The sequence below is a fragment of the Pleurodeles waltl genome, chromosome 7 (genome assembly GCF_031143425.1).
Source record: "Pleurodeles waltl isolate 20211129_DDA chromosome 7, aPleWal1.hap1.20221129, whole genome shotgun sequence".
Classification (NCBI taxonomy): Eukaryota; Metazoa; Chordata; class Amphibia; order Caudata; family Salamandridae; genus Pleurodeles; species Pleurodeles waltl.
Window position 1 is genome coordinate 1,510,869,217 of NC_090446.1, and position 243,793 is coordinate 1,511,113,009.

At 47.5% G+C, this 243,793-nt stretch overlaps 1 protein-coding gene across 1 annotated transcript; it reads left to right on the forward strand.

The window, feature by feature from the left end:
* Window positions 1–117,468: 117,468 nt before the first annotated feature.
* On the forward strand, window positions 117,469–242,923 carry LOC138246603 (phospholipase A2 inhibitor and Ly6/PLAUR domain-containing protein-like). The gene is made up of 5 exons (XM_069201300.1): window positions 117,469–117,952; window positions 175,351–175,470; window positions 210,801–210,947; window positions 236,166–236,309; window positions 239,629–242,923. The coding sequence occupies exons 1-5, from the start codon at window positions 117,901–117,903 to the stop codon at window positions 239,868–239,870; spliced, it is 705 nt and encodes a 234-aa protein (XP_069057401.1). The 5' UTR covers window positions 117,469–117,900; the 3' UTR covers window positions 239,871–242,923.
* The last annotated feature ends 870 nt before the right edge of the window (window positions 242,924–243,793 follow it).

Sequence of the window (243,793 nt, forward strand, 5' to 3'; positions counted from 1 at the left end):
AGGCTCAGTGACTGTGGTGCTGGTGCGGGCTCAGTGACTGCAGTGCTGGTGGCGGGCTCAGTGACTGCGGTACTGGTGGCAGTGCGTGTGGCGGTGCAGGTGGCGGTGCTGGTGGCAGTCTTGTCCGCCGTGCAGGTTGGCGTCGACTTGGACCTGCCCTTGATTTTCTGGCCCTTCCCCACCTTGGATGGTGGCGCAGCTGTCTTGCCACTATCCACTTCTATTTTGCCTGAGCCCTTGGTGGCAGGTGTTTTCGCCTTCTCCCTCCGGGATATGGGCAACTTTTTTACTTTTGGAGGTGGCGGAATGTCCTTGCTCCGTGGAACACTGAGAGCCCTGTTGCTTGGTGCACTCCAAAAGCCCGCAGTTGCTGGCACCACTGTGCCCGGTGATGTGGTGGCTGAGGTGCTGGGTTGGGACCTGGAAAGGTGGGCCCTAAGGGACGGATGGACGGGGGAGGTGTAGGGAAGAGGTCAACATTAGATAGGAAAAGCTTTTTAGACACACTGGGATGGGTAGATGGAGGGGGTTTGGGAGTGGAGGAAGAGGTAGTGGTTGTAGGAGTACGTTTGCTGACTTTGGGTGAAGATGCATGAGCTGGAGGCTGTTGTGAGGTGGATGGCTGTTGGGTGGGTGTGTGGCTGTGTTTGTGTACTTTGGGAGGAGGGCTCACAGACACACTGGTAGAGGACACAGGGGATGGGTGAATGGTAGTGGGGGTGGTGAGTGCACGTGAGCGGTGTGTGGTGATGGGCGTGCTGGTGATGGAGGTAGTGGCTGAAGATGTAGTGCATGCAGGTGTGAGTGGAGATGAGACAGGGAGGAAGGAGGACGATGTGGAGGAGGGGGACACAGTGGAGGCAGTGGATGTTGGTATGTGTGCATGGGTATGTGTGAGTGCCTGCGGGATGTGTGGTGCTTATGTTTGCCAGAGCCACCCTTGTGTGTTGAGGTGTGTGCATGCTTGTCTGATGTTGTGCTTGGGATAGGCTGAGGTATAGGGGATTGGGTCTGGGTGGAAGAAGTTGGAGGGTGGAGGCTGGACACAGGGACAATGGCTGCAATCAGTGCTGAGACCAGGGCCTGAAATGCTCTCTGTTGGGCTGCCTGGCCAGAATGAATGCCCTCCAGGTATGCATTTGTTTGTTGCAAATGCCTCTCTACACCCTGGATGGCATTCAGAATGGTAGACTGCCCAACAGGGCCTTAGGTGCCTTAGGTGCCTGGGGCGAAGGAGATGCCCACCCTCCTGGGTGAGCGGCCACGAGGCACACGCTGAGGGGCTGTTGGGAGGGCGGTGCTGGTGGGGGTGGTGGCGGCTGTACCTGATGATGCGGGGGCACAGTGGGGCCCGCCACCGCAAAGGAGCTCCCATCAGAGGAAGAGTCGTTGTCGCCGATATCACCTCCTGTCCCCGCCGTGGAGCTCCCATCGCCCTCCGTCCCACCGGTGGCTTCAGACTCCATTGTCTCACCCTCCAGGGCCATGTGGTATGCAGCTCCCTCCTGTTCTGGTGCCACTGCTCCTCCGCCTGATGATGCTAATGAACACAAGAACAGGGAGACCACAAAAAGGGGGGAGACAGAAGAAAGACATGTTCAGTGCATGCAATACCGCTATCTGTTAGCAGACACTCCAGACACAGCAGCCCTCTGCACTACGCCATGCACTTCCCTAATTAATCACAGGGACATGGTGAACAAGGCCTATGCCCGATTGCTGCAAACATGGAAGTCACAGGAGCCTGACTAGGTGTAGTTGGCTCTTACCACTGGTGGGGTTGAGGTGCCACATAGCCTGTCTCACGAACGGACCTTGCCTACAAAACTCGCCCTGGCCTAGGGGAACCCACAGCCTACCTCCTCCACCCTGACACCTCGTAATGCGCGCAGAGTCAGATGGATGTGACTGTACTCACCCCCTTGTGGCTGCTGTGATGCCCTCAAGTGCCCATCCAACTCCGGATAGGCCACCGCCAGGATCCGGAACATCAGGGGGGTCATGGTGCGACGGGCACCCCTCCCACGTTGGGAGGCCATCCCCAGCTGGGCCTCTGCCGACTTCTTGCTCCAGCGGTGAATGTCCTCCCATCTTTTACAGCAGTGGGTGCTCCGTCTGTGGTGGACACCAGGGTCCGGACGTCCTTGGCGATGGCACACCAAATATCCTTCTTCTGGTGGGTGCTGACCTAGAGGAATAGTACAGGGGAAAAGGATAATCTTTAACCGGCCGGACCGTCACAGTCATTGACCCACGTTCCCACCCTTGCCCTGACGCACATATACTCACCATCCGCTCATGCAGGCCTCAGTCCCCCCGTATCTTCCATCCACACCACTCCAAACAGGCATTGCCCATACAGCATGCTTACAGTGTACTCACCTGTTTGTCTGGAGGACTGTAGAGTTGCGTGTACTGGGGGAGGACCCCATCCACTAACTTCTCCAAATCCTCCAAAGTGAAGGCAGGGGCCCTTTCCGCAGACACATGAGCCATCATCGCTTCCAGACTGAGGTCACAGCAGCACTTGCAGTGTAGGTCCTCTCCTGTCGAAGGTCAGGTATCAAGTGAGTGAACAGACAGAAAATGGCGGTCACGTCCGCGGCGGTGCGTACCGTCACCGCCGGCGTACATCGTCATTGGCTCCTGGGACCCATAGGGTCCAATGTTATGCAATGCAGAATTGCGCTGCGGTCTTCGACCGCCTACCGCGACAGTGTACAACACCAGCGCAGTTACCTCATATCCCCTTGTCCCACCTTACAGGTCAGGCAGACGCCATTTCAGGAGGTCACATGGCATAAATTTGAAATGCGTCACACCTATCTAGACCTTACATACACACAGTGACAGGCACATTGTGGATTGACAAATGTGTGCAATAAATATTTTTTTTAATACCTCAATGTTGGCTGGCTCTCTGCTGGCTGTTCTCGTCCATAGGGCACGTCCGCTGGGGCAGGTGAGGAGATGGCGGCATCCTCCAGTGTACAGACCGCTGGTGGACCTGTCGACAATGGAAGAGAGACACGTAATAGTCACCTACAGACTTGATCGTGCAACAATCCATGAACTGTGTGCCCAGTTGGAGCCAGACCTGATGTCAGCTATCCGCCATCCCACAGGAATCCCCCATCTAGTGCAGGTCCTGTCAGTACTCCATTTCCTGACAAGTGGGTCTTTTCAAACAACAGTGGCCATTGCATCAGGGATGTCCCAGCCTATGTTCTTGAACGTGTTGTCCAGAGTGTTGTCTGCCCTGCTGAAACACATGCGCAGCTACATCGTTTTCCCTCAGGTGGAGGATTTGCCCACAGTGAAAGGTGATTTCTATGCCCTGGGACATATCCCCAACATCATATGTGCCATTGATGGGACACATGTAGCATTGGTACCCCCCGCAGGAGTGAACAAGTGTACAGAAACCGGAAGAGCTACCATTCAATGAATGTGCAGATGATGTGTTTGGCCGACCAGTACATCTCCTATATGAATGCCAAGTTTCCAGGCTCGTGCATGACAATTACATTTTGAGGAATAGCAGCATCCCTTGGGTGATGGGGCAACTCCAGAGGCACTGTGTGTGGCTAATAGGTGAGGACAAGGACCCTAAGGGTTAGTGTGTGTCTAACAGTTGTCCCTCGACATTTGCAGGTGACTCTGGGTACCCCAACCTGTCATGGCTACTGACCCCAGTGAGAAATCCCAGGACAAGGGCAGAAGAAACACTACAATGAGGCACATGGGCGAACTAGGAGAGTGATCGAAAGGACCTTCGGCCTCCTGAAGGCCAGGTTCCGGTGCCTCCATATGAGGGGTGGTTCTCAATACCACTCACCAAAGGTGTGCCAGATCATCGTGGCCTGCTGTATGCTGCACAACCTGGCTTTCCAACAACAGGTGCCTTTTCTGCAGGAGGATGGTCCAGAAGGAGGTCTTGTGGCAGCTGTGGAGCCTGTGGACTGTGCAGAAGAGGAGGCAGAAGAAGAGGATATCAACAACAGAAACAACGTTATCCAGCAATACTTCAAGTGAGGCACAGGTAAGAAGATGTCACTGACTCACTCATCTCATTCAATTGTTAGACCTATCATATGTCTGTCACTTTCACCCAATATATGGACCCTGACTTGTCACTTTGCCTTTCCATTTCACAGATGTGGGTCCCACTGTGTGACCTCTGCTATATTACCTCATGGACTAGAGCTGTGTGCTATAGGTATGTTGACAATACAATCAACATTGCTATTTTCCTTAGTTATTGCAAATACACATTTGTGAAATCACAGACTGACTCCAGCTTGTTTTGTTATTCAAGGGTGTTTATTTCAGTGCAAAATAGTGGAGGGGTTGTAAAATGGGCAGGGGAGATGGTGGAGGATTGTCCATGGCAGAGTCCAATCTATTTGTTTCACAGGTGCATTGTCCAAAGGGGCATAGGAAGTGGAGCTAGGGCAGTTGATGGATGGACAGGGTGACAAAGTGGGACAGAAGGATGACATTCTGGGTGGTTTCATTTCCTGGCGGGGGTCTAGGCATTGTTCTCTGTCTTTGTCCCGGATCTCAGGGACCGTTTGCGGGGTGGTTCTCCATCTGCAGGGGGTAGGGTGCTGGTGTTGTGGTCCTGTGACAGTGCCTCCTGTCCACTAGCGCCGGCGGAGGTGGTGGGCTGTTCATCATCCAAGCTAGTGTCAGGGGCCCCTTGTTGCACCACAGTGTCCCTCCTGGTGTTCACAATGTCCTTCAGCACCCCTACAATGGTGACCAGGGTGGTGTTGATGAACTTGAGTTCCTCCCTGATCCCCAAATACTGTTCCTCCTGCAGCCGCTGGGTCTCCTGAAATTTGGCCAGTACCGTTGCCATCGTCTCTTGGGAATTATGGTATGCTCCCATGATGCTGGAGAGGGCCTCGTGGAGAGTGGGTTCCCTAGGCCTGTCCTCCCCCTGTCGCACAGCAGTCCTCCCAGTTCCCCTGTTTTCCTGTTCCTCTGTCCCCAGAACCGTGTGCCCACTGCCACTGCCCCCAGGTCCCTGATTTTCTTGGGGTGGTGGGTTTGCCTGGGTTCCCTGTAGTGGTGGACACACTGCTGCTTGACGTGTCCTGGGTACAGAGGGATGGGCCCACTGGGTGGGTGCTGTGCTGGTGTTTCCTGAGGGGAAGGCTCTGTGATGGCATGTGCCAGTGTCAGGGGAACCGACTGTCCCGAGGTCCCAGATGGGCCAGACTGGTCATCTTGATCCAGTTGGACAGAGCTGCTGTCATCACTGTGGGCCTCTTCTGTGGGGGGAGTGGACATGTCTGGAACCTCCTGTCCAGTGACGTTGGGTAGGGGTCCTGCAGGGGTGTAAAGGCATGATTATTACATCTGTGTGTGCCATCGTGTGCAATGGGTAGGTGACCCTGTACTCCAGTGCTTGCATTCTTGTGTAGGACATTGTGTGATAATTGGCTTTGGGTCTGTGTGGGTATCTGTAGTGGACATGCTTTGGTGATGGGTGTCCATGCTTTGTTGTTGCATGCAGGGCTTGGTATTGGGATGTGTGGGTTGTGATAGTGGGGCATATGTGAGGTGTTGGAGTGATGGGGGTGAAGGTGAGGGTGGGGGTATGTGATAGCAGGCAGGTAGGGTGGGGGATGTAATAGTTAAGATTTGACTTACCAGAGTCCATTCCTCCTGCTACTCCTGCGAGGCCCACAGGATGCAGTATAGCCAAGACCTGCTCCTCCCATGTTGTTAGTTGTGGGGGAGGGGGTAGAGGTCCGCCGCCAGTCCTCCGAACTGCAATCTGGTGTCTTGAGACCACGGAACGCATCTTCCCCCGTAGGTCGTTCCACCTCTTCCTGATGTCATCCCGTGTTCTTGGATGCTGTCCCACTGCGTTGACCCTGTCTACGATTGTGCGCCATAGCTCCATCTTCCTAGCTATGAAGGTGTGCTGCACCTGTGATCCAAATAGCTGTGGCTCTACCCGGATGATTTCCTCCACCATGACCCTGAGCTCCTCCTCAGAGAACCTGGGGTGTCTTTGCGGGGCCATGGTCTGGTGTGGGTGATGTGTGGGGTGGTGTGTGTTGTGATGTGTGAGGGGATGTGTTTGTGTGTGTTGTCTGAGGTGCGTGGATGTTGTGTGAGTGATGGTGTTGTGTGCCTGTGGATGCTAGTATTGTTGATGGTGGTGTCTCTCTCTGTGCTTCTTTCGGAATGGTTGGTAGTAAGGGTATGTGGGTGATGTGGGTGTGTGTTTTAAATTGGATTGGGTGTGTGGGAGTGGTGTGTGTATGTGTATCAGGTATGTGTATTTTGAATTGTCCAATGTGGTTGTGTTTTGTATATGTGTGTGTATTTTGAGCGCAGAGGTGTGTACCGCCAATGGAATACCGCAGTTGACAGACCGCCGCGTGGATACGTGGATCGTGATAGTGTGGGTGGATTCCTGTTGACGTGACGGTGGAGGTTTTGTTATCACCAGTTTATCACCGACCTTTGGTGTGGCGGACTTGTGTGGGGGTCTGGATTTTGTCGGATTCCGGCCTGTGGGTCATAATAGCTGTAGCGGAATTCCACCGCTGCAGCGATGTGTTGGCGGTCTTCTGCAAGGCGGTAAGCGGGATTTACCACCAATGTTGTAATGAGGGACTCAGTCACTTATACACCACTCACCGATACATGCTGTCATGCTCTCAATAAGTCAGTTATACACCACTCATACATTCATTCAGTCACCCACACAGCGCTAATACACTCACTCACCCAGGCACCACCCTCACATTCACTTACTCACTCACCGACACACTCATGCAGTCAGTGCCTCACCCATACACACATGCATACAGTCAATCACCCATACATAAACTCAAGCACTCACTCAATAACCTATACAGCACTCATGCACTGACTCAGTCACCCATAGAACAGGTATCCACTCACTCACCCATGCACCATTATTATACTCACTTAGTCACTCATAGGAGCAGTCAGGAACTCACCCACTCACCCATACACACATTCATGCACACAGTTAATCTCCCATTCACCACTCATGCACTCATTCACTCATTCATACATCCACTCATGCACTCACTCAGTCACAGATACATACACTCATGCACTCACTCAATCACCCATACACCATGCATACATTCATTCAGTCACCCACGCACTCACTGATACATGCACCACTCTCATACTCACTCACATAGTCATAGACATACTCATGCACTCACTCACACACTCATGCACTCAGTCAATGTCCTATACAGCACTCACACACTCACTCCCTCACTCACTCACTCATAGGCATACTTATGCAGTCAATCACTGTTGGAGGCTGGCCCTCTTTGTAGTGTACAAAACAGGGCACAAGATGTAGAGTGTACGGCCAGCCACACTTTGGTTTACAGAGGTAAAAACTAGACCACCTAATGCTCTAATTTTTATGGTAGCTTGGTTGAGCAGTTAGGCTAATCTTGTAAAAGTGCAAAGCATTGGTTGTACTCACAGTAGCAATAAAGCAAGACACACACTCAAACGAATAACTCAAGACCAATTTACCAAAATACTATAGATTTTTATAACAGTTTTATGACCAAGATCATCAAAATAGGGTAAGTACTTTTTAAGTTATGAATTTTTTAACTTCAGAAAATGTCTTAGTTCTGTGCATAATTACACACCTTGGGAATCAATTGAGAAATATTTTAGAAATGCAAATAAAATCAGGCAATGTGTTTACAAATGTCTCCTTTTGCAGATAGGTCGAGGTTGTCAGTGGGCCCTGTGGACCAGCTTGAGAAGTTCAGGGATTTCCCGGTTTTGGGGGAGCAGCTGCAGAAAGTAATTGGAGCTAGTGCAAGGCCAGGTGTCCTTCAAGGTGAGTCCGGTGGGTCCCCTTGGAGTGTCGAGGTCGCAAGGGGTGGAGAACACAGCTGGATCTTCGGTGCAGAGCACAGGGCGGCCAGATGCAGAGAAAATCAGTGAGACAGGAGCTGTGCGCAAAGGTGCCCTTGGAACCAGGAGTTAGGTCTCTTTGAGAGCCACTTGCAGGTCAGCAGGGGCACTCTGGAGGGAGGTCCTAGTATTTTCTGAAACCACTTGACTGGAGCTTCCTCCTGGTCCCTTTTCAGTCCAGCGTAGACTATGTTTTTGGGTGTCTGACATGGAGTGACCAGTACTTGGGGCTATTGCACGGTTTGGCCACTGGAGGATGCAGTGCCACCAAACTTGGCACGCTAGTAAGTTTCGCCCTTGTATTCCGTCAGGTGAATTGGGTCGAGCTGCAGAATCCAGTTCCTTGGTCAGCAGCAAGTTAGTGAATTGGACTTCACTGGTCCTTTGGTCTTTGTTGCAGGAGAGTGATGCCTTTACTCTGGAAGGAGATTGATTGCAATTAGAAGAGTGGAGGGCCTCTAGGGGTTGTAGAGTCTGTCCGATTTCAGAGCAACCCCTCAACAGCGAATGTCAAGCCCTGGGTGCAGCAAGCAGGGTTTGGCACCTTCTTCTTTGTACAGCAGAACTTCAGTTCTCAAGCCTTGGGTCTTCTTTGTTGTTGGTCTTATTTGGCCCTTGGAACCTAAATTTCTGATCTAGGGGTGCCCATTAAATACTGAATTTAGTGGGCATTTAGGGGAGTACCTAGTAGTTACCAATGGATAATCTACCTTCGGGTGGCTACACCCACTAAGTGACCACTTCGTATAAGCAGAGGTCACTTTTCTCCACCTGACTGGCTAATTTCCTTCATGCAAGATGGAGGAAAATTAAATGGAGGGGTCACTGTGCATGCAGCACCGTAGGGGTGGTGCAAGCTGGGGCTGATAACTCCTTTTGTCCTTTTTGTGTTTTCCTGCCATTGCTCCCACCAAAAGTGGGGATTTGCAATGGGGGGGCGGCCATCTGCTGCTAGCAGCAGGCTTGGGAGTCAAGTTTCAAGGGCAGTAAGCACTTCGGAACTTGCTAGCAGAGCAGTGCATATTCCTGACGAGAGAGACGTGACACTTCCACCCAGGATGGGCTTTGTTCTGAGACCCAGAGAGCAGGAGCTCTCATCCCAGGGTTCCAGAATCTTGTCTGGTGGTGGCAAGCTGGTTGTGACCGTTCAGCAACCATGCCTGTGTTAGTTAACTTTGCAGGGGTCACCTCTAAGGTGGCCCCTGGGTACATTTTGCAATAAATCCAATACTGGTACCAGTTTGGATTTATCAGACTGCATTTGTTTGATACCAAACAACTCAGGGTTCACAGTGACCATCATGTAGCTGTGAAACGTGTACTGACAAGTGTGCAGCACATGCATTTAAAATGGCTACTCTGTTCCCTTAATATGTCCTAGGTCTGGAAAGGACACAGTAGGGACACATTGCACATACATATATGCCCACACATGAATTAAAGTTCACCCTGAGTTAGGGCTGGAAGGTCTACTAGAGGAGTGACTTCTCTATACTGTATGCAGTACATAGTGGAGAGGGCACACAGGCTCTATGCCATGTCAAGTTTGATTTTAGGACTGCACCAGGACACTCAGCCTGCAAAGCCCGGGCTGGGTGCACTTGGATGCATGGTCCCTCAGGGCCAGTACGCCGTGCCTGGGGTACCTAAGTACCATTTAATAGAGACTTATAGTGGCAGTTAAAGGTGTTGCCAATTGTATAACTACCTTTGAAATTTTAGGGAAAGGACACTGGCACTGGTTAGCAGCATGCCAGTGCACTCCAATCCAAGTTGCATCCAGAAATCAGGCAAAAAGTGGGGCAGTACTAAAAAAGGGTGCCAGTTTCCCACAATCGTTCACTCATACTTGCAATGATGCACTCAGTTAATGTCCCATAAAGAACTCCTACACTCATTTACTTATCCATACATGCAGCCATTCACACGGTCAATCAGCTATGTATCATTTGGGCACTCACCCATATGCCACTCATATATTCATTCACTCACTTATACACCACACATGCATTCATTCACTCACCCATACAACACTTATGCATTCACACACTTATCCATACACACAATCATCCACTCAGTCAGTTACCCATACACCAGTCATGCACTCACTCAGTTCATGCACTTACTGGAAAACCCATACAGCACTCATACATCCATTCAGCCACCCACACATCACTCATGCTCCCACTCACCCATGCAGGAACCTCACACTCACTTACTCACTCATAAACACATTCATGCAGTCAGTCACTCACTGATGCACACATGTTTGCACTCAGTCACCCATACATACATTCATGCACTCAATCACCTGTACATCACTCATCAAATAATTCACTGGCCCTTACAACATTCATCCACTTAGCCACTCATACATCACTATCACACTCACTCAGACACTCATTGGTGTACTCATGCACTTACCCACTCACCCAAATACATATTCATACATTCAGTCAATGCCCCATTCACCACTCATTCACTCACTCATCAGTACGTGCACTCATACACACAGTCATCCATGCACCACCATTTCTACACTCACTCAGTCACCCATACATGCACTCACTCAATCATTCAGTCACCCATACACTACTCATGCACTCAGTCACCCATATACTACTCTCACTCACACACAGACACACTTGTGCACTGAATCATGTCCCATTTACCACTCATGAACTCACTCACCCATCTATACATAAATCACCCATATAACATTCATGCACTCAGTCATGTAAGACCAGTCATACATTTATTATAACCCATACACAAGTTGTACATTCATGCAATCATCCATACATGCACTCCCTACAGCAGTCATACACTGTCATTCACCTGTACACGTATTCATACAGAAATCACCCACCCATGCATACATCTATCCACTCAATTAATCATCCATACATCACTCATTTACTTACTCACTCCCCATACATACACTAAGGCATTCAATCAGTCACCCATACATAAAGCACACACACAGCACTGTTTTTATCTTTCTTTAGTTTTTTTTGCAAAAATTGCAAGAAGGTGAAAAACATTGCATAGAGCAATATCAAAAAACACTTAAAATAAATTGTTACATTGAACAAGATTTAGCATTTGTGCAGGTCTGCAGCTTCAATAATAGTTTCTAATACTTGTTTGCCTGCTGTAAGAGAAGTATTACAATCCAAGCGGTATGCGCCAATACGCCTGAACTGAGGAATCACATCAGGACGCAGCTTATGCACTTCAGCTGGTAATTTTTGACCAGGGACTCCTGGTGTTCCTGGAGAAGTTGAAGGCCCGTCTGCTTCTCTCTCCCTCCTTGCCCTCCTCAAGCTGTTTCCATGGTACGTTTTAACATGATAAAGCACTGAAGTGGTACCACATGAGTACTTTTTATTAGTACCTCTCTAGAGGATCTTTTCGCACAGGTTGCACTTAACAAGTATTATTTTTGTTCCATGATGAGCAAGACATGCTATGTTATTTTATGTTATGTTATGCTATGGTATGTTACTGTACGTTATGTTATGGTACCTTACGTTATGCTGTGTATATTATTAAAGCACACTTTCACCGGTGAGGGTTTTTTGGTACACTGAGCACGTGTATGTGCCTTGACCTGCCTATGATAGGTTGGCTAAATAAAAAGCCATGTCTTCAAATTCTTACAGAATTCAAGAAGAGTGGAGGAAGCTCTGATGTAGAATAGGAGGTGGTCGTACCATACTTTAGGAGTGATGTAAGTGAATGCCACCCTTCTGATTTGGTTCTGTATATGCGTGGGATGTGTGCAAGTAGGAGTTCTGCCGAATGGAGGTGCCTGGTGGTTGGTAGAAGAAGATACAACTGCTCAGTTAGGTGGGTCATGAGTTATGTCGTTCCTTGAATGTGTGTATGAGGAGTATGAATTGAGCATGTTTGTGTTTCGGAAGCCAGTGTAGTTCCCTGATTTGTGGCGTGATGTAAATTGTGTGTAGAAGGTTGAGGATAAGTCTGGCTGCAGATGTCCCGAATGGTTTGTAGTCTTCAAGTGATTTGCTTGGTGATCCCAGCATAAAGGCTCTTCCCGTGGTCCAACTTGCTGGTGACAAGGGAGTGAGTGACATTTATTCTAGTGTTGCTTGAGGGTAATTTGAAGATCTTCCTCAGCATCTTCAGGGTGTGGAAGCAGGATGCAGTGATGGCATTTACTTATGCGGTCATGTCCAGTTTGCTGTAGATGATTCTGAGGTTCCTGGAGTGGATTCTTGGTTTGGATGTGGGTCTAAGTTCTGATGGCCACCAGTTGGGGTCCCATGGTGAGGTATTCTTGCTGAAGATCTCTGCATCTCTCTGGTTGGTGTTGAGCTTGAAACTGCTGGCTTTCATCTATGCATAGTCTTTACTTGATGGGCAAGAAGTGAGGGCAGTCAGATCTCTAAGGAGGTGGGGCTCTGTTGACTCTTCTGTTGCTGTACAGTTTCCTCTCTGTGAGGTGTAGTGCAAGATTGATGGATTGTGCATAGTGTTATTGTGACAATAGTGAAAATGTATATAGTTAACAGAGGAGCAATACCAGTTGTAGCTAATAATTAAGACAGTTAATATTTTTATGATGGAGTCTAATGGAAGGTTATAAGATTGGTTAGTCAAGAAGTAGATTTATTTGCCTGTAAATTACTAAATGTGCTTTAGTATTGTTGCAGATAGTTCTACTAATCAGTCTCTTAGTTTTCTCTCCTTCTTTTAGGACCATCAAAGAAGAAAAAGAGGACTAGGTCAAGAAATTCTCTGGGGCTGTAGGCGATGAGTCACACCTCCCACCACCTCATGATTTATTTACTCTTCTTAGATATAACAGTTTAATCTACCTAATAAGCGGCATGAACATTTGTATTTTGCTTTTTTGTATTTTTTCCTAACTCTTTTTCAATTTTCCCTTTATCTAATTTAGTATCCCTTCTACTTCCACATTCCTTTGCTCCCTGTCTGCTTATTTCTTTTTATTTCCTTCCCCCTTTTTCTTACTGTTGCAACTACCTCTCTCTTACCCTTCTTTTAAATTTCTCCTCTCTCCCCAATCCCTACAAATGTATAAAGCCTTTAATGGTAGTCAGTGCATTCAGCCAGCCCAGGAAACAAATGCAAACAATGCATACAAGATGATGTCACTATTTTGAATACCATGCTATGATGAGGCTAACATCCATGTCAGAGGAGATGTACAGATTTCTGCATATTGTTCACTGGTTGATACCTGTTAGTAGTGATAGATGGGTCTTCAGGATACCCTGTGGTGGTGATAGGTAGGTCTAAAGGATAACCAAGGGTGGAGTTCCTGTGGTTACAAAACCAACAATCTGTGTGTAGGTGATTTACACATATGCATTGGTCTATAGGTCTGGTGATAGTACATGTGGGTGGTGATCCTGGTTGTTCAAAAAACCTTCAGACAATATACTGCCCCCCTTGGGGAAACCTGCCTCTCTCAGTTAGTCCCATTCTGGCATCACTGGCACCATTGTCTATAGGGAAGAAAACCCTACTTGAACTAAATAACATCTCATCACATTCCGTCTCTTTGCAGACCTACATGCTAGAAAATAGTCGCATTGCTATCTATTCATCTCTACAAGGTCAAAGAAGAGCTACTGTGTTGCTTCATGTTTGTAGGAGGCTGGCCTGGCTTATAGTGGGTACCCAGTGGTACTTACACCTTGTGCCAGGTCCGGTTATCCCTTATTAGTAGATTAGAGGGGTCTAGCAGCTTAGGCTGATAGAAGGTAGATATAGCAGAGCAGCTTAGGCTGAACTGGGAGACATGCAAAGATCCTACTATACCACTTGTATCATATGCACAATATCATAAGAAAACACAATACTCAGAGTTACTAAAAATAAAGGTACTTTATTTTTATGACAATATGCCAAAAGTATCTCAGTGAGTACCCTTAGGTAGAAGGTAAGTAATATACACAAGTTATATGTACACAAACTACAAATAGGCAAGTAAGAGTCAGGAAAGTAATGCAAACAGTGTAGAATTACAATAGGTTGCAATAGGCAGACATAGGTCTAGGGGCAACACAAACCATACACTCCAAAAGTGGAATGCGAACCACAAATGGACCCCAGACCTATGGGAGCTTGTAGAGGGTCCCTGGGACTGTAAGAAAACAGTGAGGGTTACCAAAATACCCCACCCCAAGACCCTGAAAAGTAGGAGTAAAGTACACCTACTACCGCAAAAGAGCACAATAGTCGTGATAGGGGGATTCTGCAAGAACAACAAACACCAGCAGTGCACAGAAAACGGTTTCCTGGACCTGAGGACCTGTAAAGCAAGGGGACCAAGTCCAATAGTTGCGACAGTGTACAGGGAGGCAGGAGCCCAGAAAACCCCGGATGAAGGTGCAAGGAAGCTGCCTCCGGATGGAAGAAGCTTGGATTTCTGCAAGGACGAAGAGGACTAGGAACTTCTCCTTTGGATGATAGATGCCCCACGTCGCGATGAAGGTTGCAGAAGTGCTCCCACGCAGAAATACCGCAAACAAGCCTTGCTAGCTGCAAGGGTCGCGGTAGAGGTTTTTGGGGGCTGCTGAGGACCAGGAAGGACCAGGATGTCACCACTTGGAGGAGGATACAAAGGGGGCCCTCAGCAACTCAGAGAGCCCTCACAGAAGCAGGCAGAACCCACAGAAGTACCTGAACAGGCACTTGGAAGATTTGTGAACTGGAGTCCACGCAGAGTTACAAAAGAGGGTCCTAAGATGTCAGAGGCCAACTCAGCGGGTTGAGCACTGTAGGACGGAGTGCTGGGGACCCAGGCTAGGCTGTGCATGAAGGAAATCCTGGAAGAGTGCACAGAAGCTGGAGCAGCTGCAAATCACGCAGTACACAAGTTTGCAGTCTAGCGTGGGGAGGCAAGGACTTACCTCCACCAAACTTGGACTGAAGAGTCACTAGCCTGTGGGAGTCACTTGAAGAGAGTTCCTGTGTTCCAGGGACCATGCTTGCCAGGATGAGAGGGGACACAGAGGACTGGTGATGCAGTCTTTTGGTGCCTGCGTTAGCAGGGGGAAGATTCCGTTGACCCACAGAAGCTTTCTTCAGAGCTTCTGGTGCAGGGTCAAGGCAGGCTACCCCCAGAGCATGCACCACCTGGAAACAGTCGAGAAAGCCGGCAGGATGAGGCGCTACAAGGTTGCTGGTAGTCGTCTTGCTACTTTGTCCTGGAGCAGTCAGCGGTAAATCCTTGGTAGAAGTCGAAGAGGGAGATGCAGAGGAACTCTGGTGAGCTCTTGCATTCGTTATCTGAAGAATTCCCCAAAGCAGAGACCCTAAATAGCCAGAAAAGGAGGTTTGGCTACCAAGGAAGGAGGATTGGCTACCAAGAGAGGTAAGAGCCTATCAGAGGGAGTCTCTGACGTCATCCGCTGGCGCTGGCACTGGCCACTCAGAGAAGTCCAGTGTGCCCCCAATACCTCTGTTTCCAAGATGGCAGAGGTCTGGGACACACTGGAGGAGCTCTGGGCACCTCCCCTGGGAGGTACTGGTCAGGGGAGTGGTCACTCCACTTTCCTTTGTCCAGTTTCGCGCAAGAGCAGGGCTGGGGGATCCCTGAACCGGTGAAGACTGGCTTCTGCAGAGATGGGCAGCATCTGTGCCCATCAAAGCATTTCCAGAGGCTGGGGGAGGCTACTCCTACCCAGCCCTACATACCTATTTCCAAAGGGAGAGGGTGTAACACCCTCTCTCAGAGGAAATCCTTTGTTCTGCCTTCCTGGGCCAGGGCTGCCTGGACCCCAGGGGGCAGAAACCTGTCTGAGGGGTTGGCAGCAGCAGCAGCTGCAGTGGAAACCCCGGAAAGGCAGTTTGGCAGCACCCGGGTTCTGTGCTAGAGACCCAGGGGATCATGGAATTGTCACCCCCCCTGACAATTCCATGATCTTAGATATGTTACATGGCCATGTTCGGTGTTACCATTGTGACGCTATACATAGGTAGTGACCTATGTATAGTGCACGCGTGTAATGGTGTCCCGCACTCACAAAGTCCGGGGAATTTGCCCTGAATGATGTGGGGGCACCTTGGCTAGTGCCAGGGTGCCCACACACTAAGTAACTTTGCACCCAACCTTCACCAGGTGAAGGTTAGACATATAGGTGACTTATAAGTTACTTATGTGCAGTGGTAAATGGCTGTGAATTAACGTGGACGTTATTTCACGCAGGCTGCAGTGGCAGGCCTGTGTAGGAATTGTCTGAGCTCCCTATGGGTGGCAAAAGAAATGCTGCAGCCCATAGGGATCTCCTGGAACCCCAATACCCTGGGTACCTAAGTACCATATACAAGGGAATTATATGGGTGTACCAGTGTGCCAATGGGAATTGGTAAATTTAGTCACTATCCTGCAGTGACAAATTTGGAAAGCAGGGAGAGCATAAACACTGAGGTTCTGGTTAGCAGAGCCTTAGTGATACAGTTAGGCACCACACAGGGAACACATACAGGGCACATACTATGAGCACTGGGGCCCTGCCTGGCAGGGTCCCAGTGACACAAGGACTAAAACAACATACATACAGTGAAATATGGGGGTAACATGCCAGGCAAGATGGTACTTTCCTGGGCAACCCCCCCAAAACGAAGGACAATAAGACTAGTCATGACCTGGTGAGTCTTCATTGTCTAAGTGAAAATATCTGGAGAGTCCATCTGCATTGGAGTGAGTACTCCCAGGTCTATGTTCCACTGTATAGTCCATTCCCTGTAGAGATATGGACCATCTTAACAAATTAGGGTTTTCACCTTTCATTTGTTTTAGCCAAAGTAGAGGTTTGTGGTCTGTCTGAACAATAAAGTGAGTGCCAAACAGGTATGGCCTCAACGTTTTCAGTGCCCAGACCACAGCAAAGGCCTCCTTCTCTATGGCAGACCAACGCTTTTCTCTAGGGGTCAACCTTCTGCTGATAAAAGCAACTGGTTGATCCTGGCCCTCAGAATTCAGTTGTGATAAGACTGCCCCTACCCCTAATTCAGATGCATCAGTTTAAACAATGAATTTCTTGGAGTAACATGGGCTTTTTAGGACATGTGCAGAGCACATGGCCTGTTTGAGCTCCTCAAAAGCTTTCTGACAGCTAGCTGTCCATAACACCTTCTTAGGCATTTTCTTACTTGTGAGATCATTAAGTGGGGCTGCTATGGAGTCATAATTTTTAATGAATCTCCTGTAGTACCCTGTGAGGCCTAAAAAGGCTCTCACCTGGGTTTGAGTTGTAGGGGGAACCCAATCCATGATTGTCTGGATTTCCCCGTGTAGTGGTGCAATCTGTTCTCCACCTACCAGGTGGCCCAGATAAACCGCTTTCCCCTGCCCTATATGGCACTTTGAAGCCTTGATAGTGAGGCCTGCCTTTTGCAGGGCCTCCACAACCTTCCAAAGGTGGACCAGGTGCTCATCCCAGGTTGAGCTAAAGACAGCAATATCATCAAGATATGCTGCACTGAAAGCCTCCAACCCTTGCAGGAATGTGTTCACCAACCTCTGAAAAGTGGCAGGTGCATTTTTCAAACCAAAGGGCATCACTGTAAATTGGTAGTGCCCTCCTTTAGTTGAAAATGCAGTCTTTGGTTTAGCATCTTCTGCCAGTTTGATCTGCCAATACCCTGCAGTCAAATCAAAAGTGGTAAGATACTTGGCTGATGCCAGTGTATCAATGAGCTCATCTGCCCTGGGAATAGGGTGAGCATCAGTTTTTGTTACCTGATTGAGACCTCTGTAGTCTACACAAAACCTCATCTCCCTCTTTCCATCTTTGGTGTGAGGTTTTGGTACAAGCACCACTGGGCTAGCCAATGGGCTTTCAGGAGGTTCAATCACTCCCAGATCCAACATTTTCTGCACCTCTTGTTTAATGCAGTTTCTGACATGATCAGGCTGCCTACAAATTTTACTTTTGACAGGCAGGCTGTCACCAGTGTCAATTGTGTGTTCACACCAGGATGTTGCACCTGGTACAATTGAAAAGAGGTCAGAAAATTGGCCTAGGAGATTTATGCAGTTGTCTTTCTGTTCTGCAGTCAGACAGTCTGCTAAAACTACTCCCTCCACTAAGGCATCTGCTTCAGTGGTGGAAAAGAGATCAGGGAGAGGGTCACTCTCTTCCTCCTGTCCCTCATCTGTTGCCATGAGCAGGGTGAGATCAGCCCTGTCATAGTAGGGTTTCAGGCGGTTGACCTGAATCACCCTAAGGGGACTCCTGGCAGTGCCCAGGTCTACCAAATAGGTAACCTCACCCTTCTTCTCAACAATTTGATGGGGTCCACTCCATTTGTCTTGGAGTGCTCTTGGAGCCACAGGCTCCAATTCCCACACCTTCTGTCCTGGTTGGTACTCGATCCGAACAGCCTTCTGGTCATGCCATTGCTTTTGCAGCTCCTGGCTTGCCTTAAGGTTATTTCTGGCCTTTTTCATGTACTCAGCCATTCTGGATCTTAGGCCAAGTACATAATCCACTATGTCCTGCTTAGGAGCTTTTAAAGGTTGTTCCCAACCCTCCTTCACAAGAGTGAGTGGACCTCTTACAGGGTGCCCAAAGAGGCGTTCAAAGGAGCTGAAGCCCACTCCTTTCTGGTGTACCTCCCTGTAAGCAAAAAGGAGGCAAGGTAACAGGACATCCCATCTCCTCCTGAGTTTTTCAGGGAGTCCCATTATCATACCTTTGAGAGTTTTATTAAACCTCTCTACCAGTCTGTTAGTCTGTGGATGGTAAGGGGTGGTGAACTTGTAGGTAACACCACACTCCTTCCACATTGCTTTCAAGTTTGCAGACCTGAAGTTGCTACCTCTGTCTGATACTACCTCTTTAGGGAAACCCACCCTGGAAAAGATTCCCAGGAGGGCATTTGCCACTGCAGGAGCTGTAGTGGTCCTTAGAGGATTTGCATCAGGATATCTTGTGGCATGGTCCACAACCACCAAGATAAACCTATTGCCTGAAGTAGTAGGAGGGTCAAGGGGGCCAACTATGTCAACCCCTACCCTTTCAAAGGGCACCCCAACCACTGGAAGTGGAATTAGAGGGGCCTTTGTCGTGCCACCAGTCTTGCCACTGGCTTGGCAGGTCACACAAGACTTGCAAAAATCTTTGGTGTCCTCTGACATCCTAGGCCAGTGAAACAAGGGGACAGGTCTTTCACAAGTTTTGATCTGGCCCAAATGCCCAGCCAAAGGAATGTCATGTGCTAGAGTTAGAAGAAACACTCTGTACTGCAGGGGAATGACCAATCTCCTGGCTGCTCCAGGAATTGGGTCCCTTGCCTCTGCGTACAAGAGGTTGTCTTCCCAGCATACTTTATGACTGTCACTGACATCCCCATTTTGCTGTTTGACAGCTTGCTGTCTGAGACCCTCTAATGTGGGACAGGTTTGCTGTGCCACACTCAGCTCTTCCCTGGCAGGCCCCCCTACACCCAGAAGTTCAGCAGTGTCTGCTGCCAGCTCATCTGGTGAAGGTTCTGCACAGGGAGGAAATTCCTTTTCCTCAGAAGGGGAATCATCTGTAGAGGGAGGGATAGTGGGTAGGGATTTACCCTTCTTACCCGTAGCTTTAGGGAGCACTTGTTCCATTGTTCCAGGATCCAGGTTACCCTGTCCCTTTTGCTTTTTGGCCAGAGCCCTGGTTAAAGCAAAAATATGCCCAGGAATGTCCAGCATTGCTGCATGAGCCTCCAAATCCACTTCTGCCCAAGCTGATGTCTCTAAATCATTCCCTAGTAGACATTCTACAGGTAAATCTGAGGCAACCACAACTTTCTTCGGACCAGTAACCCCCCCCCCCAGTTGAGATTCACAACAGCCATGGGGTGGCTAAGAGTGTTGTTATGAGCGTCTGTCACTTGGTACTGCTGACAAAGTAGGTGTTGCTCAGGGTGGACCAGAATTTCTATCACCATAGTTACACTGGCTCCTGTGTCCCTGTAGGCCTGAACCTCAACACCATTTATTAGGGGAAGTTGCTTGTACTTATCCACATTAAGGGGACAAGCAACCAAGGTGGCCAAATCAATGGCACCTTCAGAGATTAAAACAGCCTCTGTGGTCTTCCTAACAAGACCAACCCCAACTACATTGCCAATAGTGAACCCAGCTACAACCTTGGTTTGGCTATTAGTAGTAGATTTCTCACCACCACTGCTATTACTAGGGGCACTAGAATTTGCAGCAGGGGTTGTGGTGGTGGGAAGTTTGGTGTTTTTCTTTCGGCAACTGGAATCAGTTGCCCAATGGCCTTTGACTTTACACAAATAACACCAAGGCTTTTTAGGTTGATTATTGGAAGAGGATTTGGACCCACCACCCCCAGAGGATTCTTGTGGGCCTGATGAAGACTCAGAATGTTTACTTTTGTCCCCACCCTTGTCAGAAGACTTACCATCCTTCTTCTTGCCATCCTTGTCACTCCCTGTATTAACTTTTCTGTTCAGCCCTTGTTCTGACCCACTTGTCTGCCTTCTTTCCCAATTCTTAGGGAGAGGTCAGATCCAAGCCCACTAGGTATTGATGCAACAAGTCAGACACACAGTTGTTCAGAATATGCTCTCTCAGAATAAGATTATACAGGCTTTCATAGTCAGATACCTTACTGCATGTAACCACCCTTCCAAGGCCTTCACTAAATAGTCCACAAAATCTGCCCAGTCTTGAGAGGACTCTTTACTGGTGTCTCTGAACTTAATCCTGTATTGTTCTGTGGTTAAGCCAAATCCATCCAAGAGTGCATCCTTCAATAGTGTGTAGTTGTTAGCTTCACTTTCTCTAACAGTAAGGAGCCTATCCCTACCCTTTCCAGTGAAAGATAGCCACGAAATAGCAGCCCACTGCCTTTGAGGGACCAACTGTACCATGCAGGCCCTCTCAAGAGCAGCAAACCACTTGTTGATGTCACCCCCCTCCTTGTAAGGAGAAACTATCTTGTGCAGATTCCTGGAATCTTGCTCTCTAACAGGATTACTAACAGAAATACTGCCGCTGCCACCATGGGGTCCTAACTCCATCCTCTGTCTTTCCTTCTCAATGTCTAGGGATTCAATATCTAAGGCCAGCTGTTGCTGTTTAAGCTTCAGTCTGGTCTCTTCAACCCTCAACTTGTTGAGTTCCCTTTCTAACAAGTTATCCTCAGGGTGGGTGGGTTGGTAATGCTTTGACACGGATGACAAATTGGAAACGTCAGAGGGGGATCTGTCCCTAACTGTCTGGACCCTGGTAACCTGGCCTCTAGGTATAAAGGATGCCCTACTGTGATGGAGCCTCTATCACTACCAGCATTACTAGGTGCCCTGCTAGGGGGCAGACCCTTATCAGAACCCTCCCCAGCTTCCTCATGGGATTCCTCTGAATCAGACTGGGAAGCTTCTACTAACCTCTCATTTGATGGGCCAGACTGGTTCTGGTCATCCACCATAAGCATGTTAAACAGAAACTCTTTTGTAGGGTTCTTTCCTATAACTAAACCTCTATCTAAGCAGAGACTCCTTAAGCTCTTGTAGTTCAAAATGTCATAAGTAGCATTGACAGTTTTGAGAGTGGTATCAACCAAAGACATGATAGCAAAAGGTTTAGAGATAGTGAGAAGAGAGAAAAAGTTTCAGAACTTTTTAAAGCACAGAGAAAAAACTTTTTCTAACTTTTAGAAAACTTTTAGAAGTTTTAAGAAACTTTTCAAAACTTTGTAAAAAGTTTTAGGATAGAAAAGCAAACTTTTTGGGTTACGTGTACGTACACTGAACTGTTTTGTATATGATTCTCTTATGAAAAGTACAAAATGACAAAGTGGTAAAGCAGTTACAAGTACTTATCCCACCGCTGCACCACCAATGTAGGAGGCTGGCCTGGCTTATAGTGGGTACCCAGTGGTACTTACACCTTGTGCCAGGTCCAGTTATCCCTTATTAGTAGATTAGAGGGGTCTAGCAGCTTAGGCTGATAGAAGGTAGCTATAGCAGAGCAGCTTAGGCTGAACCAGGAGACATGCAAAGCTCCTACTATACCACTTGTGTCATATTCACAATATCATAAGAAAACACAATACTCAGAGTTACTAAAAATAAAGGTACTTTATTTTTATGACAATATGCCAAAAGTATCTCAGTGAGTACCCTCAGATAGAAGGTAAGTAATATACACAAGTCATATGTACACAAACCACAAATAGGTAAGTAAGAGTCCGAAAAGTAATGCAAACAGTGTAGAATTACAATAGGTTGCAATAGACAGACATAGGTCTAGGGGCAACACAAACCATATACTCCAAAAGTTGAATGCGAACCACGAATGGACCCCAGACCTATGGGAGCTTGTAGAGTGTCGCTGGGACTGTGAGAAAATAGTGAGGGTTACCAAAATACCCCACCACAAGACCCTTAAAAGTAGGAGTAAAGTACACCTACTACCCCAAAAGAGCACAATAGTCGTGATAGGGGGATTCTGCAAGAACAACAAACACCAGCAGTGCACTGAAAACGGATTCCTGGACCTGAGGACCTGAAAAGCAAGGGGACCAAGTCCAATAGTTGCGACAGTGTGCAGGGGGGACAGGAGCCCAGAAAACCCCGGATGAAGGTGCAAGGAAGCTGCCTCCGGATGGAAGAAGCTTGGATTTCTGCAAGGACGAAGAGGACCAGGAACTTCTCCTTTGGATGATAGATGTCCCATGTCGCGATGAAGGTTGCAGAAGTGTTCTCACGCAGAAATACTGCAAACAAGTCTTGCTAGCTTCTAGGGTCGCGGTAGAGGTTTGACCAGGGACGACCAGGATGTCACCACTTGGAGGAGGAGACAGAGGGGGCGCTCAGCAACTCAGAGAGCCCTCACAGAAGCAGGCAGCACCTGCAGAAGTACCTGAACAGGCACTTGGAAGATTTGTGAACCGGAGTCCATGCAGAGTTACAAAAGAGGGTCCCACGACGTCAGAGGCCAACTCAGCGGGTTGAGCACTGCAGGACCGAGTGCTGGGGACCCAGGCTAGGCTGTGCACGAAGGAACTTTGTTGCTGTTTTGCAGGCGTCCTGGAGCAGTCAGCGATTGATCCTTGGTAGAAGTCCAAGAGGGAGATGCAGAGGAACTCTGGTGAGCTCTTGCATTCGTTATCTGAAGAATTCCCCAAAGCAGAGACCCTAAATAGCCAGAAAAGGAGGTTTGGCTGCCAAGGAAGGAGGATTGGCTACCAAGAGAGGTAAGAGCCTATCAGAGGGAGTCTCTGACGTCACCTGCTTGCACAGGCCACTCAGAGCAGTCCAGTGTGCCCCCAACACCTTTGTTTCCAAGATGGCAGAGGTCTGGGACACACTGGAGGAGCTCTGGGCACCTCCCCTGGGTGGTACTGGTCAGGGGAGTGGTCACTCCCCTTTCCTTTGTCCAGTTTTGCACCAGAGCAGGGCTGGGGGATCCCTGAATCGGTGTAGACTGGCTTCTGCAGAGATGGGCAGCATCTGTGCCCATCAAAGCATTTCCAGAGCCTGGGGGAGGCTACTCCTCCACAGCCCTTCACACCTATTTCCAAAGGGAGAGGGTGTAACACCCTCTCTCAGAGGAAATCCTTTGTTCTGCCTTCCTGGACCAGGGCTGCCTGGACCCCAGGGGGGCAGAAACCTGTCTGAGGGGTTGGCAGCAGCTGCAGTGGAAACCACGGAAAGGCAGTTTGGCAGCACCCGGGTTCTGTGCTAGAGACCCGGGGGATCATGGAATTGTCCCCCTGATACCAGAATGGTATTGGGGCGACAATTCCATGATCTTAGACATGTTACATGGCCATGTTCGGAGTTACCATTGTGACGCTATACATAGGTAGTGACCTATGTATAGTGCACGCGTGTAATGGTGTCCCCGCACTCACAAAGTCCGGGGAATTTGCCCTGAACGATGTGGGGGCACCTTGGCTAGTGCCAGGGTGCCCACACACTAAGTAACTTTGCACCCAACCTTCACCAGGTGAAGGTTATACATATAGGTGACTTATTAGTTACTTCTGTGCAGTGCTGAATGGCTGTGAAATAACGTGGACATTATTTCACTCAGGCTGCAGTGGCAGGCCTGTGTAAGAATTGTCTGAGCTCCCTATGGGTGGCAAAAGAAATGATGCAGCCCATAGGGATCTCCTGGAACCCAAATACCCTGGGTACCTAAGTACCATATACAAGGGAATTATATGGGTGTACCAGTGTGCCAATGGGAATTGGTAAATTTAGTCACTAGCCTGCAGTGACAAATTTGGAAAGCAGAGAGAGCATAAACGCTGAGGTTCTGGTTAGCAGCGCTTCAGTTATACAGTTAGGCACCACACAGGGAACACATACAGGGCACATACTATGAGCACTGGGGCCCTGCCTGGCAGGGTCCAAGTGACACAAGGACTAAAACAACATACATACAGTGAAATATGGGGGTAACATGCCAGGCAAGATGGTAGTTTCCTACAATGTTATACTGTGCCATTCAGACTTCAATCGTTGTGAATGCCTAATTTCAACAATGTTTGCTTGCTACGAAACCCCACAGTGTTAAACTTGAGCCGGCAGTTGCCAGTGGGGGGCAATGGCACTTATTTTGGGGAGCCAGCCCTTATTTTTCTGCCTTCAGCCATGTACTGCGACCAAAAGAGGGAACTCACAAACGGGAAATAGTAGGAAGAGAAGTACAAAAAAAGCATCACAAAGGGAGAAAGCAGAAAGCTGCAAGAGTGATATGGAGAGGCAGGGAATGCCTGTAAATGGACTAAATCGGCCTGGGGGGGGGGACTTTGGGAAAATGCAGCCTCAGTATTCTGTGTTCACTCATTTACGGCCCTAGCGCCTCCTTGCCCCACATTAGTGTCATTTTTTTATGCTAATGTGGGTAAACGAGGCAAAAATCGCCAAGACATATTTACAAAGTGGGCCAAGTCATGCATTGCTCCACTTTGCGACCCCTTGCGCCACATTATGGGGGTCATTCTAAGTCTGGCGGGCGGCGGAGGCCGCCCGCCAGACTTCCCCCCTCCAAAATACCGCTCCGCGGTCGCAAGACCGCTGAGGGTATTTTGGCTTTTGCCCTGGGCTGGCGGGCGACTGCCAAAAGGCCGCCCGCCAGCCCAGTGCAAAAACCCTTCCCACTAGGACGCCGGCTCAGAATTGAGCCGGCGGAGTGGGAAGGTGCGACGGGTGCAGTGGCACCCGTCGCGTATTTCAGTGTCTGCAATGCAGACACTGAAATACAAAGTGGGGCCCTCTTACGGGGGCCCCTGCAGTGCCCATGCCATTGGCATGGGCACTGCAGGGGCCCCCAGGGGCCCCACGACAACCCATACCACCATCCTGTTCCTGGCAGGAGAACCGCCAGGAACAGGATGGCGGTATGGGCTGTCAGAATCCCCCATGGCGGCGCAGCAAGCTGCGCCGCCATGGGGGATTCTCAGGGCAGCGGAAAACCGGCGGGAGACCGCCGGTTTTCCCTTTCTGACCGCGGCCAAACCGCCGCGGTCAGAATGCCCTGCGGGGCACCGCCAGCCTGTTGGCGGTGCTCCCGCCGACCCTGGCCCCGGCGGTAGTGAACCGCCGGGGTCAGAATCACCCCCTATATCTGCACCAGGCATAATGTATGCAAGGGGGCATTTTGGCGTTAGGAGGTCTGCAAAAATGCTGCAACAAAATCTGCAAGATGTTTTTGAGCCATTTTTGGTGTCATTTTTAACGTCTGCCTAAAAGGATGCACCCATTGAAATTAATGGGCCTCCTTGCACTTTGCTCCACTAGGGTCAACATTTATGACGCTAGTGGAGAAAAGCGCCACAATAGCATGCAAAATGTAGATGCTATTGGCCTAACGTGCGCCATGGAATGCCGTGCAAATGAAGGGGTTTCCCTCTTAATATTGTAGATTGTAATGGCATCAAAATAAGCCAAGAGTGGTAGGTGCATTGTGTGTGACGCTTGTTATGTTGGGACGGCGGTTGCATCCCATGTTGTACATGATTTAAAGGGGTCATCAGCATGGAGCCCCTACAAAGCAGTAACTTATTGGTCCTGACCGTGATGTCAGGACCAGTCAATAAAAGACTAGGGGGCAGATTTAAGAGCCCCATGCAGTACATTAGTGCCACGGGGAGTGTCCTTTTTTTTATGCTAAGCCAGCGGTAAGGTGGCCTTTTCCCTGTGCCATATTTACACAGTGGCACAATTCATGCATTGCGCCACTTTGTAACCTCTTGCACCACAATATGCCTGCGCCAGGCATAATGTATGCAAGGGGGCATTCCCCCATCAGGGGGGGGCTAAAAAAGGCACAAAGAAATCAAAGAGAATTCTTTGCACCATTTTTTACGGCATTTTTAATGCCTGCTCAGAGCAGGTGTTAAAAGGGGGCACACCATTGGTCACAGTTGGTCCCTATGTACTATTCAGGGTTAGCAATAAAAGTTTGGTGCTAACCCTGAACAGTAATTCAATGGAGTCAAAAATGTTGACGCTATTGTCCCCTACCGTGCACCATGGTGTGCCTTATTTTAAATATGGTGTGTACATGGTGGTGGTAGGGGAGTGCTAAGGGACGCAAGGAAAATGTCACTGCACTGGGTGCAATGCCACTTTTCTTAAATTTGCCCCTAAAACTTCCAGCAAGGATGTTAATTGGGTACCTACCAAACTACATGTCCGGTGTTTCTTATGTCCAGGGCTGCTGCACCCTGCACACGCGTGCCGTACTGTCGGGAAAGTACAGGGGACACACAATTTATCAACTGGTGACAAGCGCTGCACCATGCCAACACCGTAATAGTGCCTGGTTGCGGCACAAGCTCACCTAACCTGCTGCTCCTGCCTCAGCCCTCCAGTATAACCCATTGCTGTCGCCATCCCTGGACCTGTTTCAAAAGTGGAACATTGCCCCAGGGGATACCGCCTCACTTTACTCACAGCGTTTCACCTCTACGTGGCTTCTGGTGAATGCACCCTCCTCCTGCTATAGAGCGGCTCCTTCTCTGACTGCTGCTGGCAAGCAAGAACCACCTCCTCATCGAAAGGCCTTGCGTTACTGCATTGAACCAGCCTGAAGTTAACGTGGCGGCAGGAAAGCCCTCTAGCCTCGCTCCTCAGGTCGCGTGCCCTGTCGATTGCCTGTGAGTAATGCCCATTTCTCTGACAAGTTACAGAAAAGGCTGAGCTCTCCATATAAACATATTTAATATGGCATTCACCTGCTGACTGTGACTAGGACTCTGGCTGGCCCTGAATTACAGTACAGACCAACACACTCTCAAGGTGAACTGCAACAAACAAATTAATTAAGAATAAGGTAAAAATAACTTTATTTAAAAATTACAAAAAAACTCCCTTTTCTGCAAAACTGGGAGAGGCCACACAACTCACAAGCAGTCATGCGACTCCACAGTTGACAGCAACCAAAGATGGTGTCTATTCCTGCCCCTGAACCATTCATGTGTAACGGACTGGGGGCCGTACCCTCTCAAGGCAGAACAACAGGCAGTGGGCCCAAGTGGCATATGCTAGCAGAGCCATAACAGACACCAAGCAAAGATACTCCCACATGGAAACAGAAGCTAAGCTATCTCAATACACTGGGGGTGTCGACACTTTCATCTCTACCTCAATGGACATCCTTTTACCGTTCACATGAATCACAAGCCAATCATCCCACTATTCTCAGGATCCTCTTCTAAACCACCACCGAGGATCGAAAAATGAATCCTGCAGCTTGAAGAATATTGTTTCACTTATTGTCTATTGACCTGGAACCCAGAACCTTACAGGCTACCTGTCCTGACATGCTCGACCAGCCACAGCAGGAGAAGAATCAGAAGCAGACAAAAGGAAAGAGTACGTGAGACTGGTGTTGGAAAGGTCGAGGCCACTCCCTCTCTCTCTAAATGACATTGTCAAGGAGACACAAAATGATGGCTGTCTCCAGCTAGCCATGACCGCCATCTTATCTGGCAACTGAGACAAAACAACTTGCAACCTGTCTCACCAAACTCGTGAGGCTGAACAGACCATCACCTCTCTAAGGCACGTCACAGATGAACTGGTGATATCACCTGAAGGATGTTTACTACAGTGGCCTTGCATTGTGGTCCCGAAAGCCTTACAATGGTGAGCGGTTGACCTGGCCCACTCAGCACACCAAGACATTGTAAAGACAAAATCCAGGCTAAGAAGAAAAGTATGGTTCCCAGCACTAGACAGCCTGGTGAAACGAACAGTCAACCAATGCCCGATGTTCCAAGTGGCCAGTCCCACTGAGCCACCTGCACCGATCCTTACAACACCAATCCCATCAATTCCCTGGCAACAAGCAAGTGCAGACTTCGGCAGGCTCACTGACGGATGCCACATGCTGTAAGTTGAGCGTCTAAGGAGGACCCTAAACAAGACACTTTGCATCGCTGTTGCACGATGACGAAACCTGGACTGTGCTCTATATGCGTTTCTCAGAGAATACCGGCAAACTCCCCATTCCACCCAAATGACTTATGCCTCAATCGGCCAGTAAATTACACCATTCCCCACGTTGAACTCTCTTCTGACCTTCGAGACAAAGTGACTGGTGCCCTACAAAATCGGAATACAAAGAACGGTGAGACGTCTACCCGAGAAGGGCCAGACACCGATACCTGCGGGTGGGGGATATGGTTCTAATGAGAGACTGACATCTGGAAAGCAAGTTCCGTCTACCATTTGAACCTTTCCCATGGAGGGTGATCCGAGTGAAAGGCACAATGATCACTGCCACCAAAGGAACAGAGACAGTCACGGGGAATGTAGTGTTTTTCAAACATTACAGGCCTTTTGACCAACAACCCAGCTCTGAAGGTTCACAACTACCGGAAGTAACCACCGAGGTAGACAGTGATCCGAGCCTCCCAGAAGTGGCATTTTCAGGACCCCCACTCCGGATGAGGAGTCAACGGCTATCAGTGGAGCCCCAGAGTCAAGAACTGACCCAGAGTCCCGGAACAGTCTGGAAGCTGCCCCCCCAGGAATAAAGTCTAGACCTAGGAACAGCTGGAGGGATCTGCATTCCAGGAATATTTAATACAACCTTCACCCCAATCATGTGGCATCATCCTGGCTCAAGGACTTTGTTCATGAATTCACCCTGAAAGCACCTATTACTACTGTTTGGATTGTGTATATGTCTGTTTGTCTGTTTCTCTCTCATTCGTATTGTTTGAAACCCTGATTGCTTTTCAGTTGGGTGCTTCTCGTTCTCTGTAGTGTTTGTCTTGGGAGGCATGGCACGTCCCATGTTGTACATGATTTAAAGGGGTCATCAGCATAGAACCCCTGCAAAGCGACCATGGCGTCAAGACTGGTCAATAAAAGACTAAAACTTCCAGCCAGAAAGTTAGTTGGGTATCTACCAAATTACATTTCTGGTGTCTCGTATGTCCAGTGCTGCCACCCCTGGACGGATGCAGGGTGCTGCCATGAAATTACTGGGGACACACAACTTAACAATGCTCACTAGAATAAAACAATTTTTATTTTATTGTTCTTATGGGAATTTATAAAGAAGAAATTGGCAGCATTTGAATACTGTGGCGGACATGGGCACTGGAAAAGAAGTGATGGTCATCCTCGCTAAACAGGATGGGATAGCTGTCACTGTGACCTGTAGTCCTTCATCGGATAGGCTGACAGATCACAGGTTCATACTGGTGGAACCAGCGGACACTCCACCAGCATAAAGCTGGTGCTTCTCAAGACTCAAAATTGAGCTGGGGAGTGCCACTCCAGTGGGGAAGGAGTAGTGCTGATTTACAGCAGTTCTCATTTGGCCCCTACTCCTGAGATCAAACATTTAGACCTTCCTTATCATTAGCCCTGAAAGACATATGCAATTTTGCAGGATATGAATATTAGTCTTGGGCAAAATTATAATCACAATGTAGTAATTTTTAAGTAAAATGTATGCAAATTTACTAAGATTACACCATTGTGCCACATCTCAAAAATTTTGGATTTTTTTTTTAATGCGAGACGTACTGTTTGGGTAATTTATTATAGCTAGCAGCATCTCTGGTAGACTATCTACTTGAGCAGACCAATAATTTTTGAGTGCAAAATGACAAATCTGACCAGAAAAAGCAATGGTTATTGGTAGAATTTTTAGTGTTTTGAATGTGAGCAATTGAAAATCAGCTCCAAATTACATTTTGGAGTTTAATTTGTACACAAACAGAGCGTTTAAGTAATTTTTTGAGTGGGAGATACATTTTGCATAATTCCCATAATTTTGAGTCATTGCACTTAATGGAATCATGCGAGTTATGCCCACTCCTGAACGCTCTCACTCATCTTTCTGGAATGCCCTTCCTACACATATGAGAGTTGTAGCAGTCTATTAATAGTATGGTATCCAACTCTGATTTCGTTAATCCAACCTCACAGTTGTTTCAAGATCAGTTTTTCATGACTGACACTAAGCAAGACAGCCATGTAAAACTGTCCAGCCACCAACTAACACTTCTTGGATGGCATTCCAATCATGTTTCACTATTTCTTTAAGCAAGAAGTCACATGGATGTGTTGAAGATCATACCCTTTGTTGGTCTTTGTTGTTCTTAGTTCTTTGTATCTTCTCCCAAGCCAGCAAGAAAAATGCACTTGACATTAGCTCATAAAGCTCAAAAAAGCTAAAAATACCTAAAATATTAAATATCTGTATTTAGGAATCATCTGACATAAAAGCCCTGTTAGAAATGGGGTCACTAGTTGGCAGTGGTTTGCACCCTGTCCAAGTAGGGACCCTCACTTTAGTCAGGGTAAGGGAGCCACACAGCTAAGATGACCCCTACTCATCCCCTTGGTAGCTTGGCACGGGCAGTCAGGCTTATCTCAGAGGCAATGTGTAAAGTATTTGTAAACACACACAGAGTAACACAGCAAAAACACTGCAAAAGTACTCCACACCAGTTTAGAAAAATAGCCAATATTTATCTGAGTAAAACAAGACCCAAGCGACAAAAATCCAACATACACAAGTAAAGATACAATTTTTTGAAGCTTAATGTGATCATTATGACCCTGGAGGTCTTCTGACCTCCAGGGTAAAGTGGTGGTAGCATCGCCAACAGGCTGGCTGTGCATACCGCCACATTATGACCCCACAACCATACACACATTCACTGAAACATCCCAACACGCATCCATACATGCATAAATACAGACATCCAAACACGCACTCAGATATGCATACACACTGACATGCAGATACGCACTCACACATTCAATCACACACTCAGACACGCACACACAACACCCCAAACCCCCCCACCCCCCTGTGGGTCGATCACCTTACCTGGTAGTCACGGTGGTCATGCGTGAGGGAACGGGGTCCATGGCGCTTGTTCTGCCGCCAGCGCCCAGTCAACACAACACTGCCACGCCTATTACTAAGTCGTAATAGGCATGGCGGTGTTGTGTTGATGTGGCGGTGCCAGCAGAGCAACCTCCACTGTCCCGCCAACCGCCAGTATGGCTACTGGTGGCTCTCCACCCAATTTATGGAGGAGAGCCGCCAGCAGTCATACTATGTCGGTCTTGTGGTTGGCGGGACTTCGGCGGTCTACAACGATAATGACCACTTAAATCATAGTATAGCGCTTAGAAACACAATAGCTCCACCTGGGGTTACATCTTGACGGAGTTGTTCCCAGCAGTACATCGCCACTCACGAAATAGTGTGGGCCAGTCACCGAGTCTCACGAACCCCAGGTACAGAACCTTGGAAAACAAGGAAACAAAGGACGTTGCACACAGTCGGGAAGGTAAGGCATCCCTGAAGCAGTTGTGGCGTCAGTTCCTTACTGCTACTGGGAAGGTGAGGCATTGGTTCCTTACTGCTCGGCAGGAGAGGTGAGGCATCTGTTCCTTATGGTTTCAGGTGAAGTGTCGATGGCCAGACGTCAGTTACTTACAACCTGCTGGGGTTGATGAACCCAAGAGGTCAAACTGCGAGGTGTTGACTTAGTGGTGTCACAATCACACCACGGGGCCACAGGTGCTGCCGTGGAGTCAGAGTTGGGTGTCATGGATGTTGGTGACACGGCACTCAGGACTCATGCTGTGGCGGGACTTCAGAGGCGCAGTGGTAGCATCAGACTTGCAGCATCAGTCCTGGTCATTTCACTCAGTGGGGACCACGGCTCCGGTGCAGACAGCAGCATGGAGTCAGACAGTTGCACCAGTCCCAAAGTGGCTCTGGAGTTGATGTGCTTTGTTTCTTCTTGGTTGCACCAGAACTCACTCCCAAAGATCCAGGAACTGGATTTGGCATCATTTGGCAAGCCGGTACACAAGAGAACACAGATGCTGTCAGATGAAGTCTTTGATGTCTCTGAGACCTCTCAACAGGAGGTAAGCTCAGCCCAAGCCCTTAGAGAACCTTTGAAAGCAGGATGTAGAAAGCAATGTCTAGTCCTTTCACTCCCAGGATAGAAGCAGCAAGCAGCAGGCCAGCACAGCAAAGCAACAGGCAGAGTGGCAGTCCCTCCTACAGCATCTTCTTCCTGGCAGAATGTCCTCAGTCCAAAAGGATTCTAACTTTATTGGGTGAGCCTTCCTGTACTTATACCCATTTCTACCTTTGAAGTAGGCAAACTTCAAAGAAAAGCAATTGTAGTGCGCAAGACCCTGCCTTTCCTGCCCTGGCCCCAGACACACTCCAGGAAGTTGGAGACTGCTGTGTATAAGGACAGGCACAGCCCTATTCGGGTGCACGTGTCAGCTCCTCCCACCACTAGAGCTCATGAAGACCCATCAGGATAGGCAGAGCCCACCTCAGCTCCCTTTGTGTGACTGTCTAGAGTGAATACACAAACAGCCCAACTGTCATCCTGACCCAGACGTGTTTAGCAGACAGGCAGAGGCACAGAATGGCTAGACAAGAAAATACATTGGCATTTTCAAACTCAGAATTCAAAATCTAACTTCAACAAAAGATGTAGTTTTAAATTGTGAGTTCAGAGACCCCAAACTTCATATCTGTATCTGCTCTGCTCCTAATGGGAAAGTACACTTTAAAGATATTACAAGGCTATCCTCATGTTACCCTATGGGAGAGATAGTTCTTGCAATTGTGAAAAATGGATTTAGCAGGATTTCATTATCAAAACATGTAAAACACACCAGTACATGTCCTACCTTCTAAATTTACTGCACCCTGTCCATGGGGCTGCTTTGGGCTTACCTTAGGGCTGACTTACATGTAGTAAAAGGGAAGGTTTGGACTGGGCAAGTGGGTGCACTTGCCAGGTCCAAATAGCTGTTACAAACTGCAGACATAGACACTGCAATTGCAGGCCTGAGACATGTTTGCAGGGCTTCTCATGTGGGTGGCACAACCACTGATGCAGGCCCACTAGTAGCATTTGATTTACAGACCCTGGGCACACTTGGTGCACTATACTAGGGACTTACTGGTAAATCAAATATTCCACTCATGGATATATATACTGAGAACACTTGCACTTTAGCACTGGTCAGCAGAGGTAAAGTGCCCAGAGCACTTAAGCCAGCAAAAACGAAATATAGCATAGGATCAAAAACAGGTCAGAAGCAAAAGGTTTGGGGATAATCCTCCAAAAAGAGCCATTCCCAACAAGCCTGAAAGATTTCACCATGAACAAGACCATGGATTACAAAAGTGTTCAAGAGAAAAGCACTTAAGCAGAGATTTAGGGCCTGAATTAGAAATTGGCGGAGTGGTTACTCTGCCACAGTGGTGACATATATCCCCTCCACCGAAATTTAAATCTCATAGAATACAATCGGATTTAGATTTCAGCAGATGGGATATCCATCACCATTGTGCAGAGTAAGCCCTCCGCCAATATCTAAATCAGGCCTTAAATTTACTTCCTGTTATATACTTTTGACAATCAAACAAAGTTCTGGGCATGTCTAGATATTTTTTAAACAAAGCTTGAAAGTCTGCGTATTATTGCTGAACATGACTTTCTAAGCCTGGGCTTTGTCAAGCATAACCCTCATAACATCAAGAACAGAGCTCTGGGTGAATGAGTGTCTGCCATCATGGGCACAGCAGAGCTTGGTTTCTCCATCCACTTGTTAGCAATAGAACTTCCCCCAGTGAGACGGGATTTAGCATGTGCGGTGCTCTAGTAGCTCTGTTGTTTTTAGATATACAATTCTCAGTATCCATCCCTTCCTGGAATCCATCTGTCAGTGATTCTGTGCAGTTATTAAGAGCCTTGGTTTATTATAAACACTAAAGCCATTGTGGCAAGCCTAGGGCATTTTTTGTTTTCCTGGTACCTCCTCCTTTGGCCCTTGGACCATGTAATAGCTTGTGAGTGGGTGATTGCATAACATGACCATGATTCCCAGTGACCTCCATGAGCTAAGTCTACGTGAGAGGGTCATAATGGACACTGCTCCAGATGTGGCAGGCATTCATCTAGGGTCATTTATATAGGATTCCCCATCTCTACTTGTGCCTCTGCGACATCAAAAATATATCTACAAATCTTTATCACACACTTATGAAAAGACATAACAGCTTTTTATGATGATAATACCAAGCAAAACAGCAAATGCAAGTGTTTTACATGTAACAAAAAAAAAGATACCTAGCATTTTAATAAAAGGATAATAGAAGCCTCTGCCCAATTCCCTACAGATCATCTAGAAGTGTTTCTAAATCCTTCATGCCAGTGATCTGGCTTGTTGGTATAGTGCAGCTCCTGTGTTTCCAGTGTTGTGAGTACATCAGCAAGGCGCACATCAGTGACACCTGGCCTCTGATGATCTCCATTTCTACATGTGGCACATATGCAATTCGCTGTCTAATCACTACCAAGGACAAAAGAACTTTTGTGTTTCCTAAAACAGTGCCAGAAACTGTTTCATAGTCTCCGATCAATTGCTTGCCAAGCTACACGGTAGCGGACACCCTGTGAAGCTCTTGAATTTGACATAGACCCACTGATACTGCAGCCAAAGTTATGTGACTCATCACAGAATTTCGGGGAGAATATGTAACGCAAGCTGTACCGTTCGGGTTATTTATTATTGCAAGCAGCATCTCGGGTAGATTTTTTTACTTGAGCAGATCGTTCAGATAATTTTTGAGTGCAAAACTACAAATCTGAACACAAAAAGCAGTGGTGTGAATGTGAGCTTCAGTTCCTTTAACTTGGGCTGTCAACAAACATTTCAGGTAGCTTTTTTACCCTCAACAGACCGGTTGGGCAATTGTTTCGCACAAACCTTCAAATCCGAATGTAAGCAGTGTGTTTCAACTGTGAGCAACTGGAAATCAACTAAAAATTACATTTTCGAGTTGAATTTTTACCCAGACTGTTTAGGCCATTTTTGTACAGTAGTTGCACCGGATAAATTTCCTTAGCTTGTGCATTATGTATGAAGGACCACCAGCCTGGCCTAGATCCTCATGGCCATTGTGTGTGGTTGTACTGCATCTAGATGTTATTTCCGCACAATCCAAAAGGACATGTCTTGCCGCTTACGAGTACACCTGACCATTGCCATGTTCATGGTTTGTGGATTCATGATGCAGGAAGTCTGATGGCCATTGTATGTAGGACTTGTCTATATATAGGCCCATGTTAATTCCTCTAATATAGACTGCAAGTATTGTTCTTGGTGGTGATAGGGGGCTGGTCTACAGACAAGATGGACTTTCATACCTCCCCTCCTAGTCTCCGCGACTGTGTTACAGAACTAAGTTAGTGCAAGAGTTGGGTGTGGCGGGGCTGTGTCACCGTACCTGCTCCTTGTGTGTTCATTTGTGTTGACAGTCGCTAATGTTCACGACATTTAACGTAATCCGATGTCGCTTCTATGTAAGATACGTAACTGGTGTATGTTATTGAGTGCCCTCTGTATCTGCTCTAACCAGTTGTTATGTACATATTAAATGCTGCCACTGCCTTGTTGATCCAGTCTGAGTTTTAGTGACATCTTCGTCAACCATGAATATCCCATGTTTATAAAATACACAATGTTTGATGCCAAACCTTTCTCCCCCCCCCCCCACCTTAGGTGTGGTGGAATGTCAAGACCAAAGCTATGGGATCCTTACCTGTCCTGAAAAACAAGCAGATGGTTTAAATTCTTGCACGTTTGAGCTTGTAAAATCACTCACTAACTTAATCCACAACTCATCGTGTTTATGCAAGACTTCTAAGTACTGAGGTGAATGTTCTTTTATATTTCAAGGTCAGTTATGTCCTCAATTAAAGAATGATTTTTTTTTGTGTGAAAACCAAACAAATGCACTTCAATCTCGGTATGTTTAGGATTACACTGAAAACCCGCTTTTTAATAACTTTGTGAATAAACCACCTGCACAGGTTTGCTATTTTTCTCTTCTATAGGTTTACTTAAGAATTTAGGGGCTTATTTATGAGAGGCTTGCACCACCGGGGTTCACTTATTGGGGTGGTCCGTCTGCGTAAACCTCTCAACCATATGTATGAGGCCCGGCTAATCCACTTTGAGTGGCTTTGAATAGCCCTATAGAAATGGAGTAAGTCAAAACAGCACAAGTCGCTGCACTGCCTTACTCTGGGCCAGGGAGGCGTTCCATGGGTGCTGCGGTGGGTTTTCTCATGCAACACCCATGGATTTCGACGCATCCCCAGATTTACAGGAGCCTGTAAATCTGGGTATGTACCAAAACCTTATACCTCCTGAGGTGGGGAGCAACAAGGAGAAATATTGTAATTTCCCTTCAATTTTTCCTCTTTCCATGTGTGCTGCATTCTGCAGCATACATAGAAAGAGGAAAATTTATTTTCGGAATGTTTTTGTGCAGGAAGGTTTCCCTTACTGCCCAAACACCATCCTGCATGTAACACAGCCAAGGATGCCTGCGTTGGCAATAGGCTGCCAAAACAGAGCCAGCGCAGGAGGAAAGGACAGAAATGCATGTTACTGCGTAAATACGGTGCATTCCCACCCTTTCAGTTTGGCGTAGGGCAGCGCAGCAAGATGACCCGGTAAGTAAGGGCCTTCGTTTTCATGGAGACATACTGCAGAGAAGTGTAAGGCTGCCCTACGCCCATTTCCCATAAATATGGGCCCTTATTTTCCTCAAGGAGGCGATGTCATGGTGCAATGGTGCAATGTCATGTCTGCATTTGTTTAGTAAATACAGCTTGGCTCAGGAGTTCCATGGGTGGTAGCATAGGAACGCCCATATAGCACCTATGGAATTGCCTCTTAAAGCTAAGTAGCACAGAGGCTGCTTTGCACTGCAAATCAGGATTTCCACTGGAATGTAAATCCTAAAACAAAACTTTGTGCAGGTTTGTGGCATTTTGGGGATTTAAATCCAGTAAAAAGTGTTGATAAATCATCCCAAAGTGTACAGAGACTGAAGAGTGATGGACTGACATTGGATGGAGAAAACATTGTAAATTGTACCAAGTGGTCGTGGCAGAGGTTGTTTATGCAGTAAGAAGTGCAAATCTCAGTGCTTATTTGGTCTGGACCTGTGCAATATTTAAATATTTTGGCCCATTTTAGGACACGTTTGTTAAAAGTCGTGTAAAATGTGTGTTTGACGTTCCTGTGCTGTGTTGAATCTATAGCTCCCATATGATGAGGCCTTGTAGCACATTTCACTGATTAAGCAGTTATGTAATGACAGATATGTGCTCGGCCAGTGTATCCAGAACCTATTGTTGGTAACTCTCACATTTACCAAAAGCCTTGAGGGCGAATTACAAGAGCCCCGGAAGGGGTTTCATGTATTCAGGGCCAGCAAATGCTGACATCCTGGAGTGAGGACATTACAGGGTCTTACAAATAGCACAAGTTTGAGTTTCTGTCAAAATAATTGAGGACTGTATGGAGAAATTTTGTTTTTTGGACAAAATTTCACATGCATTGGAACTTACCGTATTCCAGTCCATCGTTCTTTTGCCTACCATGCCACCTCAGTTTGGCCACAGCCATATGCATATCAGCCTTGACCCTGCTTCCTATGGGAACAGTCCAGTCTGAACTGCCAGGCCAGGTCCTCCCTGGACCAAAAACAAGCATCCTGGGACCGGGTTCAAGGTATCACCCGTCATCAGCCAGGCTAGCTTGAATCCAGTGGCAGGGTAAGCCCGAGACCCACATAAGGGCATACCCAGCGCACTTAGGGTGGGAAAGACATGGTGGTCAAAAAAATGATGGATTGGGATGTGGTCCGAGTGATTGCCAGTTACTGAGATTAATTCAAGGGTTCCATCCATTACTAGTTTATTATAGAGCAACATTATAGCCCATTAAATCAAACACAAGACGTTTTTACATGGCTGGTATTCTTCACCCACATATGTGAAGTATTTTCTTCCAGAATAATAAATAAAAAGGAGTTTTGGTGAAACAAAATATTTGGTTAGGATCACACATTTTAAAGAAGGGAAGCCGTGATTCATCCAGTTTTTCTGGTTTCGATTTGCACAAATCAGCCAGTACATGATATCTGTTTGTCTCTCCTCATATTAATGCTCTATGTTTACATTTTTCTGCAGTTTTTATTTAGCGCAAACTCAGCCCGAAGGTATTGGAGCGCTTTACACGAGCAAAAGTTACAGTACACAAGGTCAACATTCAATGTTTATAGTGATGGGAAGATTAACTGAAATGCCCATAATCAAAGGATGTCGAACCAACGATGAGACTCACACCTGGTTCCCCAGTACTAAAATTAACAGCTTTATGCATTATGACCACATCCAGTTTACAGAGAGGGTGGCAGGATGAAGCCACATGGAAGGTCGGCTCGTTATGGGCTCGAGGTTCCAAAATGATCTCGAGCTGAGCCAGGCTCCAAGCTTGAGCCTGACTCTAGCTTCATGTGGCTCGGCCACATCTAATTTGTTTGGCTAAATAGAATTCATCATGCAATGGTATACTGAGGTTTTTTGTGGTAGTTACAGGTGTAGGCCAAGATCCCAGCATGGGAGGCCACCAAGATGAGGACCAATCAGAGGTCTCCTCTCCAAGGATGAGGATCTCTGTTTTGTCTCCATTGGGCTTCAGGCAGTGTGTTCACAAGACCTTGAGGCTTCTTTCATGCAGGCTATGACGTTGAATTGTGATAACCCCATTGTGTTTTCTTTCTTCTTCTTTTTCTTCTTCTCTTTCTGTCGTTTTCTTGTCTTCTTTTCTTTACTTCCTCCTCTTTCTGTCTATCGTTTTGTTTAAAGAATTTACTGTTGAGACCCATATACTGTTTTTCTTTTATTTTATATAACTATCTTGTTTTGCTACATGGTTATGAAACTAGTGTCATTAGATTTGATTAGTCATTTTACACTGTTCCATATATGTAGCTACATTTATTAACAATTGTTATCAATGGCTGATTTTATATTCTCTGTTTGATAATTTTCAGATAATAGCTCTTTTTTGGTGTTTTGTATAAGCATAATATTTGTACTTTTTGTTTATTACGACTATGTGTGATATGTCAGTATTGGGGTCTCGTTTCTATATACAATATGTTATTTTTGTTTTGTCTATTTTATTTCTCTTGTGTTCTGAAAATTAATTAAATGTTTAGAACAAAAATAAAGAACGGTAGTGAAGACAGACATCAGGATCTGTGTCATCAGCACAGGAGACAATCTCTCAGCCATGGCTGAACAATGAGGCAAGATGGGAAACAGAGATATTAACAAGCATTGGCAATGCAACGGGTCTCACGTTTACTCGAGTTAAAGCTATTAGTGTTGTAAACTCCTAAAAAGGACTTTTCTTGCCACATAAACTGAAAAGTAAAACAGTTTCACATAAGCGAACCCACTGCTGTCATGAGCACACAAAAGGAAACAGAAGTTTGTTTGCAGTGAAACGTATCAGCAAACTTGCAATTATCCATGTAACTGGCAAAAGTGCAATTATCCATGTAACAGGGACCATGTCATGGAAAGCGCTCTACTACTGCCCAGCGAGGTCAACGAGGTCACCCTACCTACGAAATAAAGAGAAAAAATAGTGCACAAACCATACGGAAAACATGGAGCCTCGTATGTTTTCAATAGTTTGCCGGTGCACTCGAGGCGGGCTAAACCCGGAACAGGCATGACCTATGCATGCTTTTCAATAATAAAATCAAGCTCATTTTAAAAGGCAAGCTCATGAACCAATCAAACTGATGGGCTTCACATGGGCGTGGTTAAAATCCCATAGAGGTTACACCAGGGACTGGCGCTTTCCACTCAACCCTAAAAAGTATGGGGTTCAGTGAGGATCCTTGTGGAACACCCTAGTTTAAGGAAGCAGTAGGAGACTGCAAAGGAGCAAGATAAAGAACTGAGGAGTGGTCGGAGTTGAGTCACTTCGGGGCACACATGCAAGTTCCTACTGCAAGAAGAAAAGGTTATAAACAAATTTAGATCCAGTTCTTAATATGTAAGAAAATAAGTGCCAGGGCTCTTGTCAGGAGGCCATTGCAGCTCGCACCACCCATTGCTTCGGCCAGTGCTGCTGATGATAGTACAAACACAATTACTAACATCACACTCCTAAAAGGTGGCACTTTAGACTATTTCAGGCCCCCAAAGCTAGAAGAATGGCTTGGGTGGCATGTATTGGTCATTTTTAATGTATACTTGTTAGACCTGGCATCCTCCGCGTGGACTCCCCTGTCTTTTTTGCCTCTGCTTCACGTGTTTGGACAGTGTGCTGCACTCTGTTTTTCCTGTTTTTGGACCTCTGGGCACTTTACCACTGCGGACCAGTGCTAAAGTGCAAGTGCTCCTGTATAACATGTATGTGTACTTGGCTTTTTCCTGATTGGCACATTTGATTTACAAGTACGTCCCTAGTAAAGTGCACTAGAGGTGCCTAGGACCTGCAGATCAAATGGCCCTGCAGCACTAGTTGTGCCACCCACATTAGCAGCCCTGTAAACATGGCTCAGACCTGCCACTGCAGTGTCTGTGTGTGCAGTTTTAAACTGCTAATTCTATTTGGCAAGTGTACCCACTTACCAGGCCTAAACCTTCCCTTTTTATACATGGAAGTCACCCCTAAGATAGGCCATAGGTAGCCCCATGGGCAGGGTGCAGTGTATGTTAAAGGTGTGAGATATACTGATGTGTTTTACATGTCCTAACAGTGAAATACTGCCAAATTCGGTTTTCACTGCTTCAAGGCCAATCTCTTTCCTAGGTTAACATGGGGGCTGCCTTTAAATATTCTTAAAGTGTAGTTTCCCTTTGAGAGCAAATAGAAACTTGGAGTTGGGTGTCTCTGAACTCACAATTTAAAAATACATCTTTTAGTGAAGTTGGTTTTTAGATTGTTAGCTTGAAAATGCCACTTTTAGAAAGTAAAAAAACAACAGATGATGGACGGAATGCAGAGCAAATCAAACACTCATTCCTGTGGGTATGGGCTCACTGTGCCACTGGATTAAAGCAAGCCTGGCTGATGAAGGGTGATACCCTGAAACTGGTCCTAGGATGCTTGTTTCCAATCCAGGGAGGACCTGGCTTGGCAGTTCGGGCTGGACAGTTCCCATGAGGAACAGGGTCAAGACTGATTTGCATATGGCTGGTTCCAAACTAGGGTGGCATGGTGAGCAAAAGAATTGATGGATTAAACCCAGATCTGTGACTGGGGATGAATGTTTGATTGGTTCCACATTCCGTCCATCATTGGTGTTTCTTTATTTTTAGAAAGTAGGCATTTTTTTTGCCTAATCCATTCTGTGACTCTCCCTGTTTCTGGATTCCTTGTTAGGCTGTTTGTGAAGCTCCTCTAAACAGTGACACAAAGGGAGCTGAGGTGTAGCCTGCATATCCTGATGAGCCATCTGAACTAGAGTGGAGGGAGGAGTGGTCACTTACACCTGAATGGGCTGTGCCTGCCCTCACACAATGCAGTCTCCAACCCCCTGGTGTGTCCGGGGCCTGGTCTGGGCAAGGCAGGACCCTGTGAACAACAGAGATTTTCCTTTGACGTCTGCCTTCTTCAAGGGCAGAAAGGGGTATTTATGTGGTAGTCCCAAAGCCCCAGACTTTAGATCACTTCTAGAACCAAGAGGAACCTATGCCACGGAGAAGAGCTGAGGAGAAGTGCTGCCCCTGCCTGTGACTGTGCTTTGTTGGGCTATCCTGCAGTTGCTGCTTCTGCCTGAGAAAGGGGACAAAGACTTGACGTTGTTGTGCATTCCTGCTTGAAGACGAATCTCCAAGGGTTTGAACTGAGTTTGCCTCCTGTTTTGAAGTCTCAGGGCCATCAAAGACTTCCTCTGCCAGCATCTGGACTCTCTGATGAGACTCCTGCCCTGCTAAGTGGTGACCTATCCAATCCCTGGGTGCTTGAAAGGTGAAGTTCCCAGATCAAGAACTGAATTCCACGCACAGAACGCTGTGCAGGGAAATTTACGACACTCCACCGGGTTTGGTGCTGGGAGATCGACCCATCTTGGCTTGAGAAGCGACACAACACCTGATTGCAGCTGCTGATAACAACACAAACCCCAGGTAACCAGATTTCTTGCACATCGTCCCTGGGTGTCAAAGTCATCGTGAATTTGCAAGGATCCGAGGTTTCCTGTCCGGAAATTGATGCATCGCTCTCTAGCGAGGGAGACAAATGATGCATCGCCTACACGACCGAAGAAAAAACAACGCACGGCCTCACTTGCGAGTAAAGAATCAATGCATCACTGACTTTTCTGATGCATGCTCGCCTGTGCGGCTTTATTTTTAACGCAAACCTGGTACTTTGTGTAAAATCAACGTTTCCATTGTTTTCTATGGAGTAACACTCTTATTCTTTTAAAAATTCATATTTTGACTTATGTATGTTGGATTTTTGTTGTTTTGGTCTTGTTTGATTTAGATAAACATTACCTATTTTCTATACTGGTGTGGTGTCTATTTTGTAGTGTTGTCACTGTATTACTGTGTGTGTTGGTACAAGTACTTTACACATTGCTTCTGAGATAAGCCTGTGCCAAGCTACCAAGGGGGAAAGCAAGGGGTTATCTAAGTGTGTTTCTCCATTGCCCTGACTAGAGTGACAGTCCCTGCTTGTACAGAGTGCAAACTGACTGCCAACCAGAGACCCCATTTCTAACAATACTGAATTAATAAACAAACAAATGTGGTTGTGCTAATCTCTAAATAAAATAAATAACGCCACCATGTGGCAGACTGTCATAAGTGTTGGTGTTGGCAATTAAGTGCCAGTCACAGTACCAAGCACCGGAAACCACTGGCGCAAATTAAGCACTGTTTAGATCCAATGCAGACCTCATGTTACCAGTACTTTTAAAAGGTATACTGTAGTATTAAAGACAGAGAATACACTTAGAGTGCACCTAGTTCAGTCACTGGCTTTCATGTACTTTTCCTTCTCACTGCTTCAAAAAGCGCTTTATGGATTCCTAGGCATTTCAGGGAAGGTTCTGTTTAGTGGTTGGTTTTTGGTGGGGGAACATGTAATTTCTTAGAGTGCCTATGCAGCCTGGTGACTAGATGGTTGTGAGTAAACCATGCTGTGTGGGACTGCAAAGAGCTTGTACTCAATCTTAGCAATTTATTACTATGTATCTTCTGTTTGAAACATTTCACTATTTGTCTCTTTAGCTTTTTTTGTGGTGACTTTGGTTATTTTGTAACATGAATTTACAGCACAGCTGGGTGTTTGACTTAAAATATTCTTGGCATCTGCTTTGAGTTGTTTAATTTTGATGAATGAGAATCTTAATGTGGATGCTTGTTTTGTTGAAACATTTGCTAATGCACATTATGGGAAGTGCAATTATGGCCGTGCTTCCGCTTGTTTGTTCAGCAGAACAGGATGTACATCAGTGCGTTTCAACTAATGCTCTCGGCAATGGTGAGATGTCAGGAAAGACACATCAGTGCCTCGTCTTGATTTAACTGCACGTTCCAGCTCCCGGGAGCCCTGCTCTTTCTGTTGTGTCTTCTATTTGAGGTTAAGTTTATATCCAGAGACAGATTTCTGTCGTAATGACTCTTTAGATATTATTTGTGTTTTGAGCGACCTATTTTGCTTTCGTCCTTTGGGTAGAGCAAGTTTATAAATCATACTGCTTTCTTTTATCAATTTGTGTTCCTCTGGCATTTCGCTGGGGAGGCCATCTTTGCAAACATGGAGCCTTCACTCTTGTTAGGCCAAACCATGTTCTAAAACCGTAATCTTTATTAATGACATCTGAGGTACTTCATTTGTGTGGTTGTCTTGTGACCAAGGGTCTGATTTAGGGTTTGGTAGGCGGATTCTCCAGCAAAAAGAAATACCACAGTGCACTTTTGATAAGACGGACGGAATGTCCATCATGTTTGTGATGGAATACCCTCTTGCCAAACCCTAAACCAGGCCATAGGTTCTGAATACATTTGCAAAGGAAGTTTTGCAAGGAAATGTTGCTTTCTCAACTGTGTATAGCTTTACTTTATAGGGAACGGTGCCTTTTTCTGGACTCTGAAGGAAGAGAGCATGGTGCCTCTGCTGGACCGTGCAGGGTCAGAGCACAGTGTCTCCTCTGCATCCTGCAGGAAGAGAGCATGGTATCTCCTCTGTACCCTACAGGAAGAGAGCACAGTGTCTCCTCTGCATCCTGAAGGAAGAGAGCATGGTGCCTCATCTGGACCCTGCAGGAAGAGAGCATGGTGTCTCATCTGGAACCCGCAGGAAGAGAGCATGGTAACTTCTCCGGACCCAGCAGGAACAGAGCACGGTGCCTCCTCTGTACCCTGCAGGAAGAAAGCACTGTGCCTCTGCTGGACCCTGCAGGAAGAGAGGATAGTGCCTTCGCTGGACCCTGCAGGAAGAAAGCACAGTGCCTCATCTGGACCCCGCAGAAAGAGAGCACAGTGCCTTCTCTGGACCCTGCAGGAACAGAACACTTTGCCTTCTCTGGACCCTGCAGGAACAGAGCACAGTGCCTTCTCTGAACCCTGTAAGAGGAGACACAGTGCCTCGCTGGACCCTGTAGGAACAGAGCACGGTGCCTCTGTTGGACCCTGCAGGAACAGAGCAAGGTGCCTTCTCTGGACCCTGCAGGAACAGAGCACGGTGCCTCATCTGGACCCCGTAGGAAGAGAGCATGGTGCCTTCTCTGGACCCTGCAGGAAGAGAGCATGGTGCCTCATCTGGACCCCGCAGGAGGAGAGCATGGTGCCTTCTCCGGACCCAGCAGGAACAGAGCACAGTGCCTCTGCTGGACCCTGCAGGAATAGAGCACAGTGCCTTCTCTGGACCCTGCAGGAACAGAACACGATGCCTCCTCTCAACCCTGCAGGAAGAGAGCACAGTGCCTCATCTGGACCCCACAGAAAGAGAGCACGGTGCCTTCTCTGGACCCTGCAGGAAGAAAGCACAGTGCCTCATCTGGACCCTGCAGGAACAGAGCACAGTGCCTTCTCTGGACCCTGCAAGAAGAGACACAGTGCCTCGCTGGACCCTGCAGGAAGAGAGCACGGTGCCTTCTCAGAACCCTGCAGGAAGAGAGCACAGTACCTTCTCTGGACCCTGCAGGAAGAGAGCATAGTGTTTCCTAAGAACCCTAGAGGAAGACAGCACAGTACCTCCTCTGTACCCAGCAGGAAGAGAGCAGTGTGTCCTCTCTGGAGCCTGCAGAAACAGAGCACGGTGCCTCCTCTGTAGCCTGCAAGAAGAGAGCACAGTGCCTTCTCTGTCCCCTGCAGGAAGAGAGCACAGTGTGTTCTCTCTAGATTCTCAAGGAAGAGAGCACAGTGCCTCCTCTGTAACCTGCAGGAAGAGAGCACGGTGCCTCCTCTGTAACCTGCAGGAAGAGAGCATGGTGCCTCCTCAGGACCCTGTAGGAACAGAGGACGGTGCCTTCTCTGCACCCTCCAGGAACAGAGCACGGTGCCTTCTCTGGACCCGACAGGAAAAGAGCACAGTGCCTCCGCTGAACCCTGCAGGAACAGAACACGGTGCATCCTCTGTACCCTACAGGAAAAGAGCACAGTGCCTCCGCTGAACCCTGAAGTGAGAGAGCACAGTGCCTCATCTGGACCCTGCAGGAACAGAGCACGGTGCCTTCTCTGGACCCTGCAGGGAGAGAGAGCACAGTGCCTCATCTGGACCCTGCAGGAATGGAGCACAGTGCCTTTTCTGGACCCTGCAGGAACAGAGCACGGTACCTTTTCTGGACCCAGCAGGAAAAGAGCAGAGTGCCTTCTCTGGATCCGCAAGAAGAGAGCATAGTGCCTCATCTGGACCCCGCAGGAAGAGAGCATAGTGCCTTCTCTGGACTCAACAGGAAGAGAGCACAGTGCCTCCTCTGTACCCTGCAAGAAGAGAGCATGGTGCCTCCTCAGGACCCTGTAGGAACAGAGCACGGTGCCTTCTCTGCACCCTCCAGGAACAGAGCACGGTGCCTTCTCTGAACCCGACAGGAAAAGAGCACAGTGCCTCCGCTGAACCCTGCAGGAACAGAACACGGTGCATCCTCTGTACCCTACAGGAAAAGAGCACAGTGCCTCCGCTGAACCATGAAGTGAGAGAGCACAGTGCCTCATCTGGACCCTGCAGGAACAGAGCACGGTGCCTTCTCTGGACCCTGCAGGGAGAGAGAGCACGGTGCCTCATCTGGACACTGCAGGAATAGAGCACAGTGCATTTTCTGGACCCTGCAGGAACAGAGCACGGTACTTTTTCTGGACCCAGCAGGAAAAGAGCACAGTGCCTTCTCTGGATCCGCAGGAAGAGAGCACAGTGCCTCATCTGGACCCCGCAGGAAGAGAGCATAGTGCCTTCTCTGGACCTGACAGGAAGAGAGCACAGTGCCTCTTCTGTACCCTGCAAGAAGAGAGCACGGTGCGTCCTCAGCACCCTACAAGAAGAGAGCATGGTTCCTCCTCTGTGCCCTGCAGGAAGAGAACACAGTGCCTTCTCTGGACCCTGAAGGAACAGAGCATGGTGCCTCCTCTGAACCCTACAGGAAGAGAGCAGAATGCCGCCTCTGGAACCTGCAGGAAGAGAGCACAGTGCCTCCTCTGTACCTTGCAAGAAGAGGGCACGGTGCGTCCTCAGCACCCTACAAGAAGAGAGCATGGTTCCTCCTCTGTGCCCTGCAGGAAGAGAACACAGTGCCTTCTCTGGACCCTGAAGGAACAGAGCATGGTGCCTCCTCTCTACCCTACAGGAAGAGAGTACGGTGCCCATCTGGACCCCGCAGGAAGAGAGCATGGTTCCTTCTCTGGATTCTGCAGTAAGAGAGCACTGTACCTCTTCAGGACCCTGCAGGAAGAGAGCACTGTACCTCTTCAGGAACCTGCAAGAAGAGAGCATTGGGCCTCTTCTCTACCCTGCAGTAAGAAAGCATGGTGCCCATACTGGACCCTATAGGAAGAGAGCACAGTGCCTTCTCCGGACTCTGCAGGAAGAAAGCAAGGTGCTTTCTCTGGACTCTGCAGAAACAGAGCACAGTGCCTTCTCCTAACCCTGTAGGAAGAGAGCACGGTGCCTCCTGCATACCCTGCAGGAAGAGAGCACAGTGCCTCCGCTGGACCTTGCAGGAAGAGAGCACAATGCCTTCACTGGACCCTGCAGGAACAGAGCACATTGCCTTTTCTGGACCCTGAAGGAAGAGAGCACGGTTCCTCATCTGGAACTCGCAGGCAGGGGGCATGGTGCCTTCTCTGGGCCCTGCAAGAAGAGAGTACAGTGCCTCCTCTGTACCCTGCAAGAAGAGAGAACAGTGCCTCCTCTGTACCCTGCAGGGAGAGAGCCTCCGCTGGACCCTGCAGGAAGATGGCAGAGTGCCTCCTCTGTACCCTGCAAGAAGAGAATGGTGCCCTCTCCGAACCCTGCAGGAAGAGAGCACGGTGCCTCTGCTGGACCCTGCAGGAACAGAGCACAATGCCTTTTCTGCACCATGCAGGAACAGAGCACAGTGCCTCCTCGGTTCCCTAGAGGAAGAGAGAACGGTGCCTCCTCTGTACCCTCCAGGACAAGAACACAGAGCTTCCACTGGACCCTGTAGGAACAGAGTACAGTGCCTCATCTGGACCCCGCAGGAACAGAGCATGATGCCTTCTCTGGACCCCACAGGAAGAGGGCGCGGTGCCTTTGTGAACCCTGTAGGAAGAGAGCACAATCCCTCCTCTGGACCCTGCAGAAAGAGAGCACGGTGCCTCCTCTGTACCCTGCAGGAAGGTAGCACAATGCCTTCTCTGGACCCTGCAGGAAGAGGGCAGAGTGCCTCCTCTGTACCCTGCAAGACAAGAGCATGGTGCTTCCTTGGACTTTGCAGGAAGAGAGCATGGTGCTTCCTCAGGACCCTGCAGGAAGAGAGCACGGTGCCTCCTCTGTACCCTGCAGAAAGGTAGCACAATGCCTTCTCCGGACCCAGCAGGAAGAGAGCACGGTGCCTCCTGTCTACCCTGCAAGACAAGAGCATGGGGTTTCCTTGGACTTTGCAGGACGAGAGCATGGTGATTCCTCAGGACCCTGCAGGAGCACGGTACCTCCTCTGGCCTCTATGGGAGTAGTGCACGGTGCCTTCTCAGAACCCTGCAGGAAGAGAGCCCGGTATCTTCTCTGTTCCCTGCAGGAAGAGAGCATGGTGTCTTCTATGGACCCTACAGGAAGACAGCACAGTACCTTCTCTGCACCCTGCAGGAAGAAAGCAGTGTGTCCTCTCTGTCTGTGCAGGAACAGAGCCGGTGCCTTCTCTGTAGCCTGCAAGAAAAGAGCACAGTGCCTTCTCTGGACCCTCCAGGAAGGGAGCATGGTGCCTCCTCTGTACCCTGCAGGAAGAGAGCACAGTGTGTTCTCTCTAGACACCCAAGTAAGAGAGCACAGTGCCTCCTCAGGACCCTGCAGGAAGAGAGCACAGTGCCTCTGCTGGAATCTGCAAGAAGAGAGCACAGTGCCTCCTCTGTACCCAGCAAGAAGAGCATGGTTCCTCCTCAGGACCCTTCAGGAAGAGAGCACAGTACCTCATCTGGACCCTGAAGGAAGAAATCACAGTACCTCCTATGTACCCTGGAGAAAGAGACCACAGTGCCTTCTCTGGGCCCCGCAGGAAGAGAGCACGGCACCTCTTTTGGACCCTGCAAGAAGAGACCACAGTGCCTTCTCTGGACCCTGCAGGAAGAGAGCCCGGCACCTCCTCTGTACCCTGCAAGAAGATAGCATGGTGCCTTCTCTGGACCCTGCAGAAAGAGAGCACAGCGCTTCCTCTGTACCCTGCAAGACGAGAGCACGAGGCCTTCTCTGGACCCTGGCGGAAGATGCATGCTACATTCACTCACTTGGTGCATGTCCCTAAAAAGAACACAACAGTTCATTTCCCTACATGCTCACTCTTCTTTCTCTCCTCACTGGTTCTATCTGACCTCCTCCTGCTCTTGAGGATACCATTTTACTGTAGATTTGAAGGTGGGGGCTTCAAAATGCTCCCTCCTGGCCTTTGGGACCCTTTTCTCCAATTCCAGGCAACCTCCCTGCCTTATAACTAACTATATCATTTCTCCAAAATCTTCCTGCATCACCATCACAGAGTCTTCCACAAATTTGTGACCACATTATCAGGTCTGGAGGGAGGTTCTCAAAGGAGGCAAGAGTAACTCATGCAGACAATTCTGCTTCATTCCATCTTCTGCCCTTAGATGATAGAACAACACACAGTCCATTTAAATATCACTCATCCGTATCACAAAGCTCAAACACTCGGTGAAGGGGACCAGCAGGACGAGATGTTTTTGTAATGCTTCAATGCAAGTACCTCAGGACCAGGTGTTTTGGTAAGACAGCAAGGCAAGCAGGAAAGAAAGGCAGATCTACAGACAAGGATAGCACTGGAAGAGTGTACCTCAGGCCTGAGAGAGGGAAGAGCATGAGAGAAAAAAAAAGAGACAGTGCCAGACAAAGGTACCAAGGAGAGTACTAGTTAAGAGACAGTGGTGTTTCAGAGGAACCATGACCTGAGCACACACCAGTTCCATGATTCTGAGACCATGCTTGGGGAGATCAATCAATCAATCAGGATTTATAAAGTGCAGCTAATCACCAGAGAGGGTATCCAGCCACTTGCAGGTCCTGGATGCTTATTCGAACAGCCAGGTCTTGAGGGCCATTTGGAATCCTAGAAGTGAGGTGATGGTCCAGAGGTGTTTGGGGATATTGTTTAAGGTTTTTGCTGTGATGAGAAGAAGCGTCCGCCACTTCTGCTTTGGTAGATGCAGGGAGTATAGGAAAGTGAACGGGAGGCAGAGCGTAGTATTCTCGCTGGTTGGTGGAAGTTTAGGCAGTGGTTAATGTACGTGACCCTTGGTTGTGTAGAGCCTTGTGTGCGTGGGTTAGCAGTTTGAATTGGCATCTCTCTTGTATGGAAAGCCAGTGGAGATGCCTGAGGTGGGGTCTGATGTGGGTTCATCAAGGAAGGATGAGTCTGGCTGCTGGGTTTGTATGGTGTGAAGGCTCTGTAGGAGGTGTGCCCTTTGTAGAGGGCATTGCTGTAGTCCAGTCAACTGATGATGAGGGCCTGGGTCATGGTGCGTCTCATGTGTAGGGGTAGTCACTTGATCAGGAAATGGCATTTGAGAATGGAATAGGACTGGAAAAGAGTGCCCCAGGCCTCAGAGAGAGTCAGGCACCAGGGCCAAGGTCAGTGCTGTGTCAGCCCACCTCCACATTGTGAGAGTTATGCGTCAGTATCAGGACCAGTGCCAGATTGGAGAGGTTCAGGCAATGCAAGAACTTACTGAAAATACTCAGGTCCCACGCAAAGCCAGGTATGCAACGCAAGGACAGTGTAAGATGAGAGCACCTTAGGTATAGGAGAGTGATGTGTCGGTATCAGGGACAACATTTAATAAGGGTGGCCTGGGAAATGGCTAAATGACTACACACATACCATACACAGAGCAAGGCATAGGTTGAAAGGAAAGTGCTGGATTAAAGTACTTCAGGTGTCGCTATCAGAGATAGAGTCAGATTAGAGCGCTGAAAACCTTAAGAGACAGCTAAATGACAATACACAAACAAGACAGGGAGGTGTAGGAATCAAGGACTCTGCAGGATGGAAGTATCTCAAGCCTGAGAGTTAGGGTGTCAGCACGAGAGAGAGTGTTGGACAAGAGTGCAGGCAGATCTGACAGAGAGAGAGAGAGAGAGAGAGAGAGAGAGTGCGAGAGAGCAAGTAAGAGTGAGAGAGAGAGTTGTCAATTCACGGATCAGACAGAAAGCCAGGTGTAGGATTTAAGCTCAATGGAAGAGGAGAGAACCCCAGGTCCTGAGAGAGTCAGGTATCAGTATGAAAGAGTATTGGCTGAGATAGCTAAACGACAATACACAAACCAGACAGAGAGTCAGGCCAGGTTGCTAGCGCAGTCCCTGATGGGAGTACCTCAGGCCTGAGTCAGAAATGAGACTTCAGAAGTAGTGAATGAAATTTCCTCCTGTGGATTAACAGTATCCAAAAAACATCCAGGAAAGCACACTTAAAATTACTCATTTGTAAAGGGGGACAGCAACCATTACCTCTTTGAGACATGCTGTATTCAACTTTGTGGGCTTCAGCCAGCCCATAGGCTTTCCATTTGCAGGCTCCATCATCACTCTCATATTCTTTCTCCCCATTTGTCCATGGCATGCATTTGTCTTGCCTCTTCCTATGTTTAACACCCCGTAAGACCAGGGACTAAGTACTAATATCCATCCCCAGCTGCCATTGTAGCATTTTCCAAATCTGGAGCAATCGAGACCAGCGCTTGTGGTTTACAGAGCTCTGTTGTAAACAGACCTGCAAATCTTTCTCTTATCTTGTCACATTTGCGGTGCATTCAAAGATGGAAGTCTGTTTCTTTAGGTTGGGCATAGCAGCACTTAAGTGCTGCTTTTCCGACATGTTGTTATCGATTTGGGCTTTTAGCCACGCACACCCCACGCCCATCACTATTGCTCATTCATGGGCTCGCCCTTCAAAAATCCTTTGTTATCATTGGTAAATGTTTTATGTTTGTCCCTTCCTGGGGTTGTTTGGTTACCACTTTGGACATCAACCCCGTTACATGGATAATTGCGCTTTTGCCCATACATTTGACTGAGAGCAAACTTCTTTTTACTTTTGTGTGTCTCTTTCACGCTCATGGCGTGGTGCTTTGAATCGGCTTGCTTATGTAAAACTGTATTACTTTTCATTTTCAATTTATGTTGCAAGAAAAGCACGTTTAGGAGTTTATAATGCTAATAGCTCTAACTTAAGCGAATGCGAGACCCTTTGTACTGAAATGCTTGTTTCATTTGTCTCTATGCTTCGAATCGGCTTGGCAGGCTGATTTAAGTCATCACTGATGACAAACTAACGAGCCCCTAGAGTAGCTGAAAGCATGAATCCCTTCGGGTAACAACTTCTGCATACGGGGTCATATTTTACTGGAGTGCTGTTTGTACGTTCTCCAACCCTGATATCAGTCTGATGTAAGTCTCTTTGTGGGGCTTTGCCAGGATTGCTTCATACATGCAGCCTGCAGGGGGCTGGTGACACTGCTAGGTCTCTGCAGCTGCGAACTGCATTTGTGGAAGATTAGTTTGCGATACCTTGTCAATAGCAGTGGAACAAACTGGGGCTGGGACACTTCAATCCATGGGCATAGGAAGTGTGGGGGACACGGTGGATATATTCCCCAGATTTTACAGTGTGCCAGTGGCATGGGTCTTTTCACTGTCTGCTATGAATAAAAAGGCACATAGCAGACCTCGAATATCTTTGGGTCTCAAGGAAGGGAGTGGTAGTTCAGCATATATTTTAATCTGTGTTAAGGAAGGCAAGGTATCTCAGCCAGTCTTTTGGTGTGTATCATAAATGATTCATAGTGAATGTTCTATTTCACACAGCCCCCCTCCAAGTGATGTAGGGGTGGTATACGGTGCACAGGTCAGGGAGATGGCAGTATGGAGGTTCAGTGTGCAGGTTCACCCAGCCTTGCATGAGGTTATAATGTTCAGTACACAATTCTTAATATAAGGGATAAACTACCCTGCCATACATTATAAGGAGTTCCATAACCATATAGCGGAACAAGGTCAAAGGGTGAGTTCATTAGGTTGAAGCCTACCAGATGGTGCAGCTGTCTGGTTTGCTAAAGTCATTTAGGGGACATTTGGAAAGCTTCCATGGTAATGCATTCCGCCAATTGCTTACCATTGGCTTTGTGGTTTGTAGCTCACATTTGCTTCATTTCTATTTGCAAACTGTATTTTTTTAGACTGTCTAGGTTGAGTTTTCCCTTCTGTAGAGCACCTTTTGTTTACTGTATCCTTCCACCAGTGTTCGATTTCTGTAAACAGGCCTTTAAATCGTGTTCTCATCTTGTCACATTTGCTGTGCCTTCAAAGACCAAGGTCAAATGACAGGCTCTGTCTTCCCACGGAGCTTGGAGTTTATCTTTCTTTCTCTGGCTTCAAAGTGAAAGGATTTATATGACATTCATCCTAGCTAATGGGGGTGGGCTGGAGGAAGGCTGGAGAATGGTATTATTTTTCCACCACACAATAACATTTAAAGGTCTGTAAATGAAATGTGAAGATATTTAAGAATATGTGTGGTGGAACCAAATATCATATAATCAAAACTAATCAATACACTAGGTAATGACATTTCCACACATTAACATGTGTGTGCTATGTACTTTTAGCAGTAAAACTGTATGTCTGTGCAAAAGTAATGGACAATTCAATTGAAGATGTGTTGTCTGTAATGGCAGTGTGTTATTACACCATGCATACTCCACGCTACTTCATTCTACACCACTCTATGGCACTGCACTCTACCCTGCACCAATCCACTCTATGCCAATTCAATCTACTATGAAACCATCTATTCTACACCACTACACACTACGTCACTCTTCTCCACTCTGTGCTACTCTACCCACTGCACTCTACGCCAATGCAATCTATGCTGTACCACTCCAGTCTACGCCAGTCTGCTCTGCACCACTCTACACTATGCCACTGCAATCTACGCATCCTACTCTAACCATTGCACACTACACCACTGCTCTCTATGCCAATGCACTCTTAACCACTTTACTCAAAATCAATGCACTCTACACCACTGCACTCTATGCCAGTCTACGCAGCACCACTGCACTCTATGCCACTCTACTATACACCACTTTACTCTGCGACTCTCTATTCTGCAATGCTTCACTATCCACCACTGAACTCTACTCCACTCTACTCTGCACCACTGCACTCTATTCCACTCTAGTCTACTCTACACCACTCCATTCTAGGGCACTTCATTCTACTTTGAAACCAACTACTGTATATCACTGCACTCTAACCAACTCCACTTTATGCTACTCCAATCTATACAATCTACTCTGCACCACTTCAATCTACCCTGCGCCTCTCCATTCTACTCTGCAGCACTCTGTGCCACTGCACTCTATATCACTAGACTGTCCTCTGCACCACTCTACTCTTCACCACTATACTTTACTCTGCAGCATTGTACTCTATGCCACTGCTTTCTACATCACTCCACACCACTGCACTCTACGACCCTTTACTCTGCAACACTGCACACTACGCCACTCTACGCAACTGCACTCTACACCAATGCATTCTATGCCACTCTGCTCTACACCACTGCCCTTTACGACACTCTACTCTGCACCACTGCACTCTATTCCATTCTAGTCTACTCTACACCACTCTATTCTAGGGCACTTCATTCTACTTTGAAACCATCTACTGTACACCACTGCACTCTAACCAACTCCACTTTATGCCACTCCACTCCAGTCTACTCTGCACCACTCCAATCTACCCTGCGCCTCTCCAATCTACTCTGCAACACTCTACTCTGCAGCACTCTGTGCCACTGCACTCTATATCACTAGATTGTCCTCTGCACCACTCTACTCTTCTCTTCAGCATTGTACTCTATGCCACAGCTTTCTATTCACTCCACACCACAGCATGCTACGACCCTTTACTCTGCAACACTGCACACTACGCCACTCTATTCCGCTCTGTACCACTCTACGCAACTGCACTCTACACCAATGCATTCTATGCCACTCTGCTCTACACCACTGCCCTTTACGACACTCTACCTTGAAACACTGCACTCTTTGCCACTGAACTCTACGCCATTCTACTCTGCATTGCTGCACTCTACTCTGCACTGCTCAACTCTATGCCACTCTACTGCATTCTACACCAGTGCACTCTCTGCTAATGCACTCTACTCTGCATCACTGCACTCTTCTCCACTGCACTCTACGCCACTCTATTCTAACTTGCATCACTTCACTCTACCATGCACCAAATCACTCTATGACACAGCACTCTCCACCACCACACTCTGTGCCACTGAAACCTTTGCAGTACCACTCCACTCTGTGCCCCTCTACTCCTCACTACTCTAACCTACTGTACTCTATCCTAAACAAGTGCACTCTACACCAATGCACTCTTCACCACTTTACTCAAAACCAATGCACTCCACACCACTGCACCCTATGCCAACTACTGTGTACCACTGTGCTCTACGCCACTTCACTCTATACCACTCATATTCACTTTATGACATTACACTCCTTGATACTCCACTCTGGCACTCTACTCCATTAAACTCTACTCCACTATGTGCCACTTCATGCCACTTTACTCCTCTCTACTATATGACACACTACTCCACTCTGTGCCACTACACTCTATACCATTTCAATCAACAATGGTCTACTCCACTCTATGGCACTCCAATCTACAACACTTTATGCCACTCCACTAATGACAATGTACTATGCTCAGTGATACTCAACTATCTCTACACCACTCCACGTTACTTTACTCCACTCAACACCACTCTTCTTTATGCCTCTCCACTCTACAGCACTCTGCCACCCTACTCCACTCTATGACACTACTCCACTCTACAACACTCTGCTCACTCTGTGACACTCTACACCACACCAATTGATGACACTCTACAGCACACCAGTCTCCTTTACACCAGTAACTTCCAGCCATGCTGAACAGTAGCCACACCAGTGTGCACATGGCTAAAACACATTGGCAAAGCCAATAGCTCTTGCATAGGTGAGACCTATTGGCTTTGCGAATGCCTGTTTATAAGGAATAGAACTCTGAGGTGACTTGCAATATTCTTACCATGAACGCCATGGGGGTACTTTATCCCATATAATACATGGTCACACCATCAACTTTCCCACAAACCACTTAAAACATTAATGCGTAGCTTCTGTCATTGTAAGCTACTGAAATAGAGCAGAAGAAAGAAAAGCAACATTCCATTTGTTGCTTTAAACAGCTGCATTAATAATGCTCTGTGACCTGATCCTTGACTGCTGCCTCTGGCCGAAGTTACTGGGACATCAGAACTCAACTGTAATAACATTATAATTGTAGAGAGTTCTGACGCCTTTCATTTATAATCGGTGACTTGGTGCATCACAAGTAGCCGATTATAAAGAAATGAGTGACTGCTGTTTATACGGGGGTTACGGAATACTATGTATTGTGCAGCTTGTAACACCAAGAGCTTCTTCATTATAAATGCTCCAAGTTTTGCCTGGTGTGGAGCTGAGCTGCCCAAGATCACACAGAGGCGTAGAAGTGTTATTAGAAATACTGTTTCAGAGCACAGGTTACAATTGTTTTACTTGATATCTCCAGTGCGGTTTCAGTTTGCATGAGGTGAGGGGCATGACCGGGGCACCGAGGGTTTGTTCTTCCATTTTTTTCCCCTCCTACCTTTATTTGCTTGGTGCATGAAGATGCCAGGTTAATCAACGTGTTTTTTCATATTTGGTCTAAATACTTTTGTGAATGTAAATAACAATAAAACATATTTTCAAACTGTGACAACACGCCTTCTTGCCTCCCTATTTCACATCCAAACTATATTATTGTGCACATTTATAGGAGCCTGCAGTACACAATGGGCGATTTGTATAGGATCAATAGAAAAGTCCCCAAGGCTGTCCATGACCCCCCCCCACCCCCCCTTTTGTCCTCCGAGAGACCCCCCCTCATCCCCACCTGGCCTTGTAACCAGCGGTTCCCTGTATAACCTGTTGGCCTCTGTGATACAATGCAAGTTGTTCTGATCATGTGATCAACTCTTGCTTTGTGCGACATACCCGGGTTCTTTACTACTGCTTGTTACTTTTACATTCAGGGCCAGCTTTAGGGCGGTGCGTCTGGTGCGGCTGTACCGGGGGCTGGCCTGGATTGGGGGTTGGGGGTGGTGTATTTAGCGCTAATTTATGGAATTTGCGATTTAAAAGCACCTGCAAAGGTTGTTGTGCCTCCAGCCTTCCGGAAGCAATTAAAATGTCAAGATACCTATTGTGATTAATGTTCTCGCTAGACCGAGAGATCGGACTTTTGTCTAGGGGAAGCTTTGTCTCGCCATAAAGTAGCCCAGAGGGTTAATATGCCGGCAGCAAGAACAGATCAGTATTTTATGCCGATAGCTGAGTGGATTAGTAAAGCCAGCTTTTCAAGCGCTTTAAAACAAATAAACTGTGTGTAAGAGAGGCCATGGAGAGATGAGGGGCACTTCTGCAGGGTGGCAGTGAGGGACTCCGAGGAGGAAGTCGTGGGATTGGGGGGGCAGGGGGGGGTCGCACCGGTGGCCACCAGCGCTAAAGCCAGCCCTGTGTACATTCATTCATTTTCTACAAACAAACTCATCCAATACACTAATATTTCGATACCTTAAGAATACCGGGATGGATACCGATTATATTCAGATTCTGAGTTAAATTGTGCTCTCGTATATCAGCACTTTATTCTGCCTGCCCACGAGGACCAGTCACGCAGGAATTAAAAACTAGAATGTACGCGTGTTCTCAAAGCGCTAGAAAGCAAACTATCACCAGAAGCATATCATTAACATATTGAGAAAATCCCAAAGTGCTTGATTACTAGTTGGAGGGAAGTCGGATAAGAGAAGCGGTTGGGTGTTTCACTTTACCTAGCTGTTGAAAGAGCTGTGCGGTGCCGAATCAGAGTTTATTGCAGCGTCTGCGTCCTCTCTGGACTAATTATTATATTCCCAAACACCCCCTCCCCAGAGGAAGATGAGGGCGATGAATTTTCACAACACATGGCATGAAAACCAAATACCAATTTTATAAAATTGTACTTACCTCAACAGATGATAAATACGGGCGTTGCAAATGGGAATTTGAATTGATTTGTAGCTACTGGGGCCAGTGCTTAATTTATAAATAAAAACGTGCTGGTGCACAAAGTCCTCCTCTTACACGCGGCTGCTGCAATTAAATGTGCAAACACGTAATACTGAGGAAGCGTAATCCTGAAGTAATCTCGGGCCTCTTTATTCCATTTACAGCTACTCCCTGCCCGTTAGCTCACTCTGCAGCATTCTGCTTTCTCCCTTTGTGACGCTTTTTCGTTTTTCTCTTCCTTCGTCTTTCCCATATGTGCAGGCACAAAATTAAGCGCCGGCCCTAAAAAATAAGTGCCGGTGCTTCGCACCGGAAACAACAAGCACAAATTAAGCACTGAGTGCTGATGTAAAACGCGTAAAATAATCATTTAAAAGCGCAACTGTTGTTAAGGGCTCCTCCTCACGAAGGCCTGAGCTGAAAAAGTAACGCACCGACTCAAGATGCACAACATGGCTGCTTTATTCCTTAGGAAGCACAGCACAGAGAACACTATATCATGTCCTTGGTGGTGTGTTAAGGCAGTGCTTGGTGAAAACACCCTTTACCACGGAATTATCAAAACAGGCTTCTAGAGGTGGGAATATATGCCTCCTATGCCTGTGCACATGTGCTGCCTGACATTCTATTTGTGGGGATGATTTGTTGTGTTTTTGTTCTGCTTTTACGCTCAGCTGTTGCGCTGTGGTTTTATTTTGCACTGTGTTAGTTGTGTTTTGTTCTGTTTTTCCAGTTTTGTTGTGTTGCGACCTGTTATGTTTTGTGTTGTTGTGTTGCTTGGTGTATGCGAATATGATAAGTTCTGTTGTTTACAGTAGGTATGTCAACAACCAGTGCTGCTACTTTTCCAGCCAAACTCAGCAGAAGCCCTAAAACTTCCTGTGACAACCCTTTACAAAGTCTTAAGTGGTGAAACAGCTGCCTCAGCTCTCCAAAACCAGAGGCCAAAATAATGGGAAATCCTGTGTCTTAAATTAGCTCGTTCAGTTCACACTTTATGCGGCAGAGCCGTAGAAGTGCAGCAGACCTCAGGGCAGTGCTTAACTGTAAAAAAAAAAAAAGCATTGGCATAGCCAGTAGGTCTCGCCTTTGGGATCTTATAAGTGTTTAGCCAGAGCTAGTGATTTTGCCAGTGTCTTTGAGCTATGTTGTAAAGCATTGAGGCTGCTGTGCATCATGATGAAAAGTTATAATAAAAAAGTGGTATAAGCATTTTTGGTACTTTATATGTACCAAGAAGATATTATGTACAACTGAATGACCCTATTAAAAAAATAATTAACGTAAAGAATGTCTTCTAGTTTTTAGGTCTCGGCTCTAGAAGGTGCGCATACGCTGTCTCGGACCAAGACTGCTCTGTCTACATGGGGGATATCAGTCCACCGACAACCTTCCCATTTGCTGGCTCCATCGTCTTTCCATTTTGCAGCATCCCTATTCATGAAGGGCACGCATGCGTCATGCCTTTTCCAGAGTTTAGCCCTCCCCGAGAGCACCATCAAACTACTGTTAAGGTGCGCAGCATCCATGTTTTAGCCATTGTTTGGAACTACTTTTTCATTTTGTTTTCAGTGGGTGACCGGTCCCGCTGCTGTTCGTGTCACTAATTTTTTCGTATGGCTGCTTTCTTTTTTGTGCCCCTCTGCCTGTTTTTTGTTTGTTTCTTGACTTCTATTTCTGCCTTTCTTGCCCTTAGTTTGCCTTTCTGCTTATTGTCTACTAATTTCTTCCCCTCTGTTTCTTTCTTTCTCCTTGTTTCTTGCCCTCTGTTTATGCTTTTTGGCTCGTTTCTACACTTCTCTCTGTGGCTTTCTGCTAATTTTATCCTTGTTTCTTGACATATGTTTCTGACTTTCTGTTTGTTTCTAGCCCTTGGTATTGCCTTTATGCTAGTTTTATGTGTTTCTTGCCCTCTATTTCTGCCTTTCTGCTTGTTTATTGACTTCTGTTTGTGCCTTTCTGCTTGTTTCTTGACTTCTCTTTGTGTCTTTCTACTCATTTTGTGCCCCCTGTTTGTGCCTTTTTGCACATTTCTTGCCCAGTTTCTGCCTTTCTCCTTGTTTCTTCCCCTCTGTTTTTGCCTTTCTGCTATTTTTTTGCCCTCTATTTCTGCCTTTCTGCTCGTTTTCTGCTCATTTGTTGACCGCTGTTTTGGCTTTTCTGCTTGTTTCTTGCCCCGTTTGTGCCTTTCTGCTCACCTTCTCCTCATTTCTTGCCCTCTGTTTCTGCTTTTCTGCTCGTTTCTTGCCCTTTGTGCCTTTATGCTCATTTTATGATTGTTTCTTGCCCTCTTTTTCTCCCTTTCTGCTCATTTCTTGTCCTGTTTGTTTCTGTCATTTCTTGCCCTCTGTTTCTGCCTCTGCCTGTTTTCGGCTCATTTCTTGCCTTTCGTTTGCGTCTTTCTGCTAGTTTCTGGCCTTCTGTTTGTTCCTTTATGCACATTTCTTGCCCTGTGTTTGTGCCTTTCAGCTCATTTCTTGCCCTGTGTTTCTGCAATTCTGGTTTTTTTATGCATGTTTCTTGCCCTCTGTTTCTGCCTTTCTGCTCGTTTCTTGCACTCTGTTTCTACCTTTCTGCTTGTGTCTTCCACTCTATTTGTGCCATTCTGCTTGTTTCTGACACTCTATTTGTGCCTTTTTGCTCATTTCTTGCCCTCTGTTTGTGCCTTTCTGTGTTCCGCTTGTTTCTTGCCCTGTATGTGAATTTCTGCTCATCCTTGTTATTGTTATGCTGTGTGCCCCTTGTTGCTTCTTTTCGAAACCACCCACCCATCCGTTCTTTCTTCTTCACACCACCCACCCCTGTCCCTCGTTCATCTCATCCTCACCTGCCTTCCTTCGTGTCTGGATTTTACAACTCTTTCTGTGGCTTCCCAGTGACTCGGGTGACCCGAAAGCACTTACTCCCGCAGTGCGACTATCTTTGGGGCCCAAATACAGGAGCGGTCTTGTTGCCGCACTGACCAATCCGTGATCCGCACTCAACACTGCAGCAGACACCCCCACCACACTCCAGTTCACCACCACTACCCCATTACCAAAAGCAATAGGGCACCCATTGCCAAGACCATTTGGCATTGCCAATGCTTGTTTATTATGTAAGTGGAGTTTTGTGAAATTTACAATTATTGGTCTTCGTGTAATACGTGGAGTTTCCTGCTTTTCCACGGCTTTGCCCTTACACATTTATATTTCTGTGCATACCGGTACAGTATCCCTCATGTTCAGCAAGACTGGTGACAGGCGTCAGAGAAAAGATTTCAACCTTTTACAAATTAGCACTGAGGGGTATATTTACTAAACTGTCTTGCAATACAGCACAGCAACAAAAGATGCTGTGTTTTGTTGTACATGAGGGAGAGAGCAGGAAAAAAACATATCTACAAAGATTTGGTGCTGTCCTGCTCTCTCCCCAGTGCTGGTACTCAATCAGGGTGCCAGCACCACACACACACATACCTTTGCACCTTAGTGCAAGGGTGTGTGCATGATGCTTATCATAGGTTTTTACATGGAAAGGTTGTCCTTCTAGTACAAAATGCTATGCTTTGTCTAACTTTTAAAAGCTAAAAGAGATTTGAGAAATAAAAGCATTTCTTCTAACCAACGCCAATGTCAAGATTGCATAACTTTTTAATACAAAACACTGTCTACCTCTTTTTTTAGTAGATAGGTTTGTGCGTCAAAAACCATGGGTTGAGGGGCAGAGGCAAGATTGCGACAGAGTGAGTCATGTTTTGCACTCCTCCCACCTCCTCATATTCTGAGACAATAGCTGGCCACCATGATATGCGAACCATGCACCCAGCAATGGCGGATGATCCGGGGAGGTGCCTCACAGGAACATGAGAGCCGGGTGGTGCTTGGCGAGGCCCGCAACAGGTGGCAGCGATGGAAGCTGCCAGGACACACTGGAACTAAGATCACACCCATGACCATGAAGAGGCAGCAGCAGTCCTCAGTGGGCGAGTACAGAGGACACCAATATTGGAGTACAGAAACATAAGTAAAGCGGGGGGTGATCTCCTTTCCCGCCTCCCTCTCCCACAGGCTCGGGCACAGCAGAGCCTTGTTTCTACAACGGGTCGACAGCCTTTTGCACAAGCGCATGGTCGCACCGGCATAGCCTGACCTCAGCGAGTACTGCAGCCATAGACGCACCGTCTACAGTAACAGGTCCCTGCCATGCATACTGCCAGCATGGGTGTAATCAGATATCTACTGGCCCTGTGACCCACAGAGACATTGCCTCTGGGACCTAGCCCCCCAATGTGCAAAGGACCAATAAAGAGCCCAAACAAATGCCTGCTTGCCAAATCTCCTAGGATTTCAGGGATGATCAACACCCCATTCAGCTTCACATAGGGGCACAAATAGGTGCCACAATACCTGAGATGCTTTGCGATGCTCATGCTCAGGCCCCAAAGGATCCCAGGTGAATTGGAGGTGAGGAAGAACATTCATGGAGTCCCTTTTTGATTTTTTCCTAGCAGATCTACAAGTGGTGAAGAGGGATCTCACTCAAGAACTGAGGGTGGTACAACAAGATCTGGGAGCTCTAAGTGAACGTGTTTCCACCCTGGAAGTCAACGAAACAGGGTGAGGTACAGATGACCTGGTAGAACCGCTCATGCTGAAAAAAGAGCAGAATTAGAATATTCATGATGGGAATGGAGATGTCCAACATTGCAAGGTACGTGTTTGCGTTTTTCATCATATATTGGCCCAGGAGGAACAGACAAGTATTTATTTGGATGCAGTACACAGGTCAGGTTGCCCCAGAAGCACCAAAGCAAGACCACCAGGCATTTTAGCTTGTGTCCATGACTTTCTGCGGAAAGAGGAGATACTTAGAGAAGCCAGAGACACCGATTCACATTCCAAGGCTATAAGCCAAGCATGTTCTAGGACCTATCTCTCATCACTCTACATGGGCCTTCAAATCAGTAACTGGCTTTTTGCAGAGCAATAAAGTCTCCTATGGATGGGGCAACCCATCTGTTCTCATCTTTCACTGGGATGGTGTAGGAAAATGCCACTATTGGCATGGTTACCCACTAACGTTTTGCCTTTTGTTGATGCTAGTTATGATTGAAAGTGTGGTGGGACCCTGCTAACCAGGCCCCAGCACGAGGGTTCTTTCCATAAGACTGTACCTTTGTCTCCTCAATTGGCACACAGATAAGTCCCTTGTAAATGGCACCCCTGATACCAAGGGCCCTGTGGCCAGTGAAGGTTTCTAAGGGTTGCAGCATGTATTATGCCACCCTAGGAACCCCTCACTCAGCACATGCACACTGCATCACAGCTTGTGTGTACTGGTGGGCAGAAAAATAATACGTTGACATGGCACTCCCCTCAGGGTGCCATGCCCACAACCCACTGCCTGTGGCATAGGTAAGTTACCCCTCTAGCAGGCCTTACAGCCCTAAGGCAGGGTGCACTATACCACAGGTGAGGGAATAGCTGCATCAACACTATGCCCCTACAGTGTCTAAGCCAATTCTTAGACATTGCAAGTTCAGGGTAGCCATGAAGACTATATGGTCTGGGAGTTTGTCAAACACGAACTCCACAGTTCCATAATGGCTACACTGAATACTAAGAAGTTTGGTATCAAACTTCTCAGCACAATAAATCCACACTGATTCCAGTGTGGGATTTATTGAGAAATGCACACAGAGGGCATCTTAAAGATGTCCCCTGCATGCCGGCCCAACTACTAGTGATGGGCTGACTAGTTTCTGCCAGCCTGCCACATCCAGACAGGTTTCTGGCCACATGGGGTGAGTGCTTTTGTGTCCTTTGTGACCAGGAACAAAGCCTGTCCGGGGTGGAGGTGCTTCACACCTCCGCCTGCAGGAACTGTAACACTTGGTGGTGAGCCTCAGGGCACCCCAGCTAGTGGTGATGTCCCCCCCGACACAGCCACCACTTTTGGTGGCAAGTGTGGAGGAGATCATGAGAAAAACAAGGAGGAGTCACCCTCCAGTCAGGCCAGCCCCTAAGGTGTCCTGAGGTGAGGTGACCCCTTCCTTAGAAAATCCTCCATCTTGCTTTGAGGATTTCCCCTAATAGGATTAGGGATGTGCCCCCCTCCCCAAAGGGAGGAGGCACAAGGAGGGTGTAGCCAACCATGGGGACAGTAGCCATTGGCTACTGCCCTTCAGCCCTAAACACCCCTCTAAATTGAGTATTTAGTGGTGAACCTAAACCCAGGAAAACAGATTTCCTGATGACCTGAACAAGAAGAAGGACTGTTGACCTGAAAGCCCCACAGAGAAGAGGGAGAGAACTACAGACTTGGCCCCAGCCCTACCAGCCTGTCTCCAGACTCAAAGAACCTGCAATAGCGTCACATCCAGCGGGATAAGTGACCTCTGCCGACTCAGAGGACTGCCCTGAAACCAAAAGGACAAAGAAAATCCAGTGGATAGCGGCTCTGTCTAAACAACAAAGAAAGAAACCATCTTTAAAGGGACTCCAGCCTCACTCCCGAAGCGTGAGTCCCCAAGACTCTGCACCCAACGCCCCCGGCTCGTGTCCAGAGAAACCAACACTGCAGCGAGGGCCCCCATGCGACTCCCACAATGGGGCCACCCTGAGACGACCCCCCTGCTCCCCCATGGTGAAGCCTGCAGAGAGAATCCAGATGTTCCCCCAGACCGCGACTGCCTGGTAACAAAGAACCCAACGCCTGGAAGAAGCACTGCACCTGCAGCCCCCAGGCCCGAGAGGAACCAACTACCGGTGCAGGAGTGACCAGGGGGCAGCCCTTATCTTTGCCCAGTTGGTGGCTGGCCAGAGAAGCCCCCATGTGCCCTGCCTGCCTCACCAGAGTGACCCCCGGGACCCTCCATTGATTCCTATTCAAAATCCGACACCTACTTTGCACACTGCACCCGGCCGCCCCTGTGCCGCTCAGAGTGTATTTTGTGTGCCTGTTTGGAACCCCCTCCAGAGCTCTACAAAACCCCCCTGATCTGCTCCCTGAGGACACAGGAACTTACCTGCCAGCAGACTGGAACCGGAGCACCCCAAGCGCCTATGTTATTTGGGCCCTACTTTGACCTCTGTACCTGACCGGCCCTGTGTTGCTGGTGCTGGGTGTTTGGGGTTGACTTGAACCCCCAACGGTGGGCTGCCTATGCCCGGAGACTGAACTTGTAAGTGCTTTACTTACCTGCTAAACTAACTTGTACTTACCTCCCCCAGGAACTGCTGAATTTTGCAGTGTCCACTTTTTAAATAGCTTATTGCCATTTTTGCCCAAACTGTGTACATTACTGTTGTCATTCAAAGTTCTATATTTACCTATGCCACGTACCTTACAATGTATGTACTTACTTGAATTCTGAATCTTGTGGTTCTAAAAGAAATTAACTAAAGAATATTTTTCTATATAAAAACCTATTGGCCTGGAGTTTAGTCTTTGAGTGTGTGCAGTGCAATTTGTGCTTGGTGTTTCCAGTGCTGAGCACCGGCACTTATTTTTGAGGGCTGGGGCTTATTCTTCTACCTCAAGCATTTGCTGTGAGCAAAAGACACATATGGGAAAGACCGGTGAAGGGAAAAACGAAAAAGCGTCAGAAAGGGAGAAAGTAGAAAGCTGCAAGAGTCAGTTGAAGGGGCAGAGAGTGGCTTTATATGGATTGAGGAGGCCCGAGTTTGCTTCAGGATTACGCCGCCTCAGTATTCCTTGTTCAAACAATTAATTACAGCATCCGCATGTTTAAGAGGAGCGCTTTGGGCACCAGCACCTTTTTATTTACAAATTAAGCACTGAGTGTGTGTTCCCAATTATTGCCTGTGTGTGTACAACAAATGCTTAACACTACCCTCTGATAAGCCTACTGCTCGACCACACTACCACAAATAGAGTATTAGTATTATCTATTCTTGCCACTATCAACCCCAAAGCGGAACCTTTGGACTCTGTGCACACTATCACTCACTTTGAGATAGTTTATACAGAGCCAACTTCCTACATTGGTGGATCAGCGGTAGGGTCTAACACTTTGCATTTGCTGGACTACTCAGCCAATACACGATCACACAACAAAATTCCATAAATTGTCATTAGAAACTGATTTTTGATTTTTTAACTATTTTTCTAAATTTTTAACAGTCCTTCTAGGACCTTGTGTAAGTCCCTATTAGCATTTCTTTTTAAGTTTAAAAGTTTGTAAAAGTTAGGATTTAAGTACTAGAAGTAGTTTTTAGTTTCTTATAAAGAAATCCCAACTTTTAGAGTCATAATGAGTAACACAGATGAGATAGTGATCAGACTCAACCTCACCCCTTACCTGCATCCAGGGATGTCAGACCTAAGGTTTCTCTGTAAGATAAAAAAGATAAAAACTGGGTCCAACCCTACCAAGGTCAAGCTCCAGGAGCTCTTAGTAGAGTTTACAAGGGACCACCCCTCTGAGATGGAGGATCCTTCCTCAGATGGGGAAATTACTGAACAAGAGGATGAACTCACCCCTCCTGTCCTGATTGCGGAGGACAGGAATCCTAGAACCCTGTCCCCACAAATTATAGTCAGAGAGCCTGGTTCTTCCACAGGGGAGTACAGTGCCTCTGTAAGCATTGAGGGCAGCCTCAATGAAGAGGACATCCTTCTAGCAAGGAAGGCCAAGAGATTAGCTTTGGAGAAGCAGCTCCTAGCTATAGAAAGGGGAAAGTAAAGAAATGAGTTTAACACCCATAAATGATGGCAGCAATTTAAATTGGGTCAGAGAGAATAATGACATCCTAAAAATCCCCAAAAGGATTGTAACTAAATATGAAGGTGATGACATCACCAAATGGTTCACAGCGTTTGAGAGGGCTTGTGCAGCCAAAAAAGTAAGTAGATCTCACTGGGGAGCTCTCCTTTGGGAAATGTTTACTGGAAAGTGTAGGGATAGACTCCTCACACTCTCTAGTAAGGATGCAGAATCCTATGACCTCATGAAGGCTACCCTGATTGAGGGCTTTGGATTCTCAACTGAAGAGTGCAGGATTAGGTTCAGGGGTGCACACAAAACCTCGAGCCAGGCGTGGGTTGATTTTGTTGTCGTCTCAGTCAAAACACTAGTTGTTGGATAACTGGCAGAAGAGTAAGTGATTATGATGGGCTGTATAATTTATTTATGAAAGAACATCTATTGAGCAATTGCTTCAATGACAAACTGCATCAACATCTAGTAGACCTAGATCAAATTTCTCTCTAAGAAGTGGGAAAGAAGGCAGACCACTAGGTTAAGACAAGGGTGACCAAGTCTCCCACGGGGGTGACCAAAAGAAAGGGGTCACAAAGCCTCCACCAGGGAAGGGTGGTGAGACATCCAAGGACAGTCTTCACAAGGTCCGCAAAAACCTGCTCAGGAGGGTGGGTCCCAGCCTCTTCACAGTCCACAAATGGGTAGAAGAGTAAAAACTTTGATCCCAAGAACGCCTGGTGTCACAACTGTAAATAGCATGGACACCAAACTGGAGACAACGCCTGTTCCAAGAAAAGTCCCACAACTACTACACCAACTAGCACTGGAATAGCCAGCCTCCAGGTGGGATCAACAGTGTGCCCAGAAAAAATCAGAGTTCACACTGAAGCTACTTTAGTCTCAGAGGGTGGGGTGGAATTATCCACACTAGCTGCCTGGCCGCCTAACATGCAAAAATACAGGCAGCAACTCTTGATAAATGGGAATAAGGTAAAAGCCCTGAGGGGTACTGTAGGAGGCTGGCCTGGCTTGTAGTCGGTACCAAAGGTACTTACACCTTCTGCCAGGTCCAGTTATCCCTTATTAGTAGAATAGAGGTGTTTCTAGCAGCTTAGGCTGATAGAAGGTAGCTATGGCAAAGCAGCTTAGGCTGAACTTGGAGACATGCAAAGCTCCTACTATACAACTTATATCATATGCACAATATCATAAGAAAACACAATACACAGAGTTGCTAAAAAAAAAGGTACTTTATTTTTATGACAATATGGTAAGTAAGAATCAGAAAAGTAATGTAAACAGTGTATAATTACAATGGGTTGCAATAGGCAAGCATAGGTCTATGGGCAACACAAACCATATACTCCAAAAGTGGAATGCAAATCACAAATGGACCCCAGACCTATGGGAGCTTGTAGAGGGTCGCTGGGACTGTAAGAAAACAGTCAGGGTGTACAAGATACCCCACCCCACGACCCTGAAAAGTAGGAGTAAAGTACACCTACTACCCCAAAAGAGCACAATAGTCGTGATAGGGGGATTCTGCAAGAACAACAAACACCAGCAGTGCACTGACAACGGATTCCTGAACCTGAGGACCTGCAAAGCAAGGGGACCAAGTCCAATAGTCGCGACAGTGTCCAGGGGGGCAGGAGCTCAGGAAACCCCGGATGAAGGTGCAAGGAAGCTGCCTCTGGTTGGAAGAAGCTTGGAATTCTGCAAGAATGAAGAGGACTAGGAACTTCTCCTTTGGAAGGAAGATGTCCCACATTGAGAAGAAGGTTGCAGACGTGTTCCCATGCAGAAATACCGGAAACAAGCCTTGCTAACTGCAAGAGTCAGGGTAGAGGTTTTTGGGTGCTGCTGAGGACCAAGAAGGACCAGGATATCGCCCCTTGGAGGAGGAGAAAGAGGGGGTGCTCAGCAACTCAGAGAGCTCTTACAGAATCAGGCAGCACCCGCAGAAGTACCTGAACAGGCACTTGGAAGATTTGTGAACCAGAGTCCATGCAGAGTTACAAAAGAGGGTCCCACGATGTCGGAGGCCAACTCAGCGGGTTAAGCACTACAGGACAGAGTCCTGGGGACCCAGGCTAGGCTGTGCACAAAGGAAATCCTGGAAGAGTGCACAGAAGCCGGAGTAGCTGCAAATCACGCAGTACACAGGTTTGCAGTCTAGCGTGGGGAGGCAAGGACTTACCTCCACCAAACTTGGACTGAAGAGTCACTGGACTGTGGGAGTCACTTGGATAGAGTTCCTGTGTTCCAGGGACCACGCTCGTCAGGGGGAAAGGGGACCCAGAGGACCGGTGATGCAGTCTTTTGGAGCCTGCGTTAGCAGTGGGAAGATTCCGTCGACCCAGGGGAGATTTCTTCTGAGCTTCTGGTGCAGGGTGAAGGCAGACCCCCAGAGCATGCACCACCAGGAAACAGTCGAGAAAGCCAGCAGGATGAGGCGCTTCAATGTTGCTGGTAGTCGTCTTGCTACTTTGATATGGTTTTGCAGGTGTTCTGGAGCAGTTAGCGGTCGATCCTTGGTAGAAGTCGAAGAGGGAGATGCAGAGGAACTCTGGTGAGCTCTTGCATTCGTTATCTGAAGAAGTCCCCAAAGCAGAGACCCTAAATTGCCAGAAAAGGAGGTTTGGCTACCAAGAAAGGAGGATTGGCTACCAAGAAAGGTAAGAGCCTATCAGAGGGGGTCTCTGACATCACCTGCTGGCACTGGCCACTCAGAGCAGTCCATTGTGCCCCCAACACCTCTGTTTCCAAGATGGCAGAGGTCTGGGACACATTGGAGGAGCTCTGGGCACCTCCCCTCGGAGGTACTGGTCAGACCCAAGGGTAGGTCGCTCCCCCTGCCGCTGCAGCTCCTCCAGCTCCTCCAGGTTCCTGAGTTCCTGAGACCCACCTCACAGTAAGTACCCCCCACCTCCCAGCCCCTCGCCCCTGCCCCGCGCTACTCACCCTCTCTCCTGCTCCTGCTTCTTTTCTTCTTTTCTCCTTCTCTGTTCTTCCTCCTCGCTCCTCGTATGTAAGCTTCTTCTGTACTCTTCTTCTCCCCGTCTTCTCTCTTCTTCTGTGTGCTTCTCTGCCTCTCCTGTCGCCTCTCTTCTTCTTCATCTTCTTCTGAGGTCTTCTGCCTTCTGTTCCTCGTCTTCCGTATCTTCATCTGTGATCTTCTGCTCTTCTGCGATCTTCTGCTCCTCTGTGTTCCGCTGGTCTCCTGTTCTTCTGTTCTTCCGGTCTTCTGTTCTTCTGTTCTTCTTTTCTTCTGTTCTTCCGGTCTTCTGTTCTTCTGTTCTTCTTTTCTTCTGTTCTTCTGTCTTCTGTCTTCAATCTTCTGCCTTCGGCTCTTCTGCCCCCTCCACCTTCTTCTCCCCGCGCCTGCCCTCCTGCCTCATCCCCCTCCCTCACTCGCCTCCCCCTCTCTATCACCCCTTTCTAACCCGTTCGCTATCCACCTCCCTCACTCCTCTTATCTACCTAATTCTCTATTCACTATCTAACTCCCTCACTCTCCACCTCCTCCTATCTACCTATCTCTCTATCTGTCTATTTCCCTATCTATCGATTTCTCTACCTGTCTATTTTCTCTATCTATTTCTCTATCTCTCCCCCCCTCCCCACCACCCCCCTCTATTACCTATCTTCCTATGCTCTCACTCTACCTCTCACCCTCACCCACCTCTACGACCCCCCCTCCCCTATCTTCACAACCCTACTCCTATCTCTCTCCCTAATCTCCTAAACCCCCTAACACTCACCCCCCTCCACCCTTAAACCCCCCTCTCCCAGCTCTTCTCACTCAACCTGTCCCCCCCTCCCTCGCGCTTTCCCGCCGCGACCACCTGCACGCCCCCACCCCCCAGCTCCCATTCACCCCCAGCTGACCCCTCCCCCCACCTCCTACCTCATATGGCGGCCGCTGCGCGACAGTGGTAGCGACCCTTGACCCAATGGTAGGTCGCTCCCCCTGCCGCTGCAGCTCCTCCAGCTCCTCCAGGTTCCTGAGTTCCTGAGACCCACCTCACAGTAAGTACCCCCCACCTCCCAGCCCCTTGCCCCTGCCCCGCGCTACTCGCGCTACTCACCCTCTCTCCTGCTCCTGCTTCTTTTCTTTCTTTTCTCCTTCTCTGTTCTTCCTCCTCGCTCCTCGTCTGTAAGCTTCTTCTGTACTCTTCTTCTCCCCGTCTTCTCTCTTCTTCTGTGTGCTTCCCTGCCTCTCCTGTCGCCTCTCTTCTTCTTCATCTTCTTCTGAGGTCTTCTGCCTTCTGTTCCTCATCTTCCGTATCTTCATCTGTGATCTTCTGCTCTTCTGTGATCTTCTGCTCCTCTGTGTTCCGCTGGTCTCCTGTTCTTCTGTTCTTCTGTTCTTCTTTTCTTCTGTTCTTCCGGTCTTCTGTTCTTCTGTTCTTCTGTTCTTCTGTTCTTCCGGTCTTCTGTTCTTCTGTCTTCTGTCTTCAATCTTCTGCCTTCGGCTCTTCTGCCCCCTCCGCCTTCTTCTCCCCGTGCCTGCCCTCCTGCTCCTGCCTCATCCCCCTCCCTCACTCGCCTCCCCCTCTCTATCACCCCTTTCTAACCCGTTCGCTATCCACCTCCCTCACTCCTCCTATCTACCTATCTCTCTATCTCTCTATCTCACTATCTAACTCCCTCACTCTCTACCTCCTCCTATCTACCTATCTCTCTATCTATCTATTTCCCTATCTATTGATTTCTCTATCTATCTATTTTCTCTATCTATTTCCCTATCTCTCCCCCCTCCCCGCCACCCCCCTCTATTACCTATCTTCCTATCCTCTCACTCTACCTCTCACCCTCACCCACCTCTACAACCCCCCTCCCCTATCTTCACAACCCTACTCCTATCTCTCTCCCTAATCTCCTAAACCCCCTAACACTCACCCCCCTCCACCCTTAAACCCCCCTCCCCCATCTCTTCTCACTCTACCTGTCCCCCCCTCCCTCGCGCTTTCCCGCCGCGATCTCCTGCACGCCCCGCCCCCCAGCTCCCATTCGCCCCCAGCTGACCCCTCCCCCCCTCCTACCTCATATGGCGGCCGCTGCGCGACCGCGCCGCTGGTGTGCCAGAGGCGCACCAGAGGCAAGCCCGTCTGCGCCCGTCTGCGCCTGGCCCGCGCCCAGCGCCACGACCCCTGGTCCCCAGCTCTCCCAAGCCCCGCTGACCCGCTACGACCCCACCACCCTCCACGCCCTCAACCCAGGGCGCTCCAACACCTGCTTCCAAGCTCACCCCAAACGCACCCATGGACCCTTCGCCTGCAACTCCTGCAAACGCATCTTCCACCACGCAACTACCACGACCACAAGCCCACGCGCCATCAACCACCTCAAGTGCATCCTGGTCAACACTCGCTCCGTCCACAAACACGCCGTTGAACTCTGGGACCTCCTGGACTCCACAGCACCGGACGTCGCCTTCATCACGGAGACCTGGATGAACGCCTCCTCTGCTCCAGACATCGCCACCGCCATCTCCAAAGGCTCCAAGATCTCCAGAAAAGACCGCACCAACCAAGTAGGAGGAGGTATCGCCATCGTCTTCAAAGACTCCATCAGCATCACCACCGCCACCGAAGACACCCCTCTCGCCGCTGAACACCTGCATTTTCAGATTCGCACCGACCCGAGGACCACCCTCAGAGGATCCCTCGTCTACCGTCCTCCCGGACCGCGCGCTCCTTTCAGCGACGCCATCGCCGACTTCATCTCCCCGCACGCCCTCGCCTCACCGGACTACATCCTCCTAGGCGACCTCAACTTCCATCTGGAACAAAACAACGACCCCAACACCACCACCCTGCTCGACAACCTCGACAACCTCGGCCTCAAACATCTGGTGAACACCGCCACCCACATCGCCGGACACACGCTCGACCCTATTTTCTCCGCCAGCAAACACGTCTTCTTCAGCCACACCTCCGCCCTACACTGGACCGACCACAGCTGTGTCCACTTCACATTCCGACGCGAGACCCGCCACCTCCACACTCAACCCATCCCTCGTCGACAGTGGAACAAGATCCCCGAAGAGCAACTCTTCTCCGCACTCGCCGCCAACCAACCCACCCTCACCACCGACCCCAACGACGCAGCCCTCAACCTCACAAACTGGATCTCCAACTGCGCAGACAACCTTGCTCCCCTCAAACGCACGCATCGACAGACCAACACCAAAAAACCTCTCTGGTTCTCTGAAACCCTCAAAGAATCAAAGAAAACTTGTCACGCCCTTGAGAAGGCCTGGCGCAAGGACCACACCGCTGACAACATGACCGCCCTCAAGAACGCTACCCGCGAACACCAACACCTGATCCGCGCTGCCAAAAGGAACTTTTTCACCGACAGACTGGACAAAAACAGCCACATCTTCAGCATCGTCAAGGAGTTCTCCAACCCCAGCGCCAACGGCAATGCCGTCACGCCCTCACAGGATTTGTGCGATTCCCTCGCCACTTTCTTCCATCGCAAGATCAGCGACCTCCACGACAGCTTCGGACACCAAACCCAACCTAACACCACCGAACCCGCACCCCGGGCCATCACCCTCAACAACTGGACCCACATCAACACTGAAGAAACCAAATCCATCATGAACTCTATCCACTCCGGCGCCCCTTTGGACCCCTGCCCTCACTTCATCTTTAACAAAGCCGACGACATCATCGCCCCGCACCTCCAGACCGTCATCAACTCTTCTTTTTCTTCTGCTACCTTCCCCGAATGCTGGAAACACGCCGAAGTCAACGCCCTACTAAAGAAACCTACGGCTGACCCGAGCGACCTGAAAAACATCCGCCCCATCTCTCTTCTGCCTTTCCCAGCCAAGGTAATAGAGAAGACCGTCAACAAACAGCTGACCACCTTCCTGGGAGACAACAACCTGCTCGACCCTTCACAAACCGGATTCCGAACCAACCACAGCACAGAAACCGCCCTCATCTCAGTCACAGACGACATCAGAACCCTGATGGACAACGGTGAAACAGTCGCCCTCATTCTCCTCGACCTCTCGGCTGCCTTTGACACCGTCTGTCACCGCACCCTAATCACCTGCCTCCGCTCCACCGGGATCCAAGGCCAGGCCCTGGACTGGATCGCCTCTTTCCTCGCAAACCATTCCCAAAGAGTTTACCTCCCTCCGTTTCGCTCAGAACCCACCGAGATCATCTGCGGCGTACCTCAAGGCTCATCACTCAGCCCGACACTCTTCAATGTCTACATGAGCCCCCTCGCCAACATTGTACGCAAGCACAACATCATCATCACCTCCTACGCCGACGACACCCAACTTATACTCTCCCTCACCAAGGACCCCGCCAGCGCCAAGACCAACCTACAAGAAGGTATGAAGGACGTCGCAGATTGGATGAGGCTCAGCCGCCTAAAGCTGAACTCTGAAAAAACGGAAGTCCTCATCCTCGGCAACACCCCGTCCGCCTGGGACGACTCCTGGTGGCCCACGGCCCTCGGCACCGCACCGACCCCCACAGACCACGCCCGCAACCTCGGCTTCATCTTGGACCCTCTTCTCACCATGACCAAGCAAGTCAACGCCGTGACCTCCGCCTGCTTCCTCACCCTCCGCATGCTCCGCAAGATCTTCCGCTGGATCCCCGCCGACACCAGAAAAACCGTGACCCATGCCCTCGTCACGAGCCGCCTGGACTACGGCAACACCCTCTACGCCGGGACCACAGCCAAACTCCAAAATCGCCTGCAACGCATTCAAAACGCCTCGGCCCGCCACATCCCGACATACCCCGCAACAGCCACATCTCCGCACACCTGAGACACCTGCATTGGCTCCCAGTCAGCAAAAGGATCACCTTCCGACTTCTCACCCACGCACACAAAGCCCTCCACAACAAGGGACCGGAATACCTCAACAGACGCCTCAGCATCTACGTCCCCACCCGCCTCCTCCGCTCCTCTGGCCTCGCACTCGCTGCCGTCCCTCGCATCCGCCGCTCCACGGCAGGTGGGAGATCTTTCTCCTTCCTGGCGGCCAAGACCTGGAACTCCCTCCCCACCAGCCTCAGGACCACCCAGGACCACTCCGCTTTCCGGAGACTCCTAAAGACCTGGCTGTTCGAGCAGCGGTAACCCCCCCCTTTCCCCTAGTGCCTTGAGACCCGCACGGGTGAGTAGCGCGCTTTATAAATGTTAATGATGATGATGATGAGGGGAGTGGTCACTCCCCTTTCCTTTGTCCAGTTTCGCACCAGAGCAGGGCTGGGGGATCCCTGAACCGGTGTAGACTGGCTTATACAGAGATGGGCACCATCTGTGCCCATCAAAGCATTTCCAGAGGCTGGGGGAGGCTACTCCTCCCCAGCCCTTCACACATATTTCCAAAGGGAGAGGGTGTAACACCCTCTCTCAGAGGAAATCCTTTGTTCCGCCTTCTTGGGCCAGGGCTGCCTGGACCCCAGGAGGGCAGAATCCTGCCTGAGGGGTTGGCAGCAGCAGCAGCTGCAGTGGAAACCCTAGAAAGGCAGTTTGGCAGTACCCGGGTTCTGTGCTAGAGACCCGGGGGATCATGGAATTGTCCCCCCAATACCAGAATGGTATTGGGGTGACAATTACATGATCTTAGACATGTTACATGGCCATGTTCGGAGTTACCATTGTGACGCTATACATAGATAGTGACCTATGTATAGTGCACACGTGTAATGGTGTCACTGCACTCACAAAGTCCGGGGAATTTGCCCTGGACGATGTGGGGGTACCTTGGCTAGTGCCAGGGTGCCCACACACTAAGTAACTTGGCGCCCAGCCTTCACTAAGTGAAGGTTAGACATATAGGTGACTTATAAGTTACTTATGTGCAGTGAAAAATTACTGTGAAATAACATGGATGTTATTTCACTCAGGCTGCAGTGGAAGGCCTGTGTAAGAATTGTCTCAGCTCCCTATAGGTGGCAAAAGAAATGCTGCAGCCCATAGGGATCTCCTGGAACCCCAATACCCTGGGTACCTCAGTACCATATACAAGGGAATTATATGGGTGTACCAGTGTGCCAATGAGAATTGGTAAATTTAGTCACTAGCCTGCAGTGACAAATTTAGAAAGCAGAGAGAGCACAAACACTGAGGTTCTGGTTAGCAGAGCCTCAGTGATACAGTTAGGCACCACACAGGGAACACATATAGGCCAGAAACTTATGAGCGCTGGGGTCCTGGCTAGCAGGATCCCAGTGACCCATAACAAACACACTGACAACATAGGGTTCTCACTATGAGCACTGGGCCCTGGCTAGCAGGATCCCAGTGAGACATTAAAAACACCCTGACATAAACTCACAAACAGGCCAAAAGTGGGGGGTAACAAGGCTAGAAAGAGGCTACCTTCCTACAGGTACAGGTGCCAGTGTTAACGGACCTGATCCAAATGAGATAGAATATGTCCAACAACAGCTCAAACATAAATACTGCAAAGGGGTTTATAAATGTGGCATGGTACTGGCACAAAGGTGGCATTCCAGACTTGATGCCGAAATGGTGCACGCCATCTTACACAAGTGGGGTATGGAGGTAGCAAGGGACACATGGATAGTGTCTGCATTTGGCAATTTCTATCATACCACCTACACCTACCAGGACCTAAAGCACAGTGCCATCACATGTTCATCTTATCTGGAGGGCGCACAGGTGACTAAGCTCACGCCACTCCAAGTTGAAATCCTTGAGATACCCATCAATGTAGAAGAGGTGATCTCGGCCATAACCAGACGGAAGCCCCTAAAATCCCCATGTCTAGACAGGTTCACTCCACTTTTTTACAAAATGTTCTGGCAGACCCATGCTCTGCTTCTCACAAAACTCTTTAATTCATTCCCAGAATCAGGATCCCTGACCAGATCCATCTCGATGTTGTCCAAGCCCGGGACGAATAAACAATTATGCTGCTCATACAGACCTATGTCACTGGTAAATGTAGATGCAAAGCTCTTGACCGGGTTCAAAGCTGCTAGTCTGAGCCTCCATAAGCTCCAGTTGATAGACCATAATCCACAAACCATGGGTGGGTGCCTCCTGGGAACGGTCATGTACCACCGAGAGAACGTCCCATTGATGCTCAGTGAAGCAAAGCTTCTCTAGGCGCTGCTTTGAATTACTGTCCAGCACAAAACAAGTTTTGCACTGGAAAATGAATTTCAAATAACAATTTTGAGTCGCTTTGTCTCATTTTTGTTGCAAACACAGCACAAAATGTTAGTAAATAAACCCATGAATGTGAATGCCAAGACTGTCAAATGAAAGCCCAAACAAAAATAATTTTGCATGAAGTTCACAAGATTAACAATTGTTTTGCGTTCTTATATAGCAGAAATTTGACCAATCCCTTTAGAACTCTCTACATGACTACTAGATTACATTTCAAAAAGGTCAGATTAATTTTTCTTTTTTCAGATGCAGGGGCAAATTTATGAAAGAGTTGCATCGGTTTTGCACCATGCAACGGGGTGCAAAAGTGACGCAACCCTTAAAATGTGATTTTTCAAGCCACGCAAGGCCACCCTGCATGACCCTGAATAGCTTGATAAATCCAGAGTAATGCAGCACAGTGCACATCACTGTGTTGCGTTACTCTGCCCCAGGCAGGCGTTCTATAGGTAGTGCGTGGGTGTGCCCACCCATGGATTTTGTCACATTGCCAGATTTAGCATAAGGGGTAGACCTGGGAATGCAGGCACCCTTACACCATGGTACAAGTGTGCCAGCCTTGGCGCCAGGCAGCAAATTGTGCACTATCGCCGGTAAAATGCAGGAATGTGCCGTATAATGACAGAGACTGCGCATCCCTGCCCTTCCCCCGTCACGCAGTATTCTGCAGGCTAGAACGTGCCCTCTGGGGTCTACAACTACAAAGGAGAATACATTAGAGGTAGGGGCGCCCTTAAAGGCTCAATCCTGACTCGAACGTGATATCTGGCTACAGTTCGGTGGCATTAGATTTTGGCCTCAGGTTTACGAAATTTCATAAATCTGAGGCAACGTCAAAATTCAATAGGTGTTGCTGTGGCACGCCCACAGCAACACCTATTGCACGCCCCTTCCACACACAATGCTGTGTGGGTAGGGGCCGTATTTACAAAGTGGCTTAACACCACCTTGTAAATACAGCGCTTTGCTTAGCGCCACAGGAACGCCACGAAAAGTGACGCTACGGAGGCGCTAGGGGCCTATAAATACGGCCCCTAATATTTAGCTGCCAAAAAGCAAGTGAGTTTGTGATGCTACAGAAATATTAACACATTTTCTCTTTAATGAAATGAAATGACTGCTCTAAGGCGACCGGTGGCATAGAAGCCTCAATCAAATATGTTTCGTTGGACTTTAATAATATCCGGACCCAAGTGTATTTGATGCACAGAGGCTCCCGGTATAGCGCCTCGTACTGGGTCTGAACTAAGGGATCTTTGCAAGTGGGAGCCCTGCAGACAGAGAGACGTCTCTGAGTAGGAGTGGCCCCGCCCTTTTTTCTTCCCAAAATTGCCATGGCGTGCAAAGGCCTTTTTGTAACTTTTGTAGAAATGAGAAAGGGCAGCAGAGTCCCGGTGTCCCAGACAACAAGTACAGAACAAACAGCTAAAAATAACACAATTAAAAATAACCTGTTTAAAAAAAAAATCCAATTGTTGTCCAACTTTTTGTCAGACCACAGTTCACTTGCCTGATCTAAAATACACAGAACTGAGTGAAGGGCAGATTATTATGAAAGTGTGCCGCTCCGCCCAGCAAAGGAACGGATTTATTATAATTATCTGTCCTACGTAGCGCCGATTTCTTCAAAGCGCAATGATCACAATATACAAATTATATTGTCATGCAAAATACCAACCAGTAGCAGTAAATTGTGGAATAACACAGAGTTTGTTTAATCATCGAGGTAATTTCCTCTGCGGCTTTCTATGTATAAATGGGCAATTTATTATCAGGAACATTCTTCCATTAATTAAACTCATTATTAATATTATTCGCAGCAAGGTCAGTAAATGCTATTCGTAACATTTAAATAACTGCAGTAACAGGTTTAGCGGGGTAAGTCCCTATTTGCAATGCTCAATTTACAGACGTAGAAATCCCATTTTTTATTGTTTAAAAACAAAGGAGAAAATTTATGTCCAATGTGAAAAGATAGCAAGCACCGTATTTATGAAATACAGTGCATTATTCACGAAATATGGTGCATTTCTGTCCTCTCCCCCTGCTCTGGTGCACAATTGGCTGCCTAGCGCCAACGAAGGCCCCCTTGCACCATGGTGTAAGGGAGCCTGCTTTGAATGCAGGATTGTTCTTGTGCAGGAAGGGGCACCTTCCTGCACAAAATCATTCCAGTTCGGCATTTTTCCCTTTCTAGGTGTGCTGCAGAATGCAGCACACAGGGAAAGAGGAAAAGATGAGGAGAAATAAACACACTTCTTCTCCTTGCACCACTCCTGGGGACGACTAAGGTTTATGTGATAAGTAAATCAGGGGCAGCATCAGAAACCCTGGGTGTCACCCATGGACCCCTCCCCCGGCGCAGAGTAAGGGAACACAGCGACTTGCGCTGCTTTGTCTTACTCCATATCTGCAAGGCCATGAAAAGGTACGCAAAGCGGGTTTGTGTGACCCACAGGTATGGCTGACGCTCCTGTGGCGCAAGCCTCTCATAAATATGCCCCAAAATGTATATACGTCCGAGTAGTGAGAAATACACACCTAAAGTGACAATAAAATATCCATCTTAATTGCTCCCAGTCTGCATTGTTAGATAGATGCTGACATTTTGGGACTGGGAAACTGCGACAGTACCAAAAGAGACTTTGTGGTTGATTTCACGTTCTTATCCAGGAGGCACCTCAAGGTCAACTACTCCCAGCATTAAAAAATTCAGAAGTGGGGTCAAAAGTGAAATGAACAGTACAAATTCAGTTGCAACACTAGCAACTTGTACATAAGAAACAGGCTAGCCAGCACCCTGCAGGAGTACATTTTGTTTACTTGCTAAGCTGAGCTCCCACCTCTCTCGCTGCTATTTACCTTCCCCACATTCTCAGGCCTGGTCAATCAGCACATTATTTTCCTTGGTCCCCCCACCATCACAGGCACCTTCATAGTAGCCTGAGTTTTGCATTTGACCCCACCCTGATGGTCCAGCTGCAGTGGGATGATGGAGGGGTGGAGTCGGTTACCAAGGTCGGACGAGGTTAAAGGCCCGCTTGTTACCCAGAGGGAGGAGAATTCTGCAGTATCACACACCCGCAAGGTAAGTGGATCCCGCCCTTCTCTACCCTTCTGCCCTTCCTTCATGTTATGTTATGGTTGCTATGTTATGCTATAACAATGGTTCCCAATCTGTGGTCCCGGGGGTCTACGAAGTCTCCTCAAGCAGTCAGTGACTGCTTAGAAAATTAAATAATATGAACAGATTAATACATTGCATATAAATAAATGTACAATTGAACATTTTAAAACCTGCTGTGAATGTCAAGGAACTTGAAAATGAGGGCTAAAAATTAAATAAGTATCCTCAGATTGATTTGTTGGAGCACTGCAGGTGCATCAAACAGAATATAATATAGATGATATGTGGCTTCAGTTGCATGTAGAAAAGCTCCAACCTGCCTGTTGGACCTCGCCCTTTTACAGGGTCATTCCCCAAACTTTTTGCCTTTTTCTCCTTATTTTTCTGACCTTTGTTGGCTGACGTTATGACTCTGAGCACTTTACCACTGCTAATCAGTGCTAAAGTGCATGTGCTCTCCCTTGTAAACTTGGTATTATTGACTTATACCTAATTGGCATATTTACTTTACCTGTAAGTCCCTTGTAAAGTGGTATCCCTATACCCAGAGCCTGAAAATTAAATTCTAACTAGTGGGCCTGCAGCGCTGTTGTGCCATCCTCTGAAGTAGCCTTTCAAACATGTCTCAGGCCTGCTAGCACAGTTTTCTGCCACAGGGACCTGGCATCTACATTTACTTGCCAGGCCCAGAACTCCCCTTTTACTACATGTAAGTCACCCCTAAAGTAGGCCCTAATTAGCCCTATAGGTAGAGTGCTATGTATGTGGAAGGCAGGACGTGTGCCTGGTTGCGTGGCCTGTCCTGTTGGTGACAAACAGCCTATTTGGTTTCTCATTGCAGTGAGTGTAGCCTTCTCATAGGATTGCATTGGAAATATCCTGCCTTATGTCTAGGGGGTATTGTCTGATCTGTGAGGGGGTAGCGTAGGCATGTTTGGTATGGTTGTAATGGTAGTGAGAAATGCTGCTTACTGGGGTAGGTGGATTTTTGATTATCATTACAGAAACGCCACTTCCAGAAAGTGAGCATTTCTCTGTGCTTATGACTCTGGTGTTTTGCAGCTTGACTCCAATCCACGTCTGGGTGGAGTGACAGTTGGGGCTTTGTGCATACTTTTCAGACAGCCTGTACACAGGGAGGGGGGGAGGTGTCACAGAGGTGCATCTATATACTGAATAGCCTTCCTGCGCTGAGAGAAGTGGGAGGCGGGGAACACCTGCATTTGTAAAGGCTGTGCCCTGGCCTCACACAATAGGGTCGTTTACCCCCAACTGATGTTTGGAGCCTCATCTGGAGGAGAGAGGGGACACTCCTAGAACCAGTTGTAACTGGTTGAAACACCCTCTCCTCTTCATTGAAAATGCTTTTCAGAACTGAGTATAAGTACAGGGGATTTGTCCCCACAATTTAGACATTCTTGGGACTCCAGAGACTCTCCTGGAACTGGACGCAGGATGCTGCTGAATGGACTCACTAGAATCCACCTTGGACTGCTGCTGCTGTGCAGACCTGTGACCTGCCTGGTCACTAGGAGGAACTGGCATTATCTGCATCCCTTGTGCTGGCCTGTTCTTGGGCCTGGTGACCCTGTGCTTCCCTCCCCTCTTCTGTTTCCAGGGGCAGGGTGGTGTGGCCCCTGACCCCTGCAACCATCCAAAATACGAAGAGTGTTCACTTTTTCTATTCATAGCGCTTGGAAAGCACTTCTTTGTGCCCCCTTGCGCTTCTAGGTGCATTTGCCGAAAAGGAAGATTTACTGCCGCAACCCGGGCTCATTGGAGTGGCTCCAGCGCTCCTCTGATGCCAAGAATTACCGCCATGAACCGGGCATTAATAATTTCGGAGCTGCGCCGGAGCCGTGCTGCACTAGGAGCCCCCAAGGCACCAACAGGGTGAAGAAAGGAGTGAGTGCGCTCCTATTGTGCCCCTGGGGCGAAGCCCACTCTGAAGAGTACCCCCTGGGCACAAGCAAGCACCCACTCTGGTACTTGGTCACCGCTGCGGCCCGGGAGGGCTGGGCTCTGTCTGGAAGCCGGGAGGGGAAAGGAAACCTCATCACAGGTTCCTCACCCCTCCAGGCCCCTCCCTGTGCTGGTAAACGAGCAGGGGGAATGGAAGCCTTATCGAAGGCATCCCCCTGCCCATCAAGAGCCCTTCCTTTTGACCCCAATTGTTTGTGCTTTGGGCCCTACCCTCTGGAGGGCCAGTTGAGGCCCAGGGGGTAGCCTCTTTGCCATCGCAGGCCCCAAGAGGGACCTGATATTAGAAATAGGAAGTGGTGCGTACCGACCCATCCCCCCAGGATCAACACACGGCCCCTGTTTTGCACAGGAAGCGCCAGGGGCCCTGCCTGTCCACATCGCAGCACTAGAGGTGCCTTAGCAGCATAAAGCAGGTACTTTCAAAGCACATAAGACTTCAAATGTTCCTAGTGTGGATATGGTGAATTAATTATGTTAGTCTGTGTCTTTTTGCGCCATATTCTTGCTGATGTGCCTTTTTAGGGGCTGGACATGATGTTATGTGTTGATGACTTGCTATATGGTTTTATAATGTTCTTGATTTAGGCTTGTATAATACTTTTATGACAAGTGCAGTTACTTATTTTATAATGTGATTCCTGACTATTGCTTATGTTGTAGAATCCTGAGTACTTACGTGTTCTAATGTGACTACTGCTTATTCTTGCAGAGTATTAGTAACCTGTGTAACATTCTGACAACTGCTAAGGTAGCAGGGTATTACTGACATGTAATGTTTGGTCTAATTACGTTTTGTGCAATACATTTTATTTTTACATAGCTCAGTGTTGTGTTTCCTTTGTGGCGCGATATTGCGACACGTGTGTTGGGTGTGTTGTGCAAACACTTTACACATTGCCTCCAGGTTATGCCTGACCGCTCGTGCCAAGCTATCAAGGGGGTGAGCAGGGGTTATCTTGGACGTGTAACTCTCTTGCCCTGACTAGAGTAGGTGGGTTCTGCCTGGCTTAGGTGCATATCCTAGCTACCCAGAAACCCAATTTCTAACTATTAAAGTCAAAAATGATTTTTTATTTATATTTGTTGGCAAGTTAAATAAAATATGTTATTATTTGTGTCTGATGGAATGCTTGTTTCTGTATTTTTTGTGTATTGTTTTGTGGTAATCACTCAGTGGTGGATCTGCAGGTTTCAATAATGATTCAGTGCGGGTTCCCAGGGTTCCAATAATGATTCTGTGAAGGTCCCCGAGTTCCAGTAATGATAAAGTGGGGGTCCACAGAAGTCAAAAAGTTGAGATCCACTGAGCGATAGTATCTATTATCCAGCTGTTGTTGCTGTGTACGCTGTCTACAATGAAGAAGGGGGGTCAATGTTTTGTTACCTGGCTGCTGGCTATAGGATGGCATGCTGTGGTAATGTGTATTAGAACGGTCGGAACTAGAATGTGGAATATTGTTAGGTAATGCAGGGATTGGAATGTGGGGGGACGGAATTGTGGCAGTTGGCGGCGGAGTTCCCTCTGGTCAGTCGGTGCCGCTTTCTTCGGACAAACTCTTAAATAAATACAACTACGCAGTTCTGAATTTGTGTCCTACCTTGTTTGAACTCAAAATTGGCGACGAGCAGGAGCTTTCACTGAATTCCTGCGGCACCGAGTACATGATGACCGGATCGATGACGAAACAGTATCGACGACGGAATAGTATTGCCGTATAACCCACGCTACTTTTAAGTTTTTGAAGGACCCTTCTGACGAAGCTTTCTTAGGTGTTTACAACACAAGCTTATTGAGCGACTGCAATTTGACACGATCCGACGCGTGTCCAACATCTAAAACACGCTTAGGGAAGCGGCGGCGGCCATCTTGAAGTCCCTATCAGACAAATACAATTGTATAAGTAACTTACGCTGGATGTTGACTGGAATGGGTCAGGAGGCCATTTTAGAAGGATTCCTTGATATAATGCAACGGAGCCAATGACTGTTATAGATATTCTGTAACTTTGGTGTTCTAACAGTAATATTTTTTTTTACAATGACATTTATAATTAATGTACGAATCATTGTTGGTTGTTTTGATTCACATTCAAGTATTCTATATTTTTTTCTTCCTTTTCATTTTGAGACTTTGGTTGAAAATTGAGTACTATTGTAACACCACTATATAACGCCAGTATGTCGAACATCTAACCACCACCATTTTTTCTTGCAGAACCTGGTGAACCTCCTATTCAATGGGAACTATGGATAGACGTATTCGAAGCTTACGTGGAGGTTTTAGAGGATCAGGAATGTTCTCCTGAAAGACATTTGGCTTTACTGAAACATAGGTTGGGCGCTATTGGCTTGAGAGAATTTAAAAACCTAGCACCAATTAAAAATGTTGGAAATGTCAACGTTTATGAACTCGCTAAGAAGCAGCTTCAGGAACGATACGGCAGAAAGATAAATGTAGTATTGGAACGCAACAAATGTTATTCCAGATCACAACAGGACGAAGAATCAATTGACCAATTTGTAGCTGCTCTTAGAAGTTTAGCTGTTACTTGCAATTTGGAACAAATGTCCTACGACCAAGTTTTGCGGGATCAGATTTTAATGAAAACAAAGTCTCGGAAAATTCAGGGGAAATTATGGTCATGTGGAAGTGACTTGTCTTTGAAACATGCAATCGATGTGGCATGTACAATGGAAGTATCTGAGAAATGTATACAAACTGTGAGAAAGAATATGAATGATACTGAGCATGGTGTAGTGGATGTTTGCGCCATAACTAAGGACTTGAAAAAAGTTGAAAGGAAAATCAAATGGAAAAAAATACTACAAAGTATTGTTACAGATGTGGTGCTGCCGACCACTTGGCAAATTCTAAGAAGTGGCCAGCACTTAATAAGTTGTGTAATTTGTGTAAAAAAATGTGACACTTTAGTAAAGTGTGTAAGAGTAATTTGAAGGGGGTCAGTTACATTTCAAGGCAAGAAGATCTTGATTGTACTGGAATGCAAGAAATGGTTTTGAGTGTTTTACCTGATGGTAACGAAATTCCTCAGGATCGGTCTCCTGGATTACCCACTTGTAACTTGCACATAGACGGTATGGTGGTTACCGCCATGGTTGATTTGTGTGCGTGGTTTACAATCATGTGTTTGAGTACGTTTAGAAGCTTGTGGCCTGGTAGAGAGTTAATATCTTCTGATGTAAATCCTGCAAGTCACAAACTCCCTATAGTTGGTTATGCCAACGTACACATTGTGTTTGGGCATAACCATTGCAAAGGAAACTGTACGTAGCTGAGAGAGGCCAAACAATATTAGGATGGTCACACATAAAGGAATTAGGGATTAAGATTGATCCTACAAAACCTTATCCCGTGTATGTGGTATTGAAGCATGATTCCCATGGAGAGTTGCACTATGACAAGTTAGATGAGTGGTTTCCTACAGTATTTTCGAAAGCTTTGGGTAAATTGAAAGGATTTAAACACAAAATTATACTACAAGAAAATGCAAGCCCTGTGAGGCATAAAATACGCAACGTTCCTGTGAATTATAGACCTAAATTAAAGGAATTGTTGAAGGATTTGTGTGACAAAAATATCATTGAGCCGATTGAAAGTTCTGAATGGATATCTCCGGTAGTTTTATCTCTTAAGAGTAATGGAGATCTCAGATTATGCGTCAACCTGAGATCTTTGAATAAGTTGAGTTAGGTTGATATCTTTCCATTACCAGATTTGCAGGAATTGGTTTCATCTGTGTGCCAAGCCTCAATCGTTTCCACCATTGACTTGTCTAGTGCATACCATCAGATTGAATTGGATGAGTGTTCAAAGCATTACACTGCATCTGTAACAACTGAAGGTGCATTCCAATACAAAAGGATGCCTTTTGGTCTTGCTAGCGCATCTGCAGTCTTCCAAAGGGAGATGAGTAAGATTTTCAGTAACGTGAGTAATGCCAGGGTGTTCCAAGACGACATATTGATATATGGCAAGGACAAGCAGGAGCATGAGAAAGTTCTCAAGAATGTTTTAACATTACTTTGCAAGAACGGCTTGACTGTAAGGAAAGACAAGTATAGATTTGGTCAGTCTCAGGTGGAATATTTAGGACATGTTATTCCTCTGAGGGAATTCGTCCTAAAGTGAGTCATGATGAAGCTATTGTTGATGCTCCTGAACCAGAATGTAAGGAACAATTGATGTCATTTTTGGGTCTCACTGAATTTTATTCATGGTTCATAGAACATTATGCAACCAAAGTGGAGAATTTAAGAAAAGTTTTAAAGAAAAATGTTCAATTTGTATGGGGCAGGAACAATCGGAATGCTTTGATTGCATCAAACGAGAAATTGTGCATTCTCCGTGTTTGAAACCATTTGTAACAAATGCTGATTGTGTGATTGCAGTAGACGCAAGTAACTATGGCATTGGGGCTGTTTTATCGCAGAAAAATACTTATGAGAAGTGGATTGTGGCTTATGCCTTGTGCAATTTGTCACAATCTGAGAGAAATTACTCTGTAATTGAGAAAGAACTGTTAGCAGCTTCGTGGGCCGTGGAAAGATTCCGAATGTACATGTGGGGAAGGAAGTTCAAATTGCGTACGGACCACAAGCCTCTAGTAAATATTTTACAACCAGGTGGTGGGCGGAATTTATCTCCAAGACTGGCAAGACTTGCTTCCAGATTGCAAATATATTTCTTCGAAATAGAATATATACCTGGTAGGAATAACTTTATTGCTGATGGATTGTCCAGATTACCTATTGAAGACGCACATGAGAACATGGAATGTGATGTTGCGCATACGCATGCTGATGTAGTGTCTGGTTCTGAGGTGAATAGTGAGACCGAACAAACAGTGTTAACTGAACAAGTATGGAAGAAGAAATTATGAAAGATAATGAAATTCAGTTGATTAAAAAGTATATAAGCAATGGGTGGCCCAGTGAGCGATCATTGAGGGGTGAGAGTGCAGTGTTGTGGAAATTACAGAATGAACTTAGTTTAGAAAATTGTATAATCCTGCATGGAGACAGAATAATTCCCCCAAAAGGGGTACGTGATATTATAGTGAGAAGGAGTCATTTTGGACAGAGTGGAACGTCCTGGAATAAACGTCAAGTTAAGGAATTTTTCTGGTGGCCTGGTGTGGATGTAATGGTAGACAGGTTTGTGCGAGATTGTACTGTTTGTGCCCAAAGTGACAAGAGCGCCAAACCTTGTTCTGCACCATTATTGCCAGTTGAACTACCTGATAGGCCTTGGAGGAAATTAGCTATTGATTTCATAGGTCCGTTTTCCACTTTGCCAGAAAGAGAAGCGTGTGCTGTTGTTTTGATGGATTAATTTTCCAAATGGCTAGAGGTTGAGTTTGTAAGCAAAATTTCCACTGAAGTTGTCATAGAGTGTTTGGAAAATGTATTTGCTAGGGAAGGGGAACCTGAGACATTAGTATCTGACAATGGTGTGAAGTTTACGTCTGCAAAAATGGTGGCATTTTTGGAAAGGAATGGTATTAAACATGTCAGGGTAGCCTTGTATAATCCTTCCTCGAATGGACTTGTTGAACGATTTAACAGAGTTGTTAAAGAAACTATACAACTGGCCTTAAAGTCGGGTATTCTGTGGAAGGAGGCGTTAAGGAAGATGCTTTCTTCCTACAGTGTATCTCCGTATTCTGTGACAGGAAAGATGCCTTTTGAGCTGTTAAGGGGAAGGAAGCCTTCTACCGGTTTTGTTCCCTGGTGGTTGATGGAAAGGAATAATGGAAAATTTAAGGTAGTGTGTGATGAGGAGATGAGAAACAAGGTGCTGGCATTTCAATCGCAGGTTAAGTTGTGCCATAATGTCAGATCCAGTATTAGTGGTTTGAAAGTGGGGCAAAGTGCCTGAGTTAAGATACCTGGATTTGTAGAAAAAGGGAAATCCCAATGGTACGAATCAAGGAAAATTGTAAAGGTCTTGAAGAATGCTGTAAAACTGGATGACGATAGAGTATGGAATGTAAGGCGTTTGTCAATATGTAGGCGAGATCCGAGTGTCGTGATGCAGAACGTGGAGTGCATGGAAGAATGCAGCGGATATTTGTTTGGAAATGATTTTGACAATGTTGAAGAAATGGGTTGTCATGATGCTCAAGCGAGTGTAAGTGAGGCACCACACCGCAGCGAGAGAGATAGGAAGATTCCTACATATTTAATGGACTATGTAATCCACAAGTGATGTTTTACTCATTGTATGTTCCATTGTTCACTTATTGCATGTTACTTATTGTATGGACTGCTACACTCCTAATGTGTTAGGACTTAAGTTGCACCTTAATTGTTAGTTCTATTATCCATTTATATTGAATTTTTTTATTGTTTTTTTTTGTTGGGGGAAAGTGTGTGGTAACGTGTATTAGAATGGTCGGAACTAGAATGTGGAATATTGTTAGGTAATGCGGGGATTGGAATGTGGGGGGACGGAATTGTGGCAGTTGGTGGCGGAGTTCCCTCTGGTCAGTCGGCGCCCCTTTCTTCGGACAAACTCTTAAATAAATACAACTACGCAGTTCCGAATTTGTGTCTTACCTTGTTTGAACTCAACACATGCTCCTTAATATGTAGCTTCTGTTGTACTTGTTATGTAGCTGCCATTTATAGCAAATAAATTCTCTCCATAATAGGTTGTGTAGCAAGTGAATATTATGGAATGTAGCCGCTGTTTATTTAGTATGTAACTGCTGGCTGTTTTCTTGTGTGGCTACGGTTTAGGTTGTGTTATACAGCTGCTGTATGTGTATGTAAGTTATAGCTGCTGTCTGTTATGCTATGTATCACTGTATGCTAGCTGGCTGCTGTCTATGCAATATTAAGTAATATATAGCCACTATTTCTGCTGTCCATGTAATATAGATGTCATACTATATAGTACATAACTGCTGGTTGTTATGTTGTGCGGCTGTTCTTTACGTTGTGTTTTATCAAATTTAGGATTCCCATGGTGAATTTCTTTACTGGCTGGCTGGACTTCTTGGCCACCCCTGGTTTTTGCTCCACCCATTGTAAGGAAAGGGTTCTCTCTGTGTCCACTTTCCCTGGATTGGACTAATACCAGCAGGTCAGCCTTCAGCCCTGAGGTGAGGTACCTGCAAATGGACTACAATCAAGGGCATAAACTTGACCCTGAAACCACAGAGACTTAAGGAACAAAGAACCATCTCTCAGTTATTTTCTGGAAACATCTAACATCTGGAACTATCTTGTCCCTATGATAAAAAAACTAACCCTTAAATGTGAAGGAAATGTTATCCGTACTCCAATTTTGTCCTTTTTTAATTTTACAACATTGGGTTTGACATCAACAATGGGCATATGGTCAGAATTTTTACTCTTACCATCACCATAAACAGTGCTTAATTTTTGATGGTAGTTTAAGGCGCTTGATATCTGTACTTAATTGTTAACACTGGTACTTATGACTGTCTGCCACATGGTGGTGCTGTTTGTCTAATTTAGAGACAAACATAACATTGTTGGTTAATTTGATATACATCAACAATGATAAATACCTGACGCCCAAGCCATTCTTATAACTTTGGGGGCCAGGAATAGTCTATATGGTCACACTTGTACAAGTGTGATGGTTAGTAGTTGCTTTGGTACTTCCATAGGCAGCGCTGACAGGGGTAATGGGTGGTACAACCGACAGTGGCCACCAGACAAGGGCCCTGCCAGTTATGTATTTGCAAATTAACCATATTTTGCATTATACATGGCTTTGGTGTTATTCCTTTTCTTTTCTCTCCCTTCCTTCGTATAAGTGTAGGAAGCTGGCTCTCTGTATAGTGCATTCAAAATGAAGAAAACTGTGCAGGGAGTGCAGTGGATCCCCAACTGGTATTGCAGAGTCAATAGTAGATAGTACTAATGCTCCATTTTGTGATACTGTGGGTGAGCAGTGAGGCTTATCGCAGGGTAGTCTAAGCATTTGTTGTACTCACAGAGGCAATAAATGAGACACACACTCAAAGAACAAATCAGAGACCTATTTAGAAAAATAACAGTTCTTTTATATATGTTTCAAACCCAAGAACTTAACGATCAGGTAAGTAGATAAATACTTTGCATTTTCAAAAATCAACCCTTAGTGCTATTTTTCAGCAATTTTAACCTAATGGACGCAAAACAAGAATGCAGTTTTACAGGTAAGCACACAACTTACAAATCCCGTCTTTGGGTTTTAGGTCAACACTAGGAAAGGCTCAAATCAGTACCAAGAGTGCACCCACAGGGGCGGCCGAGTGCAGAGGTCAAATTCAGAGTCGGGTGCCCAATGTTAGCCAATGGAGACTGGGGTGAACGAAGATCCTCTGCTCACGGGTGAGCAAAGCAGTGTCAGGGGTTGATCTGCTGGGATTGAGGTTGGTACCAGGGGGGCCACAAGGCAGCACCAAACTTACACTCTCAGCAGCACAGGGGCAGCCGGGTACAGAGTGCCAACACAGCGTTGTGTTCCCAGGATTAACCAATGGATACTTGGGGTAACCAAAGATGCGCTGCTCACAGGTGAGTAAAGCGGTGGTCAGGTGTCAATCTCCTGGGGTTAAGGTAAGTACAGGGGGGCCACAAGGCAGCACCAAACTGGCACCTGCACCAACACAGCGTTGTGCGCCCAATGCAAGTCAATTGGGGAGATCAGTTTTGGGAAAAGGCTGCAGGCTCGGCCCAGGAGGATGAACGAAGAAAGTGAAGCTAAGTTCTGATGCTAGGGGACGTAGGGACACCAACAGTCCAGCTCCCTAAGGCCCCGGGGCTCTGGGTGCAGGGTTGTCCTTTGGCATCAGGAACAGCTTACCAGGCAGGTCGTTGTTAAGGGGAGTCTTCGGTTTGAGGCTGCAGGCTTTGAGGCAGAGTCTGGCAGGGGTCAGCCCACGGTGGCCTCAGACTCAGAATCGATGGAGAACCTTCATAGAACCAGTGGGCCACTTGGCCTCCAGTCCGTAACCAGAGGGCAAATAGAGGTGGGTCTGGAGGCAGTTTCACTGTTCCTCAGGTCAGAGTTCTTTTCTTTTAAAGTTGATTTCTTCTTGAACAAGTCTGCTGTTCTCTGGAGATCTTGACCTTTGTTGAAGACAGGCTGTCCGCCCAAAGCTTTGGAGGTCACTGGGCTGGTGGACATGTCATCTTTTGGCACAGGATCATCGAGAGCTGCAGACAGGTCGGCAGGGATAGGACCAAGTCAGTTGGCATCTGTAGTCTTCTCTGTTGGTGCGACTCTGTAGTGTCTGGCTCTTTTTAGGTCATCAGGAATCTGAGTTCTAGGGTTCAGGGATCCACTCTAAATACTAAATTTAGGGGCATTACCAGGAGTGCCAGGTGGTAGCCAATGGGCTACTCACTTTTAGGGTGACTACTTTCTTTTTATGACCACTTCTGTTGGGAAGTGGGCATAACGCTAACCCTAGTGGCCTAATTCTTTCCAAATAAGATGGAGGAATTTAAAAAGTAGTGTCCACTTCACCTCGCCCACCCTAGGGGTGAGGCTGGCATGAAGTGTGCACTCCACCTAATTTAACTAATATTCCCACCTGTGCTGATGCCAAAAGTAGGGTCAGGACAAGGGGATTGGTCATCTCCACCATCTGGAAAGACCTGGGTCGCGTTACAAAAGCGGCAAGGCCTTTAAAGCTCCCTGCCCTGGAATGTACATCAGGCCTGGGAGAGGAGGTAACACCTCTGCCCAGTGCTGGCTTTTGTCTCTGGGCATTGAAAGCACTGGCTCTCACCGTGGGAGTGCAGAAACACATCTGTGGTGGCTGAACTGGTCAGGACCAGTCAGTCAACACACTAGTAGCTGGTAGGTTTTCAGGGGGCACCTCTAAGGTGCCCTCTGTGGGCATTTTTTTATAAATCCATCACTAGGGGCCAGTGAGGGTTTATTATTCTGAGATGTTTGGTACCAAACTTCCCAGAATTCTGAAGAGCCATCATGTAGTTGGGGAACTCACAATGACCAGCATCCAGCACATGCATATAAAATGGCTTCCCTGTTCACTTACTATGTCTCAGAATCGACAGAGACATAGCAGGGGCATATCGGCACTAGCATATATGCCATCACATGTAATATAATGCACCCTGCCTTAGGGCTGCAAGGACTGCTACAAGGGTGACTTACATATATGGCATGCAGTGTTAGGGGACATGATACACAGACGTTGTGCCATGTCGTGTTTTCAACTTTGGGAGCACCTTGTCATACAGCCTGCAATGTCAGTCTACATGAGGTTGGTGCTGGAACCCTCAGGGTAGCACAAGTTGTGCTGGAGCTCTGAGGGGCCCTCTTCAGTACCCATGCCCTAGGTACCACGGGTACCATTTACTAAGGACTTATAGGAGACTGAAGGGCCGGATCACTTGGGGGTCAAGTGACCAGGTGTCTCGCTTTAGAGAAGGAACACTGACACTGGGGATCTGATTAGCAGGAACCAATGCACTTGAGTCGAAGTTGCATCTAAAATCCAGACAAAAAGTGTGTGGGGGGTGTAGGAAGTTGGCTCTGTATTATTACTATTTCAAAATAAGAAATAACATGCACAGAGTCCAAGGGTTCCCCTTAGAGGTAAGATAGTGGCAAAAAGAGATAATTCTAATGCTCTATTTTGTGGTAGTGTGGTCGAGCAGTAGGCTTATCAGAGGGTAGTGTTAAGCATTTGTTGTACACACACATGCAATACATGAGGAACACACACTCAAAGACAATTCCAGGCCAATAGGTTTTTATATAGAAAAATATATTTTCTTAGTTTATTTTAAGAACCACAGGTTCAAGGTTTACAAACTATACTTTAAATGAAAGGTATTTCACTCAGGTTTTCTAGGAACTTTGAATTATCACAATAGCATGTGCAGTTTTGGCAAAATTGGCAATAAGCCATTTTAAAAGTGGACACTGCAAAAATCAACAGTTCCTGGGGGAGGTAAGTAAATGTTAGGTTCACAGGTAAGTAAAACACTTACAGGGTTCAAAGCTGGGTCCAAGGTAGCAGACCATTGGGGGTTCAAGGCAACCCCAAAGTTACCACACCAACAGCTCAGGGCTGGTCAGGTGCAGAGGTCAAAGTGGTGCCCAAAACACTTAGGCTTCAATGGGAATAGGGGTGCCCCGGTTCCAGCCTTCCAGCAGATAAGTACCCGTGACTTTGGAGGGCAGACCAGGGGGGTTTTGTAGGGCACCGGGGGGGACACAAGCAGGCACAGAAAGTACACCCTCAGCGGCACCTGGGCGGCCGGGTGCAGAGTGCAAACAGGCGTCGGGTTTTCAATAGGATTCAATGGGGAGACCCGGGCGTCTCTTCAACGATGCAGGCAGGCACAGGGGGGGCTCCTCAGTGTAGCCACCACCTGGGCTAGGCAGAGGGTCGCCTGGGGGTCGCTCCTGCACTGGAGTTCGGTTCCTTCAGGTCCTGGGGGCTGCGGGTGCAGTGTGGTTTCCAGGCGTCGGGTTCCTTGAAGCAGGCAGTCGCGGTCAGGGGGAGCACTGGGCAGCACTGAACTAACCAACCTACTCAACATTTTCATATCTGGAGCATCCTCCCCAGATGGATGGAAGCACACAGACATCAGATCCCTCTATAGAAGCTCTCAGCCGACCCATGCCCTCAAGAACTACCGGCCAATCTCCCTGCTCGCATTCCCAGCCAAAGTACTCGAGAAGGCCATCAATCGACAGCTCACAAACTACCTAGAATGGAACCACCTACTCAACACATCACAATTAGGTTTCTGGGCCAACCCTAACACCGATACCGCACTCATCGCCATAACAAATGACATCAGAACCCTCATTGACCAAGGAGAAAAAGTGGTTCTGATGTTCCCTGACCTGTCTGCAGCTTTCAACACTGTCGCCCACAACATCCTCATAGACAGACTCGACAATATCGGAATTCAACAACACGCCCTCAAGTGGATCACCTCATTCCTCTCAGGACGCACTCAGAGAATCCGTCTACCTCCATTCTCTTCCGCTCCCAAGAACATCATATGCGGCGTGTCGCAAGGATCATCGCTTAGTCCCACACTGTTGAACATCTACATGACCCCCCCTCACAGACATTATCAGAGTCCACGGACTCAACATCATCTTCTACGCCAACGACCCCAGCTCGTTCTCTTGATCACCAAAGACCACTCTAACACCAAAACCAACTTCTGCAACACCATGACCAATGTAGTGACTTGATGAGAGACTGCTGCCTCAAATTGAACTCCGACAAAACCCAGCTACTAATCCTCGAAAAGAACACCTCCACTCGGGACCACAGCTGTTGGCTGGAAGAACTCAGACCCACTCCCACACCAACTGAACACACTCACAACCGCTGCATAATCTTGGAAATCCAACTGACCATGAAACAACAAGGCAATGCAGTTTCCATCTCCTGTTTCACACCCTCTGCAAGATTTTCAGATGTATCCCAGTAAATACCAGAAAGACCGTCACACAGGCCCTCATCACCAGCCGTCTCGACTACAGCAATGTGCGCTACATTGGTATCACCTCCCAGCTCCTCAGAAGACTTTAGACAATACAGAACTTGGCAGCCAGACTCATCCTGGACCTCTCCAAGCATACCCACGTCACTCCTCACCTCAGGAAATGCCACTGCCTCCCTGTCCAGAAAAGATGCCAGTTCAAGACGATCACACACGCCCTTGCACAAGTCTCCGGCATCCATTGCCCTGGCAGCAAGGGCTGCACATTCTCCTACATCGCTGACAAAGCCTGGAATGACCTTACCCTCCACCTGCGAACGGCACCATCCCTGGCAGACTTCAGATGGCAACTCGAGACCTGGCTTTTCGACGCAGACACAGCAACCTCAGCACCCAGATAACCCAATGGGCGATAGTGTTGCGCTATATCAATGAATGATTGATTGGTTGTTCTTGGAGTAACACAGATCACCTGTAACAAATCAGCTGTTATACATCTGGACTACGGAAAAGAAAGTATATTCGTAGCTGGCTGCCAAACCCTCCTGTGACGGGCCCGTTCACAAACCCGACTTGTGCTGGTGCTGTCATGAATTCCCCAGTCCCTCACGTAGAGGCAGCGAATCAGGAATTTCTTCCGGCGGCAAAGGAGGGGCCAGAAAGTTGCTGCACGGGACGGAGAGAACCTAAAATGCCGGCGTCTGGCAGCAGAGGGGCACGCAACGGAGGAGTGAGGAGCAGCAGAGCGGGAAGAGAAGGCAGCGACAACAAACGAAAGGCAAGAGGAGAAGAAGAGGCGGACCAGAGACCAGAGACCCCGGTGAAGAGCCTACCGGCCACACTTCAGGAGAAGCATGGCAACCTCATGTGCGTTCCGGGACCAGACTCGGGGAGCAAGGGTGGTTGGGTGGGGAACAGGGAAGGAGAAGCACGGGGAAGTGGGAAAACGGGTAGAAAAATAAGGGAAGGAAAACGGGGACAAATATTCAGTAAAAATACAAAGGGGCAGAGTCAACTACAACACATATACATATACAATATTAGAGAAAAACCAAGGGTAGTAAAGAAGACGTGAGCTTACTACTCAGTGAGAAACAAAGAACCATCTAAAAGGGAAACTAGTTGAAAAACAAAGGAAGAAAGAGAAGGGAAATACGACAGAAGCTACAAAAACAGAGAGGCACAAAGTAATACAAAGAAGAGACAATAGAGGAGAAGAAACAAGAAAAGGAACCACCGGTAGAGAGTGATTCCAGGAAGTGAGAGGGCAATACTTATCTATTGATAGAAGTGGAGCCAGTGAACGAGAAAAGGAGAAAAAATAAGTTAGAACAAGAGGGAGAGAAAACTTCTACAGTACGTATAAGAAGAAAGAAAAGCAGGGTAGGGAAAGAAAAGAGCCAGAAGATAAAAGAAAAGGAACTTACCGGTACCTTCTCTTTTTCTTTTCTCACATGCGCTTCCTGGGAGCCCTGCAAGAGAGAAAACCAAAGAAGAGGTGAAAAGCCAGGAGAAGGACACTGAAAGAAGAAACAGCACAAGAAAAACAAGTATATGTCACGCCAATTTTTCCTAAATCCAATAAAGCACACCTAGAAACTAACCAACCCTATCTCTTCGTGTCGTCCTTGACCCGAGCCGGTCACAGGTGGTGTCAGAAGTGGGATTGGAAGAAATACCATTGACGACATGGAGGAGAAACCCACCTTGGCGGACATGATAGCCCAGCTGGCTGAAGCACAACGCCACCTACAATTGGTCTGGGAACAACAACTCAAGGAAGCTAAGGAGGAGCGGGAGTACTTGCAAACCACTCTGAAAAGTCAAGCCACCATAATGGCCAACAACTAGTTGGTCCATGAGACGGCCCTGGGCAAACTGACCGATACCACTGCACACACTAAAGTACATCCCAATGTACCTAGCAGCGCCCTTCAAAAATATCATGAACAAGAGGACCCAGACTAATTTTTTACTAATTTTGAGAGGGTAGCCAGTACTGCTAACTGGCCTGAAGATAAATGGGGACAATATATAGCCCCTTTACTCACTGGACAGTTACAAGCCGCCTACCAGATGATAAACCCCAGAGGTATTCTTCCTTATACAGAGGTGAAGAAGGCAATACTGGAACGCATAGGATTGGATAGTGAGAGTTATAGAGCGAAGTTTCGACAGACGAAATGGCAACACCAGGAAAACCCCCGCACACTGTACTACCGGGCGCACCATGCAGGCGGGAAATGGTCACATCCCACGGAAACCACCAGAGAGGAGATGTTCGATACAATTATACTCGAGGAGTATCTGGAAGCTCTCCCACCCAATACACGGAATTGGGTCAGACAACACCCGGGGTTAACCAACCAGACTGCTGTTGACCTGGCCTGTGCCTATCATCGGGCCCCTGATTTTCCAAGTGTCTCCGGCAGACACCCCCCTCCTCCCTCCGCACGACCGGGGCTACCAAAGACTGTAACCCCTCGACCTTCGACAGTGCATGGCTCTGATCGGGCTCTCCCTACCGCTTCCGCGGCTCCGAGTTATCCAACCGCAGGGCCCCAATGCTACCATTGTTCTGAATGGCGCCATATTGCACGTAACTGTCCTTTAAAAAAAGACCAAGAGGAACCGATGGAGATATGACTGATGAAAGGTCAAGTACTATGGTCAGGAGGTAAGTGACATACCTATACTCTAAAGGTTTATCTGAATGATATGGAAAGGATGGCTCTAGTGGATTCCGGGTGTAGTCAAAGTGTGATCCGACAAAACTTGGTCCTACCCGAGCAACGGACCCCGCAGAGTCAGGTACTGATAGCATGTGTTCATGGAGATCAACAGCCCTATCCAATAGCTACGGTCCGACTCAATTGGATAGGAGATGACGAGATGATCACTGTGGGGGTAATTCCAGACCTAGGCGAGGATCTTATCCTTGATACGGACTATGATGACTTTACCTCTCTCCTTGAAAAGGCCGGACAAGAACAGGTAAACAACGCTTGGTGGGAAGAGGCACCCTTTGGAGTAAGCGAAGAAGAAGCCAGAACACTGCGGATCAAAATCAGCAGAAAACAGAAGATAGAACAACGGCGGGAGCATAGAAACTTCAGTGACTCCAGGGACCTAGACCCCAACCCCCCCTTCAGCCACAGTTTTTACAACCACTGGGGACTTTAGACAATCCCAACATGAAGATCCCACCCTGAAAAATGCCTGGCACCGAGCCTTACACCCGGACGGACGGACAATCGGTAGGCCCCAAATTCATAATAAAAAACAATTTGTTGTATAGAAGCACCTCCAACTCTAGGGGAAGGGCATCACAGTTAGTAGTGCCCCGGACACATAGGCAGCAAGTCCTACACTTAGCCCATGGGGATAATGGGGAAGGACATATGGGGAGAGAGAAAACGGAGGCCGCGATATTACGGCGATTTTATTGGCCTGGGGTGTTCAGAGATATTAGGAAACATTGTTCTGAATGTCCAAAATGTCAACTCATGAATCTGACCCCTTATCGACCAGCCCCTCTCCAACCTCTTCCTATTATAGAGCCCCCTTTCACTAGAGTTGGGCTGGACATTGTAGGACCCCTGACTCCTTCAGTAAAAGGGCGCCAATACATCCTTGTGTTAGCCGACTACGCGACCCGGTATCCCGAAGCCATACCTATTCCTAGTATGCATACAAAAACCCTTGCCCAGGCTATGATCGAGTTTTTTTCCCGAGTAGGGTTTCGTAAGGAAATCCTCACAGACCAGGGAACTCCGTTTATGTCCAGACTTATGGCAGAGGTATGTCGTTCCCTAGGGGTTAAACAAATAAGAACCTCTGTTTATCACCCCCAAACAGACGGATTAGTGGAACGCTATAACAAGACTATTAAAACACTACTCTGCGAAAGTATTTCCGAAGCAGGGAAAGATTGGGAAAAGAAGCTACCCCTAGTTCTTTATGCCATACGCAAACATGTCCAGGCATCAACAGGGCATAGCCCTTTTGAGCTGCTGTTTGGAAGACAGCCCCGTACACTCCTAGAAATGTTGGCAGAACAATGGGAAGAATTAGAGGAAGAGGCTAAAGACATTTTAATATATACCAGAGAACTGAGGGAAAACCTTCATACGGTATGGGAAGAGGCCCAAACCGCATTAAGAGAGGCCCAAGACACCCAAAAGAGACTATATGATGCTAAAACTTCCTATCGGAGTCTGAAGGTGGGAGACAAAGCGTTGGTATTGTTACCCAGTTGTGAAAATAAATTACTAGCCCGATGGCAAGGCCCCTATGAGGTAATAGAACAGATCAATCCTACCACATATAGACTCGCAATACCCCAAGGTACCAGACAGGAACAGATATACCATATTAATCTGTTAATAAAATAGTATGAACCCGTGAATGAACACCCCGCATTTTATGTTGCAAAAGAGGCAGATGGCGATATTCCCCTCCATCCCCTCCATCTCCTCCCTACTGGTCCACTACATGAGACTCCTACCCCCTCAAATAAACCCCACCCTTAAAGCACCTTACCTTATTCAACTCAACAACTTGGTCAGAAACAACCAAGACGTGTTTTCAAAAACGCTAGGACGAACCTCTTTAATACAACATAGCATTTGCACCAATACCGACACCATAGCTAGGCAACGACCTTACCTATCCCTGAAGTGAAAAAACTAATCATAGAACAAGAAGTAGAAGCGATGTTAGAAGCAGGCATCATAGAACCATCCACAAGTCCATGGTGTTCCCCGTTGGTACTAGTACCAAAACCGGATGGAAGCACCAGGTTTTGTGTCGACTTCAGACGCCTCAACACCCTATCACAGTTTGATGCATACCCCATGCCCTGCATAGACAAACTCCTAGATAGGCTGGGTCAAGCCCGCTATATGTCCACCCTGGATTTAACAAAAGGGTACTGTCAAATACCGTTACGACCAGAAGATAAGGAAAAGACCGCATTTGCTACTCCCTCCGGTCTTTATCACTTTACAGTCCTTCCATTTGGACTTCATGGAGCCCCAGCCACCTTTCAAAGACTTGTAGACAGGATACTTAGACCCTACCACCAGTATGCGGCTGCATATCTCGACGATATCGTAATCTGCAGCATGACATGGGAAGATCACCTAGAGCACTTAGAAAGCATCCTACAGGCCCTGAGGGAAGCCAACCTGACAGCTAACCCTGAGAAATATAAATTGGGACACAATGATTAACTATTTGGGTTATATACTAGGAGAAGGACAAGTTAGACCCCAGGTAGTGAAAATATAGGTAATCACCCAGATCCCACTTCCCTGCACAAAGAAAGATGTAAGGGCATTTCTGGGACTCGTAGGATACTATCGTCGCTTCATACCACAATTTTCCACCATAGCCAGGCCTCTTACAGACCTATTGCGAAAAACATGTCCAAATACTTTACCCCCTCTCTCTGCCATGGAAAGACAGAGTTTTGAGACACTAAAGAACGTCTTGACATCCGGACCAGTGTTGTGTTGTCCTGACTTCAAAAAACCATTTGTGGTACAACCCGATGCCACGGAAGTGGGACTAGGGGCTGTCCTTTCACAACAACAAGATGATGGGACCCTACACCCTGTCGTTTACATAAGTCGCAAACTCCTTCCGAGGGAATACCACTACCCCACATTAGGAAAGGAATGTTTGGCTATCAAGTGGGCGGTGGAGTCCCTGCGATATTATCTAACAGGAAGAACATTTACTTTAGTGACTGACCATGTTCCTCTCACCTGGCTTGCCCAACCCAAGGACACCAATGCTCGTCTACTCAGATGGTTCCTCTCACTCCAGCCTTTTTCCTTCCAGATACAACATTCCCCGGGCACCCTCATGATGAACGCCGATTATTTATCACGGTATCCGGATTCGGAGCGTCTCTATCAGCCGCTCGCTAGGGGGAGTGTCTGTGACGGGCCGGCACAATGCGACCCGTTCACAAACCCGACTTGCGCTGGCGCTGTCAGGAATGCCCCAGTCCCTCACGTAGAGGCAGCGAATCAGGAATTTCTCTGGCAGCAAAGGAGGGGCCAGGAAGTTGCTGCGCGGGACGGAGAGAACCTAAAATGCCGGCGGCTGGGAGCAGAGGGGCGCGCAACAGAGGAGTGAGGAGCAGCAGCGCGGAAAGAGAAGGTGGCGACAACAAACAAAAGGCAAGAGGAGAAGAAGAGGCGGACCAGAGACCAGAGACCCCGGTGACCCAGGAGGCGTAACTCGAGCCTACCGGCCACGCTTCAGGAGAAGCGTGGCAACCTCAGGTGCGTTCCGGGAACAAACTCGGGGAGCAAGGGTGGTTGGGTGGGGAACAGGGAAGGAGAAGCACGGGGAAGTGGGAAAACAGGTAGAAAAATAAGGAAAGGAAAACGTGGACAAATATTCAGTAAAAATACAAAGGGGTAGAGTCAACTACAACATGTATACATATACAATAGTATAGTAAAACCAAGGGTAGTAAAGAAGACGTGAGCTTACTACTCAGTAAGAAAAAAAGAACCATCTAAAAGGGAAACTAGTTGAAAAACAAAGGAAGAAAGAGTAGGGAAATACGACAAAAGCTACAAAGACAGAGAGGCACAAAGTAATACAAAGAAGAGACCATAGAGGAGAAGAAACAAGAAAAGGAACCACCGGTAGAGAGTGATTCCAGGAAGTGAGAGGGCGAAATAGCAATACTTGTCTATTGATAGAAGTGGAGCCAGTGAAAGAGAAAAGGAGAAAAAAGAAGAGGTGAAAAGCCAGGAGAAGGACACTGAAGGAAGAAACAGCACAAGAAAAACAATTATATGTCACGCCAATTATTCATAAATCCAATAAAGTACACCTAGAAACCAACCAACCCTATCGCTTCGTGTCGTCCTAGACCAAGGCCGGTCACACCGCCCAAAAGCCATGCTGTTGCTCTGTATCTCTGAGTAACGTACTTTAAAGGACAGAAGCTGAGAGAACGCTGAGACATACGTGCCACACCCACCACCGCAGGGCCAAAGTTGCACAACTCAATCTGCAGTGAAAGGGACTGCCAGGTGTGTACGTTGGTGTAAAGTTACATGTTTACTTATACTATAAAGTATGAATGTGTTGTTCAAATATTTTTGGGGGGATTGGTCTTGAGACAGCCTCAGGCCTCATGCACTCAATTTTATATATTTAAAAAAATAACATGGATTGAGGGGCTTTCGTCAGCCCTTTTCATCCATTGTTCTGTTCAACTGGCTTTCACGCGGTGCATCTGATTGCCACAGAACACAGCAAGGGCCAATAGGTGGGCCCACTTCAGCCACTGACTGACTTGCACTGGGAGTGATGGCGTGTATTTGTGATTACATGTGCACATCCGCATAAAAAGAATCATGCTTCAGTGCCAGCGCTGGTTGGCTAAGGCATTACTTTCCCAATGTTGCTTTATTTCCATTCAATATCTTTTTTATATCATTAGTCATCCTTGTGTACTTAAAGTACGTCTTCAGGTGGCACAGTAATTTAAAGTGAATAGTATATTTTCTTAGCACCAATAAGAAGCATATTTTCCTGTTGTATGCATTAAAATGTAAAAAAAGGTGTCTGTACCCTTTTTAAGCACACCTGACTGTTCTGATATTTCCTCTTCTCGTTAAAGTATAGCCATTTTTCTTTAACAATATTGTCACATTAGCTTGCCTAGGTCAGACTTATTGGCTTTGCCAATGCTTGTTCTTTCCTGTTTTCCCTTTTTTGACAAATGCAGTTCTTTTTCCCTGTACCCAGCAGCATGGCCCAGTGCATCGAGGCTGCTGTCTCTGCTGAAAGGTGAGGTGACACGATGTGTCCTATGCAGTGCCCGCCAGCTCCAATGCACCTCCAGAGTACGGCATCAGCAGAGAAACCTTCAGCATGCTAGACCCACATCTGTCCACAAACTAAGGTCGCCTGATGACTGAATCACAGTGGACACAATACCCCCGTCTTGGGCTTCCTTGAACAAATCGCTGTGTTCAGGTGTGCTAGCTCCATTTGATCAACTGATGTGGGTCACTGCTGCAGCTCCCAGAATGCATAAGTTTGTCAAACGAAAATGGAGGCCTGGAGCACTGCAATCCTCGTGATTTAGAGTTATCTGGCAACCATGCCAAAAACGTGCTCTCCTTTTCCTAAATAAACAATGGACACCAAATGTTAGAGGTCAGGTTTGCCTTCTCCATTTCCATCTTTCAGTGAGAGGTCTCCCAACAGGTCAATAACGTTGACAGGTCATAGTCGTGCACACATCAGGCTACTCCAGCGGGGATTAATTGGAAGAAAGAAAAAAAAAACATTGGCACAGCCAACAGTTCTCAGCTTTAATAGGAGTTATTAGATAAGCTTTGCCAATGCTTTTTCCTTGGTGTGGGCTTGAAGATGCATGTATGAGGATTCATGAGCACGCAAACTTGCAATTAGTTGTCTCTTAAAAAATAATTCCAAGATGGAAGTTGCATGTGTCATGATGCATGCATGTTCCACATCGCATGGTCCTTAACAAATATGCTCACATCTGCTGCAACGCAGAGCGGCCATTTTGTTATTTTGAATTTACCACTCTAACATGGCGGATGGTCTTGTAATAAATAGCAGTAAATTGAAAAGCTTAAAAATGTAAAATTAAAAAGTGTGCAAGCACAAAAACTGGGGATCACTAAAAGCCCGTTCTAAGTTTAGTTGTTATTGGAAAAAAATAGGTCTGCCAAGACACAGCTATAGCTGTCTGTAGTTGAGCACTGACGAGTCACCAGGAAGAAGGTGGGTCACGTTCACAATTAGATCTACAGTTCTTTTTTATTGCTCACTGCTTCAATAGCCATTGCGGAGCACGTCCAGAAAATAAGTGGAAAGTGGTGTGACCACGTATTCATAGCTTCATACCCCAGAGTTGCCCTCCGGTGTATCCTTAGCACACTGAGGCACAAGACCGGTCTTTTAGGCGCTGCCAACATTCATCAATGTCTGTCTGTAATATATTTGTTGGTGTCACAGCAACTGGATTTGTTGGCATTGTGGTTTCTGGTCTGAAACTGCTATATAATTTACTGCTAACGACTATGGGCCAGATGCCCTTTTGAACAACCAAACCTTGCAATTTACAAAATCACCGGGTTTCTAACCACAAAACGGCTCCTTACAATGTACAAAGTCCTTTTGTGACTCAGAAAAGTATTTCTGCCTCATAAGAGCGCTTTTGATACCCATTCCGATTCACAAATTGTGAAAAAGACACACTTCTGTTTGTAATTCAGTGGTCTGTGAAGGCAATCGTGGTCACAAAGCTTTGATCAGTTACAGACCCTCGAGGGAACTTTCACTTTGTGATTTACTTTGGTGGCCTTGGGGACAGCAGACAGCGGTTCTATGATCCAGGCCCTGATCCCTTAATGTCTTCCCAAACAGCAAACATTTTTATGGGTGAGCGCAAAGCGCTCAGTCCCATGCTGTAATCTCTCTTTGGGCTTCCAACCACGCCCATGTCACGTCAGTCACTTTCATTGGTTCGTGCGCTTGCCTTTTAAAATCAGCTTGCTTTCATTTGTGAAAGGTATGCATACGTCATGCCTTTTCCAGTGTTTAGCCCACCTACACAGCACCGGTAAACTACTTAAAACATATGAGGCTCGATGTTTTCAGCATGGTGTCCAGACTACTTCATCTGTTTATTTTGCATGTAGCGCCATCTCACTGCATTTCACATAGTGCGATCACACTGCGTATTTTTTCTTTACAACGCTAATAGCTCTAACTTGAGCAAATGTGAGACCCGTTGCATTGAAAATGCTTGTTTGAAGTTGCACCTGCACATTCAACGGACATGGGCTACTTTTTTAAATATTTTCTGTTTGGGAAAGCAAATGCTGGCTCAGATGTCTGCTGTCCCTTACAAGCCTCCTTCCCTGCATTCACAGACAATTATAGGGCTGAGTAAACTGTGACCTGCCTAAGAATATTCAATAGACAGATCTTTTTTGCGACACCCTATGAATGGACAATTTGCACTGTCTCCTTCTAGTGCATAGTTTGAATCATAAATTGCACATTTATGCATCACACAGTGCATACATCCATCCCTAGGACTCGAAATGCTTTTGTGCAGTTAATTCCAAGATGTCTCATTGGCAGCCATCATTACGTGCCCATCCCTCAGTAGTCTATGCTACCAAGGGGGCGTGGCTGGGTGGGTGGAGAGAAAGAAAACTAACAACTTGCACAGGAAGTGCTAAGCGAAGAAGGCTGGACCTCCATCATTTAGTAAGTACTAAGAGAAGGGGAGCATCATAGCAACAAAGATTATTGGTAAATATTGCAACCACTAAAAAGATGGGGTAGCAGGGCTGAGAGTAACTGGATGAGTCGGAAGGCTGCGGGTATTCATAACCACCAATGACATGGCCTGTAGCGCTGTACCCCACACTCACTGGTTCCTGCTCATGACGCGAACTGCACATACAAGAGAAAGGACCCACAAGTGTACTGTCTCAGCTCATATAAATCATTTATTTTGCAATTTAAAAAAAAATCACAAAATTAAAACCAGATACGATCATCATTGAACTGAACAGATGCATTATGCAGTGTACAGAGGCAGAATAAGAGTCAGTACTATTTAGTATGGCCAGAATGGTAATACAAAATCCTGCTGACTGGTGAAGTTGGATTTAATATTACTATTCTAGAAATGCCACTTTTAGAAAGTGAGCTTTTCTTTGCACTTAAATCTTTCTGTGCCTTACAATCCACGTCAGGTTTAGTTGACAGCTCCTTGTGCATTCACTCAGACACACCCCAAACACAGGGTACTCAGCCTCACTTGCATACATCTGCATTTTGAATGGGTCTTCCTGGGCTGGGAGGGTGGAGGGCCTGCCCTCACACAAAGGACTGCCACACCCCCTACTGTGACCCTGGCAGACAGGATTGAACTGAAAGGGGACCTGGTGCACTTCTTAGCCACCCTTTGAAGTCACCCCCACTTCAAAGGCACAATTTAGTATAAAACAGGGCCTCTGCTCTACCTCATCATACACTTGCTGGAGAAGAAACCTGAACCAGAACCTGCACCCTGCCAAGAAGAACTGCCCGGCTGCTCAAAGTACTCACCTGTCTGCTTTCTACAAAGGACTGCTGCCTTGCTGTTGGCCTGCTGCCTTGCTGAACTCTTGTCTGGCTGCAAAAATGCTCTCCAAGGTCTTGGATAGAGCTTGCCTTCTGTTCCCTGAAGTATCAGGACCAAAATGACTTCTCTTTTTCATTTGGACTCTTCGTGCGCTGACATTTTCGACGCACAGCTTGTTCCGCAGTGAAAAATTCACCGCACGCCGATCCAGAAAGACGCCGCTCGACGCGACGCATGCGGTGCGACCGGAACTTCGACGCACGGCCTCGCATGGACAACGCCGCCCGACTTCCAGAGGGGAAATCGACACAACGCCTGCTTGAGAAAGAAAATTCCACGCACAACCTCCCGGAACGACACGCAGCTGGATAACAAGCAGAAGAATCCACGCACAGACCCTGGGACATTTGGTAATCCCGCGATCCATAGAAGGGACATGGTCCGCGTGCCGGAAAACGACGCACGTCTTCCCCGAGTGAAAAATAATGATGCAAGTCTGTGTGTGAAGGGGTGCAACCAACGCACACACCATTTTTCCTCCCGTAGAACGACGCACGTCTCCCCGTGTGAAAAATAACAACGCAAGTCAGTGTGTGAAGGGGCGTAACCAATGCACACACCATTTTTCTATGCATCTCCTCTTCTGCGGCCCTCTGCGGAGATTTTCCACTCCAAACCAGGTACTTTGTGCTTGAGAGAGACTTTGTTTACTTTTTAAAGACTTAAGACACTTCATATCACTTCTCAGTGATATCTTTACAAATTCATATTACATCTTGGATCGTTTTGACCTGCAAATACCCAGATAAATATTATATATTTTTCTAAACACTGTGTGGTGTATTTTTGTGGTGCTATTTTGTGATATTGTATGATTTATTGCACAAATGCTTTACACATTGCCTTCTAAGTTAAGCCTGACTGCTCGTGCCAAGCTACCAGAGTGTGGGCACAAGATAATTTGGATTGTGTGTGACTTACCCTGACTAGAATGAGGGTTCTTGCTTGGACAGAGGGTAACCTGACTGCCAACCAAAAACCCCATTTCTAACAACACTGAACCACAGAACCGCATAATTCCAGTGGACTTGGCTATAATCCACTTACCTCGGTCTTTACAAACGATGGACCTCATTATGCACTCCTGGCCATTCGACCACCAAATTACGACCCTGGCAATTGGACCACCAGGACTGCTGCCACCACCAGGAACATGGTTCCCGACTGGGTGGTGGCAGTCAGAGTTGTGGTCAGCGAAGGCGGTGCTGAATTCAGCACTCCTGTGCTGATTACAAGTCCTATTTCTGCCAGCATTTCATGGTGGGGACCCGCTATCAAAAGGCTGGCAGAAAGCCAGTGCCGGGGGTCACAGGCCACCCCTCCCAGCACCCTTGGAATGCTACAGCAGACAGTGTGTATTCCGAGGGTGCGAGAAGCACCATCTGTGCGACGGCATTGGCCTCAGCTCCATGAGGAGTTGAGGTCAATGCAGTCACACGGTTTCCACTGGGCTGACCAGCAAAAACCTCAGATTTCTGAGGTTTCTGCTGATCTGCCCAGTTGAAACCTTGTAATAGGGCTGGAGGGAGACCACCAACTCTGTGGTGGTCTCTTCTCCACGAGGCTGGCAGGCTGGCCTTCCAACCTCGTAATGGGACCCTAAGACCCTCATGAGAAGTGGTATATGTGGTAACTACTGTTATTTCACATACTTGAATTAAGTTCTTGCTGATTAACTCCACTCTCTCGCAGTTTTTCTTCCCTGGAAGGATTCACAATAATTTCTCAGCCATATGGATTTTAGTGCAGTACGCACCACAATTTGCATGTTAGTCCCTTTCATCAAGGTCAAACTTCCAATTACTTGGTATTTGTGGTACCCAATAAACTCTGATCAGGCAGGCCACTTATAATGAGGACCTAAACAGAAAGAACTCACTTCCCTCATGAAGAGATTGGAGTACATAGTAGTCTACTGTACAGATAGCTAAACCTTAAGCATTTAAAGAAAAAAACTAAAAACATATTTTTCAGAGGTTAATTTATTTTCAACAGTTAATCATAAATCTCATTCCAGTGCTCACAGTTGGAAGGACAGAGAACTTTCTAGCGCTGTGATATCCCTGAGGGGATGAATGCTTGCACTCCACAAATACAGTAAATAAATAAATAAATGTAACACATAGGGAAATTCCACAGTCCCTTGAAGTGTCTTGAATATACTCAGTCACAGGTCAGGACAGCAGTACCAGTGCTTCACTTAGAAAATATTGAGTGCCGGGGCCCAAAGCTCTTCTGACAAGCTCCCCCGGCCAGTGCTATTAAATGTCAGTGCACCGAATGCCATGATTGCGTAGTCCTGAATCCATCTCATGTTTCTTGAATCGACCAACAGACACTCCCTGCCCCTTCACCTCACTCTTGCAGGTGTTTGCTTGCCCCCTTGGTGAAGATTTTGTAGTCTTTCTGTTCCTCCTTCTTTCCTGTTTATGTGTTTTCCATCTCTTGCTTTAGAGCCCCACCAGCATCCACCGCCTCAAATTAAGCACTAAAGTGCTAATAGAAAACAAATTAAAGGATCATGTCTGGGACAGGAAAGAGTTGTTGTAATCTCTCTGTGGGCTTTTAACCACGCCCATAAGTTTGGTTGGTTTGTGGGCTTGCCTTTTAAAATTTGCTTGATTTTATTCGTGAAAGGCATGGATACGTCATGCCTTTTCCGGTGTTTAGCCCTCCTCAACAGCACCGGTAAACTACGGTAAACTACTGAAAACATACAAGGCTCCATGTTTTCCATATGGTTTCTGGACTACTTTTTCTTTTTATTTCCTGTGCAGTGCGATCTCGCTGGGCGGTAGTCAAGCGCTTTGCATGACATCAACCCTGTTACATGAATAATTGCATAACTTCTGATAGGTTTGACTGCAAGCAAACTTCTGTTTCCTTTTGTTTGCTCCTTCACGCTCATGGCATGGTGCTTTAAATCGGCTCGCTTATGTAAAACTTTCATTTTCGTTTTCAATTTATGTGGCAAGAAAAGTCTGGTTAGGACTTTACAACACTAACAGCTCTAAGTCAAACCAATCAATCAATCACATTTATAAAGCGCGCTACTCACCCATAAGGGTCTCAAGGCGCTGGGGGGGAGGGGGTCAGTGCTCGAAGAGCCAGGTCTTGAGCTGCCTTCTGAAGGGGAGGTGTTCGGGTATGGCGCGAAGGTGACTGGGCAGGGAGTTCCAGGTCTTCGCTGCCAGAAAAGAGAAGGATTTTCCTCCGGCGGTGGTTTTGCGGATGTGGGGAACGGCTGCCAAGGCCTGACCGGTGGAGCGCAGAGTGCGCGGAGGAGTGTAGAAGGAGACGCGGGAGTTGATGAGTTTGGGTCCGAGGTTGTAGAGGGCTTTGTGTGCGTGGGTGAGGAGTCTGAAGGTGATCCTCTTGTTGACGGGGAGCCAATGGAGTTTTCTCAGGTGTCCGGAGATGTGGTGGTGGCGAGGTATGTCCAGGATGAGTCGTGCTGCGGCGTTCTGGATCCGTTGAAGTTTCCTCTGCAGCTTGGTGGTGATGCCGGCGTACAGAGTGTTCCCGTAGTCCAGGCGGCTGGTGACGAGGGCGTGGGTGACGGTCTTCCTGGTGTTGATGGGGATCCAGCGGAAGATCTTGCGGAGCATGCGGAGGGTGTTGAAGCACGCTGAGGTCACTGAGTTGACCTGTCTGGTCATCGAGAGGGAGGAGTCCAGGATGAAGCCGAGGTTGCGTGCGTGGTTGGTCGGTTGGGGAGTGCTGCCTAGGGCGGGGGGCCACCAGGAGTCGTCCCATGCGGAGGGGGTAGGGCCGAGGATGAGGACCTCCGTTTTATCTGTGTTCAGTTTCAGTCGGCTGTCTGTCATCCAGGTCGCTACTTCCTTCATGCCGTCGTGCAGTCTGGTCCTTGCTGATGTGGGGTTGTTGGTGAGGGATAAGATGAGCTGGGTGTCGTCGGCGTAGGATATGATGTCGAGTCCGTGTTTGCGTGCGATGTTTGCCAGGGGGGTCATGTAGACGTTGAATAGGGTGGGGCTGAGGGAGGATCCTTGGGGTACGCCGCAGATGATCTCCGTGGCTGCGGATCTGAAGGGGGGGAGGCGGACTCTCTGGGTCCTTCCGGAGAGGAAGGAGATGACCCATTCCAGGGCCTTGCCTCTGATGCCGGCGCTGCAGAGGCGGTCTATCAGGGTGCAGTGGCAGACCGTGTCGAAGGCTGCAGAGAGATCCAGGAGAATGAGGGCCACGGTTTCACCCTTGTCGGTCAGGGCTCGGATGTCGTCCGTGGCTGCGATGAGGGCGGTTTCGGTGCTGTGGTTGGCCCTGAATCCGAACTGAGTGGAGTCGAGGGAGTCGGAGGTTTCCAGAGCGGCGGTGAGTTGAGCGTTGACGATTTTCTCAATCACTTTGGCGGGGAACGGTAGGAGGGAGATAGGCCGGAAGTTTTTGAGTTCGGTGGGGTCTGCTGTAGGTTTCTTTAAGAGGGCGTTGAGTTCTGCGTGTTTCCAGCTTTCAGGGAAGGTAGCAGTGGTGAGGGAGGCGTTGATGACGTCTCGGAGGTGGGGTGCGATGATGTTGTCGGCCTTGTTGTAAACGTGGTGAGGACAGGGGTCGGAGGGTGATCCCGAGTGGATCGAGTTCATGACGCGGGTGGTTTCCTCGGTGGTGGTAGGGTTCCAGGCGAGGATGGTGGAGATGTCGTTTGCGGCTTCCGGGGGCGGGTTCATGTTGGTGGTCGTGAAGCTGTTGTAGATGTCGGCGATCTTACGGTGGAAGAAGGTCGCGAGGGAGTCGCAGAGGTCCTGTGAGGGAGGGATGGGGTTGGTTTCTGCGTCCGGGTTGGAGAGCTCTTTGACGATGCCAAATAGTTCCTTGCTGTTGTGGGCGTTGTTGTCAAGTCTGTTCTGGTAGGCTGTTTTTCGTGCGGTGCGGAGGCGTTGGTGGTGTTGGCGGGTGGTGTCCTTGAGAGCTGTCAGGTTTTCCTCTGTCGGGTTGAGGCGCCATGTCTTCTCGCGGAGGCGGCATTCTTTCTTGGAGTTTTTGAGTTCGGTGGTGAACCAGGAGTTTTTCTTGTGGTTGTTGGTGTTGGTTTGGATCTTCAGAGGGGCCAGGAGGTTGGCGCAGTCGGAGATCCAGTTGGTGAGGTTGTTGGCGGCCTCGTTGGGGTTGCTGGTGCTGGTGGGTTGGTTCAGGGAAAGCGTTGCTGCGAGTTGTTCTGTGGTGTTTCGGTTCCAGTGTCTTTTTGGTGGTTGCCGGGTGTGGTGATGCACGGTGGTTTTCTTGAAGCTGAAGTGAACGCAGCTGTGGTCCGACCATGTGAGTTCGGTGGTGTGGCTGAAGGTGATGTGTTTGCTTGAGGAGAAGATGGGGTCGAGCGTGTGTCCGGCGTAGTGGGTGGGGGTGTTGACCAGTTGTTTCAGTCCCAGGTTGGCGAGGTTGTCTAGAACGGCGGTGGTGTTGTTGTCGGTGTGGTTCTCCAGGTGAAAGTTGAGGTCTCCTAGGAGGATGTAGTCGGTGGATGAGAGTGCGTGGGGGTTGACGAAGTCTGCGATGTCTTCGCTGAACTTGGTGCGGGGTCCTGGTGGTCTGTACATGAGGGTGCCTCTTAGGGTTGTCTTGGGGTTGATGTGGATCGCGAAGTGGAGGTGTTCGGCGTCGGGAAGTGAGTTGTCGGTGTGGGTCGAGATGCTGATGGAGCTTTTGTGTGCGATGGCGATGCCTCCTCCGGTGCGGTTGAAGCGGTCTCTCCGGATGATTTTGTAGCCGTCGGGGATGGCTATGGCGATGTCGGGTGCCGAGGAGGGGTTCATCCAGGTCTCGGTGAGGAAGGCGATGTCTGGGTTCGTTGAGTTGATGAGGTTCCACAGTTCGATGGCGTGCCTGTGGACGGAGCGGGTGTTGACCAGGATGCATTCGAGGTTGCTTCCGGGGGCGTCGTTCTTGGTGGTGGCGGTGTGGGTCCGTAGGCAGGTGAAGCGGCAGTTGCTGCAGGTGAAGGGTCCGTGGGTTCGTTTGGGGGTGGCGCGGTAGCAGCCCGGCGCGCGGCCGGGGTTGAGGTTGGCGAGGGTGGCGGAGTCATAGGTCAGGCGGGGGGCGCGGGGGCCAGGGGTTCGGGCGCTGGGCGCGGTCGAGGCGCGGACGGGCGCAGACGGGCTTGCCTTAGGTGCGCCTTCGGCGCGCCAGCGGCACGCCCGCTGCGCGCATCCGCTGCGCGGCCTCGCAGCGGCCGCCATTTAAGGGGTAGGTGGGGAGGCGGGGTCAGGTGGGAGGCGGGAGGTGGGCGGGCAGGGGAGCTGGAAGCGGGAAAAAAGAGCGGCAAAAAAGAGCGGCAAAAAACGGCGGGAAAAGCGCGGAAGGAGCGGCGGGAAAAAGCGGCAAGATGGCGAAAAGGGAACAAGAGCCTACTAAAATCTACTAAAAGGAGGGGCTGAGAGGGGAGGACGGCGCACGGCACTCGGGGGCACACGCACGGGATACAAGGAGAGAAAAGGGAATTTCAGTCACTCGGGGGCACACGCACGGGATACAAGGAGAGAAAAGGGATTTTTAGTCAGCACAAGCACAAGCACTCGGGGTACACGGGCAAGAAGGGGGGAGCCCACTCACAGGAGAGGAAGGCAGTCAGGGACTGGAGGCGCTGCGTGAGCAGGGGAGCGACCTACCCGAGGGTCAGTGGTCGCTACCTCTGCCTCGCAGCGGCCGCCATTTAAGGGGTAGGTGGGGAGGCGGGGTCAGCTGGGAGGCGGGAGGTGGGCGGGCAGGGGAGCTGGAAGCGGGAAAAAAGAGCGGCAAAAAACGGCGGGAAAAGCGCGGTAGGAGCGGCGGGAAAAAGCGGCAAGACGGCGAAAAGGGAACAAGAGCCTACTAAAATCTACTAAAAGGAGGGGCTGAGAGGGGAGGACGGCGCACGGCACTCGGGGGCACACGCACGGGATACAAGGAGAGAAAAGGGAATTTCAGTCACTCGGGGGCACACGCACGGGATACAAGGAGAGAAAAGGGATTTTTAGTCAGCACCAGCACAAGCACAAGCACTCGGGGTACACGGGCAAGAAGGGGGGGGCACACTCACAGGAGAGGAAGGCAGTCAGGGACTGGAGGCGCTGCGTGAGCAGGGGAGCGACCTACCCGAGGGTCAGTGGTCGCTACCTCTGCCTCGCAGCGGCCGCCATTTAAGGGGTAGGTGGGGAGGCGGGGTCAGCTGGGAGGCGGGAGGTGGGCGGGCAGGGGAGCTGGAAGCGGGAAAAAAGAGCGGCAAAAAAGAGCGGCAAAAAACAGCAGGAAAAGCGCGGTAGGAGCGGCGGGAAAAAGCGGCAAGACGGCGAAAAGGGAACAAGAGCCTACTAAAATCTACTAAAAGGAGGGGCTGAGAGGGGAGGACGGCGCACGGCACTCGGGGGCACACGCACGGGATACAAGGAGAGAAAAGGGAATTTCAGTCACTCGGGGGCACACGCACGGGTTACAAGGAGAGAAAAGGGATTTTTAGTCAGCACCAGCACAAGCACAAGCACTCGGGGTACACGGGCAAGAAGGGGGGGGCACACTCACAGGAGAGGAAGGCAGTCAGGGACTGGAGGCGCTGCGTGAGCAGGGGAGCGACCTACCCGACGGTCAGTGGTCGCTACCTCTGCCTCGCAGCGGCCGCCATTTAAGGGGTAGGTGGGGAGGCGGGATCAGCTGGGAGGCGGGAGGTGGGCGGGCAGGGGAGCTGGAAGCGGGAAAAAAGAGCGGCAAAAAAGAGCGGCAAAAAACTGCGGGAAAAGCGCGGTAGGAGCGGCGGGAAAAAGCGGCAAGACGGCGAAAAGGGAACAAGAGCCTACTAAAATCTACTAAAAGGAGGGGCTGAGAGGGGAGGACGGCGCACGGCACTCGGGGGCACACGCACGGGATACAAGGAGAGAAAAGGGAATTTCAGTCACTCGGGGGCACACGCACGGGATACAAGGAGAGAAAAGGGATTTTTAGTCAGCACCAGCACAAGCACAAGCACTCGGGGTACACGGGCAAGAAGGGGGGAGCACACTCACAGGAGAGGAAGGCAGTCAGGGACTGGAGGCGCTGCGTGAGCAGGGGAGCGACCTACCCGAGGGTCAGTGGTCGCTACCTCTGCCTCGCAGCGGCCGCCATTTAAGGGGTAGGTGGGGAGGCGGGGTCAGCTGGGAGGCGGGAGGTGGGCGGGCAGGGGAGCTGGAAGCGGGGAAAAAGAGCGGCAAAAAAGAGCGGCAAAAAACGGCGGGAAAAGCGCGGTAGGAGCGGCGGGAAAAAGCGGCAAGACGGCGAAAAGGGAACAAGAGCCTACTAAAATCTACTAAAAGGAGGGGCTGAGAGGGGAGGACGGCGCACGGCACTCGGGGGCACACGCACGGGATACAAGGAGAGAAAAGGGAATTTCAGTCACTCGGGGGCACACGCACGGGATACAAGGAGAGAAAAGGGATTTTTAGTCAGCACCAGCACAAGCACAAGCACTCGGGGTACACGGGCAAGAAGGGGGGAGCACACTCACAGGAGAGGAAGGCAGTCAGGGACTGGAGGCGCTGCGTGAGCAGGGGAGCGACCTACCCGAGGGTCAGTGGTCGCTACCTCTGCCTCGCAGCGGCCGCCATTTAAGGGGTAGGTGGGGAGGCGGGGTCAGCTGGGAGGCGGGAGGTGGGCGGGCAGGGGAGCTGGAAGCGGGAAAAAAGAGCGGCAAAAAAGAGCGGCAAAAAACGGCGGGAAAAGCGCGGTTTGAGCGGCGGGAAAAAGCGGCAAGACGGCGAAAAGGGAACAAGAGCCTACTAAAATCTACTAAAAGGAGGGGCTGAGAGGGGAGGACGGCGCACGGCACTCGGGGGCACACGCACGGGATACAAGGAGAGAAAAGGGAATTTCAGTCACTCGGGGGCACACGCACGGGATACAAGGAGAGAAAAGGGATTTTTAGTCAGCACCAGCACAAGCACAAGCACTCGGGGTACACGGGCAAGAAGGGGGGAGCACACTCACAGGAGAGGAAGGCAGTCAGGGACTGGAGGCGCTGCGTGAGCAGGGGAGCGACCTACCCGAGGGTCAGTGGTCGCTACCTCTGCCTCGCAGCGGCCGCCATTTAAGGGGTAGGTGGGGAGGCGGGGTCAGCTGGGAGGCGGGAGGTGGGCGGGCAGGGGAGCTGGAAGCGGGAAAAAAGAGCAGCAAAAAAGAGCGGCAAAAAACGGCGGGAAAAGCGCGGTAGGAGCGGCGGGAAAAAGCGGCAAGACGGCGAAAAGGGAACAAGAGCCTACTAAAATCTACTAAAAGGAGGGGCTGAGAGGGGAGGACGGCGCACGGCACTCGGGGGCACACGCACGGGATACAAGGAGAGAAAAGGGAATTTCAGTCACTCGGGGGCACACGCACGGGATACAAGGAGAGAAAAGGGATTTTTAGTCAGCACCAGCACAAGCACAAGCACTCGGGGTACACGGGCAAGAAGGGGGGAGCACACTCACAGGAGAGGAAGGCAGTCAGGGACTGGAGGCGCTGCGTGAGCAGGGGAGCGACCTACCCGAGGGTCAGTGGTCGCTACCTCTGCCTCGCAGCGGCCGCCATTTAAGGGGTAGGTGGGGAGGCGGGGTCAGCTGGGAGGCGGGAGGTGGGCGGGCAGGGGAGCTGGAAGCGGGAAAAAAGAGCGGCAAAAAACTGCGGGAAAAGCGCGGTAGGAGCGGCGGGAAAAAGCGGCAAGACGGCGAAAAGGGAACAAGAGCCTACTAAAATCTACTAAAAGGAGGGGCTGAGAGGGGAGGACGGCGCACGGCACTTGGGGGCACACGCACGGGATACAAGGAGAGAAAAGGGAATTTCAGGCAAATGCGAGACTCATTGCATTGCAAATGCTTGCTGTATTCTGAAATCACCGACCCAAGCAAGCCGCATTCAAAATGCATGTTCGTCTCTCCTGACATAGTGAGCTTGCAAACATTTCACGCATTTCCCTTTTAGGAGCGAAAAAAGAAACATGGGGCAGAATAGTTTGGGTGGACGATGATGGATCTAATCTGTGAAAAAAGATACTTTGCCTGTTAGAATGAAATTCCTCTGGTTAAGATTTGCTCCTGCCTCTCCACCCTGACCAAGTTAAGGTTGTGGCTCAGCTGTGGCTCAGCTGTTAGCCTGCACCTCAGTGTGGACCGCCTCCTGGCTGTCCCTTGGTAACAGGTCCGTCCAGTCCCCCATAAATGAGGTTCCTGGGATTTATGGTGGTGTACCCTGTCAGCCAAACTCTAAACTAAGGGCCTTAATGTTGAGCTAAATTTTAACAGCAGAGGGCGCTATGACAGTAGTTGGGAGTTGGTCTCCGGCCCACAAGGTGCTACTACTGTCTAGTTTTCTTGGTCATATTTTCAAGTGTATGCTGTTTTGCTTTTCTGTTTTTAAAGTTGTGTTCGTTTTTATAAATCACATTTCTTACTGGATTTTCAAGTGCTAAGTGTTTTGCGTTGTGTTATACGGTATTCTGTTTCTAACTCCCTCCAACTCCTGGGGCAAGCCTTAATAGCTGACCAAAGTGCCCTGAGAGTCAAGTGCTATAAAGGGAGCGCTCCGTGGCTCAGTGGCCTTGCAGTGGCATTGTGGTTTTGGACACCACTTGTTAAAAAACCTGCCCTACAATTAACCGTTCTATACAGGGCGGGACTGCGGAACCAAGCCTGTCCTGCCATAAATGCCCAAAATAGCCCGTATGTGCGCTTTCCGTCCATCCTGTCTCGCCTCCTCTCTCCTCACTCTCTGATGGCTGTCTCTCCACCTTCCGCCCTTTCTCCTCTCGCTCTTGAAGCCGCCTGTCCCCGCTGCAGTTAACATCAGAGAGCTTGGGACAGAGGCGCCAGGAAGAGCCCTGGGCTTTTTAGATGGGACCCCAGGGGCCCCGGCCCACCAGGAAACGCCCTGTGGGATGAAGGACCTGTCCGCCCCGGTCCTGTGACTTCCACGTGTCGCAGGACGCCAAGAAAAGGCGCGCTGCCCATCGGACGTTCACCACAGCATTTCTGCTAAAAGTGATAAACTGTTAGTGTAGAGGATGTGGCGCAACCACCAGAACTGTGACTTTGGAGTTATGGACCTAGGGGCCAGATGTAGCAAAGGGTTTTACCCATTCTGTCCTTATGCGAAAATGTGTTCGTACATATGGCCCTAGGTTCGAGTCTCGGACATCCCCTGATTCTGCGCAAAAAATAAATGCGTCCTTGTGTAAAGTAACTTGTGCTCACGTAAAGCGCTCTAGTATCTTCGGGTCGAGGTCGCGCTTTATTTAGAAAGAAAAAAAAAAGTGCACAAATTGTTACTGTCCCGGATGAGGACGGCCGGCATAGAGCCGGTGCGAAGCGCACAGAGGTGGTAAGTGCTTGTGGCGGTGTAAGTGACGCGTTCCCACTGTTGTGAATGTCAACACACCGTGGGGGGCGTGGCACTGTCGGTGGCTCTCGGATACCCCGCCACACCCTACCCCTCGCACGTCAGGGTGAGAGTATGGCACGTGCCAGGCCACCCACCCAGCCCTCGGGTGTCCCACTGGCCCGGCGCCAGCCCAACCTTTCTCTTTGTTCGAGCCTTTAAAGAGCTGGGTTTGCTGTGCTACCAAAAAAGGTTAAAAGGAACAGATCGAGTGTGCAGTTGTGAGGTTCGTGAGAGAGTAGCTTCGGGGGGTGGGGGTGGTGTGACACAAGGGAGGAAGCAGGAAGCCTGCTGAGTCCATTCAGGTAATCCAGACAGACCAGAAATTCAGGGCGCGAACACTTTTCTCGAAGAGAAGGAGTTTTTAAAACTTTTGCTGCACACGAGCTGCCGGCTCCCGGCTGGGAACGAGGCACATCCCCGCGCAGAGCAGTTTGAGCACAGGAAGGCCTCCTCGCCGTCCGACTTCTCCAAAAGCTAAACAAAAACACAAATGCTTTTATTTTTAATTTGGCAAGAAGAGGACCACACCTTGTGACCAGCGTCCAGGATATAAAGCCGCCTCGGGATCTGTGGCTCGTCTCTGCGCATGTGAAGGCTGGGGAAGGAGCCAGGGCCACGGACCGCTGCCGCAGGTGTCATCCCCTGTGCCAACATGGTGCCCTCCCTCGGTGCCCTCTGGCTGCTCGCTCTCCTGGCAGGCAGAGGTGAGTGCCCGCCTTCCACAGCTTACCCTTTTTATCGGCTTGCACAGTCCTTCCTCTGCTGTCAGAGCAAATGTTTTGGTGGTCAGTGAGAGGCCCTTTCATGCTATCAGTCTATGTTTTGTGAGCAGTGTATGTGATCAGTGACAGGCACCTCTCTTGCTGTCAGTAGATGTGATTCTAGATTCAGTGAGAGGCACCTCTCTTGCTGTCAGTGTATGTGTTCCTAGATTCAGTGAGAGGCATCTCTCTTGCTGTCAGTGGATGTGTTCCTCGGGTCAGTGTGAGGCACCTCTCGCTGTCAGTGGATGTGTTCCTCAGGTCAGTGAGAGGCACCTATCTTGCTGTCAGTGGATGTGTTCCTAGGGTCAGTGAGAGGCACCTCTCTTGCTGTCAGTGGATGTGTTCCTCGGGTCAGTGAGAGGCACCTTTTGCTGTAAGTGTATGTGTTCTAGGGTCAGTGAGAGGCACCTCTCGCTGTCAGTGGATGTGTTCCTCAGGTCATTGAGAGGCACCTCCCTTGCTGTCAGTGGATGTGTTCCTAGGGTCAGTGAGAGGCACCTCTTGCAGTCAGTGGATGTGTTCCTCAGGTCATTGAGAGGCACCTCTTGCAGTCAGTGGATGTGTTCCTCGGGTCAGTGAGAGGCACCTCTTGCTGTCAGTGGATGTGTTCCTCGGGTCAGTGAGAGGCACCTCCCTTGCTGTCAGTGGATGTGTTCCTAGGGTCAGTGAGAGGCACCTCTTGCAGTCAGTGGATGTGTTCCTCAGGTCATTGAGAGGCACCTCTTGCAGTCAGTGGATGTGTTCCTCGGGTCAGTGAGAGGCACCTCTTGCTGTCAGTGGATGTGTTCCTCGGGTCAGTGAGAGGCACCTCCCTTGCTGTCAGTGGATGTGTTCCTAGGGTCAGTGAGAGGCACCTCCCTTGGTGTCAGTGGATGTGTTCCTAGGGTCAGTGAGAGGCACCTCTCTTGCTGTCAGTGGATGTGTTCCTAGGTTCAGTGAGAGGCATCACTCTTGCTCTCAGTGCAGGTGTTCTTGTAGTCAGTAGAAGGCACCCTGCTTTCGATCGGTATATGCTTTTCTGTGATCCGTATAAAGCACCTCTCTTGTTGGCTCTGTATAGGTTGGTGTCATCTCAGGAAACTCTCCTTCACTCAATGTGTGTTTTTGTGGTTTGTGGAAGGCTCTTCTATTGCATTCAGTGGATATATTTAGTGCTCAGCACGAGGCTATATACTTAATATCAGCACGTATATACATATTTATTTATTTACATCTTTATTTATTGATTCATGTATGAATTCATTTAGCATCAAGTACTAGTTCAATCAAGGATGTTTTATGTGGTAGAATAGATACTTTGAGTTACAAAACACAATGTGGTTATTACTGCTAATTGTCACATAAGCTCTTTGTAAGAAAAAGCAGGAAACCGCAAGGACAGAGAGACAGCTGAAGGCTGTACATACAACATGCAACACTTGCAACAGAGATCTGTGCACATTAGCTAGCTCCACAGCTTGATCTATCATCTATCTATCTATCTATCTATCTATCTATCTATCTATCTATCTATCTATCTATCTATCTATCTATCTATCTATCTATCTATCTATCTATCTGTGGCTGTACATATACAAATATATTTATACCATGCCTCTCTGTTTCTCTCTCTCACTGTATGATATGTATACCTCACCTCTCTGTTTCTTTCTCTCACTGTATGATTGATATATATATATATTTATATATATATAAATTCACTGAAAAAAACAAAGGTTACAGGGACTTATAGCTAGGTTTGGAATTTACTCACACGAAACCTTAGAAATTCAGCAGTTATAGTTAGAGTTATTTAAAATAACTATAAATTGTGCCCTAAGGTAATTATAACTCGCACCTTCGCCATGCACAGTTTTCTGATTATTAATTTTATTGCAAATGTTGCAGTGATAAGGTGTCATCACTGATATAAAATGTGGAGTAATTAGCTGCTCATGGCAAAGGCCGTGCGTGGCGTGGGGTTGGGTGGTTATAAGGGTTGGCTCTAAGACCTGGCTGGTGGGGACTGGAATAAGGGATAGTAAATAACATTACATCACGTTATAAACCATAGAATCTCACTGAAAAAACAAAGGATACTGGGACGTTATAGTTAGATTCTGAATTTACTCGTACGAAATCATAGAAATTCAGCAGTTAGAGTTAGAGTTCTTTCAAGTAACTATAACTTGTGCCCTAAAGTAACTATAACTCGCGCCTTCGCCATGCGCATCTAACTACTCCACATATTATGTTATTGATGAAATCTTGTATGGCATCTTTGATATCAATGTTTGCAATAACATTACTGATAGGAAAACAGTGTATGGCATGGGCGCAAGTTATAGCTACCTTACGGTTCGACTTATAGTTACTTGAAAGAACTCTAACTGCTCAATTTCTCTGGTTTTGTATGAGTAAATTCAGAACCTTTGTTTTTTTCAGCGAATATATATATATCAAATACCCAGTGGTGGTAGGGGGGGTTCCAAAACACGTTTTCCCCATGTAATCTTTCGTAGAGAAATTGAACAGCGTACCATAAAGCTAGCTGAAAGGAATTAGAGGAGATGTGGCAGAGAGCTAGATCTTGGTCTGGAAAGTGTGCATCGACCGAGAAATCAGGAGGGGGCAGGAGCCCTGAGACCAGAGCCCAGTGTCCAATCAGAAGGGCAGGAGCCCTTTAAATTTTCATCGCGCTCCCGCCGTCGCGGGAAAGCGCGCATCGACCGAGAAATCAGGAGGGGGCAGGAGCCCTGAGACCAGAGCCCAGTGTCCAATCAGAAGGGCAGGAGCCCTTTAAATTTTCATCGCGCTCCCGCCGTCGCAGGAAAGCGCGCATCGACCGAGAAATCAGGAGGGGGCAGGAGCCCTGAGACCAGAGCCCAGTGTCCAATCAGAAGGGCAGGAGCCCTTTAAATTTTCATCGCGCTCCCGCCGTCGCGGGAAAGCGCGCATCGACCGAGAAATCAGGAGGGGGCAGGAGCCCTGAGACCAGAGCCCAGTGTCCAATCAGAAGGGCAGGAGCCCTTTAAATTTTCATCGCGCTCCCGCCGTCCCGTCCTTGCCCGTCATTGCCAGGAAGAGCCAGGGCAGGGCCACCCCCCTGTCACTTTGTAATAGGTAAAGGCTGCCTGAAGGAAGCACCAGATGGTGCTGTGGGTGGAGTGAGGCACCCAGAAAGATCTTCAACAGTTCGGAACTCCAACGCCCTAAACAGGTTCCACAGATGCAGGACTTGGGCAGTGGCTGACAACTATCTACCTACCCGGACACCTTCTTAAACAGAGGTGATCAGCCCTTCATGCCTCTTAGATATCTCAGCACCCCCTAACACAAACCTCAACAGAGCTAAACAGGGTGAGGAAAAGAGAGGGAGAGTGCTCACAGGAAATAGATTGCTAAACTTTTGCACAGGATCTGATTGTCCTACCAAAACAAGATGGGTAGACGGAAGGGAGGGATACCTTTGGAAGAAGCAGGCAATAACAAGACCTTAGACGGCTTCCTCCAAAAAGCGGTAGGGGCACTAGAAAAAGAAATTGAACTGGTCGAGCGCCGTCTAACTGCTCCCCCATCCTTCTTTTCACCAGCTTCCCAGCCCCCCTCTGCAGAACCACCAGCACCAACCACCCTCACAATTCAAACACTCAATGCAGAACCTTTGGACAGAACCATACATTCTTCGGGATCTACCCAGCCTACGCCAATCAGGCCTACACCCTCCCCAAATCATGGCACAAAGGGCAAAAGAAAACGGGGGGAGACGAATCTAAAGAACAAACGGGCCCGTGTCCTGGACCCCTCTGTCCATACCGTATCTACCAGACCTAAGGATTATATACCTGCCCAAACTACCAACTTTGGCAACCTGGATATTACTTCTATCACAGACTTTATTAAAGATGAGCTTCTAAAACAACTACATCCTATAACAATCCGTCTATTAGCCATCGAGGAGAAACTCGATGCCCTCATTAAACCCAGCCAGCCAATCCCCCCTTCCCCATCGGGTTTGCACTGCCTGCGACAACACCCTATCCTTGGCCCCCCTGTCAACAATGCCAGTAGTCCCCTTCTCCCACCACCTATGGTTCACAAGCAAAAACCACCTTGCTCTGACACACTACATCAATTACCGAAGCTCTCTACACCTAGTCTGACTAATCTCCCTAAAAAATGGTACGCAAAGAGCGACTCCTCTTACCTAAGGCGGACTGGTGAACTTGCCCCTTCCACAAACACGGGCGCCAAACCCCACAGAATCCACCCAAATATCCCAGTAGATCGGATGCGCAGGGACTCAGGAACTAACATGGGAACTTTACATCTACCACCAGAAGCCTGCCCCTACGTGCTTGTTATTACGAACGTCCCTAAGCTCAAGTCCACCATCCCAGAATCATTCACAGAACTGAAAAACAAGGTTATTCATTGGTTGCATAAACATGCTAGATTCGCATTCCATATGATACCCTCAATATTAATGGTGAGGAGGGTGGGTTGGGTGGGTCCACTCAAAAACCCTGGTACTGGGGACTGTATTGTTATTAACTTTAATGCGCCCTCCCTTGTCGAACAGCTTTCCCTAAATGCATGCCATCTTAACCCCTTAGGGGGGGCCACTTCACTTTGCAGGCTTCAGGCCTTTTACCCCCATAAAACTGTACCTGGTTTCAAGGGGGTGACAATGACGTCCAGAGATTTTCCTAGGGCTCAGATGTCAACTGATTTCCTGCCAAGTTGCAATCCTGCCTCGCCCACACTCTCCGAAAACGATTGACTATTACACTCGACTTTTCCTAATTCCCGAGGTTCAAGCAACTGGAACAAAAACTATCCTATAGCTGGGAAAAATGAAACTTATAAAACAGGGCAAATCAACTGTGGGGCCGAATATACTTCCATTAGCAACACTAGTGAGTCTACTCTAACTCCCGCTCTCGCCCACTCAGACTATCTTAAATGTTCTGAAATCCATCTCGGGGAATTAGATAAGGAGCGCAGGGTGATTGAGATTAATTTAGCTACAGACCCACTAGATCACAGCAAACCCGCAGACCCACCTCTACCCCAGGTATTTGATTGGCTTAGGCCACCCCCTGTCCTAGATGGGGCTGGAAGCACCCTAGACACGACTGAGAAGGGCATAATGCTTCCCCACGGTACCTTAGTCCCGAGAGAGAATCCCGTGGCTGAAGCTCCCCATAACAAACCAGATGGCTTAGATACCATCCTCAGTTGGAACATTGCCGGGTTGGAGAGTAAAATGAACAACCCTGAATGGGGTAAATTTATAGACAAACATAAAATATGTCTCTTCCAAGAAACATGGGCGCTGGAGCCTAAATATAGAATCGGTTACAAAAGCTACTGGGTTCCAGCAAATAAGGTGAATTCAGGGAGACCCTCAGGTGGCCTGCTAATATGGCTCAGCTGTTCTCTCAAATGCCAAATTGAACCAATTGATTTGGGCTGCCCTGATCTAATGGGTCTATCAATACCATCTCTTAGAGAGAAACCACTTTTAATAATTAACATCTATAATAGGAGCCTGGGAAATAAATATGAGTCCAACGCACTGACTATTTTAGACAATTTTCTCACCGATAAATCACCCTCTCATTTTATTCTCATTGCCGGAGATTTTAACACCACTTTTGAACCCTACTCGCTGGCCCAGGAACTATATAAAGATGAAGATGCTCATTGGGGCATCCCCCAGCTGGTGTCAAGCAAAAGACCTAAAATCAACAGACTATCATACCAGCTCATGGACATTACATTGACACACGGCCTCCGGGCTTGCAATGGCCGTTCCCGCTCGGATCTTAACCTTCACCCCACATTTAAACGTGGGTTGCAGAAGAGCCAGATTGATTATATCTTGCTCGACATCCGCCTTTGGGGTCACATGGTTGATATGAACATCACAGAACATGAGGAAAGCGACCATGAACCACTGATTCTATCACTTAGGAACCTACTACCCCTACTTGAAGTCTCCTGCCCCAAGTCCTATAGACAGCAGCTCGCACTGACCAACAACAGGCGAAATGTTAGATGGAAATCCCTGAACATTGACATAACCTCTTTGGCAAAAGTGTACAGGCAGCTGGCGGATCATATGGAATATATACTTCAACCCACGAAAGACAGTGGTGGGCTTATAGCAGCCCACACACTGTTTTTTAACTCTTTAAAAACCCTACTTACTAAAGAGTCGGCAACAGAGCCCAAACAGAACTCTAACGCAAGATGGTTCAACACTGCATGCAGAGAAGCACAGCATAAGTTGCTGAGAGCCCTAAGAGGTGGCCAGATGGATTATATAAGGGAAGCTAGAAAAGACTACAAAAAGGAACAAGGTAGAGCCCGTAGGAAATGGGATGAATCAAGATGGGACCTCCTCCTGGAATCTGCTAAAACTAACGACACCACGAAATTTTGGAAATTGGTAGCTGATGCCAGCAATGAACCACACCGTTCGCCTGGTGCCTCAATACTCCCAGCAGAATGGTCCGACCATTTCTCCCAATTATACCTGGGGTCCGCCGATGCTGCTTCCCGGGATCTGATCCATATCATGACCTCCGAGACCCCCAAAATTGAATTCACTTTGGCAGATACCAAGGCTGCGATTGCCTCAATGAAATGGGGAAAGGCCCCCGGCCTTGACAAAATACCAGGAGACCTTTACAAGACGAATCCAGATGTATGGGCCCCATACTTAAACCTCATTTCCAATGAGATAGCTGCTGGAGCACCTGTTCCGAGCACTTGGTTGGGAGCAGAGATAGTCCCCATTTTTAAGAAAGGCGACCCCTCTAACCCCGCCAACTACCGCCCAATCTCCTTACTCAACAACTTCCAAAAAATCTTTGCAAAGCAAATTTTGTCCTGTCTAGAAGACTGGATTTTAGAAACAAACGCCATCTCTGATCTACAAGCAGGGTTCAGACCAGCAGTCAGCACTATAGATCAGGTGCTAAGATTTTTAACAATAAAATGGAAAACTGTAGAAATAGGAAGGGGTAACCTTTACGTAGTTTTTATTGATCTCAGAGCCGCGTTCGACCTGGTCCCCAGAAACCAGTTATGGCTGACGCTAGCCAATATGGGTGTCCCGCATGGCCTTCTGAAACTTATTACCCGCCTACATGAAAATACCTATGCCCAAATCAGGAACGGCAAGAAGGGTGATCTCACAGAACCAGTGGCTATAGAGAAGGGAGTTAGACAGGGGTGCTTCCTGGCCCCAACTCTTTTCCTATTATACATAAACAACTGTATAAAGTACTTAGCAAACTGCACAAATGATTCTCCCAAGCAGGCTGGAACTAAAGTCCCCTGCCTACTCTACGCAGATGACACTATTCTTTTGTCTAAATCACCCATGGGAATTCAAAACTTGGTAAATCAGTTTGGTGTATACTGCAGAAACTATGGATTAGACATAAACCATAAGAAAACTAAACTCATGATATACAGCGCCCCGAACAAGAAGCTCACCGCAAACATAAAGATGGATTTAACTCCCCTGGAGAGAGTAATGGAATATGACTACTTGGGCATTAGACTATCTGACAAGGGCAGCTGGGAGCCAGCCATAAGGAAAGGGGCACTAACAATTAGCCAAAGATGTGGAGTAATAGGACGCAAAGCCAGCACTGCCACAAGCCCCCCTCTGATTTTTATTTCTGAAATATATAAAGCACAAATCCGTGCTGCGGCCCTATATGGAGCAGAACTTTGGGGATCACACAGACAGATGGATACTCTCCAAACCAAAGAAAATAACTTCCTCAGACACATATCTAGACTGGGGAGGGGCACGCCAATGCTCCCCCTCAGACTGGACCTGGGCTTAAATAGTATCAAAGACATAGCATATCTAAGACCACTCCTGTATTGGGTCAGACTATGGAAAACAGACGAACTTGAACCCTACAGGGCAGCAGTTAAAGAACTATTACCACCTCATCGCGGATGGGAAAAGGTACGGTGGCTCAGGGAGATGAAAGCGGCATGGACCAAACTGAGTCTATCCCAGTATTGGGAGAACCCCGAGATGATTCCTGGCAGTGCTAAACGCCTGATCAAAGAACATTATTGGGCAAAAATCAACGAGGAATCTCTCGGTTCAAATGGGTCAGGTCGGCTGACAGCAGAATTCCTGCTGGTCAAACACGTTCCCTTCCCTGAAAGCTCCCTGGATCTACCCATACCAGCCCGTGCTCGCTCTCTACTACTCCAGCTCAGGTACGGGACACTGGCGGTCAATAGCTACACGGCTGGTTGGTCGACTAACAGTTCCCCATCGGACAAATGCATAAATTGTCATTTGTGCAAGGAAACAGCTGAACACATCCTATTTTTTTGCCCTCTGTACAAAGGTCCCCGAGGGAAGTGGATCATTCCCCTGTGCAGAACACTCCATCCACTATCCCGCAACAGCCTATTCAGAATATGTAAATACGACACTTCCATACTGATAATCAGCGCTGTTTCTAAATATCTGGCAGCAGCATGGAAAATTCGTAATAGGACTATTCTAGATTTTAACTCACTGTTTGAAGAGCTGTCTAGAAAATAGTAAATCAGCATCCTGTTATATCAGCCTTGGGCTTTAATTGCAAACCGCGACTTATTGAGCACAAAAGACCGTATTTCTAAACAAAGTGCTACATCGGGTTATTTTAATTAAAGTGTTTTATAAATTTAAAATTATATTTAATTTTATAATTGCCAAGATGCAATTTATTGAATTAATTAACACCAAAAGAACAAATTAACCTAGAGCATCATCTATCTCTGTCTGACTTCTTAAATTTTTTTAATCAGTTTTACTGTCTGGAGTTTTAATGTCTGATTTTATATAGAGATGTGCCACACAACAGCTTTTACGTTATTATTATTTTATTGTTCAGGGTTATGTACAGGGTAAGATCCAGAGACTTTTCCGAGCACCTCCTTCACCCCACCTATTTATGTAATCTTTCTCCGGCAGCTACTGGACCCCTACTTTTTTTACTATTGTTCCTTTTATTGTGTACTGGTTTATGGTTTTTATCTTTCTGTACGTATGTATATATTTTTTAACCTTTTAAATGGCCCAAATTTGGACCGAATAAACTATTGAATTGAATTGTGCTTTTTGTGATTTGTAATAAATGGTTAAGTAATTTTTTGAAAAATAAGGTTAAAAAGTGTATATTTCACGCAGTAGATCCATCAGGAATCCTTTGTGGTGAATCCTCAGCTCGTGCAGTGTTCTGTTTAGTTGACTGCACCTGACCCCCGTGGATCCGCAGATCCATGAGCCAGACCACGGGGCCTATTGACTGGCCGAAGCTTGAAGAAAAGTTTGTGGCCACCATCTTAGGACTCGGGGACTTGGCCTGGCTGGTGTCTCCTCTATCATCCCATTAAGTTCTTACATTGCTCCTTCACCCCTCTCCTCCCTGCTCAGGGAGGGGGTGTAGTTCAGATCAACACAATCTTCAATGGACCAGCCAGTGACTCTTTGTGTTCAGCCTACTACTTTGAGCAAGTTCAAGGAGGCCTGCTTGTGGCCGGCAAGAACATACACTTACTCAAAATGAGTGACCAAAAGCATTGCAGTCTGCTGTCATCTGACCATGAGTCTGTGATGACCGTCCATCTCTTTCCTATCGAGCTCTGGTGAAGGCAGCTAAAGGTTACTAACAGACCCTGACTGCTGAAGGGTCTGAAAGACACTTACTCCAGGAAAATGTAAACCCTGTGTGATTGATGTGAAGGTTACTTCTGGTACTGGGTTATGTACCTAGAAAGAAGCTTTAGTATTTGATTAATTCACCCCATAATTTCACAGAAATAAGGACTAGGCAGGTGAAAAGCACTGTGGCTGCTCTCTGTTTCTTGGTTCTGAGTAGATGGAGGCATGGTGCCTTCTGTGCTGAAATCCCACCCAGGTTCAGTCTTTAGCTTGAGCAGAAATTTGTCAGGGCTCAGCACTGGATCTTAATTTAAACCACCCACCTTTCATCGAGATTCTTCTGTTTATAACTGCACTGAATGTCTTTAGGCCAGAAGTTGTGTATTTTGCATGAAGATCTACTTCTGCGGCTGCAGCAGTATTGCTGATTGCAAGACACACATTTTTATGCCAAAGAATAGTAATGCTATTATTGGAAAGGGGCAGTGGCTGCATTGACAGACAGTGAATCTGACAGGTATCACCAGCTATCTTCAGGCTAAAACTTGTATGTGCTATGATGGGCTAGGCCAGGCCAGGCCAAGGCTATACTTCCCAAGTGCTTAAGCTGAGCCCTTCTGTGATGTGAGATTGTTTGGCTGACATGGCTTTGGCATTGCCATGTTCAGATGTAAAACCACAGCCTAGACTACCAATACCAGAATACTAAGGTTGAACAGAACTGAAAAACTGCTAACACCACACATGGAAAAACTTGCATTCGATCAATATCTGCATAAATGTTGAGTGCAATGTCAATTTGCATGTCATGATTGATGTCATATCTGAAGTTCTAAGCAATGCATTGGTAAAAGAGCAAGTTATAGTTAGTTTTCTTAACCATAGTTGTCGAATTTCAGTGGTTTTTAGGTTTGTTTTGTAAACATAAGTTCATTTCAACTGTTTTTTCAAAGGTTTTTTGTATGTGTACCTTAAGGGCTGCTAACCAAAGGTATTCATAACAATGACACATAAGTTGTTCCTTTTTGCTACATAATTGAGTTTGAGCCCAGTCAATGATAAAGCCCTGTCCAGTGGGAAGGTGACTGTAATGAAGATGTAACCATATTTCACAGGGAGCAATGAACCTTTTTCTATATTTCACTGTTACCTGACCTCACCATATCTGCACAGTCGGCTATGAGGTGAGTGGTAAGAACTAAGAAGCACGTGGAGTGCAGTGGTGTAACACAGGCCTCTGCAGCGTCTCCCGTGTTGGGGGGAGAGCAAACCCTTTAGGGGGACTCCAACCCTTTAGCGGGCCCCCATTGAGCCCAAGACCAATGAATATCTGTGAGATATGGCAGACTCAGGGGCCCTCATCACACTGTGCACCATTTTACGTTAAACCACTGCTGGAGTGAACCGCTGACCTGAGCGGTTCACCACAAAGTTCCCCGTCGTGTTCATGGCCACGGTGCTTCTGTCCTTTTGTCCCCTCACTGGTAATCTGAAGCCCTGAGTGCAAAAGTTACACAAAGCCCAGGCAGAGCTTGCATCAGTGAAACTCCCTGGCTTCCTGGTTCAACCAATGTGTCCTTCCTTCATCTCGACAGAAGCCAGTAGTGTTCCATGGAGCTGGGCCTCGCTGCAGGTATCACTCACAATACCCAGCGGCCTGCCTACCTCTCCGACGTCTCGCTTCACATCACAGGTGGGAGTACTCAGTGTCCCACTGTGTCACCTGGAGCAGCAGGATGTAAATCTCACAGCAGTGATGCAGGCTGATGATGAGTGCACATATTGGTCTGAGTGAACAAGGTAGGTTTGTAGCCACACAAGTGCTCCAGTCCATCAGTCTGAGATGGACAAAGTCAGAATGATCTGCATAATAGTTAATAAGGAAAATAAGCATAAAAGACTGTGCATAAACCTCTTCTTCACAAATCAGAAGCGCCTCTCTTGCTGTCTGGGTACATTTCAATGGTCAGTCAGAGGAATCTTTTACCTGTTACTATATAGTCTCCTTGGGTCAGTGAAAGGCAGCTCTCTTGCTGTCAGTTTATGGATGTATATGGTCAGTGACAGACACCTCTCGCTGTCAGTTTATGAGTCTCTGTGGTCAGTGACAGACACCTCTCTTGCTGTCAGTGTATGAGTGTATGGTCAGTGACAGACACCTCTCCTGCTGTCAGTTTATGGGTGTCTATGGACAGTGACAGACACCTCTCTTGCTGCCAGTTAATGAGTTCTGTGGTCAGTGACAGACACCTCTCTTGCTGTCAATGTAAGTGGCTATGGTTTAGTTACAGACACCTCTCTTGCGGTCAGTTTATGAGTGTTTATGATCAGTGACAGACTCCTCTCTTGCTGTCAGTGTGTGAGTCTCTATGGTCAGTGACAGACTCCTCTCTTGCTGTCAGTTTACAAATTTGTCTATGGCCAGTGGCAGACACATCTCTTTCTTTCAGGTTGTAGGTTTCCGTTGCCAGTGACAAACCCCTTTCTTGCTATCAGTTTATGAGTGTCTATGGTCAGTGACAGACACCTCTCTTTCTGCCAGTTTATGAGTGTCTATGGTCAGTGACAGGCACCTCTCTTTCTGCCAGTTTATGAGTGTCTGTGGTCAGTGACAGACACCTCTCTTTCTGCCAGTTTATGAGTGTCTATGGTCAGTGACAGGCACCTCTCTTTCTGCCAGTTTATGAGTGTCTGTGGTCAGTGACAGACACCTCTCTTTCTGCCAGTTTATGAGTGTCTATGGCCAGTGACTGTCAGTGTGCTGGTATCTGTGGCCACACCTCTGAGGGTCACTAGAGCTTTGTTGCCTATTTTTCTCAGGTGACTTTATATATTACATGATATGAAATGATCTTTACTTTTTTGCCAGAGCCTCTGACTGATGCTAGCTTCTTGCTCCCTGAAAAAACATCCAGAGCGCTTGATACATTTTCTGTGGACCACTGCCAACCAAATGTAAACACTAAATTGTGATAAGTAAACAAAACATCTAGCTGATAGACTTTGTGAAGTGTGCACTGTGGCTCTTCCTGTGGCACTGCACATACTGGGTGGCGCCTTACTGGCTGAGGAGCAAAGTACGGCCTTTCACTCAGGCATGGGCTTTGCTGGGCGAAGGTCTTGATCAGGCACATGCATGATAATTACTCTTTGTTTCTGTTTGAGGAACTAAGTTCCATTCCTGAACCTCACTTCTCACATCCCCTATTCTCCCACAAGTCAGTAGTGCTGAGGACTCAGAGCCTCAGTCATTATCTTGTGATTTTGCTAGAACTATAATACACTCACTTAGAGGGACTTTCAGGCAGTCTTCTTCTTCCATTGGTATTTTGTTGTGTCAGACACATTTTTCTTCCGCCCACTACAACATAAAGCATGGGCAGTGGTTCAGCCCCCTTCAGCCATTGGCTAACCTCTCGGTAAGTGACAACATTCTGCCATTTATCAAGAAAACATCCTCATACAGAGTAGTTCTCTTCATTGCCGCGACCTACTCTAGGAAACTATTCTTTAGGACAGTGGTTCCCAATCTTTTGACTTCTGTGGACCCCCACTTTATCATCACTGGAGCCCGGGGACCTCCACTGAATCTTTATTGGAATCTGCCCCCCCCCACTGAGGCATTACTGAAAGCCTGGAACCTAATCTGTTAATATTATTTAATTTTCGAAGCGGTCATGGACCCCCTGAGGAGGCTTCGCAGACCATCAGGGGCCCCCGGACCACAGGTTGGGAACCTCTGCTTTACGAGACCAACTTTGCATTTTTTGTGTATATTGGCAAGGGCTCAGCACCACACCAGCATTAAAGATTTACAGTTGCAATACCATAACACAACAAGCCTTGACAAAGCCATAGCCAAAGTCTGGTGTTGGCTGCCAGCCGGATTGACTTTCCCAATGCTTGTTAAAATGTATAATGTGCTTGTACGGAGAGTATGGGGTGGGATGTGCTCGGACGGCAAGCAACCTATGCATGCCGGAACCTGCCAGCGCACAGTTTAGAGTGTTGAAGGAATCATTAGGAAACTTCCACGTATTTAGCTGCACATGGCATCCATTAGGGCATAATTGTGGAAAAAAACAAGCACTGTAATGTGCTTTTTCTTACATATATCAGAGATTGCATGCATGTCAATGGGAGATGCAAGGTCGGATAGCGGTCACATGCAGTGTCTGAAAATACTGGCGAAACCCATCTAATGTTTCACATTCATACTGCATGACAGTTGTATTTTTATTCTAACTAAAGATGTGGTTCAAAAGAGAATAACTAAAAGTGTATTTTTGGAGCAAATTATATTGTGAAGATCTGAAATTATCGCACACAAGGTATCAGATCTCTCTACGTGTAACAGAAGAGGGACTTTGATGTATTGCAGGCCACTGCTGCGGCATGAGGGATGATTGCAGTCCTGAAAATGCAACTTGGATGTACGGTTCTGTTTAATTTTAGTCATTAGTGCAGCTACGTCTGTAGGAGGCAGGCTCTCTATGTAGTGTGCAAAGCTGGGCACATTGTGCAGAGAGTCCGGGCAACCACACATTGGTTTACAGAGGTAAAAACTTGACCACCTAATGCTCTAATTGTATGGTAGATTGGTGGAGCAGTTAGGCCAATCTTGGAGAAGTGTAAAGCATTTGTTGTACTCACAGTATCCATAAATAGAGACACACACTCAAAAGAATAACTCAAGACCAACTTACAAAAATACTTCAGATTTTTATAAATTTTTTAAGACCAAGATCATCAAAATCGGGTAAGTACTTTTTAAGATATGATTTTTCAAAGTTTAGCAAAAAATCGTTTTTTGTGAGTAATTACGCACCACAGGAATCAATGAGAAAACAATTTAAAAATGCATATAAGATCAGATTTACCAATGCCTCCTTTTGTTCTTAGGTCAAGGCCCTGGAGAAGTCCTGTGAGCCAGCCGGAAATGTTTGGGCAGTTCCCAGTTTTGGCAAGAAGAGCTGCTAAAAAGTCCTTGGAGCTAATGCAGGACCACTCCGGAGGACCACTTGAAAAAGCAATGCTCAGGTGGACTTTGAGGTAAATCTAGTGGGTCCCCTTGGAATGCAGAGGTCGCATGGGGTGGGGGACCCTTAGGGCACAGCTGGTTCTCCGGTGGGGGACCCAGGGAGAATGGATGCAGAGTAGATAGATGAGCCAAGAGCTGTGTGCAAAGAAGCCCTTGGAAGCAGGAGGTAGGTCACTTTGAGGGTTACTTGCAGTTCAGCAGGGCCACTCTGGTTAGTGGTTCTGGTGGTTTCTAAAGTCCCTCAGCTGGGGCTTCCCCTTGGTCCTTTTGGAGTCCAGATTGGACTTTTCTTTCCAGGTGCCTGACATTGAGTGACCAGTACCTGGGGCTATTGCACGGTTCAATCACTGGAGGGCGCAGTGCCACCAAACTAGGCATACTTGCAGGTTGCGTTCTCACGGTCCATTGGGTCAAATTTGGACTAGTTGCAGTGCCAGGTTCCTTGGTCAGCAGTCGGTCAGTGAACTGGACTTCATTGGTTTTTTGGTCATTGTTGCAGGAGAGTGATGCCTTCACTCTGGAGGGAGATCTTTGGCAAATTTTAGAAGAGTGGAGGTCCTCTGGGGATTTTTAGAGTACATCCAATGTTCGTGCGGCCCCTCAGCACAGATTGTCGAGTCCTGGGTGCAGCAGGCAGGGTTTGGCACCTTTTTCTTTGTGCAGCAGGAATACAGTTCTCGAGTCATGGGTCTTCTTTGTTGCTGGTCTTCTTGTTTCCTTGGAATCTGATCTGCAGATCTAGGGGTGCCCACTCATTATTGCATTTAGTGGCCGTTTAGGGGAGTACCTAGTAGTGACCAATGGATCATCTACCTTAGGGTGGCTACACCCACTATGTGACCACTTCCTGTGGGCAGAGGTCACTTGCCTATCCCTGGTAGGCTACTTTTTCTACCATGCAAGATGGAGGAAAATAAAATGGAGGGGTGACCTTGCATGCAACACCTTAGGGGTGGTGCACGCTGGTAGTGGCCACTCCTCCAGTCCTTTGTGTGTTTTTCTGCTGTTGCTCCCACCAAAAGTGGGGGTTTGCAATAGGTGCGGCCATTTGCTGCTAGCAGCAGGGCTGAGAGGTCAAGTTTCAAGGATGGTAAGTCCTCCGAAGCTCTCTGGCAGGACAGTGCACATTCCTGGGGGAGGAGAGGTAACACCTCTGCTCAGGAACGGCTTTGTTCTCTGGACCCAGATAGCACGGGCTTTCACCCCAGGGTTCCAGGATCCTGCATGGTGGTGGCAGGCTGGTTGAGACTGGCCAGCAACCACACCAGGTTAGTTTTTGCAGACGGCACCTCTAAGGTGGCCCCTGGGTACATTTTGTAATACATCCAATACTGGTACTAGTTTGGATTTGTCATTCTGAGTTGTTTGATACCAAACAATCCGGGATGCAGTGTCCATCATATAGCTGTGAATCTTGTACTGACTAGTGTCCAGCCCATGAATGTAAAATGGCTGCTGTGTTCACTTACAGTGTCCCAGGTTTGGCAGGGAAACAGTAGGGGCACATTGCTCATGCAACTATGCCCACACATGCAGTATAATGCATCCTGCCTTTTTAAGAGGCCGGAGATGGCTTCAGGATTACACTGCCTCAGTATTCCGTGCTCGCACATTTAATTGCAGCAGCTGCGTGTTTAAGAGGAGGGCTTTGAGCACCGGCACGTTTTAATTTACAAATTAAGCACTGCCGGTAGGCTAAGGAGTTACACCACTGTGCTGTTTGCAGAGCTGCTGCGCTGCGACTCAATCCGTCCGTGCTGTGCTCCATGTACTTATGAAGCACATCTCGTAAGGGTCATTCGGAATGACTAGCATCCACTGTGAATCATCCCTGAGGCAGGATTCCTCCCCCAGTAACTCGTGAGCAGCTACAGATGCAGAGATGGAGGCCTGCACGAAAGCTCCTGCTTTTCATGAACTGTTGCAGCGCCCCAGATAAAAGGTCATATCTGAAAAGGGTCATGAGGGGCTTTAGAAAGCTGTCCCTCACACAGGGGAGCAACCCCTAAGGGACAGTTTTAGCTTTGTGAACAGCTAGGATCACCCTCGCCAACCAGTAAGACTCCAGAGCTTTGGAATTTCTGGAGTCCTCACAAACAATGGTTACATCTGTGCCCAAGGAGCATCCAGGCGTGCATTCCTCACAATGCCAGCTGAGATGGCGGTACCCTTTTGTTAATTACAAAATATCAATTTATCTTCACAAATTGAACTAAATTACAAACGAATGAGCTGTAATTGGTACAGCACGTGCTGAAGATACGGGTCACTGCGGGGTGGCTTAGCTCTGCTCGGTTTTGGACGTGTCGTCTTTACAACTCTAAACCTTTACTAACACTGGTAACTTGGAGGATCCCCTTCAGAGGAGCACGAAGGGCTTCCAGTGAGGGCAGCTTCCCCCCGTCTGGGCCAGAAGGGAATAAGGCTTGAACCAGTGGCCCTGGAATCTAATCCTTAGGAGGAAAGCGTAACTCCTGAAGTATGAAAAGTTGACACTCAGTACATATAGTGCTCCAAGCATCAATCTAGCTAAGGGGTCAGTTGTGTATTACCGATAAATTGATGGATTTTTAGAGGTCCTTTTCAGAGGAGTTACGTGAATTTGAGGAACTGCTCCAATATCCCAATATTTCATCCAATCCCTCTCAAACACACACACTCACTCATATGGCAAACCAATCTGTCACCAGCTGGTCCCTTTATCGCTAACAAATTATAACCTTCTGATCAGCCCCCCTCCTCCCCCCGGGTTCATTCAATAATTCATCCTCACCGCCACTAGTAGAGCATCCATGGAACAAAAAGACAAAACCTTGTCAACAGAAGCCAGAACAAACCATACACAATAACCTGACTTGTACCCGAACTACCATATTTTGTTTCACACTGATTTTATTAAAACTGCTGTTCTCCGACTGCCTTTCATATACCCTTCTATACCCCTTCTCTTCCCAATATAACAACCTCTTCCTGCCTTTGTGGTGGCCTCTCCGTTACCCCTCAGTAACTGAGAAACCCATTCCCCTCCCCCCCCCGGTGGGCCCCCCACTCACGCATCCTGCACTCTCATGGTAAATCCCCACTACTCTCTCCATGCTTTGTGACCAGGCTGGAGTTTTTATAAATCACATGCACGGAAAGATGCCTGTTTTTGCAGAAGCATAGCATCTCTGGCGCTGAGGTCTGACTCCACATACAAACCTTCATTCCAAGGGCTCCCCCCTGCCACCCCTGAAGCACGCCATCTATCCAACCACTCACGCCACCAGGGACCTCCTCCCTTAAAGGGTTCATGTCTGCACCACATCAACGATCATTGCATAAAAGGCATCCTCTTGCACTCTAACCTTGGCCAACTCTGCCCCCTGACCATCCTTTCTCAAACCTCAGCATTCCACCTCGAGTTCACCGCATCTTACCGCCTGCAACTGCACTGACTCCTCGTGAAGCGTAGCCACCACCAGGAGTACACTGAACACGCTCCATGCCATTTTTCTCCAATATGTCTTTGCCTTTCATTCCGTGCTCAGCTCAACTGAGCTCATTCACCTGCATCCCACACGGGCTAATCTGGTCCCTATAATCTGTTTCTTGTGCCCCTTCTTACCCCTGCATCCCAACTGACCCAACCCTTCGCCCTCTTCTCGCTCAGTTGTGGTACCTGCCTCTCCATCGTTTCCCACCACTACCTCTGCGCTCACTATTATTCTGACTGTCCTCACATACATCGCCAATGTAACTGTCCTTCCAGTGTTCTCAACTTCCTGGACCTTTCAGCAGCATCCCAGGCTTTCAGCCAGTCCACCAATGGCTGTCAGCCCTGCCTCACTGGCAATCTCAGGCAAGAATGTTTCTGGTCCTTCCTTCGCTGGCACCCCTCCATTTCCAGGGCTTCGCACTCAAAAGGTGATTGCCATCTACCAATTGGCATCCAGAGACATACACCATATGTCAATCCTCTCCTCTCTCCATGCTGCCACTCCTGGCCATAAAAAGTGCACTCTGGTTTTATTACCACTATATGTGCCAACGGCGCAAACATTTTCTTTAGTTTCCCCCACATTCTGTTGCCTCGTGTAGTTTGAATGTTGGGCCCACCTTTTACTGTTTCTTGCTTTAGATTATTATTATTTAATCTACATGTACAGTGGAGATTTCTTTTATACTTTGGGCATATGTACAAGCCCCTTGCGCCACCTTAGCGCCTCCATATCGTCATTTCTTTTTACGCTAAGGCAGCGCTAGGGTGGCTTTTCTGCTGCGCCATATTTACAAAGTGGCACAATGCTGGTATTGCCCCACTTTGTGACCCCTTGGGCCACATTATGCCTACGTCAGGCATAATGTATGCAAGGGGGGTGTTCCATCGCAGGGATGCCTGAAAAAAATGGCGAAGTGAAATTTACAACAGTTCACTGCGCCATTTTTCCCATCATTTTTAACGCCTGTTCAGAGCAGGTGTTAAAACAACGCACACATTATATATTCAATGGGCCTCCCTGTGCTTTGCTGCACTAGCGTCAACACTTTTGTCGCTAGTGCAGCAAAGCGCCACTATAGCTTCAAAAAAGTTGACGCTATTGTGCTAACGACCGCCAGAGCTCACCATATTGTAAATACACCGCAACCATGATGTTGTTATGTGCTGGTAGGGAGAGGGGCAAGAAAAGTGTTGCATCATCTGTGATGCGCCACTTTCTTCTAAATATGCCACCGTGTTTTTTTTTTAATTCAGTTTTATCTTTTCACAGCTATTCTGGGTGGTTTCCATTTCCGAGTTCTTCTTAAGAAGGAGGCTCCCTGCCTCTGGAAGGCCAGCATCTGGGCTCAGGTTTCGCTTTTGTTCTTATCATTTTCCAAACACTGCACCTTGTACAGACTTGTTTCTATAGTCTGCATTTCTGCTCAAAGGGCTTCCAAGTCTCAGACAGCACAAACATGCAGAGACCCATACCCGTGCCATTGGATGGGAGGCGTCCTTCACTTCCATCTCTCAAGGGGTCGTTTGAAGGTCAGCGGTAATGGGACATCTGCTAAAAGGTGGCAATGCCCCAGGCAACCTCTTGCCACACCCCCTGCCTCATTTGGAGGTCAGGATGAGCAGTGTTCAAGATGGTAATGCTCATGCCTGCTGTGATGCTTATTTCTATTGGTGATGCACCTAGTAGTGGACACAAAAAATGATGGATGGAAATGTTTGAACCAATCTCAACTATGCGATGACAGAGGTGACAAGATCAATCTTGGCCTCTTACTACTAAGTTTATTTAGTGCTCTTCAGCGAAAGTCTTTGGTGGAATATTCCTCAATGTGCCTGAAAGGTGTTTGAATATGTGTTTCAAGCTGTTGACCTTCCATTGCTTTGTACTTGTAACATTGGACTATTGTTTTATGTCTTATGTTTTAATGTTTTCGTTTATAGTTAGTTTTCTATTTTCAGTTGTCCCAAAGCATACAGAGGTCTACTTTCACGGAGCTGCATCTTTTTCTCCGTTTTTGGCAGCAGTCTGCAAGACATGTTACCATTACTTTAAAATATTCATAAAATGGGCTTTGGCTCCACCCAAAGCAGTATTTTACTCTATCACCACGTCCTATTGACTGTTTGGTGTCTCATTCCGCCTCAACTGAATTTCTTGCAGTGCACTAAATCAAGGTCTATTTTACATCTCAAAAGTACTCCAAATAATTACACATTCAACTCCCTATCTCATAAGTGTATTGTATACAAAAGCAATCATTTTTTAGGGTAGAACACGCAAGCGCTTTGTTCCTCTTTTAACCTCTGGCTTTCACCCACTCCCACCACACGCCCATCAGTTTAGTTGATTCATGGGCTTGCCTTTTCAAAATCGCATGATTTTATTTGTGAAAGTCATGCGTAACTCGTGCATTTTTCAGTGCTTAGCCCTCCTCGAGTGCACCGGTCAACTACTGAAAACATGAGCCTTGTGTTTTTAGCATGGTTTCTGGACTACCTTTTCTTTTTGTTTCCTATGCAGCGCAATCTCGCTACACATTTGCCGATACGTTTGACTGCGAGCGACCTTCTGTTTCATTTTGTGTGTTCCTTCACACTCATGGCATGGCGCTTAAAATCGGCTCGCTTATGTAAGACTGTATTATTTTTCATTTTCATTTTATGTGGCAATCAAGTCCAGTTAGGACTTTACAACGCTAATAGCTCTAAGTTGACCAAATGTGAGACCCATTGCATTGCAAATGCTTTTTATTCTGTTTTTCACTGCAGCATGTTTTTTTGTTATGTTTTCGTCAGGAATCAAAATGCAACCCAGAACTATTGGCTTTGCCAATGCTTGTTTTTATTATCATTTTCCTATTCAGTCCTTTTGATATTACACTCGCACACATGGACTCCTGCCTTCCACACACTTTCCTGGGATAGGTAATGCAGTTGGGCACAATGCCATGCAGCTGATACCAGCAGCGGGAGCTCTGGCAGAGCATCAAAGGCAGGAACGTTAACAGCGGGGGCCGTATTATGTATGCAGTACGCTTTCCCTGTTTGAGTCACAGCTCACCTTTCAGAAGGGGAGGTAGGGGCAAGCAGGGACAGTGCGCTGTATAACAAAGAATGTGCTGCACCCCGCCTACAGTGAGATGTCTGGGGGGGTCCATGGGTCCCTCTTTCGCCAATCAAAAGGGCCACCATTACGAGGCGCAATGAAAGTGCGACACCTTTTTGTGGAACACTTTCAGTGCATCTCCTAAGGGCATGTTTGCCAGTGTGCCCGCATCCATAATACGGCACGGGTGCAGAAGCAAAGTAATTCCCTCATTTGCCTGGTGCTACACCCCATGCAAATGGGGAACACCCTCCACATGTGTTCCAGTGTCATTAGCATTACAGGAGGGGACGCACAAGCATCTGCGGCCACTTCTGTAACGCCATTGTGCCCCAGGGGCTTACAAAGTGGGCACGCCAGCCCAATGCACTGCTAGGGCACAATCTATAGTAGAAGTTGATGTGCTTTTAAACCAATAGTTGTTTTTAAAAACAGCACCCCTCCACCAAAGTCAGCACCTTCATGAAGCCGGCTGGGCTGGAAATTATTAATGTATAGCACTGCAATATGCAGTTGGGAGCGTTCCCACCAGCGGCGGCTCCCCGTTAGGGATGAGGAGCGTCGCCCGCCGCCAGCAGCAGCCGCTGCAAATCCTTTAACAAACAAAATGACAATAAACCATGTTTATTATTGTTTAATTTGTGAAAGGGGTGGGGCATTGGGAATGACGAGGATATGAGGGAAGTGCGCTGTGCACTCTCCTCAGTGAGTATGTACGTTTGGCCGGCCGCAGTAGGCTCTCTCCAGCCCAGCAACACAGTTGTGGGGTTGGAGAGAGCAGGCACAGGCTCCCAGTCTGCCCGGGAGCCCCCTGGCTGGGCGCTGCCAGACAATCCTGATGCTGCTCTGAGCACTGTCAGGATTGGCTGCAGGCTGGGAACCTGTGCCTGCCTGCTGCAGAGGAGACGGAGGAGCTGAGTGGCGGCTTGCAGGTATGTTTAAAAAATAAAAATAAAAAATAATTAATTTAAATTTTACCACCTCCCACCCCCGCTACTCCCTGCATGCCGCACCCGCCCCACATGAGGGCAGCGAGCCATAACTAGTTCCCTCCCCCTCTTCTGACTGGGAAACCCTCATTTCTGAGTTGGAGAGGCATTATTTGACTTGCAAACATGGTTCAGTAACTAGTAAAAAACATTTGAAGACGCGAAACCTGTGTTTTGTGACTAGAAAGGGCTTTGTAAATCCAACCCCTTGTGCTTGACCGCCGTCTCTTCTCGGCTACAGCACTTCATCAAAAAATAGTGTTTATTCACAGATCACTTCGGCTCTCTGTGCCCCGAATAGCAACTAAATTAAGTGTATTGTTGTTCAAAAGACAACATTTATTTTATATAGTGCTTAACACAGCAAAGTAGCTATTACTATGCACTTCAGATAACGTTGTAAATACTATTGATCTTAAACGTGCTCACTTTTTGGCTATGGAAGGATGAAGGTGCGAGTTTGCCTCGGTTGAATTTGAATGCATGACTTTCATATCACCCCTTGTGTTAACAATGATTATGCATCCAACTCCTTGCAGATAGCAAACCACATTGCAGTGACATTCACCCTGGGGGGAGGCCCTAGCAATGATTTCTAAACTCGTTCCCTGATGTGGTCTGCGTAAGAGCCACTAGCCCTCCTCTACACCTGGCCCTTGGAATGGAGAACCCAGAGCAGGAAAAGTGTATGTGGTCCAGTCTTGGGGTGTTTATTGTTGTATTCCAAAGGCACCTCCACTTGTCAGGCCTGATCTTGCTGATGACATCACGATTGCATCATAATGTACCAGGGGTATTGGTTGAGAGTATAATCAGGTTGTATATCGAGGCTATTGATGGATATCAAATGTATATCGTTACCCCATTCAATGGGAGTCTCCTCTCTCTGAACTTTCAGTTTTGTTTTGGTCCTGACTAATAAATGCATAAAACATAACTGTAGGAGGCTGGACTGGCTTGTAGTGAGTACGAAGGGGTACTTGCACCTTGCACCAGGCCCAGTTGTCCCTTATTAGTGTATAGGGTGTCTAGCAGCATAGGCTGATAGATAATGGTAGCTTAGCAGAGCAGCTTAGGCTGAACTAGGAGACAAGTGAAGCTACTACAGTACCACCAGTGTCACTTGCACAATATCATAAGAAAACACAATACACAGATATACTAAAAATAAAGGTACTTTATTTTTATGACAATATGCCAAAGTATCTCAGTGAGTACTCTCAGTATGAGGATAGCAATTATACACAAGTTATATGTACACAATACCAAAAATATGCAGTATAGTCTTAGAAAACAGTGCAAACAATGTATAGTTACAATAGGATGCAATGGGGACACATAGGGATAGGGGCAACACAAACCATATACTCCAAAAGTGGAATGTGAACCACGAATGGACCCCAAACCTATGTGACCTTGTAGAGGGTCGCTGGGACTATTAGAAAATAGTAAGGGTTAGAAAAATAGCCCTCCCCAAGACCCTGAAAAGTGAGTGCAAAGTGCACTAAAGTTCCCCAAAAGACAAAGAAGTCGTGATAGAGGAATAATGCAGGAAAGACACAAACCAACAATGCAACAACTGTGGATTTCCAATCTAGGGTACCTGTGGAACAAGGGGACCAAGTCCAAAAGTCACAAGCAAGTCGAAGATGGGCAGATGCCCAGGAAATGCCAGCTGTGGGTGCAAAGAAGCTTCTACTGGACAGAAGAAGCTGAGGTTTCTGTAGGAACGAAAAGGGCTAGAGACTTCCCCTTTGGTGGACGGATCCCTCTCGCTGTGGAGAGTCGTGCAGAAGTGTTTTCCTGCTGAAAGAACGCCAACAAGCCTTGCTAGCTGCAAATCGTGCGGTTAGCGTTTTTGGACGCTGCTGTGGCCCAGGAGGGACCAGGAGGTCGCAAATTGGACCAGGAGAGAGAGTGGACGTCGAGCAAGACAAGGAGCCCTCTCAGCAGCAGGTGGCACCCGGAGAAGTGCCAGAAACAGGCACTACGAGGATGCGTGAAACGGTGCTCGCCGAAGTTGCACAAAGGAGTCCCGCGTCGCCGGAGACCAACTTAGAAAGTCGTGCAATGCAGGTTAGAGTGCCATGGACCCAGGCTTGGCTGTGCACAAAGGATTTCCGCCGGAAGTGCACGGAAGCCGGAGTAGTTGCAAAAGACGCGGTTTCCAACAATGCAGTCTGGCGTGGGGAGGCAAGGACTTACATCCACCAAACTTGGACTGAAGAGTCACTGGACTGTGGAGTCACTTGGACAGAGTTGCTGGATTCAAGGGACCTCGCTCGTCGTGCTGAGAGGAGACCCAAGGGACCGGTAATGCAGCTTTTTGGTGCCTGCGGTAGCAGGGGGAAGATTCCATCGACCCACAGGAGATTTCTTCGGAGCTTCTAGTGCAGAGAGGAGGCAGACTACCCCCACAGCATGCACCACCAGGAAAACAGTTGAGAAGGCGGCAGGATCAGCGTTACAGAGTTGCAGTAGTCGTCTTTGCTACTATGTTGCAGTTTTGCAGGCTTCCAGCGCGGTCAGCAGTCAATTCCTTGGCAGAAGGTGAAGAGAGAGATGCAGAGGAACTCTGATGAGCTCTTGCATTCGTTATCTAAAGTTTCCCCAGAGACAGAGACCCTAAATAGCCAGAAAAGAGGGTTTGGCTACCTAGGAGAGAGGATAGGCTACTAACACCTGAAGGAGCCTATCAGAAGGAGTCTCTGACGTCACCTGGTGGCACTGGCCACTCAGAGCAGTCCAGTGTGCCAGCAGCACCTCTGTTTCCAAGATGGCAGAGGTCTGGAGCACACTGGAGGAGCTCTGGACACCTCCCAGGGGAGGTGCAGGTCAGGGGAGTGGTCACTCCCCTTTCCTTTGTCCAGTTTCGCGCCAGAGCAGGGCTAAGGGGTCCCTGAACTGGTGTAGACTGGCTTATGCAGAATTGGGCACAAATGTGCCCATGAAAGCATTTCCAGAGGCTGGGGGAGGCTACTCCTCCCCTGCCTTCACACCATTTTCCAAAGGGAGAGGGTGTAACACCCTCTCTCAGAGGAAGTCCTTTGTTCTGCCATCCTGGGACAAGCCTGGCTTGACCCCAGGGGGGCAGAAACCTGTCTGAGGGGTTGGCAGCAGCTGCAGTGAAACCCCTGAAAAGGCAGTTTGGCAGTACCAGGGTCTGAGCTACAGACCCGTGGGATCATGGGATTGTACCAACAATGCCAGGATGGCATAGAGGGGGCAATTCCATGATCTTAGACATGTTACATGGCCATATTCGGAGTTACCATTGTGAAGCTACACATAGGTAGTGACCTATGTGTAGTGCACGCATGTAATGGTGTCCCCGCACTCACAAAGTCCGGGGAATTTGCCCTGAACTATGTGGGAGCACTCTGGCTAGTGCCAGGGTGCCCACACACTAAGTAACTTAGCACCCAACCTTTACTAGGTAAAGGTTAGACATATAGGTGACTTATAAGTTACATAAGTGCAGTGAAAAATGGCTGTGAAATAATGTGTGCATTATTTCACTCAGGCTGCAGTGGCAGGCCTGTGCAAGAATTGTCAGAGCTCCCTATGGGTGGCAAAAGCAATGCTGCAGCCCATAGGGATCTCCTGGAACCCCAATACCCTGGGTACCTCAGTACCATATACTAGGGAATTATAAGGGTGTTCCAGTATGCCAATGTGAATTGGTAAAATTGGTCACTAGCCTGTTAGTGACAATTTGAAAGAAATGAGAGAGCATAACCACTGAGGTTCTGGTTAGCAGAGCCTCAGTGAGACAGTTAGGCACCACACAGGGAACACATACATATAGGCCACAAACTTATGAGCACTGGGGTCCTGACTAGCAGGGTCCCAGTGACACATAACAAACATACTGAAAACACAGGGTTTTCACTATGAGCACTGGGCCCTGGCTAGCAGGATCCCAGTGAGACAGTGAAAACACCCTGACATACACTCACAAACAGGCCATAAGTGGGGGTAACAAGGCTAGAAAGAGGCTACTTTCTCACACAACCCCCCCCCAAACGAAGGACAATAAGGCTAACCTTGGCCAGTTGAGACTTTATTGTCTAAGTGGTGATAAGTAGAGAGTAGCTGTGCAATAGACTGGTTACTCCCTTTATCATCCACAGTATGGTTACTTCCCTGTGGGGATGTGAACCACCCTGTTTGAAGTTTTTTAGCTAAGCAACAATGTGAAGATGTATTTTCAGAGTTTCTATCAGTAAGTTTTAGTTTAGAGCAGTGGGAATTGTCCACTGAACCTATTTGTAGTGATGGAAATGCCATACAGGGATGCTGTCTCAGAAAAGCCATAGCTGGGCAAAAACGTTGTCCATATGGCTGGAAGAGAGAACAGGGATGCTGTTTCTCTTTAGTTGGAGCAGGGCAGGGATGCTGTCCTATGAGCTCCACACTAGGGCAGGGATGCTGACCTAAGTGTTGTGAGGTAGTGCAGGGTTTCTGCACTAAAGTTTCTCTGGGAGGGTTGGGGGGATGCTCCATGTTAACTAAAATGGTGCTCTTTTTCTCACCAATGTTAGTTATCCCACAGAGAGGTACTTTTACCTCAGGGAGTACAGTTTTGCCAACTGATGATTCCCTTGGAACAGGTGCCACCCCAGGAGAGGTTTCTCCTACCACAGGAATGGTATCCTGAATGGTAGGGTGGTTAGGGGATACTGTGATACCCTTTTTACCTGTTGATGGAGATGGATCCTGAGTTTTCAGGCCTTCTCTCCTTTGCTTTTTCATTTCAGTAGAAATGAGAGGGAACAATTCCTCTGGGATGCCCAGCATGGCTGCATGGGCATAAAATTCTACATCAGCCCAACCTGAGGCCTCTAGGTCATTACCTAAGAGACAGTCTACATGTAAGCTAGGTGATACCACCACCTGCTTAGGGCCAGTAACTCCACCCCAACTAAACTGAATTATAGCTAAGGGAAGAAACTTAGTGGAGTTATGGACATCAATAATTTTATACTGTTGTCCAATGATGTGTTGATCAGGGTGCACTAGGTTTTCAGTCACCAAGTGATACTGGCACCTGTGTCCCTGTAGGCCAAGGCCTCAACACCATATATAGAAACTGTCTGCCTGTACTTATCCATTGTAAGGGGACAAGCAGCCAGTGTGGCAAGGCCAATGCCACTAGGTGTGACAGAAACTGTCTTGGGACTGACTACCCCAGTTTCTACTATGGACCCATAAGTGAACCCAACTACACCCTTTGCTTGACTGTTGCCAGCAGTCCCACCACTAGTACCACTACTGCTAGGGGCACTAGAGCTTGATGTATTAGTGGTGGTAGGCTCAGGGGGTTTACCTGGACAGGACTTATCCCCTGGCCTATGGCCTCTGTTTTTACACACAAAGCACCAAGGCTTTTTAAATTGTGTAGGTTGAGAAGAAGAGGAAGAATTTGTTTTATCCCCACTCCCTGAAGAGTGTTTAAGATTTGAAGAAGGATCTTTGGTTTTACCCTTATCCCCATGCTTATCTTGAGATTTTTCACCATCTTTCTTCTTATTGCCATCTTTGTCACCCCCTGTATGAACTTTTCTGTTCACCCTTGTTCTGACCCATTTGTCTGCCTTCTTTCCCAATTCTTGGGGAGAGGTCAGATCAGAGTCTACCAGGTACTGGTGCAACAAATCAGACACACAATTATTAAGAATATGCTCTCTCAGGATCAAGTTATACAGGCTGTCATAATCAGTAACTTTACTGCCATGTAACCACCCCTCCAAGGCCTTCACTGAATGGTCAACAAAATCAACCCAGTCTTGTGAAGACTCCTTTTTGGTCTCTCTGAACTTTATCCTGTATTGTTCAGTGGTTAAGCCATAACCATCCAGGAGTGCATTCTTAAGAACTGTAAAATTATTGGCATCACTTTCTTTCACAGTAAGGAGCCTATCCCTACCTTTTCCACTAAATGATAGCCATAGGATAGCAGCCCACTGCCTTTGAGGGACATCCTGTACAACACAGGCCCTCTCAAGTGCAGCAAACCACTTGTTAATGTCGTCCCCCTCCTTATAAGGGGGAACTATCTTGTGCAGATTCCTTGAATCATGCTCTCTTGCAGGATGACTATGGGGAATACTGCTGCTGCCACCATGGGTTTCTAAACCCAATTTCTGTCTCTACTTCTAAGGTCTGTCTATCCAAATCCAGCTGTTGCTTCTTGAGCTTCAGTCTGGTTTGTTCCACTCTCAATCTATTGAGCTCCCTTTCTAACAATCTGTCTTCAGGGTGGGTGGGAGGGACATTCCTAGACACAGAAGTATGGTGAGAATGGACAGAAGGAGACCTGTCCCTTACAGAAGGCACCCTAACAGCTTGGCTAACAGTATAATGTGAGAGCACACCATCTGTATGGTGTGATTCAACATCTGTACCAACTATGCTAGACTGTCTAGTAATGGGCAGGCTGAGAAGTTTCTTTCCTGAATCTTTTCCTGGGGGAGTCCCTGGATCAGATTGGGAACCATTTGCTGCTTTTTCAACAGATGTGGCCCCTAAGGCCTTATCTTGTTCTCTAAGCATATTAAGCAACAATCCCAAAGAAGGATTCTTCCCTACACTCAAACCTCTCTCTATGCAGAGACTCCTTGCTCCTTTCCAGCTAAGGTGATCATATGCAATCTTGGACAGATCAACATTTTGGCCTGTGCCAGACATTTTTTAGAGAGAGTTAAAGTGATAGAAAAAGAGAAAAAAGTTTTCAGAACTTTTAGAAAGACAGGGAAAAAAAAAACTTTTAAAACTTTTTAGAACTTTTTAGAAAGTTTAGATGTACTTTTCAGCACTTAGAAAAGAGTGAAAAGAGGAAATGCAAAACTTTTTAGCAATGTGTACACACACTGAACTTGTTTTGTATATTTTTCTCCTATGAAAAGTACAATGACAAGAGTGGTAAGTAGTCTCAAAGCACTTATCCCACCGCTGCACAACCAATGTAGGAGGCTGGACTGGCTTGTAGTGAGTACCAAGGGGTACTTGCACCTTGCACCAGGCCCAGTTGTCCCTTATTAGTGTATAGGGTGTCTAGCAGCATAGGCTGATAGATAATGGTAGCTTAGCAGAGCAGCTTAGGCTGAACTAGGAGACGAGTGAAGCTACTACAGTACCACCAGTGTCACTTGCACAATATCATAAGAAAACACAATACACAGATATACTAAAAATAAAGGTACTTTATTTTTATGACAATATGCCAAAGTATCTCAGTGAGTACCCTCAGTATGAGGATAGCAATTATACACAAGTTATATGTACACAATACCAAAAATATGCAGTATAGTCTTAGAAAACAGTGCAAACAATGTATAGTTACAATAGGATGCAATGGGGACACATAGGGATAGGGGCAACACAAACCATATACTCCAAAAGTGGAATGTGAACCACAAATGGACCCCAAACCTATGTGACCTTGTAGAGGGTCGCTGGGACTATTAGAAAATAGTAAGGGTTAGAAAAATAGCCCTCCCCAAGACCCTGAAAAGTGAGTGCAAAGTGCACTAAAGTTCCCCAAAAGACAAAGAAGTCGTGATAGAGGAATAATGCAGGAAAGACACAAACCAACAATGCAACAACTGTGGATTTCCAATCTAGGGTACCTGTGGAACAAGGGGACCGAGTCCAAAAGTCACAAGCAAGTCGAAGATGGGCAGATGCCCAGGAAATGCCAGCTGTGGGTGCAAAGAAGCTTCTACTGGACAGAAGAAGCTGAGGTTTCTGCAGGAACGAAAAGGGCTAGAGACTTCCCCTTTGGTGGACGGATCCCTCTCGCCGTGGAGAGTCGTGCAGAAGTGTTTTCCTGCCGAAAGAACGCCAACAAGCCTTGCTAGCTGCAAATCGTGCGGTTAGCGTTTTTGGACGCTGCTGTGGCCCAGGAGGGACCAGGAGATCGCAAATTGGACCAGGAGAGAGAGGGGACGTCGAGCAAGACAAGGAGCCCTCTCAGCAGCAGGTAGCACCCGGAGAAGTGCCAGAAACAGGCACTACGAGGATGCGTGAAACGGTGCTCGCCGAAGTTGCACAAAGGAGTCCCACGTCGCCGGAGACCAACTTAGAAAGTCGTGCAATGCAGGTTAGAGTGCCGTGGACCCAGGCTTGGCTGTGCACAAAGGATTTCCGCCGGAAGTGCACGGAAGCCGGAGTAGTTGCAAAAGACGCGGTTTCCAACAATGCAGTCTGGCGTGGGGAGGCAAGGACTTACCTCCACCAAACTTGGACTGAAGAGTCACTGGACTGTGGGAGTCACTTGGACAGAGTTGCTGGATTCAAGGGACCTCGCTCGTCGTGCTGAGAGGAGACCCAAGGGACCGGTAATGCAGCTTTTTGGTGCCTGCGGTAGCAGGGGGAAGATTCCGTCGACCCACGGGAGATTTCTTCGGAGCTTCTAGTGCAGAGAGGAGGCAGACTACCCCCACAGCATGCACCACCAGGAAAACAGTTGAGAAGGCGGCAGGATCAGCGTTACAGAGTTGCAGTAGTCGTCTTTGCTACTATGTTGCAGTTTTGCAGGCTTCCAGCGCGGTCAGCAGTCGATTCCTTGGCAGAAGGTGAAGAGAGAGATGCAGAGGAACTCTGATGAGCTCTTGCATTCGTTATCTAAAGTTTCCCCAGAGACAGAGACCCTAAATAGCCAGAAAAGAGGGTTTGGCTACCTAGGAGAGAGGATAGGCTACTAACACCTGAAGGAGCCTATCAGAAGGAGTCTCTGACGTCACCTGGTGGCACTGGCCCCTCAGAGCAGTCCAGTGTGCCAGCAGCACCTCTGTTTCCAAGATGGCAGAGGTCTGGAGCACACTGGAGGAGCTCTGGACACCTCCCAGGGGAGGTGCAGGTCAGGGGAGTGGTCACTCCCCTTTCCTTTGTCCAGTTTCGCGCCAGAGCAGGGCTAAGGGGTCCCTGAACTGGTGTAGACTGGCTTATGCAGAATTGGGTACAAATGTGCCCATGAAAGCATTTCCAGAGGCTGGGGGAGGCTACTCCTCCCCTGCCTTCACACCATTTTCCAAAGGGAGAGGGTGTAACACCCTCTCTCAGAGGAAGTCCTTTGTTCTGCCATCCTGGGACAAGCCTGGCTTGACCCCAGGGGGGCAGAAACCTGTCTGAGGGGTTGGCAGCAGCAGTAGCTGCAGTGAAACCCCTGAAAAGGCAGTTTGGCAGTACCAGGGTCTGAGCTACAGACCCGTGGGATCATGGGATTGTACCAAAAATGCCAGGATGGCATAGAGGGGGTAATTCCATGATCTTAGACATGTTACATGGCCATATTCGGAGTTACCATTGTGAAGCTACACATAGGTAGTGACCTATGTGTAGTGCACGCATGTAATGGTGTCCCCGCACTCACAAAGTCCGGGGAATTTGCCCTGAACTATGTGGGAGCACTCTGGCTAGTGCCAGGGTGCCCACACACTAAGTAACTTAGCACCCAACCTTTACTAGGTAAAAGTTAGACATATGGGTGACTTATAAGTTACATAAGTGCAGTGAAAAATGGCTGTGAAATAATGTGTGCATTATTTCACTCAGGCTGCAGTGGCAGGCCTGTGCAAGAATTGTCAGAGCTCCCTATGGGTGGCAAAAGCAATGCTGCAGCCCATGGGGATCTCCTGGAACCCCAATACCCTGTGTACCTCAGTACCATATACTAGGGAATTATAAGGGTGTTCCAGTATGCCAATGTGAATTGGTAAAATTGGTCACTAGCCTGTTAGTGACAATTTGAAAGAAATGAGAGAGCATAACCACTGAGGTTCTGGTTAGCACAGCCTCAGTGAGACAGTTAGGCACCACACAGGGAACACATACATATAGGCCACAAACTTATGAGCACTGGGGTCCTGACTAGCAGGGTCCCAGTGACACATAACAAACATACTGAAAACATAGGGTTTTCACTATGAGCACTAGGCCCTGGCTAGCAGGATCCCAGTGAGACAGTGAAAACACCCTGACATACACTCACAAACAGGCCATAAGTGGGGGTAACAAGGCTAGAAAGAGGCTACTTTCTCACAATAACATACAATAACAGGATTATGGAAATGTAATAGACTAAGTAAATATATGTAAACTATATACATAAGCGCTGTTACTGATGGAAAAAGATAAAAATGCCATTTTCAGTGATTCTCTTATTTCTAACCTGTTCGAACTCTGCTAACCCCAATTAAATCCAGGCCCTCAAACTGCCTATGAAAGCTTTGTATGGTGCTGCTGTCATCAGTGGCAGCTGGCATGTATTTAGAGTAATGCGGCGGCAAAATGCAGGTGGCATTAATAAAATAATAAAAAATGACACTTACTTTCCTGACTTGTCATGACATCCTCCTCGCTCCGGTGTCTTCTCTCTTCAATGCTCCGGACCCAGGAAACTGCACCAACCAATCCTGAAGCGGCTCTCATGCTGCTGAACAGCATGAGAGCAGCTTCAGGATTGGAGGGAGCGGCCTTTCTCAGTGCTCGTAAGAGCATTGGAGGCCTATGCTTTCTATGACTCAGCTGTCGTAAGCCTCTCATAAATATACCACCATGACTTGAATAAGCAAGAAGAGCAATGCACTGGAGAACATGGATCTCTTACAAACACAAGAGCCGCAGATACCACCTTACTCTGGTTGGAGGTGGATGGACATTCAATGGAGGGGATGTCCACTCAAGAGGTTAACATTGAAAGGTCTAGAATGTGATTTAAAAGTATCACTGCACATCCAAAGCCTGCAAAGATTGGGTCAAAGAAACATAGAATGCTTGTTCAAGCGAGGCACAGTGTGAGAGTATGCCGGTCCTACGTGTTCTGTAACACCGTAATTAAGGTGTAATATAAACCCAGAAATACGACTAGATGAAAAATATAATCCCGATAAACTTCAGCCCATACCGTTGAGGAAGAGGATGGATGGGAAACGGATCATGGACCCTGCTCCACTTTACAGCTGGTATTGCACTGGAGGGGATGGGACATTTCCCAATTTAGAAAAATACTGTGTACTTGCAGATAGCTGCATGTTCTGGACTAAAGGTGGATGTAACTCGCGTAATGCTGTAGAGCACGATCACATGGAATTTCCTAAAAATTCTGCAAATTATGTGGAATTAAGCAAAAAGAGTAATTTGCAATTTAGCCGTATTATCTTAGCACACAAATGCTCCCTCGTGCCCAAAATAATCTTGTGGATGGATCTGTACCTAGAAATAGCACTAAATGTGATAGAACACAAACAGCAGCGCAATCAGCTGCTCGCGGTTGCGAACAGTGCACTTGGAGGAGTTTCCCCAGCTTACTCTTGGCATTTAGAGCTCGCTTGTTAGTGCAAAATGCACCTTTGAATCCCAAATGAAATTAACGATGCATTTTGCACAAACAAATAGTGCTAAATGCTACTGAACACAAAGAGCAGCGCTAGCTGTTGCTTGCTCTGTCTAAATATGCTCTTGCAGTATAACTTTTTCCTCCAAATTACTCTTAATTACACAAGTGTGCTACTATTGGTAACTCTGCGTCAAAGTGTAACACTGAATTATTGCAATTACTATGGCAAAAATAAAATTCCTCCCAGGCCTACTCTGGATCTATCCTCTGAAATCTTCTCTCAGGTGTCTGTGTGCCCCAACCAGAAGAATAAACCAATCGAGGATTGTTGTGAACAACTGCAACCAGGGGATCTAAAATATTTGTGAATAGCCTCACAAATGATTTGAGCCTTAAAGGAAGAACCACAAACTGATACTGGTAATTCTGAATAGAAAACCAAGGGAACTTTTCAACTTTTTATCAATTAGTAATATGAAGGTAAGTATCTTGTGCCTCCAGAGAAATCACATATTGTCCTGGAGAGATCATGAGATCTCTCTACCATGAATATTCTGAAAATTATCATTGCGCATTATTTTGATGCTGACAAAGATACCACTGTACGTTTGGCCAGAAGTTCCAAGATCTGTGACCTTGTTGTGACTTGCATCACAGGATCTTGGGCAATTACTGTCTCCTGAAACCCTCATGCACTTCCTCTTTTATAAATTAAGCACTGCAATATCTCTGCCAGTAGAGATGTGACAGATTCAGTGCCATGATGACACATGTATAGGAGCCATGACGGATTCAGTGCCATGATGACACATGTAAGGGAGCCATGACGGATTCAGTGCCATGATGACACATGTATGGGAGCCATGACATATTCAGTGCTATGATGACACATGTATGGGAGCCATGACAGATCCAGTGCCATGATGACACATGTATGGGAGCCATGACAGATCCAGTGCCATGATGACACATGTATGGGAGCCATGACAGATTCAGTGCCATGATGACACATGTAAGGGAGCCATGACATATTCAGTGCTATGATGACACATGTATGGGAGCCATGACAGATTCAGTGCCATGATGACACATGTAAGGGAGCCATGACATATTCAGTGCTATGATGACACATGTATGGGAGCCATGACAGATCCAGTGCCATGATGACACATGTATGGGAGCCATGACAGATCCAGTGCCATGATGACACATGTATGGGAGCCATGACATATTCAGTGCTATGATGACACATGTATGGGAGCCATGACAGATCCAGTGCCATGATGACACATGTATGGGAGCCATGACGGATTCAGTGCCATGATGACACATGTATGGGAGCCATGACAGATCCAGAGCCATGATGACACATGTATGGGAGCCATGACGGATTCAGTGCCATGATGACACATGTATGGGAGCCATGACAGATTCAGTGTGCCATGATGACACATGTATGGGAACCATGACAGATTCAGCGCCATGATGACACATGTATGGGAGCCATGACAGATCCAGTGCCATGATGACACATGTATGGAGCTCCTGCAGTCCAGATGGACTTTGAATGTCGGAAAGTCCTCTCAACACCACCTGAAGCACGCAGCACATAGAAACCGTAATCAGCAGGTTTTCCATTTCCCAGACTCCAAGTCTATGGCAACCTCAAGTGTGCCTCTGTGCTGTGATCAGTGCTGATGGGGAGCACTAGCATTTATCTTTGGGGACCAGCTGCATCAGATATTTACTGAGCGCAAGAGAGGGAAAAACAGAGATTGTTAGGACGGAGGAAGAGAAAGATGGCAAAACCTTCACAAACAGAAACCTGTAAGAGCAAGAAAAAAAGCCAGGTGAGTGCTTGGTAGTAAATTAAACACTATTGGCCTTGGTCTTTGGCGTGCCAACGTTTAACTGTACCGGCCACTGGCTTCTAAGCAGAGCTTTGGGCACCAGCACTCTTTCTTTCAGAAATTAAGTACTGGCTGTGAGCTTTACCACCAGCATTACTGTGACCTTGGAGTGTGGGCTTTGTGAGACCAGAGGACTCCTGTCTCAGCAACTGATGGAGCTTTCCCTTTAGCTCTCCTTCAGTCCTTTTTTTTGGGTGCAGGTTCAACACACCTGTAGGATCTCCTAAACCTGACTGCAGCCACTCCTGACTTTAGTGGGGCCTACAGTTGGCCGAGTGCTGCTAGTCTGGTGCGGCACCCTGGGGAAGATGCATGGGCAGGGGCAACTGTGAGGAAAGGTCTGGGCCAGGGCATCAACAGTGCGCCTGGAAGCAGCTCCACAGCATCCCCTAGGAGACACTGGCTTGAGTGGGCTTGAGACATGGGCTGGAGTGGGATTAGCAACACCATGACTCTAAGCCTCACTGTCACTAGTCAGATTGTGACAAGAGCTTGGGTGATGGTCCATCTGGTGTTGATAGGGGGCCATTTGAAGATCTTATGGAGCATGTGAAGGGCGAGGAAGCCGGCGGAAGAGACTGCGTTGTTCTGTCTTTTCATTGTGAGCTCACTGTCCAAGATGATGCCAAGGTCGCAGGCGTGGTCGGTCGGAGTGGGTGCTGGTCCTAGTTCAGGAGGCCACCAGGAGTTGTTCCACAGGGAGGTGCAGTTCCAGAAAATCAGCAGTTCTGCCTTGTCCGTGTTTAGTTTAAGGCAGTTCTCTTTCATCCAGTCGGCTACCCTCGTAATGCGCATGCGCGAGTTGGTCAGTGTGTCGGAGGGCTCTTCTGGATGGCGATAGGATGAGCAGCGTGTCGGCCTAGGAAATTAAGTTAAGTCCATGTGCTCTGATGACTTTGGCCAAGGGAGACATGTAGGTGTTAAACAGAGTAGGACTCTCAGCACTAAAGCGATATCTTTAATGGTGGAGTATCTGCAGTTCACAGGAGTTAAAAGGTACTCTAAAAATTAATACCTGCATGTCTATGTTTCCATTTAAAGCGCTGGTTTGGGGTGACAGTAGCGGTAAACGCCAAGCAGCCTCTGACCTTTGAACAGCTTCCCAGATTTACTCTACCGGGATCCCTCACCCGCACTCTGATGGACAAGGCGTCGTCACCCCCACCCTCCCACCCCCCAAAACCAGCTCTCATTTACAGCGCCCCACTCTCGGAGCACCGTAGGCGCTGCATAACAATATGTCGCAGCTTGATGTACTTTAAGCTGTATAGGGTTCTTATCATGGTAACACTTGCTGCTGATAGCGCTTCGAAACAGTAAATACAGGCGCTATATTTAGAGCAAGTCGATATTTGTGTTATACTGTATTACCACCGAGTGGACGCTATCACTCCCCGTTTTCTCCTTTTAGATTACAACACTGAAATAACAGAAAGTTGTGCACAGCGCCGAAAAAGACTGTTACTGAATAAATAAATAATGATACGAAGATTATTGCAGTTTTCCCAGGCTTCAGTCACTTTGCTGTGTGCGGTGCGCGGCTTGAGCGGTTGAGAAAGCTAATTGCGTATTAATGCACAGCACAAGGTCACACGGTGCTGTGTGAAGCTGTGACTCAGCGCTTGAAGAGCTTCCAGCCAAACACCGGGACGCTCGTGTTATTTCAAGGTGGGGCCGAGAAGGGCGGGGTAGGGGAGCACTTCAAAGGATTTACACAATGAGCCAGAGAGTTTCCCTCCAGGGACCTGTTCTAACAACCGACAAGCTGCTACTGCTGCTTCTGGGCGCCGAGTGAAATGGCTGCTGCCTGCTGAGCACCGAGTGATTCTGCTTAAATTACTAGGTTCCGAACTTGGGAATCCAAGAGCTTTAAAGTGTGAAGTGATTCGTGGCTGGATAAATGCACTACTCTAGTGACTGGCCATATTTATACTTTTTTTAGCACCGCATTTGCGTCATTTTTTTGACGCAAAAGCAGCGCAAACTTACAAAATACAACTGTACTTTGTAAGTTTGCGCCAATTTTGCGTCAAAAAACGATGCAAATGTGGCGCTACAAAAGTATAAATATGGGCTCTGAGTAACTTGTATTCATGAACGGTCCTTTGCATTGCATTATCGGTGCAGATATACATATGCATATTTGCATTGCCCCAACAGTGCGTTAATGGCAGCGCTTAATTTGTAAAACCTTAAGTGCCAGGGCCTTCCTGAGCAGAGGACTGCAGCTGGCACCAACCATTGTCCCGACTGGCGCTGCCATTTTTTTCTGTTTTTAGGGTGGGGGGTGGCATGCGACAACTACACGTGCCGTTTCCACACATTCCTTTACTAGGCATGCCTTTACAACGAAAAATCGTTGTAAAGGCATGAGTGGTTCAAGCATGCGTGGTTCCATCATACAAACTTCAAACATGTTATTTCACGAAATATTGTATTTTCTCTCACTTAGGACCCCTACCAATCAACATTCCTCTCCCTTTCAGATACCCCTTAAGCCCCTCTCCTGTGCCCTTATTGCCCTATAATGCATTTTAACATTATATGCCAACCTGATTGTTGGGAAATCTAAAACTCACCCCCTGTCTTAATGACCAAGCTATGCCCCTGATTTTTCTGCCCGGAAGGTGTGGGTAATTCTTATCGGGCTGTGCACGACACATATCTCCATCTCTCCCACTTCTGACACCATACGCAGAGCTATAGATAGAAACGAAGCATTCGCTTTTGAAGGGCAGTCAGATGCTTCTTTTATGTCTATGGTGCTATAGACATAGTGGAAATATTCATACAACGAGTGGTAGACAATATCCTCTATTTTAACCTCTGGGGATCAAAAGCAGCTGCAAACTACTGGTCACAAGATGCTACTGCACGCTTACTGAATTGACAGTACCAGACTTTTAAACTATGGCTCGTATTTACCAAGTTTTTGTGTTGGGGTTGCAGGACTTTTTTTTACTGCAAACCTGACGCAAAGTTTACTGATGGGATTGGCAATTCACTGCAATGAATGTGCGATGCATTGTAAACCAAGGTAATGCAGCGGAATGCAATGCCTTGCATCACTTTGCATCAAGGGCCCATTCCATGGGTGGCGCATTGGCTTTCCAATGCAACCACCCGCGGGTTATGACCCAATCCCTATTCATGAAGAATAGTAGACAGAAATTTGTGACAAAATCTTGCACTTCCCTGATGCGGGCACAACGAGGAGAAAGGTTTTTATTTCTCCTCATTTTCCCTCTGCACTCTACAGCACACATACAAAGGGACGTAAATACCTTAAAGTATAGTTTTTGTACAGGAAGGTACCCTTTCCTGTACAATAAACATCCTTAGCACAACGCAGATACCCTTGCACTATGGCACATAACGGTGTCTGTGTTGGTGCATAGCAGCCAAAAGTGCACCTGCATGGGGAGAGAGCAGAACAGCTCCACACCTTAGTAGATATGGCCCAGTTCTGCTCTGTCTTGTTGATCTGTTGATGCAACAGAGAACAACAACTTTACTTGCTGTTCTGTGTTGCGTCATTTGTAAATTTGGCCCGTGGACCTTCAGGGAGTAATGAGGTCAAACAGTCAAGGGTTAGTGAAAAAGGGAGGCGTACGGTATAATGTAAAATACAGTTATCACACAAATAACATACATTAGGAAATGCATCCCAAGAGCAGTGTCTAGCTTGCACAAGCTGGACACGTATCCTGGTGTATCTTTAATTGGTGACTGGTTTTCCAAAATTTATGGAGTGCTAAATCCCCTGATGTTTTCTTGTTTCCTCTTAGGTATCCAAAATGTTTATGGAGCAGTATTGTTTTTTTCAAGTTGCTTTTATTCATTGCCATGGTGTTTACAGAATGTATTCATGCCAGGTGAATCCAGCCTTTCTTTTATACAGTTGCATCCTTGCAGGAAGATGTCCTTGTAGCATGTGGGCAGCAGCTTGTCAGTTCTCAGTAATCCAGGTTCTTGGCAGGCAGCACACCAGACCGTCGGCCTCTTTCTCTATGGAGGTCAGCAGAAGCTGACCCTTTCCTCAGTCCTGGAATATGTTCCATATTCTTTTAGGGGACACAGCCAGCCCTCTTGCATTTGGACCTGTCCTTTCCATTTTACTGGTGCACAGAGCTCATAGATGAACCTGAAAACCTGTTCACAAGACCTGCTTGTAATGCAGCATTGTAGCAGCATGCCATCAACCAACTGGCAGCTTGAATTCAAAGTTGCACCAGTCAGCACCTCTCACTGTTTAATGTTGTTCAGGTCCCTGGAACCAGTTTTCCGAAAGGTAATCCGTCCCTTTGGTTTCCTTAGTGATCTAAAGCAACTCATGATATCCACTTGATATGTGTATCATGCACAGCCAGAGCTCAGCCAATCAAGGGGCAGTTACCGTACGATGCTCTCTGGGAATCACTGGACATAGGAAGGGGCAAATGGATGGTCAGGCAGACCATCTCCTTTGAGAAAGCCACAGTGCTTTGTACTGGTGTCCCTTCTTCCAAGCCTCAGGCGGACTTGCTGAAAGTTGCTTCTTACTCCTTTGAAAGGAGGTTGATTCCGAGCTAGCCCAGATACACACCAATGAAACAGAGATCACAGAGCAGTGGGCATGCTTCAGGATGGAGACAGCACCCTTTGCGCTTATCACTAACATTATAATGAACCCTACAAACCTTCGACTTTATACTCTGAAGGGAACCCCCAAACTGGAATGCCCTATTCTTTATCGAGCACTACTAATGATAATAAAAAGTGCCTTTTAACATCTATGTAGGAGGACATGCTGGACAACCTAAATAATGCACAGGGGAGCTGGAACTGGAACCCTAAGCATTACCATAACCCTAATCCACCAACTGACCAGACACTCATGACCCACCTCCTTTTTCCTCACAGACACCCCCAGGATCCGCCGATCCATCAGCGGAGGATGCTCCTTCTCTCACCTGGTGACCAAAGCCTGGAATGACCTTTCCCTGTACCGCAGGAAAGCTGAAGGTCTCCAGGATTTCTGAAAATAACTCAAGACATGAGTGTTCAAATGGAGAGAGCACTGCAAAGCAGAAAGCAACTCCAGTGCCTTGAGACCCTCACAGGTGATTAGCGGCGCTTTATAAATCCCGATTGATTGATTGAATGCTTAGGAGGAAGGAATCAGGGGGAAGACGTGACCCTTGTATCACCTGAAAAAGTAGTTGAAAATGTGAAGCTAGATAGAGAGGTTCTAGGTTCAAACTCTTTTAGCCAATTAATCCTAAAGCGTTCTTCAGCCCTTAAGTCTTATTGTAGTCAACAAAAACCTACGGCTTTAGTAATATATTTCATGTTTTTAGCACCTGAAAACAGATTTGGTCAGGATAATGAGATCCATACTGCTGACACACGGCACATCACGGTTGTGTACATTGTGTAAATAATCACATTACGTTCTCTTTAAAATGCTGTTAGAAAAGGCCTGTTTTGGCATGGTTAGCCTCCACTTTGTGCCTGGTATTTGATGTGGTTTCAAAGATGTTAGTGCCCAAGGCCCCTGCTAATCAGGTTCCCTGGGCCAGATCTCTTTCCCAAAACTGTTGTGAGGCATTAACAATATTGGCAACATATTTAGGTGCCACTATAAGTCCTAGTGAATGGTACTTAGGCACCAATGTCATGGGGTACTAAGGGTAGGCCCCTAAGGGCAGCAGCACAGATTGTGCCACCCTAATAGGCCATGCAACCAGATGCACCCAGCACTGCCATTGCAGGCTTAGTGTCCTGGTACAATCTTAAAATGCTAACTCGACATGGCACACAGCCTGTATTGCAAAATGTACCCAGGTGCCACCTTAGAGTTGATCCCTGCAAAGCTAACTAATACTGACATGGTTGCTGGCCTGTCACAGCCAGACTGCCACCACCAGACAAGATTCTGAAACCCTGGAGTGAAAGCTCCTGCTCTCTGGGTCCCAAAAAAACCCTTCCTGGGTGGGGGTGTCACAGCTCCCTCCTCAGGAATGTGCACTGCCCTGCTAGCGAGCTTTAAAGAGCTTACCTCCTTTGAAACTCAACCTCCAGGCCTGCTACTAGCAACAAATGGTTGCCCCCATTGCAAACCTCCACTTTTGGCGGGAGCAACGGCTGGAAAACACACAAAGGACAGGAGTGGCCACTACCTGCTTGCACCACTCCTAAGGTGTTGCATGTGAGGTGACCCCTCCATTTAATTTTCCTCCATCTTGCGTATTAGGAAAATAGCCAATCAGGGATAGCGAAATGACCTCTGCCCACAGGAAGTCGTAGATGATCCATTGTTCACTACTAGGTACTCCCCTAAATGTAAACGCCCACTAAGTATAATATTTAGTGTGCACCACTAGACCACAGATTCAGATTCCAAGGACACAAGAAGACCAGCAACAAAGAAGACCCAAGGCTTGAGAACTGAAGTCCTTCTGCATCAAGAAAAAGGCACCAAACCCTGCCTGCTGCATCCATGGCTTGACAGTCGTTGATGCGGGGTTGCTCAGACATCAGACAGACTCTACAATCCCACAGAGGACCTCCACTCTTCAAAAAATTGCCAAAGATCTCCCTTCAGAGCAAAAAAATCACACATTTGCAGCAAAGACCCAAGAGCCAATGAAGTCCGGTTCACTGACCGGATGCTGACCAAGGAACCGGACACCACAGCCAGACCAAATTTCACCCAGAGGACCGTGAGGACAAAACATGAAAGTGTGGCAAGTTTGGTGGCACTGCAACCTCCAGTGGCTGAACTGTGCAATAGCCCCAGTACTAGTCACTCAACATCAGACACTAGGAATGAAAGTCCACTCCAGACTCCAAAAGGAGGAGGAGGAAGCCCCAGTCGAGAGACATCAGAAACCACCAGAACCACCCACCAGAGTGACCCTGCTGACCTGCAAACAACCCTCAAAATGACCCCCTCCTGCTTCCAAGGGCACCTTTGCGCACAGCTGCGGGCTCACAGATTCGCTCTGCACCTTGCCGCCCTGTGCCCTGCCTGAAAGATCCTACTGTGCCTAAAGGGTCCCCCACCCCTTGCGACCTTGACATTTCAAGGTAACCTGCCGGACTCTCCTTGAAGTCCACATGTGCATTGCTTTTCCAAGTGGTCCCCCACAGTGGCTTTGCACTAATTTCAAAGGCTTTTTTTGCGGTTGCTCCCACCAAAACCAGGAGCCACCTGAACTTCTCCAGCTGGTCCTCAGGACCCACTGATGACCTCGACCTCCTTCCAAGAGGAAACATTGGTAAACGCATTGCCTGATTTTTTATGCATTTTTTCCTATGATTATATGGTGAGAATTACGCACAGAATTGGGACGTTTTTTAATAACAAATTTGAAGTATTTTTGTAAATTGGTCTCGAGTTATTCCTGTGAATGTGTGTCTTGCTTTATTGATACTGTGAGTACAATAAATGCTTTGCACTTCTCCAAGATTAGCCTAACTGCTTGACCAAGCTACCATAAAAAATAGAGTATTAGATGGTCTAGCTTTTAACTCTGTAAACCAATATGGGGTTGCCTGGACCCCCTGCAAAGTCTACAGCGCTTTGCACACTACAAGGAGAGCCAGCCTCCTACAAACGCTACATTCTCTATTTAAAATTTAGGATACATGGAATCATGCTTTTACCATGACCCTCATGTAAGTATTACATTCAATCCAGAAGCGCTGGTAAAGCCACATGGTCTTTCAACCTGAGGTGGATCCATGCTGTATTCAGCACTTTAAGGAAACACTGTTGGAAATGTGCCCTTCCTGCATGGTCATCGACCATTTTATTGCCTTTTCTTTTAAACCTATTTTTATGGGCTGTAGAGTCTGTGCACCTGCCCATGCTAACCAGTGGTAAGGAGCTTGTGCTCTCCCTATTAAACATGGTAAACGTGGTATATACCTGATTAGAACATTAAATTTGATTGTAAGTCCCTAGTAAATGGTACCACCTGTACCACAACCCAGGGCTTGCAAATTAAATGCTACTAGTGGACTGCAGCACTCATTATGCCACCTGCTACCGTAGCCCTGTAAAACATGTCTCCAGGCGTGCCACTGTAGCCTGGAAGTGCAGTTTTGACCTGCCATTCTGACCTGGCAAAATAAATCTTTTGCCATACCTAAACCTTCTCTTATGATACTTTTGGTCAATCCAAACGTAGGCCTTGAAGGCCCATTTCGCAGAATGCATGGTATTTAAAAGGTAGGACATGTATACTGAATTTTTACAAGTCCTTGCAAAAAAAAACTCCTAAGTCACTTTTCACTATGGCAAGGCTGGCCCTCCCATAGGCTAACACTGGTTTACACTATTGCATTCAATAATTGCTAAATACAGTTTGGGAATGGATAGAAAAATGTTTCAAGAACTCATTTGAATTGTAATTTAATGTCTAACTTAATGACGAAGTCTGAGTTTATTTTACTATTTTAGAAATTATACTTTTAGAAGGTTATTATTTTCCGGCCTAAAACCAAAAGGCTTTCCTGACAGTGTCCAGCTGTCACCCGACCCTGGTGGCTCTACTGTGGTGAGAAGGGTATTGATCCCAGACAGTGGACAAAGAGCCCTGGGTGTGACGAGGGGGAATCCTCCCTGACCACACTGATCTGGGGGGTGTGCCCAGTCCCTTCCTGAGCTTCAGAGAATGCCTACCTTGTATTTGTAGATGAAGCTAACACCTAGGCCTGCCTCCACTTTGTCTCTCTAGTCAGGCTGGCACCAAACCCAGTGGAAGTCGAAGAAATGAACAGAACTTGTTTTGGGTTGGCCAAAGGCTTTCCTTCCACCCACAGACAGACACTGGGCAGAAAAGTGGACCTCACAGACCTCTCCTCAGAACACTCTTGGACCTGTGAAGTATCAGAAAAAAGACTGCCCTGCTGCCTGCATAACCTGAAGGATAATTGGATCCTAGAACTTACTCCAACAGTCAGTTGGCTGATGTCCTGTTTGAGCTACACTGAAACAACAAGCTTCCAGAGGTCTCTCTCCCTGCAACTGCCCAGCTGACAAGTTCCATATAGACTTACCCTGGACCCTGCTGCTGGCAACACTTGAGTGCATCCTAACTCCCTGGTGGTGCCTCCAGGTCCTAGACCCTTGGCTGGTGTTAGAGGGATCTCCTCCCATCATCAAACTGCAAAAACGTTTTGCCAACTTTCTTCTGAGAGAACCATCTTAGACCTGAATAGCCACTGAAGCCACAGATGTTGATGTCAAATGGCTGGCTCACCTCAGCTTGATGGTTTGCAGCTCTGAAGGAGATGTGACTTCCAGAAAAATCTCCAAGTCTGAACGTAGAGGGCTTCATCTGGACCAACGCCAAGGATCTTCCATTCAACGTTGATGCCTTTGCAGGCACAGACTTTAGACTTTGCCCACTCATAGCTTATCCGCCTTTGCTGAGAACCGCACAGGGACCCCGCTCTTCAGAAACCTGTCATCATCGAGCCTCACTTCTGAGCCAACTAGCAGCTTGACCTGCTGAAGGCAAATCAACAACCTCTTTTTTCTCCATAAAAGTTTTCAAGTCAGAAGGTAAGCTTTCCACCAGGAGCAACTTGGTCCCTGTATCAGACCCACACTCCATCGTTGGCAGCCTTAACTTTTGACTATGACCCGGTCTAGTGGGATCAGATAACCGTTTTTGTCACTTTGTGCTGCTTGACACAATTTTTTATTCAAACTTAAAAAAATCATATTGACATTTCTACTTATTGAATTTTTATTGATTTAATGTCATTTTATGTATTCAAATATTTTCTATTTTTGTAAATTGGTTTGAGAGTTTTTTTTTGTGTTTCGCTTTGACTTTATTAGTGCTGACCTACGGCATAAATTCTTTATACATTGCCTCTAAATTGAACCTGACTGGTTTGTGCCAAGCTTCCAGGTGGTTAAGTACAGGTTTATTTAGTTATTTTACTGATTCACCTTGACAAGAATTGTGATTATTATTTGAGGTGAGTTCTCGCCCCCCTTAACTAATACTTCAATTTCTTACAAACCCTACAGCAACTGCTAAAAAAATATCGATTTTCATAAAATGTTTTATTCCATAAATGTTTTAATCGATTCAATTCATAGGTTAACCTAAGGATAACTAAGAGAGCTTCTGGCAAGATGAGGTCCAACAGACAGCGTCCTGTTTACTCTCAGACACTGAGGATTTTTCAGCCTTCTTCAATTTACAGACAATGGTTGGCCTTGCCTTTCGGTACTCAGAAATCAGTCACTAAATAGATATTTAGATTTTTCAGTTGATTTTAAAACAGTCTGAAACTGAGCAGGCAACAGTTGAGTCACAAAGTCAATGTGCACATGGAGGTGGAAATCACTGGTAAGGAAATTCTACCTCTTTGGATCCACATTTTTCAGTGAAGGCCTTTGGGTATTCCCAAAGAAGTATACTGGGTGGAGGAGGATGTCAGGAAAATGCAATGCAAATGAGGTTTTAGAAATAGACTTGGTAGGAAACATCTTTGAAATCTATATCTAGTGGAAGAATTGTGCAAAGTTACGTGTGGACCTATCTCGTCTTTGTGAACATTTCATCCTTGAGCTATTTTGTATAAAGTCCACAAGCTTTGCAAATGCTGAAGTTGGAAAGCTTCACCAAAGGAATGTAGACTTCACACAGCTAGGACCATGGGTTTAGAGAAGTACTGTCTCTGTGTTTAGGCCCATACTTAGGCTCATACTTCTCTGAGCCCTTACTTATCAACATAAATCACACAATTAATGTCTAGGCATAAAAATACCTTTCTCCCAGGATTTTATCTTTTTAAGATGGAAAAATGTAAATGTTCATCTTGTTTGAATCTGTTTACCCCACCTCAAAATGCCCCTTCTAAGCAAATTGTCAGTGAACTCCTTGGCTATTAAGTGGCCAGGATCACAAAATAGCTGTCTTTAGCAGACTGCTCCAATGCTGTTTTGCCAGTCTGAACTTTTGCCATTTCTAACCCTGAACTTTCACTGTGGACCTCGTCCAGTTTGGCCTTCACTTGTGAGCTCATGGGCCATACCATGACATAGGGGGTTATTACAACTTTGGAGGAGGTGTTAATCCGTCCCAAAAGTGACGGTAAAGTGACGGATATACCACCAGCCGTATTACGAGTCCATTATATCCTATGGAACTCGTAATACGGCTGGTAGTATATCCGTCACTTTACCGTCACTTTTGGGACGGATTAACACCTCCTCCAAAGTTGTAATAACCCTCATAGTCTCTGAAAGTAGGGATGCAGGAGTGCTGCAGCATCCCCAAAATAACCATGCTGGAGCTCAGAAGGTGAATGACCAATGAGGATCCCTTTAAATTTAGTTTTTGTCTTCTTACATTTGTTGTGTGATCAAAGACAAATGTATGGTTCTGTCGTCTAACAAACTTCTGCTTACACTTATACAATTCAATAGAAAATGCGCTGTCTGCAAAGGAAGGTGTGCTACCCCATAGTGCTTCAGTAATATATTTGAGACAGTGTGCTACAAAATGCACTACGTGCTACATGCTACACCCGTACCTCTCCTACTGAACGGACGTGGCTCATTTGCTACACTTGTTCTTTGTGTGATGCTTGGATTTTTCACCATCCCTATGATCTCAGGGATGCAACGTTAATGGCAGCACCCCTGCTCTGAATATTGTTCCAGCACCAATGCATTGTGATGGTCCATGAGTGTTGAATGGGCGTTTCCATGACACCACCTATGGTTTTTTACTTAAAGTCCTAGTTGCTAACAACAGTAGACAGGGTTTTGCACCCAAAGATTCTTTGAGAATGGTATTAACTTGGAGAAATGCTCTTATTTCTCCACACTTTCCTGAGTTTGCATGTGTACTTCACTGTGCAGCATACACCCAAAATCAGGAAACGGTTTGAAGTTTGGGTGCAGTATTTTGACCTGGAAGGGCACGCTTTCAGTACAAAACTTATGCTAGACAAGATGCAGCGCGGTGCAGGCTGACCCTGTGCCAGGGAGCGAGCAGGACAGTGGCATATCTCTGTAAATATGGTAGTTTCTTGATTTTGTCCTCTCATGCAATATAGCGCAGGAACATAAGCTGCGCGTGGCATAACATCTTTGTTAATACGCCCGCTAGTGTTTCACTTTCAGACAGCACAGCTCAGAAGGAGGAAGAGACAATTATTGTGCCCCATCCTGAGGTTTCCTAACTGTAAACAAAGCACTAACTGAAAGAAATATGAGGTTAATGGGCCTGCAGGCCCATGAAATATGAGGTTAATGGGCCTGCAGGCCCATGAAATAAGCACCAGACTCCCTGCTGCACCAAAAAAGACCCATTAAACACCCACAGGCCTGGGAGATATTGCTCTTGCACTTGTCAGTGAGTGATGCAATTAATATAAATTGTTTGCCTCAGGGATCTGCCAGTTTTGCTGTAACATTTGTACTAACAGGCCAGATGTAATTGTCAGTGTGCACAAATACTATTAACCAGTTTATAAATTGAACCAGTGGCTTCCGGTGCTCGGCATCAGCACCTAATTGTCAACACCAGCACATAAGTAGTCTACCACATAGCGGCTGTGTCGAATTTAGAGATGAGAAAAACAACAGCTGTTTATTCATTCAATATACAGTAAAAAATTACTAATATCTGCAAGCAACTCTTATAGGTTTGGGGGCCCGGCATAGCCTCAATTGTCACACTTGCAGGATGTGATGGTTACTAGTTGGAGAAAGATCCGAAACAATGCGTCTGGAACAATGCCTGCGTTGTTCACGCAAGCAGAACGACGGTTGCCTGAACAACGCAGACCTTTTTCTCTGCCTTAACCACGCATATGCCGAACAACTCACATGCATGGTTAAGGCAGAGAAAAAGGAAGATCCATCGGAAGAGGATGCGGTCAGGTAAGTGGGGCTGGGGCAGGGTTGCGGGTAGTTTTCAGGGGTGGGGTGGGGGTGAAGTGGTTGGGGTGGTTAGGTTATAATTTTTTTTTAAGGGTCGGGGTGAGGGAGTCGGTATTATAGTTTTTAGGGTGGGGTGGGGAGTCAGGTTATTTTGTTTTTAGGGGCAGTGGTTGGGGGTCGGGTAATTTTGTATCAAGGAGGGTGGGGGGGTCGGGTTTTTAGGGGCAGCGGTTGGGGTAATGTTGTACTTAGGGTCGGTGGGAGGGTCGGGTTTTTAGGGGCAGGGTGGGGGGTCAGTGTAATTTAGTATTTGGGTGGTTTGGTTTTTAGAGGCGGGGCTGGGGTGATTTTATATTTAGGGTAGGTGGGGTATTAGAGGTGGGGGGCTCAGGGTAATTTTTGATTTATAGCGGGAGCAGATTTTTCGGGGTGGGTGGTCAGGGTAATTTTGTATTTAGGGTGGGTGGAGGGATCGGGTTTTTAGGAGCTGGTGGGGGGGGTCAGGTTTTTAGGGGCAGGAAGGGGATTGGGGTAATTTTGTATTTAGGGCGGGTGCGGGCGGATTATTAGGGGTGGGGGTGTCAGGATAATTATGTATTTAGGGCAGGGCAGGTTTTTAGGGGTGGGGATTGGGGTAATTTAGTATTCAGGGCAGGTGGGGGGGTCGGGTTTTTAGGGGCGGGGTTGGGGTAATTTTGTTTTTAGGGGTTGGGTAGTTTTATTTTTGGGGGTGAGGGTTGGTTTTAGGGCTCAGGGTGGGTGGGGGGTATCGGGGTAGTTTTTAAAGGTGGGGGGTTAGGCTACTTCTGTTTTTAGGGGTGGGTGGGAAGTCGGGGTAATTTTGGGTGGGGGTCGGTTCTAGGGCTCAGGGTGGGTGGGGGAATGAGGGTAGTTTTTAATGGTGTGGGGATCGGGGTAATTCTGTTTTTAGATTGGGGGGAGGCATGCGACAACCACAAATGCCGTTTCCACACATGGCTTTACTAGGCATGCCTTTACAACGAAAATTCGTTGCAAAGGCATGCGTGGTAAAAGCACGCATGGTTAAGGCATGCGTGGTTCCATCATACAACCTCTCTTCCTTCACTGAGGGGGGTCATAAGTTCAGGGGGCGTTCTCCTTCCTCTTCTCCAGGTGCAGAGCAGAGAAACACACCCTAGGGATACATAACATCACGTGCAGGGAACCGCAGGGGAGCTGGACCACAAACCTTAAGCACGTGAGCAGGTCCTGTTTTCTTATGGACGGGGCACCCGCGCTACCTCTAGGATGGTAGAATTTAAAGTGACAGAGCAAAGCCGACAGTAGAAGAACAGGGCTCGCTCAGGCAGTTTAAAAGCGAATTCGAGAGTCTTCTGAATGAGTCTAATATGACTAGAAATGGACTGTTCCACCCTGTCCCCAAAAGCCAGCTAAGGATGTGGCTACTGGTGATACAGAGCTGTGGGTTTTCGCTGTCATCGTTATTAATAATTCACTGTCCTTGTGTGTCCTTCTCTGCCACCTCCAAGTAAATGATGCCTTCCTGATTCTCACCAGTGCTCATGTGATGCTGACTTCCAATATCATCAATGCTCATGTGATACTGCATCTTTCACTGTCACTAGTGCTCGTGTGATGCTGTGTCTTTCACTGTCACTAGTGCTCGTGTGATGCTGCGTCTTTCACTGTCACTAGTGCTCATATGATATTGTGTCTTTCTCTGTCACTAGTACTCATGTGATGCTGCGTCTTTCTCCGTCCCTAGTGCTCATGTGATGCTGCTTCTTTCACTCACTAGTGCTCATGTGATGCTGTGTCTTTCACTGTCACTAGTGCTCATGTGATGCTGCGTCTTTCTCCGTCACTAGTGCTCATGTGATGCTGTGTCTTTCTCTGTCACTAGTGCTCATGTGATGCTGCGTCTTTCTCCGTCACTAGTGCTCATGTGATGCTGTGTCTTTCTCTGTCACTAGTGCTCATGTGATGCTGGGCCTTTCACTGTCACCAGTGAATATGCGAGTTTGTCTTTCACTGTCACCAGTACTCACGTGATTCTGTCTTTCTCTGTCACTAGTGCTCATGTGATGCTGTGTCTTTCTCTGTCACCAGTGAATATGCAAGGTTGTCTCTCACTGTCACCAGTGCTCGTGTGATGCTGTCTTCCATTATCAGTACTCATGCGATGCTGCGTCTTTCACCGTCACTAGTGAACATGTGAGTTTGTCTTTCCTGGTCACCGGTGCTCATGTGATGCTGTGTCTTTCTCTGTCACCAGTGCTCATGTGATGCTGCCTCTTTCTCTGTCACCAGTCAATGTGTGAGGTTGTGTTTCACAGTCACTAGTGCTCATATGATGTTATGGCGTCATTATAACCCTAGCGGTGAGTGGAAATGTGGTTGCAGTACTGCCAGCTGGCTGGCGGCACATACCGCCACATTATGAGAATGGTGGGTTGGCTGCAGCCAACCCGCCACTTCTCCACTCATACCGCCATGGCCAGAGAGGTCAATCTCCAGCCTGGCTCCTGGCATAGTACTGCCGGAGGCATTATGACCTTGCCAACCACCAGGGTTTTCGTGATGTTGGCAATGCCACGAAAACCATGGCGGTAGGTCTTACCGGTGACAGGGAATTCCTTTCCTGTCACCTGTAGGCAGCTCCCCCACTCCCCAACACACACCTGACACCCCCCATCCAAACTCCCCCTCCGATCCTCACACACACACTCCCCTCCGATCCTCACCCCCACCCCCTCTGATCCTCACACACACACCCCCACCCCCTCCGATACTCTCACTCACCCCCCCCCATACACACACACAACACCCGCAGACACGCACCATGCATACACCCAGTCACTCACACTGGCATACAGGCATTCATTCACACACTGACATACACACATTCATACACACACCGGCAGACACATTCTTACACACATACCTTCAGACACACTCACACACATTCTTTCACACAATCACACTGACATGGAGATACGCACCCATTCTTACACGCATTCACTCACACGCATACAACTATGCAAACAACACAACACACACAGATGCATTCACACACACACTCACACATTCATACACACGATCAGACACACACACACAACACCCCCCACCAGCTCTCCTGTTGGAAACCCTCCTTACCTTGGTCGAGGAGGTCTTCCGGCAGGGAAGGGAAAGGGGCGCTGCTACTGCCAGCAGCGCCCGCCAGCAGGACACCGCCAGGCCGTATCACAGGTCATGATACGGCTGGCGGCGTTCAACTGGCGTGGCAGTGCTGGTGGTAGAAGCGCCAGCTTACCACCACCCGCCAGTATGATCACTGCCAGATTTCCGCCCTTCTTGTGGTGGAAGTCGGGCAGTGATCATAATATGGCGGACAGATGGTAGCCGCGGTATGTTGGCGGCCGTCACCACGGGGTAGGTGGTTTTTACCGCCATTTTTATAATCAGTGACTATATCTTTCTATGTCACCAGTGAATATGTGAGGTTGTCTCCCACTGTCACCAGTGCTCATATGATGCTGTGTCTTTCTTTGTCACCAGTCAATATGTGAGATTGTCTCTCACTGTCACCAGTGCACCAGAGATACTCTGCCTCATGCAATGCTGTCTCTCTTGCTGTCACCAGTGGATGTGTGAGGTTGTCTCACACTGTCACCAGTGTCCATGTGGTTTTGTGTCTCACTGTCACCAATGATCATATGTCATTTCTTCCATTGTCACCAGTGCTCATGTGATGCTCTGCCTCTTGTGATGCTGTCTCTCTCGCTGTAACCAGTGAATCTGTGAGGTTATCTCTCACTGTCACCAGTGCCTATGTGATAATGTTGCTCTCACTTCTATAATTGGTTTTATGATGTTCTGTCTCTCATGATGCTCAGTCTCTCACTGCCACCATTGCTTATGTGATGCTGTGCCTCTTACTGTCACCAGTGCTCATCTGATGATGTGTCTATCTTTATCAGCAGTGAACATGTAAAGTTTTCTCTCACTGTTACCATTGCTCATATGAGGGAAACATCCCCAACCACGACTCCAGAACAACAAAGTTGTGAACAACGAAAGAGGAGCAATACTTTCTTTAACCGCGACTTAGTTCTTCTATGCCTTAACCATGCGTGTGCTGAACAACGTACATGCGTGGTGAAGGCACAGAAGGGAGTCAGCTTCTGAGGAGGAACCAGTCAGTTAAGTTGGGCTGGGGCTGTTTTAGGGGTGCGGGGGGTAGGGATATTTTTAGTTTGTAGGGGTGGGGTGGGGGTAGTTTAGGTTTTAGAGGGGGTGAGGGGTCACAGTAGTTTTAGGGGTGGGGTGGGGTGGGGTGGGGTGGGGTGGGGAGGTCGGGGCATTTTTAGTTTTTAGGGGCGAGGGGGGGGTTGGGTTACTTTAGATTTTAGGAGGGTCGCAGTAGTTTCAGAGGTGGGGGTCGCTGAAGTTTTAGAGGTGGGTTGGGGGGTCGTGTATTTTTAGTTTTTAGGGGGGGTGGTGGGTCGGGGAAGTTTAGGTTTTAGGTGAGGTGGGGGTCGCAGTAGTTTTAGGGGTTGTGGTCGCTGTAGGTATTGGGCCAGGGGTCAGGGTATTTTTAGTTTTTAGGGGCGGGGTGGGGGGTCACTGTATTTTTAGGGGTAGGGATGGGGGGGTCGGGTATTTTTAGTTTTTAGGGGTGGGGATGGGGGTGGGTGTAGTTTAGGTTTTAGGGGGTTGGGGGCCGCAGTAGTTCTAGGGGTGGGGTGGGGGTATTTTAAGTTTATAGGGGCGGGTTTCGGGGGTCAGGGTAGTTTAGGTTTTAGGGTGGTGGGGGATCACTGTAGTTTTAGGGGTGGGGTGGGGGGTCGCTATAGTTTTAGGGGTGGGGGTATTTTTAGTTTTTAGGGGTGGGGTGGGGGTTGGGGTAGTTTAGGTTTGGGGGTTCTAGGGTCGCAGTAATTTTAGGGGCGGGAATGGGGGGGTCTGGGCATTTTTAGTTTTTAGGGCCGGGATGGGGGGGTCGGGGTAGTTTAGGTTTTAGGGGGGTCATGGTAGTTTTAGAGGTGGGGATCACTGTAGATTAAGAGGTGGGGGTCGGGGTTTTGTTAGTCTTTAGTGGCGGCTTGGGGGGTCAGGGTAGTTTAGGTTTTAGGGGGTGAGGGGGTCGCAGTAGTTTTAGGGGCAGTTTGTGGGGTTGGGGTATTTTTAGTTTTTAGGGGCAGGGGTGGGGGGTCAGGGTAGTTTAGGTTTTAGGGGGGTGGTGGGTTGCAGTAGTTTTAGGGGTGTGGGTTGCTGTAGTTTTAGGGGCGGAGGTGGGGGGTCAGGGTATTTTTACATTTTAGGGGCGGGAGTGGGGGGTCGGGGTAGTTTAGGTTTTAGGGCGGTGGGGAGTCGCAGTAGTTTTAGGGGCAGCGGTGGGGGGGCTCGGGGTATTTTTAGTTTTTAGGGGTGGGGTGAGGGTGAAAAATAACTGTTAATGCATTCATGGTAAAGGCATTTGTGGTAACAACGCGCTCATTGTTCTGACCATGTAGTTTAAGCATGCGAGGTTCCAGCATTTGTGGTTCCGACTCATATTCCTCATATGATGCTATCTCTTCTACTGTTTCCAGTACTCATGGGATGCTGCGTCTCTCACTGTCTCCGATGCTCATGGGATGCTGTGTCTCTCACTGTCAGCAGTGTTCATGTAATTCTGTGTTTTTCACTGTCACCAGTGTTCCTATGATGCAGTCACTATTGATAATGTGATGCTGTGTCTCCCTTTGTCACTAGTCTTTCTGTGATGCTGTGTCTCTCACTGCCATCAGTGCTCGTGATGCAGCTGTCTCTCACTGTCTCCAGTGCTCATGGGATGCTGTGTCTCTCACTGTGTCCAGTGCTCATGGGTTGCTGTGTCTGTCACTGTCTCCGGTGCGCATGGGATGCTGTGCCTCTCACTTTCTCCAGCGCTTATGGGATGCTGTGCCTCTCACTGTATCCAGTGCTTATGGGATGCTGTGTCTCTCAGTGTCTCCAGTGCTGATGGAATGCTGTGTCTGTCTCGGTTTGGGCTATGTTTGACATTGTTCAGCACTCCGTCCATCATCCTTTTGTGTTGCTAAAATTGCCCTAAGTGGTAAGGGTATGCCCAGACGAGGGTCCATTGCTCACTGTGCCACTGGATTCAAGCTAGCCTGGCTGATGAAGGGTGAAACCCTGAAACCGGTCCCGGGTTGCTTGTTTCTTGTCCAGTGAGGACTTGGCTGTGCAGTTCGGGCTGGACTGTTCCCATGAGGAACAGGGTCAAGACTGATTTGCATATGGCTGGGTCCAAACTGGGGTGGCATGGTGAGCAAAAGAACGATGGATTAAACCCAGATCTGTGATTGGGGGTGAGAGTTTGACATTGTTCAGCACTCCGTCCATCATTCTTTTGTGTCTGTCTCTGTCTTCAGTGCTCATGGGATGCAGTGTCTCTCACTGTCCCCAGTACTCATGTGCTGCTGTGCCGCTCACTGTCTGCGGTGTTCATGGGATGCTGTGTCTCTCAGTGCCTCTGGTGCTCATGTGATGCTGTGCCGCTCACTGTCTACGGTGTTCATGGGATGCTGTGCTGCCCTCTGTCTCCAGTGTTCATGGGATGCCGTGTCTCTCACTGTCTCCGGTGCTCATGCGTTGCTGTGCCTATCAGTGTCTCCAGTGCTCTTGGGATGCTGTGCCTCTCAGTGTCTCCAGTGCTCATGGGATATTGTGCCTCCCACTGTCTCCAGTGCTAATGGGATGCTGTGCCTTTAACAGTCTCCAGTGTTCATTGCATGCTGTGTTTCTCACTGTCTCCAGTGCCATGGAATGCTGTGTCTCTCACTGTCTCTAGTGCTCATGGGATGCTATGTCACTCTCTGTCTCCAGCATTCATGGGATGCTGAGCATCTCTCACTGTCTCCAGTGTTCATGAGATGATGTGTCTCTCTCTGTCTCCAGTGCTCATAGGATGCTGTGTCTCTCTCTGTCTCCAGTGCTCATGGGATGCTGTGTCTCTCTCTGTCTCCAGTGCTCATGGGATGCTGTGTCTCTCTCTGTCTCAGTGCTGATGAGATGCCGTGGCTCTCTCTGTCCCCAGTGCTCATGGGATGCTGCGTCTCTCTCTGTTCCCAGTGCTCATGGGTTGCTGTGTCTCTTACTGTCTCCAGGGCTCATGGGATGCTATGTCTCTCAGTGTCTCCAGAGTTCATGAGATGCCGTGCCTCTCTGTCTGTCCCCAGTGCTCATGGGATGCTATGTCTCTCACTGTCTCCAGTTCATGAGTTACTGTATCTCTCTCTGTCTCCAGTGCTCATGGGATGACATGCCTCTCACTGTCACCAGTGCTCATGGGATACTGTGCCTCTCCCTGTCTCCATTGTTCATGGGATGCTTTGTCTCTCTCTGTCTCCAGTGCTCATGTGATGCATTGTCTCTCTGTCTCTAGTGCTCATGGGATGCATTGTCTCTCTCTGTCCCCAGTGCTCATGGGATGCTTTGTCTCTCTCTGTCTCTAGTGCTCATTGGATGCTGTGTCTCTTTCTGTCTCCAGTGCTCATGGGATGCCATGAGTGCTTATGGGATGCTGTCTCTCTCTCTCTCTCTCTCTCTCTCTCTCTCTCTCTCTCTCTCTCTCTCTCTGTCTCTCTCTCTCTCTCTCTGTCTCCAGTATTCATGAGATGCTGTGCCTCTCTGTGTCTCCAGTGCTACTCATAGGATGCTGTGACTGTCACTGTCTCCAGTGCTCATGGGATGCTATGTCTCTCCAGTTCATGAGTTACTGTATCTCTCTCTGTCTCCAGTGCTCATGGAATGCCGTGTCTCTCTCTGTCTCCAGTGCTCATGGGATGACATGCCTCTCACTGTCACCAGTGCTCATGGGATGCTTTGTCTCTCTCTGTCTCCAGTGCTCATGGGATGCTTTGTCTTTCTGTCTCCAGTGCTCATGTGATGCATTGTCTCTCTGTGTCTCTAGTGCTCATGAGATGCTTTGTCTCTCTGTCCCCAGTGCTCATGGGATGCTTTGTCTCTCTCTGTCTCCAGTGCTCATGGGATGCCGTGTCTCTCTCTGTCTCCAGTGCTCATGGGATGCCATGAGTGCTCATGGGATGCCATGTCTCTCTCTCTCTGTCTCCAGTGCTCATGGAATGCCGTGTCTCTCTCTGTCTCCAGTGCTCATGGGATGACATGCCTCTCACTGTCACCAGTGCTCATGGGATGCTTTGTCTCTCTCTGTCTCCAGTGCTCATGGGATGCTTTGTCTTTCTGTCTCCAGTGCTCATGTGATGCATTGTCTCTCTGTGTCTCTAGTGCTCATGAGATGCTTTGTCTCTCTGTCCCCAGTGCTCATGGGATGCTTTGTCTCTCTCTGTCTCCAGTGCTCATGGGATGCCGTGTCTCTCTCTGTCTCCAGTGCTCATGGGATGCCATGAGTGCTCAGGGGATGCCATGTCTCTCTCTCTCTGTCTCCAGTGTTCATGAGATGTCGTGCCTCTCTGTGTCTCCAGTGCTCATGGGATGCTGTGACTCTCACTGTCTCCATGGCTCATGGGATGCTGTATCTCTCACTATCTCCAGTGCTCATAGGATGCTGTGCCTCTCTCTGTCTCCAGTGCTCATGGGCTGCTTGGTCTCTCACTGCCTCCAGTGCTCATGGGATGCTTTGTCTCTCTGTCTCCAGTGCTCATGCGGTGCTGCGCTACTCGCGCCAGTTTTGCCTTTCTGTACTACTCATGGCCTTTATTCCCCTGAGGTCACATTCACCCGTCTGCAGGCCCGAGTACATACAGGAACTCTCCACGACAAACCTTGGCCCCAGTGTCCTTTTGTTCATGACTCTCACAGTTGTTACACACATCTTGTGTTCAGTTGAGATTTGAACTACAATGAAGTAATCCCAGTGCCTGCTTTGTTTCTACAGGAAGTTGTCTGGTGTGTGAAGTCTGCACCAGCTTTACTCCTCACAGCTGCTCAGGGACCCTAGAAGTCTGCAGTTCCATGGAGACCTCCTGCATTGCCACCCTGACGGAGAGTGCCCTAGGTAAGTGGGAGGAGCCATTTACCCAGTGGGCGGTGCTCTGAATTTGGACTTATACAGGCTTCTTTTATCAACCTTGAGACTTACCTTTGGTCAGAATCTTGATGAAGTAATTTCAGAAAATGCCTGGCTACGGGGTGTGTCACATCCGCCTTTCTTATAGCTCTGGGACGCTATAGAATACGCTTTCACAAAAAGAGTGCTCTCTACATGCAGTAAATCACACGGGCATTTCAGCAAGTATACTCAGTAGTCAAAGGTATATGTTATGTGTTTGGGCCTGTTCTTCCCCCCCGAGCAGGTAATTTATAACCGTTACAGTTTTTTTTGGTATTACAGGCTTTGCGTTACGCCCATAGATAAAAGCTTTTCCTGGAACTCAAACAACTTCCCTCACATGCTTTTCTTGAGTACCTGGAAACCAAAGTGTCTTTCAAAAATGTGGATTTGCGGCTCAAAGCAGTAGGGTTTAGTCCGTCTTCACCACATGCCAATGTTTGGACATTAATTTGTTGACCTATGTACTTGCCCTATTATCTTTGCAAATAAATCTAGTTCTGTGACTGTCCTTCCTGGGTGAGGTGGTAAACAAACATTACTTCCTGGTGACAGCTACTACGCCCTCCTTAGGTTTCTTTGGGGATATTGTGAGGATAGCCCACCAATTTCACATCTCTTTTGGGTGATCTCAGATACCTTCTTCAGTATTACAGTCTTGTTAGCTATGAACAATGCTCATTGAGCGCTGAGGAGTCCTCCGTATGGGGTCATCCATGTGAACATGTTGGGATGGTGGCTGTTCACGTGGAGGACGCTGCAGAAGGATCATTTGAAGAATGTACTTGGCCCTGGGGCAGAACTTGATCTTGCTTGACCTTTGGTCCAGGTCACCTGGGATGTGGGCACTCATAGCTCCTAGGTAGAATCTTTCAGGGACTTGTCAGTAGTTCACTCAGTCAGAGAGAGTTCAGTCTGGTCCGATGTCACCTCCTCTGCAGGTTGTACAATGCCTCCTCTTCCAGCAAGGGCACAGTAAGCAGGGCCACTCACCAGGATTGGTTCTTCTTCTGAGTCCTGGAGGACCAAGCATGATCTGGCCCTTCTACAAAGCATCCTCTTAACTGTACCTCAATTTCAAGCCAAGTCAACACCAGCATATTGTATAAGCTCTGAAGGGTTAGTACTTGGGGCAAACTATAGCCAATGGTCTAGTTTGGCTGCGTTTTCCAATGGTGCATTTTTTGGAGGCGCAAGGATTCTGCTAATGATTAAATTCACAGAATAGACACCACACATGGGCTCCAGCTGTTGCTGGGCAGATCAGAGCATTTGGCAGCAAAAGCAGTTTCAGCCACTGTCTTCTGTATGTGGGGCTAAAGTTAGAAACCAGACAAAATAGGAAGGACCAAAGTCTCTCCAAGCTGCACGCTCAACCAACACAGAGGTAGAATGTCCTTAACCCGGTGCAAGTGGACTTCTGTCCCAGGATTTCAGTTAAAAGGCCTGTTCTGTGAATACAAATTAGTTGCTCCTAACATTTATTCTCCCCATTTCACTAAGAAGGAACAGTAACCACATTCCACTGTGGGTAGGGTAGCGTTACATTTGCAGACACCTCTACTTCAGCAGAACCTTGTCCACCTCTCCAGAGGAAGACAGTAGCTTGGCTGCAGGCAGTCACACAGGCTAGGTGGACAGTGCCTAGGCAAGCAAGCAGGACCACCACAGAAGCCCACCTACCCTGCTGATGCGTTTATGTACCTGCCAGTCTCCTGTAGTTTTCTAGGTGAGTTCTGGCCCTCACACCACCCACAGTCTCTTAGTTTTGGGTGTATGGCATCCTACCACAGGAGTCATGGCAGCCCATCATCTAGTTGTTATCTTGGCGTAATACCCACAGTCTCTGCAGCCTCCTCTCCTCGATGCTGCTCTTGTTCATGCAACAGGCTCAGAATCATTTCTGCTACAGTATGCTACTAAGAACAGTAGACACTTGTCTGGCAAAGGAAGCCTAGAGGGACTCTCTGGGCAGGATGTTGTTCCACTATTCCCAGGACAATGGTCTCCTTTGGATATGTATGATTATCCAAACATGAGATTATGGTTTTCCAGCAACTGAAAGTGGGTCATGCCATATTAAAAGGGATTCCTTCCTAATTTGCTGTTATAGGATTTCAACGCAAGTTCATTTATATTTATCCCAAATGAAAGAGCTTATAACATAAATATTGCATGTCTGTAGTAATTTAGGGAAAGAGAAGCAGAACAAGGACAGGACTTGCTTGGGATAAACGGTATGGACGTGGAACACCACACACATCACGCATCACCTGGATGTCCACCAGTCATGCATTTAGAGTTGACTCCTGCTACATTGCACAGGTTATGCTATTTTGACCACTCCCATTAGCAGTTAGGAGATGTGAGTATGCTGCGGCAAGATACGACAGGTCCAAGCCAAATGTTCTCCAGCTCCACGGAAGAAGCAAAACTGAGTACTTGTATTGGCCTACAGTTAGCAATACTGAGGTGGATGCCTGACATTTTACAAATCCTTTAGATGCTGGTAGTATTGTTTTTCCATTATTGTACTCTATACATATCAGCGCAAGCAAGAGAGTGACGTGAGTCCTGATGAATGCCGCTGACACCTTCCTTTATGGTCTATATGAGCAGAAACACGTCGACCACATTGCGTGGTTAGAACTATTCTTCAGAGTTTTTTTTTATTCTGCCACTAGGGCAGTGGTTCCCAACCTTTTGACTTCTGTGGACTGTCACTTTATCATTACTGGAACCCAAGGACCCCCACTGAATCATTATTGGAATCGGAGGACCCTCCCACTGAGGCATCACTGGAAGACTAAACAGTGTTGATGATTTGAAACGCAAAACAGTGCCCAGAAAATACAGAAGCAAGCATTCATCAAAAATACACTCATGATAACACATTATTTAATTTGCAAACAAATATGTTAAAAAATAAAACATGTAATTTAAATAGGAAGGGTGGAGCTTTTCCAAATTCGATTTAAGCCACACATGGTCCATACTATATTCTGTTTGATGCACCTGCACTGCTCCCACAAACCAACCTGAGTATGCTAATTTATTTTTTAAACCCCAGTTTCAAATTCCTTGACATTTACAGTGTGTATATACACTTTATTAACCTGTTAAAATTATTTAATTTTCTAAGCAGTCACGGACCCCCTGAGGGGGCTTTGCCAACCCCCAGGGATACCTGGATCATAGGTTGGGAACAACTGCACTAGGGGATTCATTAAACTGTGCTTCTCCATCTAGTAGGTAGTTTCATTCATTTTTTCTTCATGCACACTTGTTTGCTCTGCACATCCTCACACATTTCTAGACTAGATGAGTGGCATGGCTTACCTAATATATATTACCCCTGTAAAACCTCTGTAGTTCAAAGGGTAGTAGCTTGCATCTACTCCTTATGGGAGGTGCTGGGAGGGACCCAGTGATGAAGCATGCCACCAATCGAGTGGGTGCGGGCCTTCGTACTTAACTAAGAAGGGATTTTCACTAAATTACACTAGAATTAAGATCTAGTCTTTTTGTAGTGGCAGCCTGTTTTACACGTGGTTGTGTAAAAGCCTTGGAGGCTGAACAGGCGGCCTGTGAATCCCCACGACCCTGATATGTGTTATGCTTTATCCCTTTATACACAACCTTCTGAGAGCTTGAAAATGATGGAAGAAACACAAATGTTTAATCTTCATTCAGCTCTTACAACACACTAAACTCTAGCTTGATCCCCAGCCTAATCCTTCTATAACCTTAGTTTATCCCTCGCCGCACAATAAAGTGTGACTGCGCATGCTCAGGAAAAGGCACTGGGAGGAAACAGAGAATGTACTACACATATACTTCATACTTCCCAGAGCGCCCGCCTTCTAACTCACATTGGTGAAGACCAAATAGATTACTACAAGGACAGAGCTGGCAAGTTTTTATTTTGCTTATATGTGACATTCCTATGTGTGCAGTGTTTTTATATGCGACATTTCAATGCTGTATGTGGGACACATTGAGGGACACGTAATTATGTGGAACAAGGAAGTTATGTTTCTGTATAGCGGCTAAGATAAAAAATGCTCCCTTTTCTAAAAGCAGTGAGCTTCAGGGGGTTTTACAACAGTTGAAATACCAGTGGGATGTAGACAGTGCTTAATTCGCAAATAAATAAGTGCCAGGGCTCCCATCTGGAGGCCACTGCAGCTTGCACCTAATGGCAGTACCAACACAACTACTAACCATAATACACCTAAAAGTGTGACATTTTAGACTAATCCGGGTCCCCAAAACTATAAGAATGTCTTGTTTGACAGGGGTTAGCCATTTTTAATGTATATTGAATTCATAAACCACTGTTGTTGTGCTGATCTCTAAGTTATATAAACAGCTCCACCATGTGCTGGGGTTGACAAATGCCACTGTCGAGCACTGGAAACCACCAGCTCAAATTAAGCACTACCTACACTGGCTCCCCATCAACAAGAGGATCACCTTCAAGCTCCTCACCCACGCCCACAAAGCACTCCACAACGCCGGACCAGGATGTCTCAATGAACGACTCTCCTTCTCCACCCCGAACCGACAGCTCCGCTCCTCCGACCTCGTCCTCGCCACAGTCCCTCGCATCCACAGGACAACAGCAGGTGGCAGATCATTCTCTTACCTCACTGCCAAGACCTGGAACACCCTCCCCGTCCACTTACAGCAGACTAAGGACCTGCTGACCTTCAGGAGACACCTCATGACCTGGCTGTTCGAGCAGTAGCAGCACCCCCAGTCCCCACTCCCCCTGGCGCCTTGAGACCCTCGCGGGTGAGTAGCGCGCTCTACAAATGTATTGATTGATTGATTGATTGATTGAAGCACTGAGAAGTCATAACACTAACAATGCTCGGCTGCATCTGAGATGCCTTCAGCGCAGATCACAGTGGGTATACAGAGGAGGTGTGTACAGCAGCCTCTCAGAGCAATAAGACTCACAGAGTTGAGTCCTTATGGTCCACAGACAGGCAGAGTATGCATGAGATAAAACCAAAAGCCTATCTTCCTGCATCTTCCTCTGTCACCAAGACACAAGCAAAAGCACAAAGGCTGCTCTGAGCAGCAGAGCTCAACATTTTTCTTACCTGTTCCATCCTTCTTCTCCTTTCCTCTGCTTCAGCCTCCGTTGTCTCCTTCCATCCTCGCTCTCATACTTCATCTGTTTGATTTTTAGCTCTCTTTTCCTCCCCTATCTTTACTATTCTCTCCCATCGGTTTCACCCGTTGTTTGTGATCTCTCCTAGCACCCTTATTATCTCTCTATTCTTCACTAACAAAAGTCCCTCTTTTTGTCTCTTTCCTCCCATCCCATGTGCTTCCTCTCTCTCTTGACCAACAATCCTCTTGCTTTTGCCCTTCTCTCTTCTTCTCCTCCATTTCATCTGTTACTTCTTTCTCTTGTTCTCCTCATATCTCACCTTTCACCCTTTTTCTTAGTCTCTGTCTTCCCCTCCCACTTTCCCCATCACCCTTTTTTTATCACCTCCAGTCCCAGCCTTCTCTCTCAGTTTGTCTTCCTTTCTCTTCTCCCGCCTATTTCTTCTTCCTTCCTCACTCCTCATCCTTTTCTCTTTGCTTCTCTTGCTTTCCTTATGTTCCTTCTCTCTCTCTTTCTTTTTCTCTTTGCATCTTTCATCCTATTTTTGTCTTTCTTCACCGCTCTCTGCTTCCAGATCCTGTGACAACTATGTTTAAGGGCACCCACTGTGTGGACAGATTCATCCACCTGGGGAGGCATAGACTGGAGGGGGTCAGCCCGCTAAGTGGGCATTAGAAGGCTGGAGGGCTAACCCTACCGAAGAACTGCAGGACGTGGCCGTGCAATGGGCAGCATGGCATAGAAAAGAGAATAAAGAAAATAGAGAAAAATGGCATCCTGATACAAAGAATGGGGTCAAGGGAGATCAAAAGAGCCAAAAGTGAAGGTGTATTCCCCTGGAAACGGTGGGAGGCAAAGGGTGCCAAGATAGCAAGGAAGGGTGCAAACCATGGGGCAATTGCAAAGGGGTGTGGGAGGAAACATTTTGCCTGCCCATTGAGGTTGAGGGGCAGTATGGTTTACTGGTCAGTACAGGTGAGGTAGTATGTTTGTTGGGCAAAAGAGACAGCTTTCTGTAGCCATAGAGAGTGCCAACTCTATATTGTAAAATAATGAGTGCCGGTGCGCAAAGCTCTGCTCAGAAGCCTGCAGCCAGCAGTATTGAGTACGACATGCCGAAAACCAAAGCTCTACAGTCTTAAATTCACCTCATGCCTCTTTCATCCACTTGTAGCCAGTGGTGCATTTTGGAGCAGTGGAGTGGTGATGTAATTTACAGACAGCACCTATTACATTGAAATGGCCACTATATTTGCAAAGACATAGGGCCTGATTACAACTTTGGAGAAGGGTGTTAATCCGTCCCAAATGTGATGGATATGCCACCCGCCGTATTACAAGTCCATTATATCCTATGGAGCTCGTAATACGGTGGGCAGGATATCCGTCACATTTGGGACGGATTAACACCCTACTCCAAAGTTGTAATCAGGCCCATACAGTTTTACTAGTAAATCTATACCGTACACAGACAGTAATGTTTGGAAATTGGGTTTCAGGGAAAATGGATCATTTTTGCATCACACAGTGAATGGTCTTGCTTTGTTTTGATCCTACTAAAACCTTTGTTTTCATCACACTTCGGAATTTCTTCAGAAAGTGCTTCATTTGTTCTTTCCTGTTTGCTCATATATTATGAAATATATTTATAGTTCATTTACAGATATTTAAATATGGGTGTGTGTTAAAAAAAACTGACACTTTACAGCCTTTCTTTTCACTTTGTGTATCACAGCTAGATTGTCACCTAGGTCACTTTTACAAAGTCCTCTCACTTTGCAGTCAGACACATAAAAGTAAACACCAGTTTCCCAATAAGCAGCAACAGGTATAGCATGACATTTGACCTTTGTCTTTGAACGCACACTAAATGTGACAAGATAACCACAAAATGTTAAGGCATCTTCATTAAATGTTAAGGCATCTTCATTGCTCATTCAGCTTCGGAACTCCAGCATGGTTATATTTGTAGGACCTGCAGCACCCCTACTTCCAGCGCCTATGGCTGAGGGAGTTCTCCAAGAATTGAAGGATAGGACTGCATGTTCACGTGAGCGTCCGTGGGTCTTCTCTAGCTACTAGCAGCGGAAGAGAAGCAGTTTAAGCATTGTATGCCCTCAGAGATGTTTTAAGACATGGGCAAAGTGGGCTCCGGCCCAGGGCCCCAGCCTTTCAAGAGGGCCCCTGATAGAGCCGGCTTTGTGCTGCGGAGATGCTTTCCCTGATGAGCCTGACTAACTCTTAAAGAGATGTATTTAAATGCAATTTTCCTTTAAGTTATTTTTAATGTGTGAGTCTAATATAGACATTTTGCAGAGAAATGCTGTGTTTTTGTTTCATGGAACATCCATCAAAAACGTTTCTTTTAGATCAAAACAGGACTTCACATATGAGAAATGTGAGGGTGTCACAGAGATTATTTGCAGTAATATTAATGAGCTGCTGTTGTATTACAATATTGAAAACACACGTTACCATCACTGAATATTGCAGGTAAATACAGGAAAAGGCATTTCGAATTCGGACAAGTGTACCTATAAACAGTTGGTGACCTGGCCAAAGGGGGCACGAAAGAGCTGAAATTGGATCATAAATTCAAAGCTATTCCGAACAGGGGCCCCCTACATACGTTTGGCCCATGGCCCCCAAAATACTTAAGATGTTCCTGTATGCCCTACTGCCACGATAAGTACACCAGCCCGACTACACGTGCTGTGGAGTGGGTCCCACTAGTGCATGGGCTCCTGATGATTGGTGGGCGGCGCTCTTCAGCTGCACTTTTGACTCTGGGCGCATCTAAGCAAGAATCACGAGTCCCAGACCAGAGCCCACACCAGCACGAGAAGGATAGTCCTGTTGTGGGCGGGGCCTAGGCAGAGCACTGCCCATTTGCAAGAAAGACCACGACACAGCAACACTGGTTACCCTGGCAACCAGCTCCCACCCACCCCTAACACAGAATGTGCTGAGAGCAGCCAAATGTTGTGAGCTGGCAATTCTCAGCTGACGCTCTCACATGGGTGAATCAGAGCTAGGAGCACCAGTTTCTGTGACAGATAATGTGATAATGCGGGAGAATGACTAATTCGCGTTAGTCTAACCCCCGTTGAGTGACACTTTGCAGTGCTGTAGGGAAGATCACACGTAAAATGGCTTCAAAGACAACAGTCCAGCTTATGACTTTTGTGGACATTTTGGGCCTAATGCACAATGTTTCTTGTTTGTGGTCGAAAATAGATTTGACCCACAAAAAGTCAGACCGTCCACATGATCAAAATGTGACAGAATAAAAAAACAAAAATGAAAGCTGCTACTGGCGGTAATTTTTCTACCTGTCTGTGTGCCCGTCTAAATGTCACGGCGATACAATCTTTGATGGCAGTGAAGTCCAGAAGCTGGCATCTGATATTGCCTGACATCCTTGACATGCCTCTGATTACTCTACAATAGGCGCACTTACCCGCTCTTGCTTGGGAGTTCATTAAACACATTTATTTTGGCACGTGGCCAGGCTTTTCACTTGCAATTATTTTTAGTTAGATGGTCATAAAACGTTGCATTATCATTTCGCATTTTGCCCTTTGCACTTTTTATGGTTGGTGCAAATAGAATAATCAACATATGCATTTCACTACCTGTTACAAGCACATTTTACACGGGTGTCGTTTTTCAACTAAAATCTGACTTCTTTGTGAATCATCCTTAGGGTCTGCTGAAAGGTGGAGAGTCCCAGGGGCCGTCACCAGGCCCCTCATTTGATCATTATAGACAACCAGTGCAGGAGTCATGTATCACACGTCTCTCGAGGCCCTTTAAATAAATATAAATGTCACTAACCAACATGGTTCTATGCTTTGTTGACAGAGGGTATACCCACTGTGGTGCTCCTTTCATTATGGGTGACTGAAACCCAGTGACCAGGCCATGACATGACAAGTGTTTGATGGGAGCTCGAGTACAGCTGTAGGGTACCAGCATCTTCACCTGCTCTCAGTTTGAGAAACCTCCTACTGTTCTTTCTTTTCTGATTCTGTGTAGCCTGTTATGCTGATTCACCCACCCCTGATGATGGTGCTTAGAAGGAGTGTGTGAGGTAGTGCTTGAATACATGACAACAAGGTATCCTAGTGATGGGTCATCCTATATGGATGTCGACCCAAAGGTTGGGCAGTGCTTCATCGATGCAAGGATGTCAGGTACTCCCACTTCCTACATGCCCCCGATCTGTGCTCCCTTGTACCCCTGCATTCTGCTCCAGCTATTGTAAAGCCAAATGTATGTGTCTGGTTTGGATTCACATCAGCACCAATGGAACCGGAAGTTCTCTTGGATCAGTCTGTTTCCAGCAAGTCTCCTGTTCCGCAAGACCAGAGACACTGGCACAAAGAACCGTGGTGTCCAAATGCACAGTGACTACAACACGCCTGCTTTTGTACAATGGGTCGCCTCTTTATAGCCCAGATCCGGTGTCCTGTGATCCAAAGAAGCAAGAACCCAGCAGTAGCTCAGGGTAGACTGAGTGGTTGTCTGGCCTGCTTATACATAAGCAGTGGCTGTTACAGGATGTCTGCTATCCCTGAGTAAGCCAGAGTGACAGTGTACTTTGCTGGTTGCTATAAAACTTACAACGCCCATAGTAAAAATACATTTGCAAATGGCTGGTTACCTCCAGATGGTAGAGAACCCTTTGAATCTTAGCAATTGGCTTGGGCACAGCTGCTAGTCTGTGAGTCAGCTGAGAGTTCAACCTCTGACCTGCAGAAGCTTAGTAAACCTGAGCAGAGAAAGGACTGAACAAGACACACAGTTTCTTGGCTGCCTCCCCTGAAGGAGCAGAGAACAGGGACAAAGGAAAGACTTACTCCACTGCTGCGACTTGTAAGGAGAAGGAGGGAGACTGCCTGGTGAGACCCCAAGTTGATTTAGAAGCTCCAAATACTTCGGCGAAGCAATTTGATTTGCAGAATGTTCCATGAGATTTGAAGCCTCTTGCTGCAACCTTGCCCAACACAAAAAAAACTGAGATTGGAAGGCAGAGCTCTTGTGTATGTGTGTCTGTTTCACAGGAGAGAAATTGCTACTAGAATCCTAAGATCAGGAAACAGAGTCAAGAATCCGACAGGAGTCACTATCTAAAAGGCACAGATTGGCCAAGGCCTCTCTTCCTTAGTGTGTGACCATATTTTGGTGGTTGCTTCTGGTCCATGACCCTGTTGACACCCAAACACTTTCTGCACCACACCCCTGAGGCTGCACCATCCCATGCACCAAGTTTCTAGAATTGTCTGTCCCCCATTCTCATCGGACTGGTCCCACAATTGAATATCAGTGTTGCACACCTTCGGCTACAGAGACAACCCTACATCCTCTGCTCACAAAGTCACTGATTCGGATATGGACTAGTGGTTGAGATGTTGGGATGCCTGTCTGCAGCCTTGCTCATGCTTTGAGCGAATACATTATAAATGCTAACATCCTTCTGCTAAAACTGACGCTTCACCTTAATTGTTGCACCTTGCAAGACCTTCTCGTGAGCATCTGTAACACATGCAGAAACTCTTGAGCTAGGAATGGCCACGATGTCTATGTGGCTTCCATTAAGCAGAACATAATAGCGCTGTGGGTTATATTGACATCTTTTCTAAGCAGTTATTCTTAGCAGCAATAATAGTTGCCTTTCTTTTGGAATAAGCATAGCACTGCCTTGTGTGAGAAAGTAGCCTCTTTCTAGCCTTGTTACCCCCACTTTTGGCTTGTTTGTGAGTGTATGTCAGGGTGTTTTCACTGTCTCACTGGGATCCTGCTAGCCAGGGCCCAGTGCTCATAGTGAAAACCCTATGTTTTCAGTATGTTTGTTATGTGTCACTGGGACCCTGCTAGTCAGGACCCCCAGTGCTCATAAGTGTGTGACCCATATGTATGTGTTCCCTGTGTGATGCCTAACTGTCTCACTGAGGCCCTGCTATCCAAAACCTCAGTGGTTATGCTCTCTCATTTCTTTCCAAATTGTCACTAACAGGCTAGTGACCAATTTCACCAATTTACATTGGCACACTGGAACACCCTTATAATCCCCTAGTATATGGTACTGAGGTACCCAGGGTATTGGGGTTCCAGGAGATCCCTATGGGCTGCAGCATTTCTTTTGCCACCCATAGGGAGCTCTTACAATTCTTACACAGGCCTGCCACTGCAGCCTGAGTGAAATAACGTCCACGTTATTTCACAGCCATTTACCACTGCACTTAAGTAACTTATAAGTCACCTATATGTCTAACCTTTACCTGGTAAAGGTTAGGTGCAAAGTTACTTAGTGTGTGGGCACCCTGGCACTAGCCAAGGTGCCCCCACATAGTTCAGGGCAAATTCCCCAGACTTTGTGAGTGCGGGGACACCATTACACGCGTGCAGTACACATAGGTCACTACCTATGTGTAGCTTCACAATGGTAACTCCGAATATGGCCATGTAACATGTCTAAGATCATGGAATTGCCCCCTCTATGCCATCCTGGTATTGTTGGCACAATCCCATGATCCCACGGGTCTCTAGCACAGACCCGGGTACGGCCAAACTGCCTTTTCAGGGGTTTCACTGCAGCTGCTGCTGCTGCCAACCCCTCAGACAGGTTTCTGCCCTCCTGGGGTCCAGCCAGGCTTGGCCCAGGAAGGCAGAACAAAGGACTTCCTCAGAGAGAGGGTGTTACACCCTCTCCCTTTGGAAAAAGGTGTTAAGGCAGGGGAGGAGTAGCCTCCCCCAGCCTCTGGAAATGCTTTCATGGGCACAGATGGTGCCCATTTCTGCATAAGCCAGTCTACACCGGTTCAGGGACCCCTCAGCCCTGCTCTGGCGCGAAACTGGACAAAGGAAAGGGGAGTGACCACTCCCCTGACCTGCACCTCCCCTGGGAGGTACCCAGAGCTCCTCCAGTGTGCTCCAGACCTCTGCCATCTTGGAAACAGAGGTGCTGCTGGCACACTGGACTGCTCTGAGTGGCCAGTACCAGCAGGTGACTTCAGAGACTCCTTCTGATAGGCTCCTTCAGGTGTTGCTAGCCTATCCTCTCTCCTAAGTAGCCAAACCCTCTTTTCTGGCTATTTAGGGTCTCTGCTTTGGGGAATTCCTTAGACAACGAATGCAAGAGCTCATCATAGTTCCTCTGCATCTCTCTCTTCACCTTCTGCCAAGGAATCGACTGCTGACCGCGCTGGAAGCCTGCAAAACTGCAACAAAGTAGCAAAGACGACTACTGTGACCTTGTAACACTGATCCTGCCGCCTTCTCGACTATTTTCCTGGTTGTGCATGCTGTGGGGGTAGTCTGCCTCCTCTCTGCACTAGAAGCTCCGAAGAAATCTCCCGTGGGTTGACGGAATCTTCCCCCTGCAACCGCAGGCACCAAAGAACTGCATCACCGGTCCCCTGGGTCTCCTCTCAGCACGACGAGCGAGGTCCCTTGAATCCAGCAACTCTGTCCAAGTGACTCCCACAGTCCAGTGACTCTTCAGTCCAAGTTTGGTGGAGGTAAGTCCTTGCCTCCCCACGCCAGACTGCATTGCTAGGAACCGCGTCTTTTGCAGCTACTCCGGCTCCTGTGCACTTTTCCAGGATTTCCTTTGTGCAGAGCCAAGCCTGGGTCCACGGCACTCTAACCTGCATTGCACGACCTCCTGAGTTGTCCTCCGGCGGCGTGGGACTCTCTTGTGCAACTTCGGGTGAGCACCATTTCACTCCACTTGGTAGTGCCTGTTCCGGCACTTCTCCGGGTGCTGCTTGCTTCTGAGAGGGCTCCTTGTCCTGCTGGACGCCCCCTCTGTCCCCTGACGCAATTGGCGACATCCTGGTCCCTCCTGGGCCACAGCAACATCCAAAAACCCTAACCGCACGATTTGCAGCTAGCAAGGCTTGTTTGCGGTCTTTTGTCGGGAAAACACTTCTGCACGACTCGGGACGTCCATCCTCCAAAGGGGAAGTTTCTAGCCCTTGTCGTTCCTGCAGAATCCTCAGATTTTACTGTCCAGTAGCAGCTTCTTTGCACCCACAGCTGGCATTTCCTGGGCATCTGCCCACTCTCGACTTGATCGTGACTTTTGGACTTGGTCCCCTTGTTCCACAGGTACTCTAGTCTGGAAATCCATCTTTGTTGCATTGCTGGTGTTGGTCTTTCCTGCAGAATTCTCCTATCACGACTTCTGTGCTCTTTGGGGAACTTCAGTGCACTTTGCACTCACTTATCAGGGTCTTGGGGTGGGCTATTTTTCTAACCCTCACTGTTTTCTTACAGTCCCAGCGACCCTCTACAAGGTCACATAGGTTTGGGGTCCATTCGTGGTTCGCATTCCACTTTTGGAGTATATGGTTTGTTTTGCCCCTATCCCTAGGTGCCCCTATTGCATCCTATTGTAACTATACATTGTTTGCACTGTTTTCTAATACTATACTGCATATTTTTGGTATTGTGTACATATATCTTGTGTATATTTGCTATCCTCATACTGAGGGTACTCACTGAGATACTTTGGCATATTGTCATAAAAATAAAGTACCTTTATTTTTAGTATATCTGTGTATTGTGTTTTCTTATGATATTGTGCAAGTGACACTAGTGGTACTGTAGGAGCTTCACTTGTCTCCTAGTTCAGCCTAAGCTGCTCTGCTAAGCTACCATTATCTATCAGCCTAAGCTGCTAGACACCCTATACACTAATAAGGGATACCTGGGCCTGGTGCAAGGTGTAAGTACCCCTTGGTACTCACTACAAGCCAGTCCAGCCTCCTACATTGGTTGTGCAGCGGTGGGATAAGTACTTCGCAACTACTTACCACTTTTGTCATTGTACTTTTCATAAGAGAAAAATATACAAAACAAGTTCAGTGTATGTACACCTAACCAAAAGTTTTGCTTTTCTTCTCTCACTTCTTTGCTAAGTGCTGAAAAGTACCTCTAAACTTTCTAAAACGTTCTTAAAAAGTTTAAAAAGTTTTTTTTCTGTTTCTTAAAAAGTTGAGAAACGTTTTCTTTCTTTTTCTGTCCCTTAAACCTTTTCTATCATGTCTGGTACAGGCCAAACTCTTGATCTGGCCAGCACAACTTATGACAACCTTAGCTGGAAGGAAGCAAGGAGTCTCTGTGTAGATAGAGGTTTAGGGGTAGGGAAGAATCCCTCAAGACAACTGTTAGTTAATATGGTCATTGAACAAGATAAGACCTTAGGTGGCACTTCTGGTGAGAGATTAGCTGATGGTTCCCATTCTGATTCTGGGGCACCCCTAGCAAAAGATTTGGGAGGGAATCTTTCCAACCTGCCCCTTAGCAGGCCACCTAGCAGGGCTGGTACTTATGTGAGTTCCCATCACAGTATAGAGATTACTCCCTTAGGCCAGGTTGTGAGGGTGCCATCTGTTAGGGACAGGTCTCCCTCTGTTCATTCACACCATTCTTCTGTGTCAAGGCATGCCCAACCCCCCCCACCCTGATGACAGAGTGTTAGAAAGGGAGCTCAATAGATTGAGAGTGGAAGAGTCCAGGCTGAAGCTTAAAAAGCAACAGCTAGATCTAGACAGGGAAGCATTTGACTTAGAAAAAGAAAGGCAGAGGTTGGGGTTTGGACCCCATGGTGGTAGCAGCAGTATTCCCCGTAGTCATCCTGCAAGAGAGCATGATTCAAGGAATCTGCACAAGATAGTTCCCCCTTATAAGGAGGGGGATGACATTAGGAAGTGGTTTGCTGCACTTGAGAGGGCCTGTGTTGTACAGGAAGTCCCTCAAAGGCAGTGGGCTGCTATCCTATAGCTATCATTTAGTGGAAAGGGTAGGGATAGGCTCCTTACTGTGAAAGAAAGTGATGCCAATAATTTTACAGTTCTTAAGAATGCACTCCTGGATGGTTATGGCTTAACCACTGAACAGTACAGGATCAAGTTCAGAGAGACCAAAAAGGAGTCTTCACAAGACTGGGTAGACTTTGTTGACCATTCAGTGAAGGCCTTGGAGGGGTGGTTACATGGCAGTAAAGTTACTGATTATGAAAGCCTGTATAACTTAATCCTGAGAGAGCATATTCTTAATAATTGTGTGTCTGATTTGTTGTACCATTATCTAGTGGACTCAGAGCTGACCTCTCCCCAAGAATTGGGAAAGAAGGCAGACAAATGGGTCAGAACAAGGGTGAACGGAAAAGTTCATACAGGTGGTGACAAAGATGGCAAGAAGAAAGATGGTGAAAAATCTCAAGATAAGCATGAGGATAAGGGTAAAACCAAAGATCCCACTTCAAATCTTAAACACTCTTCAGGGGGTGGGGATAAAACCAATTCTTCCTCTTCTTCTCAACCTACACAATTTAAAAAGCCTTGGTGCTTTGTGTGTAAAAACAGAGGCCATAGGCCAGGGGACAAGTCCTGTCCAGGTAAACCCCCTGAGCCTACCACCAATAATACATCAAGCTCTAGTGCCCCTAGCAGTAGTGGTACTAGTGGTGGGACTGCTGGCAACAGTCAAGCAAAGGGTGTAGTTGGGTTCACTTATGGGTCCATCATAGAAACTGGGGTACTCAGTCCCAAGACAGTTTCTGTCACACCTAGTGGCATTGGCCTTGCCACACTGGCTGCTTGTCCCCTTACAATGGATAAGTACAGGCAGACAGTTTCAATACATGGTGTTGAGGCCTTGGCCTACAGGGACACAGGTGCCAGTATCACTTTGGTGACTGAAAACCTAGTGCATCCTGAACAACACAGCATTGGACAACAGTACAAGATTATTGATGTCCATAACTCCACTAAGTTTCTTCCCTTAGCTATAATTCAGTTTAGTTGGGGTGGAGTTACTGGCCCTAAGCAGGTGGTAGTATCACCTAGCTTACCTGTAGACTGTCTCTTAAGTAATGACCTAGAGGCCTCAGGTTGGGCTGATGTAGAGTTTTATGCCCATGCAGCCATGCTGGGCATCCCAGAGGAATTGTTCCCTCTCATTTCTACTGAAATGAAAAAGCAAAGGAGAGAAGGCCTGAAAACTCAGGATCCCTCTCCAACAACAGGTAAAAAGGGTATCACAGTATCCCCTAACCACCCTACCATTCAGGATACCATTCCTGTGGTGGGAGAAACCTCTCCTGGGGTGGCACCTGTTCCAAGGGAATCCTCAGCTGGCAAAGCTGTACTCCCTGTGGTGGAAGTACCTCTCTGTGGGATAACTAACATTGGTGAGAAAAAGAGCACCATTTTAGTTAACATTGAGCATCCCTCCAACCCTCCCAGAGAAATTTTAGTGCAGAAACCCTGCACTGCCTCACAACACTTAGGACAGCATCCCTGCCCTAGTGTGGCGCTCATAGGACAGCATCCCTGCCCTGCTCCAAATCAAGAGAAACAGCATCCCTGTTCTCTCTTTCAGCCATATGGACAAAGTTTTTGCCCAGCTATGGCTTTATTGAGACAGCATCCCTGTCTGGCATTTTCATCACTGCAAATAGGTTCAGTGGATAATTCCCACTGCTCTAAACTTAAACTTACTGATAGAAACTCTGAAAATACATCTTCACATTGTTGCTTAGCTAAAAAACTTCAAACAGGGTGGTCTACATCCCCACAGGGAAGTAACCATATAGTGGATGATAAAGGGAGTAACCAGTCTATTGCAGAGCTACTCTCTACTTATCACCACTTAGACAATAAAGTCTCAACTGGCCAAGGTTAGCCTTAATGTCCTTCGTTTGGGGGGGGGGGGGTTGTGTGAGAAAGTAGCCTCTTTCTAGCCTTGTTACCCCCACTTTTGGCCTGTTTGTGAGTGTATGTCAGGGTGTTTTCACTGTCTCACTGGGATCCTGCTAGCCAGGGCCCAGTGCTCATAGTGAAAACCCTATGTTTTCAGTATGTTTGTTATGTGTCACTGGGACCCTGCTAGTCAGGACCCCCAGTGCTCATAAGTTTGTGACCTATATGTATGTGTTCCCTGTGTGATGCCTAACTGTCTCACTGAGGCCCTGCTATCCAGAACCTCAGTGGTTATGCTCTCTCATTTCTTTCCAAATTGTCACTAACAGGCTAGTGACCAATTTCACCAATTTACATTGGCACACTGGAACACCCTTATAATCCCCTAGAATATGGTACTGAGGTACCCAGGGTATTGGGGTTCCAGGAGATCCCTATGGGCTGCAGCATTTCTTTTGCCACCCATAGGGAGCTCTGACAATTCTTACACAGGCCTGCCACTGCAGCCTGAGTGAAATAACGTCCACGTTATTTCACAGCCATTTACCACTGCACTTAAGTAACTTATAAGCCACCTATATGTCTAACCTTTACCTGGTAAAGGTTAGGTGCTAAGTTACTTAGTGTGTGGGCACCCTGGCACTAGCCAAAGTGCCCCCACATAGTTCAGGGCAAATTCCCCGGACTTTGTGAGTGCGGGGACACCATTACACGCGTGCAGTACACATAGGTCACTACCTATGTGTAGCTTCACAATGGTAACTCCGAATATGGCCATGTAACATGTCTAAGATCATGGAATTGCCCCCTCTATGCCATCCTGGCATTGTTGGCACAATCCCATGATCCCACGGGTCTCTAGCACAGACCCGGGTACTGCCAAACTGCCTTTTCAGGGGTTTCACTGCAGCTGCTGCTGCTGCCAACCCCTCAGACAGGTTTCTGCCCTCCTGGGGTCCAGCCAGGCTTGGCCCAGGAAGGCAGAACAAAGGACTTCCTCAGAGAGAGGGTGTTGCACCCTTTCCCTTTGGAAAAAGGTGTTAAAGCAGGGGAGGAGTAGCCTCCCCCAGCCTCTGGAAATGCTTTCATGGGCACAGATGGTGCCCATTTCTGCATAAGCCAGTCTACACCGGTTCAGGGACCCCTCAGCCCTGCTCTAGCGCGAAACTGGACAAAGGAAAGGGGAGTGACCACTCCCCTGACCTGCACCTCCCCTGGGAGGTGCCCAGAGCTCCTCCAGTGTGCTCCAGACCTCTGCCATCTTGGAAACAGAGGTGCTGCTGGCACACTGGACTGCTCTGAGTGGCCAGGGCCAGCAGGTGACGTCAGAGACTCCTTCTGATAGGCTCCTTCAGGTGTTGCTAGCCTATCCTCTCTCCTAAGTAGCCAAACCCTCTTTTCTGGCTATTTAGGGTCTCTGCTTTGGGGAATTCCTTAGATAACGAATGCAAGAGCTCATCAGAGTTCCTCTGCATCTCTCTCTTCACCTTCTGCCAAGGAATCGACTGCTGACCGCGCTGGAAGCCTGCAAAACTGCAACAAAGTAGCAAAGACGACTACTGCAACCTTGTAACACTGATCCTGCCGCCTTCTCGACTGTTTTCCTGGTGGTGCATGCTGTGGGGGTAGTCTGCCTCCTCTCTGCACTAGAAGCTCCGAAGAAATCTCCCGTGGGTCAACGGAATCTTCCCCCTGCAACCGCAGGCACCAAAGAACTGCATCACCGGTCCCCTGGGTCTCCTCTCAGCACGACGAGCGAGGTCCCTTGAATCCAGCAACTCTGTCCAAGTGACTCCCACAGTCCAGTGACTCTTCAGTCCAAGTTTGGTGGAGGTAAGTCCTTGCCTCCCCACGTCAGACTGCATTGCTGGGAACCGCATCTTTTGCAGCTACTCCGGCTCCTGTGCACTTTTCCAGGATTTCCTTTGTGCACAGCCAAGCCTGGGTCCACGGCACTCTAACCTGCATTGCACGACCTCCTGAGTTGTCCTCCGGCGACGTGGGACTCTCTTGTGCAACTTCGGGTGAGCACTGTTTCACTCCACTTCGTAGTGCCTGTTCTGGCACTTCTCCGGGTGCTGCTTGCTTCTGAGAGGGCTCCTTGTCCTGCTGGACGCCCCCTCTGTCCCCTGACGCAATTGGCGACATCCTGGTCCCTCCTGGGCCACAGCAGCATCCAAAAACTCTAACCGGACGATTTGCAGCTAGCAAGGCTTGTTTGCAGCCTTTTGGCGGGAAAACACTTCTGCACAACTCTTCACGACGTGGGACATCCATCCTCCAAAGGGGAAGTTTCTAGCCCTTGTCGTTCCTGCAGAATCCTCAGCTTCTACTGTCCAGTAGCAGCTTCTTTGCCCCCACAGCTGGCATTTCCTGGGCATCTGCCCCTCTCGACTTGATCGTGACTTTTGGACTTGGTCCCCTTGTTCCACAGGTACTCTAGTCTGGATATCCATCGTTGTTGCATTGCTGGTGTTGGTCTTTTCTGCAGAATTCCCCATCATGACTTCTGTGCTCTTTGGGGAACTTCAGTGCACTTTGCACTCACTTTTCAGGGTCTTGGGGTGGGCTATTTTTCTAACCCTCACTGTTTTCTTACAGTCCCAGCGACCCTCTACAAGGTCACATAGGTTTGGGGTCCATTCGTGGTTCGCATTCCACTTTTGGAGTATATGGTTTGTGTTGCCCCTATCCCTAGGTGCCCCCATTGCATCCTATTGTAACTATACATTGTTTGCACTGTTTTCTAATACTATACTGCATATTTTTGGTATTGTGTACATATATCTTGTGTATATTTGCTATCCTCATACTGAGGGTACTCACTGAGATACTTTGGCATATTGTCATAAAGTACCTTTATTTTTAGTATATCTGTGTATTGTGTTTTCTTATGATATTGTGCAAGTGACACTAGTGGTACTGTAGGAGCTTCACTCGTCTCCTAGTTCAGCCTAAGCTGCTCTGCTAAGCTACCATTATCTATCAGCCTAAGCTGCTAGACACCCTATACACTATTAAGGGATACCTGGGCCTGGTGCAAGGTGTAAGTACCCCTTGGTACTCACGACAAGCCAGTCCAGCCTCCTACACCTTGGGATTAAAGTTACTGTATAATTACAAATCAAATCAAATCAAATCAAATCAAATCATTAACATTTATAAAGCGCGCTACTCACCCGTGCGGGTCTCAAGGCGCTAGGGGGGAAAGGGGGGGTTATCGCTGCTCGAACAGCCAAGTCTTTAGGAGTCTCCGGAAAGCGGAGTGGTCCTGGGTGGTCCTGAGGCTGGTGGGGAGGGAGTTCCAGGTCTTGGCCGCCAGGAAGGAGAAAGATCTCCCACCCGCCGTGGAGCGGCGGGTGCGAGGGACGGCAGCAAGTGCGAGGCCAGCGGAGCGGAGGGGGCGGGTGGGGACGTAGAAGCTGAGGCGTCTGTTGAGGTATTCCGGTCCCTTGTTGTGGAGGGCTTTGTGTGCGTGGGTGAGAAGACGGAAGGTGATCCTTTTGCTGACTGGGAGCCAATGCAGGTGTCTCAGGTGGGCGGAGATGTGGCTGTTGCGGGGTACGTCGAGGATGAGGCGGGCCGAGGCGTTTTGGATGCGTTGCAGGCGGTTTTGGAGTTTGGCTGTGGTCCCGGCGTAGAGGGTGTTGCCGTAGTCCAGGCGGCTCGTGACGAGGGCGTGGGTCACGGTTTTTCTGGTGTCGGCGGGGATCCAGCGGAAGATCTTACGGAGCATGCGGAGAGTGAAGAAGCAGGCGGAGGACACGGCGTTGACTTGCTTGGTCATGGTGAGAAGAGGGTCCAAGATGAAGCCGAGGTTGTGGGCGTGGTCTGCGGGGGTCGGTGCGGTGCCGAGGGCCGTGGGCCACCAGGAGTCGTCCCAGGCGGACGGGGTGTTGCCGAGGATGAGGACTTCCGTTTTTTCAGAGTTCAGCTTTAGGCGGCTGAGCCTCATCCAATCTGCGACGTCCTTCATACCCTCTTGTAGGTTGGTCTTGGCGCTGGCGGGGTCCTTGGTGAGGGAGAGTACAAGTTGGGTGTCGTCGGCGTAGGAGGTGATGATGATGTCGTGCTTGCGTACGATGTCGGCGAGGGGGCTCATGTAGACATTGAAGAGTGTCGGGCTGAGCGATGAGCCTTGAGGTACGCCGCAGATGATCTTGGTGGGTTCTGAGCGAAACGGAGGGAGGTAAACTCTTTGGGAGCGGTTAGCGAGGAAGGAGGCGATCCAGTCCAGGGCCTGGCCTTGGATCCCGGTGGAGCGTAGGCGGGTGATTAGGGTGCGGTGACAGACGGTGTCAAAGGCAGCCGAGAGGTCGAGGAGAATGAGGGCGACTGTTTCACCGTTGTCCATCAGGGTTCTGATGTCGTCTGTGACTGAGATGAGGGCGGTTTCCGTGCTGTGGTTGGTTCGGAATCCGGTTTGTGAGGGGTCGAGCAGGTTGTTGTCTTCCAGGAAGGTGGTCAGCTGTTTGTTGACGGTCTTTTCTATTACCTTGGCTGGGAAAGATAGAAGAGAGATGGGGCGGAAGTTTTTCAGGTCGCTTGGGTCAGCCGTAGGTTTCTTTAGTAGGGCGTTGACTTCAGCGTGCTTCCAGCATTCGGGGAAGGTAGCAGAAGAAAAAGAAGAGTTGATGACGGTCTGGAGGTGCGGGGCGATGATGTAGTCGGCTTTGTTAAAGATGAAGTGCGGGCAGGGGTCCGAAGGGGCGCCGGAGTGGATAGAGTTCATGATGGATTTGGTTTCTTCCGTGTTGATGTGGGTCCAGTTGTTGAGGGTGATGTCCGGGGAAGCGGGTTCAGTGGTGTATGGTTGGGTCTGGTGTCCGAAGCTGTCGTGGAGGTCGCTGATCTTGCGATGGAAGAAAGTGGCGAGGGATTCGCACAAATCCTGTGAGGGCGTGACGGCGTTGGCGCTGGCGCTGGGGTTGGAGAACTCTTTGACGATGCTGAAGAGTTCTCTGCTGTTGTGGCTGTTTTTGTCTAGTCTGTCGGTGAAAAAGTTCCTTTTGGCAGTGCGGATCAGGTGGTGGTGTTCGCGTGTAGCGTTCTTGAGGGCGGTCATGTTGTCAGCGGTGTGGTCCTTGCGCCAGGCCTTCTCAAGGGCACGACAAGTTTTCTTTGATTCTTTGAGGGTGTCAGAGAACCAGAGAGGTTTTTTGGTGTTGGTCTGTCGATGCGTGCGTTTGAGGGGAGCAAGGTTGTCAGCGCAGTTGGAGATCCAGTTTGTGAGGTTGAGAGCTGCGTCGTTGGGGTCGGTGGTGAGGGTGGGTTGGTTGGCGGCGAGAGCGGAGAAGAGTTGCTCTTCAGGGATCTTGTTCCACTGTCGATGAGGGATGGGTTGAGTGCGGAGGTGGGAGGTCTCGCGTCGGAATGTGAAGTGGACGCAGCTGTGGTCGGTCCAGTGTAGGGCAGAGGTGTGGCTGAAGAAGACGTGTTTGCTGGCGGAGAAGATAGGGTCGAGCGTGTGTCCGGCGATGTGGGTGGCGGTGTTCACCAGTTGTTTGAGGCCGAGGTTGGCGAGGTTGTCGAGCAGGGTGGTGGTGTTGGGGTCGTTGTTTTGTTCCAGATGGAAGTTGAGGTCGCCTAGGAGGATGTAGTCCGGTGAGGCGAGGGCGTGCGGGGAGATGAAGTCGGCGATGGCGTCGCTGAAAGAGGCGCGAGGTCCGGGAGGACGGTAGACGAGGGATCCTCTGAGGGTGGTCCTTGGGTCGGTGCGAATCTGAAAATGCAGGTGTTCAGCGGCGAGGGGGGGGTCTTCGGTGGAGGTGGTGACGCTGATGGAGTCTTTGAAGATGATGGCGACACCTCCTCCTACTTGGTTGGTGCGGTCTTTTCTGGAGATCTTGTAGCCTTCGGGGATGGCGGTAGCGATGTCTGGAGCAGAGGAGGCGTTCATCCATGTCTCCGTGATGAAGGCGACGTCCGGGGCTGTGGAGTCCAGGAGGTCCCAAAGTTCAACGGCGTGCTTGTGGACGGAACGAGCGTTGATCAGGATGCACTTGAGGTGGTTGATGGCGCGTGGGCTTGTGGTCGTGGTAGTTGCGTGGTGGAAGATGCGTTTGCAGGAGTTGCAGGCGAAGGGTCCATGGGTGCGTTTGGGGTGAGCTAGGAAGCAGGTTTTGGAGCGCCCTGGGTTGAGGGCGTGGAGGGTGGTGGGGTCGTAGCGGATCAGCGGGGCTTGGGGGAGCTGGGGACCAGGGGTCGTGGCGCTGGGCGTGGGCCAGGCGCGGACGGGCGCAGACGGGCTTGCCTCTGGCGCGCCTTCGGCGCGCCAGCGGCGTGCCCGCTGCGCGCGCCCGCTGCGCAGTCGCGCAGCGGCCGCCATAAGAGGTAGGAGGGGGGGGAGTGGTCAGCTGGGGGCGAATGGGAGCTGGGGGGCGGGGGCGTGCAGGAGGTCGCGGCGGGAAAGCGCGAGGGAGGGGGGGGACAGGTAGAGTGAGAGGAGCTGGGGGAGGGGGTTTAGGGTGGAGGAGGGTGAGTGTTAGGAGGTTTGGAGATTAGGGAGAGAGATAGGAGTAGGGTTGTGAAGATAGGGGAGGGGGGGTTGTAGAGGTGGGTGAGGGAGAGAGGTAGAGTGAGAGGATAGGGAGATAGGTAGTAGAGGGGGTGGCGGGAGGGGGGGAGAGATAGAGAAATAGATAGAGAAAATAGATAGAGAAGTCGATAGATAGGGAAATAGATAGATAGACAGATAGGTAGGTAGGAGGAGGTGGAGAGTGGGGGAGTTAGATAGTGAGATAGGGAGCTAGAGAGATAGGAAGATAGGAGGAGTGAGGGAGGTAGATAGCGAACGGGTTAGCTAGGGGTGAGAGAGGGGGAGGCGAGTGAGGGAGGGGGATGAGGAAGGAGCAGGAGGGCAGGCTCGGGGGAAGAAGACGGAGGAGGTAGAAGAGCCGAAGACAGGAGAACAGAAGACAGAAGAACAGAAGACCGGAAGAGCAGAAGACAGAAGAACAGAAGAACAGAAGAACAGAAGACAGAAGCACAGAAGATCGGAAGAGCAGAAGAACAGAGAAGAACAGAGAAGAACACAGAAGAACACAGAAGAACCGAGAAGAAGAACACAGAAGAACACAGAAGAACCGAGAAGAAGAACACAGAAGCACCGAGAAGAACAGAGAAGAAGAACACAGAAGACCGGAAGAACACAGAAGAACAGAAGGGAAGAACAGAAGAGAAGAACAGAAGAACACAGAAGAAGATTGCAGAGGGGGAGCGAGGAGGAAGAGACAGAGAGGAGGAAAAGAAGCAGGAGCAGGAGAGAAGGTGAGTGGCGCGGGGCAGGGCGAGGGGCTGGGAGGAGGGGGGTACTTACAGTTAGGTGGGTCTCAGGAACACAGGAACTCGGGAACTTGGAGGAGCTGCAGCGGCAGGGGGAGCGACCTACCCTTGGGTCAAGGGTCGCTACCACTGTCGCGCAGCGGCCGCCATAAGAGGTAGGAGGGGGGGGAGGGGTCAGCTGGGGGCGAATGGGAGCTGGGGGGCGGGGGCGTGCAGGAGGTCGCGGCGGGAAAGCGCGAGGGAGGGGGGGGACAGGTAGAGTGAGAGGAGCTGGGGGAGGGGGTTTAGGGTGGAGGAGGGTGAGTGTTAGGAGGTTTGGAGATTAGGGAGAGAGATAGGAGTAGGGTTGTGAAGATAGGGGAGGGGGGGTTGTAGAGGTGGGTGAGGGAGAGAGGTAGAGTGAGAGGATAGGGAGATAGGTAGTAGAGGGGGTGGCGGGAGGGGGGGAGAGATAGAGAAATAGATAGAGAAAATAGATAGAGAAGTCGATAGATAGGGAAATAGATAGATAGACAGATAGGTAGGTAGGAGGAGGTGGAGAGTGGGGGAGTTAGATAGTGAGATAGGGAGCTAGAGAGATAGGAAGATAGGAGGAGTGAGGGAGGTAGATAGCGAACGGGTTAGCTAGGGGTGAGAGAGGGGGAGGCGAGTGAGGGAGGGGGATGAGGAAGGAGCAGGAGGGCAGGCTCGGGGGAAGAAGACGGAGGAGGTAGAAGAGCCGAAGACAGGAGAACAGAAGACAGAAGAACAGAAGACAGAAGAACAGAAGACCGGAAGAGCAGAAGACCGGAAGAACAGAAGAACAGAAGAACAGAAGAACAGAAGACAGAAGCACAGAAGATCGGAAGAGCAGAAGAACAGAGAAGAACAGAGAAGAACACAGAAGAACCGAGAAGAAGAACACAGAAGCACCGAGAAGAACAGAGAAGAAGAACACAGAAGACCGGAAGAACACAGAAGAACAGAAGGGAAGAACAGAAGAGAAGAACAGAAGAACACAGAAGAAGATTGCAGAGGGGGAGCGAGGAGGAAGAGACAGAGAGGAGGAAAAGAAGCAGGAGCAGGAGAGAAGGTGAGTGGCGCGGGGCAGGGCAAGGGGCTGGGAGGAGGGGAGTACTTACAGTTAGGTGGGTCTCAGGAACACAGGAACTCGGGAACTTGGAGGAGCTGCAGCGGCAGGGGGAGCGACCTACCCTTGGGTCAAGGGTCGCTACCACTGTCGCGCAGCGGCCGCCATAAGAGGTAGGAGGGGGGGGGGGAGGGGTCAGCTGGGGGCGAATGGGAGCTGGGGGGCGGGGGCGTGCAGGAGGTCGCGGCGGGAAAGCGCGAGGGAGGGGGGGGACAGGTAGAGTGAGAGGAGCTGGGGGAGGGGGTTTAGGGTGGAGGAGGGTGAGTGTTAGGAGGTTTGGAGATTAGGGAGAGAGATAGGAGTAGGGTTGTGAAGATAGGGGAGGGGGGGTTGTAGAGGTGGGTGAGGGAGAGAGGTAGAGTGAGAGGATAGGGAGATAGGTAGTAGAGGGGGTGGCGGGAGGGGGGAGAGATAGAGAAATAGATAGAGAAAATAGATAGAGAAGTCGATAGATAGGGAAATAGATAGATAGACAGATAGGTAGGTAGGAGGAGGTGGAGAGTGGGGGAGTTAGATAGTGAGATAGGGAGCTAGAGAGATAGGAAGATAGGAGGAGTGAGGGAGGTAGATAGCGAACGGGTTAGCTAGGGGTGAGAGAGGGGGAGGCGAGTGAGGGAGGGGGATGAGGAAGGAGCAGGAGGGCAGGCTCGGGGGAAGAAGACGGAGGAGGTAGAAGAGCCGAAGACAGGATCACAATAACGCCAGTGTAGTAATGGTTATGTCAGCGTTCCACAAGCAAGGCATTTTTTGTTTTCTTAGTAACTTTGGCACTGTCAGATGAATCTACACAAATGTTTCCAAAAAATTTTCATCTGCCTGGGGCCATTCATGCTGAGTTTCCTGCCAAGAAAAAAGAGGGCGGTGCAAACGTGCTTTTAAATTACAATAGGACTCTTTCCTCTTCAACACAGAAAAAAAGGCGGAATGGAATTGCACCAACTTTGGCATGATGGTCTAATCTTACTCAAGGAAGTTTTTTCTTTGGTTTCGTGTAAATCCTTTAAGTAGTTTGAAAGTTACTGGCATTTAAAAAAGTTTTCGAGTTGGGCATAAAGAGCTTAAAGTTTACATAAAGCTAGAGCGGTAAGATTCCCGGGTAATACTCAAATGTTATTGATCAAGTGAGCTTTTTCTGTTGTCGGCATTTGCAGCGCCACGGATCCAAAGATGGATCAGTGGAATATGAACAATATGATGGGCTGGAGGCAACTCTGAGGCCAAATGTAGTAGCCACCATTATAGGACACGGGACTCTGTTCCAGTGTTCTGAAAATAAACCGAAAAAGGCATAAATGAGGGCAGGGTGAGCACAATTTTTTAAACAAATGTACATTTTTTTAAATGGAATTCATGGATCCTCAGTGACTCCCAGCAAGACCCCCTCTTACTGCAGATCTAAAGTTTGGGTCTCCAGAACTGTCAAACTTGGCCCGCCTGGTCATCCACCACCAAGGAAAGCTTCACAGCCAGGCTGTACGCCCACCATAATGCACTGCATTTAGACACTTTGGGCCAGATGTACGTAGCTATTTTCTACTCGCAAATGGCCCCATACGCAGAATGGGGCCGTTTGCTGCCTAAAAATAGCATTTTGGCATGTACCAATGCTATTTTGCGATTCTGTAATCTATTTACCAAATCACAAAATAGGTTTGCGAGACGCTATTGGAAAGAGTGTGCCTAGGGCGTCCCTTCCAAATAGCAAGTCATAGTGGCATTTATGATTATTTTGCAACCGTGCATGCCGTCACAAAACAATCACAGTTACCACCATTTTCAAACGGCCCGAAGGGATCCCTTTCCGGTTGTGGATGGGGGCATCAACATTTTTCCAGAGTAGGTAGCGATCCCTTACTAGGAAACTTTTCATTTTTTTGTTTGTAGTGCATCCCATTTAACTTTAAGGAAAACAGGCTGCATTGCAAAAAAAACTACTTTATTTAAAAAGCATTCACAGACAGGGTGGTCTGCTGACCCCAGCAGGCCACCATCCCTGTGAGTGCGACCATTCCCAAAGGAGGTGAAAATTGCGACCTACCTCATGAATATTAATGAGGTAGGTCATTTACGACCCCATTGGGAATCACCAAATGTGTCTGAGACAAATGTGTACCTTTCATTTTGTGAGTCTCTAATTGTGATTTGCAATGAATCGCAATTAGAGACTCGCAAAATCAAATTTTCGTACATCTAGCTCTAAATCCCAGCCCCTCTGCAAAAAGTTAAAGGCCATGCACTGTGAAGGTTGCACGCATTTGTCTCACCCTCTGCTGCACGCTTCCAAAGGATGCTGGTGACGTTTGATCTATCTATACTGTATACAACTTAAGTAAGTGCACAGTGGAGTTTGGCCACTGGTGTAGATTTTGTAACAGAGTCTGCATGTGCAATCGCAGGTATAGTTTGGCTACAGGGTATTACCATAAATTGTGATATTCAGTCATCCCTCCTTCAGTTTATTTTACATGACATGTGAGATGTCATCAGTAATATTATCTGAAACTAACTCTATTTTGCCACAACCAACCTCCAGGAATAAGCTTTGACTGGTCAGCTTCACTACTCTTGAAAATTAAAGCATAAAAATGAGGAAGTTTACAAATCAGTGCGCTTACAGTGCTATCTGGCTGTTGTGGTTGCAGTAACACTGGCTGCACATGCCAGAGAACTTGTCTGACGTGTTTGGTGCAAAGGTTGGTAAGGCCTTAAGTTGTTGGAGAGTGATGCCAGCTGCATGGAACTGCCAAATGACCTCGTTAACTTTTCAGTTATGCTGCGTTATTGTCTTAAGTGTGGGAATTTCACTTTGTTTTTTTGCACAAAATGCATTCTCACATCAAAGAAATTGACCTATGTACACTTTTGCACTAAAGTATAGTGCTAAATGATGGATTTGCATTTTGCCTAATTATGCATCATTTTGCATACTTTTGACAGCATTTTGCATAAACACGCAGAATTAAGGGCCAGATGTTTCATCACGGCCCTTTGCGATTCGGAAATAGCTATTTTTAAGAAGTCGCTATTTCCGACTCGCAAAGTGCCATGTATCACATTTGCGATTCGGTAATAGCGATTTCTTAAAAATCGCAAATGCTATTACCAAATCGCAAATTGCGATACCGGCCCCATTCACAGCTATGGGCCTGTTGGCCCATATCTGCAAATTTTTTGCATTTCCAAAATTGCGATTTTTGAACCAGAAATCGCAATTTTGGAAATGCAAAACCCCAGGGTGCTGGGGGGCTAAGGCCCCTCTGCTGGATCCCAACATTTTTTGGGGGGACATGTAAGGTGCACACATGCCAAAAGGGCATGTGTGCTTTACATGTACAATTTAAAAATGCATTTTAAATGCTTTTTTAAATTTTGCACATGGTAACCATCAAGTTCAACTTGGTGGTAATTAGCGATTCCTAAATGCCAAAATCGCATTTAGGAGTTGCTTCATACATGTGCTAAGAAATCGCAAATAAGGAATCCTTATTTGCGATTTCTAATTTAGAGAGTCGCAATTTGCGACTCTCAAAACAGGGTCGCAATTTTAAGGAATCGCTATTTTAGCGATTCCTTAAAATTGCGTTCAGAATGTATTTCATACATTCTGAACTGGCATTTTGCATTCGCAAACGGGCATTCGCACCGTTTGCGAATACAAAACGTTTCATACATTTGGCCCTAAATTACGCATATGTCGCACACCCCTACTGCCAACCCCATCTCAGCAAGAAGGCAATGTACGGCTCCCTCGTAGTCTCACCCAGGCAGCCACCCTGCTTACCTGGCATTGAGCTGTCCATGATGTTACCTCATTGGAATTGGCTCCAGCAGGTGAGGTCTGCTTTTAATGTGCAGGTTACAAGTATGATCCTTGAGATGGGTGACTCAGACTTTAACTCTTATAAGGACAGTAAAGTGAGCTCCATAGTACTGGTTAGTGGCATCATCTGACATTAAAGTGCCAGCAGACACTTCAGTGCCTGGTGTGTGCCCTAGAAATAGTTTCACATTAATGCAGAGCTAGATTAGGGCTGGCCAGGAGATGGTTTGATTGTGTTAACTTGACTCCAGTGGAGCCTCTTGTTCTGAACCTTCCTCTTATGTAGAGGCATCACAGTGTAGCCAATGGATTAGAGCATCACTGACCCACAACTAGGCTGATGTATTTAAAGGTGAAGTTTTACTAATCACTACAAATGACAAGAGCCCACACCTGCTTAATATTATTCCAGAAGTATGTATAACAAAGCACAGTAGTACACCTGAATATTCTACTGCGCCTTAGAAGTAAATCATCAAGTATTTTTATTAACTTGAAGATGATGAAAGACTGGGGGTGGGAGGGCAGATATCGTTGAGACCAACACTACGCAGTTTGGTTTGCATGCAGCATTTTGATGAAAGTTCATAGGTCATAGTGTTATATTAGAATTGTAACTTACGAACTACGAGTAACAAAAGTATTTCTGAGACAAGAGCAGTAGCCCTCTAAGATATCCACCTAAAATACTGTTCTGTGATCTGCATGGTACACGTTCTTTGCAGCAGGCATATTACCCTTTGTGCTACTTTAAGATGAGTCTAAACTCACACTAGACAAAAGTCTCTCCAGCAGGGACATTAGTCACCAGAGTTATCTTTATCTCGACATCTTACTGTTGCCTGAAAACCGCTAGATGCACTCTGCACCAGGTGCTTTTAAACCGATGTTGTTTCTAAGCACAGTGCCCCACAAGGTGAACACCAGGTGCAGCTGCACCAGGCTCACCACCTTAAAGCTACCCTGAGGTGGACGGAGGTGGCAGTCTACAGGCCTAGGTGATAAAATGCCAGAGGCAGCGGAACAGCTTCAACTCCTCCTGTAAGAAAAATGTAAGACTGGGCTGCTTTTGGGCTGGTTTAACACCAGACAATAGGAAAGACATCAAATCAGGAGCAGAGAAGTGAGACAGAGTTAGGCTTGGGAGGAATTTTTAATTCTACCGGTGGAATCAGGGTCATTTTGATAATTCTATATTTTATGTGGATACCTTAGGGGGCTACTTCTTTTGTCACATAAATACTTTTGTTACTCTCAGTTCGTAAGTTACAATCCTAATATAACACAGTGATCTATGAACTGTCACCAAACAGCTGCATGCAAACTTCATGGTGTAGGTGACAACATTATGTTTTTCTCCTCAGTCTTTCATTATCCTAAAGTTGCTAAAAATACTTTATAATTTACCTATTAGTAAGGCCAGCCCCAACCAGCGAGGTACATTTCAAATCCTGAGTTTGTCCTCCAAACAAAAATATACTGCCTACTAGTATGGAGAGCATGTGACTCCTACACCTTGTATTCCGCATTGTCGTATGCAACATTTCCTACACACTGATGTACACATATATGATTAATTGTCTCTTTATAATGTGGGTGATGTAAAGTGCTCTGACACCCTACACTGGTAGGAGCAATGCTATAAAGCAAATTAAATGCTTCTGAGAAAGGGCTAAGGAGAGATGACGGGCACTGTTGGAGGGTGGTACAACAGACTCACCTTCCACACTCCCACCCACAATCTTCGCTTCACCAGCCTCGCCCTCGCCTCCATCCCCTGCATCCGCCGCACCACTGCCGGAGGAAGATCCTTCTCTCACCCAGCCGCCAAAACCTGGAACTCCCTACCGCTCCACCTTCGCCAGACCCAAGACCTCTTGACATTCAGGAAACGCCTCAAGACATGGCTCTACGACCAGTAGCTCCCCCCCAGCTCCTTGAGACCCTAACAGATGATTAGTGCGCTCTATAAATCCTTGATTGATTGATTGATAGTTACGGAATCCATGGAGATGGAGGTCATTGGCGGGGGGACAAAAAAGATAGTCGCAAACCACCGCACTAAAGCCACTCATGCTGCCGCCCCTCGTAATTTCTGCTTAGTGGTATTTACCAACCACTCCATCCCACTGTACCATCACACTGCCAACCATCCCGTTCGGGTCTTTTTATTTACTCCAAGGCGAAGAAAACATCCATTGCACCACTGAAACAGAAGACACTATCCAAACCATGAAACATCTCAACTTCAAACACCAAACAGACAGAAAAGTTACCGTCAGAGGCCCCCTCACCTTCAGACCACCTGGACCATGCCCCAGGTTCTGAACTATCATCCCCGACTCCATTGCCCCTCTTGCCATTGACTCCAAAGACTAAATCTATTGTATGTGGAACTTATAGAGTGCTTAGTGACCTGTAGGCATCCTAGTGCTATTAGTGAGACTCTAGCTGGCCAGAGAAAAACTAAGGGGGCCAAAGCTGAATAGCCAAGTTTTTAGAAGTTTATGAAAAGGAAGCTCCAAATTAGCTGTCCGAAGGGTGAGGGGCATGGAATTCCAAAGTTTGGCAACATTGCATCTAAAGGACTGGCCTCCACTTCTAGCTTTTTTGATTGAAGGAACTGCAGCCCAGCAGGCATTGGTGGAACGCAGACTTCTCCCTGTGATCCACCACTTCCTCTAAAATCTGAATTTCCACATCATCAATCTCAATTACACCAACACAGCCAACTTCCTCGACAGCATGAACACCATTGGACTTGCTCAACTCATCACCAAACCCACCCACAATGTAGGACACGCACGACTACACTCCAGCCCCTGCACCTCCACTGCTGAGCCACCCAGCTCCCCTCACCACAGCTGGAGCAAAGTATCAGAGAGCCAATGGGCCGATGCCTTCAACACATGATGCCCTAACACTGCATCACACTGGACCAAGCTGTCAAAAACTTCAACTCCTGGATCACCAACTGCGCCAACATCATCGCCCCCATCAAGACCAGCAGACACAGGAGATCCACCAAGCTGGCAAGATGGTTCACCAAGGAACTGAGAACAGCAAAACAGCTTTGCACACGACTGGAAAGAAGATGGTGCACAAGCAAGGACCCCTCAGACAGGACCAATCACCATCAAGACCTGCCTCCACCTCTACCAATCGGTACTCACCACATTAAGCCCAGTTCCAACCAAAGCAGAGAGCGCTTCAACATCGTTAGAGAGTTTGCCAACCCCGCAGCCACAGGAAACAGCATCACCCTCTTCCAAGAACTATGTGACAGACTTGCCAACTTCTTTCACGACAAGATCACCACCATCTATAGGAACTTAAACTCCAGCCCAAGCCCTCAGACTTTGATAACCTTCACACACTTACTGAAATCAACACAGAGCAACAACTTACCTCATGGGACCAGCTCACCTCCCAGGACACCACCACCATCATGAACTCCGTTCACATTTAGGAGCCTCCACTGACCCCTGACCACACCACATTTTCAACCTTGGAAGCCGCAAGAACAGCAGCTAACTCATCACCCTCTTTAACTCCTCACTTGCCACGGCATAAATCAAACCATTCCTCAAGAAACCATCTGCTGACCTGAGCGAAGCCAAAAACTACAGCCTCATCATCCTTCTCCCCAAACCAAAGTCCAGGAAAAAGCCATCAACTGACAACTCACAAAATATCTAGAGCAGAACCTTCTCCTAGACACCTCCCAGTCTGGATTCCACGCCAACCACAGCATCAAGACTGCCTTGATAAATGGCATCGATGACATCAGAGCCTTCCTGGACCAGGGAGAAACAGCGGCTCTGATCCTCCTTGACCTCTCAGCAGCCTTTGACACTGTATCTCATCACACCCTGCTCAGAAGACTGCATCACATTGGTATCTAATGAAATGCCCTCAAGTGGATCACCTCCTCCCTCATTGGAAGAAATAACTCCATTCACCTCCGAACCTAAGGACATCATCTGCGGAGTTCCTCAAGGATCACTGCTCAGTCCCACCCTCTTCAATGCGTACTTGACGCCCTTGACAAACATCGTCAGATCCCACGGACTAATCATCATATCCTATGCAGAAGACATCTAGCTCATCTTCTCACTCTCAGAAGATCGCACCATCACAAGAACCAACTTCCATAGGTGCATGACGAGTATCACCAACTGGATGAAGAGCAACTTGCTGAAGCTCAACAGGGACAAACTTGAAGTGCTGATCTTCTGCAACACCACCACCCCTTGGAACGACTCCTGGTGGCCCTCGGAACTAGGACTATCACCCAAACTGACTGACCATGCCAGAACCCTCGACATAATCCTGCTCAACAAACTATTTCTGCTCAACGCAGTCACCTATGCCTGCTTTCCCACACCTTGCATGTTACAAAAAGTCATCACATGTCTCCCTGAACAGCAAGCGTACTCTCACTCAGGCCCTAATCACCAGCCGATTAGGTAATGGCAATGCACTCTACGCTGGGATCACCACACACATCTTTAGAGAGAGTCCAAACCATACAGAACTCTGCAGCTAGTTTTATCCTCGACCTCTCCATACGGGCCCTCATCAACCCCCACCTCAGAAAATCTCACTGGCTCCTCATATAGAAGAGATGTTAATTCATCTGATGATCCACACCTACAAATCATTGAACAAGCGAGGACCAGCCCACATCAACTATCACCTGAACTTTCCCTACCCTACCAGTCAACTATGCTTCACCACCTTCTCGTTACCGCACCCCTGCATCGACAGGAGGAGGATTTTCCTTCTACCTAGTATTGAAATCGTGGAATGACTTCCCGCAGCAACTACAGACCTCCACCGCTTCACTAGAATTCCAGAGAGCACGAAAGAACTGGCTGTTGGACTGTGTCACTTGAACCATCATGACCTTTAAGCGTGGAGGTTTGGATAACCTATCGGGTGATTAGTCACGCTATATAATTCCACTTAACTGATTAATGTATTTATTATTTTTTCCAAACTGCATTTGTGAGGTGATCCTTTTTTTTTAATTCGCTTTTACCTACATTTAATTTGTGTTTTTTGTTCACCACTTCAAGATGGGTGCCCATCATTTTGGAATGGTAGATTTAAAATCCATAATGAATGGCGGCTGCATCATGTGCATGGGTCATGGCACGTGCAAACCTGTGTCCCAATGTGATGCATCCTTCATGACACTCACATCCTAACGCACATATCATGACATGTGGCGCCATCTTGGAATGAGTTTCCAAGTAGGAAACCATATATGCGTGCTCATGCGTCTCGCTGCATGTGCTCCCATGCTGGTCCAAACCATCATTGCAAATCTAATAGCTGGGCCATTGCTGATGGTCTCTTGCCAGGCTTACTACATATAAATAACATATATGTCATGTTCTATATAAGTAAGAAGCAAACATTATCCACATGCAAAATGTATGATGCTGAAACAAGTGTGCTTTCATGTTTGCAACAAATAATTTATACAGAAAGTAACTAAGCAAGCAGTATATTATAATCAAATATTGCAATTTAAATGGTGCAGGTAAAATAGATTTTGCATTTTCCCTCCGATTTCTATCTTTTCACCACAGCTTTCTGCATTCACAGCTCTCGACCATGATCTTCCTTTCTTCCTGCTCTGAAACCCCATCCCCCAGGACCAGGGATCTCCTTTTCATCTCCATTTCGTTGACTTCTCCCCTCTCTCTTTAGACCACAGACACCAGGCTTTCTTTAACCTGTCTTCTCCGGCTTTCATCTTCCAACACCTGTATACTCTTCTCTGTCCTTTGACCTATGAACCCCTTCCTCAGCAACAACACCTCGTTAGCTCTCTGCAGCTTTTGTGAGCTGGGTGAGAGAATTTGGGAAAAGGAGGGATAGAACTGAGGAAGAACAAAGAGAGAGACAGACAGGCTGAGCATCTTGAAGGGAACCTGCCTGACACAACCACTTCTTTTGACACTCTCAGTTATAAAATATCGGGAACCTAAAATACCTTTAAGTTGCCTTTCAGTAGCAATAATTAAGTTATCCAAAAGCATAGATACGACAGGCAGGTATTGCAAAGGGTTTTGAATACTAGCTTGCATGTAGGTTCTCATGGATTTGACCTTATGTGATGCCTGATTGCAAGTGAAGAGGACATCCTTAGCCCCTTGAGTTAACCCTTGTGTTGCTGGTCTTTCCTTCTAGGTAGTGAAGGGACGGCTGTCTTCCAGAAGGCCTGCGGGAATGCCTGGGAATGCGGCCACCCTGCCTCCATGGCCGCTGGAACCTACCGCGTGAGAGCCATCTCCAAGTGCTGCAACACAGATTACTGCAACAACGGCTCTCTAGACTGTACGTAAATATCTCAGCTCCCCACATGGTGGTGGGACAGTGGCATGATGGTGTGGGTGTCCCGGTGTGGGTGTGTGTGCATGGATCTATGTATGCGTGTGGATGTGTGTGTCTGTCCGTCTCCCTAGTACCGAGTCTTCATTTCTAGGTTTCAGTAGGTTTAGGAGACACAAGTGCACAAGAGGGATGACCTGGCCCACGCCCAAATTACAAATGACAAGAGTTATTGTGAAATCAGATAACATGGGTTGCATGTTACACCACTTCCTGTCAGGCAGCCTGATGTTTCAAAGTGGTGGGCATAAGTGTCTTCCACAAAGGCCCCAGGAGGCAGGGGCGACCCCCATTACTGACAACCAACCACAAACATACAATGTCGCATACACACTTTTGCATTTCCACACATACCCTCCCACCCACCTGAGTGTGGTAGCATAATGGATCATTTAAATAAACAACTAGGGTGCTAGAACCTATGTTGCTAGTATCCCAGTCAGTGGTAGGTAGAACATGGTGTGTTATAGTAAGAATCTGCTCTACAGCACAGGCCCTAATGCACACAGCTGCTGCATGTGCATGCTTGGTCTGGCTGTATTTCACATAGTCGATACACCAGTCGATACACCACCAAATAGACCAGTTGGATTATTCCCCACACTTTCATATCATGATGCGTTCCATGACATAACCTTATGAAGACATGCATATTGTCACACTTAGAATCTTTGCCACAAGTCACATTCTTATGAAGGGCTGTGACAGCAGAGAGATCAGAGCAGTAACATGATTCTCTAAAGCTCACATTAATTGTAACAATGTATTTGTAGGCAAGAGTGAGAAAGATCTACTCATATACATTAGCAAACAGTGGCTGCCACTGAGAGTTTAGATGCAGGTTACAGAGAGCTCAGAAACCCGTCATAGCCACTTTCATTAGATGGAAGATTTCATTCTGGTCCCACATCATAGGACATATTAGCTGAAATGCACGACGCGGAGGCAGGGACAGCATTTAAATGCCCTTCAGTGGCTCACCAAGCAGGCTGTGTAGGCCCCTGCAGCTCCCTGTTTAAACGTCTATAAACCTGGGCTCTCAAAGTCAACATGCAGAAGCTCTGATGGAAGATCTAGGCATAGAACTGAGCCAAAGCTACTCACCACTTTATGGCCAGAAATACTACTCACTGTTCCTAGCAGGGCTGCAAATACCTCACCACCTACCTGCATGGAGCCAGCAGAGGTTGTGTGCTTTGTACCTGCGTCCAGCATCTTTACTCGGCTGCTGCTACATGCTGTGAAAACCGTGGAGTAACTTCTCCTGAATGCTGAGTGAGTCCGCATGCTAGCATCCCACCTGACTTAATGTTGTCATCTCCACGCATGGATATGGCACCACATCTCTTTAAAAGGTTACCCTGCATCATGGCGTCACTCCAGCAAACAGAGTCTGTACGTGCGCACAGGGCCTGACTGTCTGAGCCACAGTCTTGGATCTCGAGCCAGACACTGATGTTCTGCAGGAGTAATGTGTGTAAAACATATAACAGCAACGTAAAAGGGCCCTGCAGGTCAAAGGGCAGAGCCCCAGCACCATAATGCACAAGCCGCCCCTTCAGTGGGCTCCTCCTGATCTTTCAGAGGCCTATGAGTCAGTAGACATCTGCATCTGTTGTAATAAGATCAGTGCACCTTATCTGCAGGATCAGCACGAGACAATAAAATTACAAAACTTTCTTTGCCACAACTAAGTCTTACAGGAAAGATCTGAAAACCTCTCTTCCTTCAGGCATTTCACGAGTAATGCAGTAACAGATGCCTAATCACACCCAGGCTGTCTTGCGTAACCAGGATGTAACCGCATTTACTGAGCACTGAAGACTGACCGTGTTACACCTGCAGCCTGACAGTCAGTCACACACCGGAATTCGATGACTCGGACTGTGAAGGCACCTGCCTCTCAGCGCTGCTCCCCTCTACCACTCGTTTAGGTCTGGCTGCAGGAAGATTTAGCCGAGTGGCATTTCCCTCTTGTTAGCACTTTGCGTAACAAGTAACTCGGGGGCTTTGGCTCGGCCCCCTTCGGCCATTATCTTCTGTGGGTGAGTCTCCTTCGTGGTTTAACTTACACTTACGGTCTGTATTTTCATGATAATTTATAGTGGTGAGGGGGACGTGAAGTAGTCTGTTCTAGGGAGATGGGAGGTGTCCCGCAGTAACAGGAGAGGATGGCATGTTCTGTCCTCCCCTCTGCACATCCTGGCTCTCTTGGCCTCTTCTTCAAGCCTGTTTGCATGCACAGACCTGGCCAACCTCTGAAATACCCCATTACTGTGGCGCAAAGACTGGGCCAACAAGCACTGCTACGACAAGACCCATCGCACATACCATGGGATGCACACCAGAGCTTCATCTATTCGAAGTGGAATGTTCATAACACATTTATGTGCTCAGCTTAGGAGCCCTTCTCTCTGTAGTACTGCAGGCACCCGGCATCAAGCCACAGGTACGGGGGGGGGGTGCTACCCTAAACTGACTGTTGCATTCCCCATTCCCCACCGCTGCATAGTTAGCAAGTATTGCGTAACAACCAATTACACCCGCTTGCCAAAATGTACCATTGTATATCAGAGACACAAAGGACAGACCATTCACGCTTTGATGCCATTGGATGGCAGAACCACTATTAGCTAGCCACAAATGATGAAGCAGGCTTACAAGCATCAATGATAACTCAGATCTGCTACACACAGCACTTTCACCGTGATGTATGCGATATTACTACTCCAAACACCATCGCACGGATAACGTTAGAGGTTAGGAGTATGGAGAGAAGGCAGACAGCGTGGAGGTGGACTTTGTGTCCACCACCTTGCCTCAAGTGTTTGCACCAAACTGAGAGTCGCCAGCCCCACGGACATTTTTATACTGTCGGAGAAATCGCTGTAATGGTGATTACTGTCAGTGCTGGAAAAGTTTGACGGATGGCTCCGTCAACCAAAAACTGTCATTTAAAAAAAAGTTTACAGTCCATCACTTGTGAGGTCTCACAGCATGGACAGCAAAAAAAAAAGGCATACGACTGCCCACTGTATATTCAGGGACAGTCGGATGCCTTACCTCCAAACAGCCCATACTCCGTCAAGCCACCGGAGTATTTTGGCAATGAATCCAGAGTAGGCTCCATCTACAACGTACTTTTGGTTCGCCCAGTCCTAAATCAGGCATACTGACTGAGAGTTCAGAGGAGAGGCATGGACGTCTGTTCACCAAAATGCCAGAGGTAGGGAAGTGACATCACATTCCCTGTGACCCCAAATGGTGTTACAGGAAGCATCCTCATACTATCCTTGTTCTGGCAACATCACAGGAACTGACATCATGTGACCCTTGGATTCCCCATGACTTCACAGAAAGTGACACTTTTCTTTTTGGTGCACATACAAATCGAAAACTCAGCACCCCTCTTCTCTATCCTCCTCTCCACCATGATTGGATCATCTTGGCTGGTGACCTCAATATCGTTTATTGTCCCTGACTTGTTTCAGGCAGTCTTTCATTCATGCATGCTGGGATATGTAGTCTGGATATAGTTCACTACAATCACACCTGAAATAGTCTGTAAATGAAAAGTCTAAGGCTACCAATGGTGTCTTCATGATGTGCATACATACACCTACAGGTGAAGAAGTGCACCTGTGGCCCGGGCTGACTGAGAGGGAGGTAACAACCACTACCAATGAAAATCTACATCACAGTGTTTGTGCATATTTTTGATCTGGTGTCTCTGTATTGAACCCATAGCAGGCTAGCAAAGATGTGCATTTCACAACAAAGGGCGGGTTGAGATTGTGTAGAAATATAAGCCAGGTTTTCAATTGCCAAGCTGGTGTCAGGAGGCGATAGAGCATGGAAGTGACACACACCCACCCACACCCACACACACACACACTCACACACACACTTTATTCAAAGTATACTACATGTTTGAAAACGTTGTAAGCTAAAGTCTATCTAATGTAATTAAATATAGGAATCCTTTCTTTGATAAAAAACAGTATCAGAATCCATGAAATGCCCATAAAATGTAATGACGTCATAGTCGTTTCTGGTACGATCACGTAAGAACGGGGAGACAGGTTAACATCCTCCTGTCTGCACTGGAGGGTTGATTCCAACACGTTATACGCCGTCACCCAAATTGCACTACCTCAGGCAATGGAATACCACACAGAAGGGCAACAAAACAATGGAATGCCACGCACAAGCCACGTGAAATCATGTCAGCAATCCATTCTATCATGTGTTCGTCAGAACAAATCCTCGGCAAAATAAAGTGATCAGCAAAACAAAACGTATTCACATTTACGCCTAGTTAGGGGTAGTAAGCGGTAAATAAATGCAATTAGACGTTAAACATTAAAATACAAAAAACGGGAGTCGGCTCCTGCCTTCTGTAGTCGGTCTCAAAGCTCAGAGCACCTGGTGTCTAGCAGGGTTCCACCCCAGGACCCGCCTGCATAATAGAAGCGCGACGCAGACCTGGGGCTGCTCAGAGGTCCAGTTGTCGCCCCTGGTGAGCTCGACTGGGCATGCATTGTTTGTCAATTTGACAAATTGAGTCAATTTCTGGAAAGCATATGCAAAGCAAATACAACTGATCATAACTGAATATGAGAACAAGGTTGCCCATGCTTGTTCCTTTTATGATGACACAACCTAATGTGTATTTGTAAAACACATGTTCACCCCTTGGTACTCATTGGATCAACCTCATAAACACGACCGTAATTTTCCATTGATCCTCATCCACGCTCACAAAGCACTGCACAACACCGGAACAGAAAACCTCAACAGACGACTCTCCTTCTACACCCCGACCCGGCATCTCCCCTCCGCCGACCTCGCCCTCACAACTGTCCAACACATCCGCAGAACTACAACCGGCGGTAGATCATTCTCACACCTCGCCACCAAAACGTGGAACACTCTTCCCACCCACCTGCGCCAGACCAAAGACCTCCTTACCTTCAGGAAACTTCTCAAGATTTGGCTGTTCGAGCTGTAGCAGCAGCACCTCCTCCGCCCTCCTTGTCCCCCTTTCCCTCCTCGGCGCCTTGAGACCCTCACAGGTGAGTAGTCCGCTTTACAAATTTCTGATTGATTGATTGATCCACCAGATCCAAGTGATGCTTTAAAGTGACTTGCAGTCAGCACAGAGAGCGATAGAAGTAACTAATAAAATAAATTAGGTCTTGTCATGTCCTACACAGACATACAGGTGTGCCAAAATACAAAGTTATTTTTAATTCTTCACAGAGCACCCCAAAGGTCTATGTAAAAGAAGTGAATATGCATTTGTATAGCACTAATGAAATGGTGCTGCTTAGGATGTATTTTCAACAGGGGTGGGTGGTGAACTCTGCTCCGTTTGCGGAGTTTCCACTTTACTTTGTGCTCCGCTTAGAGTGCTGATTTCTGAAAAACTGTGCATAGCCGAGTTTTTTTCCTTTCGCGCTCGCCAACGTTAAGTTGGTGACTACAAGCAAGGAAAATCTTACTCAGACCACCTACCGGTGAGATTTCTCAAAGTGGGCGGTCGCAGATGGTTGCGTTGACAAAGGTGCTGCTAAAGTAGAAAATCTACTTGAGTAGCAGAAAAGAAGCAGCCCCTCTTGCCCTGCATGTGGTGCCATTCGTGGTGATTTTTCAGCACAGGACAAGCACTTGGCACTAAAAATCAGCGTGAGCTGCGTGATCTAACGCACTCCGCCGCTTGCGGAACTCCACGTAGAGTGTAGAGTTTTTTGGTCACTTTGTGGAGTTCTTCCCAGCGAACTCTGAAAACTCTGCCCAGACCTACTTTTCAATAGACAGTGGGGGGAACATTTACTAAAGTTTTGCATTGCCTTTGCCTTTGCAAGGCTTCCCGTAAAACTTGCAGCAGTGTGACATGGCTTTGCGGGCCTTCGCTTTGCTTCACCCTGGATTTGATGGAACATTCAGTTAGGCCAGGAGGAGCTCTCTCTGATGCAAGGCAATGGTCCAGGACCTGGGAGCCACCTCTTGGGGATCAAGAACTTACTCCAGCAGAGGCTAGCAGAGCTCAGGCAGGTCCAGTTACAGCAGGTTAGCTGGGCAGTTGGAGATTGGCATCTGGACCTTGTTTTTTTCCTGAAGCTCAGAGCTGGAGGTCATGTAACTGAACCTTGGAATCACTTCAGTCTGGGATTAAGGGTGCACGTCGAGTTTCCTGCTCAGCAAGCAGAGCAGCAGGGTGTCCTTTTTCTGTAGTATGCACAGGTTCAGGAGCATAGCATACTGAAGAGTTTGATTTGAGGGTCCACTACTTATACCCAGTACCCACTTTGAAGATGGAAAAACGTCTGATGTCTTCCCCCTACCGAGGTGCCTGGGAATTCTTGCCTCCCTGCCCTGACCTAACTTATCAGGGGGAACAAAAAACTAGCATCACACACTTTATTAGTGTGCTGAAGCAATGTCTTTGTGATGTACAAGTGTAGTTGGGGACAGCTCCACCCCCTATCAAGTCAGAGATGGCCCATCCTGCCAACACCCATTCCCCTCTTGTCTCAATGTCATGGAGTAATACTCAAGACCAACTGTCAGCTACACCTAGTTATATGTCCCAGGATACAGGCTGCAGACACCAAATGGTTGGGAAAAATGCCAAGTTTCTAAAATTGTCATTTTCAGAATTGTGACTTAAAATCTAACCTTACAATTAAAGAGTCTTTTTAAAATATAATTCTTTAGAGATCAAATTCAGAATTCCTTCCTGCTACAAATTGAATGTAATTACTTATTAAAAGTAATAAGGTAACCCAATGTTATCCTATTTGAGAGGTAGCCCTTGTACTAGTGAAAAACAAGTTTAAGAGTGCATTTCCAACATTTTAAATACACTGCCCTCTGCCCTCCGGGCTGTTTAGGAATTAACCCAAGGGGTAGCTCATATGCAACTTAGGGATGGCAAAAGGTTTATTTTGCCAGGTTAAAATGGCAGTTCAGTTGAAAAACTGCACACACATGCTTCAATAGCGGGCCTGAGACATCTTTAAAAAAAGCTACTTAAGCGGATGGAGCAATAAGCGCTACAGACCCGATAGTAGCATGGGTATATGCAGTTCCACTTGCTGGGGATGTACAAGTACATCAAATAGGCCAATTGAGTTTAAGCCAGTTTTACAATGTTTAAGGGAGAGGTAGAGAATGAGAGGACACAAACACATTGTTAGAAATTGGGTCTTTAGTTGCAGAGGTATGTACCCTCTCCAAGTAGGGACCACAATCCTCGTCAGGTAAGTCAGATACACACCCTAAATCAACCTGTGCTCCTCTCTGGTAGCTTGGCACACAGCAGTCAGGCTTAACCTAAGAGGCAATGTGAAAATTATTTGTGCAACTATTAAATTACAGTAACACTCTGAAAACAGCACATAACAACTCCAAATCAGTTTAGAAAAAATAGAGATATTTATCTGAGTAAGACAAGACCTAAATGGCAAAGAGTCAATAAGTAGATCTCAAAATATGAATTTTTAAAGATTAAATCCAATAGCAGTGCTTAGAAGTCAATAGCTGAAAAAGGTTGCTTGAGGTCGGACTAGACTGGGGTAAATCTGAAGCTCAGGCTGATGGCAATGGAGGACAGGCCACAGACTCACAGGACTCACCCAGACCCCGCCGACAAAGTGCCTTGGATGCAGCAAGTGTCGGCATCAAAGACTCGATGTATTGGTTCAGGTCCACGCACTTGGGTAGATGTGTTGTCGACGAGCCTCACTGTCAGGTCCTGCATAGGCAATGAGCTCCATTGAGATGTATGCGATGTGGCATTGTTGAGCCGCAGCGATGTCCTTGGAGGGCACTGCATTGGTTCTGAGCAGTGCAATAGCCCAGGTGTGTAGGTTTTTGTGGAAAATACATCTACAAGCCCACTTCTAAGGCCCAGGACTGAATTGGCACCTCAGACAAGGGTAGGAATGACAGATGGCAGAGTCTAAAAGCAGAGTTCCAGGAAAGTTGTTGATGGTCCTGAGACTTCAAGAATAGGGGGCAAGTCAACAAGCCCTTAGAGAAACGTAGGTTCCAGGATGTAGAGAGCAAGTCCAGTCCTTCTCACTCCCAGGCAAAAATCAGTAGGCAGCAGGCCAACACAGTAGAGCAGTTAGCAAAATAGCAGTCCGTCCTGCGCACAGCAGTCTTCTATCAGACCGAATGTCCTTGGTTCCAGCAAAGGTTTGATTTGGTGGGGTTTGGGGTTCATTAATTATACCCAAATGTACCATAGAAGAGGCCTTTGAAGATCACAAGCTCCCTGCCCTTCCTTCACTGACTCTAGACACTCTACAGGGAGGCATGCAGCCCTTTGTGTGACGAAAGCCCTATTCAGGTGTATGTGTCAGCTCTTCCCTCCCATCTAGCCCAGAAAGACACATCAGGGTGGTGATGGGCCATCAGGATGCAAATGTCACAACCAAGCTCCCTTTGTGTGTGACTGCCTAGAGGGAATGCACAAATCCCAGCTGTCACCCACCCCAAACGCATATTCAGATACAGGCAGAGGCACAGGATGGCTAATGTAAGAAAACGCCAACTTTCTAATTTAAAATCCGACTTCACCATAAGTTGTGATTTTAAATTGTGAGTCTAGAGGCACCAAACTCCAAATTTCTATATTTTCCCAATTGTAAGTTACACTTAAAGGTTGCTTCAAGGTTACCCCAGTGTTAACCTATGGGAGAGATAGGGCTTGCAGTACTGAAAAACAAATTTGATAGTTTTTCACTACCTGGACATTTTACATTTAAAAGTATGTGTCCAATTTTTTAAATACACCTCACTCTATCCAGAACAGGCGTTAAAAGGAGGTGTTTGTTGGTTACTCTGGGTGCTTTGCAGGATTAGCATCAACATTTTTTATGCTAATCCTGCAAAGCTCTGGACTAGCGTCAACAATTCTGACACGAGTCCCCTAACTACCACCATGTTGCGGCATATTTTAAATACAGCGCACACATGGTGGAGTTTGGGGACCGCTAAGGGGCGCAAGAAAAGTGATGCAGCGCCACTTTTTTCAAATATGCCCCATTGGGGCATATTTAAGAGCCCCTAGTGCCATTCTACCGTCACATTAGTGTAATTGTTTTTAAGATAATGTGGCGTTGAAGGCCAAAACACTATGCCATATTTACAAAGTGGTACTTTGTAGCCCTCTGCGCTACATTATGCCTGTGCCAGGCAAATTGTATGTAAAGGGGACATCCCCCCGTTAGGGGGGGCCCAAAAAATGGCACAAGGAAATCTGACAGATTTCGTTGCATCATTTTTTTCCGGCACTTTTAACGCCTGCTCAGAGCAGTGGGCCTCTGGCTGCTTTGCAGGATTAGCGTCAACATTTTTGATGCTAATCCTGCAAAGCGCCGGACTAGCATAAAAAATTCTGACGCTAGTCCCCTAACTACCGCCATGGTGCGCCGTATTTTAAATATGACGCACAAATGGTGGCATTAGGGGGGTCGCTAAGGGGAGCAAGAAAAGTGGCGCTGCATTGTGTGCAGCGCCACCTTTTTCAAATATGCCCCATACTACACTGCTTAATTTGTAAATAAAAAGGTGCTGGTGCCCAAATCCCTTCTCTTAAACACGCTGCTGCCACAATTAAATGTGTGAACACGGAATACAGAGGCAGTGTAATCCTGAAGCCATCTCCGGCCTCTTCAGTCCATTTACAGGCACTCCCTGCCCCATCAGCTCACTGTTGCGGATTTCTGCTTTTTCCCCATTGTGACGATTTTTCGTTTTTCTCTTCCTCCGTCTTTCCCATATGTGTCTGTTTCTCACAGTAAATGCTTGAGACAGAAAAATAAGCACCGGCCCTCAAAAATAAGTGCTGTTGCTCTGCACTGGAAACAATAAGCACAAATTAAGCACTGCCATTGGGGCATATTTAAGAGCCCCTAGTGCCATTCTAACACCACATTAGTGTAATTTGTTTTTTACACTAATGTGGTGTTAGAAGCCCAAAAACGCTGCACCATATTTACAAAGAGGCGCAATGCATGCCTTGCGCCACTTTGTAACCCTTTGCGCTATATTATGCCTGCGTCAAGCATAATGTATGCAAAGGGGGCAACCCCCCCTTAGGGGGGCCCAAAAAATTACCCATCATTCCTTTCCGGCACTTTTAACACCTGCTTAGAGCAGGCATTAAAAGGAGGCTTCCATTGTTTACAATGGGCCTCTGGGTGCTTTGGAAGATTAGTGTCAAATTTTTGTACGCTAATCCTGCAAAGCGCCGGACTAGTGTAAAAATTTCTTACGCTAGTCCCCTAACTACCGCCATAGTGCGCTGTATGTTAAATAAGACGCACGCATGGTAGCGTAAGGGGGGCGATAAGTGGCGCAAGAAAAGTGGCACTTTTCTTAAATATGCCCCATAGTTCTGTTTTTTGCAGCAGGTGTATTAACCCTCTATGCTACTTTATGTTGAGTCAAAGCTGCTGCTAGGCAAAACTCCCATCTCTCTCTCTAGCAGGAACATTAATCACAAGAGGTATCTTGACATTTTAATTGCTTCTTGAAGGCAAAAAAGCACAAGGAACTTTTCAGCAGGATGCTTTTCAATCTCAAGTTTCGGAAATTATTACTAAACACAGCACCTCCCTGAGGTCAGCACCTGGTAATGTCGCACGGCGCGCACCGCCCAAAAGCCGGCCTTGATGGCACTGATAACGTTTGTTAAGTCGCCTGAGTCGCTTGGATATTTTTCCAGACTGTAGTGCACCGATACCACCACAGGGAGGCACGCTTTGACTGCTTCTGATATTTTCAAGCGTGCGCAGCGGCGCGAACATGGCGTGTGAAAGGGCTGACATGTTATGTTACCTGACTCAGCTGCATCCATCTATATCACATTTAATTTGGAGCATCTCCTGTTAGCAGAATGCTCCTGTCAGGGCCGAGGCGAGCGCTCAGGGCCGAAAGATGTCTCAGTGGGATAAATACTCGTCATATGCGCATGATGTACGTCACTAGTTCTAGTAGTCACAAGACAAGCTCGGCTGTCCATCCTTCTAGGACATGGTGTTTACCTCGTGCAGAGATGAAAGAGTATTTATTCTCACTTTCCGTGATCAAAAACAATGTAAACAACAAAAAAATGTCATGAATTAATATATCATAGGTATTAGAGCGCAGGCTTGTTTCTTTTAAATTATGTAAATCATTTTCACAAGTTGGAATAGTTTTAGAACTTTCTTGCAATACGTAATTCTTTGTAGGATGTTCCTGGTTTGGGTCGGTGAAGGGGATTTTATTTAAAACAAACAAAAAAAAAACAGGGAAATGTATTCAAAACAGCCTGGATAATGCTGAAATGCTCTTTGGTAACGTTGCACGCTTTCTGGGTAAGTAATGTAAGAAACTCTCCCCCAAACTGACACCGCACATTTGTCTGCAAAGCTGTCTTTGAGATTCCTTGTAAAACATCTAAAAATTGGGCTCGAGCGCCTTTTGCTCCCAAAGCGTCATTGTTTGGAATACTGTGCCTTTATGGATTCGATCCCTGCAGCATTCGGCAAAGCTGTAATGAGCGGCTATTCCCCAAGGAGCCGTGTTTGCTTCATTTTTTCCTTGCTCTCAAGGCACTGTGGACAGCGCCAAGAGGCCCCTTTGAAGTATAGGTTTGCGCTTAACAAATAACCTTAACTAGTAAATATAACTGAATACCTGCACTGCTGTGACTGAGGTTCATGTGAGCTGAGGTACTGAACCGGTATTTGTGAATAGCACCCGCCTAGCGTCACCCATTTCCCCTGAGGGGCTTTGATGGGTGGGCCATGTACCCCCCTCCCGCACCCCCGCCACGCTGTAACCGTATGTGTTGTAGCATTTTTTATAGATTTGCTTAATTGCACTATTTGTTAATATCTGGAAAGATAACAGCTAGTACCACTAGATGGCGGTAGATGCTTGATGTGCCACGTTTTCTCTTTCCCTGCAGGACATTTTTTTAAAAATCTTTGACACGGTTGTCACATGATACACCCTGCTTCGGTTTGTTGCAGGAGATCTCACATTTTCTGACAGGTCTGCACAACCCAAGGACACTCTGACCTCTGCCAGGCAGCATGGCACCTGTGCACGCGTCAGGTTAGCCACATGAAGAGAGATTTCAAAAGCAGATGCTGTACTGGGCAATAATGTGGGGCTTGGCAATAATCTGAGCACCGCCTAAGCATAGATGAAAGTTAGATACATATTCCTTTCAGGAGAGAAATATTAATGCAGTGAAACATATTGGAGTTACTGAGCAAGTTTCTTTAATAGTACTAAAATATATGTTTTAAGAAAAAACTCACTGCTGAACATCATATTTATTTTGCTACTATTCTATCTGAACTAGAAGTTCCAACCCACACTGTTGTTCAAAAGATTGTCCAACCTTGCCTCCCCCGACAACACAAAGCCTCAGTAGGAGGTATTGAGTAATGCCCTGAGCATCACTCCCTGGTACCTGCGTTTTAACAGCAGAACCTGCCACAAGGATTGTCTAAGTGCCTTTGTGCCACACAAACCCCAGAGCAACAGCCTAACCAGTGCTTAATGTGAGTTATCAGGGAATAGAAAAACGAATTTTCAACACAAGCATTGATTTTTGAAGATGTTTATTTAAAAAATATATTTTTTTACTTCTTTCTAATAATATGGTGCGTCCCTCTCCGCCGCCCCAAAACTATTTTTTTGTGGCACTAATATATCAAGAAGGTACTTGATTAATGTGGATTGGAGCAGCACAGGCCCCTGCCTACCCCTACATAAAAACTCTGGGGCATATTTATCAAAGGTTCTGCGCCCCCTTGAGCTGCACAAGGGGGCACAGGGGTGACGCAAAAGCTACGTCAGATCTATTAAGCCATGCAAGGCCACCTTTCGTGGCCCTGAGTGAGGCCTACCTTGGGTGGAGCATGGATGTTACCACACTTCCACCCATGGATTTTGTCACATTCTCAGATTTACCATTACTGATAGACCAATCCTACGCCTCCCCAGGTGAGGGGTAGCAAGGAAAAATATCTTTATTTCTCCGCATTGTTTCCTTTTTCTATGTGTGCTGCATTCTCCAGAACACACAGAAAGAGGAAAAAGCCTCCCAGGATTATTTTTGTCAGGGAGGTGTCCCTTCCAGCACAGAAACAAACATGTCTGCAATGCGGGCACCCTTGCACCATGACGCAAGGGTGTCTGCATTGGCGCTAGTCAGTCAAAAGGGCGCCAGTGCAGGGGGAAAGTACAGGAATGCGCCGTATAAAGTTTTCACGCAGCACAGCAAGGTGGCTTGTTGAGCTGCGCTGTGTGAAAAATTGATAAATTTGCCCCCCTGTTTGTTTCAGCAATACACGGAGCGACTGTACATTTGCTTTTGCTCACACTGAACCAGGCAGCGGTGCTAGTGAAGTGATACAAAGCGCCAGCAGTGAGTCTTGTTGTGCTGTGTTTGTTGTGTGTTTTTTTTAAAGCACATTTCGATCCTTGGACTCTTCCTTTCAGGGGTCTTGGAGCACAGATTGTCATCAGTGGGGTTTTCATGATAATTTCTGCTGGTCGCAGGGGGTGGGCGCTGCTTGTCATCTGTGAGGGGCCAGGGCTTATTTTCACAAAGCAATACTTCGAGCCAGGGCAAACAAGAGAAAGGGAGGAAAATGAGAAAAAGAGTAAAATGTTAAAACCGGGACGAGTGAAAGCAAGGATAAGAAACAACCTGCAAGAGAGAGGCAGAGGGAGGGGTGGTCCCCCCTCTCTTACACTGACGTGTGGATTGGGGGGCGCTACTAGGCCCTGTGGGTTGGTAATCTAGGTCTTAAAACATTTACTGGGCCAGATTTACAGGAAAGTGGCACATTGGTCCAGATGCGCACTTTTCTTTCATCGTCCCTGCCCCACTAACAACACAATGGATGCACCGTATTTACAATACGGCACACCATGGTGGTCGTTTCCACAACAGCTTTATCATTCATGACGTTATTGTGGCGCTTTGCTGGAGTAGCGCCATAATAATAATGCTAGTGCAGCAAAGTGCTAGGGAGGCCCATTGGTTACTAAGGGCCTGTCACGTTAACGCCTGCCCTGAGCAGGCACTAAAAATGATGGAAAAAATGTCACTGTGAAATCTTGTAGATTTTACTGCACTATTTCTTAAGGCCTCCCTGAGTGGGAATGCCCCCTGGCATACATTATACTTGGCGCAGGCATAATGTGGCCAAGGGGTTACAAAGTTGCACATTGTTAACATTGCACCACTTTTTACATATGGCGCAGGTGAATGGCCTCCTTAACGCCACATTAGCATAGAACAAAATTAGGCTAGTGTGGCGCAAGGGGCTTGTAAATCTGGCCCTAGCTATTTATTTTATTGGCCTTGTCTGCAGGAAAATGTCAGTAAGTAACACGTTACATGAGTGACAGAGGTCAGGGAAGGTCGTCGAGGGGTGCAAGTTGTGGCAAGCACAATGAAGGAGACGACGAAAGAAAACTGATCACATGGGGGAGGAGAGAGGCAAATAGAGCATACAGGGGACAGAATAAAAGAAAGATGGGCAAATAGGAAAATTAAACATTGCAAATGAAGGGAGGTGAAAGGAAGGAATCTTGAAATAAACGAAAAAACTGTGAAAGAGAGCAAGGAAAGGTGAAATAAAGAAAGAAGGGAAAAGGGAGAGGAAGTAAAGAAGGCTGAAAGCATAGATGGATGAAAGTGAAAGAAGAAAAGGAGGGGCAAGTGAAAGGATGAGTAGATGGATTAGGGTGTGAAAAGGGTTGAAGGTGTGGATGAAATGATGAAACAAGACATACAGATCAACAGATTACGAAAGGGTTTGAGAGTGAAATGATGGGTGAACAGGTTGATGGATGGTTGAAACAATGGACAGATAAAAGGGCGTACAAACAGAAGAAGGGATTGGAACCTGATGGTGGACAATGGAAGGGTGGATGATGGAAATGATAAATGGTGGAAGAATGAAATGGACGCACGGAGCGGTGGATGCATGGATGGATGGTCAAACGAATGGTGGTGATAGATGGGAAGATAAAAAGGTGGCAGGGTATATGGACGGCTGAAAGGACGGTAGGAAGGCACCATACCTGATGGTAGAATGGAAGAAATAACGTGATTATATGGTGATGGGTGGGAAGATAAATAGATGGAAGGGTGAAAGGATGGATGGATAGATGATTTAAGGAAGAAGGAAAGGGAGAAGAGAACTTGCTTAAGAAAGAACATTTAATTCATGAGCTCAGCACTGTGAGATGGAGGGTATTTTATGCACTTGTTGTGGTGGAAGAAAGAGGCCAAGCCTAGAGAGCCTTTGTCCTTGTCAATCCTGGCCCTCGACACCACCTTGGGGGGTGGGGGGGTCCTAAGCAGGATGCATCCCAGACTTCCCCAAACCACTCACTTTGCATCGACCCTCCTTGTTGAGTTCCAAAGTGGATAGAAGTGAAGAGCTGATGTGGAGCATCGCCTCTGGATCACGCAGAGCAGGTTTTAGAGAGGGCCACAGAAGGCAAGGTGGAGACTCTCTGCAGGAACCAGGCCCCTCAGCCTTTCTCTGGGCTTCACCACAGCACGGGAGACGGGGAGCGAGAAGTGTTTTTGAGGTTTCATCTTCAAGCCTTGCACAGCTCTGACTTCTGTATTGATCTGAGAAGGGCACTACGAATCTTTTATTTTTGCTTCCTCACCTACCAAGTTGAGATGATGCACATTTTGCATTTAGAGGCATCTCCCCATAATCACCCGCCGACACGGTCACATGCACTGATCCAGTCCAGGTATTAAGCCTTTGCTTTCTGGTGCCCGTGGCTATGTGTTATCAATATACAGAAAACACTACAAGGCTGGGGATGCAAATTAAACCAGATTCAAAGTGCTGCTTCTGTGCCCCAGGATACCTTTCACATCGTTAGGTTCTCCAGTGGGCGAGAAAAAGCTCTGTAAAATGGAACAAAACGCAGAGCCTTTGGCACTTGTCTTTATTATGCTTATATCTAGCCAGGGTGTGCCCTTGCAGTCCTTCTTCTATGTCAGTGACTGCGGTGGCTATAGCACCTCTGAGGTCATGTTAGCTGACATCATATAGTCCTACCTCCATGTCTGTGGCATCGCCCAGATCTTTTTGACATTCTGGTATCTTACTATTTAAAAACACACTGTGGACCCCTGTATTTTTTTCGTTTTTTTTTTTTTTTAACAAAATAGGCCCCCATTAGGCTTTCTGTTGGCATGAACGCTATAGGTAGAAGACATCCCTTCTGTTTATCATTTGTGAGAGCAATCAGTGTTATTTGCCTGTTCTGATTTTCCGAGAAGAGGTGTTCCATATCAGGTTTAACAGCCCTACTTGAGGGTCATCGGTTGTCTGTATTATCTGCTCTTTGCTTTGTAATGAGGAGGAGAGCGAATGTGATTGGTTCCTTTCACCTTCCTCCAATCTCATCTGACTTTGAATCAGTGTCACTGGGTCCAGCGTTCATGTCTTCCTGGCTCCGGGTCACCTTTTATTTATGTTACCTTCAACGCTTCCCTGTTGTGGGGTGTTGCTGTCATCAGGTTTCGACATCCCTGTGTCTGTCTGTCCCTTTGCTTCCAGTTCCCTGAGTCATAAACTGCACTTTGTAGTAATTTACACCTTTCAGTAAGTCCACTACTTTTCAGAGTTCACAAACTGCAAAATGTAGTGTTAGAAATGGGGTCTTTGGTTGACAGTCAGGTTACCCCCTGTTCAAGCAAGGACCCTCACTCTAGTTAGGATAAAAGAGAATCACCCTCAGCTAACCCCTGCTTACCCCCTTGGTAGCTTGGCAGAGCAGTAGGCTTAACCTCAGAGTGCTGGGCGTAAAGTATTTGTACCAACACACACAGTAACTTAATAAAAACACTACAAAATGACACAACACCAGTTTAGAAAAATAGGAAATATTTATCTAGACAAAACAAGACCAAAACGACAAAAATCCAACATACACAAGTCAAGTTATGATTTTTAAAAGGTTTAAAATAAAAAGAGTCTTTAGGTAGTTGTAACAACACACTAGCGCTGCTAGCGTGTAAATGTACCTGGTTTGCGTCAAAAATAACCCCGCACGGGCTGTGCGCGTCGAAAATAACCCTGCACGGTTATATGCGTCGAAAACAACTCGGCACGGCGATGCGCGTCGAAACAGCCAGCCACGCGACGGTCCGAAAGTCCCGCGGCGCAGGTTGCGATCTCTCAGCCTTCGTCAGCGATGCTGCGCGTCGTTTCTCCTGCTCCGGGCGTCGATTCTTCGGTCGCGTTTCCTGCGGCGTTGTTTCTCAGCTGCGGAGCCGGCGTCGCGTCGTTTTCTCAGCCGCGATCGGATTCGCGTCGATCTTTTCTCCGCACGGCGCTCGGTGCGTGTATTTTTGTCCTTAGGCTGCCAGCCTCTCCTTTCAGGGTCCCAGGAACTGGAAGGGCACCACAGAGCAGAGTAGGGGTCTCTCCAGAGACTCCAGGTGCTGGCAGGAAGAAGTCTTTGCTATCCCTGAGACTTCAATAACAGGAGGCAAGCTCTACATCAAGCCCTTGGAGATTTCTTCTTCAAGATGGAAGGCACACAAAGTCCAGTCTTTGCCCTCTTACTCTGGCAGAAGCAGCACTGCAGGAAAGCTCCACAAAGCACAGTCACAGGCAGGGCAGCACTTGTTCCTCAGCGATCATCTCTTCTCCAGGCAGAGGTTCCCCTTGATTCCAGAAGTGTTTCTAAAGTTTGTAAGTTTGGATGCCCTTCTTATACCCATTTTAGTCTTTGAAGTCACCTTCCTTCAAAGGGGACTCACACCTTCTTGTGAAATCCTGCCTTGCCCAGGCAAGGCCTCAGACACACACCAGGGGGCTGGAGACAGCATTGTCAGAGGCAGGCACAGTCCTTTCAGATGAGAGTGACCACTCCACCCCTCCCTCCTAGCAGAGATGGCTAATCAGGAAATGCAGATCACACCCCAGCTCCCTTTGTGTCACTGTCTGGTGTGAGGTGAAAAACAACCCAACTGTCAACTGACCCAGACAGGGAATCCACAAACAAGGCAGAGTCACAGAATGGTTTAAGCAAGAAAATGCTCACTTTCTAAAAGTGGCATTTCCAAACTCACAATCTCAAAATCAACTTTACTAAAAGATGCATTTTTAAATTGTGAGTTCAGGGATCCCAAACTCCACCTGTCCATCTCTTCTCTAGGGGAATCTACACTTTAATCATATTTAAAGGTAGCCCCCATATTATCCTATGAGAGAGACAGACCTTGCAACAGTGAAAACGAAATTGGCAGTATTTCACTGTCAGGACATATAAACCACATTACTATATGTCCTACCTTATCCATACACTGCACCCTGCCCTTGGGGCTACCTAGGGCATATCTTAGGGGTGCCTTACATGTAAGGAAAGGGAAGGTTTAGGCCTGGCAAGTGGGTACACTTGCCAAGTCGAATTTACAGTGTAAGAATACACATGCAGACACTGCAGTGGCAGGTCTGAGACATGATTACAGAGCTACTTATGTGGGTGGCACAACCAGTGCTGCAGGCCCACTAGTAGCATTTGATTTACAGGCCCTGGCACCTCTAGTGCACATTACTAGGGACTTACTAGTAATTCAAATATGCCAATCATGGATGAACCACTTACATACAATTTAAACAGGAGCACTTGCACTTTAGCACTGGTTAGCAGTGGTAAAGTGCCCAGAGTAACAAAAACAGCAAAATCAGAGTCCAGCACACATCAACAACCTGGGGAACAGAGGCAAAAAGTTAAGGGAGACCACGCCAAGGATGAAAAGTCTAACATGTAGTAACTCCCAACTTCCATTATTTTCTATGTGAGGGTGTTGCAGTGCCAAAGGTTAGCCATGTGTGCTGCACTTACTAGAATAACGAAGATTACTGCAAAAGTTTGTTACTACAAAGTGCAGATTTTGAATAGCAAAAACTAGTAAACTTACTAAAAAGTGTAAACTTTCTTATCTTTCAGGGCGGGTTCAGGTGGGTCAGCTGGTGCAGCTACACCTGGGGCAGATCTCGGGTGGTTGGGAATGCTATGTTTCAAAATAAATTTTGGACTTCAAAAAATCTGCTGTAGAGTTCCTTGTGTGTCCAGCAGGTTTTAGACAGCAATAAAAGTGCCAAGATGAAGTCTGGTGTTGAATGTTCCTTGGAGGCTGGCCTAGCAGAAATTTTGACTGATGAAGTAGCGCAGAAGAGTAATATGCCTGCTGAAAGAACATATATCATGCAGATCACAGAACTGTATTTTATGTGGATAGCTCGGTGTCTTACTGATTTTGTCCAAGAGATCCTTTTGTTAATGGCATTTTATAAGTTACAATCCTAATACAGAACAGTGAACTATGAACTGTCATCAAAAGGCTGCATGAAAACTGCATGGCATAAGTTAGAACATTAGGAACCTCATTTACAAGAATCTGATGCATCGGCTTCGATGCATCAGATTTCTGGCGCTGCCCTCCACCTCCCAAACAACGCCATGGTAGCGCTGTATTTACAATGCAGAGCTACATGGCTGACATCTTCCACAGATGCATCAGAATTTCGGAAGCATCTGTGGCATTAAAATGATGCTAGCAATGCCAGGAGTCCCCTATTTAAAAAAGCCCTGCGTCACTTTAACACCTGCTCTGAGCAGGCATTACATTTTTGATGCAGGGAAGGCGCAGAATGATGCAGTGAAATCTTGTAGATTTCACTGCACCAGTTCTGCATGGCTTCTAATGGGGGTAATGCCTACCTTGTGTACGTTATACCAGGCGCAGATATAATGTGACGCAAGGTCCCATTGCACCAGTTTGTAAATGTGGCACACTGTAGGTGCAAGGGGCTTGTAATTAAGCACCTATGGCCCACATTTAGGAGGGCCTAGCGCCTCCTTGCGCCACATTAGTGTAATTTTTTATGACGCTAATGTGACCCAACAAGGCCAAATTTGACGTGCCATATTTAGAAAGTGGTGCAATGCATGCATTGTGCCACTTTGTAACCCCTTGCGCCCCATTATGCCTGCGCCAGGCATAATGCATGCAAGGGGAGCGTTCCCAGATTAGGGGGACCACAAAAATAGTGCAGTGGAATCTAAAAGATTATTAACGCCGCCACATAACATCCTTTAAAAGGGAGCATACCATTGTTTTAAATGGGCCCCTATGTATGTGCAGGATTAGTTGCACAGTGCATCAATAGCATAAAAAATGTTGACGCTTTTGCCCCCATCCTGCGCCATGGTGTGCCGTATTTTAAATATGGCCCACACATGGTGGCGGTAGGGGGCGCTGAGGGGCGCAAGAAAGTGACGCTGCATTGGATGCAGCTCCACTTTTCTTAAATTCAGGCCTACGTTTTTTCCACATGCTTTCATTAATCTAATGTTTCTCAAAAGGGTTTGTTTGGGTAAAAATACATTCTTATTAGTAAAGCCAACCTCAACCACTGTAGTACATTTTAAATCCTGAGCTTGTTCTTTTCCAGATCAAACACTTTATAAATATACTGCCTACCAGTAGACAGACAGAGCTGCTTAGATGTAAATACATCCAGTTCTATGACAATGGGAATGACTTTTAACTGAGGCAAATATTTTATGTTGGTCTCTGAGTGTGCAATAGTTGATGTATAAGACAAAGAAGTATTGTGGAAGTTGATAATAGGGGTGTTTTAGCATTCTATTAGGGCCCACATGTACGTTTGTCCTTTTTAAATCTGTGTTCTTACACATATTTTTAACATTTTTATGTATGCATTGTTTTATATTGTACACAAGTGCTTTTATGGGTTTTTATACAAACCGAAAAAAAGGTTAGTACTACTACTGCCTAATAGTATGGATAGGGTGATTCCTACACCTTGCAATGCTCATTGTCTTATGTAACATTTTTTATAGACCAGTGTTTCCCAAACTGTGGGCCATAACCCACCGGTGAGTCACTTGCCGATTTTTAGTGGTTCGCGAAAGTCAGAGCAAAGCCCTTTAAACTTTGGGGGTGATTCTAACTCTGACGGGCGGCGGAGGCCGCCCGCCAGAGTTCCCCCCTCCAGAACACCGCTCCGCGGTCATAAGACCGCTGCGGTGATTCTGGGTTTCCCACTGGGCTGGCGGGCGACCGCCAAAAGGCCGCCCGCCAGCCCAGTGGGAAACTCCCTTCCCACGAGGAAGCCGGCTCCGAATGGAGCCGGCGGAGTGGGAAGGTGCGACGGGTGCAGTTGCACCCGTCGCGAATTTCAGTGTTTGCTGAGCAGACACTGAAATTCTTTGTGGGGCCCTCTTACGGGGGCCCCTGCAGTGCCCATGCCATTGGCATGGGCACTGCAGGGGCCCCCAGGGGCCCCACGACACCCTATACCGCCATCCTGTTCCTGGCGGGCGAACCGCCAGGAACAGGATGGCGGTATGGGGTGTCAGAATCCCCATGGCGGCGCAGCGAGCTGCGCCGCCATGGAGGATTCTTTTGGGCAGCGGAAAACCGGCGGGAGACCGCCGGTTTTCCTGTTCTGACCGCGGCCAAACCGCCGCGGTCAGAATGCCCTGCGGGGCACCGCCAGCCTGTTGGCGGTGCTCCCGCCAACCCTGGCCCGGCAGTCCTTGACCGCCGGGGTCAGAATGACCCCCTTTGTGTTTAACTTGTCACATTTGCGGTGATTCAGAGACAGAGGTCAAACGTCAGACTGATTTATTCTCTTAACACGGGGATTATTGTTTACATTTCTTTGACTGACTGCAAAGTGGGAGGAGTTTGTAAGTTGCTTTTCTAGTATTATACAACAAAATGTGAATACCTGTAAGTGAACTGTCTGCATCCAGCTGTTAGGAAAGAAAAAATGAGACGCTTTTGTACTTCTGAAATGTGCTGGAAACAGAGATTTGTATAGGCTCAAAAAAGTTCTGCCACTTAACTGGTGATGCACCAATGATAAATATTCACAGAAACCCGATTTCCACACAGTATCATTTGGGTACTAAGTATTTTTTATCAGAAAAACTGTATGTCTGGGCAACTTTAATGGGCATTTCAATGAAAAATGTGCTGTCTGTAAAAGACAATACACTACCACATGATTCTTTAGTTACATTCAAATATTGCCCTGCCTCTTGACCACTAAAGATAAGTGGGTCACGAACGTTTGTTGTTCTAAAAATTGGGTTCTGGTTTTTGCAAGTTAGGGAAACACTACTTGTGAGAAAGTGATTCTTTTGACATGGTTAGCCCCCTACATTTTGTCTGGTATATGGTGTGGTTTTCAAAGTTGCAAGTGGCTTGGGTTCCAGCTAAACAGGTTCCCAGAGCCAGATCTGTTTCCCAAAACTGTTGTGATGCATTGGCACAATTGGCAACACCTTTAGTGGCCATTGTATGGCTCTAATAAATAGTACTTAGGTACCCAGGGCATGGGGTACTAAGGGTAGGCCTGTGAGGGCAGCAGCACCGATTGTGCCACCCTCAGGGACCCTGCATCCAAGTGCACTCAGCCTTCCATTGCAGGCTGAATATCCTGATGGAATCCTAAAATGCGAACATGACATGGCACACAGCCTGTGTGGCCTGCTCACAACACAGTGCATACAATACAGGTAAGCCACTCCTCTGGCAGGCCTTCCAGCCCTAAGGCAGGGTGCACTATAATGCATGTGTGTGCATAGGAGCATGAGCAATATGCCCATACTGTGTCCTTGCCAAACCTGGAACATAGTAAGTGTACAGAGCGTGCATTTTACATGCATGTGCTGGACACTGATCAGTGTGAGTTTCACGCCTACATGAATGCTACTCTGAACCCTGGGTTGTTTAGTATCAAACAACTCAGAGCAACAAATCCAAACTGTTACAAGTATTGGATTGTTTGCAAAATGTACCCGGTGGCCACCTTAGAGGTGACCCCTGCAAAGCTAACTAGCCCTGGCATGGTTGCTGGCCAGTCCCAACAAGCCTGCCACCACCAGACAATATTCTGGATCCCTGGGGTCAGGGCCTTCGTTCTCTCGAAAGCAAAGCCCTTCCTGGACAGAGGCGTTACACCTCCCCCCCCCAGGAATGTGCACTGCCCTGTCTGCGAGCTTTAGCGGGCTTGCCGCGTTTGAACCTCGACCCCCACTTATGCTAGCAGCAGATGGCTGCCCCCATTGCAAACCCCCATTTTTGGTGGAAGCAAAAGCAGGAAAATGCACAAAGACTAGCAGGAGTGGCCACCCTCTGCCTGCACCACCCCTCGGGTGTAGCAGGAGAGGCGACCCCTGCTTTTCATTTTCCTTCATCTTTCATGGTAGGAAAATACCCAACAGGGTTAGAGATGTGACTACTACCCTCAGTAAGTGATCCCATAGTGAGAGTAGCCACCCTAAGATAGATGGCCCATTGGCCACTCCCAGGCACTCACCTAAGCACCCCCTAAATGCAGTATTTAGTGGGCATCCCTAGACCTGAACATCAGATTTGATGGACACAAGAAGGCCAGTGACAAAGAAGACACAAGGCTTAAGAACAGAAGTCCTGCTGCGCAAAGAAAAATTCAACAAACTCTGCCTGCTGCACCCAGGACTCGACAATCGCCACTGAGGGGTCAACTATACATCGGACAGACTGTAAGAAGCCCCAGAGGACCTCCAACCCTCTACAAATTGCCAAGAACCTCCCTCCAGAGTGAAGGCACCACTCCCTGCAACCAGCAAGCAAGATCCAGTGAAGTCCAGTTCACTGACCGGCTGCTGACCAAGGAACTAGACACAGCAGTCAGACCAAATTTCCCCCAGAGTGGCCTGACTGACCTGCAATCTACCCATCCAAATGACCTCCCCCGGTTCCAAAGGCTCCTTTTCACACACCACTTGGCTGACCTGTCAGCTCTGCACCCAGCCTCCCTGGCCCCTGCATTGAAGAACCACCTGTGCTCTAGCTGTCCCCAACCCATTGCAACCTCGAACCCAAAGGAGACCCATCGGACTCACATTTAAGTCCGCTTGTGCAGTGCATTTTCAAGTGATCCACCTGCACCAGCTCCAAGACTTTTAGCCGCGGCTTCCACTCAAAGCTGGAACCCCCCAAAATTCTCCAGCTGGCCCACAGGACATCTCAATGACCTCAGCCTAAAACCAGAAGGTGACGTTTGTGAAAGAATTGCCTGATTTTATATGCATTTTTAAAGTTTGCTCCCACTGATTCCAATGGTGCATAATTACGCACAAAAAGACAATTTTTGATAAACTTTGAAAAATCATAACTTGAAAAGTACTTTCCCAATTTTGATGATCTTGGTCTTAAAAAATGTTATAAAAATACGAAGTACTCTTTGTAAATTGGCCTCAAGTTATTCTTTTGATTGTGTGTCCACATTTATTGATACTGTGAGTACAACAATTTCTTAGCACTTCTCCAAGATTGACCTAACTGCTCGACCAAGCTACCACAAAAAACAGTGCATTAGGTAGTCTGTTTTTCTTCTGGCACCCAAGGTGGGGTTGCTCATCATTTTTGTCCACTATATGGAGAGCCAGCCTTCTACACTACTGTAGAATAATTTACACACATATGATTCATTGTCTCTGACACCCTACGCTGGTATGAGTAGCGCTGTAAAACAAATGAAAGGCATGTGGGAGAGGGCCTAAGAAGAGATGAGGGTCACTGTTGGAGGGTGATAGTGAGGGAATCCATGGAGAAGGAGGACATGGAGGGGAGGGGGATAAAAAGGATTGTTGCACACAGCACCACCAGCGCTAAAGCCTGGCCTGCTACCTTCGTGAGTCAGACCCCCATCTCCTCCTGTGTCTTCTTGTCCTTCGTATCACTTGCCCCCATCGCATCCATCACCTGTCTGCATTTCTCCACGTCTCTTTAGCCGCGAGCTGCAGCATCCTTGCATCTCCCCATCCCTGTTTTTCCCAGTTACTGAATCCTCCAGAACATGTGCTCCCATGGCCCTGGTGCCTCTATTATCTTTTCTAGTACCTCTACCTTTGAATCCCTGCCCCACCTCAATGGTTTTGTCTCCAAGACCAGCTTCTCGTCTCCCTTCCACCTGCACTGAGTGTTCTGAGATGGCACAAATGTATCCTTGCATCGCTTTACAAAACCTTTACCTTTAATGACGTGTTTTCTCCCTCCTCGTCCAGGGCAGCCGATGAATGACACAGCCAACGGGAAGGTCTGCCCATCCTGCCTGGCAGAAAACTCTCATGACTGCCAAGAAACCAACACTATCAGCTGCAGCGGAGAGGAGACCCAGTGTGTCAAGTTCACGGCCACCAAACACAGAGGTATACTGTATGTTGTGTCTAGAGCTTTTGGGTAGCTGTTAATGCAGCACATGGCCGCTAGAGAGCGCTGTAGTGCAAGGATGAAACATACCTGCTTCCCTGGCTCTTGAAGTTCAACAGAGGAATGGTTTGATGGTTGAAGCTGTGCGTCATTGTGGCCAACAAAAAAGATGCTCTGATACTACAGACGACCTACAATAAATACGGAGATAAGTACTGTCAACTGTGAATTTGACAGAAGAGGCGAATTGCTCAGTACCTTACAGGATTAATAAATATTCTAAATTTATGAGTGAGCCTTAAATTTAAGTTGAGTACTAACTTGTGTGAAGCCCTGGTCAAGTGACTATTGTTTGTGATGCGAGTTTTGGCATTAATCTCTAAATTCAGATGAGGCTCCTCCATACGTTATTGTAAAATACGTGAAGAAAGGTTTTTGAATGTGCGCATCACTTGTGTGACAGCATAACTGGCAGTGGTGCTCGCTGCATACATATTTATGAGAGGCTTGTGCCGCCTTTGTATCACTTTTAGGGATGCAGTATCAGCGCAAAGCTTTCAGCCATATCTATGAGGTCATGCAGAGCCACTTCGCGTGACTTTGAATGGTGGGTTGGTGTTCACATGCAACATCCATGGATTTTGCCTCCTTCCCAGATTTACAGGGCCATGTAAACCTGGGGATGCGTCTGAACTTTTCATCTTTCCAGGGGAGGCACAGCAAGGAGAAATATCTTTATTTCTCGTCATTTTTTCCTCTTTCTATGTGTGTTGCATGCAGCACACGTAGAAAGCGGAAAAAGCCTCCCAGGATTTTTTTTGTGCAGGAAGGTGTTCCTTCCTGCACAAAAATAATCCTGCAGGCAACACAGGCACCCTTGCCACTTTTGAAATGCAGGAGTGCGCCGTATTTAGAGGAATAAGGCACACCCCTGTGCTTCCTCCTGCACTGGCGCTAAATTTAGCTGCCTAGCGCCAAAGCAGGCATTCTTGCACCATATTGCAAACGTGTCTTTGTGTTGAGGGGATAGATTGTTTATGTGCAGGAAGGTGACCCTTCCTGCACATAAACAATCTATAATGGTGATTTGGCAGTTTTATGTGTGCGGCAAAATGCAGCACACATAGAAGTACCAAAGCGTCATTTTGAATGATTGTTTATTTGCAGGAAGGTGTCCCTTCCTGCACGTAAACAATTGTCTATGGCATTTCGTTTCTTTTATGTGTGCTGCAAAATGCAGCACACATAGAAAAAGCAAAAACTGAGGAGGAAAAAAAGCATTCCTCCTCGTTTTGCCATGCTAACGCCACCCCTGGGGCGGCATTCGTTTTTTGGCGCTGCCTCAGGTTTAAGACAACTCGTAAATCTGAGTCAGCGTCAAAACCAATGGGTGCTGCGGTAGAACGCCCACAGCAATACCCACTGCACGCCCCTCTGATGCAGAAAACGACATCGGAGGGGCCCATATTTACAAGGAGGCATAACGCCTCAAAAAAGTGGCGTTACACCTCCTTGTAAATATGGAACAGTGCATAGTGGCACCAAAGCATCACGAAAAGTGACGCTCTGGTGGTGCTAGGGGCTCTTAAGTATGCCCCATGGTGTTTAGTGATGACATATATTAGCATGTAAAGGAGACATCAGCCAGGGGCAGAGGTGGCAAGGAGAGCCACTAGAGGATAGGCAGGGAGTTGGGATGTTCGTGAGGCCTAGGCTTTGAGCTCTCATCACCTGGTTACATTATGAGAGAAGATGTCTCTTCTCTGGTTAGAGAGAGTGCTCCAGAGCGGTGGTCCCACTGTCTGGAAGGATCTGCAGCACCATGCCCAGTGAGGGGCTGATGGACAGCTAGTATGCCAGTATAAGCACTATGTGGTGACCTTTATTGTTTGCACGCTATATTGCGCTTGCGGTTATGTGAGCACCACATGCATTCAAACTGGTCTAATGGTTATGAAATTGTCCATAAATCAGGTGCAGAATACAAAAATTCAGAGTGTGGTCCTTATATATCTGGCTCCCATCACTCCACCTTGCAGGTGTTGGATTGACTGAACGCTCCATCAGCACTTGACGAGTTTTCTTCCATTGAAACCAGTGACTCAGCTGCGGTGGGCTCTGCACTTGTGACATGATGTGTTTTGAACAGTATTTTCAAGACACAGAACACATTCCCTGGTTCTCTCTGGCTCATAGTTCGTTTGCTGAATTAGGATTTGATTTAATCCCCACTCTCTCACCCCCACTTGTCGCTGAGTGGAACAGAGTTTTTGCCACTCCCTGCCTGTGTTCAGATCAGGTGAGACTTTTGTAGAGTTTTTTTGGTTAGTGTTTACATGAAGCAGGTCAGGGTTACGTCCTTACACAGTGCTGGATAGAACCTTGCATTTATTTTTGGTTTGATTTTAGCCAGATCAAATGAACTTCTGCGTCCAAGCTTCCAGCCATGTAATCCCAGTGGAGAGAAGGATGAACCAGGAGGGGACATGATGATTGAGAGGGGGCGGGGCTTGAAAGACCCCGAAGTGCCTGGTCAGCCAGTTGGTATATGTTGAAGATATCACATCATAACCAACAGACACATCCAGCCATCACAACCCCGTAAACAAAGGCTTCACGGGCTGGTTTGCATGTACTGACAAGATTGAAAACTCCACTCAATTTTGTGAGCCTCCATACTCGAGGTTAAAACCTACTCTGCGTGCCTGTTCCAGCATCTTAGTGGCCAATGTGTGATAATAATGTATCTCCACTGTGTGATAATATGATAATATACCTCCACTATGTGATACTTTATCTCCACGTGTTGATAATGCATTTCCATCCTGTGATAATTTAACTCCACTGTGTGTTAATGTATTTGCAGAGGGTGGTAATGTATTGCCATCACCTGATAATGTTTTTCCACCGCTTGATGATGTATCTCCACCGTGTGATATTGCGTCTCCATTGGGCGAGAATGCATGTCCACTATGTAATAATGTATCTCCGCTGTGTAATAATGTATCTCCATCATGTGATAATTTAACCCCGTTATGTGATAATGCATCTCCACCAGGTGATAAGGCATGTCCATCATGTATCTCCACTGTGTGATAATTTATTTCAATCATGTGATAGTGTATCGCCACTGTGTGATAATGTGTCTCCCCAGGGTGATAGTGTGAAGGGTGCAGCCCCTATCTTACACAGTGGGAAGGGGTGAGTTGGCAATGCTGAAACCAGAAACTTAATGCCACCACATATGGTGCGCCAGCACGCTGTGGTCAACCCCTTGTTGCATCGAATGTTGATGTCCTGCTTATTTTTTCTTCACAGGATCCCAAATAACTTTCATTGGCTGTGCCACAAAGAGCATGAGCGACTCCAAGGGCAAACTGGCTTTTCCAGGGACATCAGTGACCATAACCGACTTCAGTACTATTTCCATGGGCGGTAGAGGCCTCAGTAGCAGTAGTGTCAGTGGTAATAGCGTTGCACACCTGACCGGCCCACACCGCGGCCTGGGCGCTCTCACCGGACTCCTCCTGCTTCACCTTCTAAAGACATCTCCATCTTGATTGGTAACGGAAGCACTTGCCACACCTCTGCAGTACCTGGCATGAGTGAAACCCCCGCAAGGGAGTAACAACGCCGCAGTCAATGCGGAGTACAGACTGCACCTCTACAGAAATCAGCCATTTACTTACCAAACCTGGCATGTAATGAGACTGACTTTGTTATGCATCTTGTTCAATAATTTGTTTTTTTACACATCATCTGCTTTCTTTGAAAGTCCATTTTTGGTCGTCAAGTTTGAGGAGCTGGTGGGCAGTAAAATGCTACCCTGTGGCTATAGAGCACCGTGCTATACTGGCCAAGTCAGGCTACTGCCCTTGAATGCACAGGGTTTGCAGAACTTCACTTGTGTAGACTCATTCTCTCTAGAGAGAGTGCAAATTGTACAGCATTCAAGACCTTTAAGGATCAAATGCTTTATGTGATATTTCTGTCTTTGGTGTGTTCTATAAATAACATCATATATGTGGCATATTGACGCTTTGAGAAAGGACATCAGACATCTTAGAGAGGAATGAGGAGAAGGAAGAATACTCTCTATGTAAGTGAACCTTCACATCTCTCTAGTGGCTGAGGCAGAGTCAGTCATGTGTACATAATTCAAGGCTGGATATGACTACAGTAGAGTGTGCCCACAGAAGCCCTGCCCTGCCAAGAGAGCGCCTTCTGTGATGAAGATGCCATCAGTGACGTCATATATTAAGACAGGTGCATGGTGGGAAGCCTTCAGTGCAGCAATGTCCCAGGGTTATCATTTCCTCACCTCCTAACGTTTCCTACTTTTTTGATGTTAATACGACATTTGTGTGGTTTCTGTAACAACTCTGAGTATACACATAGGTGAAAACGCAGTAAATGCGAGTGCCCCCGAGTTCGCAATCGTCCTCCTTTTATATTTAAAATCAGTAAAGCAGTAGGTGCTTAAGGCCTTATTTATGGCCAAGTCACAGAGCGCAGTGCAGCGAGTCACCCTGCTGTGCTGCGTAACGGGGAAAGGGAAGGAATGCACCGCATTTAGAACAGTACGTCACATTCCTCCCTTTGTCCCTGCGCTGGTGCCGCTTTGGCTGCCTAGCCCCAACGCAGGGACCCTTGCACCATGGCACAAGGGTGCTGCGTTGTAAAGAGGATTGTTTTTGTGCAGAAGGGACACCTCCCTGCACAAAAAACAATCTCCTGATAAACTTTCCTCTTTCTATGGGTTCTGTGGCACACATCAAAAGAGCACAAAATGAGGAGAAATAAGAAATATTACTTCTCCTTATGCTTCACCTGCAGTGCATTTTGGTGCATTCCCACGTCTCTCACTTCTGGTAAATCTGGGTTTGCATCAAACTCCACGGATGTTTCATGGGAACACCCACGCAACACCCATGGAATTCCTTCCTGGGGCAGAGTAACGTAACTCAGCATTTTGCACTGCATTGCTTTAATCCAGATTTACAAAGCCACTCAGGGTCACACAAGATGGCCCTGCGTGGCTTGATAAATTGCATTTTGGACTTGCGTCGTGCTTGCACCACATTGCGTGGTGCAGGAGCTACGCAACTCCCCTACTAAATATGTCCCTTAGTGACCATCAGAGACTACCTGAATAAAAACGAATGCACACATGCTTTGTTTACCATAAAAATGGTTACTGGACTCATAATTTCCACATGATGTCTTAGATTGCTCTCATTCATATTTAATGTTAAAGTCAGAACACAATAGCAATATTCAATCTCTTTTTTTGTCTGTTCTGCACTTTGCGCTGCCGCAGTCCTATAAGAGCACAGTCGCAGATTGTGCAAGTGTTGCATCCTTACACCTACACAAAAATTCCATCCTCATTTTTCCACGATATCACCATGCATAGATGATGGTGTGGCATGTTTGCTGGTGTTTAATCAGTGTGCACTATCCCAACAGAGCTCTGCAGTCCTCCAATGATACAAAAGTACTACGAGGCCTTACAAGTGCAAGCCATGCCCTATAGAAATGGAATATTCAAAAGATGCCCTTTGCCTAGGAGTACACGTTTACCTCATTGGGTACCTGAAGACTTTATAAAATGTTTGTTTCTGGAACAGCCAAAACAAGTGTGGTCTACCAAATGGCGGTGGTAGGTCAGTCAAAAAAGTCAGGTGGTAGGTAAATATATTAGGCTAGCTAAATACAAAGCTACCATTCCCCTTTTTTTTTATTATTCACAGAACACTATGGAGGGTTTCAGTTTAAAACAAGTGAATTAGGTCTTGGTGCCATAAAGTGTCAATTCCCATTTGATTCTTCTCAGTGTATCAACGATTCCTGCTTAATTTTAAAACACTTTTTGTGTATGTGTTTTAACCTCTCTTGCTCGCAGTCAATGTTTTATTAGGAAAAATAAATTCTGGTCCCCAAAAATGAGTGCCAGTGGGCCTCACTCAATGATAAATATTGAGTGCCGTGCCCAAAGCGCTGCTCAGACACCCGCGTCTCGCACTACAAAATTTCTTAACACAAATACCAAAGGTGCGCAGTCCTCAATCCACCTCAGGCCTCTTTAATTCACTGCCAGGCACTCCCTGCCCCTTATGTCAATCTTATGGGTTTCTGCTTTCTCCCTTGGTGACAGATTTTCTGTATTTCTCGTTGTCTGTCTTTTCAATTTGTGTGTTTTTCCCTCTGTTGGTTTCAAGAAATGTCTGATGTGAAGAATTAAGTGCCCGTCCCAAAAAATAAGTGCTGGTAGCCCGCACCGGCAGCCACCGGCTCAAATTAACCACGGGCCCCACTGGCAACCACCACCTCAAATTAACACTGAAAGCATTATATTTTCTCAAAACATGCAGCAAAGATTAATTTAGCTATAACAGAATGTATTTGATCCAAACAAAGTATATTAATTTTGTTAAATATAGTTTTAAACCAGAATTTCAAGCCTTAACAAACTGTAGATTAAACAGTTGAGGCCTTTGCTTGCCAAGAGTCACTTGGGTTTCAGGTGTTTGCTTCCGGTTTCTAAAGCAAGTTCTCCCAATGTGTACTTGGTCTGCTGTAGTGAAGGAATAAAATATGATTCTCATGGTTATTTGTGCTTGGGACTCCTTCTTGTTCTCTCTTATCTCAGGTGTGAACTGATGCTTAGGCGGGGGGCGTGGCTGGGAGAATGTAGCGATGGAATGGGATATTGGTGTGGAATGTTGAGGCATCAGTGCGAGAAGGCACGGTCGTTTCAAGGCGCTGGTGTACGTATGCAAGTGTGCAGCACCAGTGCTTTAAATGGGCAGGTGCTGTCCGGTACTGAGTACCTGCAGTTCTTTCATTTGAATAGGTGCAAACTTACAAAATACAATTGTATTTTGTAAATTTGCGTTGCTTTTGCGTCAAAAAATGACGCAAATGCGGTGCTATAAAAGTATAAATATGGGCCAGAGTATCTTAATTTAAAGTCACTTCTAAGGATGGATGAGTGGATCGCGCGGTGTGGCATCCGTGAGCACTGCAGGGGTGTCGCCCAAATGGACCACATGCAGCACCGCAGGTATTGAAGTGTTTTATCTACATTTACTAGGAGACATGCTCTGTATTCAATGAGATGGCATGGATGCAGGTGTTTTTAGGTGTGGGCAAAATTTGCATGCTATCCTTTGCAGAAATTACACAAAATGCACAAATAATTAGGTAACATTATACATTATTGAGCAAAAGGCCAATGAGGGATTTTGTGCTATTTTTTAGTGTGAAATGTGTCCATTTCGAAACAGAGGGCACATTTTGCTCTAAAAGATTAAGCAAAGTTGAGTGTGATGCAAACAACAGTCACTTGCACTCATTTTATTTGCGTTGTTCTCATGGTCTTGCAATAGGAGTTTTACCAGAAGGAAATCTCAATTCTGCAATGTGGGTAGTGATGTAACCTGCAGCCTATTGCATAAAAATCAGAACCTGATGTGCCAGA

What these genes read in the sequence shown, in the direction of transcription:
- LOC138246603 (XM_069201300.1), top strand. Translation starts at nt 117,901, where the DNA reads ATGGTGCCCTCCCTCGGTGCCCTCTGGCTGCTCGCTCTCCTGGCAGGC. An exon ending in CGCTCTCCTGGCAGGCAGAG is followed by an intron (nt 117,953 to 175,350) that starts GTGAGTGCCCGC and finishes TTGTTTCTACAG; the next exon opens with GAAGTTGTCTGGTGTGTGAA. An exon ending in CAACAACGGCTCTCTAGACT is followed by an intron (nt 210,948 to 236,165) that starts GTACGTAAATAT and finishes CTCCTCGTCCAG; the next exon opens with GGCAGCCGATGAATGACACA.